At 41.0% G+C, this 248,822-nt stretch overlaps 5 protein-coding genes and 1 long non-coding RNA gene across 13 annotated transcripts; 4 read left to right on the top strand and 2 right to left on the bottom strand.

The window, feature by feature from the left end:
* Positions 1-7,351: 7,351 nt before the first annotated feature.
* LOC131893727 (uncharacterized) lies at positions 7,352-13,760 on the bottom strand. The gene is made up of 4 exons (XR_009374741.1): positions 13,544-13,760; positions 12,935-13,011; positions 8,800-8,898; positions 7,352-7,857 (listed from the first exon to the last, which is right to left on the bottom strand). It is a non-coding gene; the product is annotated as an uncharacterized LOC131893727 (long non-coding RNA).
* A 3,437-nt stretch (positions 13,761-17,197) lies between these two features.
* LOC131893955 (peripherin-2-like) lies at positions 17,198-30,093 on the top strand. Of its 2 annotated transcripts, none has more exons than XM_059244118.1 (3): positions 17,198-18,357; positions 28,727-28,825; positions 29,720-30,093. In XM_059244118.1, the coding sequence occupies exons 1-2, from the start codon at positions 17,777-17,779 to the stop codon at positions 28,737-28,739; spliced, it is 594 nt and encodes a 197-aa protein (XP_059100101.1). In that variant the 5' UTR covers positions 17,198-17,776; the 3' UTR covers positions 28,740-28,825; positions 29,720-30,093. The 2 variants fall into 2 exon arrangements, with proteins under 2 accessions (XP_059100101.1, XP_059100100.1); XM_059244117.1 differs by having other exon boundaries at positions 17,202-18,357; positions 29,774-29,923.
* Positions 30,094-39,344: 9,251 nt separating this feature from the next.
* On the top strand, positions 39,345-100,611 carry LOC131893953 (POTE ankyrin domain family member A-like). 5 transcript variants are annotated; one of them, XM_059244112.1, is made up of 26 exons: positions 39,345-39,752; positions 41,783-41,897; positions 42,056-42,229; positions 46,315-46,421; positions 47,264-47,401; positions 49,367-49,425; positions 55,918-55,948; positions 58,413-58,485; positions 65,147-65,234; positions 67,034-67,116; positions 69,031-69,088; positions 71,147-71,175; positions 71,259-71,319; positions 74,394-74,422; positions 74,513-74,573; positions 76,213-76,241; positions 76,331-76,391; positions 78,005-78,099; positions 83,995-84,100; positions 84,635-84,711; positions 89,125-89,230; positions 89,765-89,841; positions 93,638-93,743; positions 94,278-94,354; positions 98,458-98,556; positions 99,573-100,611. In XM_059244112.1, the coding sequence occupies exons 1-25, from the start codon at positions 39,502-39,504 to the stop codon at positions 98,530-98,532; spliced, it is 2,166 nt and encodes a 721-aa protein (XP_059100095.1). In that variant the 5' UTR covers positions 39,345-39,501; the 3' UTR covers positions 98,533-98,556; positions 99,573-100,611. The 5 variants fall into 5 exon arrangements, with proteins under 5 accessions (XP_059100095.1, XP_059100096.1, XP_059100097.1 ...); XM_059244113.1 differs by having other exon boundaries at positions 67,037-67,116; XM_059244114.1 differs by lacking the exons at positions 74,394-74,422; positions 74,513-74,573.
* Positions 100,612-124,488: 23,877 nt separating this feature from the next.
* On the top strand, positions 124,489-184,661 carry Znf451 (zinc finger protein 451). 2 transcript variants are annotated; one of them, XM_059281690.1, is made up of 15 exons: positions 124,515-124,726; positions 125,282-125,365; positions 134,735-134,815; positions 154,820-154,945; positions 157,306-157,417; positions 158,548-158,698; positions 159,386-159,512; positions 162,750-162,903; positions 163,661-163,808; positions 165,066-166,633; positions 169,176-169,316; positions 171,757-171,887; positions 172,724-172,910; positions 178,057-178,122; positions 184,177-184,661. In XM_059281690.1, exons 1-15 carry the CDS (start codon positions 124,706-124,708, stop codon positions 184,221-184,223), a joined length of 3,144 nt encoding a protein of 1,047 aa, XP_059137673.1. In that variant the 5' UTR covers positions 124,515-124,705; the 3' UTR covers positions 184,224-184,661. The 2 variants fall into 2 exon arrangements, with proteins under 2 accessions (XP_059137672.1, XP_059137673.1); XM_059281689.1 differs by lacking the exons at positions 154,820-154,945; positions 157,306-157,417; positions 158,548-158,698; ... (7 more) ...; positions 178,057-178,122; positions 184,177-184,661 and adding an exon at positions 136,594-140,973 and having other exon boundaries at positions 124,489-124,726.
* Positions 184,662-191,554: 6,893 nt separating this feature from the next.
* Positions 191,555-202,344, top strand: Bag2 (BAG cochaperone 2). Its single transcript, XM_059281691.1, has 3 exons — positions 191,555-191,718; positions 200,286-200,395; positions 201,530-202,344. Exons 1-3 carry the CDS (start codon positions 191,606-191,608, stop codon positions 201,937-201,939), a joined length of 633 nt encoding a protein of 210 aa, XP_059137674.1. The 5' UTR covers positions 191,555-191,605; the 3' UTR covers positions 201,940-202,344.
* A 5,449-nt stretch (positions 202,345-207,793) lies between these two features.
* Rab23 (RAB23, member RAS oncogene family) lies at positions 207,794-242,671 on the bottom strand. Of its 2 annotated transcripts, none has more exons than XM_059282052.1 (8): positions 242,438-242,671; positions 235,385-235,481; positions 233,274-233,498; positions 230,599-230,684; positions 215,859-216,015; positions 213,776-213,858; positions 212,292-212,384; positions 207,794-210,492 (listed from the first exon to the last, which is right to left on the bottom strand). In XM_059282052.1, exons 3-8 carry the CDS (start codon positions 233,426-233,428, stop codon positions 210,353-210,355), a joined length of 714 nt encoding a protein of 237 aa, XP_059138035.1. In that variant the 5' UTR covers positions 233,429-233,498; positions 235,385-235,481; positions 242,438-242,671; the 3' UTR covers positions 207,794-210,352. The 2 variants fall into 2 exon arrangements, with proteins under 2 accessions (XP_059138035.1, XP_059138034.1); XM_059282051.1 differs by lacking the exon at positions 242,438-242,671 and adding an exon at positions 242,076-242,267.
* Between the last annotated feature and the right edge of the window lie 6,151 nt (positions 242,672-248,822).

Genomic DNA, 248,822 nt, shown 5'->3' on the forward strand with positions numbered 1-248,822 from the left:
ATAGACTCCGATGCCTTTGGATCTGGAATCCCAAATACACTCTTCATTCTGTAAGATGCTTCTGGTCATGGTGTTTTATCACAGAAACAGAAAATTAACAAGTACAATATCTGAATAGCAGCATCCCAGAGATCTTGAATGATGTGTCCATTACATTTAATTTATTAATGCCTTAATATAATCATATGCCCACCTTGATTCCCAGCCCCGATGTTCTTCTGCTTGATTCTCTCTATTGCTGATGCATTTTAAAGTTTCTATACTTGTTGTATAGAGATATCCATGTTATTGTTTTCCTTTTATCATTAAGAGACTCATTTGAAGCAGGAAACAGAGACACAGCAACATCGAAACTAATACACACTCTTTTGATGAGAAAACTGACCCGACACCCGTCTGATACAAACCCAATCAAAACTGGGCTGGACTAGGTTCACTAGCCATGGACATGGACATGGAGGGCTCAGAGTCACCATCCTGTGTAGAGATCTTCTGAAGGAATTTCCCTAGGACTCCTACTGTGAGAGAAAGAAAGGGCAAAAGGGAGTTTGTCACTGGAAAGAGATTTCATAGTCAGGCCAGTGATGACAGTCTCCTTGATCAGGATGGGTCACCTTAGCTATGCTCCTCTTCCCCTCTGTTTACACTCAGACCTCACTGAACCTCTTTGTTCCTTCCCCCAAGGTGGCTACAAGGAACAAATCCCCCTTTTTCTGCTTTTCGTTATCAACTGTGTTTTTAATGGACTCATTGAGGACAGGTGACTTGTTGGGGCCAACTCCGACGGCCTGAACACAAAGCAGGAACATGATTCAGAAAATGTTTTTAAATTTTATATTTTATTTGCATGTTTTTAAACATCTCTCTGAGAATTTGTTAAAAATAATAAAAGAATAAAATTTCTATGAGAGAATCATACTAGTCACACAAAATTTGAAAATCCAGAATGTCAGCAGCTTTTAAGACACCAGGCAGTTTGGGGAGTCCACTCATCTTTGCCCAACATTATGTTCCATTTGTCGTACAAAAGACGCATCACTGCGAATCTGGAAATGTGCTTAAAGCATTTATTGTAATTCAAAACACTGAATTTTTTCAACATTAGAAACACAAGGAATACTCCAGCCCTGCTTCATGGGGTGTTCTGTACACACGCTGCTCTTCTTTCGTTCTGTTCATGGCCTCCACTCCTGGGGCAGGAGGCTGGCTTACTCACTGTTTTCTGTCCTTGTCCTTTTGCGTTTAAGTCAGACATTCGAGCGTCATGGACACCTCTGCCACAGACTTCTCAACACCTGTTTCTTAGGTTTCACTCTTGTCCCAATAGGGGCTTCTGGGGTGATAGCCTGTCAGTAACAGCTTGTAGGCATGTGACAGGAAACTAGAGACCAGGGTGAGCTACATCAAGGCTAACACATGAAAGAAGTCAGTTGGCCAAGCAAGCCCTTTCTGCTGGCTTTCATGTAGAAAGGGAGGGTGCCAGATATGACCATGTAAATGGCCTAACATGGGCTCTGCCTAGTAATTTACCTCGAGCTGAAATATCCCCTCCAGAAGGAGAGGAGAGGCACCTGAGATGCCACACATCTGGGAAATATGAAATCTAGAAGATTCATGAGGTCCTTCCCCTAGGTTAGGGAAACAGTCAGCTGCGGCTGGACTTTGAGCATCTGAGCTTCTGGGAGCCACATCCCAACCTGTTGCCCTGCCTTCTGCTCCCCTACGGCAGGGAAGGCCTCCGTCTCTGAGCCAGGTGTTTGGCACTGGATATGAAAAAGAAAATTTTCTAGCTTCTCAAGAGGGTGAACCGAGATTCCACAGATTCTGAACAGGAAGTCATTGCTAAAAGTCAGATAATGTTGTATGTGCATGCATGTAATTCTGTGTGTGTCGTTTGCATGCACACATGCATGTACATTTCAGCTGTCTGGTAACAGTATACTAAACATGTGCTGTTCACCTAATTTCCCCTGGGCTGCCTCCCCTTGCTTAGACTCTGAGGATATAATTTCTGGAGGATGCAGATGTCTTACAAAAGCCAATTGTCTGAATGACTGCAAAATGCTCAGAATAACATTTGCCACTAACTTTGATAATATGTTCCACTTCTTACTGATTTCTCTTACCTTTTAGGGTCCGTCCTCTTTTGCAAAGATATTCCATGGAAAGAAATTTTACTGTTGACCTATAAATATTAAGGAACACAGGCTTTGATAATAAAAATTCCACTTTATAGATGAATATTTGCATGTCAATATTAATATGAATTTCATAATACTCCATTTTAAGGACAAAACTCCTCAAATTACCATACTCAAATTTTTGAGTAAAATTACTCAAAAATAACATTTTTATTTTCAAGTAATCACAATGTATAGATTGTAGTGTCCTAATTATGAAACTGATTACTTTTGCCCAGGAATTATGAAATATATTTACAATGTAGCAGTGACCCCCAGTGGTCAGAAAAGGATGGGCAACTGTTCATAGTTTAAAAGGCAGATAGCCTCTTCCTTCCAAACTGAATTTTTACAAAGAGTTAAACCCACACTCATGTTGTTTGATCCAGACAGGAACTAGTATTTGTAACTCTGTAGTTTACAAAGAACTGTTAATGCAGGTAGCCAAGTCATAATCACAAGAATATTAAATTACCGCTCAAAGGCATTTAACTGTGCACGAATCAGGATTTTCTTATAAATTTTAGTAGTGTCCTGAAATTCAGAAGTTCCTCTAAACATCCACCTATGATGGAGGGGAAAGTGAGAAATAGACAAGCCACCTGGCCCCATCATATTTTTTACTTAAAGGTCTGAAGGACTCATATTAGATATTTCACTCAAAAATAAATGTCTGAAAGGAATCACCCTCACATCCATGCCTGGAGCATGCTTCATTCCTGCTTCGTTTCCTTGTTCTTTTCTTTGAGAAAGGGTCTCACTGTGTAGCCCTGGCTGGCCTGGAACTTGATATGTAGGTCAGGCTGGCCTTGAACTCACAGAGATCCACTTGCCTCTTCTTGAGGCGTGCTGGAATCAAAGGTGTGTGCCACCTCACACCAGCTCTGACTTTGTTTCTTGAACTGATTCCTGCTCATCACAGTTATCCTCTCTTCTGGTCTAGCAGTGTGGCTGACAGCCTCAATGACTTCCGGTGTCAAGTTGAAGTTGAGACAACATGTTGACCTTACTGATGACCACAACTCAGAGTTAAACCTATCTCTTGGAATGTTTATATGCCATTGTTCTTGTGTGCAGGCCGTTTGTTAATAGTTTTCTTCCTGTGCCTGTTCTAAGTTTAAACACTTCTGCAGGGCAGCACCATGTACTGTGTATCTGAGCTCTTGATGCTTCTGTTAAAACCGTGATTCCCTCTTTCTGTGACGGTCTTCAAAACACAGAGGCAGGGAAGGTCAAATTGACTACTTACTAGGAGAACTACTGGAACATCAAGAACAGCTCCAGAGCAAGTGGACGCCAGAGGGATGATGGACACTCTGAGGCTCAAGGGTGAGAGGGCTGATGGTTAAGGCTACCTAGAATATAAAACACCACTGATGTAGACTCACTAGCATACTACAGACAGGCAGTGCAGTGGTCAGAGAACCTGGAGACAGGTTCATAGACATGTCTCCAGAGAAAGGATAAGTGATGTGGCATCATATTGCTACTGAAGAATTACACGGGTGTAGGAGAAATGGCAGAGGAGGAGGAAGGAGAAGAGGTATTTGTGGTAACAATGCCTGCAGCTTTCCAGTTTCTGACAGAAACCTAACCCTAGTCTCAGGCTGCTGGTGGCCATGCTATGCTGTCTCCTCCTGCTGCGCTAGGTCACTTAAGAACAGAAACAGTAAACACACTGACTTCCTTCTCATAGATTCCTTCTGCCATGCTCGTCCTCTCTGCGAGTTTCCACACTGTTTTAGCAGTTGCACCCCACTTTTCTCCTCTGCTTGCCTTCTTCACGGTGCTCTGCCTCTTGTCGCTTCTAGATACCTAAGGTGTTTCTCCTCCCTGCATTTGTTTTCAAGGTTTCTTCCAGCGTCTTCAGGTTTTAGGATCTGAAGATGGCACTCAGTCTTGAGTGTGTTTATCTGGCCTGGTGTCCTTGAGCATCCTCAGCCTGCCTTGATGTTCACATGGCCCATGTCTAGTCTAAGGGATCTTCTGCAGTCTATTCTAAGTCCTCGCTAACCTCAGCCTTTCTTAATACAGTGAGTCCTAAATCTATGAACGATGCATGAACATCTCAAGATTTCCCCCCAAAGCGCATGTGTGACAGTTTCCTCAGCATCTCCACAGAGACAGCCAATAGCATTCTCAAATGTCACATCTGGTCTTTCCCATGTCACGTAACGTCAACTCACTCCTTTGTGCGCCTCAGTACTGCTAGGTTTCAAACCTGGGACAAACGGCTGAGGTGCCTATACCTATATCAAAATAGACTTGACCACCACGTTTTCCCTGAATGGAGGCCTAGGAGAGAGGCCATTGTGTGAAGCTGGGAAGTTGAAGCCTGGATTTCCTTGGAGAACCCAATGTTAGAGATGCCAGTGTCATGGGATACCTGCAGAGGAGAGCTGCTGATGGAGAATGGAACCAGCTCAGGAGAGAGAGAAATGTGTTGCACTCAACAAAGTTGAACAGAGTTGGACATCTGAAGAACTTTCTAACATCAGACATTGAAATGCAGCATTTGGAGTTTGTCTGGCTGATTTTCAGTCTTGCTTTGATCCAGTTTTCCTCACTATGCTCCCTTCACCACATTTTGGAATGTTAATGTACATCCTGTGCTATTATATGTTGGAAGTATGTGATCTGGTTGTTTTATTTTGATTTTATAGGGGATTACATTTAAGAGACTTATGAATTTCAGAAAAGTCCTTGAACTTTGGACTTTAAAACATTGTTGAGATTGTGATAGACAATGGAGACTTTTGAAGTTGACTGTATTCATTTTGCATTATGATATTTTTACAAGTTTATGGGTACAGGGGAGTGGAATGTGGTAGTTTGAATGTAACTGACCCCCATAGTTTCATAGGGAGTGACTATTAGGAGGTATGGTTTAGTTGGAGCGGACATGACCTTTTTTGAGCAAATGTGTCACTGTGAGTGTGGGCTTTGAGGTTTCCCATGCTCAGGACACCACTGAGTGTCTTAGTTGACTTCCCACTGCCTGCAAGATATAGGAGGCTCAGCTACTGCTCCAGCACCATGTCTGTCTGCATGCTGCCATGCTCCCCATCATGATGATAATGGAGTGAACTTCTGAAAGTGTAAGGGAGCTCCATCAATTAAATGTTGTCCTTCTAAGAGTTGCTGTGGTCATGGTGTCTCTTTACAGCAGTGGAAACCCTAACTAAGGCAAATATGCATGAGGGTGAGGTCTAAAGTGCCATGGACATGCTAGGACGCTGGAGATGCAAGGAATGTGGGATGTATGTAAGCACGCTCACATTTAAAAAGTGGAATGAGCCTGAGAGAGGCCAGATGTACTGCAGGAGTTAAGGCTGAAAAGGGCCTCTCTATGTCCTTTGGAGTTCATTTCTTGTAATCATATTCCCCACTTTCTTGTGCTGGAGCTGCAAGCTTTGGTATTTTTCTCACTTGTATTTGGTCTCGCTCTTTTAAAGATTTTTGTGTGCCATTACCTACACTTTCCTTTTAGAATGCTGGTCTTTAATTTGTGACTTTGTATGTTTAAAGACTCCATATTCATTCTGATTCTGCAAAGGATTAAAGCTTTGAGACTCAGAAGAGCCTTTGGATTTCAGACTTTTGTACATTGTTTGAATTGTGAATCATATGGGGACATTCCAAGTTGCACTAAATGCAGTTTACATTATGAGAAATTCATGAGCCTTATGTATGGAATATTCTTATTTATTTGTGAAGTGTCTTCCAGAGAGCCATCCAATAAATTCCTTCCCCAAAAATAGAGGTGCATTTTTTTTAAAAGTTGTGGGATCTTTAAAAGTTAAGGAATGCCCTGTACAGTAAGTAGATCGCTAGAGCCACCCCTTTGAGGGATTATCCTCAATCTTTAGTTTCAGAAGTGCTCAGCTTATAGGTCAACCATAACCAGAACATCTGCCGCCTCACAGTTCAGCCACCTTCCACTGATTTCCTACACCATGCCTTCTTCATTCACATGGACTTAAACTCTCTAAAGTGATGTGCCAAAACCATGCTTTGTTTCTCAAATGGTGTTTGTCACACGACTTAAAGAAGTAATATAGTATCATGGGACAGACAACATTTCATAGTAAATTTTCTTTCTCCTCCTGTCCTTTTCACCAATGAAAGAATGAATTCTACTGAGCAAATATTGTCCAAAATAAATTCCCATCAGGGCTTGGTTCTGAGGCTTAAAGTATCTTAAAAACAAATATTGACATATCACATATATTTTTTTCACATATAAGATTGTTTTTGAAACAGAAAATTCCTGCATTTATATTTATCTCAAACTATAAATAATGACAGAGAAAAGTGTTCCAATGCAGCAGTTTAACTAAAGCAGTGCTTCAGTCTTGATGGACAGGGAAGGAGCTTGGCCCTGTCTCAACTTGGCATATCATGCTTTGTTGACTCCCATGGGAGGCTTCATCCTTTCTGAGGAGTGGGTTGGGGAATAGAAATGAGGTTGGGGAGGGAATAGGATGAGAGAGGAAGGGGTGTGTGTGGGAACTGTGGTTGGTATGTAAAATAAACAAAAAATTTAATGAAAAAAAAGCAAAAAACAAAGTAACAAGAGAGGGACCAATATTTGCTGATTGCCTTGTATGGGACACTCAACAGTCAACAGAAAAGGCTTCAGTAGGTTTTATTTTACCCAGAATCACTGGAATGGCAGTAAAAAAGACATTGCAAAAGCAATTAGGATAGCTACTATACATAAAAGGAAGAAGTGTCAGAAAGGGTGTGAGAAATTGTAACCTTTGTGCATTGCTCATAGGTATGGAGAGTGATGTAGGAGCTGGGGGATACAGTATGGCGCCTCCTCACAAACCTAAATGGGGAATTACCATTTGATTTTTTTATACATATTTATATTTACTTAACATCTATATTTATTCCCCAAAGAATTTCATGTCAGGCCTCAGATACTCATGTACTTCTGAGAAAACACACTTCTGCATTGCTCATTATAATTGAAAGATACCAAGAAGAAATCCATTCATGGGTAAAAGAATAAACAATAGATAAACTAAAAAAACTAAAACAGTGCTCATTTACATAAAGAAGGTATGGATGAACCATCAATGACCATCATCAAATACTGTATAGCTGCATTAGTAACTAGAAGAGCTAAAGGGAAATATAGCAATCAAATGGACTCAAACAACTTTGAGTGGGTAATTAAATTATTATTTAATTATTATTAATTATTAATTATTCAATAACTTTGTACATTCAAAAATGATATCTTCTAAAAATATATTACAAAGCACATAAACATATATACATATAAACATATATACATATATACATATATACACATATACATGAACTATTTACATCAAGGGAAGGAAGGTAAATATAAAATAAACACTGAAGATAGCATAACATATTAACATAATATAACATAATCTAATAAAACAAGATAAACATATGGAAATAAAAACTGAAGATAATATAATAGTGTAGTATACTATAACATAATAAAACAAAATAAATAGGTGAAAATAACACTGAAGATTATGTAATATAATGCTATATTATTCTAAAACATAAAATAAAAATGTGCTTTTTTTTGAAGCAATTATTGGAGAAGAGACAGATTTTCTCCTGAGTTGTCTTATTGTGGATGGTCGGAGAAGTTGTCAGGCAATTGTCGAGGCTTGTCCAAGTTCTAGGATGAGAATAATTCATTTTAAATGCACAGTGTTCTCTTCTGCTTTATAAACTATATGGTGAAAAGAGCTAGTTAGAGCATTCATAAAATGCATTTCTAGAACATGTGTGCCAACAGAGACCTTTTTGTAAAGTTCACCTTTCATCCCTCATGAACATTCCATTGAATACTTCACTTTCATGACAGATCGATATGCTCTATGACATTTGTGAACCTTAATGCTAACACCTAACTCTAACCTTAAATCTACTCTAACTATATAACAGGAAGCCTAATCGTAAAACTCAACCGAGCCTTAAACTCTAAATTGGGTCCTAACTCTAGTATGTAACAACAGTGAGGAAAACATGGAAGATGGTTAGGAATACCTTTTCTTCTTATCAATGAAACCTTTGTGTTAGAAATCGATTTATGTTCTTTTTACATTTTCAACACCATACTATTCCTTTTCTAAAGAATTTATTCTCTCCCTGACCACCAGACACACTGCCCCATTTTCCTCCTTTATGTCCAGTATTTGAAACTGTTCATATTCTTTAGCTCCCAGTTTTCTCTCTTCAGCTTTATTTCCTAATATTCCTGAACTTTTGAAATGTGACCAAAACATACACACACACATTCTAGATATCTATCTATCTATCTATCTATCTATCTATCTATCTATCTATCTTACTATCTATATTTATATAATCCATCTAAATAACTATATATATATGTGAGTATATATATATATATATATATATATATATATATATATATGCGATTGATGACAATCTTGATTTAGCCAGTTGTTGACTCATGAGATAATCATTCCATTGACAGTTAACTCTTTTTATCCCCCATGCTGCACTGAAATACTTATACTCCTGAGCTGGAAAACTGAGTATATATTTTAGATAAACATTCTTTCTAATACATTTAAAAAAATATAACTCTTACCATCACTTTTTTATGTTTTCTCTTCTATTTCTTGTAGTGGGAAGAAGAGCTCCGTTTTTTGGTGAAACATGCACAAAAGCATGCTCTTATAGCATCAATCTGAAAGAGATTATGTAAAATAAGGAGTTTTCAAACTGAAAATTAAAACAATGTCACCAAAGATTTGAACCATCCATTCAACTAAAAAGGGCAACTATGGCTGATTGCATATTTTACATACATTCACAATTTTAGAATAAGTTACAATAGTATGAGAATTAAGTACTAGGACTCCTTCAGAAAGGGAGGGACTCTGAGTTCTAGGCTTAGGCTACCACTGATGTTCCAGAAACTCCAGAACCAGATGAAAGATTCTGACTTCCCTTTAGGACCACATAAGATACCCATGAACTTTGTCCTGGGGCCTGACTTGCGTGATCTCCTACAACAACATAAGGCCCAGGGATTTTCCTCCAGAATCCCAGGCAGTATGACTTCCTACACCAAGTGAGGGACCCTGCCTTCTAGATGTTAGGCCCACTGATGAACTAGGCAAACTCCATGACCAGTTGAGAGGCTCTCACTGCTTTGATTCAACCTATGTATTCTGCTCAGGACCATTCCCACAGGTGGCTAGGTTTCACCTGCCAGGCACCACCTCTATTGACACATGAACCCTGCTCTAGGCTTAAACAGAGGCTGACTCCCAGAAGAAGGATATCCTTCAAATCACAAACATATTTAAAAATCTCCTTTGAATGCAATTCTAAAATCTAAAAGAAATGGATGTATTTCTAGATTCATTGTATGTAATGAAATTAAGTCAGGAGGAATGAGATATATATATGCACTATTGAGATTGAAGAAGGAACAAAATACTTTTCAACTAAAAACTGACCAGGACCAGATGGAGTATTTGAAGAATTTTACTGAATACCAAAGAAAAATGAATATCATTGCTACTCAGATCATTTCATGAAATAGTAAAACAAAGGATTTCTCCAAAATTTTTATGATGCCAGTAATACCTTGATACCCAAACTAGAGAAAGATTCCTACGAGAAGAATTAAAACCACAGACTGATTTTCATGATGAGAACAGATACAAAACTTCTAAATGTGAGATTGACAAGCTGGGGTTTGAGAAATGCCCCAGCATTGACAAGCAATGCCTATTCTTCCAGAGGACCCACTTTCAATGCCCAGCATCCACACCATATCTCACAGCTATCTGTAACTCCAGTTCCAGGGAATTGGATGCTCTTTTCTGGCCTCTGAGTATACCAAGCACACATATCATGCACAAGAATACATGTAGGCAAATAACCATATATATAAAATTAAAAATGATATTGGCAAAGAGAATTTAAGACCATAACAAAAAGATTATCCATGATGGCCCTTTTGGTTTCATCCAAGAATGCAGGGTAAGAAAAATGTATGTAAATCAATCAATACAACAAATCAAATAAATGGAATAAAGAAATTCACATGATCATCCCAATATATGCATGAACGACCACTAACACAATTGAACATTTGGACCTTAATGATAAAAGTCAGGAGAGGCTAGGTATGGGTAGAGAATATGTCACAATTATACAAGCAATAAACAACAAGCCTACCATCTACATATTCTAAAATGGAGAAAAAATATTAATCTAACCATAATGATGAGAAAAAAAGGCAATCATTGTTCACTGTCTCTATTCTTTTTAATAAAGAGCTGAAGTTCTAGACAGACCCAATAAGGTAAGAAGGATATTAAAGCATACAAAGTGTGAGAGAACTCAGAATGCCCCTACTTAAGGATGGTAGGATTTTATCAGCTGTAAAAGGGTTGAGGCTCCACAAAAAGTCTTTCAGCTGATAAACACTACAACAAATTAGCATTTCACAAATTTAACACCAAAATCAGTGATAACAAACTGAATAAAAAAATCAATGAAAGAATCCCACTCACCTGCCCTAGGATATAGAATCAACCTTGATAGCCATCAGCAGATGAATGGATAAGGAAAATGTGGTATATACACACAATGGAATATTACTCAATAAAGAAAAATGAAATAGTAAAAATTGCAAGTGAATTAATAGAACTAGAAGAAGTTTTACTCAATGAGGACAGCTAGGATTAAAAAAGCAAATGTGATATGCTGTCCTCATGTGTAGATATTAGACTTTTGTATGTTCAAATAGGATTACACGAGGAAACCTAGAAATTAGACGTGGTCTATTGTAGATGGACCCATTGAAAGGGAGGTAGTAAAATATATGTAAAATTAAGTCAGAGAAGGAGAATACTGGATGTTGACAGTTTCAATCATGGAAGGATTGGACGATAAAGGACAGAATGATGAGTGCCAAATAAAAATGAAGGTCTATGAATAAAGCCTTATAGGAACCAAGATCTTGCAAATTAAGTAAAATATAATTTAAGGGGAGGTAGAACACAGGTGACAAGAAATAACACTGGAGCAATAAGTACTCTGGGCTAAGGTTTAAGTGGCAATGAAGGTAGAAGAGTAAGTCAGAGCAGGGACTAAGGTGTAACTGAACATAAACTAAGGCTGTATGAAGGCTTGTGGAAGCGACTAGTTGGTCAAATAGTTTAAAAGACATACTAAAAAGAGTTAGTTCAGAGGTACCTGGAATGTGTTGACTCATCTCATAAGACATGAGATTTACATTGAAACTCCAAAACAAGGGACAGCATACCTCCTTTTGAGTTGTCTGTCAAGTTGGCCTCCATGTCATCCCAAATAACAATCTATTACTACACATTCTGGTTGTTTGTCATAACTAAATGGTAAGACTCTTTGTTGAAGATACCACACAGTCTGGTTGCAGGGCATTTAGAATTCAATCCCTAGCAGACAAGGAATTTCTGCCTTTCATCATAATAAAAGTTGTAATTCCAGCCACTGGTCATGAAATACATCAAGAGTCTATCCAGTCTTGGACCTTTCCTATGACAACAGTGACCAGCCAGGCAAGCTGTCCACAATGGTTGTGTGGTAGTTATGTAAATAACCAACCTTGTTAGGAATGGATGGGAGACCTGCACCAAGCAATGGATTAAATGTCTGATGCTGGAAACCTTGTCAAAAGCTTATGTCTGGAATAGTCATAAGCTAGTTCAGGAGAATCAACTAGTGCTATTATTTTTTACATTTATATTCATAGGTTTGTTCTGCTCTCATTATTGGTTATATGATATTTTTTTCAGAGGGTAATGGTTAATGTTAATATTAACTAGTTAACATGATAAGGATAAGCCAGTGTGAAGGTTCATCTGCAGATGGGTCATTTGCATTGACCTTCCACTACTGAAAGCTCAAGAAACAATGAGGAAGAATGGTCTGAAAATAATGTAAGAGTTTGAATCTGGAGAGAAGTACACTGAAATGTTCTTTTGGGGACATGGCATAACGGATGCACAGATCAACTCAGAACAGCTGTGTCTTACACTAGACTTGCACAAGCTCAAGCCAGTCAAGATGCCAGCATGAGTGAGGAAACATCTCTCAAGGCCCCAGCACTAGATGAGGAGCAATTGGCCATGGCTGGTTGTGAAAGGAGGAGATTAATTTATCTGTGGGCTGTGGCTTAGGACAGATTGCTCATGTCCCAGAAAGTGTCTTCACACACATTCACAGATGGTCAGCCCTACTTGGACTCAGTGGGCTATTAATAGTAATTTTAAGAGCCAGGCAGTGGTGGCACACACCTTTAATCCCAGCACTCAGGAGGCAGAGACAGGCGGATCTCTGTGAGTTTGAGGCCAGCCTGGTTTACAGAGCAAGTTCCAGGATAGGTGCAAAGCTACACAGAGAAACACTGTCTCAGAAAACAAAAACAAAAGTTAATTTTAGGAGACATTAAGCAAAGAAGAGGAAGAAGAAGAAGAAGAAGAAGAAGAAGAAGAAGAAGAAGAAGAAGAAGAAGAAGAAGAAGGATGAGTTCCACCAGCACAAGATGGAAGGAGTCAGTGGTGAATGTAGTTTTCAAAGAATAAATAATAAGAATACTTAAAAAAAATTTACGTTCTATGTATTAATTCTAGAAGACATACTAAATTTAACCTTATTTGGCCTATGGAACATTACTGTGGAAACAGCATAAATGTGCAATGTAAACTGAAGTATATACTTACAAATGGCCGCTTAGTTTTTCTAGCACTGTGCTGCTTCTGCTCTTCTGAGGCATGCTCTTGGTCTTCCATGACAGATGCTGTTAAGAAGTGCACATATTTCACTAAGCAAAGTACAATGAACATTTAGGGGAAAAGCTGTCCATTGCTATAATGAAGGCACATTAGGGATGAGAAAATATTTATTTTCGTTTTCCCAAGCAATAGTTTGAATTAAGTATAAACTGCAGTGGAAATATTTAAATTTTCTTCTCTGCTTAATAAAGGATCTCTCTCCAAAACATGTGTCTGGGTGTGGTTTTTCTCTGAACAGAGGTTTAGGAAGCAGCCCCCACTGAATGGGAGTTCCCTTCACTTATATATTCAGATTGATCTCATATATTTCTGAAGATAAAGCAAATGAAATATGGACACCTGAGAGGTGGGAGCAAGGACTCTGTCTTTGACAAACAAAATCTTATCTGTTGCTCAGATTTGATAATGTGTGTGTTATTACCATTCTACTAATCCTTTTGCTTCCTATATGTGTAGTTGTCTGTCTATTACAGATAGTGTTCTGTTCTATACACAATCATTCTATAGAACAAATATATTTTAAAATGTAGTACTTACTTCTCTCCTGATGCATTATTACATTTTTTTCTGCATCATTGTCCATTTTGGATGAGTTGGGACCTGTTGTAGAAGATTCCTGTGGTCCATTAGGGTCAGACACACTCTATCAAAAGGAGTATTGGTAACATATGTTAGAAAGGTCTTATTTGATTTCTAAGAACATACTTGAATTCCTAATTTTATGACACGTGTACTTGAAATTCTATGTAGTATATATTGAAGACAAAGACATTTTAATAGCAAATCTATTGCGCACAGTAAAGTTTAAATCTAACCTTCATTTTTCATGGCACTTCACTATGTAAGAGGTACAAAGAAAAAAGGAAACACATTCAGAGGATTTGACCTGATGCACAATATTAACAAAACAAGAGCAACTACTTTTATATAAGAACTGTTAATGCTATTTATATTCCCAAATGAATTTGGAGGATATTTATAAAATAAAGAATTGCCTACCCTATTATCAGGAAAATTTCTTTGGACAGTGTGGTACTTTGAATGCAAATGGGCCCCATAAGCTTATAGGAAGTGTCACTATCAGAAGGTTTGGCCTTGTTGGAGGTGATGTGACCTTGTTGGGGGAAGTTTGTCTCTGTGGGGGCCATTTGAGGTCTCCTGTACTCAAGTTACACCCAGAGTAGACACAGGCTCTTTTACTGCTTGCTGATCAGGATGAGAACTCTCAGCTCCTTATCCAAGACCATGTCTGCCTGCATGCTGCCATGTCCCACCATGATGATGGTGGACAAAACCTGTGAAACAGGAATCCATCCCAAATGAAATGGTTCCCTAATAGGAGTAGCCATGGTCATGGTATCTCTTCCCAGTAATAGAAACCATAACTAATACAAACAGTATTGATTTCTATTCTCCTATTGGTCTCCCTTTAATTTTGTTCTCCTGATTTATTGCTCCAGCTAATAGATTGAGCACAACATTGAAAAGGATTCAAGATGATAGACAAACCTGTCTCTTATCACCTCAAGGCACTCATGTTTTCTTCCATTGAGGATGATGTTGGCTCTGAGTTTCTCCTTATATAATTGTTATTGTGTTGAGGTATTGTCCTTCTTGTCTTACACTCTCTGGACTGTTATCATGATGGTATATTGGATTTTGGCAAGGACCTTATCTACATGTATTGAGAAGATTAGGTGACTTTTTGTCTAAGTCTGTTTCTGTGCTTTGTTAAATCTGTTGACTTGTGTATTTCAAACCATCTCTGCATCTCTGAGATAAAAACAAGTTGTTCATGGTGGATCATTGTACCTAGAGTTTTTCTGTCTGGCCCACAGTCAGGACAAATCTCTCTCACCTGCCAGTCATACAGATGCTAAGACCCAACCAAGTAAACACAGAGACTTATATTGCTTACAAACTGTATGGCCATACCAGGCTTCTTGCTAACTGTCTTACAGCTTAAATTAATCCAATTATATCTAGTATCCACTTATGAGTGAGTACATACCATGTTTGTCCTTCTGAGTCAGGGTTACCTCACTCAGGATGATATTTTCTAGTTCCATCCATTTGCCTGCAAATTTCATGATGTCATTGTTTTTCTCTGCTGAGTAGTACTCCATTGTGTATATGTACCACATTTTCTTAATCCATTCTTCAGCTGACTGGCTTCTAGGTTGTTTCCAGATTCTGCAGCCAGTGTTCTTAACCACTGAGCAATCTCCCCATAACTCTTTTAAATTAAAAATAAAATAGCATAAAACAGGATCTGGAGAGTGTTGCTTTTGTGAATATGGGTATGTTAGTAAAAAAAATAATCAGTGGATTAAAAAATAATTCCAGGGCTGGAGAGATGGCTGGAGCACTGGCTGTTCTTCCAGAGGACCCAGGTTCAATTCCTAGCACCCAGCTCAAAATTGTCTGTAAGTCCAGTTCCAGGGGATCCAACACCCTCACACAGAGTATACACAGATGAAACACATTAAATAAAAAATAAATCTTTAAAAAATGAATTACAAGCAGACACTTCACACTTCAGCATAAAAGGTACACAGGAAGTAAATAAGCACAGAAAAGATGCTCAGGGGATGGGGAGATGGATGAGTGGGTAAGGAGCTTACTGTGTTCCTATCACCCATGTGAAAGGCTAGCATGGTGGCTCACTGGTGTGTGATCTGGGTTCCCTGCTCTGGGAGTGAGTGGTGTATGTCTGGGTTCCCTGCTCTGGTTTGGTGTATGATCTGGGTTCCCGGCTCTGGGAGTGGTGTGTGATCTGGGTTCCCTGCTCTGGATTGGTCTATGATCTGGGTTCCGTGCTCTGGATTGGTGTATGATCTGGGTTCCCTGCTCTGGATTGGTATATGACCTGGGTTCCCTGCTCTGGGAATGGTGTGTGATCTGGGTTCCCTGCTCTAGGAGTGAGTGGTGTGTGATCTGGGTTCCCTGCTCTGGGAGTGAGTGGTGTGTGATCTGGGTTCCCTGCTCTGGGAGTGAGTGGTGTGTGATCTGGGTTCCCTGCTCTGGGAGTGGTGTGTGATCTGGGTTCCCTGCTCTGGGAGTGGTGTGTGATCTGGGTTCCCTGGCCAGCCAGTCTAGCCAGGTTCAGCTCCAGGTTCAGTGAGAGACTCTGTCTCAACACAACAAGGTGGAGACTGGCAGAGAAAGAAACCAACACCTCTGCCCTCCACACACCAAAGCACTGGCATATGCATGTACCTGCACACATGCACACACATGATCCTCAGTATAAATATGAGGCAATTGCAAATTAAAAATTAAAACTGCAAATTAAAATAGCAATGTGCTAGCATTCTACACTCCTAAGACTGGTGAAAATTGCTGGGCATGGTGGCACCCAACTTTAATCCCAGAACTCAGGAGGCAGTATATTCCAGGACAGACAGGACTACCTAGAGCTCTTGGAGAGGACTGGAGTTGGGTTCCCAGTGCCTACATCAGGCAGCTCACAAGTGCCTGGAACTTCAGCCCTAAAGGATCAGATGCCCTCTTCTGGCCTCCGTGGGTATCTGCACCCATGTGCACATTTCCCCACACCCACATACACATGTAATTAAAAAGAAAATCTTCCAGACAGGGTTTCTCTGTGTAGCCCTGGCTGTCCTGGAACTCACTCTGTAGACCAGGCTTGCCTTGAACTCATAGATCCACCAGCCTCTGCCTCTCGAGTGCTGAGATTAAAGGTGTGCACCACCATCCCCGGACTTAAACTTCCCATTTCTATCTTTGTTTGTGACGGCTGTGACAGATGTTTAATGTAATTGCTGTTTAGGTTGGTTATTTACTTGTTTGTTTGAGCTACATTTGAACCTCATGTAGCTCACACTGGTCTTGAACTTGCTACACGAAGCTACTTGTGGCATTGTATGTCTTTAATCCCAGCACTCAAGAGGCAGAGACAATCGGATCTCTGTGTTTGGGGGTAGCGTGGTCTATACAGTGAGTTCCAGGCCAACCAGGGCTACATAGTGAAACTCTGTCTAAAATAAAAACAAAGTAAAAAACAAAAACAAAAACAAAAAACCCAAACACCCAACCGTCAAGATGAGGATGGTATCTGGGATTACTTCTTTGAGATCTTAACACATGTGAATGGTGTTTTGCCTGACATATGTCTGTGTACCGATTATGTGCCTGGCCCACGGAAGCCAGACGCGGGAACTGGAGTTATAGATGGTTGTGAGCCATGGATGCTGGAAATCGAACCTGAGTTCTCTGCAAGAGCAGTGTTCGTAACCACGGAGCCACTCCAGCCCCAAATGTTGCACCTCTGTTCTTGCAGACTCCCAGACTCGACAACCTCACCATGGCTCACAGGAACTGCCCAGCCTGCTCTAGCCAGCTTCAGTCGTTCTGGTTCTGGGCTGCTGAGCTGAGCTGGGTCCAGCAAGTACACACACGGAGGCTCCTCCCAGCCATGTTTTGAATTGGCATGGCTTTCTCTAATGGGATGACCCTGGCTAAAGAGATTAACAGCTGCGTTGTGGATCCCACTCTTAATCCGCAGTGTTCCGGCTCTCCCTCCTTGCCTGGGAAGGACGCAGCAGAGAGGTCGGCCAAGACGGCTCCCACTACCATTACTGAGTTCATGGGGATCCTAGGCTAGGGAGGCCCCAAAGATGGGCAACTCCCTGCAGCGTGGGCCCATGGTGCTCTTCCTAAGGCCCTGAGTGGTCTAGCCCCTGACCTCACTCGGGTTAGGAGTGGAAGCGGAACTGTGGGAGGCTGCCTGGACCCCACTCGGTAAGCATGGCGCTGCTCAAAGTCAAGTTTGACCAGAAGAAGCGGGTCAAGCTGGCCCAGGGGCTCTGGCTTATGAACTGGCTGTCCGTGTTGGCCGGCATCATCCTCTTCAGCCTGGGGCTGTTCCTGAAGATTGAACTCCGCAAGAGGAGCGAAGTGATGAATAATTCTGAAAGCCACTTTGTACCCAACTCCCTGATAGGGGTGGGGGTGCTGTCCTGTGTCTTCAACTCGCTGGCTGGCAAGATCTGCTATGACGCCCTGGACCCTGCCAAGTACGCCAAGTGGAAGCCCTGGCTGAAGCCGTACCTGGCCGTCTGCGTCCTCTTCAATGTCCTCCTCTTCCTCGTGGCTCTCTGTTGCTTTCTGCTGCGGGGCTCCCTGGAGAGCACCCTGGCTTACGGGCTCAAGAACGGGATGAAATACTATCGGGACACGGACACCCCAGGCAGATGCTTCATGAAGAAGACCATCGACATGCTTCAAATCGAGTTCAAGTGCTGCGGCAACAACGGCTTCCGGGACTGGTTCGAGATCCAGTGGATCAGTAATCGCTACCTGGACTTCTCCTCCAAGGAGGTCAAAGAGTGAGTAGCCACCACTCCAGGGAGGGAGACCCAGGCGTTCGCGTTTTCCCCTCTGTTGGGTATAGAATCAGTTGGGGGTTGGGGGATGGGGGTGTTAGGCTGGACCGTGTGAAATTGCCAGCGGCCTGGGCCCTCTGACCCTCAACAATGGCAACTTCATCTGGTTCATCCTCACATCTGGCTGAGGCAGGGACAGGTGTGTAGTGAAATAAAGATGCTTAGTTGGATCGGAGTTACCAGGAGGAGAGCCATAGTGTGGGGCACTTCATACAGTAAGAATGGGGTCTTCAGAGCTCGCTCAGACTCAGATATTTCTTAGCACTTATCTTGTTCCATCAAATTTCCTGGTTTGCGTCTTGGTTTTTGGAGCTTTCAACACTTGAAAAGGCCAAAGGTGTTTGCAATGAGTCCGTCCTTGGACATGGCAGAATTCTCGGTGAACTATCTCCTGTAGTGTTCAGGGAGGGCAGGGCAGTCAGCTTTGGACTGCATTTTGTTCTCAACTGGCTGTGACCTCAGGCAGGCTGCTCAGCCCTGTGGGTCTCTCCCCATCTTTCAAGGGAAGACACTGGAATATGTGATCATAGACTGTCTCCTGGTCTGCCTACGCCTGGTGAACAGCTCATTAAATGCCTACTTGTTCTGGCTTTCTCTCTCTTCCTTTTTTTGTTTTTTGTTTTTTTTAAATTCAGAGTCTTACTATGTAGTTTGGATACCTGGAACTCCTTATGTAGACTAGGCTGGTCTTGAACTCAGAAAGATCCTTCTATTTCTGCCTTTCAAGTGCTGGGATTAAAGGCATGTGCCACCATGCCCAGTGAATTTTATCTGTGCGTGTGTGTGTGTGTGTGTGTGTGTGTGTGTGTGTGTGTGTGTGTGCAGTGTGGCACAATGTGTGTGCAGAGGGGCAGAGGGCAGGGACAGCTTTAGGGAGTTGGGTCTTCCTTTCTGCTGTGAACCTGGCAGTCACACTCAGGTTGTCAGGCAAGCCCGGTGAGCACTTCTATCCACGGAGCTGTTTTACTGGCATAGCACAACTAAGTGTTTCCAAAGCATTCCTGGCCTGTGTGAAAGTGAAGTCCTGTGGAGGGGAGGTGCTGGTGGGAAGGAGCCTTGGCCTCAGCTCTGGCTGCTCTTCCCCACAGATGCTCTCTGGGGTGGGGGCATGCTCTACAATCCCTGGCTGACATTCCAGGGTGGTGGCTCACCCAGCTGCTTTTTCCTCTGAGTAACTCTGGTGAATCTCACCGGGTGTTGAACTGGCAGGCACCCAGCGGCAGGAACTGCGTGAAGCCCAGAGGTTCCTGGACCACTGACATCTTAGTTTAGAGGAGGCTTTGCTCCTCAGGTGGAAGGAGCCCCAGTGAAGGTCACTGCTGGGATGTCATTTTCTCTGTGGAAGGAGATTACAGCCACAAATCCCCCGCCAAGGAGAGGATTGTGACTAGCTCTGCCCTTCCTAGATGGCAGGTCTGTGGGGACAGGATAGGAGGGCGGGATTTGCATAAAGCCGCCTCAGCAGGATGTGCTGGGGACATGCAGAACTCTCGGGAGTATGGGAGGCCAATTCTAACGTGGGCTCTCCATGGAAACCTTTTCTTTTTTCTCCTTTTCAAATTGACTGAATGTTTCACATGCGTGTAATGTGTTTTGAGCAGGTCTACCCCACCCTGCTGTGACCCCCGTCCCCACCGTTATTACCTCACAATTTCACGTTCTCTCTCTCTGTCTCTCTCTGTCTCTCTCTCTGTCTCTCTCTCTGTCTCTCTCTCTGTCTCTCTCTGTCTCTCTGTCTCTGTCTCTCTCTGTCTCTCTCTCTCTCTCTCTCCCTCTCTCGTTAAGGCTATCAGTGTGTACATGGGTGTCTGGCCATCTACTGGAGTATGGATAGTCTCTCAGGGCCCACATCCCTGAGGAACACTGACTCCCTCCCCCAGCAGCCATCCATTTCTGATAGCTCCTCAGAAGTTGGAAGTCCTGACCACTCCCCCATCCACACTGGGACTTTTTCTAGCTTGATTTTGTACATGTGGTCAACATCTGGCTATCATTTCATATGTTTAACTGCCCTGCTGTGTCTGGAAAGAACTGTTTATCTTCAAGAGTGCATTGGCTCCGGCACTCTGTGCCCAGTTCCCCCGAGATGGTGCCCGAGCATTGGAAGGAGGGCCGTGATACCGACCCGTTTAGGGCCGTGATACCGACCCGTTTAGGGCCGTGATACCGACCCGTTTAGGGCTGTGATACCGACCCGTTTAGGGCTGAGCAGTCTCGTGTTCTCTGTGCACTGACCAGTTGTGAGCCTCTGTTACTCACCACCTACTGTGAAAAGAGGCATCTCTAGTGGAGGATGACAGCGCTTATATATGAGTTTACTAAGTCCTTAGTTGGTTTACTACTATGCCCATTCAGTAAAATTGCAGGAAGTCCTCCCCGGGTGACCTTTGCTATCTCCACGTTGTGATGAGGGCCATCATAACGCAGGGCCTTGGGCATGCTGGAGAGTGCTTTCCCACTCACCCACCTTCTCAACGCCTACTCGTCTGCCTTGCTCCCTCCCTCCCTCCCTTCCCCTTCTTCCTTCTCTCTGTCCTTTCCCGTAGGAGGTAGCTGCTGTCTCTTTCAGCCACCACCCCCCCCCCCCCGTCCTCTCTGTCAGACTCTTGTCTTCCCCAGAGACTCAGCTTTGAAGAGTAATAGAAGAGTTCCTCTGGAATTTCAAATTCCTTCTGCTCCGAGAGTGGAGATATGACCCAGGTCACTCTACTCCAGTTGTCCAGCGGACCCAAACTTCCCAGCAGACATTTGACTCGATCAGAACGACTTCAGTGGGGTTGGCAAGGTAGCCCAGTGGGCAGAAGTATGTGCTGCCAAGCCTGATGACTTGACTTAGGTGCCACATGGTGAGAGAACCCAACTCCAGCAAGTGTCCCTGACACACAAGTGCTGCGGTGTGCTTTCACCTCGCCACAACAAACAGTACGATTAAAAATTTACCTCTGTGGCCGGGCGGTGGTGGCACACGCTTTTAATCCCAGCACTCTGGAGGCAGAGGCAGGCGGATCTCCGTGAGTTTGAGGCCAGCCTGGTCTACAGAGTGAGTTCCAGGACAGGCATCAAAACTACACAGAAACCCTGTCTCGAAAAACAAAAAAACAAAACACAAACAAACAAACAAACAAAACTTTACCTGTGTGTACCATACCAACTTGCTGGGATGCAAATACAATTACCTTTTTTTTTTTTTTCTCCTCAAGACAGGGTTTCTCTGTGTCCTAGCTGTCCTGGAATTCTCTTCATAGACTAGGCTAGAAACAGGAAGGCTTACAGAGATCTTCCTGTTTCTGCCTCCTGAGTGCTGAGATTATAGGTGTGTGCCACCATGCCTGGCAGGATTCAATTATCTTAATTCATTGTCCTAGAGAAAAATTTCACTGTTGTACACACACAAAATATGATTGACAATACTGAGGCATGAAAACAGAAAAAGAGCAGGCCATGGTGCTGCACGCCTTTAATCCCAGCACTCGGGAGGCAGAGGCAGGTGGATTTCTCTGAGTTCAAGGCCAGCCTGGTCTACAGATCTAGGACAGCCAGGGCTACACAGAGAAACCCAGTCTCGAAAAACCAAATAAATAATTAAAAAACATAGAAATTAGAAAAAGAAATTCAAGACAGATTCTCATCCATAATTGACAGGTGGCGTTACATTTTCTACATTTTAGTCCAGTAATGCTCACATTTTCTTTTCTGCTTTTCTTTTTCTTTTTTCTTTTTTGATTTTTTTGAGACAGGGTTCTGTGTAACAGCCCTGGTTGTCCTGGAAAGGGAGGTGGGGCACGTGACTATCCACAAAAAGCTTTAAAAAGAAATTTAAAATAACATGCATTCATTTATTTTGTGTGGGGGTGTGGAGGGTGCACGTGCCACAGTGTGTAGAGGTCAGAGGACAACTTGAATCTCAGTGCTTCTACGTCAGTACCCCAGGGAGGAAAGAGGGAGCCCCATAACCAGAACTGCCCCCAGCCCCCACCCTCACTTCTGCAGGCTGTCCTGAAGGCTGTGTAACTGTGCCTCAACATCCCTCCTCAGCTGGGGGTCTAGGAAGAGGGACATACTCTGCTGTCCCCGCCTGAGGTCTGCAGACGGGGGGCGCCAAGCCCGTGAATGACCCCAGTTCTCAGGAACACAGATGTGTCCCCACAAGGTTTCTTTGATCTCCTTTTAGGGCTCTGCCTCTTTCATCAGACTGAGGTGTTGGGTCCCGGAGGAGGAACCCAGTTTAGCACGGGGGAGGAAGGGCCAAGCTCAAGGTGGGACTTCCCTGGGACCTCTTGGCACTCAACTCTGCCCCTATCTGGAGTACCACCTTGTTTATTTAGGGCCTGCCCTCTTTCCAACCACAGATTAGGGCCCTACTCACCCCCTAAGACATAGCCAGGTGGCACAGAGCTCCTTAGGTGGTGAGCTGGCTATTTATATCAGAGTATTTCCCAGGCTATAAAAGTACTCTGCTTGGGGGGGGGGGTCACTGGGTCTTGTAATGTCTTAAGGTAAAGCCTGTGTTCTAGGCTACCCCTCACAGCCAAGCTACATCTAGCCTTGTCAAGGCATCCTGCAGACTCTTCTGGAAAACGTGTAATTTGGCAGGTGAATTGGTAAGTGAGTGGAGAGGGTTACAGCATCTGGTACATGATGACTTAACCCTACTCAGTGTGCAGAGGGACAGGTGGGGGGGATGGGGGCCATTGCCTTGACCTCTGAGCTCTGGTAACCTACCTAAAAAGTGAGAATCTAGGAAACTATGGTGGAGAGTTGATCCAGGGGGCTGCTCTGGGCGCAGGGTATACAGCAAGGGCTTAGCAACATTGCTCCCTTCCACCCACCTCCTCCCTCCTCTCTGCTTAGCTTAGTTTTTCGATTTCTTCCCTAAGTAAGCCAGGCACAGTTCACTTCAGGCGGCAAGGAGCTGCGTAAGGAAGGGAGTATGTTGTCAAGGAGCCCCAGTGGGAGGGAGACACGTCCTGTGGAGACCAGTAGGGTGTCTCCATCACCGAAGTTTAGAAAGGGGCAGTGAGAGATTGGGACACTCAGGAGCCTCTGCTGGCCCCGACCCTGTGACTGCCGACCCGACTCTCACTCCAGACTCACTTGTGGCATGTATGAAGCAGGTGTGCAGGCCTTAGTTCAGCTTGGGGACATCTGGGGTGGTGTGGGGTGGTTGATGGTGCTAGGTAGTGGTTACTGAGACACCAAATGAGTAGAGGATCACATTTTCTCTCGTATTTAAGTCTCCCCAGGTAGAAGGCCTGCAGAAGCGGGGCTGGGAGGGAACTCACATGCAGGATGCGTACCTAGCATGGTAGAAGCCTTGGGTTGCGTCCCCAGCTCCACATAAACTGGGTGTGGTGGCGCATGCCTGCAGTCTTAGCACACAGGAGGATCAGAAGCGCATCCTCATCTCATCCTCAGCTCCATAAGGAGTTCAAGGCCAGCCTAGGATAGGGGCCTCTGCTCCTGAGAAGTGGGTGGATTCCAAGGCAATAGGGAAGTGAGTGGGTAACTGCTGTGGGTTGTCTTCAGTTACCTGTGTGGTTTTAGATTGAGACACTGCCCTGCCCAGAATCCCACTTCCTCTTCTCTGGAACAGTCTGGTGGTTTTCAAGGTCCTTTTCAAAGGCCTTGGGTGGAGAGAAGCCAACATTTTTTTTTTAATTATTATTTATAACTGCTCGGCCATTAGCTCAGGCTTATTACTGACATGTCAAATTAACCCATTTCTATAAATCTATACTTTGCCATGGGGCTCATGGCTAACCAGTACCTTTATATCTTGCTTCTCATGGCAGCGGCTAGCAGTGAAGCCGACATCTTCTGAAGGCTGAGGGAACACTGTGTTACTTGTATTACCTGTGAGGGCTCTAGTCACCTCACACAGGCCCAGGAAGGCCCAGCCTCACAGATAACAAGTGGCACCGAGATCTGTTCTCTGCTGTACCCACACTGCCCCTGGTGATACTAGCAATGGCTTCAGAGGATGTATGTGCCGGGAGAGAGGGCTCAGGGGATAGCCTGCGAGTCAGGAGCAGGACCAACAGCACCTGAGTGTGGACACCTCAGCTGTGAGTAAAGCCAGTGAGGGTCCTGGGTGCTTGGAAGGAGGAATCCTCTCAGAGACTCAATTCTGCTCAGTGTGCCCAGGGCCATTGGTCTCCAGGAGGGAAGGGGTGGAGAGATGGGGGCCTCTGCTGCCTCAGCCTTAGGACTGGTCAGACTCTCATTTCAGACATCCTTGCAGTGCACTTGAGACAGGTGTGCAGGCTTCACCCCAGCTCAGGGACACCTGAAGGCCCTGCCAACACCCCTCCAACCTGCCTTCCTGCCCCACCGAGGGCACCCCCACCAGCACTGACCCAGTGCCAAGCTCCAGGGGCTTGGCAGAAGCCCAGCAAGGTCTGGCTCATGCTGTCCGTGCCCAACGGCGCCATCAGGCAAGTGGCTCCAGTGGCAGCCCAGGGTTATCAGCCCTCGCCTCCTCCAGGGCAGCGAGCCTGCATATGCCTGCCTCAGAGAGGATCCTGCCCTGCAGCTACCTCAAAGGCCCAGCACTACAGCTGCGAACTCACAGGTGGCCATGTCCCTGTGATGTCCCCTGGTCCCTTCATTTCCTAACCTGATGAAGGCTTCTCGAGTACTCGGAATGGCTCTTGCTCAGCCACTGCCCAGTGAGAAATCCTTTGTGCACTTGGTATAATCCTCATGCTAGCCCCATGTTACAGCTGAGGAAACTGAGGTAGGCCAGGATTAAGGAATTTGTCTGAAGGGGTGAAGCTGGACTGTGCAGGGCAGGAGTCAACTCCAGTGGTCTCCTCGGCCTCCGGCCTCATGTCCACGCTACCTAGTGCCACCTATTCTTCAGTGTGCCCTGCCCATGAGTAGATGTCAGCACTGAAGGACGCGTGGAAGTATGTCACAGCCCAGGCCACCATGTGCAGCCTCCCAAAGCCCCAGTCCTGATGGGTGGCAAGCAGCAGGCAGCGCATAGAAACGACCCCACGGCTGATCCGCAGCAAAGTGTGCTCAGCTTCCCTTGGAAAGAGAAAATGTAAATTCAGATAAGTTGAAGGGGCCAAGTGAGATGGCTTAGTGGAGGGGCATGGGTGGGGGTAGGTGGGCAGAGATGACAATGGGAGAAACCAGGTTGTCCTCTGACCTCTGCACGGTGCCGTGATACATGTAAGAGAATCATATCCTCTCAAGTAAGACACTGATGAATTCCCTTAAAACAAAAAGGAAGACTCAAGGTACTATCTCTCTCTTTTTTTTTTTTTTTTTTTTGAGCTGAGGATCGAACCCAGGGCCTTGTGCTTGCTAGGCAAGCGCTCTACCACTGAGCTAAATTCCCAACCCTGTACTATCTCTTATCTACTAGGTCTACAGAGATCAAAGCTTGGACTGGTGTGGGCGTGGTGTGGTATATGTGTGGTGTGGGTGTAGGTGTATGTGTGGGTGTGGTGTGGTGTATGTGTGGGTGTGGTGTGGTGTATGTGTGGTGTGGTGTGGGTGTGGTGTGGTATATGTGTGGTGTATGTGTGGGTGTGGTGTGGTGTATGTGTGGTGTATGTGTGGGTGTGGTGTGGTTGTATGTGTGGGTGTGGTGTGGGTGTGGCTGGGAGATGCAGGTTGTGTCTCCCACGGCTGGCTGGACATGCGACAGCCTCTCAGGTGAGAATGATGGGGGGGGGCAGGCTCACCCACAGACACACGGCACTTCTGTAGATTTGACATCTGTATGCCACACGAACAAGTCTGTGGACTGTGCGGTCCATCCCCACATCAGGCTGCCACAGACGTAGCTCACCAAAACAATAAACAAACAAACATACAAAATCCAGGACACTCTCCATTGGCGGATGTAGAAAGACCTCTAAGGCTTAAGGCTACCATGTGGGTTTTTCAGTTTTTAAAAACAATTATTTATTATTATCATTGGAGCGTGTGTGTGTGTGTGTGTGTGTGTGTGTGTGTGTGTGTGTGTGTGTATACAGATGTGCATATTCTGCAGCTTGCTTGTGGAGGTCAGAAGACAAAGTGTGGAAGTGGGTTTCCTCCTCCTGCTGTGAAGTCCTAGTGATCAGACTCAGACCATCAAGTTTGGCAATCCCCTTTGAAACTGTCAACATCCAGTATTCTCCTTCTCTGACTTAATTTACATATATTTTACTATCTCCCTTTCAATGGGTCCATCTACAATAGACCACGTCTAATTTCTAGGTTTCCTCGTGTAATCCTATTTGAACATACAAAAGTCTAATATCTACACATGAGGGCAGCATATCACATTTGCTTTTTTAATCCTAGCTGTCCTCATTGAGTAAAACTTCTTCTAGTTCTATTAATTCACTTGCAATTTTTACTATTTCATTTTTCTTTATTGAGTAATATTCCATTGTGTGTATATACCACATTTTCCTTATCCTTTCATCTGCTGATGGCTATCAAGTTTGATTCTATATCCTAGGGCAGGTGAGTGGGATTCTTTCATTGATTTTTTTATTCAGTTTGTTATCACTGATTTTGGTGTTAAATTTGTGAAATGCTAATTTGTTGTAGTGTTTATCAGCTGTAAGACATTTTGTGGAGCCTCAACCCTTTTACAGCTGATAAAATTCTACCATCTTTAAGTAGGGGCCTTCTGAGTTCTCTCACACTTTGTATGCTTTAATATCCTTCTTACCTTATTGGGTCTGTCTAGAACTTCAGCTCTTTATTAAAAAGAATAGAGACAGTGAACAATGATTGCCTTTTTTTCTCATCATTATGGTTAGATTAATATTTTTTCTCCATTTTAGAACATGTAGATGGTAGGCTTGTTGTTTATTGCTTGTATAATTGTGACATATTCTCTACCCATACTTAGCCTCTCCTGACTTTTATCATTAAGGTCCAAATGTTCAATTGTGTTAGTGGTCGTTCATGCATATATTGGGATGATCATGTGAATTTCTTTATTCCATTTATTTGATTTGTTGTATTGATTGATTTACATACATTTTTCTTACCCTGCATTCTTGGATGAAACCAAAAGGGCCATCATGGATAATCTTTTTGTTATGGTCTTAAATTCTCTTTGCCAATATCATTTTTAATTTTATATATATGGTTATTTGCCTACATGTATTCTTGTGCATGATATGTGTGCTTGGTATACTCAGAGGCCAGAAAAGAGCATCCAATTCCCTGGAACTGGAGTTACAGATAGCTGTGAGATATGGTGTGGATGCTGGGCATTGAAAGTGGGTCCTCTGGAAGAATAGGCATTGCTTGTCAATGCTGGGGCATTTCTCAAACCCCAGCTTGTCAATCTCACATTTAGAAGTTTTGTATCTGTTCTCATCATGAAAATCAGTCTGTGGTTTTAATTCTTCTCGTAGGAATCTTTCTCTAGTTTGGGTATCAAGGTATTACTGGCATCATAAAAATTTTGGAGAAATCCTTTGTTTTACTATTTCATGAAATGATCTGAGTAGCAATGATATTCATTTTTCTTTGGTATTCAGTAAAATTCTTCAAATACTCCATCTGGTCCTGGTCAGTTTTTAGTTGAAAAGTATTTTGTTCCTTCTTCAATCTCAATAGTGCATATATATATCTCATTCCTCCTGACTTAATTTCATTACATACAATGAATCTAGAAATACATCCATTTCTTTTAGATTTTAGAATTACATTCAAAGGAGATTTTTAAATATGTTTGTGATTTGAAGGATATCCTTCTTCTGGGAGTCAGCCTCTGTTTAAGCCTAGAGCAGGGTTCATGTGTCAATAGAGGTGGTGCCTGGCAGGTGAAACCTAGCCACCTGTGGGAATGGTCCTGAGCAGAATACATAGGTTGAATCAAAGCAGTGAGAGCCTCTCAACTGGTCATGGAGTTTGCCTAGTTCATCAGTGGGCCTAACCTCTAGAATGCAGGGTCCCTCACTTGGTGTAGGAAGTCATACTGCCTGGGATTCTGGAGGAAAATCCCTGGGCCTTATGTTGTTGTAGGAGATCATGCAAGTCAGGCCCCAGGACAAAGTTCATGGGTATCTTATGTGGTCCTAAAGGGAAGTCAGAATCTTTCATCTGGTTCTGGAGTTTCTGGAACATCAGTGGTAGCCTAAGCCTAGAACTCAGAGTCCCTCCCTTTCTGAAGGAGTCCTAGTACTTAATTCTCATACTATTGTAACTTATTCTAAAATTGTGAATGTATGTAAAATATGCAATCAGCCATAGTTGCCTTTTTTAGTTGAATGGATGGTTCAAATCTTTGGTGACATTGTTTTAATTTTCAGTTTAAAAACCCCTTATTTTACATAATCTCTTTCAGATTGATGCTATAAGAGCATGCTTTTGTGCATGTTTCACCAAAAAATGGAGCTCTTCTTCCCACTACAAGAAATAGAAGAGAAAACATAAAAAAGTGATGGTAAGAGTTATATTTTTTTAAATGTATTAGAAAGAATGTTTATCTAAAATATATACTCAGTTTTCCAGCTCAGGAGTATAAGTATTTCAGTGCACCATGGGGGATAAAAAGAGTTAACTGTCAGTGGAATGATTATCTCATGAGTCAACAACTGGCTAAATCAAGATTGTCATCAATCGCATATATATATATATATGTATATATATATATATACATATATATATAGTTATTTAGATAGATTATATAGATATAGATAGTAAGATAGATAGAAGGATGGATGGATGCATGGATGGATGGATAGATAGATAGATAGATAGATATCTAGAATGTGTGTGTGTATGTTTTGGTCACATTTCAAAAGTTCAGGAATATTAGGAAATAAAGCTGAAGAGAGAAAGCTGGGAGCTAAAGAATATGAACAGTTTCAAATACTGGACATAAAGGAGGAAAATGGGGCAGTGTGTCTGGTGGTCAGGGAGAGAATAAATTCTTTAGAAAAGGAGTAGTATGGTGTTGAAAATGTAAAAAGAACATAAATCGATTTCTAACACAAAGGTTTCATTGATAAGAAGAAAAGGTATTCCTAACCATCTTCCATGTTTTCCTCACTGTTGTTACATACTAGAGTTAGGACCCAATTTAGAGTTTAAGGCTCGGTTGAGTTTTACGATTAGGCTTCCTGTTATATAGTTAGAGTAGATTTGAGGTTAGAGTTAGGTGTTAGCATTAAGGTTCACAAATGTCATAGAGCATATCGATCTGTCATGAAAGTGAAGTATTCAATGGAATGTTCATGATGGATGAAAGGTGAACTTTACAAAAACATCTCTATTGGCACACATGTTCTAGAAATGCATTTTATGAATGCTCTAACTAGCTCTTTTCACCATATAGTTTATAAAGCAGAAGAGAACACTGTGCATTTAAAATGAATTATTCTCATCCTAGAACTTGGACAAGCCTCGACAATTGCCTGACAACTTCTCCGACCATCCACAATAAGACAACTCAGGAGAAAATCTGTCTTTTCTCCAATAATTGCTTCAAAAAAAAGCACATTTTTATTTTATGTTTTAGAACAATATAGCATTATATTACATAATCTTCAGTGTTATTTTCACCTATTTATTTTGTTTTATTATGTTATAGTATATTACACTATTATATTATCTTCAGTTTTTATTTCCATATGTTTATCTTGTTTTATTAGATTATGTTATATTATGTTAATATGTTATGCTATCTTCAGTGTTTATTTTATATTTACCTTCCTTCCCTTGATGTAAATAGTTCATGTATATGTGTATATATGTATATATGTATATATGTTTATATGTATATGTTTATGTGCTTTGTAATATATTTTTAGAAGATATCATTTTTGAATGTACAAAGTTATTGAATAATTAATAATTAATAATAATTAAATAATAATTTAATTACCCACTCAAAGTTGTTTGAGTCCATTTGATTGCTATATTTCCCTTTAGCTCTTCTAGTTACTAATGCAGCTATACAGTATTTGATGATGGTCATTGATGGTTCATCCATACCTTCTTTATGTAAATGAGCACTGTTTTAGTTTTTTTAGTTTATCTATTGTTTATTCTTTTACCCATGAATGGATTTCTTCTTGGTATCTTTCAATTATAATGAGCAATGCAGAAGTGTGTTTTCTCAGAAGTACATGAGTATCTGAGGCCTGACATGAAATTCTTTGGGGAATAAATATAGATGTTAAGTAAATATAAATATGTATAAAAAAATCAAATGGTAATTCCCCATTTAGGTTTGTGAGGAGGCGCCATACTGTATCCCCCAGCTCCTACATCACTCTCCATACCTATGAGCAATGCACAAAGGTTACAATTTCTCACACCCTTTCTGACACTTCTTCCTTTTATGTATAGTAGCTATCCTAATTGCTTTTGCAATGTCTTTTTTACTGCCATTCCAGTGATTCTGGGTAAAATAAAACCTACTGAAGCCTTTTCTGTTGACTGTTGAGTGTCCCATACAAGGCAATCAGCAAATATTGGTCCCTCTCTTGTTACTTTGTTTTTTGCTTTTTTTTCATTAAATTTTTTGTTTATTTTACATACCAACCACAGTTCCCACACACACCCCTTCCTCTCTCATCCTATTCCCTCCCCAACCTCATTTCTATTCCCCAACCCACTCCTCAGAAAGGATGAAGCCTCCCATGGGAGTCAACAAAGCATGATATGCCAAGTTGAGACAGGGCCAAGCTCCTTCCCTGTCCATCAAGACTGAAGCACTGCTTTAGTTAAACTGCTGCATTGGAACACTTTTCTCTGTCATTATTTATAGTTTGAGATAAATATAAATGCAGGAATTTTCTGTTTCAAAAACAATCTTATATGTGAAAAAAATATATGTGATATGTCAATATTTGTTTTTAAGATACTTTAAGCCTCAGAACCAAGCCCTGATGGGAATTTATTTTGGACAATATTTGCTCAGTAGAATTCATTCTTTCATTGGTGAAAAGGACAGGAGGAGAAAGAAAATTTACTATGAAATGTTGTCTGTCCCATGATACTATATTACTTCTTTAAGTCGTGTGACAAACACCATTTGAGAAACAAAGCATGGTTTTGGCACATCACTTTAGAGAGTTTAAGTCCATGTGAATGAAGAAGGCATGGTGTAGGAAATCAGTGGAAGGTGGCTGAACTGTGAGGCGGCAGATGTTCCGGTTATGGTTGACCTATAAGCTGAGCACTTCTGAAACTAAAGATTGAGGATAATCCCTCAAAGGGGTGGCTCTAGGGATCTACTTACTGTACAGGGCATTCCTTAACTTTTAAAGATCCCACAACTTTTAAAAAAAATGCACCTCTATTTTTGGGGAAGGAATTTATTGGATGGCTCTCTGGAAGACACTTCACAAATAAATAAGAATATTCCATACATAAGGCTCATGAATTTCTCATAATGTAAACTGCATTTAGTGCAACTTGGAATGTCCCCATATGATTCACAATTCAAACAATGTACAAAAGTCTGAAATCCAAAGGCTCTTCTGAGTCTCAAAGCTTTAATCCTTTGCAGAATCAGAATGAATATGGAGTCTTTAAACATACAAAGTCACAAATTAAAGACCAGCATTCTAAAAGGAAAGTGTAGGTAATGGCACACAAAAATCTTTAAAAGAGCGAGACCAAATACAAGTGAGAAAAATACCAAAGCTTGCAGCTCCAGCACAAGAAAGTGGGGAATATGATTACAAGAAATGAACTCCAAAGGACATAGAGAGGCCCTTTTCAGCCTTAACTCCTGCAGTACATCTGGCCTCTCTCAGGCTCATTCCACTTTTTAAATGTGAGCGTGCTTACATACATCCCACATTCCTTGCATCTCCAGCATCCTAGCATGTCCATGGCACTTTAGACCTCACCCTCATGCATATTTGCCTTAGTTAGGGTTTCCACTGCTGTAAAGAGACACCATGACCACAGCAACTCTTAGAAGGACAACATTTAATTGATGGAGCTCCCTTACACTTTCAGAAGTTCACTCCATTATCATCATGATGGGGAGCATGGCAGCATGCAGACAGACATGGTGCTGGAGCAGTAGCTGAGCCTCCTATATCTTGCAGGCAGTGGGAAGTCAACTAAGACACTCAGTGGTGTCCTGAGCATGGGAAACCTCAAAGCCCACACTCACAGTGACACATTTGCTCAAAAAAGGTCATGTCCGCTCCAACTAAACCATACCTCCTAATAGTCACTCCCTATGAAACTATGGGGGTCAGTTACATTCAAACTACCACATTCCCCTCCCCTGTACCCATAAACTTGTAAAAATATCATAATGCAAAATGAATACAGTCAACTTCAAAAGTCTCCATTGTCTATCACAATCTCAACAATGTTTTAAAGTCCAAAGTTCAAGGACTTTTCTGAAATTCATAAGTCTCTTAAATGTAATCCCCTATAAAATCAAAATAAAACAACCAGATCACATACTTCCAACATATAATAGCACAGGATGTACATTAACATTCCAAAATGTGGTGAAGGGAGCATAGTGAGGAAAACTGGATCAAAGCAAGACTGAAAATCAGCCAGACAAACTCCAAATGCTGCATTTCAATGTCTGATGTTAGAAAGTTCTTCAGATGTCCAACTCTGTTCAACTTTGTTGAGTGCAACACATTTCTCTCTCTCCTGAGCTGGTTCCATTCTCCATCAGCAGCTCTCCTCTGCAGGTATCCCATGACACTGGCATCTCTAACATTGGGTTCTCCAAGGAAATCCAGGCTTCAACTTCCCAGCTTCACACAATGGCCTCTCTCCTAGGCCTCCATTCAGGGAAAACCTGGTGGTCAAGTCTATTTTGATATAGGTATAGGCACCTCAGCCGTTTGTCCCAGGTTTGAAACCTAGCAGTACTGAGGAGCACAAAGGAGTGAGTTGACGTTACGTGACATGGGAAAGACCAGATGTGACATTTGAGAATGCTATTGGCTGTCTCTGTGGAGATGCTGAGGAAACTGTCACACATGCGCTTTGGGGGGAAATCTTGAGATGTTCATGCATCGTTCATAGATTTAGGACTCACTGTATTAAGAAAGGCTGAGGTTAGCGAGGACTTAGAATAGACTGCAGAAGATCCCTTAGACTAGACATGGGCCATGTGAACATCAAGGCAGGCTGAGGATGCTCAAGGACACCAGGCCAGATAAACACACTCAAGACTGAGTGCCATCTTCAGATCCTAAAACCTGAAGACGCTGGAAGAAACCTTGAAAACAAATGCAGGGAGGAGAAACACCTTAGGTATCTAGAAGCGACAAGAGGCAGAGCACCGTGAAGAAGGCAAGCAGAGGAGAAAAGTGGGGTGCAACTGCTAAAACAGTGTGGAAACTCGCAGAGAGGACGAGCATGGCAGAAGGAATCTATGAGAAGGAAGTCAGTGTGTTTACTGTTTCTGTTCTTAAGTGACCTAGCGCAGCAGGAGGAGACAGCATAGCATGGCCACCAGCAGCCTGAGACTAGGGTTAGGTTTCTGTCAGAAACTGGAAAGCTGCAGGCATTGTTACCACAAATACCTCTTCTCCTTCCTCCTCCTCTGCCATTTCTCCTACACCCGTGTAATTCTTCAGTAGCAATATGATGCCACATCACTTATCCTTTCTCTGGAGACATGTCTATGAACCTGTCTCCAGGTTCTCTGACCACTGCACTGCCTGTCTGTAGTATGCTAGTGAGTCTACATCAGTGGTGTTTTATATTCTAGGTAGCCTTAACCATCAGCCCTCTCACCCTTGAGCCTCAGAGTGTCCATCATCCCTCTGGCGTCCACTTGCTCTGGAGCTGTTCTTGATGTTCCAGTAGTTCTCCTAGTAAGTAGTCAATTTGACCTTCCCTGCCTCTGTGTTTTGAAGACCGTCACAGAAAGAGGGAATCACGGTTTTAACAGAAGCATCAAGAGCTCAGATACACAGTACATGGTGCTGCCCTGCAGAAGTGTTTAAACTTAGAACAGGCACAGGAAGAAAACTATTAACAAACGGCCTGCACACAAGAACAATGGCATATAAACATTCCAAGAGATAGGTTTAACTCTGAGTTGTGGTCATCAGTAAGGTCAACATGTTGTCTCAACTTCAACTTGACACCGGAAGTCATTGAGGCTGTCAGCCACACTGCTAGACCAGAAGAGAGGATAACTGTGATGAGCAGGAATCAGTTCAAGAAACAAAGTCAGAGCTGGTGTGAGGTGGCACACACCTTTGATTCCAGCACGCCTCAAGAAGAGGCAAGTGGATCTCTGTGAGTTCAAGGCCAGCCTGACCTACATATCAAGTTCCAGGCCAGCCAGGGCTACACAGTGAGACCCTTTCTCAAAGAAAAGAACAAGGAAACGAAGCAGGAATGAAGCATGCTCCAGGCATGGATGTGAGGGTGATTCCTTTCAGACATTTATTTTTGAGTGAAATATCTAATATGAGTCCTTCAGACCTTTAAGTAAAAAATATGATGGGGCCAGGTGGCTTGTCTATTTCTCACTTTCCCCTCCATCATAGGTGGATGTTTAGAGGAACTTCTGAATTTCAGGACACTACTAAAATTTATAAGAAAATCCTGATTCGTGCACAGTTAAATGCCTTTGAGCGGTAATTTAATATTCTTGTGTTTATGACTTGGCTACCTGCATTAACAGTTCTTTGTAAACTACAGAGTTACAAATACTAGTTCCTGTCTGGATCAAACAACATGAGTGTGGGTTTAACTCTTTGTAAAAATTCAGTTTGGAAGGAAGAGGCTATCTGCCTTTTAAACTATGAACAGTTGCCCATCCTTTTCTGACCACTGGGGGTCACTGCTACATTGTAAATATATTTCATAATTCCTGGGCAAAAGTAATCAGTTTCATAATTAGGACACTACAATCTATACATTGTGATTACTTGAAAATAAAAATGTTATTTTTGAGTAATTTTACTCAAAAATTTGAGTATGGTAATTTGAGGAGTTTTGTCCTTAAAATGGAGTATTATGAAATTCATATTAATATTGACATGCAAATATTCATCTATAAAGTGGAATTTTTATTATCAAAGCCTGTGTTCCTTAATATTTATAGGTCAACAGTAAAATTTCTTTCCATGGAATATCTTTGCAAAAGAGGACGGACCCTAAAAGGTAAGAGAAATCAGTAAGAAGTGGAACATATTATCAAAGTTAGTGGCAAATGTTATTCTGAGCATTTTGCAGTCATTCAGACAATTGGCTTTTGTAAGACATCTGCATCCTCCAGAAATTATATCCTCAGAGTCTAAGCAAGGGGAGGCAGCCCAGGGGAAATTAGGTGAACAGCACATGTTTAGTATACTGTTACCAGACAGCTGAAATGTACATGCATGTGTGCATGCAAACGACACACACAGAATTACATGCATGCACATACAACATTATCTGACTTTTAGCAATGACTTCCTGTTCAGAATCTGTGGAATCTCGGTTCACCCTCTTGAGAAGCTAGAAAATTTTCTTTTTCATATCCAGTGCCAAACACCTGGCTCAGAGACGGAGGCCTTCCCTGCCGTAGGGGAGCAGAAGGCAGGGCAACAGGTTGGGATGTGGCTCCCAGAAGCTCAGATGCTCAAAGTCCAGCCGCAGCTGACTGTTTCCCTAACCTAGGGGAAGGACCTCATGAATCTTCTAGATTTCATATTTCCCAGATGTGTGGCATCTCAGGTGCCTCTCCTCTCCTTCTGGAGGGGATATTTCAGCTCGAGGTAAATTACTAGGCAGAGCCCATGTTAGGCCATTTACATGGTCATATCTGGCACCCTCCCTTTCTACATGAAAGCCAGCAGAAAGGGCTTGCTTGGCCAACTGACTTCTTTCATGTGTTAGCCTTGATGTAGCTCACCCTGGTCTCTAGTTTCCTGTCACATGCCTACAAGCTGTTACTGACAGGCTATCACCCCAGAAGCCCCTATTGGGACAAGAGTGAAACCTAAGAAACAGGTGTTGAGAAGTCTGTGGCAGAGGTGTCCATGACGCTCGAATGTCTGACTTAAACGCAAAAGGACAAGGACAGAAAACAGTGAGTAAGCCAGCCTCCTGCCCCAGGAGTGGAGGCCATGAACAGAACGAAAGAAGAGCAGCGTGTGTACAGAACACCCCATGAAGCAGGGCTGGAGTATTCCTTGTGTTTCTAGTGTTGAAAAAATTCAGTGTTTTGAATTACAATAAATGCTTTAAGCACATTTCCAGATTCGCAGTGATGCGTCTTTTGTACGACAAATGGAACATAATGTTGGGCAAAGATGAGTGGACTCCCCAAACTGCCTGGTGTCTTAAAAGCTGCTGACATTCTGGATTTTCAAATTTTGTGTGACTAGTATGATTCTCTCATAGAAATTTTATTCTTTTATTATTTTTAACAAATTCTCAGAGAGATGTTTAAAAACATGCAAATAAAATATAAAATTTAAAAACATTTTCTGAATCATGTTCCTGCTTTGTGTTCAGGCCGTCGGAGTTGGCCCCAACAAGTCACCTGTCCTCAATGAGTCCATTAAAAACACAGTTGATAACGAAAAGCAGAAAAAGGGGGATTTGTTCCTTGTAGCCACCTTGGGGGAAGGAACAAAGAGGTTCAGTGAGGTCTGAGTGTAAACAGAGGGGAAGAGGAGCATAGCTAAGGTGACCCATCCTGATCAAGGAGACTGTCATCACTGGCCTGACTATGAAATCTCTTTCCAGTGACAAACTCCCTTTTGCCCTTTCTTTCTCTCACAGTAGGAGTCCTAGGGAAATTCCTTCAGAAGATCTCTACACAGGATGGTGACTCTGAGCCTTCCATGTCCATGTCCATGGCTAGTGAACCTAGTCCAGCCCAGTTTTGATTGGGTTTGTATCAGACGGGTGTCGGGTCAGTTTTCTCATCAAAAGAGTGTGTATTAGTTTCGATGTTGCTGTGTCTCTGTTTCCTGCTTCAAATGAGTCTCTTAATGATAAAAGGAAAACAATAACATGGATATCTCTATACAACAAGTATAGAAACTTTAAAATGCATCAGCAATAGAGAGAATCAAGCAGATGAACATCGGGGCTGGGAATCAAGGTGGGCATATGATTATATTAAGGCATTAATAAATTAAATGTAATGGACACATCATTCAAGATCTCTGGGATGCTGCTATTCAGATATTGTACTTGTTAATTTTCTGTTTCTGTGATAAAACACCATGACCAGAAGCATCTTACAGAATGAAGAGTGTATTTGGGATTCCAGATCCAAAGGCATCGGAGTCTATCATGGTGGAGAGACTTAGCACAAATGGCCCACATGGGGGCAGGAAAAGGAAGCTTAGAGGTTCCATCTCAACCACACTCAGGAAGCAGAGGGCAAACACAAGGGCAGAGACTATTCAAGGCCTGTCTCCAGGGACAGATGTCATCTATTAAGGCTCCATCTCCCAGATATTCCACATCCTCCCCAATTAGTACCGCCATCTGGGGCCAAGTGTTCAATTATCTAAACCTGTGGGGGACATTCATGTGGAAAAACACCTCAGAGACTAAATATAAATATCTGGCATTGCAGATAGAGTGGAGATAATCAGAGCATAAAAATCAAGTTCTGTGAAACAATAGCAGAAATTTCCTCATATCTAAGGAAATTTATGAACCAGTTCTACAGAAGACATTTAGAACCACAACAGCCATGGTTGGATAATAACTTCTCCACATTGTATTGTAAAGACATTAAGCAGGGAAGAGGAGCTTGGACCTGCCTCGTCTGAACATGCCAGGTTCTACTGACTCCCCAGGGGAGACTTTGCTTTGGAGGAGGTGGGAATGGGAGAGTGGGTTGTGAGGGAAGGCTCGGGGAGTGGGAGGAAGGAGGACAGGTGTAGATGTAACCAACCGTCTTATTAAATAAGAAACACAGAGCCGATTCAGAGAAGAAAGCCAAGAGGTCAGAGCTAAGAGCCTCACCCTTCCTGCTTCAGCGATCCTCTTCAGCCAAGAGAGCTCTCCGGAAAAGGGACCTACTTCCTGTGTGTATGTCTTTATACAGTCTAGCTGTTCTGCCTTCTCATTGGTTGTAAAGCCATGCCTCGTCCCTGCCTGTCTGTAAAGACTTCCAGGTCTTCTATGGTTGGGATTGAGATTAAAGGCGTGTATCTCCAATGCTGGCTGTATCCTTTTACACACAGAGATCTACCTAGCTCCGTCTACCAAGTGCTGGGATTAAAGGTTTGCACCACCACCGCCATGCTCTTGATAATGCTCTAATAGCTCTGACCCCCGGGCAACTTTATTTATTAACATACAATTAAAATCATATTTCAGTACAAGTAAAATACCACCATAGACAGGGGAATCCCTGCTGGATATGTAAAATGAATAGAAAAATCTCTTAATTAATGAAAGAAAGAAAGAAAGAAAGAAAGAAAGAAAGAAAGAAAGAAAGAAAGAAAGAAAGAAAGAAAATTTGCCATTTTTGAGGAGGTTCTCACAATGCAGATCTGGCTCACTTGACCAGGCTGACCTTAAACTCACAGAAATACATTTGTCTCTGTCTCCTGCCAAGGACTGGGATTAAAGGTGTGTACCATCACTCCCAAGCACATAAAAATCGTTATTTTACAGCTTTTCACCTCACTGAAAATTCCAAAAACACAGAACCAAAAACACCAGAGAGAAGTTTCAAGAAATTCCATGTCCTTACGAAAGCAATCCATCCATGACCTCTTAGTAAAAATGTAAATAAAAACAAGCCACAAACCCAAGAAGAAATTTTATAATGAATAATTGCAGTCCCAAAGAAAAGAAGCACCAAGCAAGATTACAGCGGGGAGGAAAGGGATCCACCAAACCTGAGGAAGAGGTGGAGGATATGTGCAAACGAGCACAGAAGACCTCCCCATTTACATTGCACATGCACAGTGAGCACTATTTGCTCCATAAACTGTCAGTTATGCCTGAGCTTGCTTTTGTTTACCAGTGTTGCTTAGCAACGACTGTTCTATAACTGCATGCTTCGGTTTGACTGGTCAAACCATAGCCTCGCACTTGTGAGAGTCGCAGAGTTAGGCTCTGGTTGTTAGACGGTCAGTGGTTAAAAGTTCATCATTTCCTAAAATTACTTAGTGTTGAGTTGATAGAAAGGTGGTGACAGCTATGTTGTCCACCCCGAGGAAGCTCTTCTGCTTTAAGAAGGAGCCGAAAACCCCCTTGGGGTTTTGTGACGGCCCAAGCAGGGCAACGGGATACTTGTCCTGCTTTCACTGTGGAACTGAAGACAGGTACCGCCAGCCTTATGACCCTGAAAACGAATTTCATGAGGCAGTATGCATGGGAAAGCGCAAAGTGGTGGTGCGTCTCCTCAGGAAGAACCAATTTCATGTGAATGATGAGGATGAAGGGAAACGGTAAGAACACTTGGAAGCTAAGGATGAGGGGCCTTGAGGAAATCGGGTGATGGGAGAAGCCTACTTTTCCTAGCTCTGTTGAGGGCAACAGGAGTGAGGAGAGACCAGCTGTGCTTTCTGGACTACAGTCTCCTTGGTACCCGTGATCACACAGGTCCAGTGTCCAGATCTTCTTCTGGAGCAGGAGAACCATAAGACCAAAGCTCCAGCAGGTTTACTGTCACCCCGTAAATCCCCTATGGAGCAGTTTCTTATGGAGCATCGAATACACAATAGAATAATCTAACAAACTATAAAGTAATGAGATTTAATTTCAATATACCTAATAAACACAATGTTGTGTAAACTGTAGAAACTACAGAGATCAAGAGTAGTGTTCCTCACAATAGTCTTCCTCCCACCTAAAATCACCCAAAAACATTGAATATGGATCTTTTATCTGTGTGTACTAACATTTATATTCCTCACTGAAAATAACAGAAATAATCTAAACTTGATAGATGGTTGTGTGCTCCTCTTTCTGCTGCTCCTTCATTTTCTTGTTGTTTCTCACTAGTTTCCTGGGCATATCACTCTCCCATCTCTGTAAATTTCTTTTAAGTTCCTTCACTCATTACGTCATCTGTTTCTGAAAGTTTATTCAGTGCGGCCTTGATCAGCCACCATTTTAATAACACAATGTGCTGACAAGCTCCAAGTTCTCTGAAAGTTACTTCTGACATCTTTACTTACTTCTGATAGAGGTGAATGGAACTTGCTGTGAATTTCATGATTTACAAATCAACAAACTGTCTTGTTTTCCCAATTTTGGGTTTACTCGAGGTGGCCCACAGTGTACTAAATCTCCCTCATGAAATTGATATTAGATACTGACGTTAGGCATAGCATACATCTAATTTCTCTGTATGTTATGAATTTAACTATTATCAAAAATGGGCATTCTTATGTATTTGACTTGAAGTTCCATACTCACTTCCTTTGAATTAAAGTTCCTTAAAAATCAAAGCCAAGTTTGCTGTGCATTTAGAATTTGCTGTTGATAATTTTCAGTTTTTGTCAATAGTACATTTTGTAACTTTCTTTAAAAAATCCAGTAAAAGTCTAGAAATGTTTTATATATATGGATATGTGTATATGTATGTATATGTATATCACATTATATATCACGTTTCACTTAGTAGAGACATCATGCATGGCAAAATGACATGCTATCTTATGTATTAAGAATTGCCTTTAAGTTTTGGCAGTCACTGTTGTACATTATGAATTGTAAATGACATTTCAATTTTAGCTGAGTTAAAATGCGTGAAAAACCAAATCTCAAGCTCAGTGGTGTGTCATATCTACAATCCCAGCTCTTTGCAGGCTGAGGCAGCAGAAGCATAAATTCATTGTAGAACTTGTCTCAAGTTTTGAAGAGATGTCCTTAGACTCTAAAATTTATACTCCTTAATATATTTACAAAATAGAGATAATGGAACTAACATCGACTTGAAATATGTTTATTATAGTGTTAACATTCATAACTTAAATACCGAAAAGATTGTTAAGTTGTTGTTGAAGAATATTTTCTAATAGTTGCAAAGAATCTAATTGAGTCATCCTAATTTGATAGAAGTATTCCTTTTAACACCCATTTTCTGGACAAGAATTCACAACACAGGAAGGCTGAGATGTAGTTGGTTGATGGTAGTGTCTAGAGTAGGATTTAAACTGAAAATGAGTTCACCCAATAGTCATGTTCTTTTTGTTCAAATAGGCTGCTCTTTACTACGTAGTTCACTAATAGAGCACTTATCTAGGCTGCAACAGCTGTGTGTATTATTCACACTGGGATAAATGATAGTTGCAATAAATTTTTAAATACAGTAAATTATAAGAGCAAATAAAAATAAATTTTGAATGAAGTTAAATATTTTTATGTGTCTATGGACTTACATACTATATAATATTTATAAATGCCAGAGTGATTGTGTATGTTGATAATAGTGCCTTACAGTTTTCCTTCAAAATGTCTCTCATTCCCACAGAACTGCGCTCCACTTTGCGTGCTTCTATGGGCATATCCATCTGGTTCGTTTTCTGATATTTAAGGACTGTGAGATAAATGCCCTTGATAATCAAATGTCCACACCACTAATGAAGGTATTTCAAAGACTTCAATTTCAGTAATTAAGTTGATCTAAGTGTTTAGAATGAAAGTAAAATTAAAGTCACTTAAATATAAATCATGGTGAAAGCTGGGGGAAGTTTCTTGTGTGTTCTTTAAATTGACAGTGTTTTCCTGGTAACGATATCCACAGGCTGTACAAAGCTGGGAGACAGAGATCGTGTCTGTCCTACTTGATCATGGAGCAGATCCCAATATCAAAGACTACAACGGAGAAGCAGCGATCCACCATGCAGTGTATGTAGACAGGCCAGATATTGCCAGCAGTCTTCTTGAATTTGGGGGAAACATTGAAGATACTACAAAGGTAAAGATTTTCTAAATTGAATTCCCAAGTATTTGAAAACTATATGCTTTAACAGTTGTCATATCTTGGTTCAATTTTTTTCACGTTTAGAGTTGAAGTGTTACTTGACTGGCACTTTGAAATAACTTGATCGGTATCCATCTAAGTATTGATATGTTGTTATAGTTTGTTTTTTACCCCCATTGAGTCCAATTCATGCTGCCCACATACTCTTGGGTATGTGACCATCCGCTGGAGCATGCTCAGTCCACCCAGGCCACACCTTTAAATGAAAAGGACTATCCAGTCCTAGCAGCTATAACTGTCAAGAAGTTCTCAGCTCAGAGCAGAACTTCATGCTAAATTCCTGCCTGCATAATGACATTTTGTGTCACTTGAGCTTCCAACGGTCTTCTGAATGTTTTCACGGTGACTGTGATGTCATATGAACATCTACGCTGGTGTGCCCATGAGACACTCTTTGCTTTTGGTCATACAGTGGACCTGGCTCTTACAAGCTTTAACCTGATCTTCTACAGTGACCACAGAGACTTGAGAGGAGGTTTATATCAATAAGGTTAGAAAGATGGGTGGGTACAGAAGAGGGGTGCATTTGGAAAGTAGTGAAAGGGAAGGGGTGAATATGATTAAATTGCATTGAATATAGCTCTCAAAATTATTTCCAAAGGGGGAGAAGTAAATGTTAATTTATTGAAATCAATATTAGAGAATTTAGCTTACTTTTATGGAGCCATGGAAAATATTTATAAAAATAGATAATGGATTAAAAGGATTATTTGATTTACATTTCCAAGTTACTGTGTATTACTGGGCAAAGCACAGAATCAGGATCTTGAGAAAGCTGTTGACATATCATCTATCCTCAAGAGAGGGAGAAATGAATGAGTCCAGGATGCCTGTTTGCTTACTCTGCAGCTATCTCTGTAAAGTCTTACACAGCCGTGTTCTGAAACAAGGCTGTGGTGCCACCCACCAGGGGCTGGGTTCTCTTCATTGGTTAGCCATCAAGATAACTTCCTATAGGCAGCTGGGTATAGCTTTGTCTGTGGTATCAGGAACTTGTAATCCTTCCTTCCTCCTCATATCTCCACAGAAACAGAATCAGTGGCCTCTTGAAAAACTCAGAATAGGTGTACCCCAAAACTGCCTACATACCAATATCACACCCGTCAAATATCCAATTCCAAAAGCTTCAACACCTACCCAAAATATTGACAAGCTGTCCTGGGATATAAATCACTTCAGGCTGTGGGTGACACTTCACCTTCAAACTGCTATCACAGACGGAATATTTGCAACTGAAGCACAGTACATTGCACTACAAGCACTTGATTTCCACACATCCATTAGTATGCATGCAGCAGAGGTTAAAATTTTAGTAAACAATCCCAAGGGCTATGGAACAGCGCAGTCCATTCATAACCTCCGTTTTCTCCAGGAATGCAGTGCACACTCAATCTCTAGGAGAATTTTTAAAACTATGCTTCATCCTGACTATAACAAATCAAATCATTTTGCTTTTGAGCCCCTATGATGGAATGGTTCCCTGCAGGAGGTACTTCCACAATCCAACCTCCAAGTGTGTTTTATTTGCTAACAAACCAGAGCTGTATTCCCCCATTTCACCTGCTTTGCCGATACAGGTGTTTCAGTCTACTAGCCTTATTTCTTAGTGTTTGATATAAATTTAGGATGTCTGAAGATTCCTTTTCTCCCTTGGCAGTTTGCAGAGCACCACAGGAAGCTAGTACTTGGGTAGGAATCACTGGGTTAGTTCCAGCTTTATTCCTGCTAGTCTTTTCTCCAAAAGATTTGGTGTCTTTTGTAGCAAGATCTTACACTTAAGTGACTGGAGGCAACCAAGAGCACTGGCAGTAGCTCATCTTGTTTGGGAAATGTCTGGAACTCCCAAAAAGTCTAGGGAATTTTTACCTGCCTGGCACTGTGTATTTTGTTAGCTGTGCAGTTGGGCAAGGCTTTTTCACCCCTTGTTGCATAACTTCATGTAAATTACAATACATCGTTTTAATCTCACTGATATTGATGATCCTAAAATCATCATAGACTTCCAATATTAATTTTTTAGATAGGGTTTCACTATGTAGCCCAGACTCTCCTAGAAGTCACGATCTTCCTGCAATAATACCCTGCACTCTATTGATGGGATTACGGTTGTGTCTTCATTTCTGAATTCTAATGTTTAAAATACTTTTAAATTATTGCTCTATTTTGATTCCTGCTTAGGTTGTTTTCTAAGCAAAATATAAACCAGAAAGAAAGCAATGCCTTGCCCATCTCTAAAACTTCCATTACACAGATCTGTATGCACTAGCTATAGTACAGTACAGTCACTCAGTAAATTGGACTTAGATGCAATGATGATTAAAATGCAGCAAATACAGAGTATAACAGAGATCCACAACTAGTGAAAATGCAAAGACCAAAGGACCATGGGTGCCTACCACAATCCTACATCTACAATACAACACCCACACTTAAGTTTCGGGTGACACTGAGAAAGAAAGTTCTGAAAAAACAAACAAACAAACAAAAAAACTCTGAGTTCCAGTGACCAGGATGACTGCTGCAGAAAAGTGTCTTCTAGATACAAAAGGGATAATTCATCTATGAAATCTCAATAATATGGTTGCCTAAAGAAGACGTGCACAAGGAAAACACCAGTTGACATGCAAACACTTGATAGGGGAAACTTCAAAACTACACTCGTAAATCAAGAGTTGCCCATTATCCATAACTGCTGAGAGTAGAATTCAATTTTCTCCAGGGATACACTCTAAACTCCTCAATAGTTTATCCAACCACAGTGGCCATGCTTAAACACACACACTTACACACATGCACATGCACACACATGGACACACACACACACACACACACACACACAAACCAACACACATACAGGAAGAGAGAGACAGAGGGGGAGGGAAAGAGAAAAGGAGAGGCAGAGACATAAAAAAGAGAGTCTGCTCACATTACATGGAACCAGTAGGTTGTACATAATACACATGTGTGTGACAGTAATAAAAAACAGGTCCTGAATTTCAGAGGGAGTTAGGGGGAGTTGGAGGAGTGAGGCTGTAGAAACTATGTAAATACAGATCTCGTGTAGGAAATTGTCTAAAAATAATATAAATAAAAAACATTTTAAAAATGTACTGGATTTTCTAAACACTAAGACCGTTTTCAACTTGTAACAGGACAGAATACATTTCAAGGTAAGCAATCAAAGATTCTTTGAGTTGGGCGGTGGTGGCACACGCCTTTAATTCCAGCACTCGGGAGGCAGAGACAGGCGGATCTTTGTGAGTTCAAAAAAAAAAAAAAAGATTCTTTGATTTGATTTCTTACTCATTTTGAGGTCATTTCTTTGGTGACCTGTTCCGAGCAAGAGGCAGACATTGTTACCCTTGGCCCTTCCTGAATGGAGAATCACGAAGAGCTTCCTCTGTGTCCTCAGCAAATACCACATCATTACAATACTCTGAGAATTGTGCCTGTGAAACAACTTCTGCTGTTGCTGACTGATATTTGCCCCACAGAAGATTTGCCAAACAGTACTTCAGAAATCAGGTTTTAAATACTGGACAATTCCATAGTTTTGCCATCGTCCTTAATTGAATTTTTCTGTTGGGAAATGCTACATCTGCCACATAACTATCTTTTGAAATACAGGAGAATTTCTGACATAGAAAAGACAATTTTGCTCATCCATGCAACTTAGGATCTAACACCTTTGCCACTGTGTGTCAGTGTGTGTCTCTTCAGATAAACTCTGAGGGGAGAGTGCCATGGCTTTAAAGTACCATGACAACTTCTGTGACAGGAACCACAGGTCCATGGGTGTCACATGAGTTCTGTAATGGACTAGAGGACTTTGTGACAACCGTAGCCATGGTTAGAACATTGCAATCTTGAGGATCGTTAGCAGGTGCATTAGGCTAATAAGGAAAAGACTACTGCGGTCAAGTCTATGGTAAACATTACGATCGCAGGGCCACATATATGATTTTCAGTTCAGTTGTGAAATATGCGGTATTGCGAATGATTAATTGATATCATTACAGGATGGGTTGACCCCTCTGCTGCTAGCACTCCGAGAAAGGAAACCCCGCATGGCAGCATACCTAATCACACACGGTGCGAATCTTCACGTATCTGATCAATATCTAAGGTACTACACTTTGCATTTTTAAAACACTACTTGTGTTGAAAATAGTCTAGAATAGTAAAAATCATTCATTTCAAATGTGTTATGGGACTAGATTAGAAAAAGTCAATAAAACATCAGTTACATATCTAAAAATATCTATTACATGAAATGGTTATGCCAAAGAACGATAGTCAGGTTCATATTCCCTTTCATAATGAGAGGTTTTTATTTTGATTTTTATTTTGACTGCCATATGATCTTCTATGAGTTGATAGCATTTATATTAGATTGTACATTTACAGTGTCAGTTCCAGAGTTTTCAAGTTTGCAATCACACAACCTTGTGAACACCCTTTAATCTTCAAATACTTTTGGTGGTGTGCAGAGAAGGATGATACATGAATGGTAGTTGTAAACTTACATATATGGCATGATATTAGTATCAGGAATTGAAAACATTCATTTTTAACATTAAAATTATTTGATAACATTATTACTATCATTTTACGCAAATTGCGATTCCATATTTAACAGTGAATTGTATTTTAATAGAATAGGAAGGAAATGGTGTTCTTTTTCATATAAAGCTTTCTGTACTTCTGGTCAATTTTCTCCAAACAGTTATTCACCATAAACAATTTAAAATACAAATTCTACTCTATAAAGTATCATAGTGGGCTAAGAAGTTTTCTGCTTGTTTTCTAGTTTTAGCCTTGGACATATTTTAGGAATCTGAACTGTGCTTTCAGGATGCTTAAGGCTACTTAGTTAATGGTCCATTCTACACACAAAGGCCTTATACTTATATGGTAAAATGTATACAGTTCACCATTTAAGTAATTGAATTGCCTCTGTCATTCTAGAACAACACTCATGTATGCTGTTAGATGGGATTGTGACATTATGGTTGAAATTTTACTGAAGAAAGGTGTTGATCACCAGTTAAAGGACACATTTGGATGGAGTGCTCTTTATTATGCCATTATGGGGAAACGCAAAACGTAAGTCCAGAAGTTAAAACGCTAATTGAAACTAAATTTAGACATGAAATATTTACCAATGTTGTATTTTAACCAAGCGTGACTTCATTATTTAAATGCTTTTGGAATGGAAGCATTTTAGTCAACTCCACTTGCCATGAGACAAGCAAAGGGATAGATTGGTCAGAATAGCAATGGGTGTGCAAGAGTCTTAATCTCAAGACTGATCTATGATGATGCTGAGAATCACACTCAGGGGCTTGAATGTATGAGGCATTTATTTTACCACTCAACTTCATGGCTAAACTCTCTTTTGGAAGCCTTAATATCTTTATCTTTCAAGATCCCAGCATGCTCTGGTCGTTCCAAAAGTAAAGCAATGCATGGCACAGAATTTTAGTTTTTGAGTTACTTCTTTGAATCTAAATATTTGTAGTTTGATAGAAAATCTTCACACTTATCTTCCAAATATTTCATCGAACTTATTACCTGAATGCTCAACAATCTAACATGCTCCCTCAGTCCAAGAAAGTAAAAATTCCTACATATATCAGATAGATATGGCATACATGAGGAAAACTTAGGAAGCATTTATTCATGGGGATTTAATGTGATTACACCTGTCTTTTAGTCCAGTGTTAAATAAACTTGATTATCAGGTTGTACCTACTGATCTGTATCTTTATCATAATAGTTATGGAGCCATGAGGAAAGGGTAGTTGAAAATTCAACTATGTGCTTGAAAATTCAAATTTTCTCCTAATATAACAGTGTTCTCTGGCAGCTAAAACTCTTAAGATTTCTCCAAAGCTGTTGCTAGGCATCTGAACCTTATCACTTATTCAAAGCACTCCAGTATCCTAGAAGACCATCATAGCACGATACTTTGGAGGAGTCTCTCTTTTCAGCCATCAAATGGGTTTGCAGATATACTAAATTATCCCATGAATCCAAGCACTTGCAGAAAGAGGCCAGAGCTTTCTTTCTTTCATAGTAATCTGTAGGCAAGGGTTCCTTTGTATCATCCTCTGTAGCACAATCTGTGTTTGTGACAGACCTCTAGCGCCTTTCCCAGGGAAGATGACAGAAAGTGATTGGCCCACTAAGTGCTTTTTCTGTGAAAAGGAACATTTTTCAAGATACTTGAATCTTTACCTCAAGATTTCAGGATATTTCACAACTCTGCCTCAGAAGGAAGACACGGAATACAATTCTGTGAATCTAAATTATATTAACTGTATTCAGTATTTAAGCCCCATCACAGCCCATGAGTATACTTATAACATGTATAAAAAATGATTTTTGTCTTCCATGTAGGTTGATGGTAAGCATGGCGATTCAGGATCATTATGACAAAACTCAGATCATTGTTTCCTTCTTGGCTAAAGGAAGACCAGCAATAGAGCAACCTATGTCTTGGAATTCATTAGTGTTCTCACCATGGGCTTACTCTTTATTTCAGTAATATCAAATTCTGAATTCTGTAGCATTTGATAATAGGTCCATTCATGAATTACAGAGTGCTTTCATTTAGGATTCTAATCAGATCAAGACTGAGAAGCAAGTTAGATACTGCTTTGCTATTTCTGTGCCTGTTTTTAGGTGGTGAAATTTTCATAGCAAACTTTTAAACTAAAGTAGGGAAATCCTGAGTTTTGGAAACTTAAGTTGGAGCCTAAGGAAACACTTTCCCAGAGCAAGAATACTTAGGACTCCTTCCTATATTAGGGCATTTTCCATCCTGTCAAGTTAATCCAGATGATTTGAACCATAGTAAATCTACACCATCTCACACTGTTCTTTCCTTCTAAAATGAGACACTTTGTAAAATCTTTTAGAACTAATAAATTCGAAGGGTATGTCCAGATGACTTGATGGAATCTTATATTGTCTTTGAAATATCTTAAATATTTAATATATTGATAAATGGTTTTCCATCCATATTAAAATAATAACGTTGTTTACCACCATTTCCATACTTGGCAGAAAAATGGTGATTATTCAGCACGACTTACTTCTCTGGAGACAACAAAATACCTTCACACGTAAGTCTTTTGAAGTTTCCTTCTCTGTAGCCCTTCTTTAGATTAAAAATGTTGCATTTAGAATTTTTCAATTCTCTGTAATTAGATATTATCTGGGTATATACCCAAGAATGGTGTAGCTGGATCTTGAGGTGGATCCATAACCAGCTTCTTGAATAATGGCCAAACAGATTTCCATAGTGGTTATATGTTTGTATGCCCTTACCTTTGGGTGAGTGGATGAGTGTTCCCCTTCCCCTTCACTCGCAAAGAGCAGTTTTTATTTTTAAAATGCATTTAAATTATGATAGAATTAATATCCTTTCCTCCTTTACATTCCTCTCTCCAGCTCCTCCTAGGCAGTTTTAAAAACCAAGTGCCTATTGACGGCTGAATTGTTTAAGAAATTAGTTTTCTGAAACTGCTTGGTTAAAAAGTTTCTCAGTTTTGCACCAGAATTACATACTTGCATGTAAAAATATTTTTTAAATTACCATACTGTGATGAGATGCCAGCCTCTCCCCAGCCCACAGCACATTTTAGTGTACTTCATACATTTTTTTTTTCTAAAAATGTTGACATAGTGTCTACTTCATTAATAGTTCCACTACACTGTATTGTAATTCATTTTATTTGTTTATTTTATTTCATGTGTGAGTGCTTTTGCCTGCATGTACACCAGGCATGTGCACCATGTTCATGTCTGGTGCTTGTGGGAGAGAGAAGATGGTGTTGTATTCTTTGGAACTGGAGTGACAGGTGATTGTAAAATACCACATAGGTTCTGAGAGCAGAACACAGGTCCTCTTGAAGAGCAAAGCATGCTGTTAACTTCTAAGTTGTCTTCTTAGCTACCCACACACATTATAAAAAAAAAAAACCACATTATTTTCTCACAGTAAAAATGAATGCATTGCAGTAAGTGAACACAATTACTTTGTTATACATATCATAGAAAACATGATTTGTATGGCTAAACAAGACACAATATTCAATCCTTTTATGATTTCCTTTCCTGTGTATGTTATTAAAGGAATGTTTTCTTTTCTATAGATTTTAACTAAAGTACAATTAGATCACTTTCCCACTTCCCTTTCTTCCCTCCAGCACTCTCCCCACACTCCCGCTTCTTCCATGTCCCCGCAGGTCTCAAATTGATAGTCTCTTCTTCCCTTATAATTACTCTTCAATGCACTCTTTCACACACAGAGACACAAATGTGTAACTACAACCTACTGAGTTCAGTTTTCTTGTTTGTAGTTACATGGTTTCAGTGCTGACTACAATTTCATCAGTCAAGCAATTAGGGGTTCCTGTCTGAGAGAGACTCACTATCCCTATCTCAGCAGTCATTAGTTTCCTGCAATTCCTTGTCCAGGAGCATGGCCCTCGGAGATTCCTCCCTACTTCTTCCTTAGCATGTCTATTGATATTCTCTCTGTTCAGATCTTGTTAATGTAGCCATTTCCATGAGAGACTGTTTCACAGCAGACTTCCTGATGTTTGCAGTCTTTCCCTCTGCCTGTTCTGTGATGTTCCCTGAGCTAGAGATGCTGGAGTTGTAATGTTGATTTATCAACTGAGACTGGGATCCCTAGACTCTGCTGATCTCTGCTTCATGTCTACATTCTGGTGTGGGACTCAAGAGAATCTTGATGAAGGAGTCAGTGGGTCATCTTTATCTTCTCAGAAAAATAGCTATTAGATTCATTAGTTCTTTGTACAGTTTTCTTTTTTCTATTTAATTCATTTACTTTTTATTATTTCTTACTATCTACTGTTTGGGGGTTTGGTTTGTTCTTGTTTGTTTTTCTTCAAATTCTTGACTTGGATCATTAGGTCATTTATTTGTTTATATGCATACTGGAGTTTATTTTGCTGCCAATTTTAACTTTTATGACTCAATGGTTGCATACTGTACATGGCACTATTTCAATTTTCCGTATTTCTTAAAGTTTCCTTTGTCTCTAGGCATATGCTCTATTTAAGAGGAGCCTCTTTGTGCTGCTGAGTGGAATATATATTCTTTGGTGTTGAGGTGGAATATTTAATTATTGGTTAGGTCAATTGAAGGAAGATGTCATTTAATTCTGAGATTGTATGTATTTGGGCTGGATGACCAATCAATTGGAAAAATCGGTGTTTGCAATCACATAATGTTATTGCGTCTGTGTTGATCTGTGCCTTTTGTTCCATTAGGTTTCTTGTGAAGTTGGGTGCACCTGCATATATATATATATATATATATATATATATATATATATATATATATATATGTGTGTGTGTGTGTGTGTGTGTGTGTGTGTGTGTGTGTGTGTGTGTGTAAGTATTCTATTTTGTATTTGTTGACACTTTAATTAGTATGAAGTGCACATCTTTGTCTCTTCTGCTTCATTTTAGTTTGAAAATGATTTTTCAGGTATGCCGACACCTGCTTGCTTCCTGACAATGTTTGCTTAGAATACATTTTGAGAATACATTTTGCATCCATTCATTGTAAGAGGGTGCTTGACTTTTAAACTAAGATGGGACTTTTCATAGACAATAGATAGTTGGATTTTGTTTCTTAATTTGTCTAGGTAGCCTTTGTCTTTTGACTGGAGTGTTGAGGCCATTGATATCTGGATTCGTTATTGAAAGTTGTACCTAGATTGCAGTGTTTTATTTTCCTGTTGTTTTGTGTTGTTAGATGCCCTTTGTATTTCCTTAAATTATAGCTTTGCTTGTTTTCTTTCTAAAAGTCTCCTCTTGTACTTACTCCTCTCTTCAGTTAGAAGTATTACATTTAGTAGTCTGTTTAGAATTTATTATTTGCTATGACTGTTTCAGGCTGCTTGTATCATGGAAGTGTTTCCTCTTCAGCTATGGCAGACAGATTCACTGGGCACATGAGTCCTGGTTGATATGCATGGCCTTGTAGTATTTGAAGTTCACTGCTTCAGGCTCTTCTGCTTTTCAGAGTTTTATTTAATAATTCAGCTGTTGCCCTGGGCATGTTCATTTCTAAATGACTTGTATACTTTCTTTTCTTAAGCTTTCAATATTTTTCCTAGTCTTGTATATTTGGTGGTGTTACTATCATATGCTTTGGAGTTTTCTTTTTCTGATCTTGTCTGGTTGGGTTTTGTTTGATTCTTGTATCAGTGTGTGTATATATTTCCTTACTTGGATGAAGAATTCCTCTGTGATCTTTCTATTAATCTTGTCTATGCTATTGATTGAGAATACTGTTTCCTCATGTATGCCAATAGAATTCAAAGATTTGAGCCTTTGATAGTATCTCAAATTTCTTGCCTGGTCTTCTAGCATGGCTTTTTTTCTTTTTTTTTTTTATATTATTTGCTAATTAATTATAGATTTTCTACTTTTTCTTTAGATTCTCATATTCTATCTTTTGTTTGATTTGTTATATTGGTAAGGTTTTTCTCTGAACTTTCTAATTGGGATGCTGAAATTTTCAGTATTATATCTATTGCAGCCATTGATCTGGACCTAGTCTTCTGTGTATGGTGACAGCCACAAACAAAAAATGTGGGGGCAGAACAGGGAAGAAGTGACTTACCCAGAAAAGGTTGTGATATATTGTGTACTCTAATAAAATTTGCTTGAAGATAAGAGGACAGAACAAGCCACTAGATTAAATATAGAGGTCAGGCAGTGGTGCCACACGTCTTTAATCCTAGCACTCGGGAGGCAGAGATCCATCTGGATCTCTGTGAGTTATATCCACCTTGGACTACATGAGATTTAATCAGTCTAGGAGAGAAACAGAGCCAAGCAGTGGTGGCACCAACCCTTAATCCCATTACTGGGAAGTCACATGCCTTTAATCCCAACACTAGGAAGGAAGTGATGGCTGGGTGGAGAAAGGTATATAAGGCGTGAGGAGACAGGAACTAAAGGCTTTTTGGCTGGAACACCTTTTGTCTAGAGGCTTTTCAGCTGGAGAGCTTTCAGCTGAGGACTCAGAGGCATTCAGTCAGAGGATTCCTGGAGTTGGCGAGGTTAGACTTGGCTATGACTTGTTTCTTTGTTTCTCTGATCTTTCAGCATTTTCCCCAATATCTGGCTCCATTTTTTTAATTAAAATAACATTTAGGATTCCTGCAACAGAGGGTTCACAGCTTTGGGTCTGGAATAGGATTGTTGGCTTCCAGAGAAAATGAAATAGCCACCTAGCTAGCAAAGGTAGCTAGGAAACATGGTGGCCATGCCTGCTGCATTTCTCAAGCAAGGCATGTGGGTTTGGAGATAGTAGTAGGGGATAATAGGATGGGAAATGGAAAAAGAGAATTGCCCAACAATGGTGGCTCACAAACAAAGAGGGTTGTCAGCTTGGATCTGGAGCAGGTGTGAGTTTACTGAGGGCAGTTTTTTGGGGGGTGACAGAAAAAAAGAGACTTATTCAATAAAGGTGGCACAAAACCTAAAATAATGGTAATTTTGTATTCAAATTCTTTCATTTAAACAAATACATCATATAGTGTTACTGAAATGTTTATATACATGGTTATTACTTCTGGCTCTACTGTATGGCAACGGTCTGGTTCCTAAATGTATAATTAGAAATTAATATTCTTATCTGTGAGGTGTTGAACTCAAGGTTTCATACTTTAAGAAGGAGGTACTCTATGTATTTGCTACTCCAATGACCCTATTTTTATTTTTATTTTTGTTTATTTTTGTCTTCCTGCTTTGTGTTGCCAAACTGACCCTTGACTGCCAAAAGGCAATCTCCAGAGGTCATACTTTTCCAAACTGTAGTCAAGTCTTTCACATGATTTTTTTCTCATATGCAGTAACCTTTAGAATGTGAATACTACACATGAAGCAAATCATGAACCTCTTCTTTGGGGAAAAAAAGAAGAAACTAGTCTACTAATTCCAGATTTAAATTCTGTTTTTATTGTGTGTGGTTAATATCTATAGTGTTTATCAGTAAATATGAAGCCACTCATACACCAGAGAATACTTGACTATCCATCCACAACCCCATTTTAACTTTTACCCTATTTTTGCAAGACAGGTGCTCTGCCACTTGGGCACATTTCTAGTCTTCATTTTCCATGGGAAGATACTTTCTCAAGGGTAATGTCAATAGGATCTCACCATGTGTGGTCTTTCTTATTTTATATAAAAGGAGAACTGTAGACAAAATTCTAAATGGTCTTAGTAAATAAGAAACACAGAGCCAAATACAGAGTTAAAAGTCCAAGAGATCAGAGCACTAGTGAAGAGCCAAGACAGCCTTATCTTAATACCTGGCTGCTGTCTCTTCTCTAGAGAGAGAGACCTTCTTCCTGTGTGACTTGTCTTTTTATTGCCTTTCTGTTCTGCCTTCTCATTGGCTCTAAACCCAACCACATGACTTTCCTGTCACTGCCTGTCTATACAGACCTCCAGGTCTCTATGGTTGGTACTGGGATTAAAGGTTCAGGTCACCACTCCTTGGCTGTGTCCTTGACCACACAGAGACTCTGCCTGCCATGGGATTGGATTAAGGGTATGTGCCACCACCACCTGACTTCTGCTTAATGGCTCGGTTTTACTTCTGATCTCCAGGCATCTTTATTAACATACAAATAAAATCGCATTTCAGCACAAATAAAATACCACCATAGGGAACTAGGTTTCTATCCCAGTAGAAAGACCTTAAGTGAGTTATTAAGTGATATATATGTAGATACCTACATATGGATTGATAGTTTTATAATAAACAAACCTCCAAAGCAACTTTCTCTGACCTAGCCTTCCTAGTACATACTTTTAATCTTCTGTATTTTAGCCATGTGCAGAATAGATATATTCTTAAGGAGGGGATCTTACCAGTAGTTATGTCCAAAGGTGACAAGAGCAATTGAGTTTCTACCTTATTGCATCATAGGTAAGTATGAGAACTACACCATATCTAAAAGAGCTCATTAGAACCTAACCACAGAGGAGATCGGGAGGGTAGGCAGCATTGATTTCACCTTACCTCTCTTTTCTGATACCTTGCAAGTCTTTATGAGAAACCTTGTCCAGATAGGTTTCCATAATTTTAGGGGAGATTGATAAGTACAATGATCATTGCCTCAGGTTCTCTCTGATAGGTTGTTTCATCCCTACCTGAAGGATTGCAGCTGTGTATCTGGGGAATATTTGTTGTGTTATAACAAAAAAATATTTATGCTGTCTTCAAATTGATCCTGGTACCGTTCTTCCAGAAAACTACTCTCTTTGCTATTTATTTATGATAGGCACTGATTCTGGCAATGACACTATTTGCCACTAGTTGGAATTGTTGTCAGTATACATGGTCACCTACTTTGAGGTATCAAATGCTGATAATTTCTTTCATTCTTTTATTCAATAAATCCAAACGAGGTGAAGATTTCCTGATGCATTTGTTATATTCCAGTACCATAGTTATTATTTACCCTAGAAGATTTTTTACTCTAGAAGATTTACCCTATGATATTTTATAGACTAATATAATCGACTGAAATATGTCTACTTTTCATTCAATTATAGGAAATCAGCCTGAAGATGACTTTTCATCAGGGTAAGATTTTAAGGTCTTTGAATATGAATGTTAACTTATAATTAGAAGCAGAAAAAAGAACTAATGTTTATTGAATATTGTGTTCTTCACTGATTCCATCTGATTTACTTAGTGTCCATGATGCATTAATATAATCATACATTTTAAAGCTTTTATATCCTTGTGACTAAGTGTCTTACTACATTAGTAAACGTCATCCAGAGAGTTTGATTAATTCTATGATCCCATAGGTAACAAGTTGCCAGCTCTTGACTGAACTGTCAGCCTGTGCATTCTCTTGTTCCTGTGACTACATTGAGATGATCTCATGTAGAAAACCAGTTTTCCTTATGTGTCAACTCTGGATTAGAGTTTTCCTGAGAAACCTGTCTATAACTCCATAGTTTTTCTTTTTGAAAGTTGTTCTTAGACACTACATTGCTATCAAGATTGGAGGGGGAACCTCTCTTAATTGTGTCTGTAGTGCCATAGGTTTGAAATGAGCAAGATGACAGAAGGCTTGGAATTACATTATTGGAATGGTAGTCCATGTGCACATATACCATGTTATGTTGATACAATTGAGCATCTATATAAGGGACATTATGAACTTATACTCAGTTTTGTTTTCTCTTCAAACTACTGGACTGCCTGGGTACAGGAAGGTTTTTTTTTTTCTTGTTTTATCAAGTCTTTGTTTCCCCATGACACTAGGCATTTTGAAATTTTTTACTGTACATTTATTTTTCCTCGTATTTCTTGACCTATAGTTTAGAATTTTTGACTGCCAGGTACTGCTTCTTGTTTTATTAGAAAATCTCATATCTGAAAAATTTGCAGTTTTTAAGGAATTTTGAAAACTAATAAAAATATCCTGAGCACAGAATGCTAGATCCAACATTATACATAAACAGTTGCTCTGAGGGAGAAGCCAAAATTAAAACACAGTATTCTATGGAGGTGGAAATACAAATGGCCCAATTTAGATTCCCATGCATTCCTTCACTAAAAGACCAGTCCTTACTGACCAGTATTTGATTGAGAATTTCTGTAGGAAAATATGGGAATGAGTCAAGTGTTCCAAGAATAGCATTAAAAGTAGCCTAATGGTGGATGATTTGAATGACTTTAACAGGGGAAGGGCAATTTCGAAAGGAAAATCATGGAGGCCAATAGGACTAAGAGTTTGGCCTCATAATTAGTTTTTTAAAGACAATAAAGTTATTTACATAGACACAAGATGGTGAAAATCATCTGGGAATGGATAGGGTTGAATGTAATTTGGAAACTATACTACCTTTTGTGCTTAATTGATAGAAATGACAAATAGATTCTTCTGTTGAAACTTACTTGAGCAACCTGAAGTCTTTATAGAAAACAGGAATGTGGTATCACAGAGGGTGGGCTAGAGAATGTTCAGAACCAAGGGCTGAAATGAAAAATATCTGTGATCCTCTGCCACTGCTTCCTTTCCTGTTACCTTTGCCAAATTCCTGTCCTTTTCAGATTGGAATTGCAGAAAATAATCATAGAATTTTGTAACATATCTAGGCTTGGGATGTGTGTTGCTGACCCTCCATTTAGCTTATTTGCCTGAACCAGGGAACTAGCTGTCTTTCAGATTCTTTGAGCCTGTACTTTCAGGCATCTGCACCTTCCTGGGATGAATATTGAAAGGCCAGAGAGCATCACTGAAGACTGCAAAAGAGGGAACGAGGAGTGGTGTCCTATATAAGGAAGACATCTAGAGAACATAGAGGGAAACAGAGGCAAAAGTCCCAGGGATCTGCTTTTCCAGAAGTCTCTGCCATCAACCGAGCACATATGAAGGTTTTTAAGTGCTTGGTAGTTTTTGAATCAGCCTCCACCAGTGTAATAACTGAATTATTACATTTTAATGTTTGAACACCCATGATAAGAGGATTTCAAACCTCAATGTGCACATTTGTTTGTTCACTTATAACTTTAATGTTCAAGGATTTCACGTCTTTTTCATGACTTTATTAGCTGTTTTACAATGAATGGATGTGATGGTTTCCTTTCAATGGGTATTTTCCATGCTCAAGAATGAAGGTTGCCATTTAGTAGTTATATAGTTTTGTGCTTTATTAATAGAGTAGAATGAGGACACTATTGTTTTGCTTTATTTGGGGCTATTACCTTTATTTAAATTAATGATTAAAGGGTATGTGAGCAATTAATTGTAATTTGCGTGCAATCATCAGGACAGTTTTCAAAACAAATGATTTTCAGGTTCCACAAATATATTGACTGACACTATTTGATGTGGAACTATGTGGAACTCTTTCTTGACAAATGCAGAGATTAGGAGAAGTGGAGACAGAAATTAACAGCTGAACAAATTTTATAAAACAGATGTCTTATAACAACAGAAACACCATCTGATATTCAAATAACTAAACATTCAAGACAAATGCTTTTGTCCACTACTCACTTATTTGTTGTTGTGTGTTTTGCTTCAAAGACATCACTTTGAATCTGAGTCACTGATTTCCGTGTGTACAGGAATGGAGGACACAGCTAATTTGAAAACTCAGGTAATCAATGCCTTCTTGAGGTAAATTCTTGTGCTGAATTTCTTCATTGTGGAGTTTGAAATGGTATAATATAGCAGTTGTCAAAATGTCATCACTTTCGATGAAAAATTGGCTAGAATTTTTTTTATAAAATTATGACAATATTACTATATTGACGGTGAAAAGTACCAAAACATAATAATTATTTTATGGTTCTGAAAGCCAAAAGTGTGGTAAGAAATAAGTAATCACAGAAAAATTAGTTTGTATAGTTTTACCACAGTGGAGGGATTTTGAAATTTGGGAATATTTGGACAAATAAACATTAGTAGTTTTATTTTTATTTCTGATAGCATGACTTACATAATTTTCAGGCTTCTCTAAATATGTAGACTAACCTATTCATTATGTTACTTAAGGTATCTTATCAATAGCTTACATATCCAACCCATGTATTGAAGGGCACAGAAATTAGCATTAGTTTTTAAAGTACCTTTTAAAAAATCTTTCACTCATGATACTAACTTTTAAAAACTGTTAACTGGATGTCAACTACATGTTAACTGGATGTCAACATGCAGAAGACTGCATATAGATCCCTATCTGTCGCCATGCACTGAACTCAAATCCAAGTGGTTCCAAGACCTCAACATAAATCCAGTTACACTGAACATGTGAAGAGAAAGTAGGAAGTAGCCTAGAATGCATTGGCACAGGAGACCGCTTCCTAAATATAACACCAGTAGCACAGACACTGAGAGAAACGATTAATAAATGGGACTTCCTGAAAATGAGAAGCTTTTGTAGGGCAAAGGACACAGTCAGTAGGACAAAACAACAGACTACAGAATGGGAAAAGATCTTTACCAACCCACCTGACATCTGACAGAGGGCTGATCTCCAAAATATATAAAAGAATTCAATAAACTGGACATCAAAATTCCAAACAATCCAATTAAATGGGCTACAGGGCTAAACAGAGAATTCTCAACAGAAGAATCTCAAATGGCCAAAAGACATTTAAGGAATTGCTCAACTTCCTTAGCCATCAGGAAAATGCAAATCAAAATGACTCTGAGATACCATCTTATACCAGTCAGAATGGCTATGATCAAAAACACTGAAGATGCTGGGCGGTGGTGGCGCACGCCTTTAATCCCAGCCTTTAATCCCAGCACTCAGGAGGCAGAGGCAGGCAGATCTCTGTGAGTTTGAGGCCAGCCTGGACTACCAAGTGAGTCCCAGGAAAGGCACAAAGCTACACAGAGAAACCTTGTCTCAAAAAAACAAAAAAACAAAAAACAAACAAACAAAAAAAAAACAAAACAAAACACTGAAGACAGCTTTGTTGGAGAAAATGTGGAGGAAGGGGAACACTCCTCCACTGTTGGTGGGAGTGCAAACTGATACAGCCACTTTGGAAATCAGTATGGTGGTTTCTCAGAAAATTGGGAGTCAGTCTTCTTCAATACCCAGCTATACCACTCTCTGGGCATATACCCAAGGAATGCTCAATCATACCATAAGGACACAAGCTCAACTATGTTCATAGCATCATTATTCATAATAGCCAGAAACTGGAAACATTCTAAATGCCCCTCAGATGAAGAATGGATAAAGAAAATGTGGTACATACACACAATGGAGTACTAGTCAGCAGTAAAAAACAATGATATTATGAAATTTTCAGGCAAATGGATGAAAACCCAGACTCAAGAGGAAAAATATGGTATGTACTCACTCATAAACGGATACTAGATGTAAAGCAAAGAATAACCAGACTACAACCCACAACTCCAGAGAAGCTGGCTAACAAGGAAGACCCTAAGAGGGACTCATAGATCAAACAGTGAAGGAGAAATAGATGAGATCAACATGAGCAAACTGAGGGTGAGGGGGAGTAATGGAGGGCAAGGAATGGGGGATGAGAACATAAGGCGACGGGAGGTTTGAGCTGGAGCAGGGACAGAGTGGGATAGCAAGGAAAGAGATACCATGATAAATGAAGACATCATGGGAACAGGGAGAAACAGAGTGCTAGGGAAGTTCCCAGGAATCCACAAGGATGACCCCACCTTAGACTACTAGCAATAGTTGAGAGTGTGCCTGATCTGGCCTACTCTGGTAATCAGATTAGTGAATACCGTAACTGTCATCATAGAGCCTTCATCCAGTAACTGATGGAAGCAGATGCAGAGATCCATGGCCAAGCACCAGACCAAGCTCCAGTAGTTCAACTGATAAGAGAGAGAAGGGATTCTATGAGCAAGGGACATTGAGATCACGATGGGAAAATGTACAGAGAGAGCCAGCCAAACTAGTGGAAATTCATGAAGTGTGCACCAATAGCTGTCAAGCCCCCATGGGACTGGACTAGGCCCTCTGGATAGGTGAGACAGTTGTTTGCCTTGAACTGCTTAGCGGACCCCCAGGCAGTGGAATTGAGATCTGTCCCTGGTGTGTGAGTGTGTTTTTTGGAGCCCAGTTCTTGTGGTGGGACACCCTGAGCAGCCTTGATGCATGAGGGAGGGCTTGGGCCTGCCTCAACCAAATGTACCAGGCTCTGCTGAGTCCCCATGGGAGACCTTGCCTTGGAGGAGATGGGAATGGGGGGTGGGTTGGGGAGGAAGGCTGGGAGTGCAAGGAGGGAGGACAGGGGAATCTGTGGTTATTATGTAACATGAATAGAAAAATATCAAAAAAAAAAACCCTCTTACTCAGGACACTAACATTTAAAAACAATTTTTCAAGTCTGGTGTAGATGGAAGTTTTCCTGTGTCCTACAGCCACTTGGTCCCTAATAAAAACACAGAGGTTTATATTAATTATAAACTGTTTGATATATGGCTCAGGCTTATTGCTAGCTAGCTATTATATCTTAAATTAACCCATTTCTATTAGTCTATGTGCCTCGTGGCTTTACCTGTATTTTATTACATCTTGCTCCCCCTGACAGCTTGCAGCATCTTCCCTGACTCCACCCTTCTTCTTCTTCCTCTATCTCTCTTGGTTTTCTTGCCTGGTTCCATCCTGCCCTGCCATAGCCCGACGCAGCATTATTTATTAACCCATGGGAGCAACATATATTCACAGCATACAGAAAGACCATCCCACAGCATTTTGGTACTTTATCTAGAAAAAAGTATTATTTAAAGTGATTAAAATGTAGAAATACAAAATCTTTCTCTCAAAATAAGTATAAGAGTAGCTTTGCATTATTCATTCTCATAAAATATTGGATCCAGTCATCATGGCACAATCTTTATCCTAAAATTCAGATGACAGAGGCAGGTTGAACTTTCCAAGAGTTCAAGAATGTTCCTACTGAGTTCTGTCTCAGGCTGCCAATGGGTATATAATGAGGTACAAAAAGAATGTTTGAAGCCTCTTCATATCCTAGTGTAAGTTTGCACTTCCTTCAGGAAGGAACAAGTGTTTCCCTTTCCTTGCATACTCCCCAGCTGAGCTGTCATTTGTTTTCTTGATCTTGACCATTTTGACTCAGGTAAAATGAAATCTCAGAGGGGCATTGATTTATTTACATTTACATTGATGACTAAGGATGTTGAACATTTACTGAAGTGTTTCTCAGGCATTTGTGTATCTCTGCTTTGTTCTGTACCCCATTTTTTAGAACATGTTATTTGTTTTCTTGATATTCAGTTTATTAGTTCTTTGTGGTTTAGCTGCTAATCCCCTATCAGATGTATAATTGGCAATGGCTTATTCATTTTCCATGCCATAATTTTTTACATGATGCTGTTCTTTTCTAAGGAGAAGCTTTTCATCTTCATGAAGTTACACTTGCTAGTTTTGGTCCTAATGCCTGTGTTATTGGTATCTGGTTCAGAAAGTCAGTCATTGACTGTAACAATGAATTCAAGCCTTTTCCAGACATTTTCTTCTATCTTAATCAGAGTTTATGGTCTTATGTTGAAGTCTTTGATCCATTCGTAGTTGAGATGTATGCAGGGTGATAGATATGGTTCTACTTAGTTCTTCTGCATGTGGCCATCCAGTTTGACCTGAACCATTTGTTGATGATTCTACGGGCACGTAGAATTATCCAAACATAACAGGCTATGGTGAAGGCCATTGGTCTCACTCCACAACCAAATAGGAAGACCCTATTGGTGAAAAAACCACATATTAAATAACCAAACATAGAGTAAATGGATTTGTGCCCAAATAGAATCATTACAACTTCTAACTAATGTTCATGGTGCTAGAAGATACACCTCCTGCTCACAGAGGAGAAAGGTAATCATCAGTATCACCAACTACAACCCTGTGACCTACAATAGTGACGTGTCTGAAACATATGCTGGTCCCATAGTAGCATAAATGTTATGGGAATAACAAATGACTTTTTCATTGGACTTAAAGACTGCTTAAGACGGAATACAAACTTGACACTGCCAAAGGGGCCAATAACCTGACAATGTAGGGTACGGACCTACGGACAAACCCAAAGCTACTCTTCTTCTGAATGAATACAGCAAGAAAATGAGTCCTAGAGACATGTCATTATACCTTTCCCAGTCCTCCTTATAGAAGTTTTCTCTTGCAGTAGTTGGAAATCAGCACAGAGATCAACAACTGGTCAAAATGCAGAGTGAGAGACTTTGGACCACCTAGTCATAAATTGGATGTCTTCATCAAACCTCCTCCATCAAGGCTCAGTGTTTATGTAGAAAAGGAAGCAGAATGATTATAACAGCCAGTGCTTATGGATAAGGTCAAAGAAACTTTGTCTTCCAGACACAACAGGACCAAGAGCAATGCACATATGAACTCAGAGACTATGTCCATACACAGATGATTTGCACAGGTTCCAACAAGACAGGGTGCCAGCACTAAGAGGCGGAAGAAGACACAGGCTGCCATCTATAACCAGGATGCAGTTTGTAATTGATAGCTGTTGGCAAAAGGAAAAAAAATCAGTGTTCTACTTGAAGCATCACTGGGTATATCAAAGGCACTCCAGAGCAGACACTATGACCAGGGGAAGTTGATCAACACAAAGGAAGCAGTGTTCAATTTTGTGTTTGTGGTATTGTTGGGGGCTGATTGTTCTCTTGTGGCATTTTTGTCTTATTGGTGGTAAGTTTGTATTTTCAATTTGGGGGTAGATTTAAGAGAGAAAGATTATAAATTTGGGGGGTAGGTGGATGGGGAATAATCTGGGAGTATTTTGGTTGGGAAAATATGTTCAAAATATATTGTACATGCAAATTTTTAAATCAAAAACGGAAGAAAAAACTCTTCATATAATTGAGGTATACTTGTTTCACCCCTAATTATAGCAAGTTCTAGAATAAGGTCTTTGATAACCAATGCTAAGGGCAAAAGTTCAATTTCATCTTATTTTTGCGCTCAAAATCTTTAAAAGTAACCTGAAATTCTTTGCATCATATGTAACACTTCAAATTTTAAAGGATGTCTACACAGTGGTTTCATTGCTCATTTAAATCTCCAGAATCACTCTGAGGTTAGGCTTCCTGTTTCTGGGTGTCCTAGATTACTTGTGATTAGAGTTTTGTAGTTTTCCTTTTTGTTTTTTCATTTATTACATCAACTATGAAATTAATGAATGCAAGGCAAATTCGTTACCACTCAACCACACACCCAGTCCTTCAAGTCTTATTGTGATAAGCTATACATAAATTCTTCAAATGTGGATTTCAGCATACAGTCAGTTAGGCTGTTTATTCCTTTCTTCATGTGTTTTATGAATGTTGGGACCAGACTGATATATATTTCAACAGTATTTGAAGACTTACAAATCCTCAACTGGCATAATGACATTGATGTTTCATCACGGAATCTTTCTGAATTAAAACCACCAGTTCATATGACTTAAATATGAAGTGATAACTATTAGTGTTATGCCATTTAGAGAATAGTGAATCTATGTGAACTTTAAATTTTCTTACCTATCTCACAACTACATGACTAAAAATGCTGAATGTGTAATTACATAAAGACATCTCTACTATTTCAAGTATAAATAAGCACCAGGAACATTCCAGACATCGAATGAATGTTCTGATGCTTCCCTTCATGTTAATGCTTGTTATGCTCTAATGATACCCATTTTTTACTGTGAAAGAGTTTAAGATTTCATTGAATAATTACATGCATTATATAAACAAAGAAGAATCACTAATTGCTTTTTAATTTTATGAAACTATTTTCTCTATATCTAAGATTTTAACAAAACTATTTTTTGTACATCCTTCTTTTCATAAACAAAACTGATTCTAAAATATTTCAATTCTTCTCCACCTGGCATAGTTTGTATTTTCATACTAATCAAAGGGCCTTATTATAATATTAAATTGATTTTCTCAAGGAATTGATTTTTAAATCAAATACTTTGGTATGGCAAGCACATTAAGAGTTATTACTTAAATCTATTCTTTACCTGTTTAATTTTTGGTGAGGAATGTAAGTTTCATATTATGAGTTTAGTTCCTTATTGAATTCTGCAGATGATCTTTTTCTATTTCTGCTTCAAGGCTTGATTTTAGAATATGTGACTGTATGGGGTAAAAAGACAGGTTGCTCTCAAGAGCATGCAAAAGGTTATCTATGAAAATATTCTATCCTATTTTTAAGTTTCGTTGAATTCAAAATAGGAAATTCAACTATATTCTCATTATTATTTTCATTATTTTAGCAAGATATTCCTGAGAATAGTCTGAAAAGTGGTGCGGATGACTTACCGATAGCTTCCAAACAATATGAAAATGTAGAAGAACAAGAAGGTAATGCACATGCTTAACTTGGAAGATCACTTGGCAGAGAGGTTTGCTTAAAACATGGCAACAAATACCTTAGCCAAATAAAATAACCCACGTAATACATATTAAATCAAACAAAAGTAAAAATGTAATGGTAGACAAGAACAACTTTCATCCAAAGGTTGAAATAAGAATGTCAGTAAAAGAGTTGCCTTTTATTTTATTTAGCTTTTGATAATTTCATGCTTGTGTACTATATTTACATCATTTTCAGGTTTCTGGCTATTCCTACAACCTTTCCTGTGCTCAGGTCCTTAGTAACTCTATGTGTAACTTCTCTTCTATACTATTAGTAAAGACACACTATGTTTGTGTGTGTGTGTGCACGCGTGTGCATATGTGTGTGCATGTGTGTTTGTGTCTCTCTCTGTGTGTGTAAGTGTATGCATGCTTGTGTGTATTTGTTTAATGTGTTGCTTATATGTACACGTGTTTAGGACTGATCACTGGAATTGCACAAGCTATTATCCTACTAGGATGAGCTCATCTCTGGAAAATCACCTGATTTGTCTTTGTTTATCAGCCACTGATTGCCTACAGATCTTCATCTAGGGGTTGTGCATTGTGAGATTCACTTCACCCACAGTAGCATTTCATCGGGTGTTGTCCTTATATGGGTGTCTTTTCAGATATCATACTTTTGAAATTTCATGGTAGCAATATCTATGTCATGCATAGAAGATGCTGTGTAGCTTCAAGAGTACTTTGATGTTACAATCTATCTACCTAATTCTTACTATTTTTCCTGATCCTTAGATTTAGGACTTTATAAGTGGAGTTGGGGCATATTATGGTCACTCCTTGGAGTTTGAATAATTGTATATACTGTAATACTTTTATGTACTGTGTAAAGTAAATTCTTTGAGGAGAAATGACAGCTACATTCTTCTGTGGGTATAACCGTGACTATAAAAACCATATTTAGAACACAGTAAGTATACTGTTATAAGAAAATGGGAGTAATTGATGACTCCTAGTGTTTATGATTTCTCCATCCATGGATAGTTGATTAGTTTCCCAGTACCAGGAATGAATTTCTCATTGAGTGTGTCTCCAGACCAATGGGACAGCTGTTGGTTACCCCAAAAATAAAAGTGCTGCTATCTGACCATGAGCGTTATCTTGCCAGGCTTTTCAACATCTTGGTGGTGTACCATTTTCTGCTGGTGAGATTACTGATTGCTTATCTCCCTTGGCACTTTGCATAGCATGTTCTCATAGTATGAGAGCAGGTTTCTATGTCAGGTCCAGCTAAATTACTCCAAATTCTGTGTCTAAAGTGTGGAGTCTTGAGCAATGGGGCCTTACAACTAAAGCTATTTTGCCAGTTTCAATTAAAAAAAAAACCAATTATTTCATAATCCTTATCCAACTTCCTTAATTTGTACATTTTTGAATGTGCTTGTGGGTGTGAGCACATGATAAATGTTCTGAAAAATCGATGACATCTGAAAATGTAGATTTTAGAGAGCTTGGTCATTTATGAGAGGTGTGTTAACTACTAGATGAATTAGTCAAGTATTTGGATGTCTTGAAGCTGGCAACAGGTAGTTTCTACACAAGTGATATACAGGTATTTATACAACTTGGGCATTTATCTAAGCATGTAAATATTCATCTATAAAGTACATTTAATTGAAATATTTGATAAGAGTAACTTTTTTCTAAATTCTAATTGTGAATGTATTCCAATCTATTGTCATAGAAAATTGTGTATCTAATTGTTATATTTATTTTTTAAATAAAATATGTGGATATGTCAGAAGAACTAGAATTAGAAACAATACTGGATTTAGAACTGGAAAATGCAAATGTTTGTCATAAGAATGAAGACTATCAAAAATTGGTATGTAACTGTTTAAATTTAAATTTCTCACTTAATACTGTTTGGTTTGATGATCTTACCATAGGCCAAAAGAAACTACACTTCAGGCTACTATATTCAGTCCATCAATGATGATTTAACATTGAAATGAACGTCTTTTACCTATTATAAAACACAGGGTATTCTTAGAATCCAGTCACACAGCTAATCATTGTCTTTTATAAGTAATTTAGTAAATAATTATATGATTATTACTTGTGCTTTAAGTTAAGCTCTTTGAATGGCTGGAGAATCTTATGGCTCTCTATTTAAAATAGTGGATGCTAAAAAATTATGGACTTCAGAGTTGGATTTATTTCATAAAGTTGATTCTTCCTGCAGAAACTAAATTTGTTATGTGATGATTATACTCAGTTATGTCAAGGAGAAATTTTTTCCTTACGATCATTGGGTTATTTCAAGGTCCTCATTTGAGAAGATATATGGACATATAATCAACTAATCTGCCAATAGAAGGACTTTTTGATTCCATAAAAGAGGCTTAATTGTGAAGGAAAAATTCAACTATTTTGCTCAATTCAATGAAAAAAATTAGTTATTTCCACATTATTGTCCAATGTGCTTAATGAATATATATATATTATATATATATATATATATATATATATATATGGAATTGAGTTAATGTAGAGAATTCAAATAGATTCAAGACACTATAGTTTGCCTTTTACACAATCTGTTCAGAGACAAAATACAATGTAAGGTACTTACTGAAGTATGAGTACGTTGTGAAGACATTTTTAATGTTTTAAACCTACATAAATCTGTATAGTCAGTATCTACTCTATGTTGAGAAATCAAGAACTGAGAATTTCAGAGGGAAGCCTATGCTATAGTAATAGAAGACAAAACAAGTAAAAAGCAATTGTTTTAGTTCAGATAGGTGTGTTTTGTCATAAAGAAAACATATGGTACAGAGAGACAGTTAGGTAAGATTGTTGTTAATACAGGGTAGGAGTGAGAATGGTATTTTGTCGTCAGAGATCAAAGTATGAAGCCTAACATGTTTTAGAAGATGAGGGAGTGTCCACTCAGAACTGTCAAATAGGATGGCATTACTGTACATATAGAATAGTGGACAACTTATTCTCATAACTTTTAAAATTCTTGAGGGATGAGAAAGCAAGATTTGTTTATTCTATTAAACATGCAAAAAATGTGAAATGGTGTTTAGGGAAGATTTCTGTTCACTGAGAAACATTTCTATATTAAAACTGCATAATGGTCTAATGTTATTGTCTAAAGGTAACATAGGAAATAAAAACTTGTCTGCTTATTGTTTTGATCCAGATTTGCCTTCTATAAGAAGTTAACAAAATATGTCAGTTTTGTTTGTTCACTTTTACCAAAATTAATCACATTCTGCCTTGATCCCTACACAATCAGCATGATACAATATGAATGCTTTTAACATAATACATATCTCCTATCAAGCCTAACCGCACAAATAATGTCATTGTATAACACCTCATGATTAATGTTAATCGTGTCCTAGAGGAGTGGCCCTACTAAAGATGTGAACATTTGTGTCATTAACATCCTCCAACTTTACTAAGAAGAGCAAATTAGTTTTATACATTATAATATAAAATAATTACTTTTATTGATACATGCACATCAGGCATTACTCTGTCTATGGCTGTTTTCCCTCTATTCTATATTTCTTGTATGTAATTGGGAAATGAAAGACTTAAACTTGACTGTGTATATAAGATTCTCCATTCAAATGGTCTTTGATAGATACTGCATATATTCTCATGAACAATTTTCTTAAAGTCTAGTATCGTGGTATGTTCAGAAATAGAAAATAAGACCTTTTGGAATTACATTACTAATATCGTGTGACAGAGTGTGTTTTACCCTAATCCACTGCAGAAAGCTGCCCAGTCATCCAACGTAGGAAATGGTCCAGAAGAAAATGAAATAATTCAAGGTAAGAGTCATCATGAAGAGACTTTATGTAAGACAAATGCTGGTATGTTGTGCTACCAAAAGAAATCACTGAATAAATTTACACTTAAGTAAAAGACAACAAAAGTGGTAATAAGCCCCATATGTCAATAAGCATGAGCGATGTGTAAAATTGAGATAGTCCCAGAAGGATCTCTGAGTTCTCTTCTACCTGAGATACCTAAGGTGCCCCTTTGTCCATTGACTCAACTAGGTATAACTGAAGGTTTCATGTTTAGCAAAAGATGTCTACTTGGGGCTTTATCTCCTCTTTTATTTGGAGACTCCATTTGGATTTATTTTATATGCATATGTATTTAGAAATCTTCTACAGTAGTATGTTTCCATATGGTTTTTCATGTGGACTTTAGTAAATTGTCCATCCCCATATTCCTACCCTAACCTCTCACTTGCATCGCCCTTCCCCCCACTGTCTCTCTACAATTATATATTCTATTTCCCTTTACTTGAATGATCCTTGCAAGCAGTCCCTTACTTGATGCAGAGTCTCTGTGGTTATATGGATTTTAGCACACATGTTGAAGACTTAAATGCTAACACTCACATATAAGGGAAATTATACAGTATTTGACTTTTGGATCTGGGTCTCCTCATTCGTGATGATTTTTTTCTAGCTTCATACATTTATATGTAAATTTCCTAATTTCCTTTTTTTGATAGAAGCAAAACACCCCATTGTGTAAGTTCACCACAGTTTCATTATATATTTGCCAGTTAAAGGACATCTAAACTGTTTCCTAAATCTGGCTATTGTAAATAGTCAATAATGAGCATGTATGAGCAGGTATTTATTGTAGTAGGATACAGAGTCCTTTGGGTATATGCCAGATAGATGTATAGGTGGGTTTAGAGAAGGATTAGTAGCCAGCTTCCTGAAAAAAATGCCAGAGTCATTTCCTTAATGGCTGTAAAAGTTTACGTTCTCATCAGTAATGAGCAAGTGTTCCATTTTCGTCATATCCTCACAAGCATGAGTTGTCATTTGCTTAATTGAACTTCGCCCTTCGGACAGGAGTAAAATGAAATCTCAAAGTACTTTTGGTTTGCATTCTTCTGATAAAGAAAGATGATGATCGTTTCTTAAAAGTTTGTCAGCAGTTTGTGTTTTATCTTTTAAAAATTGTCTTTGTATTCCTGAACACCATTGTCACTGGGTTAGTTGTTTCCTGGGAGTCCAATTTTTCTTCTTTCTGTATTTTAGATACTAACTGTACGTTAGAGGTTTAAATGATTAAGTTCTTTTCCTATTATGTAGCCTGATGATGGTGTCCTTTGCCATAAAGAAGCTTTCAGTTTCCTGTGGTCCCATTTACTAAATTTGGGTCTTAGTGCTGTGTTACAGGTGTTCTGTTCAGAAGTCTTTCCTGTACCAGTGAGTTCAAGCCTGTTAAAAACTTTTTCTTCTGTCATATTCAGGGTATCTAGTCTTATTTTGAGATTCATGATCCATTTGGAGTTGAGTTTTGTTCAGGGTAATATTCTTCTTCATGTATCCATGAAGTTTGGTAATCTCCATGTATGGAGGCTATTTTTTTTATTCAGGGTGTATTTCTAGTTTCTTTATGAAAAATCATGTATTCATAGGTGTTTGGACATTAATTTGATTTCATTGATCAACATGTCTATTTTGATGATAGAACCATGATGTTTTTATTACTCTAGTTCTGTAACAAAACATGCAATCTGGGATAGTGATTTCTCCAGCGTATTTTAGTATTGAGAATCTTCTTAAATCTATCCAAGATGTTTTTGTATTTCCATATGAACCTGAAAGGCTTTTTGATGCTGTTGTGGTTGTTTTTTAAATTTCTCTGAATTTTGATGGGAATTAAATTGAATCTATAGATTTCTTTTGATATATTTCAGTATATTTCTTGTCAGCTGCTTTCCTAACCAGTAAAATAATAGATGTTTATTTTGAAAGAAGGGAATAGAACTCATTGCCCTCTGAAGCCTTCATAAAGGTAGGTTTGGAATTCTCATTGTGCATAAGATTGACTATACTTTCTTTTTCTTTCAGTTTGGGCTGAAAAATGTCCGCATCCAGAGGTAAATGCCTTTTAATATTTATATTGAATAATTATATATTGTTGAAATCCAAAATATTGATTAAATGTCTCTTTTCAAAATAGCTGAGGGATTTTTGTCATCTAGTCTCCAGATCCAAGCCTGAAACACAGCAATCTCAAACAGGTAAATTTTGTAAGTCACTTTCTCCTGATCAGTTTATTCTAATACATTTCGAATACACACAGTCTTCCTGATGCCAATTATATCTTGACTATAATGTTGGAAGGTTTTGTCACAAGCAATGCCAACTCACTAGTGGCATACATGCTTCAAAATTATTACATTGACAACATAAAACATTTAGAAATGTCAGCTCAGCTTCAATGTTTAATATTCATGTTGGACTGCCTTCTCATTTCCAGTGTGCAATCTCTGTTTATTAGTGACTTGTAGAAGTCAATCATGAGACTAATGAGACTGCTCCAGTGTGTGACCATAATTTCCTGATGGATCTCAGAATGCACACCCACACACATAGCTATCTGTAAGGACAAGGCAGAAACTTGTTTGAGCTCAGAGATTCTGATCTGGACTGGACAAATAGCAATGTACAATATCTTCAGAAAAGAAAATCAGTTTTTGTGTTGCTCTAGAACTCATAGTACACTGCTTCACTTCACTCATAGTGCATTGTAATTTAATTACAAGGAATAGGAAATGCATTTAGAATTCTTATCTACAATCTATTTCAATAACACAGCATACACTATCATATAGTGGAGCAGTCATTGACAGTCCCAAAGCTTACATAGATATCTTGCCATAGGAAACTTTCAGCTTCATGTGGTCCCATTTATTAAGTGTGGGTCTTAGTGCCTGTGCTACAGGTGTCCTATTCAAAAAGTCTTTTCCTGTACCAATGAGTTCAAGCCTATTACACACTTTCTCTTCTGTTATATTCAGTGTCTCTAGTCTTATTTAGAGATCCTTGATTCATTTGGAATTAAGTTTTTATTTAGGGTAGTAAATACAGATCTCTGTGCAGTTTTCTCCATGCAGCAATCAAGATTATTTCACTATCATGAGTGGAAGATGTTTTTTTACCCAGTGCATTTTTCTGGTTTCTATATGAAAAATCATGCGTCCATTGGAGTGTGGACCTCCATTTGGTGTTCAGTTTGATTTCATTGATCAACATGTCTATTGTGATGCTACAACCATGCTGTTTTTATTAGTCTACCTCTGTAACAAAACATGAACTCTAAGATAGTGGTTTCTCCATTCTCTTTTCATATTAAGTATCCTTTTATCTCTATTCAGTGTTGTCTTTCATTATTTTGTTCTTTTTTATTTAAAATTTTATTTTACATACCAACCACAGACGCCCCTCTCATCCCTCTTCCAACTCCCCTCCAGTATACCCCCAGCCCCTCCTCCAAAAAAGTGTTAGGTCTCCCATGGGGAGTCAGCAAATCCTGGTACATTCAGTTGAGGCAGGATCAAGCACCTCCACACTGCAGCAAGGCTGAGCAAGGCATTCCACTATAGGTAATGGGCTCCAGATTGCCAGCACATGCACCAGGTATAGATCCTGATCCCATTACCGGGGGGCCTCCAAACAGACCAAGCTACACAACTGTCTCCCATATGCAGAGGGCCTAGTCCCGTCCCATGCTGGTTCCACAGCTGTTGGTCTAAAGTTCCCGAGTTCCTACAAACATGGTTTAGTTGTCTCTGTAGATTTCCCTACATAATCTTGACACCGCCCCCCTTGCTCACATAATCCCCTTCCCTCTCTTCTACTGGACTCCCAGAGCTCAGCCTGGTGCTTGGTTGTGGATCTCTGCATCTGCTTCCATCAATTACTGGATGAAGGCTCTATGATGACAGTTAGGGAATTCACCAATCTGAATACCAGGGTAGGCCAGTTCAGGCACCCTATCCACTATTGCCAGTCTTCTAATCGGGTCATCCTTGTGGATTCCTGGAAATTTCCTTAGCACCAGGTTTCTCCCTTACCCCATAATGTCTCCCTCTATCAAGATATCTCTTTCATTGCTCTCCCAATCTGTCCCTCCCCCAGCTCAGCCATCCCATCATGCCCTCCATCCCATCCCCTTTATTGCCTCCCATCCCCACTTTACTCATGGAGATCTCCTCTGTTTCTCCTTCCCATGGCAATCCGTGTGTCCCTCTTAGGTAGGCTCTTTGTTTCCTAGCTTCTTTGGAGCTGTAGGTTGTAGTCTGATTATTTTTTTCTTTACATCTGATATCTACTGATGAGTGATTACATATCATGTTTGTCTTTCTGAGCCTGGGTTACCTCACCACAGGAGTCTTGCCTGCTGGCCTACAACTGGGGCTGCAATGGGTGGGGGTAAGGGGGCTTGGGTTGTGCCTCTGAAGCAGGGTGACCGTCTGGGAGTACAGTAAGTCACCTCTTGGTCCAGTGGGAGCCAGCCAAGACTGTGTCTCAGGGAACAGCTATGGTCTTGGGGGAGGGGTGGATTTGGGAGAGCAAGTGGGACTTGTAGATAACAGAGTCTTATGTGGAGTGGAGGTAGTTAGTTCTGCCTGCAGGAGACTTTCCAACTGGCCTGAAATTGGGGCTGCAATGGGTGGGGGAATGGAGGCATGGGTTGTGCCCCTGGGCCTAAGGCCTAGAGGCTGGGTGACCGGCTGGAAGAACAGTGACTCACCTCTTGGTTCAATTGGAGCTAGCAGAGTCTGTGTGTGTCTCAGGGAGCAGCTGCAGTCTTGGTGTGGTGGGTAGGCTTAGAGGGACAGAGTAGGACTTGTGAATAAAGGATCAGATGGGGTGGTTGGAATCAGACCTGCCTGCAGGAGTGTTGCCTGCTGGCCTGTAACTGCACCTAGGAGAACAGGGACTCACCTCTTGGTCCAATCTGAGCTGGTGGAGCCTCTCCATTCTTTTGTTTGGTTTGTTATTTCTTTATTTTTATTTTTTGGATTTCCATATGAACCTGAAAGGTGTTTAGATGCTGTTGTGGTTGGTTTTTCTTTTTTTCAATTTTTCTGACAAATTATATTAGAATTTTGATGGCTCTTGCACTGAATCTTTAAGTTGCTTTGCTAAGTTTCGGTATATTTGTGTCACTTTTTGTCCTAAGCAGTAAAATAATAGGAGTTTATTATGAAAGAAGGGAATGAAATCTCACTGCCATCTGAAGCCTACATAAAGGTAGTTTTGGTGATCTCACTGTGCATGAGACTGACTCTACATTTTTCTCTTTCAGTTTGGGCTGAAAAATGTCCACACCCAGAGGTAAATGCTTTTTAATATTAATATTGAATAATTACATCTTGATTGAAGTCCAAAATACTGATTAAATATCTCATTTCAAAATCCATTCAGCAGAGGGATTATTCTCATCAAATTTCCAAACCCAAGTCTGAAACACAGCAATCGCAAGCAGGTAAATTTTATAAGTCACATTCTCCTGAGCAAGGTTTTTTTTGTTTTGTTTTGTTTTTGTTTTTGTTTTGTTTTGTTTTGTTTTTTTGAGACAGGGTTTCTCTGTGTAGCTTTGTGCCTTTCCTGGGACTCACTTGGTAGCCCAGGCTGGCCTCAAACTCACAGAGATCCGCCTGGCTCTGCCTCCCGAGTGCTGGGATTAAAGGCGTGCGCCACCACCACCCGGCTGATCAAGGTATTTTAATAAATTTCAAAAGCACACAGTCTTCCCGATGCCAATTATATCTTGATGATGGTGAAGATAGAATTTGACATACGCAATGCCATCTGATAGTGGCATACATGCTGGAAAATATATTACATTGGAAATATAAAATATTTGCAAAATAAGCTCAGCTTTAATGTTTAATACTCATGATCTAAGGCTTTATCCTTTCCAGTGTGCAAACTCTCTGCTTATTAGTTACTTATAGAAGTCAATCTTGAGACTAATAAGATTTCTCCAGTGTCTGACTATGATTTCTTGATACCTGGGTCTCAGAATGAACACCTGTCGTACTCAAAGTTACCAGAAAGGGCAAAGCAAAGACATGTGTGAACTCAGAGATTCTGTTCTGCACTGGTCAGCCAGCAGTATACCACATCTTCAGGAAAGAAAATCAAGTTTTGTTTTGTTCTAGAACTTATAATGTATATCTTACCTTCATCTGTACTGCACTGTAGTTTAGTAACAAGAAATAGGAAATGTACTTAGAATTCATATCTATAATTTATTTCAACAACACTATCATATGGTGGAGTGATTATTTAAAATCCCATAACTGGTATACATACCTCGCCTTAAAGATGCTTTTAGCTTCATGTGGTCCCATTTATTATATGTAGGTCTTAGTGCCTGTGCCACAGCTGTCCTATTCAGAAAGTTTTTTTTTTCTGTACCAGTCAGTTCAAGCCTATTGCACACTTTGTCTTCTGTCTTATTCAGGGTCTCTGGTCTCATTTTGAGATCCTTGATCCACTTGGAGTTGAGTTTTATTCATGGTTAGAAATATAGTTCTCTGTGAATTCTTCTTGAAGCCATAAAGTTTGGTGAGCACCATGTATTGAAGCTGTTTTTTTCCAGCGTGTCTTTCTAGTTTCTTTATCAAAAATAGTGTCCATAGGTGTGTGGACTTATGTTTGGTGTTCAGTTTGATTTCATTGATCAACACGTATACTGTGATGCTAAAACCATGATGTTTTTATTACTCTAGACCTGTAAAAATCATGAAATCTGGGGTGGTGGTTTCTCCACTCTTTTTGTATTGGGGTTTGTTTTACCTCTCTCCAGGGTTTTTTCTTTGTTCATTTATTTTTATTTCTATGTGGAGCTGAAAGGCTTTTTCATGCTGGTGTGGTTATTTTTTTTTCAATTTCTCTGACTAATTATGTTGTAGTTTTGATGAGGATTACATTGAATCTATAGATTGCTTTTAGAATGTCTCAGTCATTTCTGTCAGCTGTTGTCCTAACCAGTAAACTAATAGGTGTTTATTTAGGAAGAAGGGAATAAGAACTCACTGCCATCCAAAGCCTATATAGAGTTACTTTTGTAGTTCCCATTGTGTAGGAGATTAATAAATTTATCCTTTTTCTTTCAGTGTGGGCTGAAAAATGTCCTCACCCAGAGGTAAATGACTTTTAATATTTATATTAAATGATTAATATTTATTGAATTCCAAAATATTAATTAAGTATCTCATTTGAAAATCCATTCAGCTGAGGGATTATTCACGTCCAATCTCCAAACCTGAGTCTCTACCACACCAATCTCAACCAGGTAAATTTCGTATGTCACATTCTTCTGATCAGTTTATTTTATTAATTTTCAAATGCACACAGACTTCCTGATGCCCATTATATCTTGATGATGGTGATGATAGTGTTTGACATAAGCAATGCCATCTCACTGGTGGCAGACATGCTTCAAAAACATTCACAAGGACAATATGAATTATTAGTAAATGTAAGCATAGCTTCAATGTTTAATACTCAGGTTCACTCACCTTAACCTTTCCAGTGTGCAAATTCCCTGTTTATTAGTGACTTCTATAAGTCAATCATGAGACATATGTGACTTCCTCAAAGATTGAACATCATTTCTGGACACCTAGGTCTCAAAACGCACACCTATAGTAAAGCTCCCTGAAAGGTCAGGGCAGAGACATGTTGAGCTCAGAGATTCTGTTCTGGGCTGGACAAACATCAATATACCACATCTTCAGAAAAGAAAATCAATTTTTGTGTTGTTTATAACTCATAGTGCACTGCCTTCCTCCATCTGCAGAGCATTGTAATTGATTTACAAGGAATAGGAATGGCATTTTAAAACCATATCTATAATCTATTTCAATAAATTAGGGTACACTCGCATATGGCAGTTCAGTCATTGAAAATCTCATTACTTATATGCACATCTTGTTTGCTTTTACACCTTTTCATTTCTCTGTACTCTATTGTCTGAAACTCATCTCTCTGTGTTTATATCAGTAAAGAAACCATGTCTGCAATTTCTTATTTACTTTCAAAACTTAAAAGTCAAAACCTATCAGAATCACACAAAGTAATTTAAAGAAAACAGGAAATGAAAGCAAATGAGATCTTCGGATCTTAGAACAACCTTTAATATAGTTCCTACATGTCAAGGAGAAAAACGGATACAACTGTAACAAAGTGGGTTCAAGTTGAAGTCGAAAAGAAGAGTTTAAGCATTATCTTAAGCTAGGGTAGCTACAGCAATACCCATTTTTCTTGGGAAAAAAAAAGGGTGTACAGTACAGAATGACTCCATGTGATAAAGTGAGTCATAAAAGAGCAATTTGTCGGGCGGTGGTGCCTTTAATCCCAGCACTTGGGAGGCAGAGGCAGGCAGATCTCTGTGAGTTCGACACCAGCCTGGTCTACAGAGTGAGTTCCAGGAAAGGCTCCAAAGCTACACAAAGAATCCCTGTCTCGAAAAATCAAAAAAAAAAAAAGGAGCAGTTTCAGTGCAGAGCAAAAGCCTGTTATCCTGTTCACAGAAAAATGTGTGGTAAACATTTGGGGAAAGTGAACAGTGAGTTACTTAAGTTACTCTTGCAAGGCAAGGATAGTTTACAGGATGAAGTGTTATTTTCCACAGTTCCTTCATATGTGGATGTAAGCATATAGGTCATTTATGAGTTTCCTAACAAATCCTATGAAGCATGTATGACTCAAAACTGGCCAACATGTAGTACCTGTCCAAGTGTTGATTTGTCTACAATTACAAGTTTTCTTGAGGATGTAAATATACACCTATAGCATGTGGTTAACTGAAATAACATATAAAAAATAAAACCCTAACTTTACATTACTTCTATTTTTATAGAGTATTATTTTGCCTAATTGTTGTTCATATTTTTTATGTAAAAGATATAATATTTTCAGAAGAACTAGAAGAAGAAATAACAGAATTTAAAGTGGAAAATGAGAGAAGTTTTGATAAGAGTGCAGAAAATCAAGAATTTGTACGTAAAATTTAAATTTAAATTTCTCATTTTCTATTGTTTGCTTCAATGACTTTGCCATAGACCCACATGCTACATTTTAAACCACGTTATTCAGTCAAAAAATTAATAATTGAGTAATAAAATGAAAGCATTTAATCTATTCTTAATTACAAAGTATTCTTAGAATCCCATGACATTGCTAAACATTTCCTTTGATGTATAGTAAGTAAATTTCTGATCATTGTAATTGCTCTATTTTTAATGTATTTACACACCTGGGTGAAGACAAGACTCAATGTGAATATCACGGATCAGTTTTTGAAGTAACAATGCATTCTTTATATTCTACATACCCTCTCTCATGTGTACAATGTGGAAAAACTTTTAGCCATTCTTCCATGCTGCCTTGTCAATCACTTTGTGGTGTCCTTTGCTGCACAGGAGATTTTTAGTTTCATGGGGTCCCATTTATTACTTTGGTAATTACTTGTTTATAGTGTCTGTACCAGTGACCTGCTCAGAAAGTATTTAGCGGTACCAAAGAATTAATCATTAATCTGTACCATTTGGGCCTTGTGTTGAGATACGTGGACCATGGGAAGCTGAGTTTTATGCAGGGTGAGAGATAAGGCTCTAACTTCATTCATCCACCTATAGTCCAATCTGTCCAATGTGACTGGCACCATTTGTTTTCTACAATGTGAATCTTTGGCCTCTTTTACAAAAATTAAGAGACTGCAGGACTGTGGGCTTATATGTGGGTCATTAGTTTTCTACCACCAATCAATGTTTGTTTGGGGGCCACTGCCATACTCTATTTATTATTTCAATTGGTTATAGTAACTTGAAATCTGGAATGGTGATGCTTCCATAAGTTTTTGTTTTCGTTCTTTTTAGTTTGCTTTGTTTTTGTTTCATGGTTCAAAATTGTTTCAGCTATTCTTGGTCTTTTGTGTTTCCGTTTGGGATTTAAAATTTCTTTTTCATTTTCTATGAACATTGAACTGGAAATTTTATGTGGATCATGTGGTGTCCACAGATCGCTTTTATTAGGATGACCAGTTTCACAATATTAACCCTACAATAATGATCACAGAAGGTCTTTGCAAGTTATCGTAACATCTTCAATTTCTTATTTTCACTTTCTTACTGCTTTCATTGTAAAAGTTTCACTTTTTGGTGACATTTATCCTAATTCATTACACTTTGAGGTTATTTGGAATAGCATGGTTTTCTTGATTTTATTCCCAGTACGTGCAGTATTTTTAGGTAGGCTACTGATTTGGAGGCTCAGATTAAAACCTGTTACTTTGCTAAATGTATTTATCAGCCATTGGAGTTTTCTGGGCAAAATATATTTTTTATAGAATCATATTATTACAAATGAAAATATTTTCACCTCTTGGTTCCTTTCTTGTATCTTCTCTTGTCTTACTCTTCTAGTTAAGACTTCTAGTACTATATTGAACAGAAGGAGGAAGCGTGTTCATCCTTGTCAGGTTCCTGATTTTAGAAGGAAGGATTTGAGTGTTAACAAAATGTTAGTTGTGTGTTTGCTTTTTATTGGCTTTATTATGCAGAAATATGTCCCTTTCATTCTTAGACTCTCTGAGATTTTTATCATAAAGAGATGATCAATATTGTCAAAGACCCTTTCTGTATCTAATGACATAATCATGTGCTATTTGTCCTTGAGTCTGTTTCTGTAATGGATGTTGTGAAAGTGCTATCCTCTAAATTGAATTCATTAGATAAGTTCTTCCTATTTTATGGGTTTGTGCCCTCAGTTCAGTTATTTCCTGCAGTCTACTCCTCTTGGTGTGCTTGTTGCAGAGCTTTCAGGTGTTCTCTTAAGTCTCTAAAATGAGATCTCTCAAAATTCATTATGAAGGCAGTTGGTGCTATGAACTTTGCTTTTAACAACACTTGCAATGTGTTCCATACATGTGAATATGTTGTGCATTCACTTTTATTGAATTTGAGGAAGTCTTTAATTTCTTTCTTATCACTGCCTTGACCCAGTGGTAATTCACTAGAGAGTTGTTCTGTTTCCATGAATTTTTAGACTTTCTGTTGTTTCTGTTGTTGTTGAAATTCAACTTTAATCCATGCAGTTTGATAGGATGCAGGGAGTGTGTTTCAATTTATTTGTATCTGACAAAACTTGCTTTGTGACTGAATATGTTGTCAATTTGGAGAGTGTTCCATGAGGTGCTGAGAAATGTCTTCATTTGTGTTTGGATGAAATGGTCTCAGGAGCTCTGTTGGGTCCATGTGAGTTATAATGTCTATTAGCTCCAGTATTTGACTGGAATGGAATCAAAGACTCAGTAGTAAATCGATAAATGTATGGATATTGAATTTCAACCAAGAAGCCAAAATAATACAATGGAAAAAAGAAAGCGTCTTCAACAAATGGTGCTGCTATAACTGAATGTTGACATGTAGAAGACTGCAAATAGATTCCTATGTATCATCCTGCACAAAACTCAAGTCCAGGTGTATCAAAGACCTCAACATAAATCTAGATACACTGAACCTGATAAAAGAGAAATTGGGGCATAATCTTGAATCCATTGGCACATGAGACAACTTTTTGAATAGAATACCAGTAGAGCAGACACAGAGGTCAATAATTAACAAATGGAGCCTCAAGAAACTGAAAAACTTTTCTAAGGCAAAGGGCACCATCAATGGAAAAAAATGACAGCCTACAGAATGAGATAAGATCTTCACCAACCTCACTTCTAAAAGAGAAAATAGTTCCAAAATATATAAACAAACACTCAGGAAATTACACATCAAAAAACCAAATAACACAATTAAAAACAGGATACAGATCTAATCAGAGAATTTTCCATAGAAGAATCTCAAATGGCCAAGAAACAGTTACAATAGAGTCCATCTTACACCTATCAAGATGGCTAAGACCTAAAACCAAAGTGACAGCTCATGATGGAAAGGATGTGGAGCAATAGGAACACTTCTCTCTTGGTGGTGGAAGTGGAAACTTGTACAACCACTTTGGACATCACTATGGAGATTTCTCAAAAAATTGAGAATCCATCTACCTCCAGACACAGCTATAACCATCTTGGCTATATACCAAGGCACGCTTAATCGTACCACAAGGACTCTTACACATCTGTGATCAGAGTTACTTTTTTCATAACAGACCAGACCTCAATACAAGCTAGATGTCCAACAACACAAGAAAGGATATAGAAAATGTGGTACACTTATATAATGGAGTATTACTCATCTGTTAAAAAACTGACATCATTAAACTGACATGCCATGTTAATATGCAATGCTTTGTTGATACTCATGGAAAATTTGCCCTTTCTTAAACAAAAGGGAGGAGGAGTTGATGGGGGGTGGGAACAGAAAGTGAATGGAGGTGAGGGACTGAAAGGCAGGTGAAGAGAGGGCAGAAATTGTGGTTAGGATGTAAAATAAAACAAACAAACAAATAAATAAATAAAAGAATTGAAAACAAACAAAAACCAAAATCAAACCAAAAAAAGAAAAAGGAAAGAAATTTTCAGGCAAATGTGTGGAACTGGAAAAAAACATCCTGAGTGAGGTACCCAGAACCAGAATACAAACTTGATTGTGCCCTAGCTCAATTGTCGTCATCAGACGACACCTGAAGGAAACAGATACAGAGACCTGCAGCCAAAATTTAGGCCTAGCCTGGGGGAATCCTGCTGAAGAATGGGAGGAAGGATTACAGGAGTCAGAGGGGTCAAGGACATCACATGAAAACCCGCAGAATCCACTAACCTGGGTCATAGGAGCTCATTGAGACTGAAATGACATCCAGAGTGCCTTCACGGACTGACCTAGGCCCTCTGCATATATGTGGCAGTTGGGTAGATCTTCCTTCTTGTAGTACTCTTAAAAGTGAAAGCAGAAGTTTTCTCTAATTGTTTTGCTGGCTTTAGGGATCTATTCTTCATACTTGGGTCCCTTGCCCAGCCTTAAAGCAAGCATTTGTGTTTAGTCTTACTGGAACTTGTGATGCCATGTTTTGTTGAAATTCATGGGAAGCCTGCCTTTTTATGAATAGAAACTGAGTAGTGCATGGGGGACAGTGTAGGGAGAGACATAGGAAGTAGAGGTGGGGTGGAAAGCTGTGGTTGGGATGTGAAATAAACAAATAAATTTAAAATAAAACCAAAAAGTTGTAATTCACATGTAGTGAATATTTACTATATGCTGTGATATTAAGCCCTGGATGTCACAGATCAGGAGAGCAACCAACAGAATTTACAAAAGCCTTTGAACAGAAATTCAAAAATACTCAATAAAATAACTTTCAAAGCTAAACTAGACACACCCCAAAAAGATGGTCTGCTCTGGGATGTTCTGTATGGCAAATGTGTTGCTCTGATTGGTTGGTAAATAAAACACTGATTGGCCAGTAGTCAGGCAGGAGGAAGTACAGGCGGGACAAGGAGGAGAATAAAGCTGGGAAGTAGAAGGCTGAGTCAGAGACACTGCCAGCGGCCACGATGACAAACAGCATATGAAGATGCCAGTAAGCCACGATCCACGTGGCAAGGTATAGATTCATAGAAATGGATTAATTTAAGCTGGAAGAACAGTTAGCAAGAAGCCTGGTATGGCCATACAGTTTGTAAGCAATATAAGTCTCTGTGTTTACTTGGTTGGGTCTGAGCGGCTGTGGGACTGGCAGGTGAGAGAGATTTGTCCTGAGTGTGGGCCAGGCAGGAAAACTGTAGGTACAATGATCCACCATGAACAACTTGTTTTTATCTCAGAGATGCAGAGATGGTTTGAAATACACAAGTCAACAGATTTAACAAAGCACAGAAACAGACTTAGACAAAAAGTCACCTAATCTTCTCAATACATGTAGATAAGGTCCTTGCCAAAATCCAATATACCATCATGATAATAATCCAGAGAGTTTAAGAAAAGGAGCATATCTCAACACAATAACAATTATATAAGGAGAAACTCAGAGCTAACATCATCCTCAATGGAAGAAAACTTGAGTGCATTGAGGTGATAAAAGACAGGTTTGTCTATCATCTTGAATCCTTTTCAATGTTGTGCTCAATCTATTAGCTGGAGCAATACATCAGGAGAACAAAATTAAAGGGAGACCAATAGGAGAATAGAAATCAATACTGTTTGTATTAGTTATGGTTTCTATTGCTGGGAAGAGATACCATGACCATGGCTACTCCTATTAGGGAACCATTTCATTGGGATGGATTCCTGTTTCACAGGTTTTGTCCAGCATCATCATGGTGGGACATGGCAGCATGCAGGCAGACATGGTCCTGGATAAGGAGCTGAGAGTTCTCATCCTGATCAGCAAGCAGTAAAAGAGCCTGTGTCTACTCTGGGTGTAACTTGAGTACAGGAGACCTCAAATGGCCCCCACAGAGACAAACTTCCCCCAACAAGGTCACACCACCGCCAACAAGGCCAAACCTTCTGATAGTGACACTTCCTATAAGCTTATGGGGCCCACTTGCATTCAAAGTACCACACTGTCCAAAGAAATTTTCCTGATAATAGGGTAGGCAATTCTTTATTTTATAAATATCCTCCAAATTCATTTGGGAATATAAATAGCATTAACAGTTCTTACATAAAAGTAGTTGCTTTTGTTTTGTTAATATTGTGCATCAGGTCAAATCCTCTGAATGTGTTTCCTTTTTTCTTTGTACCTCTTACATAGTGAAGTGCCATGAAAAATGAAGGATAGATTTAAACTTTACTGTGCACAATAGATTTGCTATTAAAATGTCTTTGTCTTCAATATATACTACATAGAATTTCAAGAACACTTGTCACAAAATTAAGAATTCAAGTATGTTCTTAGAAATCAAATAAGACCTTTCTAACATATGTTACCAATACTCCTGTTGATAGAGTGTGTCTGACCCTAATGGACCACAGAAATCTTCCACAAAAGCTCCCAACTCATCCAATATGGACAATGATGCAGAAAAGAATGTAATAATGCATCAGGAGAGAAGTAAGTACTACATTTTAAAATATACTTGTTCTATAGAATGATTGTGTATAGAACAGAACACTATCTGTAATAGACAGACAACTACACATATAGGAAGCAAAAGGATTAGTAGATTGGTAATAACACACACACATTATCAAATCTGAGCAACAGATAAGATTTTGTTTGTCAAAGACAGAGTCCTTGCTCCCACCTCTCAGGTATCCATATTTCATTTGCTTTATCTTCAGAAATATATGAGATCAATCTGAATATATAAGTGAAGGGAACTCCCATACAGTGGGGGCTGCTTCCTAAACCTCTGTTCAGAGTAAAACCACACCCAGACACTTGTTTTAGAGAGAGATCCTTTATTACGCAGAGAAGATAAGTTAAATATTTCCACTGCAGTTTATACTTAATTCAAACTTTTGCTTGGGAAAATGAAAATAAATATTTTCTCATCCCTAATGTGTCTTCATTATAGCAATGGACAGCTTTTCCCCTAAATGTTCATTGTACTTTGCTTAGTGAAATATGTGCACTTGTTAACAGCATCTGTCATGGAAGACCAAGAACATGCCTCAGAAGAGCAGAGGCAACACAGTGCTAGAAAAACTAAGCGGCCATTTGTAAGTATATACTTCAGTTTACATTGCACATTTAAGCTGTTTCCACAGTAATGTTCCATAGGCCAAATAAGGTTAAATTTAGTATGTCTTCTAGAATTAATGCATAGAACGTAAACTTTTTTTTTAAGTATTCTTACATTTTATTCTTTGAAAACTACATTCACCACTGACTCCTTCCATCTTGTGCTGGTGGAACTCATCATTCTTCTTCTTCTTCTTCTTCTTCTTCTTCTTCTTCTTCTTCTTCTTCTTCTTCTTCTTCTTCTTCTTCCTCTTCTTCTTCTTTGCTTAATGTCTCTTAAAATTTACTTTTGTTTTCGTTTTTGTTTTCTGAGACTGTTTTTCTGTGTAGCTTTGCACTTTTCCTGGAACTCACTCTGTAGACCAGGCTGGCCTCAAACTCACAGAGATCTGCCCATCTCTGCCTCCTGAGTGCTGGGATTAAAGGTGTGTGCCACCACTGCCGGGCTCTTAAAATTACTATTAATAGCCCACTGAGTCCAAGTAGGGCTGACCATCTGTGAATGTGTGTGAAGACACTTTCTGGGACATGAGCTATCTGTCCTAAGCCACAGCCCACAGAAAAATTAATCTCCTCCTTTCATAACCAGTCATGGCCTATTGCTCCTCATCTAGTGCTGGGGCCTTGAGAGATGTTTCCTCATTCATGCTGGCATCTTGACTGGCTTGAGCTTGTGCAAGTCTAGTGTAAGACACAGCTGTTCTGAGTTGATCTGTGCATCCGTTATGCCATGTCCCAAAAAGAACATTTCAGTGTACTTCTCTCCAGATTCAAACTCTTACATTGTTTTCAGGCCATTCTTCCTCATTGTTTCTTGAGCTTTCAGTAGTGGAAGGTCAATGCAAATGACCCTTCTGCAGATGAACCTTCACACTGGCTTATCCTTATCATGTTAACTAGTTAATATTAACATTAACCATTACCCTCTGAAAAAAATCATATGACCAACAATGAGAGCAGAACAAACCTATGGGTATATAACATAAATAAAAATAGCACTAGTTGATTTTCCTGGACTAGCTTATGACTACTCCAAACATAAGCATTTGACAAGGTTACAGCATCAGACATTTAATCCATTGCTTGGAGCAGGTCTACCATCCATTTCTAACAAGATTGGTTATTTACATAACTACCACCCAACCATTGCGGACAGCTTGCTTGGCTGGTCACTGTTGTCATAGGAAAGGTCCAAGACCTGACAGACTCTTGATGTATTTCATGACCAGTGACTAGAACTACAACTTTTATTATGATGAAAGGCAGAAATTCCTTGTCTGCTAGAGATTGAGTTCTAAATGCCCTGCAACCAGACTGTGTGGTATCTTCAACAAGAGAGTCTTACCATTTAGTTATGACAAACAACCAGAATGTGTAAAAATAGATTGTTATTTGGGATGACATGGAAGCCAACTTGACAGACAACTCAAAAGGAGGTATGCCGTCCCTTGTTTTGGAGTTTCAATGTAAATCTCATGTCTCATGACATAGGTCAACACATTCCAGGTACCTCTGAACAAACTCTTTTTAGTATGTCTTTTAAACTATTTGACCAACTAGTCGCTTCCACAAGCCTTCATACAGCCTTAGTTTATGTTCAGTTACACCTTAGTCCCTGCTCTGACTTATTCTTCTACCTTCATTGTCACTTAAACCTTAGCCCAGAGTACTTATTGCTCCAGTGTTATTTCTTGTCACCTGTGTTCTACCTCCCCTTAAATTATATTTTACTTAATTTGCAAGATCTCGGTTCCTATAAGGCTTTTTTCATAGACCTTCATTTTTATTTGGCACTCATCCTTCTGTCCTTTAGCCTCCAATCCTTCCATGATTGAAACTGTCAACATCCAGTATTCTCCTTCTCTGATTTAATTTTACATATATTTTCCTATCTTCCTGTCAATGGGTCCATCTACAATAGACCATGTCTAATTTCTAGGTTTCCTCGTGTAATCCTAATTGAACATACAAAAGTCTAATATCTACACATGAGGACAGCATATCACATTTGCTTTTTTAATCCTAACTGGCCTCATTGAGTAAAACTTCTTCTAGTTCTATTAATTCACTTGCAATTTTTACTATTTCATTTTTCTTTACATTGAGTAATATTCCATTGTGTGTATATACCACATTTTCCTTATCCTTTCATCTGCTGATGACTATCAAGGTTGATTCTATAACCTAGGGCAGGTGAGTGGGATTCTTTCATTGATTTTTATTCAGTTTGTCATCACTGATTTTGGTGTTAAATTTGTGAAATGCTAATTTGTTGTAGTGTTTATCAGCTGAAAGACATTTTGTGGAGCCTCAACCCTTTTACAGCTGATAAAATTCTACCATCTTTAAGTAGGGGCATTCTGAATTCTCTTACACTTTGTATACTTTAATATTCTTCTTACCTTATTGGATCTATCTAGAACTTCAGCTCTTTATTAAAATGTATAGAGACATTAAACAATGATTGCATTTTTTCTCATCATAATTTTAGATTAATATTTTTTTCTCCAATTTAGAAGATGTAGACTGTAGGCTTATTGCTTATTGCTTGTATAATTGTGACATGTTCTCTACGCATACCTAGCCTCTCCTTAACTTTTTTTTTTAGTAGGATCTTTTTTATTCAGAAAAAAAAAAAAGAAAGAAAAAAAACCCAAAAAATTTTTCCAAACACACACAGGAGGGGGTATGGGTAAGGGGAGGTATCTGTCTGTCCAGCCCCAGCCCCCGGCCCATGTGGTTTTGGCAGCAATAAGGGAAATGGGGTAATGGCCCAAAAAAATAATGGTGTGTGTGTGTGTGTGTGTGTGTGTGTGTGTGTGTATGGAAAGAAGGGGTGCAAAAGCTGAAGGGAGCGGTGGGGGAGGGGACAGATGAGGTCAGTACTGGGAACGCCGCAGGTGGGAGGCCATTTCATAACATTGCCTACCAGGACACCAACCTCAGCTGGCATAATGCTAACGAAGGTCTTCCTGGGGACCGCGGCCCAGAAGGAGGGCGAGTCCTTTTAGCCTACGATGGCCGCGTCCTGACAGGTCCCATCCGCCATGAGGCTGTCCATGTAGGCATTCCAACCTGCCATGGCGCTGCTGCTGGGGCCGCGGGCTGGGCTCGGGCTGGCGGGCAGCGGGGAGGCAGAGAGCTCGGGGAACGCGCTGCCTTTCGGAACGCAGCTCTGTTAGCTGTGCCTCTCCTTAACTTTTATCACTAAGTTCCACATGTTCAATTGTTCAAATGTTCAATGACCAAGTTGATTTTATCTCAGAGATGCAGAGATTGTTTGAAATACACAAGTCAACAGATTTAACAAAGCACAGAAACAGACTTAGACAAAAAGTCACCTAATCTTCTCAATACATGTAGATAAGGTCCTTGCCAAAATCCAATATACCATCATGATAATAATCCAGAGAGTTTAAGAAAAGGAGCATATCTCAACACAATAACAATTATATAAGGAGAAACTCAGAGCCAACGTCTTCTTCAATAGAAGAAAACATGAGTGCCTTGAGGTCATAAGAGACAGGTTTGTCTCTCATCTTGAATCCTTTTCAATGTTGTGCTCAATCTATTAGCTGGAGCAATACATCAGGAGAACAAAATTAAAGGGAGACCAATAGGAGAATAGAAATCAATACTGTTTGTATTAGTTATGGTTTCTATTGCTGGGAAGAGATACCATGACCATGGCTACTCCTATTAGGGAACCATTTCATTGGGATGGATTCCTGTTTCACAGGTTTTGTCCAGCATCATCATGGTGGGACATGGCAGCATGCAGGCAGACATGGTCCTGGATAAGGAGCTGAGAGTTCTCATCCTGATCAGCAAGCAGTAAAAGAGCCTGTGTCTACTCTGGGTGTAACTTGAGTACAGGAGACCTCAAATGGCCCCCACAGAGACAAACTTCCCCCAACAAGGTCACACCACCTCCAACAAGGCCAAAACTTCTGATAGTGACACTTCCTATAAGCTTATGGGGCCCATTTGCATTCAAAGTACTACACTGTCCAAAGAAATTTTCCTGATAATAGGGTAGGCAATTCTTTATTTTATAAATATCCTCCAAATTCATTTGGGAATATAAATAGCATTAACAGTTCTTACATAAAAGTAGTTGCTTTTGTTTTGTTAATATTGTGCATCAGGTCAAATCCTCTGAATGTGTTTCCTTTTTTCTTTGTACCTCTTACATAGTGAAGTGCCATGAAAAATGAAGGATAGATTTAAACTTTACTGTGCACAATAGATTTGCTATTAAAATGTCTTTGTCTTCAATATATACTACATAGAATTTCAAGAACACTTGTCACAAAATTAAGAATTCAAGTATGTTCTTAGAAATCAAATAAGACCTTTCTAACATATGTTACCAATACTCCTGTTGATAGAGTGTGTCTGACCCTAATGGACCACAGAAATCTTCCACAAAAGCTCCCAACTCATCCAATATGGACAATGATGCAGAAAAGAATGTAATAATGCATCAGGAGAGAAGTAAGTACTACATTTTAAAATATACTTGTTCTATAGAATGATTGTGTATAGAACAGAACACTATCTGTAATAGACAGACAACTACACATATAGGAAGCAAAAGGATTAGTAGATTGGTAATAACACACACACATTATCAAATCTGAGCAACAGATAAGATTTTGTTTGTCAAAGACAGAGTCCTTGCTCCTACCTCTCAGGTGTCCATATTTCATTTGCTTTATCTTCAGAAATATATGAGATCAATCTGAATATATAAGTGAAGGGAACTCCCATACAGTGGGGGCTGCTTCCTAAACCTCTGTTCAGAGTAAAACCACACCCAGACACTTGTTTTGGAGAGAGATCCTTTATTACGCAGAGAAGATAAGTTAAATATTTCCACTGCAGTTTATACTTAATTCAAACTTTTGCTTGGGAAAATGAAAGTAAGTATTTTCTCATCCCTAATGTGTCTTCATTATAGCAATGGACAGCTTTTCCCCTAAATGTTCATTGTACTTTGCTTAGTGAAATATGTGCACTTGTTAACAGCATCTGTCATGGAAGACCAAGAACATGCCTCAGAAGAGCAGAGGCAGCACAGTGCTAGAAAAACTAAGCGGCCATTTGTAAGTATATACTTCAGTTTACATTGCACATTTATGCTGTTTCCACAGTAATGTTCCATAGGCCAAATAAGGTTAAATTTAGTATGTCTTCTAGAATTAATACATAGAATGTAAACTTTTTTTTAAGTGTTCTTACTATTTATTCTATGAAAACTACATTCACCACTGACTCCTTCCATCTTGTGCTGGTGGAACTCATCATTCTTCTTCTTCTTCTTCTTCTTCTTCTTCTTCTTCTTCTTCTTCTTCTTCTTCTTCTTCCTCTTCTTCTTCTTTGCTTAATGTCTCTTAAAATTTACTTTTGTTTTCTGAGACAGTGTTTTTCTGTGTAGCTTGCACCTTTCCTGGAACTCACTCTGTAGACCAGGCTGGCCTCAAACTCACAGAGATCTGCCCATCTCTGCCTCCTGAGTGCTGGGATTAAAGGTGTGTGCCACCACTGCCGGGCTCTTTAAATTCTATTAATAGCCCACTGAGTCCAAGTAGGGCTGACCATCTGTGAATGTGTGTGAAGACACCTCCTGGGACATGAGCTATCTGTCCGAAGCCAAAGCCCACAGATAAATTAATCTCCTCTTTTCACAACCAGCCATGGCCAATTGCTACTCATCTAGTGCTGGGGCCTTGAGAGATATTTCGTCATTCATGCTGGCATCTTGACTGGCTTGAGCTTGTGCAAGTCTAGTGTAAGACACAGCTGTTCTGAGTTGATCTGTGCATCCGTTATGCCATGTCCCAAAAAGAACATTTCAGTGTACTTCTCTCCAGATTCAAACTCTTACATTGTTTTCAGACCATTCTTCCTCATTGTTTCTTGAGCTTTCAGTAGTGGAAGGTCAATGCAAATGACCCTTCTGCAGATGAACCTTCACACTGGCTTATCCTTATCATGTTAACTAGTTATGAGTCTCTACATTAACCATTACCCTCTGAAAAAAAAATCATCTGGCCAACAATGAGAGTAGAACAAACCTATGAGTATAAATGTAAATAATAATAGCACTAGTTGATTCTCCTGAACTAGCTTATGACTATTCCAGATATAAGCTTATGACAAGGTTACAGCATCAGACATTTAATCCATTGCTTGGAACAGGTCTCCCATCCATTCCTAACAAGGTTGGTTATTTACATAACTACCACCCAACCATTGTGGACAGCTTGCCAGGCTGGTCACTGTTGTCATAGGAAAGGTCCAAGACTGGGTAGACTCTTGATATATTTCATGACCAGTGACTGGAACTACAACTTTTATTATGATGAAAGGCAGAAATTCCTCGTCTGCTAGGGATTGAGTTCTAAATGCCATGCAACCAGACTGTGTGGTATCTTCAACCAAAGAGTCTTACCATTTAGTTATGACAAACAACCAGAAAGTGTAGAAATATATTGTGTTATTTGGGGTAACATGGAGGCCTACTTGACCGATAACTCAAAAGGAGATATCTTTTCCCTTGTTTTGGAGTTTCAATGTAAATCTCATGCATTATTAGGGAAGTCAACACATTCCAGGTACCTCTGAACAAGCTCTTTTTAGTATATCTTTTAAACTATTTGACCACCTAGTCGCTTCCACAAGCCTTCATACAGCCTTAGTCTTTGTTCAGTTACACCTTAGTCCCTGCTCTGACTTATTCTTCTACCTTCATTTCCACTTAAACCTTAGCCCAGAGTACTTATTGCTCCAGTGTTATTTCTTGTCACCTGTGTTCTACCTCCCCTTAAATTATATTTTACTTAATTTGCAAGATCCTGGTTCCTATCAGGCTTTTTTCATAGACCTTCATTTTTATTTGGCACTCATCCTTCTGTCCTTTAGCCTCCAATTCTTCCATGATTGAAACTGTCAACATCCAGTATTCTCCTTCTCTGATTTAATTTTACATATATTTTCCTATCTTCCTTTCAATGGGTCCATCTACAATAGACCATGTCTAATTTTTTAGGCTTCCTCGTATAATTCTATTTGAACATAAAAAAGTCTAATATCTACACATGAGGACAGCATATCACATTTCTTTTTTAATGCTAGCTGGCCTCATTGAGTAAAACTTCTTCTAGTTCTATTAATTTACTTGCAATTTTTACGATTTCATTTTTCTTTACATTGAGTAATATTCCATTGTGTGTATATACCACATTTTCCTTATCCTTTCATCTACTGATGACTATCAAGGCTGATTCTATAATCTAGGGCAGGTGAGTGGGATTCTTTCATTGATTTTTTTATTCAGTTTGTTATCACTCATTTTGGTGTTAAATTTGTGAAATGCTAATTTGTTGTAGTGTTTATCAGCTTTAAGACATTTTGTGGAGCCTCAACCCTTTTACAGCTGATAAAATTCTACCATCTTTATGTAGGGGCATTCTGAGTTCTCTCACACTTTGTATGCTTTAATATTCTTCTTACCTTATTGGGTCTATCTAGAACTTCAGCTCTTTAATAAAAAGAGTAGAGACAGTGAACAATGATTGCCTTTTTTTCTTATCATTGTGGTTAGATTAATATTTTTTCTGCATTTTAGAACATGTAGATGGTAGGCTTGTTGTTTATTGCTTGTACAATTGTGACATATTCTCTACCCACACCTAGCCTCTGCTTAACTTTATTCACTAAGTTCCACATGTTCAGTTGTTCAAATGTTCAATGACCAAGTTGTTTTTATCTCAGAGATGCAGAGATTGTTTGAAATACACAAGTCAACAGATTTAACAAAACACAGAAACAGACTTAGACAAAAAGTCACCTAATCTTCTCAATACATGTAGATAAGGCCCTTGCTAAAAACCATATATACCATCATGATAATAATCCAGAGAGTTTAAGAAAAGGAGCATATCTCAACACAATAAAAATTATATAATGGGAAACTCACAGCCAACGTCTTCTTCAATAGATGAAAACATGACTCCCTTGAGGTCATAAGAGACAAATTTGTTTATCATCTTGAATCCTTTTCAATGTTGTGCTCAATCTATAAGCTGGAGCAATACATCAGGAGAACAAAATTAAAGGGAGACAAATAGGAGAATAGAAATCAATACTGTTTGTATTAGTTATGGTTTCTATTGCTGGGAAGAGATACCATGACCATGGCTACTCCTATTAGGGAACCATTTCATTGGGATGGATTCCTGTTTCACAGGTTTTGTCCACCATCATCATGGTGGGACATGGCAGCATGCAGGCAGACATGGTCCTGGATAAGGAGCTGAGATTTCTCATCCTGATCAGCAAGCAGTAAAAGAGCCTGTGTCTACTCTGGGTGTAACTTGAGCACAGGAGACCTCAAATGGCCCCCACAGAGACAAACTTCCCCCAACAAGGTCACACCACCTCCAACAAGGCCAAAACTTCTGATAGTGACACTTCCTATAAGCTTATGGGGCCCATTTGCATTCAAAGTACCACACTGTCCAAATAAATTTTCTTGATAATAGGGTAGGCAATTCTTTATTTTATAAATATCCTCCAATTTCATTTGGGAATATAAATAGCATTAACAGTTCTTATATAAAAGTAGTTGCTTTTGTTTTGTTAATATTGTGCATCAGGTCAAATCCTCTGAATATGTTTCTTCTTTTTTTTTTTCTCTTACATAATGAGTTGCCATGAGAAATGAAGGATAGATTTAAAGTTACTGTGCAAAATAGATTTGCTACTAAAATGTCTTTGTCTTCCATATATACTACATAGAATTTCAAGTACACTTGTCATAAAATTAGGAATTCAAATATGTTCTTAGAAATCAAATAAGACCTTTCTAACATATGTTACCAATACTCCTGTTGATAGAGTGTGTCTGACCCCAATGGACCACAGAAATCTTCTACAAAAGCTCCTGACTCATCCAATATAGACAATGATGCAGAAAAAATTGTAGTGATGCATCAGGAGAGAAGTAAGTACTACATTTCAAAATATACTTGTTCTATACAATGATTGTGTATAGAACAGAACACTATCTGTAATAGACAGACAACTACACATATAGGAAGCAAAAGGATTAGTAGAATGGTAATAACACACACACACATTATCAAATCTGAGCAACAGATAAGATTTTGTTTGTCAAAGACGGAGTCCTTGCTTCCACCTCTCATTGTCCATATTTCATTTGCTTTATCTTCAAAAATATATGAGATCAATCTGAATATGTAAGTGAAGTGAACCCCATACAGTGGGGTCTGCTTCCCAAACCTCTGTTCAGAGAAAAAACATACTCAAACACCTGTTTTTATGAGAGATTCTTTATTAAATAGAGAAGATAAGTTAAATTTTTCCACTGCAGTTTATACTTAATTCAAACTATTGCTTGGGAAAATGAAAATAAATATTTTCTCATCCCTAATGTGTCTTCATTATAGCAATGGACAGCTTTTCCCCTAAATGTTCATTGTACTTTGCTTAGTGAAATATATGCACTTGTTAACAGCATCCATCAAGGAAGACCAAGAGCATACCTCAGAAGAGCAGAGGCCGCACAGTGCTAGAAAAACTAAGCGGCCATTTGTAAGTATATACTTCCGTTTACATTGCACATTTAAGCTGTTTCCACGGTAATGTTCCATAGGCCAAATACGGTTAAATTTAGTATGTCTTCTAGAATTAATACATAGAACGTAAATTTTTTTTATATATTCTTATTATTTCTTCTTTGAAAACTACATTCACCACTGACTATCTCCACCTTGTGCTGGTTGAACTCCTCCTCCTCCTCCTCCTCCTCCTCCTCCTCCTCCTCCTCCTTCTCCTCCTCCTTCTCCTCCCTCTCCTCCTCCTCCTCCTCCTCCCTCTTCCTCTTCCTCTTCTTTGTTTAATGTCTCTTAAAATTACTTTTGGTTTTGTTTTTGTTTTTGTTTTCTGAGACAGTGTTTTTCTGTATAGCTTTGCACCTTTTCTGGAACTCACTCTGTAGAGCAGGCTGGCCTCGAACTCACAGAGATCTGCCTGTCTCTACCTCCTGAGTTCTGAGATTAAAGGTTTGTGCCACCACTGTCTGGCTCTTAATATTACTATTAAGAGCCCACTGAGTCCAAGTAGGGCTGACCATCTGTGAATGTGTGTGAAGACACTTTCTGGGACATGAGCAATCTGTCCTAAGCCACAGCCCACAGATAAATTAATCTCTTCCTTTCACAACCAGCCATGGCCTATTGCTCCTCTTCTAGTGCTGGGGCCTTGAGAGATGTTTCCTCATTCATGCTTACATCTTGACTGGCTTGAGCTTGTGCAAGTCTAGTGTATGACACAGCTGTTCTGAGTTGATCTGTGCATCCGTTATGCCATGTCCCAAAAGAACATTTCAGTGTACTTCTCTCCAGATTCAAACTCTTACATTGTTTTCAGACCATTCTTCCTCATTGTTTCTTGAGCTTTCAGTAGTGGAAGGTCAATGCAAATGACCCATCTGCAGATGAGCCTTCACTCTGGCTTATCCTTATCATGGTAACTAGTTATGAGTCTCTACATTAACCATTACCCTTTGAAAAAAAATCATATGACCTACAATGAGAGCAGAACAAACCTATGAGTATAAATGTAAATAATAATAGCACTAGTTGATTCTCCTGAACTAGCTTATGACTATTCCAGACATAAGCTTTTGACAAGGTTTACAGCATCAGACATTTAATCCATTGCTTGGAACAGGTCTCCCATCCATTCCTAACAAGGTTGGTTATTTACATAACTACCACCCAACCATTGTGGACAGCTTGCCTGGCTGGTCACTGTTGTCATAGGAAAGGTCCAAGACTGGATAGACTCTTGATGTATTTCATGACCAGTGACTAGAACTACAACTTTTATTATGATGAAAGGCAGAAATTCCTCGTCTTCTAGGGATTGAGTTCTAAATGCCCTGCAACCAGACTGTGTGGTATCTTCAACAAAAGAGTCTTACCATTTAGTTATGACAAACAACCAGAATGTGAAGATATAGATTATGTTATTTGGGGTGACATGGAGGCCTACTTGACCAATAACTCAAAAGGAGGTATCCTTTCCATTGTTTTGGAGTTTCAATGTAAATCTCATGTCTTATGAGATAAGTCAACACATTCCAGGTACCTCTGAACAAACTCTTTTTAGTATGTCTTTTAAACTATTTGACCAACTAGTCGCTTCCACAAGCCTTCATACAGCCTTAGTTTATGTTCAGTTACACCTTAGTCCCTGCTCTGACTTATTCTTCTACCTTCATTGTCACTTAAACCTTAGCCCAGAGTACTTATTGCTCCAGTGTTATTTCTTGTCACCTGTGTTCTACCTCCCCTTAAATTATATTTTACTTAATTTGCAAGATCTCGGTTCCTATAAGGCTTTTTTCATAGACCTTCATTTTTATTTGGCACTCATCCTTCTGTCCTTTAGCCTCCAATCCTTCCATGATTGAAACTGTCAACATCCAGTATTCTCCTTCTCTGATTTAATTTTACATATATTTTCCTATCTTCCTGTCAATGGGTCCATCTACAATAGACCATGTCTAATTTCTAGGTTTCCTCGTGTAATCCTAATTGAACATACAAAAGTCTAATATCTACACATGAGGACAGCATATCACATTTGCTTTTTTAATCCTAGCTGGTCTCATTGAGCTTCTTCTAGTTCTATTAATTCACTTGCAATTTTTATTATTTCATTTTTCTTTACATTGAGTAATATTCCATTGTGTGTATATACCACATTTTCCTTATCCATTCATCTGGTGATGTCTATCAAGTTTGATTCTATATCCTAGGGCAGGTGAGTGGGATTCTTTCATTGATTTTTTTATTCAGTTTGTTATCACTGATTTTGGTGTTAAATTTGTGAAATGCTAATTTGTTGTAGTGTTTATCAGCTGTAAGACTTTTTGTGGAGCCTCAACCCTTTTACAGCTGATAAAATCCTACCATCTTTAAGTAGGGGCATTCTGAGTTCTCTCACACTTTGTATGCTTTAATATTCTTCTTACCTTATTGGGTCTATCTAGAACTTCAGCTCTTTATTAAAAAGTATGGAGACAGTGAACCATGATTGCCTTTTTTTCTCATCATTATGGTTAGATTAATATTTTTTCTCCATTTTAGAACATGTAGATGGTAGGCTTGTTGTTTATTGCTTGTATAATTGTGACATATTCTCTAACTATACCTAGCCTCTCCTGACTTTTATCATTATTGTCCAAATGTTCAATTGTGTTAGTGGTCGTTCATGCATATTGGGATAATCATGTGAATTTCTTTATTCCATTTATTTGATTTGTTGTATGTATTGGTTTACATACATTTCTCTTACCCTGCATTCTTGCATGAAACCATAAGGGCCATCATGGATATACTTTTTGTTATGGTCTTAAATTCTCTTTGCCAATATCATTTTTAATTTTATATATATGGCTATTTGTCTACATGTATTCTTGTGCATGATATGTGTGCTTGGTATACTCAGAGGCCAGAAAAGAGCATCCAATTCCCTGGAACTGGAGTTACAGATAGCTGTGAGATATGGTGTGGATGCTGGGAATTGAAAGTGGGTCCTCTGGAAGAATAGGCATTGCTTGTCAATGCTGGGGCATCTCTCAAACCCAGGCTTGTCAATCTCACATTTAGAAGTTTTGTATCTGTTCTCATCATGAAAATCAGTCTGTGGTTTTAACTCTTTTCATAGGAATCTTTCTCTAGTTTGGGTATCAAGGTATTACTGGCATCATAAAAATTTTGGAGAAATCCTTTGTTTTACTATTTCATGAAATGGTCTGAGTAGCAATGATATTCATTTTTCTTTGGTATTCTGTAAAACTATGCAAATACTCCATCTGGTCCTGGTCAGTTTTTAGTTGAAAAGTATTTTGTTCCTTCTTCAATCTCAATAGTGCATATATATATATATATATATATATATATATAATCATCTCCTTCCTCCTGACTTAATTTCATTACATACAATGAATCTAGAAATACATCCATTTCTTTTAGATTTTAGAATTACATGCAAAGGAGATTTTTAATATGTTTGTGATTTGAAGGATATCCTTCTTCTGGGAGTCAGCCTCTGTTTAAGCCTAGAACAGGTTTCATATGTCAATACAGGTGGTGCCTGGCAGGTGAAACCTAGCCACCTGTGGGAATGGTCCCGAGCAGAATACATAGGTTGAATCAAAGCAGTGAGAGCCTCTCAACTGGTCGTGGAGTTTGCCTAGTTCATCAGTGGGCCTAACCTTTAGAAGGCAGGGTCCCTCACTTGGTGTAGGAAGTCATACTGCCTGGGATTCTGGAGGAAAATCCCTGGGCCTTATGTTGTTGTAGGAGATCATGCAAGTCAGGCCCCAGGACAAAGTTCATGGGTATCTTATGTGGCCCTAAAGGGAAGTCAGAATCTTTCATCTGGTTCTGGAGTTTCTGGAATATCAGAGGTAGCCTAAGCCTAGAACTCAAGTCCCTCCCTTTCTGAAGGAGTCCTAGTACTTAATTCTCATACTATTGTAACTTATTCTAAAATTGTGAATGTATGTAAAATATGCAATCAGCCATAGTTGCCCTTTTTAGTTGAATGGATGGTTCAAATCTTTGGTGACATTGTTTTAATTTTTAGTTTAAAAACTACTTATTTTACATAATCTCTTTCAGATTGATGCTATAAGAGCATGCTTTTGTGCATGTTTCCCCAAAAAACGGATCTCTTCTTCCCACTACAAGAAATAGAAGAGAAAACATAAAAAAGTGATGGTAAGAGTTATATTTTCTTTTAAAATGTATTAGAAGGAACGTTTATCTAAAATATATACTCAGTTTTCCAGCTCAGGAGTATAAGTATTTCAGTGCAGCATGGGGGATAAAAAGAGTTAACTGTCAATGGAATGATTATCTCATGAGTCAACAACTGGCTAAATTAAGATTGTCATCAATCGCATATATATATACATATATATACAGTTATTTAGATAGATTATATAGATATAGATAGTAAGATAGATAGAAGGATGGATGGATGCATGGATGGATGGATGGACAGATGGACGGACAGATGGATAGACGGATAGATGACAGATAGACAGATAGACAGATAGATAGATAGATAGATAGATAAATAGATAGATGACAGATGATAGATATCTAGAATGTGTGTGTATGTATGTTTTGGTCACATTTCAAAGGTTCAGGAATATTAGGAAATAAAGCTGAAGAGAGAAAGCTGGGAGCTAAAGAATATGAACAGTTTCAAATACTGGACATAAAGGAGGAAAATGGGGCAGTGTGTCTGGTGGTCAGGGAGAGAATAAATTCTTTAGAAAAGGAATAGTATGGTGTTGAAAATGTAAAAAGAACATAAATCGATTTCTAACACAAAGGTTTCATTGATAAGAAGAAAAGATATTCCTAACCATCTTCCATGTTATCCTCACTGTTGTTACATACTAGAGTTAGGTTCCAATTTAGACTTTAAGGCTCGGTTGAGTTTTATGATTAGGCTTCCTGTTATATAGTTAGAGTAGATTTGAGGTTAGAGTTAGGTGTTAGCATTAAGGTTCACAAATGTCATGGAGCATATCGATCTGTCATGAAAGTGAAGTATTCAATGGAATGTTCACGATGGATGAAAGGTGAACTTTACAAAAACATCTCTATTGGCACACATGTTCTAGAAATGCATTTTATGAATGTTCTAACTAGCTCTTTTCACCATATAGTTTATAAAGTAGAAGAGAGCACTGTGTATTTAAAATGAATTATTCTCATCCTAGAACTTGGACAAGCCTACTACAATTGCCTGACAACTTCTCCGACCATCCACAATAAGACAACTCAGGAGAAAATCTGTCTCTTCTCCAATAATTGCTCTAAGAAAAAGCACATTTTTATTTTATGTTTTAGAATAATATAGTATTATATTACATATTCTTCAGTGTTGTTTTCACCTGTTTATTTTGTTTTATTATGTTATAGTATATTACACTATTATATTATCTTCAGTTTTTATTTCCATATGTTTATCTTGTTTTATTAGATTATGTTATATTATGTTAGTATATTATGCTTTCTTCAGTGTTTATTTTACATTTACCTTCCTTCCCTTGATGTAAATAGTTCATGTATATGTGTACATATGTATATATGTATATATGTATATATGTTTATGTGCTTTGTAATATATTTTTAGAAGATACCATTTTTGAATGTACAAAGTTATTGAATAATTAATTAATAATAATTAAATAATAATAATTTAATTACCCATTCAAAGTTGTTTGAGTCCATTTAATTGCTATATTTCCCTTTAGCTCTTCTAGTTACTAATGCAGCTATACAGTATTTGATGATGGTCATTGATGGTTCATCCATAACTTCTTTATGTAAATGAGCACTGTTTTAGTTTTTTTAGTTTATCCATTGTTTATTCTTTTAACCATGATTGGATTTCTTCTTGGTATCTTTCAATTATAATGAGCAATGCAGAGGTGTGTTTTCTCAGAAGTACATTAGTATCTGAGACCTGACATGAAATTCTTTGGGGGATAAATATAGATGTGAAGTAAATATAAATGTGTATGAAAAAAATCATATGGTAATTCCCCATTTAGGTTTGTGAGGAGGCGCCATACTGTATCCCCCAGCTCCTACATCACTCTCCATACCTATCAGCAATGCACAAAGGTTACAATTTCTCACACCCTTTCTGGCACTTCTTCCTTTTATGTATAGTAGCTATCCTGATTGCTTTTGCAATGTCTTTTTTACTGCTATTCCAGTGATTCTGGGTAAAATAAAACCTACTGAAGCCTTTTCTGTTGACTGTTGAGTGTCCCATGCAAGGCAATCAGCAAATATTGGTCCTCTCTTGTTACTTTGTTTTTTGCTTTTTTTTTCATTAAATTTTTTGTTTATTTTACATACTAACCACAGTTCCCACACTGTATCTTGATTCTAGGTAGAAATAATAAATTTCTTCATTTAAACAGTTCCATTTTTAACCCAATTCCAGAAAACAGTTCCTAGGTCATTACTATAAGTAAACTCAAAATTGTCCCATTGCAATGAAATCTCTACTATTCATTTCATTTCTTAAGTCCCAAAATTCAAATGATAAATTCTGGTACGAGCCTTCCAAATATGAAGAAATCCATAACCAAAATCTTTTTGTAGTTTTATCTCATTTTAAGTTCAAAAAGTTCAAACAAATAAATTCTGGTATTAGGCTTTCACTTCAAAATATGAAGAGACGTTTTTCAACCAAAACTTTTTGCAGTTAACAATTTTTGTTCAAACAAGCGTCTCTGAACTTACTCTTTTTTAGGTACAGTAGTATTCTAAACTGCACCGTTTTTGATGTTAGCTCAGGTTTTTCTGTGTTGCGTTAATTTTCCACGGATCTCAGCTGCGGATGCCTTGTTGTACTGGTTCTGGCGTCCGCCATTCTTAGCTTCTTAGCGGCTTTTGGAGCTTTTGAAAACCGCTCAGACTGCCTGCTTTGCAGTCTCCTAGGACACTAACTCTGTATCTCAGGTTTTTTCATCATATACATTAAGCATAGACTCACTTAGCATTTACACTTTTTAAACTCACATATAACATTTTTTGCCTTGCAAAGCATTTAGATTCACATTCAACATCTACATTTTACAAACTCACATTTAATGTATTAACATCTACTTATTTATACTCCTTAAGGAAACTATAGAACTACTTTAGCAAATATATTTCTTATTACTTCTTATATACTTATCATATTTCTTATTTAAACTTACATTTACAATTAGTATCTTTACTTCTTACAAGCTTATTACTACACGTCTTAAGACTACCTTAGATATTTCTTGCAAGCTTATTTTCTTAAAGGAACTCTATAGATCTATTTTACAAACTTATACAGGGCTACCATTAGCATATATTTAACTTAGCAAACACCTAAAGATTTCTTAACACAGATCTAACAAGAGAATTTTTACAAACTCACATATCTTATTTTCATCTTTTTCTATTTCTTACTCTTAATTATTAGTACTATCTCTATTAGACAGATTCTCTTAACTAGACAGGAAGTAAGTACATCATTTCTAAATTTTAGAGTTTATAGTCAGCTTTGTTATAAAGCACTGGGATTTAGTGAGTGTTGTAATAGAATTGTGATAGTTGTTGCTAGGGGACTATAACCTTCCCAGGATGATGCCACACTCCAAAGTTGCCAGTTCTCTCAGCCGTTCCGGACCAGCAGAGATGCACTGTCAGCGGTAAACGGTTTTTAACTAGAGGCTGTCCCTTCACCCAAATTCATAATAGTTCCCCTAAGTGCTTCAATTCAGACAAACGTTTCTATTACAGCAGTACTTTTGGTTTATTCTACGGAAAAACTTCACTTCACACTGAGGGTGAAACTACCGTATTTAGCTGCTGTAAGGTCTTTGCCAAATACCGCACAGCTATTAGGTGATATAAAGTATTTTTCCAAAGGAGCTAGTAAAGCCAAAAGCGGCACAGCTCCGAACTGTATTTAGTATTTTCTCTTCATTAGCTTTAACTCCTGTTATTAGCAGTTGTAATATTTAGCATTGATTTCTTATAAGGAACTTTCAGGTGAAGCAACTCTTTTGTAAGACAGCTAGATTTTCTGAAGTTTGTTCCCATCTATAAAGCAGTCATTTCTTTGAATGGCTGTTTCCTTGTCTCCTTATTAGATTCGCAAAGGAATCACTCATTGCAGGCAGTTTGTTCAAAAGGTAAAGAGTTTTTAATTTCACGTAAGTTTCCTTCATATCTAAGACAACATTCAGTGTATAAACTGCTTTCTCTTGTTTTAAGGATTTTAAAGTGGCTTGTTTGATCTTAAAGGTAGCTTTTTGTCATCCAACTACCATAAAAATTTGCACAGCTATTAGGGTAAATAAGTCATTTTACCAAGGAGCCCCAAACCGTGAAGCACCTAGTTCCGTATCCTTTCAATTTTTCATTGGAACTGACACTTAAACTCTTAGATGATTTTCCTCCTTATTCTTTTAAAAGCTGTATTTTAAGTTTATCATGAACGTATTTTCGAGCTGACAAAAGTGTTTCAGGGCAATGTCGCCATCTTTAGCGGAAAAACTACCTTTCCCAGAATGCATTTCCCTTATATCAGTCCATAATAAGATCAGTCCCATATCAGTTCCTTATCTCAGTCATTTCCCATAGTTCTTTTTGGGTCTGAGAGTCAACTGGTTCTCTTTTACCAGACTTGCTTACAAATTCTTGCCTGGGAGGTTTGAACAAAGTTTTTTGCTTTTGCAATGGGAGATTTGAACAAGCATTTTACATTTTCAGCTATGGCACGTTGGGAGATTCCTGGTCTCTCCTCAGCTGGCTATAACAGGTGTCTCTCCTTCATTTGACACTGGCCCCAAATCAGAACCGCACCTGCCTCGTTAGCTGGCATTGAGGCTGGCATTTCTGATAGCAACTTTCCTAGGGGCTTGTGTTTGCCTTAGCCAGTCAGTGAAAAACATGATCATTTACAACAGCTTTTCCATAGCTCCTTCAGAGAGATTTTCTCCCACTGATCTCATTTTGTTTGTTCCTTCCTTCCCCAGATGCAGAGCTTCAGGTATCTGTCTGTGGCTCTGTTCCTCTGCTAGCTGCCTTTGGAGGTAGGGGCTTTTATTCTCCCCCTGAATCCACCTCAAATTCTAGCAGCTTTTTCAGGTCATATATTTTCTGGGGAGGATTATGTCCCTTCTCTGTTTCTTCAGAGTATTTCTCCCAGACAGTTCCCAGTTTGGTCTCAGTTTATCCCCTCTACCCCAGAAACAGTTTCCGACACTACAGTGGCGGCTTTCCCTGCTACCGAAGGTAGGCGCTTTAGTCCGTTTCTGTTTTCAGGGTTTGTGTGGTTTGCGTACAGACTGAAAATCTAACAAGGGAGGTTTTTTGCCATTTCTAAACTCCCATTAGGACAGGTGTTTTGCTTCATCAGGCCTTCACCTGGTCCAGTCCCCCAGTAGGTTGTTTGTGTCTGGGTGCTCAAGGACAGAGCTTATGCCAGAGGCAATCAGCCCTTAGGGCTATACTCCCTCATCTGATCGGGAGTTAGTTGAAACAAAGCTTTTCTCAAAGAGATGCTTTCTCTGACAGAAAAGAAAGCTTTACTAGTTCTGTTCTGCCCTGGCTGGGCTCTTTCCCCAGACAGCGTTCTGACTCAGCAGCACAACTGCTTCAGACACAGTTCAGCTTTACTGTTTTCCCAGAAAGGTCCTTACTCTGATAGGAAAGCTTTTTCTCAGATTTCTTTTTGCAGTAGTGGACCTATCAACCCGGGACTTGTAGGAAAGTGGACAACTGTGCTGTTCCCACTGGCTTTAGCTTTGTTCATTGGCAATCTTCCCCTGGGTCCTGCACCTTCCTGCCTCAGCTCTGTGCTCCAGGAAGTTTACAACTGCAGGAACCCTAGTATCCCTGAAATGCACTCCAACTCGGAGACCTGGCCAGTCACCTCTGGGTTTTTGCTCAGAAGAGAGGATACAATGCTAACAGTTTGCATTGCTTCAGGGGATTTTTGCATTAGGTCGATTAGGAGCACCCTTTCATTCTGAAACGCTCAACTCAGAAACAAAACCCTTGATGCCTCAGCTCGGTTGTAACTGAAAAGCTTGGCTTTTTTGCTTTTCTCAGGTAAAGTTTCCCACCCTTTTGGGCTCTCTGTAGCTCTTTACCCACACTCTCCCAAGCGTTTCCCTCAGGGTACTCTGACCCACTGTCTTTTACTGGCTTGAAGAGACAGAGCTTAGAAGAGGTTTTTAGGAACTTGTCCCTGCCTCCTGCATTGCAGGATTTTTAAAGCTTGAAAGAGAACTTGGAGAGGTTTTGCTGTCTTAAGAGGTTTGTTGTTTTCCCTTTGAGCTAATCACAGGTGGTCCCCATACTAATATCTTCAGGTGATTCTAATTTTTGCCCTTTTGAGAGAAAGTTAAAGGCTTTAGTTTTAAGTTTAAGAGCTTTTGAGAAAGATGAAGGCTTTTTAGAGATTTTCCCCCCCAAATTTTCTAAGAAAAGCTTTTTAGTTTAAGAGATTTTTTCCCCCCAGGAGAAAGACCAACTTTTCCCAAAACTTCCCAACTTTAAACTTTTTGGCTTTTTACACCCCCATTTTTGCCTCAGGGAGAAATCACTTTCTCCTGCCGCTTGGACTTAGCATTTCAGCTGTCCCCAGGACAAAAACTTCCATAGGAAACCTTTTCTTCCCCATAAGCTCAAAAAAGAGTTTTACTACCCAAAAAGCCCAAAGAAAAAATTTTTTCCCCCGGTTTGCGTTTATAGCCCCCAAAATTAGAAAATTGAAGTTTCTGTCTAGTTGCCTTACTTATTTTTTCCTACACAACCTTACATTTCTAAGTTATTCCTACACTATTTTACTACCCTATGCCTTATTTTTCACAGAAATTGAGAAAGGGATAGAAGATAGAAAATTTTGACAGAAGAGAATTTCGCTGCAGCATCGGACATCCTTCCAGTCCGCTTTCCTTTTCTCTCGAGGATAAAACCCCTGCCTCTCAATATATATAAAAAATATATATTTTCCATAACACCGGCATGCCTTATCCACTGGCAGGGCTGAACTCAGCACTTTCGCCAAAAACTCTGTAATAAAACTATTATTTTCCTTTATCTTTAGTCCCTATTACTTTGTCTTTAGTCCCTGTTCATTTGTTTTTAGTCCCTTTTTTTAAGTCCCCCCTTTTTTCTTTAGTCCCTTTTTTTTTCTTTTTTCTTTAGTCCCTGTTCATGGTGCCATTCTGTGGGGCATTTACCCAACCACCCCCACAGTTCCCCAGAGTTTTCTTGAGTGCGAGCAGCAGGAAATATTAGACAGAAGGATTTATTGCGGAGAATATCGCGGAGATAAACAGATAGAAAATAAAGGATAGCCTCGAGAGGGCCTGGAACCTATTCCAACGGGCCCCGACTGTCTCTGCCCCAGGGTTTTTATAGAGACGCCAAGGGGTGGAGCAAAAGACCTCTTCCCCCAGCACAGCCAAGTGCAGACCATCTCAGACACCTGCACTCAGGCCGGTGGTCTAATCCTCCTCTATGAGGACCTGCTGGGTAAAGCCACGAGGAACCCGAGAACGGTCTCCCACAATATGTTAAGATTAGGAAATGTCCAAGGCGAGAGGTGTTCCCTGAGTGTACCAGAGAGTGGGGAAAACAAACGAGGGTTCGTTCTGTACTGGGTAACACTAATCATGGGAACCAGCCACTCTGCCCACTGATCTCAGTGTGCTCAGAGCCTGCCCAGCAGGACACCACCCTATGGGATTACTTTGAATAATTATAGTTTTTAGTCTCTCCAGAAACAGAGAGTGGGGAGGCAGCTGCGGGTCCCAAGCAATCCACGGACCAGGTGGACCATGCGCTCACCGCTCAGCACAGAGACGGGGCCAGCGACCCTCCACAGTGTGAGCTCTGCTAACTCAAACTTCTCAGCAAGTCTGTGTCTGACCTTGCCCTCTTCCCAGACACCGTGGCAGAGTCCTCAATTTCCCTAACTTGATTGTTCACTGTTTTCTGGTCTCCAAGATAACCCAGTCTCAAACAATAGGCCTTCTCTCAAAACGCTGCCTGCCTGTAGCATTCTGTGATCTGAGGAGGTTACAAGTGGATTTCTTGAGAACAAACCCCCACACTGGATTTAAGTCACTTGACAAGCAGAGTTCCTAATATGACTAGCTAGGAATTCCAGTCTGTTGTCAGCAAGGCCGCCTAGCTTATCAAACCACGGCTGTTTCTGGTCCCATGTCCCAGGGGAGTAGGGATTGGAGTTGCAAGATACTTGTGCCTGCTTTGATCCGGGATGATCTTCTTTCCCAGGATGCGGTTGCTCCTTTGTTATTCTGGCTCTCCTCCTTCACAGTCACACTAAAAAAAAATTGCAGGCCACCGTCCTCCCCAGAACTCTCACGTTTTTCCCCCGTCATTTATGATGGTTCTCGGCTTCCTGTGACTTTTTCTGTTTCATCCAATTTGATTTGTTTGTGTACAACTGTTCATTATATATCCTCTAAAAATTATTTTGGTAAATGTGATATAATAAGCCCTGATTCTTTCTGAAGCAGTAATTTGAGTCTTCTGTTTCTTGGTCAGTTTAGCGATAAAGGTTTGTCTATTTATTAATTTTAAATGTATTTATTTTATTGAGAACTTCGTACACAGGCTCCACGTCACTTCCCGAGTCTATTTAATGTTGCTCGTATGTACATGTGTACAGGGCTGACAGCATTGATTGCTTAAGCTATATGGTAGTTTAAGCTTGTTCATGGAGAAAGCAGATTCTCCCTTTCTCAGCAGCCACTGAAATTTCTCCTGGCCGTATTGGCACGTCAACTGGCATTGTAATTAGGCAGGTCTTGTTCGGACAACTGTATTGTGATTTTATGGGTGTTGCTTTTCTGTCACGACAAGAAGATGCTATCTAGCAGCAGGCAGCCTGGCCCTCTACTCCTTACAGTCTTTCTACACGCTCTTCCACGATCTTCCCTGAGCCTCGGGTGTACGGGTTGCTTTGCAGATGTATCAACTGAGGCCGAGCACCCCATAGGTATTTATTTTATGCATTTGGCCATTTATGGATCTCTGATAGTCTCCACCTATTGCAAAAAGAATCTTCTTTGATGAGGGGTCCAAACAACACTTCCATGATGATATTTCTGCTCTACTTTTCAGTTATTTTTTTTTCTTTTCATTTATTTTAGGTTTACCTTTTTTCCTCCAAGAATTATGGATTATGCTTAGCCTACTGGCTCGAGGTCTTTTGTATTTCTTCAAAATTTTTTGTTTAGTTAAGAAAGTATTTCTGGGTTATGGAACACGTGTACTGTACAGTGGGAAGCTGGATCCAGCTCCTACATGCACTTTATACTCTGAGATAGTTCCATGTATGGATAGAGACATCCATCTAAGCACTCTTCCAGCTGCTACCATCAGGGACGATGTACCGCATCTTTCCACTAGTCTCAGAGTTTCCTGAATCACTTCTGCCCTTTTCCTTGACTCCCTGATACAGTCTCATTCACCATCTTTTGTCTCCAGAGCCGTGCATCTATCTGTAACTGTTTGTTTATGGACGTGTCCTGTGGCTCCTTATTCCTGTCTTTCTTCCTTTTGCTTTACTGTCAGATTTTCTAATGTAGCATTTTAATGATCTTTTCACGTCTTTTTTTATAAAATGGATGCTGAATGATTTGTCAAATGAATCAGCTTTAGATTTTTAGCAGGATATACCCACTCATTAAAAGAACTGTTACTCATATTGTTTTGTTGCTTTTTCTAAAGTGTTATTGTTATGCATCATACACCTGTTTACAAAACCAATGATATGCTGCCGGGCAGTGGTGGCGCACGCCTTTAATCCCAGCACTTGGGAGGCAGAGCCAGGCAGATCTCTGTGAGTTCGAGGCCAGCCTGGGCTACCAAGTGAGTTCCAGGAAAGGCGCAAAGCTACACAGAGAAACCCTGTCTCGAAAAACCAAAAAAAAAAAAAAAAAAAAAGATATATTTTTTACAAACCAATAATATATTGTAATGATAAATTTAATACCAGTTATTTCTTTAGCTCAATATAATTTTCTCCCAATTTTTACTAATATTGGCAAATACATTACATATATATTTATATCTCTATATGTTACATGTATGTGCATTATTATACATTTGTACAATTGATTTCTGAATTAGTTCAGAGGAGGAAAGTATGCATTAAGTCATTATTGAAATTATGGAGCTGGGGAGATGATTAAGAGTACTTCCTGACTTTCTGGAGGACTGGAGTTTTCAACACCTACATCACACTCACAACTTCCTGTAACTCCAGCTGCAGGGCATCTGGTACCCTCTTCTGGCCTCCAACAGTACTTGTAAACATGTGGCTGGCACATAAATAAAAATAAATCTTTAAAAGGTGGAAATTACATAGTCATGAGTTAGGGATATATTTTAGTGGGTAGTTCAATCCCCAGAATCCACACGGTGGAAGAAGAGAACTTGCCGTGCATTAGCTTTAGATCTCCATGTGTGTGCCATAGCAACAGGGTTACACACAAAAATTAACAAAGAAAACAAAACAATCAGATAGTTACCTTTATGAGTGCTGTGGTTTTGTTTGTAGACTGACCTGATACTCACTTTGTGCCTTTAATTTAATGTGTGCCAGGTTTGCTAGCAATATATTGCATTTTTTATCTACATGAGAAAAATTTAATTTCTCTATAATTCCTGAAAGGAGTTTTGTCATATGTATGATTTTTGTTATCATCATTGTTGTTTGTTGGCTTTCAATGGATTCTCAAGGGGCAAAGCTGGCTCAGACGAATCTAAGGCTGGCTTTGAAATTATTATCTTCCCACCTTCCTCTCCAAATGTTGAGATTGTGGGCATGTGCCACCATGCCTAGTTTAGGGTTTAGATATGACTCTTTTTACATTACAAAAGTAGGTTTACTTATTTTATATGTTTGAGTGTGTGTTTGCATGTATATATGTACACCACGTGCATATCTGTTGTCTATAGACATCACAAGAGAATGTCAGATTCCCTGAAACTGAAATTACAGATGGTTAGGAACCCCATGTGGAAGCCAAACCCAGGTCCTCTATAAGAGCAGCAAGTGCTCTTCACCACGGAGCCATCGCTCCAGACCCAGATGCAAGATTCTTGGTTCAGATTTGGTTTTACTTTCCGAAAATTATAATTATGCATGTTTGTCATATGCAGACAGTCCAAGAATGAAGTCATGTGAGGAGAATTCTGAGTGCTTGTGAGAAAACTCCAAGAAAACAAGACAAAAGTCTTGTGACCTCAGTTGCTGCAAAGCACAGAATTGTTCTTGGAATGTGTTTTCATGCTCCTCCCAGGTGTAGCAGAGAAGAGTGAGTTTACTTCAGATGACTCATTGTAACTGGCAGTTGTTATTTGTTCATGTGCCTCTATGGAAAAACATGTTTTTGACACATGAAGCTCGTCCTTGTGATTGTATATAGCTTGAACTCATGAGAACTTTATTCGTGTGGTTCTTCTTAGCCCTCAGAGTATAAATTGTCTGATGCACATTGCCTGTTGTATGAGACTCTATTAGTCAGTCTGCCTCATTTACTGGCTCCATTCTCCCAGGTCCCATCACTTTCAGAGCAGGAAACACATATCGATTGTCATATTAACACATTTTACTGTAACATTTCTATACTTGCTATACTGGCTGGTTTTGTGTCAACTTGACACAAGCTAGAGTCATCAGAGAGGAAGGAGCTTCAGTTGAGGAAATGCTTCCATGAGATCCAGCTGTAAGGCATTTTGTCAACTAGTGATCAATGTGGGAGGACCTAGCCCATTGTGGGTGGTGTAGTGGGTAGCCGTTCTTCTATGACCTTGAAGCACCGTCCCTAGCGAGATAACAGGTAACTGTTTCATCTGCCTATGACCTTGAAATACATATCCCTGGGGCGTGGCTGCTCGGAACCCTTAAGACCTGGGATGCACATATGCGGCCCTTCGCTCCGTGGTTTTGGATGCTGGGGCAGACACTTCAATAGTAGGGAAATAATGACTAGTACTAGAAACCTAGTCAACTCCTTGGGACAAGTGAGGTCATAGATCTTAGAAGAGAACCTATTATTGCCACTTTACTAGACCAGTGTAATTCACAGCTGCATTCTAAATATTTATCCTTATACCCATAGTTAAACCCATAAGTGTAGCTCACATTCCTAATCAAAGAAAGTTCTCTTTGCAACAGATGGAGACCATTAACAGAAAAAAAAAAGTACAACTGGTCAAAAATGTATAGAAAAAGTGATCCTGTGTTGCCCAGTCCCAACTAAGACATCTACAACCCCACTCCTGCACTCAAGGCTGAGGGAACGTCATAGCAGAAGGGATGGAAAGTTGTAAGAGACAGAGATCCAGGAAACCCGTGAGATTGTTTCTGTAGAAATGACAGGAAAGTGCAACTCAAGACACACCCACAAGATGGCTACCTAAACAAGACTGGAAAAAGCACACCACCAATAGACGTGCTAACACAGGAGGGTGGAGTCTCACGGAATCCCGCCCACAGAAAAAAGAGCTACATTCGATTGAGGAATGCGGAGAGGAGGACGAATAGTTTCCTTCAGGGATGAGCCCTTCACTCATTATCCAATTCCAAGTGGTCAGCCCTGCACTCATGTACACACAGGTAGCACTAAATGAACTGAGCAGGTTGTATTTCTATATTTAGCTGTATATAACAATAACAAAGAAAGAGACCATAATCTCAAGAGGGATCATGGAAGAAGGGCATATAGGTGAACACAGGAGGGATTAGGGGAAGAAACAAGAAATGGTAGAGTTAAAAAAATACAATTAAAAAACAGTTACAAATTATTTGAGGAGAAATAAAGTGAAACCTAGTCTCATGGGGACCTCAGTACCATTTGGCTACAAGTCTCCTTCTTCATATCTGACCTGTTTCAAATACAAATACTCTGTCCCATCTGTCAAAGCTGGCCTGAACAACAAGCCTCTTGTCCAGTTTGCTGTACTGGACACACTCTCTTTTCTTCTCCTTGACACTCCTACTCAAAAGCAAATACTTTACCCTCTCTCCAGCTCTTCTTTTGAGCAGATGTCTTTTGTATCTGAAACTGTGATTACAGGGTTAGCATGTACTGATTGTTGGCTCTTTGGGTATTTTATCTTTCTTCTGATTTTGCCTATACTGATATGGTTTTACCTTCAAGGTTGCTGGAAGATTTGTAGTCTTGTTCAATTCCTGCAGGAATGTTACATTCTGTAACTCCCAAAGTCATGAGAAGCCGAGAGAAAAATGTGTAAGAAAGGTTTTTTGAAGAAATCCAAGCAACAATAAAATCTGCCTGGGACTGGCAATAGACATAAGCTTGTAATTAATAATGTAATTACAATAATTTAATAATCAGGTAATATTAATTTGTTATACACTAGGTTACAAGTGTAATTTGGACTTAGCTTTATTTGAAATGATTTGCTAAATTTGTTATGTTACTTTGTCATGATATTGATGAAGGAAATAAAATAAAGGGAAAATAGCAGGAAGGAGAAAAATTAAAGTGTGAGGATATATGTTGGGTAAAGAATGTTACAGTGAAAGACTTTCTAAGATAAGAACTATGTATGGCAAAATAAAGTTTTGTCCTAGGGTAAAATGATCAGATTTTTCCAAAACAGAGAAAGAAAGATGAAGGCCAACCCAGGATGCTTAAGCACATTGCAGAAAGTCCAAGTAAGTCATCAAAGGTTTGTGGAGAATGAAGTTAAAGTGATATACATATACACACATAATACATATATATGTATACACACACACACACACACATATATATATATTTATTAAAATTTCCTAAAGTCAAAATCAGTACACTGATATAAAACTAGAATATAGTCCACTGTTAAAAATAACGAGGTTTTCCATCCACAACACTGCTTCCTAGAGACCTTGAGGTATCCTGGGAGCCTGTTCTCCAGTAGGGATGCCCAAAGAGCCAGTCTGTTTGCCTCCCTGTTAGTCTCCCCACCATACAACCAAGGGACCAAATGGCATCCTGTGAGCCCGACCTCAGATAGACCTTGACGGAGGAGGTGGGTCACATGGCGGGTGGGCTTTAAGATTTCAAACACCCACACCGTTCCAGTTTGCTCCCTGCCTCTTGGTTGTTGTCTCAACGTGTAAGCTCTCAGCTGTTGCTTCAGGGCCATACCCGCCTGCCTGCTGCCATGCTTGCTCCCTGCTATGATGGTCATGGACTCATCCTTTTGTTGCGGTAACGCCCACGCTACCACCACCCATTCACCATGTCCGAGCAAAGGGGCTGTGGATTAAAAAAAAAAAAAAAAAAAATGATGCCATGGCAATCATCATCATACTACACTTCTTGCCAGAATTTCAGACAATCTTACCCATTACTCTGAGACTTGCTGCAGAATCTACAGTTAGTCTAACTGAGATTTAACTATCTGAGCTTTCTCAAAGTACCCAACAGAGATAACATCACCCCCTAAACAGCAGGAAGCAATTCTAGGAAAACGACGCCCCTTCTCCCTTAGGTTTCATAAGTCTCAGGGTTATGGGTGATGTATGTTATAGGGTTGGGGGTGGAAGAAAATACTAGACTTAGTATTCTTTAAAAAAAAAAGGGAAAAGAAGAAATGGAATGGATAGGTATAAGATATTATGGTAGATTATTGTATATACTAGTAAACAAATTTAGTAAAATAGCAGACTTAGATAATTTGCACTGTAATTTGCACTGTTATAGATTCTTATATGTTGATACAAATGTAAACTATTTTTATATTCCTATTTAAGATAATTTGTATATTGATACAAATACAGAACTATATTTGTTATAATGTACATATATTTCTACTCTTATTTGAAATATTTGTATATTGATACAAATGTAAATTTATATGTCATACTTTATGTATGTTCTACTTCTGTTTAGGATATTAGGTATATTGATATATATTTAAGATTATTGTCATATTGCATATCGCACTATATATTCCTACCTCTGTTATAAATATCTTGCGTATTGTCACAATTTTGAAGTCATCATTCTTTACCATACATTTGCTTATAGACTGTTTACCTTGTTTACATGAAGCCTTAGTCCTTAGGTTATTTAGGTAGATAAGACTTATATTATAGTCACCTATGCTTGTCGTCTCTATAGTTACGTTAGTTAGGTTCTCCAGATTTACAGATACATAGGTCAGATGGACAGGTAATCTTCAAACACTTCATAGACTTAGAGAATATGGCATTTAAATAACTTAAAATTCTGTTGAGGGCTGGTTTTTGTTTGTTTTCTATTACTTGTGTGTGTGTGTAATAATAATTAAACAAAAGGTCATAAATTTGAAAGAAGTATGAGGGAGAACACAGGGGGCCTTGGGGAAGTAGAGAGAGATGGAAATGAGGTAAATACAGTGTTCATATATGATATTCTCTAAGTTAAAGAAAAAACCAATGACACAGATCCTTCAAGGCTGTGAGGAAAGGGAACACTTACAGCTGGTAGGACTGTGAACTGGTACAGCCACAGTGGAAATCAGTGAGGAGGTTTCCCCCAAAGTTAGAAATAGATCTACCACATGACCACTACATTATTCTTGAAGATATGCCAAAGTAGGACTGTATATCTTACTACAGAGATATTTGTTCATCTATGCTTTATTCACAATAGCCAGGAAATGGAAGCTACCTAGATGTGTGTGTATCCGGTGATGATAAATAACAGGTAATAAAAACGTTATTCATATTCACAATGACTATTATTCAGCTGTTAAGAAAAATAAATATTAATAAAAATTTAAAAGTAGGAGGTGAATGGATAGAAATTGAAACAATCATCATGAGTGATGTAACAAATCAGGAAAGACAAATATCACATGTTTTGTCTTGTGCGGATGCTAGCTTTGAATAATAGATATGTGTGTTTCATTTGAAAATCCTTAGCAGTCAGGAGGCTAATGAGGGATGGGGGATCCTTCAAGAGAAAGAGAAAGAATATAGTGAAATAAAGGAGGAAAAGGGGATAATGGCACAGGAAGGGTTACCGTGGGGGACGACAGAGAGACAGAAGAAGGGCAGCATAGAAGAGAGGATGGGGAGGGAAAATTAACTCTAAAGGCCTTTTGAAAAAGTCACAAAGAAACCTAGTATAGAAGCTTTCTAAATTACATACATATACGTGTATAAAAAGTTTCAATGGAATCATTCTATAACTGGCAGTGGGGGGTGGGAAGGGGTGGGATGACATTGCTCCTACTAGATACTGTATGCTGCCAAACTAAAAGCCCAGGGCCATGTTGTGGAATTGTGCACTGTGTGAAGGTGTATTGCTGTGACTGGTGTGATAAGAAGCTGAACTGCCAATAGCTAGGCAGGAGAGATAGGCGGGACTTCCAGGCAGGGAGAGGAAGTAAGTGTGTGAAGGAGTTGCCAATCTGACGCAGAGGAAGCAGGACATGCAGGAGGAGAGATAAAAGTCATGAGTCATGTGGCAGCACATAGATTAATAGAAATGGGTTAATTTAAATTATAAGAGGTAGTTAGTGTTAGTATTCTGACCCACCCCTTGGAAACCAGCCCCTTGGGGCTGCCCTGTGTCCTGAGGTAAAAGCCTAATTTAAGGAAAAAACCTTCCCTTCTTCCCTCTCTTCCTTTCTTTCTCTTTATTCCCATGAGGTGTGCACCCTCTCTCTCTCTCTCTCTGTTTGTCTCTCTCTCTTTCTTTCTCCCTATCGCTCTCTTTCCCTCTTTCTTGCTCTCCTCTCCCTTCCCCCCACTAAATAAAAACTCTTCACTGGGTGCTATCTGCATGGCATCTCTGTCTCTCACCTGCCGTGAGGCACCTCGGCTCTACCCACCAAAGCCTGCCATGCACCGTATCGTAACAGTTAGAAACAAGCCTAAGCTAAGGCTGAACTTTCATAATTAATAAGAAGTCTCTTTGTGTCATTATTTGAGAGCTGGCTGGTGGGACAGAGAAGTCTTCCTTACAGTGCCAGGAAGAGGTTCTCTCTTTTTGAGTTATTGTCCAGTAAGGTCTCATATACCACCTCCCCCCCCCCACACACACAAATATTATAGAATATCACCGTTGTGCTTGGTGACCCTCCTGAACCTTTATTGCTGAAGGCATCATATACTTGAGTTGTAGAACATGAAGAAATCAAGCTGGTACTGACCTGGAAGCTTCATCCCTACTGACTAACTTTCGTAGTGCTGGAGGGTGCTATGCATGCCAACCAGAGGAGGAAAACAATCATCGTTCTTCCTCAGTTGTGAGCCCTGTGAACTCCAGGGACAACCTGCCTGGCAAGATAAGCCCACTGTTGGAAAAGTGGCATGAATCCTGTATGACTAAGCAAACACGTTCTGGTTGGCTTTAAGGAGACCAAACCACAAGAATGAACCAATACCTGACACTATTATTAGGGCCGATAGCGTGGGCTAGATAGGTCTAGGAGAGAACCTACATCTACTCTGAGGAGTGGGCACAGGATTTAATCAGCTCCTAATGTCTTATCTCTAGATTCATAGATTGGTACATCTCTCAACCCCCCACAGAGAAGCTTTTTTTGCGATGCATGGTAATTAACAGAGACTCAACAACTGGTTCATGTGTAGAAAATGAGGCTTCTGAGTGCTTAGCCCCGACATGGTACATCAGTATCACATCTCCTTCCCCAACACTCAGAGATCATCATGGAAGATGGGGCAGAAAGATAGTAAGAGCCAAAGGAGGTGTATGACTCTAAAGAAATAGTGTCTTCCAGACACAACAGGTCATTCGCATATTTGAATGGTTGTGACAGCATGCACAAGACCTGTGTAAACTCACCCAGGCAAAATCCCAGCGTGGAGGTGGGTGGTGGGCAGGAAGTCATACCCTCAGCTGAGGAGCTTTTGGTGATTGATAACTGCTGGGAGAGTGAGAATGAGTCGGTTTTAAGTCTCCTGATGGTTAGACCCACATCCAACAGTATTTGGGCAACCAAAGATGGACTTGGTGAACTTAAAAAAAAAAGTACAAGAAGTTGGGTGGGCACAGAGATGAAGGTCGAACTTGGAGAACGTGGATATGAACAAAATACATGCTATGACATTTTCAACGAATTAATAAAATATTATTTTAAAAAAATTAGTGAGGTTCTCTTAGGATATTGAATGGCTCTTGATAAAACGTATAATAAACTGGGTCTAAAAACAATAAAATATGTTTAATCAAGATAATACTCATGTTTTCTTTTAAATTTGTCAAGCTTTTAACTGCTTGGGAAAATGATTTAGCGTTTATTTTTAAGCTTGTTAACTTGTCAAAATGTGACATAAAAGTTCAAACTTACGAGTGGTAACATTGTCCTTCTGGGTACTCATCAAAGCATGGAGGCCTAAGCCACTGAGGACAGAGGGTCAAAAGGACAGGCAAAATGGTGGTCTTTGCCCTCCAGTGTAGGCCCAAATCCAGAGGACAATGGGATCATTCTAAAAGTGTTGTCTAATTCTGGTTAATAACTTGTCCTCTTAGCTAGAGTGTCCAGGGAGACCCCAGAAGATATTCATTGAAGGGAAAATATTAGCTCACATTCTGAAAGAAGCCTTAGTCAGCAGCTCCCTGACCTATCTGTGCATATAGCATCTCTGGCAAGGAAAATAAAGGAGCAAAGAAGCTCCCCATGAATCTCCAACAGTCACCCCTACAGAGTCCTGGCTAACCTTAACAATCAAAGGGGAGAAAATAGGTAATTTTTTTAAAATAGCATCTATGGTCTTGAACATCCAACAGAAAAGGAATTACCTAGAAGTAAAATAATATTATAAAACAAAACTCCACCAAGCACTGGTCAGGAATCTTGTCCTGACCTGATTTAGCTTGGGGACCGGAGCACCCAAATACCTACAACATGGTCGATCAGATGACCAGCTGCCTTCAATTTAAAATGGGAAGAAGTCCTCCAATAACTGTCAAACCACACAATTACTGTGTTCACCTGTGCAGAATAAAATTCTATTTTCCAAAAAAAACACTCCAGGTAAGATGCAAGAGGGCCCCGTGGGAGCACCAAATGGATCAAGAGCTGACACATTCTCTTCAGTGGGGAGCCCGAGAGCCAACTCCTTAGTATATCTATGACCCAATAGTGAGTATAGAGCCTTATTTTAGATACCATTACTTGAGTCCCACCAAGCAAATCCTTTCCTAATTGGGATAACAATCTCTTCTGCAAAAATCTTCATCACCAACGGGTCTGGCATCCTCACCTCCAGGCTCAACCTATACTGCTTGTACTTTAGCTATCTTCAAAACATATCCCATAACTACTACAAGTCTCAGACTCCACAGAACTTGTCCAACCCAGCCTCCCATCTCAATTCTCTCCTGCCTCATGAAGGCTTTTAGAAAACAAAACAGTCCCCCACCACCCCTTTACAGCTCAATCAATTTATGCCTTCTTGCTGTATTCCCTGAGGAGTATAATTTCCTCTCATTCCAGGCTTTGCTGATGTTCATTTGTCTTCATAGGAACATTTGCAATCATCGTTTATATGTGCGTGGCCTGCTTGTCCCCTCTAATGACCATAGGAAAATTTATTTTGTCCTACATTTTCCAACCCTATCTCCTTCAATGAATAAGCAGGTTTATTTCTGTCGGAATAAAACAAATACAACTTCAAATCATTAGGCAATCTAGATATTGGCTCATCTCTCTTAGATCGGATCCTGGGACATTGACTTGGTTTTCCTGAGCTGCCTATCATGAGCTAGTCATAAAGTAGGATGTCACAGCAGGAATCTACTATCCAATGGAAGTGGTATACATGCAGGTCCTGAAGTCACAAGCAAGTTACATGAAGAAGTTGTCCAAATGCCAATGATTTCTACTCTCGGAAAAATGCTGCCAAGTATGTTCCTATAACCCCATGGGGTGTGCCCTATGATCTTAATTGGGGAAGAGAAGACTAGGGCCTCATTTGCTGATGGTTCTACACGTTATGTAGGCACCACCCAGAAGTAGACAGATGCAGCATTACAACCCCTTTCTGGGACAAGGATGACCCTAAAAGATACTGGTGAAGGGAATTTTGGACAGTAGGCAGAACTTTGATCAGTATACATAGTTATACATTTTTTGTTTGGAAGGAGAAATGGCCAGATGTGTGACTGCTCACTGATTCTCAGGATACAGCCAACGGATTGGCTGGGTGGTCAGGGACTTGAAAAGAACATGATTGGAAAACTGATGAGAAAGACATCTGGGGAAGAAGTATGTGGACAGATCTCTCCAAATGGGCAAAGGATGTAAAGATACCGTGTCCCATGTAAATGCTCATCAAAGGTGACCTCAGCAGAAGAGGAGTTCAGTAATCAAGTAGGTAGGATGACCTGTTCTGTGGATAGTCAGCCTCTTTCCCCAGCCATACCTGTCATTGCCTCAAGGGCCCAGGAACAAAGTGGCCATGGTGGCAGAGATGGAGGTTATGCATGGGCTAGACAACATGGACTTCCAGTCACCAAGGCTGACCTGGTTATAGCTGCTCCTGAGTACCAGGTCTGCCAAGAGCAGAGACCAACACTGAGCCCCAGATATGGCCCCATTCCCTGAAGTGACTAGCCAGCAACCTGGTGGCAGGTTGACTATGTTGGACCACTTCCTCCATGGAAAGGACAACACTTTGTCCTTACTTGAATAAATAATTATTCTGGTTATGGATTTGCCTTTCCTGAATGTAATATTTCTGCCAAACCACCATCCATGGACTTACAGAATGCCTGATCCACCGACATGGTATTCCACACAGTATTGCTTCCGACCGAGGAACTCACTTCACAACCAGAGTCACAATTATGAAGTCCACTGGTCTTACCATGTTCCCCACCATTCTGAAGCAGCTGGCCTGATAGAAAGATGGAATGGCCTTTTGAAGACACAGTTACAGCATCAATTAGGTGGCAGCAGCCTCGAGGACTGGGGCTGGGTTCTCCAGAAGGCAGTATACGCTTTGAATCAGCGTCCAATATATGGTACAGTTTCTCCCATAGCCAGGCTCCACAGGTCCAGGAATCAAGGGGTGGAAAAGGAAACAGTTCCACTCACTATCACCCCTCGTGACCTACTAGGAAAAATTTTGCTTTCTATCCTGCAACCTAAGTTCTGCTGGCCCAGAACTTTGCTTCCAGACTGGAAGAGCTCCTGCCAGGAGACAGCGAACATTCCAGTGAACTGGAAGTTCAATTGCCCTGGCCACTACTTAGTTTCTGATGCTCTTAAACCAATAGGTTAAGAGAGGAAGTTCAATTCCCCTTGTCATCACTAGTTTCTGATGCCCTTAAACCAATAGGTTAAGAGAGGAAATAATAGCCGGGCGGTGGTGGCACACACCTTTAATCCCAGCACCCAGGAGGCAGAGGCAGGCAGATCTCTGTGAGTTCAAGTCCAGCTTGGTCTACAGAGTGAGATCCAGGACAGGCACCAAAACTACATGTAGAAACTCTGTCTGGAAAAACCAAAAAAAAAAAAAAAAAAAAAAAAAAAGAAGGAGAAGAAAGAAAGGAATAACAGTGTTAGGAAAGGTGATTGATCCACATTACCATGGGGTTATTCGATTGCTTCTCCACAATGAAGGTAAGGAGGATTATGTCTGGATTACAGGAGATCCCTTAGGTTGTCTTTTGATGCTACTGTGTGTCCCCTGTGATTAAAGTCAGTGGGAAGCTACAACACCCAAATCCAGGCAGGATGACAAAGGGCACAGACCTGTTTTTGTTTGTTTGGTGGTTTTGTTTTGTTTTGGTTTTACTCTTTACTCTTTGGGGGCCCGCCACCCAGCTCCCAAATAAATACATGAAGACTTATTCTTTCTTATGAATGCCTGGCTTATTTCTAGCCAGCTTTTCTTAAATTATCCCATGTACCTTTTGCCTCTGGGCTTTTATCTTTCTCTATTCTATATATCTCTCTTTCCTTTTTACTCCATGGCTTGCTGTGTAACTGGGTGGCTCACCCCTAGTGTCCTCTCTCCTCCTTTTCTCTCTGCCTCCTCTTTTTCTCCTTCTATTTATTCCCTCTGCCTGGCAGACCCACCTACTCTCTCTCCTGCCGAGCTATTGGTCATTCAGCTCTGTATTAAGCCAGTCAGGTGTTTTAGACAGGCAAAGCAACACAGCTTTACAGAGTTGAACAAATGCAACACATCTTTGCATCATTAAATAAATATTCCACAGCATAAACAAATGTAACGTATCTTTAACTAATATTCTACAACACAGACCCACCAGGAATGAAGGTATGGGTAACTCCTCCAGGAAAAGAGCCAAGACCTGCTGAAGAGCTTGCTGAAGTTTGAGGAAATATAGAATGGGTAGTAGAGGAAGGTAGTTATAAATACCAGATAAGGTCATGAGACCAGTTGCAGAACCGAGCATTATAATTGACTTGAGTGCTTGTCTTGCTAAAAATATGTTTGTGCAGATTTGTTTTTTTCTCCTCGATTTCTCTCTCTCTCTCTCTTTTTGTTTTTTCAAGACAGGGTTTATCCGTGTAGTTTTGGTTCCTGTCCTGGATCTTGCTCTGTAGACCAGGCTGGCCTCGAACTCACAGAGATCTGCTTGGCTCTGCCTGCTGTGTGCTGGGATTAAAGGCGTGTGCCCCCACCACCTGGCTCTCCTCAATTTCTTTATCACATAATGTAACATCAATTAAGAGTATCAGTGGTTTTTATATTTTAGTTTTGAGATACCAAAAGAATGTCCTTCAAGAGACATTGCCATCTATTCTAAAATTTATAATGCATTTGCATTAGTATGAGGGAAAGTTTCTTGGGCTAGCTGGACTATAGTAAGGTTTTGCAGTCAACAAATACATCTGGTATTTTGATCAACAGGCTGCCATCCTTAACTTAACCAGCCTTAGTTACTCCACTAACATACAGAGCAAGGACATTGGACCCATAAGGAAGATCTGCATTCTTTTTCAACCTGAAAAAGTTACTAAAGAAAAAGATTTCTGGGTACTTCTTCCCTTATAAGATTGTATTCTTTCCATTATGGGGGCTATATTCCTTGTGAAAAGAATGATCTAGCTAGGAGTAACCCGGGAATCTGTAACTGTGTTTTAGTAGCTCTGTTTCCTGATATTCAGAAAGACCCTTTAGAGTTACACTTCTCTGAAGCTGGAGTTAGGCTGTTCCCACTGTATTAGAGGCTAGAAGGCCAATGCACTTTCCCAACTGCCCACACATATGACTAAGGAAGGAAGCTGTGCATCCTCAGAAGACCCTGACTTCATTTCAACACCACATACATTGTGATTTTCAGCCTATCCTGGGCTTTTCTAGATGATTGTGGGAAGAAATAATGTAGCAACCAGATTCAGTACACCATGACTTGGAAGGGAAAATGTTTTATCCTATGACTATGCTACCCATCTCATAAATATTCATGAAAATTTCTTTAAATTCTGCAATGCAGAACCTATTAGGCTGTTATACTTCCTTTGAGAGGGCCCATTTAATTTTTCTTTGGAATGTGTGCTTTGTTGTGGTAAATAAACTTCTGCTTAACTATTGACTTTCTTTCCTTCCTTCCTTCCTTCCTTCCTTCCTTCCTCCCTCCCTGTCTTTTTTTCCTTCCTTCCTTCCTTCCTTCCTTCCTTCCTTCCTTCCTTCCTTCCTTCCTTCCTTCCTTCCATTTCTTTCTCTCTAGAAAACAAGAATGGAGACCCTGTAACAGAAACAATTTTCCACTCTCAGACAATACTGACTATAGAACCACCCAAGACTTTCTTAATTTCCTAAAACAGATCCCCAAGTTTTGTCCATAATGTTTATGTTTTTCTTTTTTCCTTTGCTTTATCATGCTAAATAAAAACTGGCTTTGATTTAACCTTCTGTTAGGTAGCTTCCAAGCATGTTCTTATTAAACAGGGCATCTAGAAAAAAATCACATTAATCTTTATGTAGGTTTTCTATTATGTACATGGTTTGTTTTGAAGTTTGGGTTGGTTCTATTTATTCAATGTTTCTCTTGCACTTAAAAAAAAGTAGACAGAAATCGTAGGTAAACATTTTCAATGGAGCTAAGTCAGTCTACAGTATTACTTTTGTAGAGGGCATCACAATTTAACTTCATCCTGACTTGGTTCAGCTGGAAGATCTGGTACATCTAAAGACCTACAAGACAGTCATTCACATGACCAATGTAAGTCACTTAAAAAGCGGCAAACTCCAATAGCTGCCAGACTCCAAGAAATTACTTATGGTCACCTGTCCAGGATGAACCCCTTTTTTTCAAAAAAGTAAGATGCGCCAGGTGGTGGTGGCACACACCTTTAAGTCCAGCACTCGGGAGACAGAGGCAGGCGGATCTTTGTGAGTTCGAGGCCAGCCTGGTCTACAGAGCGAGATCCAGGAAAGGCGCAAAGCTACACAGAGAAACCCTGTCTCAAAAAACAAACAAACAAAAAAAAAACCAAACCAAAAACAAACAAACAAACAAACAAACAAAAAAAGTAATGCAAGAGAGCCAAGCTTCAATCACTAGTCAGGTATTTTTCAATGTTTTCTATTCTAGGCAAACCCATGACGTAACCTTAGGGTAAGTTATTGCAACTATAGTTAATGAATAATAAGAGCGTTTTTCTGCTCTAGTCCCAAACTACTTATATTTTCCATGAGTTTGACCCTCCAATTCCTACCAGAAACCAATTAAATGTTCCATTGAACTTATCTTCTTACCCGTCTGGTCTACACACTTAGGTTTAGAAATATTCAATTTACATAAGTAGGGCTTTTGAAAAATGCATACAATGGATCTTTGGTTCTCAGTTGGTCTGTATAAGTCTCAAACTTATTAGGTAGAAAGCAAAAGAAGTTACAGAGCACTTTGTGGTAATACATGGAAATAAACTATTAATTAGGCATAGGCAGTCAGATGGTATTTTTGTATACAAACGAACGATGTTAGGTGCCACAGACATAATTTTCGTTCTTAAATTCTTTTCAAAAATCTTTTAAAAAAGATACATTTTTTTAAAAAAGGCTTTTGTTCCAAGTCATTATTTAAAAAAACTATTAAATACCATAGTTGTTTTGACTGATGCAAGAGTCAACTGTTACTTTTAGGAGTTCTGTTTTATTTTATAGAGCCTGAGAATATCTTCAAAAGCTACATTATAATACCACTGCTCTAGGATTTCGTGACGAAGGTATTCGGGCTTTGGCGGCCATTACTTTCCTACTGAACCTGGATGCCAGCTTTGCTCCTCTCTCTGGTCCTTCAGTGAGATTCAGTACTTGCCAGCACTGGGAGCTATTTAGACGTGAGAAAGGCGACTAGTTAAGAGTTCACCTCTTGGACTTCACCTAAACCTATCCGTCCCACTCCTCCATCCAAAAAAGGAAAAGAAAGAGAAAAAAGGCAACAAATTATTTCCGGTCACCATCCTTCTGGCCCGAAACAAAGACCACTGAGCTTTGCTTTCCCGGCAGTTATGGCCATTTCACTAAAGATCTGAACAGGGTTAACTGACACGACCAGGTCTGTTTTCCACGGGTCCCCCTTTGCCCGCACCTCTGTGTCCCACTTTCCAAGTAATTAACCAACCAACTCAGCCTAGCCTGAAAAGAGCAGGCGAGAAAGATGAAAGACCACCGGCAGCCCCATGGGACCTAGGCAGTAATGCTTCTTTTAGTTTACAGGAATCATGGGCCGTCTGGAGACTGTGAACAACAAGGAGGCCACTTTGGGGGACGACTGCAAGAATTAACGACCTCTCAGAAACGCCATAGACTAGAAGCTCTTGCATCGGCCACCCTCGCCAAGATGTAAAAGGAAAAAAAGTCCTCCATTTTTCCATCCGCCCCGCTTGTTGCCAGGGGGAGATCTTTCCCTGCCAGTGTCTCCCCAGTGCAAGGCAGCAGCGGGACGAGGTTTTGCGTGGACTCAAAACTCTACCAAGACCCTCGCCACCTCCTCCCCCATCTTCCCGAGCTGCAGGTGAGCCGCAGGCTCCGGGTCCTCGCCCGCTTTCCCTGCCACGCGGTCGGCGGCTTCGAGGCCGGTGGGAACTACAACTCCCAGGATCCTTCGCGGGGCGGGAGGAAGGCGGGGGGCTGTGGGGCGTGGGGGAGCGTACAAAGCGGCGTTGGAAGCTAGCGGTAGCGAGGCCGCGCTTGGGGTCTAGCGACTCGGCGTCCCCGCGGCCTGAGGCGTCATCTAGCGTGGGCGCTCACGCAGGGTGGGTCGCGCGGCGCAGGGCGAGAGGGAAGTCGTGGCGGCGGCGTCGGGAACAGCAGCAGCGGCGGGAGCGTGGTGCTGACAGGCCGTGGGGAGACATGGGAGACCCAGGGCCGGAGGTGAGTGGTGGCGGCGGCCCGGGCCTTGGCTCGGCCGAGCCCGACCCCGAAGGATTTGTCTTCTAGGCCGAGGGCCCCCAGCTGGGCCGCGGCCTGGGGCGATGGCCGGGCCTCCGGGCCTGGTGCACGTCTGCGTGGAGCCCTCAACAATGGCGGTCCGGGCCGCCCCCAGCCCCGGGCCGCCCCGGCTGTGGCCGCCGCGGCCCCCAGGGGTTGAGCGACGACTCGAAGCAGGCTGTGCTTGCTTTATTTACAGCCTGATCCCGGAGGTGGAGAGCCTGCATCCCTGCCCCTGGAGAAGGCGGGGAGGGCAATTGTGGCAACTCGCCCGGGAGGCTAGGTCTCTCTGCAGCTCCAAGACGCCTTAGCAAAAAAAAAAAAAAAAAAAAAAAACCCGCCTCCATGCAGTTCTGTGAGCCGGGTTCGTGCGTGATCCTGCTGTTCCCCCAGGGGGCTTTTGTCTTAACTCGTTCCTTTTGGGAAAGAAAAAAAAAAATTTCTTCCTACCAGTGTGTGTGGCTGAATAGATGAGCGTGTTTTGGCTTTTGTTTATAGATAATAGAATCTGTCCCACCAGCTGGGCCTGCGGCATCTGAGGCGACGCCGGATGAGAATGAGGATGACATTCAGTTTGTTAGTGTAAGTAGAGACCGACAATCTCGGTTTTCCGGAGTGGAAGAGTACGGTAAGCCATTGTGTGGTGGAACCACAGATGCTTCATCACCCCGCAGATAGTCATGAATGTCGAATAGCTGCCACACAGTGGTGCACAGGACATTTACCTGAAGAGCTACCTGGACGTTCACCTGAAGGCATACCGGAACAATTACAGTAGGCATGACAGAATGGGTGCCTTAAAGAATTGTTATGCACGTCATGGCACCTCCCAGATCTTTCCTGAAGTCTGTACATTTTGTACTTGGGCAACATTCTGGTCTCTCTCTCTCTCTCTCTCTCTCTCTCTCTCTCTCTCTCTCTCTCTCTCTCTCTCTCGGTTTTTCGAGACAAGGTTTCTCCGTGTAGTTTTGGTGCCTGTCCTGGATCTCGCTCTGTAGACCAGGCTGGCCTCGAACTCACAGAGATCCGCCTGACTCTGCTTCCCCAGTGCTGGAATTAAAGGTGTGCGCCACCACTGCCCAGCTACATTCTGGTCTCTTAAGACTGCTTTTTTTTGTTTTGTTTTGAAATGAGGCAAGAATGCCTTCCAAATGTAGCCACACAGGACTAGTTAATTTTCGAGGAGGTAGGAAAGGGCTGTAAAGAGCATAGCATTTTAGTGTGTGTAGCTTCTAAGATAGCCTGAGGACATCCCTAACTTCTGAGGTCATCTTGTTACATATAATTGTTGGTCACAATGAGGAGTCCTGCATCACCTGGAACATTGCTGTGTGTTTCTAGGTTTATTCCTCTGGGGACAGTTAGTTTTCCAGCATTAAGTGTGAGCAGGCAGATTCTTGGGCCCACTCCAGATCTGTTGAATCAGGAATTCAGGGTGGAGCCTAGGTATTGTCATTTTGGAATACAGCTGGGGACATTTGGATCTCTCAACACTTCATAAAGTGATGATTAAGGGGAGACAAGTGCTGTGGGTGATGGTCACCTATAGTGGTTAAGTTTGTATGTTGGCTCTTCAAGTATTAGCCAGCCAGAGGACATCTCTGCTCCTTACAGCTCTCCTGAAATGCTGTAGTTGGCTACAATTTGTTATAAAAGCTGTATAGTTCTTTATTGTTCATCCGATACGTATATGGAAGCTTTGGCTAACTATAAAATAGTGATTATTAAAGTTTATGCTACCCAGCATTAAGACAGTGTGGCATTCCATTGTGTATGGTGTTTTAATGGGGTCTTGTGAGGGGAGTCCTCAAAAAACTGTTTTCTTAGTTTTTCCATTGCACTTTGCTCTCCGTCCTTTGCATTTTGAACTTTGAGGATCTGGAGTGAGGTCTTGGGGATACTTTGTGTCTTGTTCCTTTCTTCTAGCAGACTGAAGTGTTTTGGAGAAAGCAGAATTAAGTAACTAATAAAGGGTAATTAATACTACCCCTCCAACATGTATGTGTTTGATAAAGGTTTTTATAACTCCCTAGGACAAATATTTCAGATTCTTTCTGAATCACGATGTATTTGTGAATGGAATATTTACCATGATGTTTCATGCAAGAGTAAAAGGAGTAACTCTTCATTATAAAATATGGCCTTCTGAGAAATTGATAGAATATGTAAAGAGTAAAGTTCAAAAGTCGGGCATTGTGGCCCACGCTTTAACACACCCCCTCCTCAAGGAGGCAGGAGCAGGTCGATCTCTTGAGTTCAAGGCCAACCTCGTCTACAAAGTCAGTTCCAGGACAGCCAGATCTGTTACATAGAGAAACCCTGTCTTGAAATCTCACCCCCCCAGAAAAAAGGTAAATTGTTTTTGTCTTATATCTTGTGAAATAATATACCATTATAACTTGTAACTAGCTAATTCAGATGTTTGTTGATTGAATTTTAAAGTAATACTTAAATTTTATTTTAAATGTACAAAGGTACTTCTATCTTTGCATCAAGAATAAAGAATGTATAATGTATAAACCTTTACCTATGCCTGTAGGTACTACCACTTAAATGATGATTAGTGATAGCTTCATGTTATTTTAAGATACATTTAGAATCCTAGCACTGGGGAGGTCATAGTAGAAGGATCCTGGATTGGAAGGCAGTCTGAGCTGCTACTTAGGAGGTTTTAGACCTGCTGTGTGCAAAAAACAACACTGCTTCAAACAGGACAGAAGTGTTCAGAAACAGAATCTTGTGTTCTTTGTAACATAATTCTATTTCTCTGGTAGTTCTTATCTAGTAAAGATGGAAACCAGGTTTCTGTCTGAGTTTTTCATACAAACTACATGATAATGTAACGTCTTGATTTACTTGGTTCTGATTATTAGCTTGTAATTTGAAACAAAATTATGTTACACATTTATGTGTGACACAGTTGCACAGGAGTAAACTACCATCGGACAGGAGACTTTTCTGTGTCTCGTGGATGTAGACTAGCCACACACAGCGTGCTGAAAGGAGTAATACAGATGTAGAGATGCCAAAATGAATCCATTTGTTTAACTTTGGTTGAAATATTCAGGGAAGTACATAGTTCATCGGTGCCCTTGTTTGTTATTTGCAAAGGTAATAAATTTAACAAATTTTAAAAAGTTGTGTTTATGTTTGTGACTATTTTGCCTGTATATATGTGTAGCACCATTTGCATGCCTGGTGCTCACAGAGATCAGAAGAGGACCTCTGATCCCAAGAACTGGAGTTATGGATGGTTGTGAGCCACACTGTGGTTGCTGGGACCCAGATGTGAACCACCACATGGTTGCTAGGAATGCAGTCTGGGTCCTCTGCAAGAGTAACAAGTGCTCTCACGGGCTGAGCCATCGCTCCAGCTCTCTCAACGCGATATATTTTTATAAGTGGTGCTTGTACCGCTAAGTTTTTATTGCCTACTTGACCTTAATTAGTCATGTAGGGAGGAGGAGCCTCAATTGGGGATTTGCTTAGATTGGACTGGCCTGTGGGCATGTCTGTGGGGGCATTCTCTTGATGGTGGATTGATGTAGGAAGGCCCACCCTACTCTGAGTATTATGTCTCTAGGCAGGTGGTTATTTGCAGGATAAAAAAAGCTTAACTGTACATGAGCCAGAGAGAGAGAGAGAGAGAGAGAGAGAGAGAGAGAGAGAGAGAGAGAGAGAAGAGCTCTTGAGCAAGGGTCAGTAAGAGCATTCCTTCTCAGTTCCTGCTTTGAGGTTCCTGCCTGACTTCCCTCAGAGCTGGGCTGTGACCTGGAAGTATAAGGTGAACCAAACCCTTCCCCCCCCCCCCCAAGTTGATTTTGTGTTTTATGTGTTTATCACAGCAACAGGAATGCAAATTAGGACAGTGCCTAAGTCTGGAAGCAGAATAACACTGATAAGAACTTTTTGTTTCCGCCTGTTAATTAAATATATTTTCTGTTTAGCAATATGGCCCTTTATTCAATCTTTACCTTCATGTTTTCTTTTGAAATAGGACATCTTTTATTGTAATTATTTCCTTCCAAAAAAAATTTGAGCTAAGTAACTGCTAACAGGATTGTTCACAGTACCACTTTAGATATAAAGGCATACAAACTGCTGGGAACCTATCTTAATCTTCATAACAAGACAAGAGATTCAGAATTTTTTGTTTTAAGATTTATTTATTATGTATACAGGGTCCTGGCTGAATGTGTCCTAGGCCAGAGGAGGGCACCAAATCTCATTACAGGGGGTTGTGCGCCACCATGTGGTTGCTGGGAATTGAACTCAGGACCTCTGGAAGAACAGCCAGTGCTCTTAACCTCTGAGCCATCTCTCCAGTCCGAGATTCAGAACTTGAAGACATAATTTCATAAAGAACCTGAGCACCCAGATTGAATATTAATATTTCTTGCTGAAGTAGAAAGAATGCATACAGAAAGCATCATTAAAAAATAATATATTTAACTTTGTGTGTGTGTGTGTAAATGTAAGTAGCTGTTTGCCATGTGTGTAGGTGCAGAGACCAGAAAAAGTGTGTTTGTGCTCCTGCAACTGGAGTTACAGGTGGTATTGTGTCACCAACATGGTTCCTGGGAACTGAACTTGGGTCCCCTGGAAGAGCAGTGAGAATGTAACCACTGAGCCATCTTTCCAGTTGGCCAAAAGCATCTTTTGACTAGGTTTCTTAGACTATCTATAAATCACTCATTAAGCAAAACAGTATTGAAGCTTAGAATGTGCAAAGTTGTGCATTCTGAATGTTAGACCTATATATTTGATTGAAATATATCCTATCCTTGACTGTCAGTCTTTTAGTGCAGCAATGAGAAAGAAAAAAATAGTCCCAATAGAAAAATGCTTCTATAAAAATCACAGAATATTAAAAAAAAAAAAAAGACACAAGGAGTCCAGGGAAATGGCTTAGTGAGTAAAAGCACTTGACCTGAATTCTATCCTTGAAACTCCCATTAAAAAATAATAAATAAGGGCTGGAGAGATGGCTCAGAGGTTAAAAACACTGACTGTTCTTCCAGAGGTCCTGAGTTCAATTCCCAGCAACCACATGGTGGCTCACAACCATCTGTAATGAGATCTGGTGCCCTTTTCTGGACTGCTATCATACATGCTGTATACATAATAAATAAATAAATCTTTAAAAAAAATAAAAAGTAAATATATATATGTATGCAATGGCAAGCGAACATCTGTAATCCCAAGTTCACAGCCAACAAGAGTGGAGGAACCTGTACAGCTGCAGAAAACAGAGGGACCTGCCTCAGTAAAGTGGAAGATGAGAACTCCTGGAAGGTGTCCTCTGACATGTGCATGCTTGTAGTGACACATGTGTCTGTATTCACACATGCACACACATACCATACACATATACAGACAACGTACACGTACAGGAAAGGCATAAGACTTTATAGTTTATTAGTTTGCTATAAATAGTGGTTGGTTATTCATACTGATTTTGTGTGTGTGCGCTAGCAGAGATTGACTTTAGGACTTTCTACTTGATAGTTGAGTGCTATGTCCCAGATATTTGAGTATTTAAAATGGCATTTTTGAATAGAAAAAGGAAAGGCATGAAAATGAAAGAACAGCATTATGTGTAATTTTGAAGATTTTTTTTTTTATTTTCTTTAGTTTTTAAGGTGGGAGAGAGAAAGAAGGGCCATATGACACAGATCTTGAATGAGGGACTATATTTGAACCAAAACGTAGGCAGTTGGAAACCATTTGAAAGTTTTGAACTAGGCAGGACTGCAGAAGTAAGGTACAACCCTAACTTTTCTTTCTTTGAAGTAAAACGGCTGTGGATGATATTTTAATGTATTAACATCTCTTTCTAAATAGAAAAATTGGTGGTTTTCATTTTGAGACTTAGTATTACAGGAATGCAAATAGTTTATTGCAGTATATTTTAAAACTTAGAATATCCTTCTGTGTTTCTAATATATTCTGCATGAGCCTCTGCTGCCAAATTATAGTGGCATTTTTGAGTTGAATCCTTTATTTTGTTATTGGTACAAGAGGAGATAAGACTGATTTATTAATTGGTGGTATAAGTTCAGAAAAAATACCTTATAATTGAAGGACCACATGCATTTGTACTTAATACAGGCACAGGTAGTCATTATAAATATTGTAGGAGATAATCTTTTTCTTCATATTTGTATTATGAACGTTACTTCTTGGGGAATTAGTAATTTATTTGATTTGGGCAACATTATAAATATACAGGCAGTGTTTTTTATGTTTTGTTTTTTACTGAATGAAAGAACATGTTAACTTGGAAACTTAGGTAATAAGCAGTAATTTTTTAAAATTTGATTTATACTTTAAAGCACCTCTGAATTAATAGTGGCCATACAACCAATTGTGTGTATGTTACTCAGTTTTATTATCTGTGTAATAGGGTGATTTCAATAATTAGAATCTCTGTAAAGCAGTTATGGAAATTGGATGGTGTAATTTAGAAAGCTTAGCACAAGCCTAGTAAGGGGCTCAATAAATTTTATTGATTAGGAGTAAGAATAAGTGGAGTACTAAATGCTTTGATTCCTCAAATTCAGTATGGCGGACAGTTTTAAGTAAAGATAAAATATGGGAAGTTGGTCTTGGTGAGTGCCTGAAATCCAAGCACTGAGGAGATTGAGGGTAGCTATTGATATAAACAACACACAAGTAATTCCTGGTCACCCTGGGCACTGTAGAGAGTGAGATCCTATCTCAAGACAAAAACAAACCAGAGTGTTATGGTACACACCTATAATCACAGCACTCAAGAGGCTGAGGCAGGAGGATTACTGCTAGGTATTCTGTATCTGCAGTGAAAATTAGTTAAAAATGTACCCTACTTTATATGTAAGTATTTTTCTTTGGCATGCTTATAATTTTCCTTTCAGTCTCTAATGTCTTCTGTATTAATTACTTTTCTCATTGCTGTGATCAGATACTTGACACACACCTTAGGCAGTGAAAGGTTTATTTTGGCCCACAGTCCACAGTAGAGAGGAAAACATGGTGACAGGAATATGGAAGCAGTTGGTCATGTGTCTGCAGGCAGGAGGCAGAAATTCTGCTCCCTTTTACCAGCCATGGGTGGTCTGCTCAGAGTAGGGGTGGGTCTTCGCAGTCCTGTCAAGTAAAAGCCAAAACTAATCACGTTCTTGTCTCCTTCTGTCCCTTGTACATCAGTGATTAGTTGTTGCATGAGTAAACTTCTCCCATTTTGTTTTCTTTTGTCCTGGTTGTTTTTCATTATTTTGTCTTAATTACTGTAAATCATATGAAATTATCTTTTCTAGTTTAACAACACTTGCATATCATGGAATGATGTAGTAGTCAAGTTCTGATAGTATTGCTTTATCTATCTGTTCTTGTTTTTGGCTGTCCTGTGTATCTTTAGCTATGTTTTAAGAATTGTTAAATTTTTTTGTATTTGAGCCAACATTTTGCCTGGGTTGGTCTTGGGAACTTAATAACCCTCTTGCCTCTGCCTCCTGAATGCTGGGATTTTAGATGTATACTACCACACCTGACTTAAGTCTTTTTATTTCCCCTAGTGCTGGGGGTTGAACCTCAGGGCCTTGTGCATGTTAAACTCTCCACTATCAGGTTGCACTACCAGTTGCTTGCAAACTACATTTTAATCCTGGCCTTGAACTTGTAGCAGTTGTCCTGTATTACGGGCCTGTGCTGCACATGCCCAGCTCATTTTTGTTTTCTTTTTTCTTTTTTTTTTTTTGGGGGGGGGGGGGTTTGAGACAGGGTTTCTCTGTGTAGCTTTGCGCCTTTCCTGGAACTCGCTTTGTAGACCAGGCTGGCCTCGAACTCACAGAGATCCGCCTGGCTCTGCCTCCCGAGTGCTGGGATTAAAGGCGTGCGCCACCACTGCCCGGCTTCATTTTTGTTTTCTTGAGATGATTCTGTTGTGTCCAGCTGGCCTGCAATTGCCTGGCTAGCCTAGAACTATCCTGCCTCTTCTTGCTGGGATTATAGGTGTGTGCCAAGGACTGAATTTGAGGCCAGAATGGGCTGCATAAAAAAGTTCCAGGCCAGCCCAGGCTACATAGACCTTGTGTCAGAAACAAATAAGCCAGAAAGTAGAATATAATAATATAGTTTAACAAGTTCCTAGATAATATTGTTTGAAGAATCCAAACTATAATATGAATGGTAAAAGCATATATATTTTCATCTTCCTACTTTCTTCTTGAAGTAGAACATATGACTGAATGATTGGACAATGTCAGTATCAAGGGTAGGCTGTAGTCTTAGTGTAGATGATACAGCTCTGTTGACCATGTGATTTGTGCTATTTTTTTCTTTTCTTTTTTCCCTCTTGAACAAATGTTCATCTTAACAGCTTGAGCAAAAATTCCAGTTCCTTTATTACATTTCATGATTTTACAGTTTTGCTCACTGGTTTTATCTTGATATCTGGATCACTATCCAGAAGGATGGTAATTTATAGTTTATTAAAACCTAAGAAAAAGCAAACAATGGAAGAAGAGAATCTTGAACTTGATGGTCTTACTTTCTGTCTACAACAAGCTGCTTTCTTCAGTCTACGAACTCTTAACATTGGTTGTGCTTTTCTCCTATAACCCCCCACCAATTACACTGTATTAGATTTTAAAATTTTGAGACAGGTTCTCACTTCCTAGCCCAGTCTGGCCCCGAACTTCTGCGCTAACCCCCAGGGTTGACAAAATAGGCATATACCAGTCATACCTTAGATTTTAGACTTTTTTGTTGTTGTTTGTATTTACATTGCTCTCTTTGTCTTTTACTGTATTGTTTATGTGCCTGCTGCTTTATTTAGTGTTTCTGTTTCAAAAATCTTTCTTGACTGTGTTTGGAAGATTGCAGTAAGTAAGACGACGTAGTTAGTATACTATGTAGTCTGGGTGCTCGGTATTTTCGTCCACGTGCAGCACTGATGACTTTTCATTGGTCTGCAATCACTTCTCTTTAGAGTTTAGTAGTCTTCTAGGGGTGGGGGCAACTCCCAGACCTCACTCCCAAATGTTCATAGCCGATATTACAGGCCTGCATGTCCAGTTGTTGGTCAGGCACCTTTGTGCACATCTGCAATGCTGGCATTAGTATATTAGTGATCTTCTGGTCGCTTGAGCTTCTTTGAGTTCTTGATTTTCTTTTTTGTTTGTTTGGTTTTGGCTCTTTGGGATAAGATCTGAATTTTCTCATCTATTTTTTGTCCATTGTACCCCGATTCTCTTAGGTATACTTCACTCTTTTTACCATCACCAGTATTAGTTATACATTATTATGTGTCTGTACTCATTATCTTGCTATCCTAGTTTTCATATTTTTCTGTGGTATTCCTATATTAATATGTTATTCCTATTGTAATGTTATTTATTAATTCCTTTTTGCCTATAGAATTGAGATCTGAGTTTTTAAGCCTGACATAAAAATAGGAAGAAGATTGGAGAAGAATCTAGGTTTGCTGTTTTATTCTCTTAAGTTTAGGGAAATGAAGCTAAGTTATTGGTCAAAGAGCTCCATGTTTTGTGCTGTATACTCTGGGGTTCATAAACTTGGATATCTTAATAAACTGTTGATACTCATCCAAGATGAAATGCCCTGGGTTGTAGTATCTGTGTCCCTGGGGATTTAGGCTCTAACTTTTAGGTACCTTTTTTTATTTTTAAAAGGTGGTCTGGAAGTTGCTGTGCAGTGGTCCAGCTGGTCTAAAACTTGTAGTTCTCCTGCCTAGATTTTAAACTGCCTAGCACTATAGGCATGTACCATCATGCCTAGCTCAGTCAACTTTTTAAAAAAGGACTCTGAATAGTTTACTTTTGTTCATTGTTTTTCCTGCTCTTCATATGTCTTCCTTCTTAGATCCAGTCCCAACAAAGAACATTGTTTAAAATGCTGGTTTGGTTTAAATGATGTTCATGATATGAATTTTCTCAATTCCTTTTATAGGAAGGACCATTAAGACCTGTTCTTGAATATATTGATCTGGTCAGCAGTGATGATGAAGAGCCTAGTACCTCTCATAGTGATGTAAGTACATTATATTTTATTTAAACGTTCACTTGTGTTAGTTAAAGAGTTTTTTTCCTGAAGAGTGAGGAAAGCACTAATAGCTGTGTTTAAGAGCATCAGTGCACTAAAAGGCTCATTTCTCTTAGGATGGGCCAGCAGAGGTAGTTCAAGGAGTCTTTTACTTCTATCAGCTCTTCCTTAAGTTTGCAGGAAACTTAACGCTAGAGCCTAATGACTGATAAAAGGGAAATATAATTAAAAACCACAAGCTTTTTGCTTACCCCCCCTCCTCCCCTTTCTTATAATTCTCATCTGGTACAACTGAATTCTTTACTTTTTGAACTATGTGGCCACAGAAAATTTATCTTGGGAGAAAGTATATGTGAAGATCCTTTAGGAAATGGAATGTGGAGACGTATAACTGATGAACAATTCCAGTCTTCTCTCCTTATCTTTTTCTCTCCCCTATTCTTAGAAGTGGTACGTGTGACTTGCTAATTGTAGGGTTGACCTTTAAAGCAATGCCTTACTTGGAGCGTTGGATTCCTGGAGCCCTTCATGGCTGTGTTGGCTTCCATTTATTACTCACATAGGCCAAATTTCGGTTAACGAACTTTTCTTGATGGATTAGAGAATTCCTGGCTCTTGCTTGCTTGTGGTGACCAGGACCTTCTTGTTATATGATATAGGGACTTGAGACTTGGATCTGTGGTCAGAATGGCTCAGTTTGAGAATGTTCTCACTTCGTCTTAGCCTTAGTGTTGGTTGTGTTGCTTTATTTTGGTTTTTGCAATTCAAATGAGAATAAGTCCTACCTCACAGGGTTGTTGTGAGGATGAAGTGAAGTAACAAATATGTAAGTTCCTACAAACTACAAACTGTAAAGCAGAAATGTACAACTGGAAGGCTATTCTTGGGGAGTTAGTAACAGTTTTAAGGAGATTTAAAATGGCCCCACTTGAGGGAGGTTTAAAAGTTTGTTTTTTTCCATTTCAGTAGAACTTTGTTCAAGTTTTCTGTGCCATCGTTATCTTCCACTTGCTGCCTTTTATATATTGAACAGATTTTTTCTTTTATTAGTTGTTATTACAAGTGGCTTTACCACAGCATCTTATCTTAGCCTGGGATCAAGCAGCAGATCAAAAGTTTGATCAAAAGATCAAAACAAACAAAAGTTTGGTTTGTGTGGCTCATGTGTATGCATGTTTGTATGGATGTGTGCAAATGTATGTGCAGGTGCACATGTGTGCATGTGAAGGCCAGAGGCTAACATCTGGGGTCTTCTTCAGTTGCTTTCTGCCTTACTTATTTTTACTTTATTTTTTGAGGAGCTCTCATTGAACCTGGAGCTCACTGATTGCCTAAGCTCTCTGGCTAATGAATTTGGGATTTGCCTGTGTCCATCTCCCCAATGCTAGAATTACAGATGTCCAGTTGTGTGCCTTGCTTTTATGTGGGTACCTGGGATCTAAACTCAGGCCCTCATACTTGTGTGGCAAGCACTTTACACACTGAACCATCTCCCAGCTCCAAAATGATTTTATTTTTAATCATGATTTTTTTCTTTATGTTCAACATTGTTTATAGTTTTTATGGGATTGAGGGTAATGAATCCTGTGCATTTGGCTTCTGTTATCTTTTGCCGACCTAAAGTGGATTGTTTCTGTCATTCTTATTTATAATAATATAAAATTTGAATTCTACTTACTGGACATGCATCTCTGCACTTGAAAGTTAACATATTAAAAGCATATTTTTTTTCTTCCTTGGTTTTCTTGTTCATGTGGATAACCCAGAGAATGCCTGAATCTAAGGTGCCACCCTCTGAGAATCATCGCCCAGAAATGTGCTCTAGCTGCAGTGTTCCTCTTCCCATTGGAGACAGCAGCTCCTCCTCTGGGAGTTGTGCCAACAGTCCGCAAAGAATAGTTTCTCAACCCTCTTCTGTTGAGAACCAATTGGAGAACCAGAAAAATGATCAAAATAATTCAGATATTAATATCTCTGAAACAGAGACACTTAAATCACAAAATTATCAGACTCTGCCTTCATCATCACTTCTGGTCCCCCAAGAGTCTTTGGCTTTTTCTGAGGTCAAAGAAGATTTACCTATCACGATGTCTTCAGCTTCACAGAATGGACAGGATGCCATCCTGTATCTCCAGACACAAGTGGCTGAGATGTCCCGAGTCATACGTGATCTGCAGTCCAGGAGTTGTTTTAGATTTCATCATTCTAGGCCAAGTGAGAACTCGTCTGTTCCTTGGGATATCTCCACCTCTAAGGAGGACAGTTTATCCACAGTTGAAGAAGAGGCTGACTGCAAGTCTCCATCAGCTGATGACAAAGGGCAGCCAGCTGACCCCATGCAGTCGAGTTTCACGGGTCTTTTGAAGAGAATGGAACAAAGAGGTGTTATAAAGAGGGTGACATTACAGTCTGAAGCCGACACATGTGAGGGGAAGCCTGATTGGATGACCTCTAAAAAACGTTTGGTTCCTCCCTTGCATCCACTTTTGAGAATTGCCACCACTGAAGTTTTTAAAGACCCTGCTGATTGCCATCCTTCTTCCTTCATGGGACACAGGGTATATCCTGTGGCCAAGGACACATCTCCTTTCCAGCCAAATCCACCAGCTGAGGGACCCATTATAGATGTACTAGAACATAGCAAAAGAGGAAACACGACATCTCCTTTAGACTCTACCTCAAAGGAAATGGAAGTCATGGGCTGTAGGTTCTACCACGCTGCTTCCATTGCAGCCCGAGCTGCCAGCTATATGGCCTATATGACTCAGTATCAGCGTAAACTCTGGGAAGACATGGAAGATCTGGTTCATGATCCGGAGTTTGATCGTGGAAAAGCAAGGTGTATAATATCTGATGGCATGGATGCAGGACTTTGGCAGCTTTGTACCACCAGGGACATAATGGACTCTGTAGTCAGAGTTATGGCCATGGCAGTAGACTATAGAAGACAAGCCTGGCTTCGACTCACATCTCTAACAAAGAAAACCCAGGAGAAGATCTTACACTTGCCCTTTGATGGTACATCTCTTTTTGGACAAGATGTGAATGCTATTGTTGCAGAAGACAATAGTATTAAAGAAAATGAATATAAAGATCACAATAAATACTATACTCAGCATCGATACTTTTATAGTCATGATCAGAAAGCACATTATCACAACAGAGGGTACTCCAAAGGGGATTGGTACAAACCCCGGAATCACCCTTATAGATACAGAAAAAAGGGAGACTCTCCAGAGCGACATGGGTATAAAAATTAATACTCTGGATGTTTAGCAGATTAGCCTTCCAAGATCCTACCTGTTCTTCCCCAGGTTGGGGGTCATCTCAGAAAATGAGTGCATGTCTGGAATAATCACAGCTGATGTTTGAGTTCTAGACTTTTGGAATGAAGTATATACTAAAAAGACTTAAGCTTTATTGGCCAAATGGAGACGTTGCTCTAAGGAGTATTGGACAGAGGTTTGCCCATTATTTTTGTTCCAAAATAAGTCCAGAGAAGGGTACTCAGGAATCTGAATCTTCTGGAATTAAAGGAAAATATGTAGATTCATGCCTCAGGAAAATCTTGTTGGTAAACTGAGGACTAGCAGATTTTGGATCTGGAAACAATTTGCTACTAGATCAGTGTTTACTAAGACTAAAGTGTAAAAACCTTCATTTTTAGATCATCAATGCTTCTGGAACTTTGGGCTTCAGCTTGATGGGTCATCAAAAGTGGTAGATTTGTTACAGTCCCTATGTTAAGATCAGCTCACCATAGTTCATACTATTATCAAGGTCTGTGAGACTTCAGAATTAGCCATGAAGCTATATGTCTGCTGGAATTAAAAATTTTGCCAAATCCAGTTTACTTCTAACTGGGATGATTAAATGTCACAGGTCTACTTTTGGACTCAAAATGGAAAAAATATTTTCCTACCTGTAACATCACCGTAGAAAAGTTAAGCTATCTTCATCCTGACTATGATGGCTACCACACCATCACTACTCATAACGCTGCATGTAAGATAGCTTCCTTGGCCATCAATCCTAGTAGTCCATGACTTACCAAGCTCTTATATCAACCACCCAGAGACTCAGGCATCAAAGTCTCTCTAATGTGGGCCTTTCAATGAGATGGCCTTCTTAAACTTGTCTTCAAAGCCGTTGATTCTTTTGAGCTTGGTAGTACATTACATTCTCAGTACAATAGACAAATGCATCATCATGGCCCTGGAAATACAAAATATTATTCCCATCATCCAGGCATGCAAATCTGAACTCTAAGAGCAAGAATTCCAAACATGCCTGACAATCTGTTCTCTCTTGAAATAAAGAGAGATGTCATTAGTCTAGACTTCATTGAGAAATCCTTGAGATGTAAAGTGTGACTGGGTGTTTTCAAGATACACAGCTGTTTCTGGATATCTAGATGATAATAACTTTTTATTGAATTCTTGAAAGGTTGGAATCAAGACTTCAGTGACATATTCTTGGTTAACTTGGTTAATTTGTCATGTAATCCAACTGGACTAACTGTTACTAAGAGATATTTACATTTTGCTCCCAATAATGAATCTCCATCTTTCTGGAGCTGGCAGCAGATACCTCAGTTATGTTAGTGTCCCACAGTGTCATCTTCAATCTCAAGGCAATGGCTGTATAATATACCAGCCCCTGTGTCCTCTTCACAGCATGACTTTTAAAGTAGAAAAAGTGTCAAGTTTGAGGAGGTCTGAACACTTCACCTGATGTAACTTGGCAGCCAAAAAATAATTTTTTCTCAAAATGTAATTATGTAACTTCTTGGTTGTTCAAACACCTGCTTTTTCTTAATTTTTAATCTGCTTGATCAAAATGTTTTAGGTATACTATTAGTGGAATATAACACTGTCTTAAAAATTTATGTGGTTTCTGTTTCTTACCATGATTCTTGCATCTTAGTGGTTAACATTTTCTGTGATGTTCACCTTTTTGTAATTCATTAGACAACTCATTCCTTCTTTCATACCCATATTCAGCACTCTGCTTAATCTACATTTCTTCCTCTTGTTTTTGAGACAAGGTCTCACTACATAGACCTAGCTGACCTGGAACTTGATATGTAGACCAGGCTGGCCTTGGACCCATAGATCTGCTTGGCTCTGCCTCCAGAGTACTGGAAATAAAGGCATGTGCCACCGGGCCCGGCTGCTGCTTTTCATTTGTGCCGTATAGATTGAAGGCACGGATTTCCCAACTTGGAAGAAGTTACTTTGTCAGATAATTTTAGCGTACTATATTGGTCCTATTTGTTTTCTTTGTAGACTAAACCTGAACTAGTTATTATGATCATTTAGCAAATTTAACCGGATTGTATCCAGGGTTAATATTTACCTTATTTTTCTGTGTGGTCAACAAAACTTTACTTTGACTTCCTTAGGTTCGTACCAGGACTCTCTAAGGTGTCTCTCGGATGAACTCCAGAAAAACAGACTTTTGTAGCTTCTAATAAATGCTCTTCGAAGGGGTAGTAGGCTTAAGCCCGGACTGGTAGCAGTGCAGTGTCTTCTGAGAAAGGAGTAGCCACTCAGACTTCACCGGGGAAAGGTGCACGTTTCTGACTAGTTGAGGCTGCTTCAGATTGTTCCTTCTTTTCCATCTTGCCCTGAATTAGATGCTATATATCACATACGATTTATGAGATACTCCTGTTGTTCAAAGTGAAACAAAAATCAATAATGCTTGACGATGTATTCTTTGAAACTGTTTTGGCATTCCCACCTAATTTATTTGTGCCCATCCCTGCTTTAAATTTTAGTAGACAGCAAGCAAAAAAAGCACATAAAATTTAGCACTTTAATAATTTTCACATTATTATACACTCTTAAAATTTCAGGACAGCCCTACCCTCATCTGAGATGTTTATATTATTCATTAATGAGGTAAAAGTAACGTTGCTTGAACAATTTATTGATAAGTCCAAGCAACTCTAGAGAATTCAGTTTTCCTGGAAGTGAAAAGTGTCAGGAAATCACCAGATTGGTGATCAAACAGACAAGCTATGAAGTACTTGGCAGTTGAGTCATTTGTGGACAGAGTATGGTAGGGTGGGAGCACTCTTAGCTATAGCTACTTGACTCAGAACTATTCCAGCATCCTTCACCTGCTTATCTTTTTTTTTTTTTTTTTTTTTTTTTTTTAATTTTAAACCTCTGGCATACTTGAATGATGATGATGGTGTTATAAAAGTAAAAGTTGGTACTTGGTCTAGTGAGACAACCCCAGTAGACAGTCCAGTAGAATATAGCATTTAGGTTTAACCAGATAAACATTTAGATTGTGTCTGCATGTGCAGAACCTGCAACAGAATTTCCTGTTAGGTTGACTTCTGAGTGAGAATATCACTAGCTTTTTTAGACACCTTGGAATACTTAAAAGTTTAATAATTTGGTTTTTTCAAAAGAGATGTGTTTAGTGATCTTTTCCTTCAAAATGTCATTTCTTGACTAGACATAAGATGTATTTGAAGACAATATGTTTTTTGTAGTTACTATGTATAGAGAAATACTATTTCCATTTATTGTTATATAAAGTGCCTTTTTAAATTTCACTCTTCTGTTTAAGACCTAACCTTTGATGTGGTATTTATGTGACTTCTGTACAGTGATTTACTTAGTTTATTATCTTTATTATCTGTACAATTGCACTATTTAAATGTACTTCTGAATGCTAATTTGTTTTCTTTATAGCACTGTTGCTAATTTCAGAAGGTTATAGAATAAATCTCCCTCTATTTAATTAATGTCACAGTTCTTTTTAGGTTTTAGTGATTGGCTCTGTTTCTAGACATAAACGTAACTCTTTTTTCTTTGCATGTTCTGGATTTTCTGATTGAGCCGTTTGTCTCACATCTAACCTTGTTCATAGCCATAGTAAAACAACTTTTATGTGCTTAATGGATGTGTTTACTGGGATAGAAGAAGCAAGGACATTTTAAACAGTAAAGTTGATGGCACTCTATACTCATATATAGTAGTCTGTGGCAGCTTCCTTGTCAGTATAATTGGTTTTGTTTTTTTTCCCTTTTTAAACTGGCAGCTTCTTTATCAGTATAATTGCATTTATTTACTTAGCCTTCAAAATGCCATTTTGAGGGCAGTATATATTCTTTCAGGCTACTTTACTGCATTATACCTAAGTGACCTGATTGATAATGTCCTTAAGGGCCTGATATATACATCCAGGATATATACCTCTCAGGTATTGTAAGCAAGGAGGTTGAAAAGACAAAGTCCAGAATTCCCGCTCACTGTAGAATTGGATACTAATAAGGGTGAACATAAAGGTTAGCAACACATTCATCATTCTTGAAGGTATAGTTAACTGGGATTCTGCTGAAGGCTTGAAATATTATGGGTTAGATCTTTTTAGAAGTAGAAGATTGCAATAACAAATAACTTTTCTTTCTTCAATGTGAGGCATATTTTGCCCCAGTTTTGCACTGTCTAGTTCCCCTGTTTTTGAAATTTACCCTGATGTACTTAATGTTGGTGGCTAGACCAATAACTGATTGTTACTGTGGATATATCTTATGCATGTCATTCGGTTGGTCATATTGATTCTGTATGGTTTTTAGTGGACATACAACTAGTCAGTTCTTTTCACTTAAAATTTAAAGGAGGAAGTTATCAGTAAGTGAATGTTGATTACTGTATTGAATGCAAATCTTTTTTTTTTCTTCATTATGAACAAGTTTTATAAACCATTAAAATCTATGGAGTTTCCCTTCCTAGATGATTGAGAATGGTATTTTATTAAATTTGTTTTTTCTTATTAGTGGAGTCCCTTTTTGTACTCCTGTGTCATTATTTAACTTTATTATAATGCACTTTTGTAATGCTTGAGATCTTACTACTGGAGTTTATGTTCACTTCCTGTAGGATGTAGAGGTGGTCACAGTTCAGTTGTGTCTTGAGAGGGCCTTTTGGTAGCTGCTCAAGCTGCCACAAACATGATTCTCCAGCCTTCACCTCCTGGGGACAGGGACTTCAGGGGTATGACACCATGCTGGGCTTTTAGTCATGTGGTCTTGGTGAGGGTTTTTGATACTGATCTGTCTTTACCTAGAATCTCTTTCCAAAAGGAAGTCTTGATTTTCTCTTAATCTTCTTGATAATATTTTTATTTCTGCCATTGTATATTTAGCAGAAATGTGTGTGCATGGTATATGTGTGTATGTGGTGAGTGTGTGTTCTTACAGCATGTAGAGGCCAGAGGTTGATGTCAGGTGTCTTTCTTATTTTCACTTTTTTTTTCTTTCTTTGAAACAGGGTCTTTTACTGAACTATGAGTTCACAGGGTTGGCTAGACTAGTTAGCCAGCGAGGTTCAGGAATTCTCTACCCCACCCCACCTCATGCTGTATATTATAGATGCATGCCACTGTGCTCAGCCTTTTACATGGTACTAAGGTACTTGAGTCCTCATACTTATGTGGCAAGCACTTTATCTATTGAGCCATTTCCCCACCTCTTTCTGCCTTGCTTGCTTGCTCAAATTTTCCTCCCCATCTCTCTCCCGTCACCTCCCTTCCTTCTCTCTTTTTCCCCCCAACCACCCCACAATCCTATTTCATGTTCCTAAGTGCTGGAATTACAAAGTGTGAGCCACTTTGTCCTTCTAGCCAAGATTTTAATGTTCATTTGTTTTAAATGTTATTTAATTTGTATGTTTAATAGTCATAGGCATTTGTGGTAAGAATGTATTTAGTTTCTCCTAAAATCCTTAAAAAATACAGGGGCTGAGAATAAGCTCTGTAGGAACAGTACTTGCCCAATGTGGGGGATGCCCTGGGTTCAGACCCCAGTACTGCATCAATCAGTAATGGTATATCTTTAAACCCAGCACTTAGAATGTAGGGCAAGAGGATCAGAAATTCAGGGTCAGTCTTAGCTATAGAATTAATGGCCCTCATGGACTACATGAGACATTGTCTCAAAAAGAAAAAATATCCCTTAGCCAGTCCAGTCTCAGAAGTGCTTCTTGACTATTGAACTTTCATTGATTTTTTTTTAAAATGTCTTTTGTTTAATGGCATTTTCTTAGTTCAAATATGTATATGTGTATATATATATATATATATTTGTTGTTGTTTTTGTCTTTTGATATAGTGTCTCTATAGTCCAGGTTGGCTCTGACTTCAAGACAATTTCACCTCACTTTCCCAAGTACTGGAATTACAGGAGTGAGCCATTGTGTATTCTTCACAGATGCATTCTGTATATATTGTTAATGGTTAAATTTATTATCATAAAATTAATTTATGGTATAGCTCTGATATGTTTAAAGTTAGCCAATCTTTGGGTTTTAAGGGCTTTACTGGTTTTTTTGATGGAACTATTGCAGATGGTTTATTGGATTTTTCAAGGTCAGAGTTCTCAGGTTTGTCTTAGAACTTTGAAGACCTTAGATTTTGTTTTTTGAGTATTACAGTGTGTCTAGTATTCTTGACTCTTCTCTTTGGTATAAGTGAAAGTAAATGTATATTTGGTGATATCTTTTAAAAATTCTACTTTAACTGTAAATGCCTCAAGTGTTGCTCTGTTAGCGATTCTGTTCCTTCTACAAGGCTAGCTTTTCATGTGCTTTCTTTCCCCATGAACTATATACCATGCCTTTTGTTTTCTTTCATTGTCTGTAAGAGTGACTTTCACAGCATTCGTTGGGAAGGGACACAGAACTTCCACTTTTGTCTGTGATGACTGATTCACACTCTTTGCATTTCTAATGCACTGTATGTGTTAAGTACCTTACTGTGCTTTCAGTTAGTGAGGCAGCACTGACCTGAATAATGATGGAGTGAAATTACCCTTGGTCTTTAAGACACAGGATGTGTTGTTGTCATTGATGTTCTTAGTGTGTGTGGCGGGGGGAGGTTCATATATGGTCTCATTGTATAGCCCAGGCTGGCTTAGAACTTGTTACAGTCCTCCTGTCTTAAGTGCTAGGATTCCAAGTCTTGTTTGAAAAAACATTTCATTGCTAGCTAGGTGTGGTGGCCCATACCTTTAATTCTCAGTATTATGGAGGCAGAGGTAGGCAGAAGATCTCTATCAGTTTTAGGCCAGCCTGGTCTGTATGGCTAGTTCCAGGCCAACTAAGACTACATAGTGAAACCCTGTATCAAGAAAAAAATTAAATCAACAATAACAAAACCCTATTTCTTTGTGGCAGTTTTCCTGTTTGGAATGCAGCCCATTCCGTATTATCTTAAGTAAAATATACTTAATATGTAAATAGACTCATTCAGATTCTTAGCACAGAATTGTGCGTATGTGTGTGTGTGTGTGTGTGTGTGTGTGTGTGTGTGTGTTTTCTTGTGTAATACCTCTGTGTATTGTGAGTGGTTAGACCACCTTAATCTTGATTGCAGTGGATTTAATTGTCAGCTACCTGTCTGGGAAGAAAGGCAAGGACAGAATGTGTATCTGTATGTACTAAGCATTCTTTAGCTACCTTCATCTCTGTGCAGATGTGTCATTAAGTGATTTGTTCAAGCGGTGTGCCTCCACTTGGATGCAGACTCCCTCAGGTCACATGCTGCTGTGTCTTTGATGGACAAATCCTTTCCTGTTTATGGCTATACATGCACTCTTGTTAGTACTTGGTACTAATTTCTAGTTATTTCACCTTTCAGATGAGAGGCAGTCTTCACTTTTCATCAAGGTTCTGGACCAAGGTTATTCTCACAGTGCTCACAGCTTCTGCTCCACACTTACTCGTAGCCCAGTCACGTGCAGCACTTGTCAATTTTGTCATAGTTCTTAGCACTCACTTTCCTGTACCGTTTTTGTTTAATGAAACAGGTAGAATGGTGCAGAGGATTTGATTTTTAAAACGCTAAAGGCTCTGACCTCAGTGTTAGCAAGTCACCTATTGTCTCAGCCTCCGTTTCCCTATTTCAGGGTACTATCTGGGTGTGGTGGCACACACCTTTACATGCCAGCACTGGGAGGTAGAGACAGGCTAGTCTACATAGTGAGTTCCAGGACATCCAGGGCTACATAGACCCTGCCTCCAGGTAAATAAACAAATAAAGTAATAGCTGCAAATACTTTGAAGAACACTAAAGCCCAATGCGGAGTTCCAGGACATCCAGGGCTACATAGACCCTGCCTCCAGACAAATAAAGTAATAGCTGGAGATAATTTGAAGAACACTAAAGCCCGATGCAGATTTAATTTTATAAATAATTTTGGTGTTCTGCGTTCTTAGATTTTCCATGAATGGGATGATACTGGGTATAGAAATGCACTTTTTTTTAATTTTGAAAATTTCATACATGTATACCATGTATCTTGATTCTATTCACCTCCACTCCCTCCTACTTTCCTGGGCCTCCCTAAACACATCTCCCTCCCAACTTAATGGCAGTTTTACAAAGTCCCACTGCCTTCATTTAGTGCTGCCCATGAGTGTACATGCCACCATGTACATAAGTGTGGGGGCATCCACTGGGGCATGGGCAGCAGCCCATCAGTCACACATCAATAATATCCACTGTGTGCAGGCAAGGACTGAGAAAGATTTGGGTGTACTGTGGAGTAATTCTCACATGGGACTCTGTCTCAAAACAAAAGCCAAGAAAGAGCCAGGTATTCTTTTGAGTGCTAATATACTGTAGAAGTTACTTTATTCAGGAATGCCTGTGGTGACATTGTAGTGAAAAAGGCCAGCTAGAGAGGTCAGGAAAGCCTTTCTACCAACTGGCTCAGTGGAACTTTGGAGGATGTTAGTATAGCTGGTCTGCTGGAGAAACAGACATTCATTTAGGCAGAAGAACTGAAAGACGCAAAGCTAAGACTGTCATGAGGTATGTCTGGCTTCAGACCTGTAAAGAGCAGCCTGTAGGGGACAGAAATGAAGGAAATTAAACTACAGAGAGGGTAAGTTATGCATGAAGTTGTGTTGATTCCTGTGACTCAAAAGTATATTGCTTATGTGGCCATCACCTGAAGGTTATGGCAGTAGACCAAAAATTGTTTTATACTGGGGCTGCTATGCACATCGAAAATAATTTAAGCCCAAGAAAGACCTCAGCATTGCATTTCTTTCCTGGGGCAGCTTAAACAGTGAGAGAGACCTTGGGACTGGTGGAGAGCACTGGAGACACAGAATGTGGTATCCTTCATGGCTAAAGCCACATAGGGTCCTTTAGCCAGTACCTTCTTCAGAGCAGCTAAATGTGAAACAGTTTCCTGGTAGACTTGCAGAAAAGGAACATTGTAAGAATGTTTAGGTGGCATCTGCAGGTGTTTTGTGCTCCTGGTAATTCCAGTAGCCCCCAAACACTTTATCAACCTTGTTTTTTTTCTTCTCTTTTCTTTTTCCTTTTTATTTTTCTGTTACAGGATCTCATGTAGCCCAGGCTGGCTTTGAACTCACTGTATAGCTGAGGATGACCTAGAATTTTTGGTACTCCTGCCTCCACCTCTTGAGTGCTAAGGTAACAGACATGAGCAACCATGCTTGGCTGTGCTGTGCTGAGGCTCAAACCCAGGGCTTTGTTCATTGGTAGGCAAGCACCTTACAGTTACATTCTAAGTCCTCTTTACATTTGGAGACAGGGTCCACTCTATAGCCCAGGCTAACCTCAGATCTGCAGTGGTCCTTCTGCTTCAGCCTCCTGAGTGTGGGAATTACTGAGCCACTGTGCCTAGTCCTGCTAACTTTTCCTTCCCTCTCTCTTCTCCCTGGCTTCCTTCCTCCCTTCTGTCCTTTTCCTCTGTCAGAGGCATCAAGTGGCACTCAGGGTTAAAAAGTAACTCTCCTTTATCACAGTTTCACATAGTCAAAGATAGTTAGAAATCCTCCTTAAATTCCAAAGTTGTATAAACTCCTGTGAGCATGCACATAAGTGTTTCCTGTGCTAAGAGGGTCTATCATTAGAAAAACAAATATAGAAAGATACTAACAGTTTACTCAAAAGCTATGAGAGGTAGAATCTTATTGAAAAGATTTGGCGGTACAGCTTTCTTGATGGTATAAAGTACATAATGGGGCATATCTGCATGTTTGGTTTTGACTTTGTTTATATAAAGCAGATATTCTGTGTACTTTGTATTTGTGAACAATGAACTGGAGTCGGAAGGAGATGGCTTTGTAAAAAGAGGGTTTCTTGATTTCAAAATTACTCCTGGGGGTGATGAATATATATTGTACTGCATTGTGTTTATCTCCTGCTTTATCTGTATTTGGATATAAAATTCTTGAGAAAACTTACTGCCTTTCAAATTGTTTTTTGGGATGAGGCTTGAATCATAAATTGGACAAAAGGGGCTTCTGGTACCCAGAACTTTGGGATTACAGATTACAAACCAACCTTGGAGCTTTAGAATGGTGGTGCTAAAGGCTTTAAATTTGGTAATGCATTTGTTGCAGGACTTCTTCCCAACCGAGTGTGCTACCCAGATGGTTAATGTATAATGAATGCTTTTGCAGTTGGTCTGATCTTTCAGCTTTTGAACTTGGGGTCCTTTACGTAGACGTTAAAGGTGATAAAACGGAGTAAACCCTTGCCTTGGGTCATTTTCTGTGCACCCTGTTACTTCAACCTCCTGTAGCCAACAAGTTTTTATTTCCTTTTTAGTATCTTTGTCAAAAGCCAGAAAGTGCCTTTGGTGAGTGAGATAGGAAAGTGGTTGTTGAGAGCACTTCTTTGAGCGGTGCTTTTACAGAGTGCTTTTCTCTTAATTTCCATTACCCTGTGAATTAGAGTAGTAATCATTACAGAATTACTTGAACTGAAACATGGATATAGTTTACTCATGTTTCAGTTCAAGTAATTCTGTAGGAAATAGAAAATTTCCTAAGATGTTAAAAATCATCTTTTTAGAGATGAACAATGATTTAAGAATTTATTTTTATTATTTAAAAGCCACTTAGATAATACATCAAGCTATTATTCCGTGATTTCATTCATAAAGCCCTATGGTTCTCAACATTGTGTTTCTAGAACTTGTCAAAGCAGACCCACTTCTTTAACCTTACAGTTTTATTGAGTTAATCTTGGCAAATATTTCTGAATAACTGATTCAGCTAGTGACAGCAATAAAGAAAGGTTGGCCTCAACTTTTGGTGAAAGCTGTATGAGAACTGAAAGAATTTCTGGGCTGGGTGTGGTGGTGTACACCTGAAAGCCCCCACTACACCCCACTACACCCCTACTACACCCCTGCCAAAAAAATCTATGTAGCTCACACCTGTAATCCTAGTATTTGGGAAGCCGAGGCTGGAGGATTGTTTGGTGTAAGTTTAAGGCCAGCCTGGACCACACAAAATGAGACTGTTTCCAAGAATAGTGGGGCAGGATGCCGAAAAAATCCTAGGTGACAGTTTAGCCCTAAACTGGCCTCCCCACTGCTGAGATTACAGGCAGGCACGCTGCTACCACACCTGACAGGAGTTCTTACTAAAGCCGATACTCACTTCTGTCATCCCAGATGTCAAGAGGCTGGGCAGGGTGATTGCCATGACTTTGAGAGTAGTCTGGGCTTGCAAGGCATTGTATCAAAAAAAGAAAACCCAACAGGACTTAGATGCATTGTTCTCAACTCTCAGTGTTAAGGACAGTTCTTAATTACTAGGGGAGAGTTGGCAAGCTTATGGCACTCAGCTTGCTAAACAATATAAATAATTTTTAGAATTGAGAATACAGTGTTCTGAGAAGCAGGCATTTGTAAATGAATTTTAAAGGAAAGTTCACCTGTTATTTATGTGGGCATTTATTGGAGATTAGTCTGGGAGAAATTTAACTGTTAATAAGAATTTTTTGGGGGATGTAATCAGCTTACTTTTAAACACATTTGTGAAGTGACCTACCTTTAAAATTAAACAAGCTTCTATAATTGGGCAAGTTTTCTGTTGCAGACAGAGGAAAGTGGGCTCTAACTTAGTCAGATAAGGAAATACTTAAACATTTTAGCCTTTACTTTGGTTATGTGTACTTTTAATATTTAAAATACAAAGTTAATACATGTGCTTTGGATGTTTTCAAAAGCACATGTGAACTGCGCATGATGTTTCAGGATTGCTGTCCCTCCACTTGGGAAACTTAAAGAGCTGTGTCACTGGAGCCCCAGAGTTGGAGACTAATATGGGAACTCTTTAAAAACAAACGTATACTAGAAAGGTACATATATACATAAACAAAATAATGCTAATTGGTTTTAGCCAAATAGTTTTTTGCTTTAAATGACAATGGTACTTGGTCTCAAAGCTGTGGAAATATTTTCCCAACAGAAGCCACTATGCCTTCTGTCTATAAATATGACACTTACCTTAATTCTTAGATTTTGAAGACGTCTACTGTATTGTCAGGCTGGTATCCACGCATGGCCTTAAGCAAGCTTCTCACCACTTCTCAAGTAGCTAGGACCACAAGCATGTGCACCACTACACCTAGACTCAATTAATATGCTTCTGTGGGGCTTGGGGAAATTGTAATCGAAATTTTATCTCTAGGGTATTTCTGAGCAACAAAAGATTGAAAGCCTTAACACATTGTCTTCATCTACTCTTGGTCATCAGTAGGTTTGTTAACTATTTCATTGCATGTACTGATTGTGGGAAAATTAGAAAATAGGTATGAAAGGAAGAGACCCTTCAGACAGACATAACTACTACAGACATTTTGATTTATATACATTTCTAGATTTGCTGTGTGGGATTATTTTCACATATATGTATATGTGATAGAAAAGATATTGAAATGTAAGTTTAGCATTACTTTATTGATTAGTAGGATTTTGTGTCAGTTCATTGGTTTGCCTATTTAATGATTGTACTTTATTGCACAATTTGCAGAGCAGATCACAATTTCTAGCAATGTTGCAAGTTCTGATACTTTCCAGGGGATTCTTGTACATTAAATTTGATAAATCTTTTGGTGAAAATTTTATCAAAATGATAGAATTCTCATTGGAGGTAATTATTAATGAATCTCTCGCCATCTGAGTTAGAATTTAAGTTTATAGTCTTAACTGGTTTCTGGTGAAATGGTTATTGATCTGCAACAAAAAGAAAAGGATAGTGTAGTTAGTCTGTCACAAGGCTAAAATTCTTAATCTAGATGTCATAAAAGACTCCCCTTTCTTTCCTCCCCAAGTGATATACTGTTTGTAGAAGAGTAAATTTTGTTGTTTTTGGGAGTTGGGAGTGAACTCAGAGACTTGTGCATGCTAACCAATCACACTCTACTGTGGGGTCTTAATCTAGCCTGTACTGGCTCAGACTCACTGTGTAGCCGTGACTGGCTTTGGGTTCTAGGTCTTCCTGACTCTGTCTCTGAAATGCTGGGATTATGGGGGTCCGTAGATGAAAAGTTATCCTGGCATCTGCCTCTGCTTAAAGTCCATGGGCATGAATAGTCAGGTTTAACTAATACCCTGAATTTGATTGCCGTTTCTAGGATGCCCAGATACTTTGTACATGTTTAATCTCAAGTTTAAAAGAACAGCATAAGAAGTCGGCCAGGTATGGTGACTCAGACCTGAAATCCCAGCATTTGGCAAATGGAGGCAAAAGAACCAGGAATTTAGGTTCATCTTTGACCCTGACAAGTTTGAGGACAGCCTAGTCTATAGGAGACCCTCTTAGGAATAACAAAATGTAAAGAAGTGTAAGAATTTTATACTGGCTAAATGATGTGCCTGCCTTTTAACCTCTTGGCTTTGTATTTTCTTTGTTAGTTCTGTGCAGTTCTGGATATAGAGGAGACTGAGAGTGGTCAGAAGCACAGATAAGCCAGGAGTGGGAGTGCATGCCTGCAGTCTCGGTTCTCAGGAGGCCAAGGCAGGAAGATTGAAAGTTTGAGACCAGCTTAGGCAAAATGGGAAGGAAAAAGGGCCTGGGTGTTGCTTAGGTGGCTAGAGCACTTGTCCAACATGCAAGGCCCTAGGTTTAATCCCCAGTACTAGAGGAGGTACACTGTTGCTTACCTACCTACCTCCTTACCAGAATTTTCCCTCCTAAGGGTTTCCTGTGTTATCCCTACCACAAAACCTTATCATTTGTTGTCCATATGGACCCTTTAGTTGTACTTTATATATACAGAAGTTAGTCCAAGGTGACCTTGGTGAGTACTTGAAGATGTGTGGTCCTGGAGATGCTGTAGCTGCTAATATTCCAAATATTAGCAAAAAAAAAAAAAAAAAAAACCAACAAAAAACAAAAAACAAAAAAAAAACCTTGAAATAATATTAGTTAATATTCCAAAAAACTTGAAACCTATCATTCTTATGTGGATTCAGAGTTAGTTTAGTATGACCCTGGTAAGTTACACATGTGAAAACCTTATCTTAGAAAAGATCCAAGAATATGGCAAATCTAGCCTGAGTGTATGGGAAGTTCTAGAGTTTTATTCTGTGACTTCATATTAAATCACAATAGCATTTTGGCATTAGTGAATGGTAAACATTTCCAGTCCTAAGAATTGAGGGCTCCTTTATCTTAGTTTTATAGGAAACATTTAAGAACTTCCATCTGACCTGAAATTGTTTTTAAATTGGACTTGTATGTTAACTGCTTTCCTCATCGCTGTAATGAAGGAGTTGACAAAGGCAACCTAAGAAAGGAAAGGTTTGCCGGGCGGTGGTGGCGCATGCCTTTAATCCCAGCACTTGGGAGGCAGAGGCAGGCGAATCTCTGTGAGTTCGAGGCCAGCCTAGGTCTACAGAGCGAGATCCAGGACAGGCACCAAAACTACACAGAGAAACCCTGTCTGGGAAAAACAAAACAAAACAAAACAAAAAAAAAAAAAGAGAGAGAGAGAGAGGGAGAAAGAAAAGAAAGGTTTATTTGGCTCACAGTTTGAATGTACAGTCCATTGTGGCAGGAACATGAAGCAACTGTCGTTACATCCTCTGGTAGGACTTGGGGAGTGAATGGTTAAACTTTACTGGGAACACCCTTGTAGACATTCTCAGGGGCATTTCCATGGTGAGTCTAGATCCGTTCAAGTTGACAGTGAAGATGAAACCACCATAGTCGCTAACAAAGTGATGGGAAGTTTTTCTTTCCCTGACGTTCTGATAACTTAAAATTTGTATCCAGTTTCTTTGATTCCTTGGATTACCTGCTATGTTGCTGTGCGGAATAGGGGTTTCCTGTGATCTCTGGGCAAACTTTCTCACCCCTTTTCTAGTGCCAGTGTGTTCTCCTGTAACCACTGAAGACTATAATCCAGTGAGGTCTAGTGGCCTTCCTCACTTTGTACCTCTAGCAGTGGGATTTGTCATTCTTGAGAGAGTGGTAACATCACTCATGTCTGGCTTTAATTAGCAGCTTGCCTTACCCTGATTGGCAAGTGCTTTACCATTGTGCCATGTCTTAAGCCTTAGCTGGCTCTTCTGACCTTCAAACAGAAGATTTGTGGTGATTAATAATAATAATAATAATAATAATAATAATAATACCACGTAACTATTTAACCTGCCTCATATTACTTAATTTCCCTCAGTTAAAGAGAAAATACTTAAAATATTTTTCCATTTTTAAATTGCTTTCAAAAGTGGGCAAAGTTTTCAGAGTTAAAGTGTGTGCTTGCTTCATTTACCACTTTTCCCCAGTTTCCAGCAGTGTCTCTCAGTTTACTCTCAAGATGGTAGTCAGGGTTCCTTTTGTTTATTTTTGAGAAGAAAAGAATACCCAGTGAGTTGCAAACAAACAAGAAAGTAGGAGGGGAGTAATTGGGAAGAAAAAGAGTCAGAAGGCTGTGGAGGGAGGAAGGACAGGATGGGGTGTGAAAAGGCAGCTTGGAGGTGACTGTGATCAAGTGTGTTCTGTACTTGTGTGAAATTGTTAAAACAAAAAAAGGTAGGAAGCAATTGAGACATCTGAAGTCAGCCTCTGACCTCTGTGTTAGCAACTCTCTCTTCTTTCTCTCTCTCCCTTCCCTTTTCTTTCTTATCTCCCTCTTTCTCTCTCCCCACCTTCTTCTGCCTCTGGGAATTGAACTGAGGGCCTTGTACATGCTAGGTAAGCACTCTACCACTGAGCTAAATCCCTAGCCCTTAGTGAATAGTGTGTTTTCTCATTCTTTGTTTTTAATTTGTGTGTGCCTCTGTATTTAAAGGAAGATTACTTACAATCAGCATATAATTGGATCTTGCTTTCAATTTTTTTAAAATTTTGCTTATATTTATTTTGTGTGCATGTGTATGTCTTTGTGTGAGTGTCTTCATGCTCTGGGGCATGTGGAGGGTAGAGGACCACTTGTGTGAGTCAGTTTCTATTTCTACCATGTGGGTTCTGGGTGAATTTGGATGCTCAAGTTTGGTACCAAGAGCATTTACCCACTGAGCAATCCCACTGGCCCTCAAAATTTGTTTGTAAGTATTGGACAGTGTATCTTTCGATTGGTGTATTTAGATTGTTGCCATGTAGAGTGATTAACATAGTTGGGTTAATACCATATTTATTTTATTTTTTCACTGTGTATTTGTTGCCTTTCTTTTGTCTTCCTTTTTGTTTATTGCCTATTAGTGTTTTCTCTTTTTTTCCCATTTGTAGTTTTGAGTTGCTTGTTTGTGTGTATGTATGTGTTTTGTTTTTATTTTATGTATATAGATGTTTTGCTTGCATGTATGTCTGTACACCACTAGCATTTCTGATGTTCTTGGAGCTCAGAAGAAGGCATCATCAGTCCCCTGGAACTGGAGTTACAGACAGTTGTGAGCCATCATGTGGTACAGGGAAGCAAGCCAGGTCCTCCAGTCCCTTAATTGTTTTATTTGATTCCATTTTTCTCTTCTGTTAGCATATCAATCACAAAATACCACAATAAAATACAATATATACTCAGGAGACAAAGGCAGACCCCCTCCCCCCCCACACACACCAGGAAGATTTTTAGAACTATAACAGAAGTAAATGGTTCTTGAATACAATAACTGTTTGGTGAGTAAATATTTATTGTCTAAGTGCTAATTTTGTATTAAGTAGAATGAAAATTGTTTTGTTTGTACTATAGGAGAATTTTAAACACAAAGACTATATAGACCATCAGAAGGATAAAGTTGCTTTAACATTGGCTCGCCTTGCCCGTCATGTTGAAGTGGAAAAACAACAAAAAGAAGAGAAGAATAGAGCATTCAGGGTATGCTTCTACTTTAATTAGGATTTAACTTATAGAATTATTGATAATAAAGGTGTAAAGATTTTCAAAAAAATAAATAGAATTTTTGAATAATTCTAGTGAGTGATTATTCTACTTAAAAACATACAGAAAATGTCTTGTAATTATTTTTGGTGTTTGAATTGTGATATTCTATAACTTATGTGTGTGTGTGTATGCATGCCTGTGGAGAACAGAGGTCAACCTTGGGTGTTTTCTCCTTAGGAACCATCTACTTTGTGTTCTGAGACAAGGGCTGTCATTGGCTTGGAACTCGTGGATTGGATAGGCTGGCTGGAGGGTGTTCCCCAGGAATTCGCCTGCCTACCTTTCCAGCTCTGCAGTTAGAAGCACATGCCATTGTGCCTGGTTTTTATGTGGGTCCTAGGGATTGAACTCAGGTCCTCAGGCTTATGTGGCATGTTACTCCCTGAGTCATCTCCCTAGCCCCTGATGTTATTACTAAAGAAGATTTTATTGCAGTGGTTGTATAGTAAGAAACTGGTGACTTGTGAAGTTGAGATGCATGCTTTGTGTATTGAAAAATCATATTACTACATTAGGGCTTTAGAAGTTCTGTAGGAAAGATACTTTAAAATTTTTGTATTAAAGCCAGTATTTCTATGTTTACTTGACCATAGAAAATTTAAATATGTACATGTCAACATTCTTGAGACTTGTTTATGGCTGTCCTTTGGAACAATATTTTATAAATGGTCTTCAGATTGAAATCTTGGTCAATTTTTTTTTCTCTTCACATACCCTTTGTCTTAGTTAGGGTTTCTATTGCTGTGGTGAAACACCGTGACCAAAAGCAAGTTGGAGAGGAAAGGGTTTATTTGCCTTACACTTCCATATCACATTTCATCATCACAGGAAGTCAGAACAGGAACTCAAGCAGGGCAGGAATCTGGAGGCAGGGGCTGATACAGAGGCCATGAAGGATTGCTGCTTACTGTCTTGCTCCTCATGCCTTGCTCAGCCTGCTTTCTTATAAAACCCAGGACCACCAGTCCAGGAATAGCACCACCCATGATGGATTGGACCTTCCTCCATCAATCACTAATTAAGAAAATTCTCCAGAGGCTTGCATACAGCCTGATCTTAGAAAGGCATATAAAGAAGCCTGATCTTAGAAAGGCATATAAAGAAGCCTGATCTTAGAAAGGCATATAAAGAAGGCTCCCTCTTCTCTAATGACTCTAGCTTATGTCAAGTTGACATAAAACTATCCTGTACACCCTTTCTTATGGAAAGTCTCATGATATGGCTAAATAGGTCATTCATTATTCTCTAGATCCTGAAGAATCCAGACTTACTGACTCTGGTTAATTATCATACCTAGTACAATATAAATGCTATGAAATAGTTGTTACATTATGTTGTTTAGGGACTAAGAAGAAGCAAGTTAGTACATGTCAGTACAGATGCAGTTTTTCAGAAAATTTGGTAAGAGGTTGATCACATCTACATACATCTGAAACATGGATAGGAAGAGCTAAATACATATACATATTTTTAGGAGTCAAAATGTACCTGTTTGTAGATTTTTGTAAATAAAGCTTTATTGGATACTGCCATACTTGTTGACATGCTGTCTATGGCTGCTCTGATGGTACAGCAGCAGAGGTGAGAGGTGGTAGTGGAGACTACACAGTGGGCTAAGCCTGACATGATTGCTATTCAGGTCTTTTTAAAAACGTATGCCACCTCTAACTGTAGATGGTAACAGACACTTTGTACTGCCATGTAGTAAATGCTACTGAATGTCTGATATTAATATTATTCATTGAATAAGTATTTACTAAGCTCTTTTGTATAGAAAACTAAAAAAATTTGAAAATGTCTAAAATTTTAAAGAAGTCAATTCTTTATATTTCCATTACAATATTGCCTTAATAATACTTACCTTATTTTTAGCCTTTTTGAAAACCTCTTCAGATATAGTTTATATAATTTGAAATGAATGACTCCTTCATTTTTTCCTTATTTATTTCACACCATTTGGTAACCCACAAAAATATGTTCTCACAACATGGAAAATATTTGGTCATTGTTTATTGACTTGTGTCCAATGTTTGTGCTATAGTTTACCTCCCTATTGTTGGAGATGTAAATATGTAGCAAACTTTGCACAAACAGCTGTGGGCTCACCATCTTAGTGCAGTACACATTACTTTACTTTGATGTATGTATGACCTTTGGTATAAATTTCTAGATGAGGAGTTCTTGGGATAAAGAGTATTCAATATTTTCTATCCCTGATGTATCAAAGTCTTTTTACCCAAGAAACAGGAGTTATCGTAAGTCAACTGAACTAACTTTTTTCTTGTTATCTTTAGGAAAAACTTGATTTTCAGCATGCTCATGGTTTACAAGAATTGGAGTTTATTCAAGGACATTCAGAAACAGAAGCAGCAAGACAGTGTGTGGACCAGTGGCTAAAAATGTCAGGTATTCCTTAGAGATCACATTTCAATTCCTAAGCCTTTTGGGAGCCTTCAGGTAGAAAGTGTGTGGGTTTGATTCCATTGCTAGTGAACATAGACAGGACTGAAATCTAGTGTTAGGGATGGAGTGAAGGTCAGGTGGGGGCACAGGGACCTCACGTCAAAAATGCCAGGCATGTCAGCATGTGTTTGTAGTCCTAGTGCTGTAGAGCCAGGGACAGGAGCTTCCTGGGGCTCACAGGCCGGCCAGCCTAGCTTAGTAAGCTCAGGTAGCTGAGAGACCTTGCCTTCCACAAAGGTATGGCACCCAAGAAACGACACGTAAGGGACACCAGGCTTTTCTTGCCTCCACATATGGTGTGCACATATGTGAACATGTACACACACACACACACACACACACACACACACACACACACAGATTTATTTCGTTTTACTGATACTAATGTCACTCCACAACTGTGGCCTGCTTTACAGTGGCCTACTTTGCTGTTGACTTCTTTGGCCCAAGTATATTTTGAATGTGAATAAGATAGGTCATCCCTGAGCTCTTTAGATATTTATTAGACATTGTATAAAGTAGTCCATGTGTCTCTGGACAGTGTGACAGTTGGAATTCAAAGTGAGATCTGGTGGATTCCTCTTTCTTTATCCATCAGTGTGGCCCATGCTGACACTTTGTAGGAAGTGTTCCCATGAGACTGTTTTAAAGTTTGGCTAGCCCTTTTTTGTTGCTTTCTTTGAGTTCCCTGGAAGGCCGGCGGTGGACAGTTTTTCTCCAGGTAAGTCATCTGGAATTGTCAAGAGCTAGTAGCAGAACCCTACTTTCCATGTCTTTTCTGTCGGGAATTTTCTAGAAGTTAGTTCAACCAGTTGAACAGGTAGGTTAAAGAGAAAAGAAGAATTTAAGGGAAAGAGCCTTCCCAACTTATATAAATGAGGGAGCTTGATGGTGTTTGCACGCACATGCACGTGTGTGTCCTAATAACTATTGTGAACACCTAATTATAAATAGGACCATTTACTTGATACTGTGCTCTAATTTCTATTGTTTTGTCATTATTCTGAAGACCCCAGTCCAGTGCACAACTATCTGAAAATAGTAACCTAAGAATTTATGTCATGATGTTGTAGGACTCAAAACAAGTGCAATTAATTCTGGAAAAAAAAAATCATTCCAAAGTGGAGGCAGAATGGGGAGGTCTGAGAAGCCAATTCTGTGTCCTATAATGCACTGTAACAGGGAATTTGACAACGGGCACCTTCTCTTAGGACATTTGAAAAGGTAAGTAGGATGCTCCCAATTCAGAGGTTAGTTATCTGGAGGGGAAGTGGTTTTTGTTTTCTGTGGGGTTGGAGATCCAATCTAGGGTCTTGTTTGTGTGTAAACAGTCCTCAAAATGATTTTTTTAAAATGAAGTTTGATACCTTTACCAATATAGTTTTAGCTTAATATTTGAAACTCAAGTTGATTTGTGCTATTTGGATATGTTATTTGTAATTTATATTTAGGTTTTCTAGAAAACTAGGTGAGATTTTTAGATTGTTCTCTAGTATTATAGTGCAGTAGAAATAGTTGTAGAGAAATCCAACCTATAAAAGTAAATTTCAGGAGACAGCATTTACAGGTATTTTGACTATCTTACATAATGATATAGCATTCCAAGGGAATTACCCAAGGCAGACTTTACAGTGCATACTCTGCTGTTGCTCATTTACTGATTGGCTGAGCTGCTTTCTAGTAGCTCCTGAGAAAGCAGAGGGTTTTTGTAGTCTCCTTTTCAGGTAGATGACAGATGGGAAATTGAGAGTTTGGGGCTTCCAGCCATTTCCTTTTCCTGATGTCTCAGAGAGAAGTACAGAAAGTTTTGTGTGTCTTTTGTGTTCATGTGGATTAGCTTCACAAGCAAAGCAAACTGGTTTATCTTCTGGAGAGTAGAATCTTTCTAACGTTACTTCTCTTGGTTGTTAGGTTTGATCATTCCCCATGTGATCCAACAATTACATTACACGGACCTCTCGCCAATTCCTTTGCTTGTGTTGTATGTTATGAACATTTCATTACTCAACAGCAGTATAGGGATCACCTTCTTGCCAAGGTAAGAGCATGCAGTATGAGTAGATCCTCTTTCTCTAGGAGTTGGTACGGTTTTTTTTTTCATGTTGCTCTTAATCTTGCAGTCACTATTGATGCATATAAAGATAAAAAATTTAAATATTGAAAATAAAATGACTTGGGGCACTTAGTTTATTAGCTAAACTCCAACAGTACTAGAGATTATCATTAAACTCTTCCTTCGTGTGGTATATGAATTTACCTTCCTCAACATGCTCTATGATTTTGGTCACATGGTAGGAAATTACATCTTGTTCTCTAAAAAGAAAATCGTGTGTGTGTGTGTGTGTGTGTGTGTGTGTGTGTGTGTGTGTGTGTGTGTGTTGAATTCCCTGGAGCTGGAGCTGGTTGTGAGCTGCTCAGTGTGGGTGCTGATAATGACCTTGGGTCCTCTGCAGGAGCAGCACACTCTTAACCACTGAGCTGTATCTCCAGCCCTCAAATTCTGTTGTTCTCTCAAGTTTACATGGTTTCCAGGGATCAAACTCATGTCTCCAAGTTTGTGTGGAAAAGCACCTTTACCCTCTGAGCCATATCACTGTCCCTTGTATGCTATATTATTTTAATGTACCAGAAACATGATAAAAAGGAATTTTTATTCCTTCACTTACTGGACTTCTTCCAATTTTTAGATGGTTTCTGCAAATATGCCATTCTTTTTGGGGGGGGGGGGTTTGAGACAGGAGTTCTCTGTGTAGCTCTGGCTGTCCTAGAGCTCATTCTGGAGACCAGGCTGGCCTCAGACTCCTAGAGAGCCTCCTACCTCTGCCCTCTGAGTTCTGGAATTAAAGGGGTGTGCCACCACTGCCTGGCAGATATGCCATTCTTTTGTAGTGGATATAGCATAGTAAAATTTTATGTACAATAGTTTGATTCTATTGAGCAAATCTTTTGGACAGTTTTTACTTTGGATCTGCTTATAACCTGGAATTGAACTAAAATTGATTTGTTCACTTAAGATTCTTAAATTGGGAGAAATTTGTAGATTGATAGTAAATGCCTTTATTGCTCTTATCATTGAGAAAATTGTAAATGTAATTCAGAATATCTTTCTAGGTTTTTCTCCTCTGTGGTATTAGTCAAATTGAAACAGATCTAGGAATATGAGAGAATAGTGAAAAGAGCATAGAACCAGAGCCAGAGGTACAAAGCTAACTTTAAATGTCAGATTTGTCTCTTTTAGGGGCATAACTTGTTTATGAGATGGTAGTAGCAGTGGTGATAACTGAAAAAGAAAATGATGCCTCATGAGATTGCTATAAGAATGGTTCGGATAGTGTGGTCTTGACATGTTTTCAATGTAAATGCGAATTTCCTGTCCTTCCTCTTGTATTTTGTGTGTGTTGTACATTTGTTAAGTTCCTAGTTTCACTGGGAGTACATCTAAGAAGACACAGTGTACATTTTAAGATTATTACTGTAAAGATGGTTAGTAGGAGGGGAAATTTACACCAAGCATACACGTCCTATTCATATAACATACAATTTTTAATTTAATTTTAGAATAGAGGAGGCTCTAAACCAAGTTTAGAAACTTAGATGCACAAAAAAATCTAACCAGGCATGATGGTGCATACCTGTGTGCTCTACATCAGCTTTGGGAGAATAAAGCAAGACAATCTCTTGAGTCCCTGGGAGTTTGACATGACACTGTAGTGTGACTCTGTCTCAGAAAACAAAAGCCCTGCCTATTTGACTATTCAGAACTTTCCAAGTGGCCCTAAGCAAACAGTAATAGATGTTTGGGGAAATATTTGCACAATGAAGAGTACGTAAGAGAAGTGATTCCAGTAACAAAGCTCTGCTAAAGAAGAGAGAAAATGCCAGGAGGTGGTGGTGCACGCCTTTAATCCCAGCACTTGGGAAGCAGAAGCAGGCGGATCTCTGTGTAAGTTCAAGCCCAGCCTGGTCTACAAATCAAGTTCCAGGACAACCAGAGCTGTTACACAGAGAACCCCTGTCTTGAAAAACAAAGAACCGAAAACAATTCTAAGGGACATGGGTGAGAAGGACACATCCAGATTTCCCAAGAAATGTGTGAGTACATGTTCAAGCTTAATTGTAGGCAGGGAATGCAAATTAAAATAGTAATGGGTGTAAACCTGCTTGATTGAGAAAAATAGAAAAGATCTCTAATCCCTATTGCAGCTAGGTTCATTCAGTGCTAGGGGATACATACATCGATAGAGCCTTTTTTGAAGAGCAATCATACAGTATCTTTCAGTTTTCACATATGCATACCTTCTTGCTATTATATAGAGCTGCCCGGAATAATGAGGACAAGTAGGGGTATATTTGTAAGGTTGTTTACAACATGATTGTTTATAGTGTGTGGTGGTGGGGTAGACAGACTTCAAACCACAGAAACTCAGAATGAATGGTTGACTGAATCAGAATAGATCTGCACCGTCAGCTAATTCATAGGCTAGTAAGAAGTATGGATTCAAGTGATGCCAGTAAATTTTTGGAAATTCCTATTTATTATGGAATGAAAGAGCCAATAAAAGTTTATAAGATGATAACATTTGATAAAACAGTAGCATTCTTCATAAATTTTTCAGTATGATTATAAGTCATTATACGGAAAGGGTTATTGAAAAATACTTATAGTCATCAATTAAGTTCAGCGTAGAGAAAAAAAAGCAAAACGTTAGAAAGTGTGTACTGTCATCACATTTGCGTATTACTGTGTTATACATGACTGTATCAGAAATGATAGGGGGCTGGAGAGATGACTCAGAGGTTAAGAGGACTGAGTTTGGTTCCCAGGAACCACATGGTGGCTCACAAACACCTAGAATGAGATCCGGTGCCCTCTTCTGACACGCAAGAATACATGCAGTCAGAACATGTATACATAATAAATAAACAAATCTTAAAAAAAAAATGAGAAATGTATAGGAAATAAATGTTCTTTAGTAGTAAAAGAAAGATGTCTATAATTTGATTTTGAGGAAAAAGTTAAATTTTACCTATGGTATCTTGTTATATAATTCATACTCAGGGAAGAAAAGTCAAAATTTGGTATGAAAATTTCCAAATAAATAAAATTGGAAGTTTTAAGTTAACTAAAAAATGTATTGAGTATTGATTTTAGTTATAACTAAAATTGATATGAAATTTTCCAAACACTAAATTGGAAATTTTAAAGTTTTTTTTTTTTTTTTATTGTGTTCACACACTGATTTTAGTTGTGACATGGCTTTCCCTTTTACTTCAGGCAGCTGCAGCCGATGGACATAGCAGTAGCCTTCTTCCTCAGATTATTCAATGTTTTGCGTGTCCACATTGCTTTCTTTTGTTTAGCACCAAGGATGAGTGTTTGAAGCATATGTCTGCAAAGAATCATTCCCATCAGAGTTTTAATCTGGGCGGTATGTTACCCTATCACTGTTACATCTTCTTAAATGAATTACATCTTTGCAAATTATCATACTTTTCAAATGTTCTTGAAGTTAGCTATGCTTGTCAGTTTAGAACCACAAAAATGCTTTTATTTAAATTCTTCTTTTAAAAAAATGTTTATTTGGCCGGGCTGTGGTGGTGGCACACACCTTTCATCCCAGCACTCAGGAGGCAGAGACAGGTGGATCTCTGTGAGTTTGAGGCGAGCCTGGTCTACAGAGTGAGTTCCAGGACAGCCAGGGCTGTTACACAGAGAAACCCTGTCTTGAAAAACCAAAAAAATAAAATAAAATAAATGTTTGTTTGTATCTGTAGGTTTTAGCCCCCCCCCCCCCCCCCACACACACACACACAGGGTTTCTCTGTGTAGCTTTTTCCTGGAACTCACTTGGTAGTCCAGGCTGGCCTCGAACTCACAGAGATCCACCTGCCTCTGCCTCCTGAGTGCCACTGCCGCCCAGCTATGTTTTACCTATTTTGAGGGATGAAAAGAAACTTTCAAGGAAGCATATATACTGTTTTTGTTATCTGGGAGGTCTGGGAAGTTGGATCTTTCTCTGCATTTAAAACTCGTTAAAAGACCATTAAAAAATGGTCTCCCTTATATTATTACTAAGTACATAACTATCATTTACTTAACTGATGTTCAGAAAGGGAAAGGAGAGGAAGATTGGGTTACTCTCTGTTCCAATTACCTTGCAATTTATAGTTGATTTTGTCTTTCAGATGGTAAGGCAACAGCTCATCCAATATCCTTTCCATCTTTTGCAAAGAAACTTTTGGTCTCTCTGTGCAAAGATGTTCCATTTCAAGTGAAGTGTGTGGCTTGTCACCAGACTCTGCGTTCCCACATGGAGCTCACTGCCCATTTCAGGTTTGTACAGGTCTAATCTTAGCCTATAAGGAAATCCTGGTGAGTTCTTCAGTAGTGGAAGGGGTCAGCAAGGTTTTCTATTCCAGTGTCTCTCCTTTAAAACAAGAAGGTAGTTTTCCTGGAGAGTAACCAAATCTAGCCTAGGGAGAGAAGTTGGAGATGTGGGAGAAGTGTGGTTGGGAAGCGTGGAGATGCAGAATGGGAGCCAAAAGGCAGAGGCTTCTTCATGTGAGGCAGCATTCTCAGGCCGTCCAACCGTATCACCACGTGGTCGTCTTCTTTAGCAGAAAAGCAGACATGGAGAGAGCATATTCCTGACGGAAGTTAATCAGTTCTTAACAAATAGAGCTGGGAGTTGTGGTGGCAACTAGAACCCTAGCACTGGGAGGCCGAGGAAAAAGGATCACAGGTTCAAGGCTAGCCTTGGTTACATGGTGAAACTCTATCAAGGGCGGTGGTGGCGCACGCCTTTAATCCCAGCACTGGGAGGCAAAGGCAGGTGGATCTCTGTGAGTTTGAGGCCAGCCTGGGCTACAAATCAAGTTCCAGGAGAAACAGAGCTGTTATACAGAGAAAACCTGTGTCCAAAAAAAAAAAAAAAAAAAAAAAAACTAATAAAAACAAGGCGGGGGTGGGGGGCAATGACGGCGAGGACAGGGCGGGACGACCAAACAAAACAAAGGCTGGAGAGATTCTCAGTGAATAGGAGCACATTGGGACTGTTCTTCCAGAAGACCCGGGTTCAATTCCCAGCACCCACATGACAGCTTGTAACTGTCTGTAACTGCAGTTCTAAGGGGTTAGATGCCTCCGCAAACACCAGGCACACAAGAAGTAAACAGACATGTAGACAAAACTCCCATACATGTTAAATAAATACATACAGTTAAATAAATTAATCAGTTAACCCACAATAAAGCCAGAAAACAGCAACAAAAAAGAGTGGAATATTGTCTAGAATTTTACAGTGTTCATTCATGTATTTTAATGACCTTGGAGAATCTAATTTGTTTCAGGGTCCTTCATCAGTACATTTGATACTGATTGAAGTTTTCTAAAATTTGCCTTAATATTTTTAATCTTCTGATTCTATTAGATTAGAAAGATAAAATAGAGGTAATATAAAAGTATTTTAAGATTAGAGTATCACTTAACTGCTTTATCGAAAAATATCCTTTAGTATTTATTTGTATTGTTACTTTACAAATCTTATCTTTAAAGCAAAGAAAACTTATACTTTTTTTTAATTTAAATTAGAGTTTGTTGTAGAAATGCTGGACCTGTAGCTATAGCTGAGAAAAGCATTACTCAGGTTGCAGAAGAATTCATAGTAAGAGGTTATTGTTCAAATTGCAACCAAGTCTTTGTGGATGAAGCCAGCATCGAAAGTCACAAGAGTTCCGGACACAAAGTCACAGTTGCTAACTCAGTGGAAGAATCGGTCTTACTCTACTGCCGCATCCGAGAAGGGAGTAAGCCTCCTTGTGATTTGCATCTATTCAATCAACCAAAATTCTCATCACTTAAACGGGTTATGTCTATTAAAGAGTCCAGCCCAGAGGACTGTGTCGTTCCAAAAAAGAAGCTAAATTTAGGAGGCGAAAACCATGGAGGACCAGCCTGTGTGCAGAGACAGAGTTCAGCAGTTACAGCCTGGTGTTGTGAGTGCAGTCGGCGGTTTCCAAGTGAAGAGGCAGTAGAAAGACATGTCTTCTCAGCAAACACAATGTGTTACAAGTGTGTGGTCTGTGGAAAGGTGTGTGAAGATTCAGGGGTCATGCGCTTGCACATGAGCCGGTTCCATGGAGGGGCGCATCTAAATAACTTTCTATTTTGGTGTCGGACATGCAAGAAAGAGCTAATAAAGAAAGACGCCATCATGGCACACATTACTGAGTTTCATAATGGGCATAGATATTTTTATGAGATGGACGAGGTAGAAGACGAGGCCTTGCCGTCATCCTCTGTGGTGAATTTGAATGCTGACAATCCACCTTCACCCATTACTGTTGTCGATCATTGCCTAACAAACAGTCCTCCAAGGGGCAGGTGGCAATGCCAGATCTGTGAAGATATGTTTGATTCCCAGGAATGTGTTAAACAGCACTGTATGTCCTTGACCAGTCACCAGTTTCACAGGTACAGCTGCGCCCATTGCAGAAAGACTTTTCATAAAGTAGAGACTTTGTACCGACATTGCCAAGATGAGCATGACAATGAGATCAAGATTAAGTACTTCTGTGGGCTATGTGATCTTATTTTTAACACGGAAGAAGCGTTTCTGAGTCATTATAAGGACCACCACAGCACAGACTATGTGTTTGTGTCAGAAAAAACTACGCCCTCAATTAAAACCGAGGAGGATTTTAAAATAATAGAGACCAGTAATTTGTTAAGCTGTGGGTGTCATGAGAGCTACGTCTGTAAAGTCAACAGAAAGGAAGATCACGATCGATGTCTTCAGGTCATGCTAGAGAAAGGGAAACTGTGGTTCCGCTGCAGTGGGTGTTCAGCGACAGCACAGAATTTAGCTGACATAAATACTCACATCCATCAAGTGCACAGAAAAGAAAAAAGTGATGAGGAACAGCAGTATGTGATCAAGTGTGGCATCTGCACTAAAGCATTTCACAATGCTGAGAGTGCTCAGCAGCACTTCCACAGAAAGCATGGTACCTTCCAGAAATCCAGTGTGACTCAGGTTGGATCGGACAGAGGAAGCACGTGCAAGTTTGCTGCCAGTGTGTCCCATACTGAGAAAAAACTGCAGAAACATTCCGACGTGGAGAAAGGAGCTGAGCGTGACATGAGCTGCCAGAATCTAGGTACGGCTTTACAGCATGGGGCAAGTTTCACACACACACTGGATCTTCCGTATGTGTGCTCACCAGCAAAGGCTGAGTGAATGCTGAACTCAGGAGGTCAGCTGGTGACTCAGCCAGTGTGCACTCTCAGTAGAGTAGAGCTCTTCTTTCTCAGTTTTGAGAAATGATGGGTGCTGCTACTCTTTCTTAAAGATTTGGGAGTTATTCTGAACCTTAAAATCGTATTTTTCTTAAAATATGAAGGTTCATTAAAAAGCAAATGGTTTTTTCTGTGTGTGTGTGTCTGTGTGTCTATCTGTATCTTTCTCTGTGTGTTGTGCTTAACGTTGTACATGCTAAGCAAGTGCTGTATCACAGAGCTACATCACCAGCCCTAGATGAATTGCTTTTGTATCTCTTTGGCCTCGTTCTTGTTTGTTTGTTTGTTTAAGACAAGACCTCACACTGCTAGCCTAGGTTGGCCTCGAGCTGCTTTTGTAGCCTAGGATGGCCTAGAAATTGTACCCATTCTTCTGCCTCATAAGTGCTAGGATAACAGTCACAAGCTATCATGCCCGGCTTGGCCTTATTCTTTACATATGAGACATCATAAATGGAGTTTAAGATTACTTTGGGACAAAGCTTTGTAATAAATAATTAAAATAGTGATTAGTAGAACTAGAAATGAGGGTGGGGAGTTGAGAGGTGAAGTCCTTCCTTTATACTTCCTTTGAACTTTCCCTCCATATGATTGGATTAAGTAAGTAAATAGTTCTTTATGTTATTTAAAAGTTTAATTATTTTTTACTACATAGAGTAAATCTATCAACTTTTGAATATTGACCTGGTGAATTGTAAAAGGTAGAGTAGAAACAGCGAATGAATTTTGGCTGCTAGAATACAATCACTGTGGTTCATGTTTGAGTTTTTAAATTGTTTATTTATAAAGTAGCATTACAATAATATTTCAAGTAATAGTTTTCAACATCTGTCACAATCTGTCCACCTGGTGTAAGAACTCTGTAGTAAGGGAAGGAGGGCCTGCGAAGCCCTCTGCAGTGGCCCTGTGTACCTAGAATCTCCTGGTTTCGGCTGAGGAACAAAGAAGCCCCTTGGTTCTTGCTGATGCCACAGCACCTGCTGGACTCCAAGACATTTATAGAGTTTCAGCCTCCTGGGGATATATAGCCACTGCTGGGCCAAGAGCTAGCCTAGGCTCAGAATCGGCTGGGGGCATGTGTGAGGCCCATCAGCTGAGGGTGGGGTTCTGGTTGGGCTTTTATTACCTGCCATTGATCTGGTTTTGACATGGTGTCTTGCACTGTTACTTGGACTGCTCTCATACTTGGGGGCTCAAGTGACCCTCCTTATCTCAGCCTCCATACAAGCTCAGACTACAGGTGTGAGCCACCACACCTAGCTATAAACCATTGACTATTTACAGGTTTGCTCTGTAGTGTACCTAGGTCTCGATATTACCTTTAGTTGTGGGTTTTCAGTGAAAAAGCATTAAATCTTTCATGGTCTAATCAATTCTAGTTCCAAAAAAGTAAAACAGTAGCCATACCATTTTATATTCTCTTGTGCTTTTCCTTTGGTCTTCTCGTTGCATGGGGGGTGGGGGAGGGGATGTGTGTGTGTCTGTGTTTGACAGAAGATGACTGCAGTGTCTAAGATTTCTAAGAGCCAGAAGACAGGTCATGGCTTGAAGTAATTCACTGAAGAGACCTCCATTAGGCGTGCTAGGAACTAGTCATTGAAAACCAGTCCAAGGTTTGCATGAATACCACTGGACACTATAAGGCCTTGTCAGGGGGGAGAAGCTTTAAAGGGGAGGTAGGCTAAGAAGTGGAGAATGGGAAATGAAAGAAGAACCTGAGAGAACCAAGAAATGTACTTCCTGCCGGCACCTATTTCTCATACCTGTCGGATCAGGTTCTGAAGTTGCCTGAGTTGTGCCCTTGTGAGGGTTTAATCCTCAAGCCAGAGGGCTACTGTTAAGTCTAGATTAAGAGAAGCAAGTTCTTGTGCCAAGAGCATTCTTGGTAAATAATCTTGAAAATTAGGTTTGTAGGGTTTTATTGGGTCACTCAGGCTCCTATTTTCAACAACAACAACAAAAAAATTAATTTCTATCACAAATGACTTTTTTAGAGAAAAGCCTTAGCTGGTCATAGTAGTGCATGCCTGTAGTCTTAGCATTTGGGAAGTGAGGGTAGAAGAGTCAGAAGTTTGAGGCCAGCCTTGATAACATAGTGAGCTTGAGTACGTTCTGGACTAAATGAGATCCTGTCTCAAAGCAGAACAAAAACACAAAGGCCTTACAGTCAAAGGGAGATAGTGTAAGAAGGATATATGACCAGGTGGAAATATCCTAAGTATTACCTAGTTTAAGTATAGGCAGATTGGGATTTCTTGAAAAGGTTTCAGAAGAGATGAGAAATAGGAATAATGAACAGTTTTGCATATTGGACCTTTAGTGTTTTTTAGACTTGAGGAGTTAGAATATTTATGGACCATTCTTACTTAATTCATGTTATGTTTTTTTTGTGTGTGTTCTTAGAGGAGGAAGTTGAGCTTCCAGATGTGGACTACCTGCGAACCATGACTCATATAGTCTTTGTAGATTTTGATAACTGGTCGAACTTTTTTGGTCATCTACCTGGGCACCTTAATCAAGGAACGTTTATTTGGGGCTTTCAAGGTATGGTTAAGAAGGAAAGTGTTAGAGGTACCTCTTCTGAGAATCTGATTCATTTGAAAAGGTCCCTTTGAGCCTTCCTGAATAGAACATGAAAACGTAGTTTGAGTATTATTATTATGCATTACTCTACAAGGTTATGTGTTCACATTTATTACTTTATGGATATATGTGTGTGGAGGTCAGAGGGCAATTTGTGGGAATCGATTCTCTTGCTACGTTATGTAGGGTTCAGGGATCAATCTTAGGTCACCAGTCTTAGTGACAAGCATCTTTACCCATTGAGCTATCTGGACTCTGGCCCTAGATTTTTGTTGTTAACATATTTCTATGGTAAGTATTAACTCTGTTAACCCAGAATTCATGTATCTTTTGATACACATTGAAGAATTAACTATTCAACACCTATAATGTGTCAAGACTTTTAAAATGCAAGAAAGCAGGCTGGAAGGATTGTATATGATTAGTTTTATGTGTTGTTTAAAAACATAACACTAGCTTAAAAACAAAATTCAAAAGCTGGAGAGATTGCTCAGTGGTTAAGAGCACTGACTGCTTTTCCAGAGAACCTGGGTTCAATTCCCAGCATCCACATGGCAGCTCACAGCTGTCTGTAACCCCAATTTCAGAAGATCTGACATCTTTGCACATTCAGGCAGAACTTCAATGCACATAAAAATAAATAAATCTTTAAAAAACAAATAAACAAAACCCCCCAAATTCAAGGAAACAGACTGAGAAGCTTGTGTTTTGTTACAGTATTACTAGAAAGCAGAGTTCTCTCTTGCACTGTGGTCTCCTAGCTATGGGACTGTAGTTATTTTCAGCGTGCCACGATTGCCTCTTCAGTCATTGTTGCTGCTTATGAAGAACTGCTTCACTAGATACTTCCATAAACCACTGACCAGACCTATGGGAAGGAATTCGCTGACCTACTAAAGTTTAGTGTACTGAGTATCTGATAGTTCATTTTTCAGAGGAAATGGCATACAAAGATAAGGATTGGTTTTAAAGGTAGAAACATAATGATCTGGATAAATTAGCCAATCTAATGTTTTATTAAATCCAGCTCTGCTGATTGTCTCACTTTTTTAATTTTTAAAAATTCTTGATAATTTCATGCATACATATACATGCGTGCGTGCGTGCGTGCGTGCGTGCGTGTGTGTGATATTCACCTCCATCACCATCTCACATCTCACTTCTCCTACTGCCACTGAACCCCTTCTTGGTATATGTGCTCTTTCTATTCCTGTCTGTGTTTTTGTTTGCATGAGTATGGGTTGGAGGTTATTTAGTATGAGCATGGGCAGTTTAACAGTGACTGTACCACTGAAGCCAATGGCCCCGCCTCCAGCGACCATGAGCTCCTCGACAGTCCATTATGGGATGTTGATGGCCCACCTGATGTAGGACATCACAGTTACAGTGAGTTCACAGTTGTGGTGCCCTGATGTGTCCAGAAGACAGTGTTTCGGAGTACTCCTCCATCCACTGGCTCTTACATTCTTCTCCTTCGTCTTTCATTGTGTTTTTTGGGCACTGGAGGGAGTTACAAAGATGTGCTCTTTTGGGGCTGATCATTTGACCATCAATTACCTCAGGATTTTAACTAGTGTGAGTCTGATATAACTTGAGCCCACACAAGAGAAGCCTCTGAGGAAGAAGAAGAGCAGGAGTAGCACTAAGCTATGCTTTGTTCTTACCCACTGATTTTGGCAGACTTGTAAAACCCACCACATTTTGAATTTATGTAGAATGATACCATTCAAAGAATGTTAACATTTGTTTGTTTTTTACTCTGCTCACTATCCATGTGAACTTCTAAGAAAAGTTACTTTTTGTATGTGTGGGCATTTTGCCTGTCTGTATGTCTATGTACTACCTGCTAGTGCTCATGGCGACCAAAAGAGGGTGTCAGATTCCCTGACTCTGGAGGTACAGACAGTTGTGAGCTACCTGTGGGTGCTGGGAATCAAACCTCAGTCCTCTGTGTTCTTAACCACGGAGACATTTCTCCATCCCCTCACCCATGAACTTGGACATGTGTAGGCAGATTAAAGGAGTCGGTCTCCATCCCCAAGACTGTAAAGCAACAAGATGGTGATGCCTCTGGTGGGACTGAGACAGCGTCTCATGTAGCTTCAGGCTGGCCTCAAACATGCTTTGTAGCTGAGGCTTTCCTTGAACTCTGGGTCGTCATGCCTCCACCCTGCATTTGCACCACCAGGCCTGGTTGATATGGTACTGGAGGTCAAACCCAAGGCTTTGTGCATTCTAGGCATGCACTTTAATAAGTGAGTTACATCTTCAGGCCAGTTATCCCACATTGTGATTTATAGTACTTTTAAGAAAAAAAAAAATACTATGTTTTATCTTGAAAAGGTTTTCACTCTTTTTCTTTCCCTGCTTGACTATCACTTATATTTCTCTAAAATTATAGGAGGAAACACCAATTGGAAGCCTCCACTCAGCTGTAAGGTGTATAACTACTTGAATAGGATTGGATGCTTCTTCCTTCATCCTCGCTGTAGTAAAAGAAAAGATGCTGCTGATTTTGCCATATGTATGCATGTAAGTAGGTGTCTTATTAAAAACGCGATGTCCGTCAGGATCCGTTTGGATTTCTTCCCACTTGAACAGTAATGGCAGCATAGTTCATTATTCAGTGCTGGTTTTTATGAAACTTTCTGTATCAGGTTCTCCTTACTGCTGTATGGTCTGGCAAGGACCCACCACATACTCAACTACTGCTTATGTCTGTCCTCTAGAAGATCTTTATCTGTCTGTAGCAGACTTAGTCATTTATGGAATAAATAGTTGAGGTGGTACTGGACTTGCTGTGTACTAATACTTTCACATTTTAATATCTGAAATTGAGATGCACTGTATCAATCACTGTAGTCCTAGATGGACTTTGCATTTGTATTTGCCTCTGCCAGTCACCCGGCGAAACTCCTGAGCCAGGACTCCCTTTATAGTACGTGCTCTGCTTCATGCTTTGTGTCACTCATGGAATGTGAATGGATGCTTGTGCAAACATGTCACTTGCTCTTTCAACCTCAAGAGTCAGTCCTTTCTCCTTTGATTGAGTCGCACAGCTCACCTTGTACATCTTCCCTGGGAGGGTCTATTTGCCATGGTGGCCTTTTAGGTCCCTCCTTCAGGTAGGTGCCTCTTTTGTACATGCACTTTGGCTGATCCTTTTTCCATAATGGTACATAAGTAGGTTATCTTGTAATTATTGGCATCTTATATTTGATTAAATGTATATCATATTTCATTTATGAAGGCTGGCTAGGGAATGATTCTGACATAACTTTACTAGATATGTTCTCATTGTGAAATAGATGTTACTTGATTTGAAACTTGCAGATTTTTAAGAATCTCTGCTGTTTGTTCCGACTTAGGCTGGCCGACTAGATGAACAACTGCCCAAACAAATTCCTTTCACCATCCTCTCGGGAGACCAAGGTTTTCTGGAGCTAGAGAATCAATTTAAGAAGACTCAGAGGCCGGCTCACATACTAAACCCTCACCACTTAGAAGGAGACATGATGTGTGCCTTGTTAAATAGCATCTCTGATACTACCAAAGGTATGCAGCTGCCGTCACAGTGCAGACCACCCAAGAGGAGGAGATTCCACTGCTGAGAGAAGCCAATAAACTGCGGTCTGCTTCCTCAACCTTGGTGCTTTCAGATGTCTGTCTGTCTTATTATCCTTTCTTGTGTACTTACATTCTTGTTTGTTTGTCTCTTAGAGCTCAGGCTAGCCTCGAACTTCTGTCTGGGACAGGCTGATGTAACAGAGGCTAACCTTGAACTCCTAATTTTCCTTTCTCTTCCTCCCAAGTGCTGAGATTATAAACCAACATGCCTGGCATTGTACTGTCATTCTTTAGTATGTCAGAATGAGGGTAATTCACAGTAATTTTCCACAGCCTTTTTTATTCTAGTATATAAAATCAGTATCCTCTTGTATAAAATATATATTCATGTCTTAAAACGTGTTAAAACTCAGAATTGAGATCTTTACTTTGTTTCTGAAAGTGCAAATGTGTCTTCAGGTTTTTAGAAAATATAGTCTGCCACCTGAATGCATCTAATTTTGTCAGAAAATGGGGTATTAATAGATAACAAGAAAGCAAAAAATAAAACAATACCTAGAAGAAAGTTTGAGTACTCTAAGAGTCTGACCGTGACACAGTGAAGTGTTGATGAGCCTGTAAATCCTTGGGTGGATAGGCACCTCCTACTTACTGCTGTGGTTGGTACTTTCCTGTTCACCTTTGGGAGTTTGTCCATGGTTAGGAATAGTGACGTTCCGTCTCACCGCCCAATATTATAAAAAAAAAGTAATTACAGGAATTCTCTTGTTTTTCCTAATTTCTGACATAAATATGAATAAAGAGAATACAAGAATAATATTTTAATAGTCCGATAGACAGCTGTGGTGATTCATACTTGGTACTTCTAGCATTGAGAGGCTGAAGCAGGAGCATTGCTATGAGTTCCAGGACAGCTTGGGCTGTTTCTGAAAATAGTAATAGTAATAATAATAATAATAATAAAGCAGCTCTAGTAATGAGATATATGAAATCTTTGTCAAATAAAGCAAAATAAAAAAAGAATTGAAGATTTTAGTGAATGGCCTTAGTGAAAACTGACTACTTCTTGGGGGTGTTATTGTATGGTTTAGCATTTTCCAACTCTGTCTCTAGCTATTTTCTTTTTTTTTTTTTTTAAAGATTTATTTATTTATTATGTATACAGTGTTCTGTTGGTATGTATGTCTGCACACCAGAAGAGGGCGCCAGATCTCATTATAGATGGTTGTGAGCCACCATATGGGTGCTGGGAATTGAACTTGGGACCTCTGGAAGAGCAGTCAGTGCTCTTAACCTCTGAGCCATCTCTCCAGCCCACTATTTTCTTTTAATATATTTAAAACTATATTTTTATTGAAAACTCATAATGAAGAATGTTACTCTCATCAGCAGTTACAGTGTATCAATTGACTGTACAAATTATGATTTTATTTAACCCTTTGAGAAGAGTGTGGTTTGAAATGGTCTCCATAGCCCAGATTGATCTGAGCTCCAGATCCTGTGGCCTCCACCTCTGAAGTGCAGGGACTAAAGGCGTGTGCCACCATGCTTAGCACTCAGCTACACTTTTTGAAACGGTAGTGAAGCTGTGTGTAATGGCACATGACTATAATTCAGCCTTGGGGACCGAGACAAAGAGAATTGGGAGTTGACAGCCAGCTCTGACTAATGTGTACAAAAAGTCACTGTAGTGGTGCAAGATTAAAAAGGAGAGTGAGCTCTTCCCTATTTATACCATACCTTAGTTCTGAATATTATCTTCCTATTCTCTTATTTTTATTTTCATCCACTTAATTTCTCTATCTAGGGCTTCTTTTAAAAGCAAAACCAAAAAATACCAACCAACCAAAAACACCCCATTCCTCTTTGTCATCACTTCTGTCCTCCGCAACCTACGTTTTTGCCTTGGCCACACTAAGTCAACCTCATTTTTCCTCTCTCATGCTCTAGTTTTGGGACTGTTTCTTAAAGAATTTAGAATGTCAGACTGTCGTAGATCTGCCTGTGTTGCTGTTATCAGGAGTGAGCACTGTGTGAGTAGGTTTGTGTGGCTGCCCTGGGGGTAAGCAGTTTCCTGGCGACTGCGGAGGGTGCCTCATGAATACTCTCATGCTTCAATAGTCCTTTTCCATCTTGCTTGTACTCAGAATTCATTTGAACTTACTGCTTTGGGAGGAACTTTGTGAAATACTAAGATTATGCCCCAAATAGGGAAAGCCATGGGCTTTGAATGAAGGCAAACTTTGTAGCTTCCTAGCTGATCTCAGACAGGTTACTCCACTTTTTTTCTGAACCTTATTTTGATATCTATTAGGTTATAAGAATTGTTGATTTGTATAAATGTGTCTAGCACAGTATATATAAAGCACTTAAAATGTTCAGAGAATCATACTATTTTTTAGAGCTGCCATAGAAAGGAAATATTCCTAACCACTGTGCTTTTAAAGTAATAAAAGTAACAAGGGTCATTGCAGAAGAAGAGGCAGGCCGAGTGTCAGAGCCAGAAGTGGTGGGTGACTAAGGGAACTCCTCCAGACACAGCAGAGTAGCTGCACACATGGACTCACAGCTGTGTGGCAGATGCACAGGGCTTGAACAAGCTGAAGCCAGACCAAATCCCAGCACGGAGACGGGAGTCGGCATGGAGTCCTGCCACCGCCGCCTGGGGAACTACTTGAAATTAATAGCTGCTGGGGGAAGGGTGCTTCTATCTGTAGATTTCATGGCAATTTTCTTAAGACTGAGGTTTTGGGATAGGGGCATTTCTGTTGAATGCTTTCTCTCAAATGTGAATGTATAGTATTACATAAAAGTCTCAGATTTGTCTCCATACTAAGCACTAACCAGCAAGCAGAACTCTCATTTTTAGGATACAATAGAAATGCTTTTGCTTTCTTTGACTGTGTTGCTGGGACTTGAAGCTAACCTTGTGCATGCTGGCAGACACTCTTAGCAGTTAGCTCTACCTCTCACCCTGCAACAGCTTGTTCTGTAGGTAACATAGCAAGAAGTTCTCAGAAAACAGAAGTCTCATTCTCAGAAACTTAACATTGCCAAGGTTGAACATGGTATTTATTAAACTGGAGAGTCCTGTATAGTCAGAAACAACCATTTGAATAATGGCATGAGGATCAGTGACACATGGTATTTCCTTTTTTTTTTTTTCAATACAATTCAGTTCTACATATCAGCCACAGATTCCCTTGTTCTCCCCCCTCCCGCCCCCCTCACCTTCCCCCCACCTCCTCCTGGGCAAAGCCTCCCCCGCGGACTGAGATCAGCCTGGTAGACTCAGTCCAGGCAGGTCCATTCCTTTTTTTTAAAGATTTTATTTATTTGTTATATACACAGTGTTCTGTGTGTATGCTTGAACACCAGAAGAGGGCACCAGATCTCATTACAGATGGTTATGATCCACTATGTGGTTGCTAGGAATTGAACTCAGGACCTCTGGAAGAGCAGCCGGTGCTCTTAACCTCTGAGGCATCTCTCCAGCCCTACACATGGTATCTTGGAGACTATAGCTGTTATTAGTTATTCAGTGAATCAGAAAGTCTTTAGGAAATATTTAGCATAGTAAAAATTAGAAATAGTTAAAAAAAGAGAGAGAGATAGATTTAGAGTTGCTGGTTCCATGTATTAATGTCCAGCCTTACATCAGTTTCCACTTGTGCAGGGCAGGAGGAGCTGGGTAGCTTTAACCAGTAGTTTTTTCCTCCAGGTCTCTGAAAATCAGTTACCTTTCAGACAAGGTGAGCCTTTAAACTAAATTTGATCGTATCATGGTTTTGCCTTATTTGACTTTACCTCCATACAGTATATGTAAAATCCTTATTGAGACATGAAAAATCTGTGCACTTTGTCCTAATTGACCCTTTGGCAGCCTTATCATTCATCAACTCTATTTCCTGTTGCATTCTTTCTTAAAAGGTGCCAAGAAGCCTGGAGTGGTGGTACACACCCTTAACTTCCATAACTCAGAGACTGAGGCAGGAGAGTTATAAATTCAAGGCTGTCCTGATAAGACTCTTGCTCAAACAGTAAAAAAAACAAAAAACAAAAAAACTTAGCAGAGTGTTTCAGTCCAATTTTCCTAGTAACCCTCATCAGAGGTGTGCCACAGAGGCTGATCTTAGTCCTTTTACATTTCATTCCGAAATCTCTTAACACAACTTTCATGTGTCAGGGATGAACATAACACTTGTCACCTGAGTTTTCAGTAAACTAGCTTTAAGTGTATACTCTTTTTGTTTTTGTTTTTGGTCTACAGAGCAAGATCCAGGACAGGCACCAAAACTCACAGAAAAACCCTGTCTCGAAAAACCAAAACCAAACCAAAACAAAACTAAATGAAATGAAAAATATACTGCTCGAAATATGTGAAGCATTTTACTTAAATAGCAAAATTTCTGCAATAAAAACATGTAATGAAATACAAAAACTTAATTTTTATTTATAGACAATTGTGAATTTTTTTATATTTTTGCAGAAGCAAGTACTACGTATATTTAGTTATTTTTATTTTGATTCAGCTTCTATGATATTCATGTTATTCACGTGCATGTCTTACAGATAATTGTATGTTGGTACATTGATATATATCTATTTAAATTTGATTAAAAGTGATTAAAGTAAATAACAAGGTCACTGATCGTACCAGAAGTGATTTTTCCCATAGCTGGTTAATCATGGCAGTTTATAGAAACTTGAGGCTCCTTATGAAAGTCTGTATGACACTAGATGAGTTTGTGCCGTGTGGTGCCATTGTCAATTAGGGCTTTTTATTATCTTTATAAAGATGAGTACCAATGATTTGAAAATATAGGAGACTTTGTCAATTTTTAATATTACTAGGGAAGCATTAACAGCAAGCCTGCGGGGCTAGCTGTGTGGTACTAATGAATAAGCTTGGTATGAGGAAAGTCTTTGAAAATACTGTTGTTTGGTAAGCATGGTGGTTCACACTTGGGACAGGAGAGTTGCTGTAAGTTTGAAGCCAGCCTTGGCTACAGAGGGAAATTCTGCTTTTTAAAAAAATCCAGCAACAAGATAGAGGAAAAGAGAGAGTACTGTCTGAGAATATGAAACGTAGGACACAGTTCTTGAGAAATGTGTTTGCACTTCTCTTTTCCAGAGTGTGACAGTGACGACAGCAGTGGTGTGAGAGGCACTCCCGTAGAGGAGCTCAGATCCACAGAGGGTAAGAGCTCGTCCCTGCCTCACGAGAGTGTGCGCTGTTGTAGTGGTCTGTGATTTCCTGTGCCTTCACTGTCTCCTTATTCCTCCTTGTAGACGATTTCCTCAGTACATAAGATGACTGAAAAGTAAACCTGTTTGTAGAAGACCGGAGCACGTGAACACACTGTGGCCATTTGGCCACATCCAGTCCAATGCCTCACTTGCAAATAAACTACTGAGAACTGTCTTAGTTGGGGTTTCGAATGCTGTGAAGAGACACCATGATAGTGGCAATTCTTATAAAGGAAAGCATTTAATTGGGGTTCGCTTACAGTGCAGAGGTTTAGTCCATTGTCATCATGGCAGGAAGCACGGTGGGACATAGGCAGACATGGTGCTGGAGACGTATCTGAAAGTTCTACATCCAGATTGGCAGGCACCAGGAAGAGAGTGAAAACACTGGGCCTGGCTTGCACATCTGAGGCCTCAGAGCCCACCCCCTAGTGACACACTTCTTCCAACAAGGCCACACCTCCTAATAATGGTACTCCTGTGAGCCTATGGGGGCCTTTTTTTTTTTTTTTTTTTTTTTGGTTTTTCGAGACAGGGTTTCTCTGTGTAGTTTTGCGCCTTTCCTGGAACTCACTTGGTAGTCCAGGCTGGCCTCGAACTCACAGAGGTCCACCTGGCTCTGCCTCCCGAGTGCTGGGATTAAAGGCGTGAGCCACCACCGCCCGGCTGGGGGCCATTTTTATTCAAACCACCGTAGAAGCACACTTTTCCTCCTTCAATGAAAAGCTCTTTCCTTCCATAGGCTAGGGAGCTGTTTGTGTGACTTGGCATTCTGCCATTCCTTGTCTAACCATTTTTTAAATTTATCCTTTCCATTATAAACTGAGTTTTTTAATAATCAGGGAAGAACAGTCAGTAGATCTTCGCAAATACTTGAGATTGCACTGATAATGTTGGAAGTGTAATAGTATCTGTTAATGAAAGGAGGATTCTTTTACACTGCATTGCAGTACTGTGGGCCCTGAGGCAGGAGTGGAGGCTGGGAAGTAGGAAAGGGAATGTGGCTGGACATGGAGAGGAAACGGCCCAGGTCATTTGTTTCCTACGCATTTAGTCAGTCTCTCAAGAGCAAACCAGAGCTGTATGCTGGAGGAGCTTTGGAATTTGAGTTTGGTGATGGAATTGATTCTTTTTTTTCTTTCTTTCTTTTTGTTTTTTATTTTAATAAACTCAAACTGTGGTCTTTTCCTCTTATAGCCAAGTCACAGGTTAACGAGGTTGGTAGAAAATCTACAACCTAATTAGAAGCAAGCGGCTTGCCCAACAAGTTTTCCCAACATGATCTTTAAGGTCTACGTCTGTGCTTAGCGTTCACGTAATGATGAGTTAGGCAGAGAAAGAGCCTTAGTTGAAACAGAAAGTACCATCACGTTGCTTGCCGAGACCACTGAAAGATAAACACCATTGAGCAGGAATTCAGATTTTTGCAACCTTTATTCAAAAACCTATGACTAATTCCAGGAAAATGACAGCCAAAAATCTAAATTTTAGCTACCCACATACTGGATTCTTCAGTTTTGTGGACTTCTGGCTAACCTGGTAAATCTGCATTGTGTACAACTGAGTATGTTTCAGAACCTACCCCATTTTGTTGTTTTTGCAATGTGTTTTATAGTTAGGAAATGGAATATTTTTTTTAGTTCTTAGTTTGGGGAAAGAATTACTGTTAAAAATTCCAAATAGCCGGGCGGTGGTGGCGCACGCCTTTAATCCCAGCACTCGGGAGGCAGAGCCAGGCGGATCTCTGTGAGTTCGAGGCCAGCCTGGACTACCAAGTGAGTCCCAGGAAAGGCGCAAAGCTACACAGAGAAACCCTGTCTCGAAAAACCAAAAAAAAAAAAAAAAAAAAAAATTCCAAATAACGGCCGGGCGGTGGTGGCGCACGCCTTTAATCCCAGCACTCGGGAGGCAGAGCCAGGCGGATCTCTGTGAGTTCGAGGCCAGCCTGGGCTACCAAGTGAGTTCCAGGAAAAGGCGCAAAGCTACACAGAGAAACCCTGTCTCGAAAAACAAAACAAAACAAAGTAAAAAATTCCAAATAACATGCTGGGGACATAAGTCATTTGGTAAACTGCTTGCCCACTGTGCCGCATAAGACCAGATCTGGTGGTATGTGCTTACAGTCGGTCGTTAGGTAAACAGACAGGAGAATCAGACATTTGAGAGCATCCTTGGCTATCTAGTGATTTGGAAGCTTGGATGGTTACATGAGACCCTCTCTCAAAAATCTAACAAATGAGAGGATCCAAAAGACGGTGCCTTCAACTATTCACTGGTTCATTTGAGGTGGCAACATGAAGTCCATTCCTAGAACATCCAAGGGCCGTGGAAGGTGGTTTGTTTGGTTCCTGATGATGCCTTCTGTGCTGACAGCATTCAGTCTGCAGAGTATCCCTGCAGAGGAAGGGATATGACATCCCTCCATTCTCTAGTCACTTTCCCCACCCCCTTTCCTCTACACAATAGATAGCTCAGATGTCAATTCTGTTAATTTTCTGGTTTTGTTTTGTTTTGCTGAGATGGGGTGTCCATACTGTTTAGGCAACCTTGAACTCATAATTCTCCTGCCTCAGCCTCCCTAGTAGCTGAGATTACAGGTTTACACTATGCACAGCTGAATTTCTTTGGTTTGGGACAAAGCTGTGGCTACAGCTACTGTCTGTAGAAAGCTGTGACTGTGCCATGCCAGGTGCCCTTGACATAGCTCTGTCTACATTCTTATCTCTGCTGAGCTCCCGAATGAGTTCATATCATGTTTATTTCCTTCCTTCATCAGAACCTAGCATGGTGTTGGGCATGAAATGATTGCTTGGAATAGACATTTAATTTCTTTGTTTATTTTGACGGAAGTGATTCAGCTATGTTCTTTCTCATACCATATGTAATTCTTGGTGTATATCTCTTCTTATTTCTGGGGATATATACCTAGGACAGGAATTGCTGAGATTGAACTTGACATATTACTAAAATGTTTTCCAATGTGGTTGTGTCACTTGTCACTAATTGTAATAAGACAACCTCACTATTGGTCAGGCAAGTGGCTTGGAATTTATTATGTAATCCAGACCAACTCTGAACCTATGGCAATCCTGCCTCAGTCTCTTGAGTGAGGAAACAGGTGTGAACCACCACACCTGGGTCATTCAGTCCTTTTAATCTTAGTAAAATAATTGTGTACTACTGTTTTTTTATTTTTTTGGTGAGGATTTTTTTCACCTTTGTAGGTTAATTTACTTTTTTGATCAGTAATAGCGTGTGTGGTTATTTTGTTGTTGTTTTGTAGTGTGTTTCAGTACTAGATATCAGACTCAGGGCTTCGTGCTTCATAGGCACACCACTGCTACCCCTCATGAGTAATGTTTGCTAACTAGATAAATATTACCTTTCCTGATTCCCTTTCAAATATCGTTTTCTATTGGATCAATTTGATATCTATGGGTTGAAGATCACTCTCCCCCCCCACTAGTTTTGTGTATGGCAGCTACTTTCTCCCACTCTGTGACATTGATTGGCCTTTTTCATCATTGAATGGTTCCATGTGGTCTATCTTGTTTTATTTGGTTTTTTATCTTTTTAAGATCTATTTTATTTTATGTATATATGTGTACTATGTACATATCTCATGCCCATGGAAATCAAAAGAAAGTGTCAGATCCCCTAGAACTGGAGTTGTGGGTGTTGTGGGCTATCACGTGGGTGCTGAGAACCAAGACCAGGGAGGTCCTCTGAGAGAGCAGCAAACTCTGCTAACCACCGACCATCTCTCCAGCCTGTTAGCTTGTCAGGACTGCACTGTACTGCTCAGGCTCCAGTCAACCTACTCTCTTATCTTTGGAGTGCTGTGGTGCCTTTGACTGATAGAAGGAGTTTGTTTTTGTTTGTTTTGTTTGAGACAGGGATTCTCTGTGTAGCCCTGGCTGTCCTGGAACTTGCTCTATAGACCAGGCTGGCCTGGAACTCAGAGATCTGCCTGCCTCTGCCTCCTGAATGTTGGAATTAAAGGAGTGCACCACCACCACCCAATGATAAAAGTAGTTTTAATTCAGTTCTATTATTGACGTTTTCCATGATCTTGTGAATTATACTTCTATCATTAATATACATATCCTTGCATTGTTTTTTTACTTTTACAATTGGCTATATCAGGAAATTACTTTTGTATATTCCTTAAAATAGGAGTAAATCTCTATTTTCCTACATGGCCTATTCGTTTTTTTTAACCTCCTTTTACTGAAAAGAGCATATTTTCCTAGGTTACCTTTGTTTTAATCATGGTTCTGTGTCTGGGACGGTTCTGCTGCTCTATATCAGTAATATTACATTCTTAATTACTGTAAGTTTATATAGAAGTCTTAACAGTCTGTGTTTTGCTAAGTGTCATAGCTTTTCTTTGTGTTTAATTGACTTCTTTGAATTCATCTTAGGGTATCTCACTATTCCTGAGTATAGCTGTAACTTAATGCACGGTGTAGACTAGCTTTTAATATTTTAAATTGCAGACAACATAACAAGCCAGAGCTCCCGCTCAGGAAAATGCAGCTCAGGAAACTTCTTAGAGGTGCCACTAGTGCCTGTCCATCACAGACCAGATGGGGAAAGATGTTGGTGAGAAGCTAGTACAAGCTGATGAGTTGACTCCTAATCCCACCCCCCTGGAGTTTAGCCTCACTCTCAGTGGGAACACAGAAAAAGACCTGTGAGCTAGTGATGCTTGTCCTGTTCACTGCTGTATTTATTTTCTGTGTGTACTGCATGTATGTGCACAGGTGTGTGTGCTCGTGTGCATGGATGGAAGCCAGAGGGTAACATTCCACTTCTTGTGTTGTTGTTGGGGTTGTGGTGGTGGTGGTGTTTGTTTGATTGATTGTTTTTTGAGACAGGGCATCTCACTGAGTCTGGACTGAGCTTGCCGTCTTGGCTGCACCGTCACTCTCTCTCTGCCTTCCCAGCACTGGGGCGACAGGCTCACACCACCATGCCTGAATCTTATATGTGTTATGGGTCCAAACTCATATCCTCATGCTTATGTGGCAGGAACATTATCCTCGGAATCATGTCCCTATCCCCAGTACTGTAGTCTTGGTATACGGTGTGCATTTCATAAACATTTGTGACAGGTGCACATGCATACCTGTGTTCTCTCTCTTTCTCTCCCTCCCTCTAGCCTTCCCTCTCTGTCTCTGTCTCTCTCTTTTCTTAGATGCCATGTAGCTGAGAGCTTCATTCTGCCTTAGAATTTTCTCTGAGCCATATTGAGGTATAGTTGACAAATAGTAAATTTAATAACCATTTCATAGTATTACCTTGCTGTTTCTATCCACCTCCCTCCTTCCCACTTGCCTTCTTTCACCTCCTCCTTTCTTTTCATTTGTTTTTTGGGATAAGATCTCACTGTAGCCTTGGCTAGCCAGGGACTTGCTCTGTAGACCAGGCTGGCCCTAAACTGAGAGATCTGCCTATTTTTACCAGCTTTCTTCCCCTGCCCCACCCCCCCAACCCACACAGGTGAGTGGTGTCTCACTGTGTAGCCCTTGTTGCTGGTCTCGCAGAGCTCCCCTGCCTTTGCCTCTCACATGTTGGTGTTAAAGGCCTGTGCTGTCACATTTGGATTCCGTTTCTTTAAAGTTGCATCAGGCTTGGTGACAAGTGCCCCCTAAGCCATCCCAGCCAACCTACTGTTTGCATTTCTTATATGTATCATCCTGAGTCTTTCAGGAAGTAAATGATATTGTTCAGTGTTGAAGTAGGTAAATGTCAATGCTACTAGAGTCTGCTGAGTTTCTACATCTCTGAATAGAAATAACTTACGTGTCCCTTGGCACACTAAGTGCATGTGTAAAGTTGACTGGGGGTCATATCCAGATTCTCATATTTCAAAATACTCAGATTTTATTGTAAGTTCATTGATTCTGACTTTGCCTTTGGAAAGAAGTGTGTTAATAAAACTCATAAACAGACATCATTGGTTGTCTATCCTGTTTTAAAATTCTATTTTTTAATGCAGATGTGGAATTAGAAGAAGCTATTAGAAGAAGTCTTGAGGAAATGTAATTAAAGTTATTACCACACAACATCAAGTGGCCTTGAAGAGACTCAGGAAAATGAATTCTTGACTTTGTATTCTAAAGGAGACCAGAAATCTACTTGGATAAATGTTTCTAAAAACAAGTTTTATTCGTTCCTCTGTTCAGAATCTTGGATTTGCTTTGTATTTTGTGCTGTTGTATAAAAGTGGATGAAAGGAACAGAAAGCATACCAATGCAAACGTAAATCATATTCTAGAAATGGGTGTCACGTTTTTCCAGCTAACTTAGAATCCATGCATTTAGGTTAAAATCATCTTTTAGAAGGAAAAACGTGTGTGAAGCTCTTGACTGTTGTATGTTTCCCTGTAGCATTGTGTCTTTAGTTTATTTGTACTGTATAAATGGCTCTAGTTTATTTTTTTAGGAATGAAAATGAATATAAATAAAAGGTGCCATAACTCAGTTTTTTCCAGAAATTCTGTGTGTTATGTGACCCTAATGTATGCTATACCTTTGAGATCATTGTTTATGATTATTAGAAGAGGGTATTGGAAGTTGATTATAGAAACATATTAAAGCCAGCAAGGTTCTATGTGCTATCATGCAGCTGTATGCGTGCTCTAAGTAGAGCTGCACATTGCTACAATAAAATCATCTTTGAAACTTTCCCCATCCCTTTCAGCCTTTTGTATGACTTGAAATATCAAGGTATATACATAGAATTAAACTTATTTTTTTAAAGATTTATTTATTCATTATGCATACAGTGATCTGCCTGCATGTATGTCTGCAGGCCAGAAGAACGCATCAGATCTCATTACAGATGGTTGTGAGCCACCATGTGGGTGCTGGGAATTGAGCTCAGGACCTCTGGAAGAACAGCCAGTGCTCTTAACCTCTGAGCCAGCTCTCCAGCCCTGAATTAAACTCATTTTAATTTTAGTTCTTTTATATATTCATTCAAACCTATTTTTAAAAGTTTTCTGATTTTTAAAAAAATCTATATGCTTTTCAAGAAACAATGTTGAAGGTCTAGTCTACTCAGGAATAATCCTTAACTCTTAAAAAATTCAGTTTCACTGGGCAGCGGTGTTGCATGCCTTTAATCCCAGCACTTGGGAGGCAGAGGCAGGTAGATCTCTATGAGTTTGAGGCCAGCCTGGTCTACAAAGTGAGTTCCAGGACAGCTAGGGCTATTAAACATAGAAATTCTGTCTAAAAAAAAAAAAAAAAAAATCAGTTTCATGTTGTGTAACATGAATTATACCAGATATAAGTTGAATGTTAAAAGGTCTTTTAATAAAAAACCCGGAGCCAGATATTGGGGTAAATGCTGAATGACCAGAGAGACAAAGGAACAAGCCACTGCCATGTCTTACCTCTAAGACTCCTCCTCACATATACCTTTCTCCGCCCTGCCATCACTTTCTGGGATTAAAGGCGTGTGTGCTTCCCAGTACTGGAATTAAAGGTGTGTGCCACCACTGCAGGGCTCTATTTCTCTCCTAGACTGAGTCAATCTCATGTAGTCGAGGGTGGCTTTGAAATCCCAGAGATCCAGACAGATCTCTGCCTCCCAAGTGCTAAGAGAAAAGGTGTGTGCCACTACTGCCTGGCATCTATGTTTAATCTAGTGGCTTGTTCTGTTCTCTGATCTTTAGGCAAATTTTATTAGGGTATACAACATATCACTACATTTCCCCCTTTTTGTCTAAAATAATAGAAGAAAGTTATAACTAATATAAGAAAAACTATGTACAATAAGTACAATAACCATATATAATATATACACTCAAGAATTACATTAACAATGTCCAGACCATAAACATTTGACACATTTAGAGAAAATACTTTTCTATCCTATTTTGGTGAGTCCAAAATCACTTTCTATCCTAACTTGTATTACCAACCCAAAACTATCTTTACATGTCTTTCAAACTTATACACTTTACACCTCTTTAGTGAGTTTCTGAATTTCTTAGCAAGGAAAACTATAACTATAATTATCTAATCTTCAACTCCCTCAGAGACCTGAGAAAGAAATAATACTAACTTGAATAAGCAGGAAGTGCAAACAAGCGACTTCCAAAAACTGTGAGTTGTGACAGAAACAGCTGGCTGCCTGGACAGTCACCCAAGGTTCCTCTGCAACATTGGGGCATCCATCTTCGGCCTACAGGCTTAGCATATCTGACAGACTTACCTGTGAAGCAGGATTTTCTGAAAGGCCTTTCTACCTTGTCTTGTCAAGGTTCGGCAGTCCTTTCTTTCTGTGTCCTGCTTGTCCATTTGGACAGCATACTGTCAGCAGTTGAGGCAAGGACATTTTCCTGCCCAGTGGCTAACTTGCCACAAAGAAAGTAAACTCCATAAGGAGTTTCTTCGATGCCCATCATCTTCTCAGAAGTAGATTGCTACTGCCAGGAGCAAACATGTCTCATTGTCATTAAAAAAAAAAAAAAAAGACTGTTATTAAAACATCTTAAATGCCATATTCTGTAGATCTCTGAAGTGTTTGAAGATGACCTGTCTATCTAAAGTATATTTGTTTGACCTTGAAAACATACCTAGTGTGACTACAAGTTCGATTGTAATAACTACTACCTTTTATTTCTTTGTATCCTAATTGGTAATAATAACTTTCAAAGACTGTTAAATGAACTGTATAGGTACAATCCCTTAAACAAGATTAGAAATGTATGTACAGAATGTTCTAACAAAATAAATCTCAAATTTGTATCAATATACAAAATTTGTATACAATTACAAAAATCCAATCCAATGTAAAATATTTAAAACTAGTAGTTGCTTTTTAAAAGTAGATTCAATAATCTACCTTTTTACCTTATCATAGATAGCTATATCCTCCCTTTTTTCTTTTCAGAGAAAATTAATAATCTACTTTTTATCTTGTATCTATATGCTTTTTTTCAGAGTAGATTCCATAATCTATCTTTTGTCACATCTATCTCTTTTTTCTTTCAGAGTAGATTCGATAATCTACCCTTTTATCCTGTCATTTCTATATAATACATTTCTATATCATGTTGACTCTTCAGTTTAGTTATTCATTGGGTTACATCTGGTATGACATATTTAGTTCTTAAGTGTGGAAGCTCCATTGTGAATAAAAACCTGTATCAGTGGAAGAATAAGAATCTCCTATTATCTTGATATTTGGACAGAAATGTCATATAAAATTTTTGAGTCATAATTTGTCAATATTAAAAATATTTCTCTTGCTGGGCATAGTGGCACATGCTTTTATCCCAGCACTTTCAAGGCCAACCTGGTCTACACAGTGAGTTCCTGGACCACATAGTGAGACCCTGTCTTGAAAAAACAAATTTCTGTAGCTGGCCATGCCTGTGATTCCAGCACTCAGAAGTCTAAGGCAGAAGGACCACCCTATAGTGAGACCCTCCCTCAAAAGACTAAACACAAATTTCTAAATATTTTTTTTTTGTTGTTTTTTGATTCAGACAGAAAGATGTGCCTTGAATTCTGTCCTTTCTCTGCGATACTGGATCGTTTAGTATGAAATAGAGTGAGTCTCTAGTATTTTCAATGCATACTAGAAATCATTTTTTTTTTAATGTCACTTTTTGAGCTGAGTATCTTTCTTGGTCCTTGGGTACATGAGGGCAGAGCTTCAATTCCAGGGACTGCTTTAAAAGCAATGCTTCTCTCTGCCTACAGTCTTCTGGTTTTTTCAGAATGTCTTACCATGTTCCTCAAAGCTATCCTGGAGGAGCTAGTAAGCACCTAGAAAGGCCTCTAGCTATCACTCTTCTGCTTTGTGAGTGGCGGGCTTCAGGGGTTTGCCACCATGCCTAGCCCTACTTAGATTTTTTTAAGTAGCTATTATAGCTTGAGAATTTGTCGTTTATATTGCAAAAATCAACCGGACTGTGCTTTATTTTTCTTCTGTTTTTAAGATGATGTCACTCTGCAGCCTAGGCTGCTTTTTTTTATGTTAAACTTTTTATGTTACAAGTGTTAAGCAAGGCTACAAAAGGCAGGCCTCATGGTTGACCTTCAACACATTTGCAGGAATTTGCTAAACAGTAAGAAGTGTGACCTTAAAAGTAGCTAAGCAGATGTAGAGCAAGAAGAAACTTTCAGAAAGTCCACGGCCAAGCATTGTGTGTCCTGATAGTCTATTAGGGAGCTTTTGTGTTGAGTGTGTGGTTCAGTGTTTGTCCAGGCTGCCTAAGGCTCCCACAGCATGCACAGCAGTCATGGGCTGTAATAGACAGCCGCTGTACCTTTTGGTTTGACAAGAAAGGGCATTTCATTGAGGCTCTTATGAAGAGGTAACAGTGTTCTTTAATGTGTCGACATCATCGCTCACCAAATGATTTTAAAACATTATAAAATAGCTTCATGATTTGAATTTAAACAAGAGTCATTAATAATAAAGTTATAGGTTATCCCAAGTATATTTCTAATATAACAGTTTTTTCGTTTCATCATTAATTCATTTGTTCACAAACTACTGTGTATCTACCAAGTGACAGCAACTACTTGAAGTACGTGAGATGTGACAGTGATCCTGAGAGCTTCTGTCCCTCTGCTGCTCAGACATGGAGAGAGGGCTGTATGGATAGTATTGGATAACAAATACGCAGACAGATAAAACCGTATCTCTAAGGGATGATGTGGTAAATAGAGAAGGGAGAAGCATAATGGTGCAGGATTCAAACTGGGTTGCAGTACTGGGGATCATCAAACCTGGGGCAGCACACATGGTAGGCAAACACTCCACCACTCGGCTCTCTCTAGCCGTAGAATTACACCTGCTGTGTAGCCTGGGTTACCCTCCAATGCCAGGTCCTACTGCCTCTGCCTTCTGCTTGCTGGGATTACAGATGAGCACCCATTGTGCTCAGCTCAGTCTTGATTTTTTCTTTCTTTCTTTTTCTTTTTTCTCTTCTCTTCCCTTCCCCCTTCCCCTTCCTTTCTCTTCTCTCTTCTCTCTTCTCCTCTCCTCTCCTCTCCCCTCCCCTCCCCTCCCTTCCTCTTCCTCCCCTCCCCTCCCCTCCCCTCCCCTCCCCTCCCCTCTTCTCTTTTGTTTTTGTCCTGGAACTCACTCTGTAGTCCAGGCAGGCCTCGAACTCACAGAGATCTGCCTGCCTCTGCCTCCTGGGTGCTGGCATTTAAAGGCGTGCACCACCACCACTGCCCGGCCAGGCTTGATATTTTCAACAATGTTCAGGAAAAATTGCACTGGTGAGTGAAGTTAAGCAAAGACTCAAAGAAGGCGAAGGAATGAGCCATGCAAAAAAACGTACAAGGTGGCCCCTGACTTGTGGTGTGATGTAGGAGCTTGCAAAAATTACACAGACTTGAGAGAAATGGTGCTTTTCTTGTTTACTCTGTGGTGAGCCCCTGGAGGTTTCTGAGAGCGTGTTTCAGGAGAGGCAGGATAGATGCTGGGGGGACAGATGGGATTCCGCAGTCACCCAGGGAAGACTGGCCAGGTGATGGTGGGATTGGAGGAATCAAGATATATTCTGAAGGTAGAATTGAGACTTACTAGTGGGTTCAGTCTAGGATATGAGAGTGAAAGTCCAGGGTGATTCTAGTCTGGGAACTTGAAAATTACCAGACCCGTGACAAAATGCCCTGCTAGTTGTGAAACCAAAATAAGCAAGCCAGGATGTAAAGTACAAAGATTTGCAACCTGTACCCAGCAGGAAGAGCATGGGAACACTACTAGAGCAAAGCTCTTCACAAATTCAGGAAGCACAGAGGATTTTATTCAGGGAGCCTATGCATATTCATATGGGAGCCTGCCCATTCGGAAGCATGCTCAGTTTAAGGTCATAAGTCACAAGAGAGTAGACATCTTTAGACAGGAGCATGCACATAGATTATAGTCTGAAAAAGCCTCTGTGCACGCTCAACTTGTGACAAAAATAGAATGCTTTGAAGATGTCTGCTATATCCCTTAGTTCCTTTTGCTGTGATAAAACACCACGACTAAGGCAGTTGATAAAAGAAATCATTGAATTGGGCACAGTTACAGAGGGTCAGAGTCTATGAGGGCTGCAAAGACAGATTCTGAAACACTCATCTCAAACCCAAGCAGGAAGCAGAGAGACACTGGGTGGGCATAGGTAGTCTTTTGCAACCTGTCCACAGTGACATACTTCCTCCAGCAAGGCTACACATTATCCTCCCCAAACAGCCACCGACGACTGAGAATCAAGTGTTCAAATGCCAGACAGCGTGAGAGACCTTGCATTCAAACCATTACCTCTCTGCCTTACTTAGATGCTAACCTCGACAGAGGCAGATGCTGTATCACTGGGCCATGTCTGCGACCCCTTTTATTTCTTGAGACTTTGGGCTCTTGCCAAAGCTACCCAGCTTAGCCTTGAACTCGCTCTGGCCCAAGAGACGCTGCTTTGTCAGCGTCCAGAGGAGCTGGCATTATACCTGAGACCTGCGCAAGCATAGATTTTCAAGACATTCACAAAACGTTCAGATTTCACGTTCGTGTCGTGAAATGACAGCGTTTAACGAAGCCAGATAATTCGCTGTTCACTAGTGTTTAAAATGAGCTGGGGCGCGGGGTGAGGTGGCGGGTGGGGACCTGGGAGTCAGCCTTACTTAAGGGGCTTGACTCTGTTGAGTCATGGAAAGGCTCTGAGTTCTGATTCAAGGTTGTAAATCAACTTCAAGTTTCCCTTTTTCCGTGCTCTGTGCATTGAGACGGCAAAACGCAACTTGAACTAGACACGGCTTTCTATTTCAGCCCTACTCCATCATCTCTTACTGACATTTACGGCTTCTGACACGGGCGCCTAGTGACTATTATTCACAGAGGATTTAAAGAAGTTGAGTGTGAAAGTAACAATCCTCTCATTAGAAAGGCGAGACAGTACAAACGCACTCGGCTTCTCCTTATTTGGAGCACGGTGCTGTCCCGGCTCTCCCGGTTCTCTTAGGAGCCTGCCTGGTAACCGGACAGGTCGGGCAAGCAGAGACTGCCCCTGGGGCACACACAGTTGTCTTGTGCTCCACAAGGGGACGGACCTTCGCTCCCCACGTCACGGGGCTGCACGGTTTTGCCCTTGCCGTGGATTGCGGGTGCTGGGAGACACGGCAGGAGCCACCGTGCAGCCCGCCCGGGTGGGAGGCTGGCGCCGGGCTCCGGGCTCCGGGCTCCGGGCTCCGGGCTCCGGGCTCCGGGCTCCGGGCTCCGGGCTCCGGGCTCCGGGGTAGGGTCCCCCACCCCGCGGGGCCGGCGGCTGCGCCCGCCCGCGCCCGCCCGCGCCTGCCCTTGTTTGGCCGCGCGGCCTCGGGGGCGGCGCCGTCCGCGTCAGCGGCGCCCGCGGTGACGGCGACGTGCGGCCCGCGCCACTGCTGCCCGCCGACGCCGCGGACCCCCGGAGCTCATGGCCCAGGCGAAGATCAGCGCCAAGGCCCACGAGGGCCGCTTCTGCCGCTCCTCGTCCATGGCCGATCGCTCCAGCCGCCTGCTGGAGAGCCTGGACCAGCTGGAGCTCAGGTGAGGGCGGGCGGGCGGGCGCGCGGGCGGCGCGGGCGGGCGGGCGGACGGGGGCGCGCTTCGGGTGGGCTCCCCTCCCCCGGCGATCGCGGGCCTGCCCAACTTCCAGAACCTTCTGCGTGGTCCCCGCTGCCCTTAACTTTCGCGTTTCCAGTGATGCTCTCTGGAGGGAGGTAGCAGTGTAGTGTGGGTCTCCCTCCCTCTCTCTCTCCCCACCTTCCTTCCCATTGTAGTAAGTTTCTTTGCCCCAAACCACTTCATAGTAACACGAGAGTAAGGAAAATTCCAGCCAGCCCCCTCCCTCCCGCGGCCGGCGGGAATCAGACCCACGAGGGGCCGTGGAGGGTCGTGGGTGGGGGTGGTGCCGAAGTTGGATACCGTCCTTCCTTCTCTTAGCCACGTGCGGTGCCCTCCGCTGCAGTCTGTCGGTGTCTGTTGTGCATTTAGAAGATACTGGTGACACTTTGCAAGTGCCAGCCACAGGCCTGGAAACACGAAGGGGCAGGAGTCACACTCCGTCTGCCCGAGATTCTGTCACGGGATCAGCCTTGTAGTAAAACGTCTAAGTATCGAATACTAGCAACTGCTGTAAATACTGGGTTGTCCGTAACAATTTGAGACCTTATGTGTCTGGTGGAGACGTTAATGTCTCCAGAGTTGTGCAAGTTTTGATTGTGTGCGGGTGCTGTTCGGTGAAAATCTTATCAAGGCACCCCTGAGCCTTCTGGAACTGCGAACATTTTGTTCCCTAGTTTTCTCCAGGTTCTGCATAAGCAAAAGAACAGGAGCCCAAACCCTGAGTCTGGTGTGCCTTTATCTCCCTCCATTCGTCCACCAAACACACGGAAGTGTGTTTGCACAGAAAACTACAGCAAGCAGCTTTGTTACGAGTGAGGCATTCATTATTATTACTATTAGGAGCAGAGAACCAGCAGGCGAGACATTTTTCACCATTTCCTGAGTAGCCACAAGAGAAGCCTGAACCATATGTGTGCCCAGCCCGGAGTGGGACAAAGGGGCCTCCGCGTTTAAGCCCTTCGGAGGGGCTGGGAATGCTTCCCTCTATGAAGTAGACGCTGAACTTTGACAGTATATTCTCAACTGCTCAGATTTTTTTTCCTTGAAAGGGCTCAGGGAGTTGTTACTCTTCAAGCTGAGTCATTGTCCTGAAACCTGAATTAATGCCTCCCGAGTGCGAGAGCGGTGAGGGGTGGGGGGGGTGTCCCGAAAGTCTTGGGTTTGACAGGTGTTACATTCTTATGTCTGATTAATGTGAACGGAATTCTGATTATTGCACATAAGCAATTAAATTCTGTTTCTTAACAGTTGTGCTGAGGGGGAGAGTTTGATGAATGTGTGTTTAATGGCTCAAGGTATGGGGGTCCTTTTTAGAAGCCACCTTGACAGTGCCATAGAGCACTGCGCTATTAAAAATTAGACTTTTAAATATGGGGGACAGAGAAGAGATGAAGCTTCTGTAATTTTCCTTTACCAGCTTCCTTAGTGTACATAATATTAGTCAAGCAGTGGATTTGGTACTGTAAAACATTGGCTCGTAGCCAGTATACATTTTCCATTCAGTGGTATGGATTCTGTTGACAGTGGGAGTCACTTTTCCCTCAGGAAACTGAAACCACACCAAAGGTGTTATGTCCTGGAGGATGCACTGACCTCTGGGATGTCTAAAACGCTTTAAAAATGTTCAGCCCAGTTTTACAAGCTGTTAGCGGATTGCCGTTTGTTTCTAATAGTTTATAATACTAACTACACTATCTTACATCAAAAAAATAGTTCCTACTACATCTCCACTAAAGAGGTAACCCTGTCCTTTCTTGATTTTTTTTTTTTTTTGCGACCAATTCTGTTGGGATTCTGCACTCGTCGTGGCGAGATACCTTACTTCTTACTTTTTAATGCTGATCCTAGTTTATAAATAATACGTGCTAGCGTCTGTCTGTATGCTAGGCCCCCTGTCTCTGTGGGAGTTACCATTATCTGCATTCTGCAGATGAGAAATGGAAGCTCAGAGACAAACCACGTGCCTGGAGTTGCAGTCGAGATCAGTGGGCTTCACATTTGAACACGGGAAGACATGGCTGTGCAGATCAAACACCATGTGTCCCAGGGCTGGATAGATCATTTTCAGCCGTCCAGTTGGCATAAGAATGCGACTTTACTAAAAGAGAAGAAAATCAATCCAGTGAATATTGAACACCCAGCGTGTGCCGAGTTGTGAGTAGCTTCTAGAAGCTGTGGGTGATACAGACAGTTCCCATAAGGGCTGCCTTTCAGAGATTGGCAGAGGAGGAATGAGTGATAGGTAGGACTGGGAGACTGGCTGTTCATACATTTCCCAAAACCGATCCCATAGTGAGTAGTTCCTTTCCAATCTCCCTCCAGGCAGGAAACAGTGGTCACTGCAGGGGCCAGGGACATGTGCCGTTCCCCTCGCCCCACCCGCTCAGGTTTCTTCCTGCTTAAGGTTCCTGTTAGGATGTCCCAGTGTTCCAGGACTCACAAAGCAAGTTGACGCCATATTTAATGTGGAGTAATAGTCTGTAATTTAAAAGAACACTTTTCATATACATTGTAATTTGAAACTTCTAAAACCCTTGAGGGGGAGGATGTTATTATACCTTTCAGCTGTGAGAACACAGGGCTGCCATGGGAGCTTAGTTGGTAGGATGCTTGTCTAGCATGTTCAGAACCCTAGGTTTGATACCTGGCTTCAGAAAGCCAGCAGGGTGATCCCAGTCCTAGAGACGAGAGGATCGGAAGTTCAAGGTCATCCTGGCCTAGGTAGTGAGTTCTGAGCCAGCCTGGGATACGTGAGATCCTGTCTGGAGAAAAAAAAAGAAGAAGAAACGGAGGGACTAAGTGCCTTGCCTTAGGCTAACTTACTGGTGAGTGGTTCAGACAGTGAATGGCAGCTACATTTTGGTGACGGGGAGAACCTGTCTTTCCTGACAGTATCAGGAATTGCAGCAGACGCCACGGTCTCCCGTGGAGCCTCGTCTGTGAGTTTGAGAACTTGTTTTGGAGAAAGTTCCGTTCACATACACCCACCGAAGGGAACGTTTGCCGACTCCCTGTTTGTGGAAGCACACATTTTCGTTAAAAAGAGCTTGAGTCCGTGACCCTAAGTCTAGACTAACCACGGTGAAGCGCATGCGTGCTGATGTCATAGGTAGCATCTAACTCCTGCTGAAGTTTTCCACCGGCCCTGCTGGTCGCCGTGTTAAACTCTGCTCCTACTTTGCCTCCTTTGGTCACAGCCAAGGTCTCCTTATCACTGGTGTCGAGAGTGAGGAAATTCCGGCCAAGTCAGCAGTAGTTCTTCCCGCAGTTTGGGTTTTGTGAGCTGCGGTTGGGTGACATCCTCGCCTGCCCTTCCACCTCCGCTGCAGGCTCATGAGATGCCTGGGGGCTGGGGACCAGGTGAGGATGCTCCAGTTCTGGGCTCATGAAAATTCTTACTACGCTGTCTCTGCCAAAGCCTGCTTAGCGTAGAGCAGCTTTCCACGCCCAGGCAGCTGTGATGTGAGGGCGCTTCCTTTCCCGATTTGGACATGGAGCTGCTCCCTGGATCCCAGTCCATGCAGATATGCCCCTTGCCGACAAGAGAAGAATCATCACATGAGTTTATTAACATTATAAGATTGAATGTTTATATCGGTCTATCGTAGCGTCTCAAGAAACTAATAGGAAGGGAGAGAGGCAGGTGGTATTTAAGGTTCAGTCACTAACCTCAGACTAATGGAAAAGCTACATAGACAGAATTCTGTGAATCGAGTTTAAGCCCAGCAATAGCTGATGAGGAATACAAACATAATTTAAACAAGCTGAGTAGTGAGGAATGCTGGCTTAGTGCACAGGAAGCCCTAGGTTTCATCCCCAGTACAAATAAACCAGGCATCACACGCCTGTAATACCAGCACTCGGGAGGTAGAAACGGGAGGATCAGAAGTCCAAGTGTGTTCCAAGCCAGCCTGGGATACATGAGGCCCTGTCTCACAAGGAAGAGGGTGGGGGTAAAACAAAGGAACAGTGCTGTCCTGGCTAGTTTTAAAGTCGCCTTGACACAAGCTAGAGTCATTTGGGAAGAGGGACTCTCAACTGAGAAGATGCCTCCATAGGATCAAGCTGTAGGCAAGAAAGCCTTTTTGGGCAGTGGTTCTCGACCTTCCTAAGCTGCGACCCTTTAATACAGTCCCTCATGGTGTGGTGACCCTCAACCATAAATTCTTTTCATTGCTATTTCATAACTGTAACTTTGCTGCTGTTATGAATATGTGTTGTTGGTTTTTTACTCTTTGTGGGGCCTGCCACCCACCTCCCAAATAAATTCACGCATGGAGGCTTATTCTTACTTATGAATGCTGGGCCTTAGCTTGGCCTTTTTCTTGCCAGATTTGCTTAACTTAAATTATCCCATCTGCTTTTTGCCTCTGGGCTTTTCCCTTTCTCTTACTCTTATCCTGCGGCTTGCTGGGTGGCTGGGTGGCTGGGTGGCTGGGTGGCTGGGTGGCTGGCCCCTGGAGTCCTCCTCCTTCTCTGGCTCCTTTTTCTTCTCCCAGATTTCTTCCTCTATATGCTCTTTCTGCCTGCCAGCCCCACCCATTTCTCTCTCCTGCCTCGCTATTGGCCATTCAGCTCTTTATTAGACCAATCAGGTGTTTTAGACAGGCACAGTAACATAGCTTCACAGAGTTAAGCAAATGCAACATAAACAAAAGTAATAGTCTACAACAAATACGTAAATATCTGTTGTTTTCTGATGGTCTTAGGCAACCTCTGTGAAAGGGTTGTTTGACCCTCCACACACAAAGGGGTCACTGCTCACAGTGACTGCTCACACTGCCTTGGGTTTTGTTTTGTTTTGTTTTTTAATTAGTGATTGGTGCAGAAGGAGCCAGCCCATTGTGGGTGGTGCCACATCTGGGCTGCCATGAGGGAGCAAGCCAGTAAGCAACATTTTGTGGCCTCTGCATCAGCTCCTGCCTCCAGGTTCCTGCTCTGTTTGAGCACCCGGACTGCCTTCACTGATGGACTGTGGTATGGAAGAGTCAGCAAAGTAACCCCTTCCTCCCCAAGTCGCTCTGGGTGATGGTGGTCCGTCACAGCAATAGAAACCCTGACGAAGACAAGGGCCAAGGAGAGTATTGATTTCCTTAAGGGAAAGGAAGGGGGAAGTGGTGAACAGTTCCTGCCCAAGGGAACCAGAATTCTTTAAAAGATCCTAAGTATTAGGAAGAAGGTTGTAGGAAGGAAGAACAGCAAATGAAAGGCCATGGTAAATGGATAAATATATGTAGATGTGTATATTGCTCTGGGAATTTCTACTATGCATAAAGAACTCTTTGAAAAAAAAAAGCCTCCATCAATCAACATCAGTCTATCAGCCTCCTTCTCTGTCTGATGGAGATCAAACTCAAGCTTTTACAAATCTAAGCACATTCTATACCTCAAAGCTGCATCCCTAGCTCAAAATGGCTCCTTTATGCACAGATAAAAGGTGGGGTTTTTTTTTTCCCCTTAGGATGTTTCCTTTTTAATCTGTTTCATTAACTCCACACACTCACTGCTGTACCTGATTACTGTAAACGAACCCTTTTTAGAACAGCGTCCATTCCCTCAGTCATATTTAATACACGTGCACGTGTTAAAATGTAATCTGGTCCTTCAGAGTCTGCGCATCATTTCTCTGAACACTGGAGTCATAATTAGAATTTCTAATTATAAACATTTCACACTGGTGCCAGCTGGGCCTCTTTCATACCTACCGGGCTCTCATTTTTCAGCTGAGGATGCTACTGTAATACAGCGGTGCCCGAAGAAGCCCCTAGCCCTACCCATACTTGTTTGTTTTCAGCCAGATTGGTACATACAATTCCTGCCCGCTTCTGCTGGCTCTTTAGAGACATGCCGTAAGCGAAACACCTCATGGTGCTATTTTGGGGTTTGACAGGTGGGTGACATGTGGACGGGGTGAGAATGGGAGGTCACGGGTTGACGTGTGCTAATAAAAGGTTGGTGGAATTGTTCGCTCTCTGGCTGCTTCCACTAGTGAGCTGGGTTGGAATGCCTGTCCCTGGCCTCCCATGCTGGGGTCATCTATCACTGTCTCTCTACAAAAGCTGGAAATGTAGTCACTGTGACCTATAGGAAAGTGACCTGAAAATACATAACTTTTAAATGTGTGAGATGTTTTTCTCTTGCTTTTCATGACTCAACACCCTGGTTTTGAATGGCAGGGTTTGTTCGCCTGTATGTGAAGTTAAGTGTGTGTATGTATGTGTGTGTGTGTGTGTGTGTGTGTGTGTGTGTGTAGTTGGTGGAGGTAGGGGATGAAGTGTTCTATGGTATGTATGATCGGGGTTTTACACCAAAATCTGAAAGAGCCTTTCCCTTTAAATTTGGGAAAAAGCAAAAACCCCATCACTTCCGCTGTCTAATATAGTACCGAAAGACATTAGTCAGTACTGTAAAGGAAAAACAACTGGATGAAAAAGAGACAGAGACTCTTTCTTTTCCCAGACAGTATGATCACGTTAACCCAGAAGAAATGGTAGAAGTGAAGGGCCACCCATTAAAATTTAATACAGGCAAGGTTGCCAGTTGTAAGCCGAGCCCATAAAAACAGCATGTCTCAAGCCAGTAATAATTGACTAGAAACATAATTAAAATGATCTGCAACAGTATCCATAAGGTTTCTGGAACACTCAGAAATCCACAAGGCTACTGTGAAGAATATTTCAAAGCTAATAATATATAAAACTGAAGTAAACAAAGAGATGTAAATTATACTACATCGTCAAGAGGATGTCAAATCCCCCCCCCCTTTTTTTTTTTCTGAGACAGGGTTTTTCTGTGTAGCTTTGGAGCCTGTCCTGGAACTTGATCTGTGACCAGGCTGGCCTTGAACTCACAGAGATCCGCCTGCCTCTGCCTCCCGAGTGCTGAGATTAAAGGCGTGCGCCACCACTGCCCGGCTCCCGCATTGTTTAAAAGAAATCAAACATACAGTTTATATGGAGGAATGAAAGTATATAAATATCTAAGTTACCGGGGGCTGGAGAGCTGGCTCAGAGGTTAAGAGCACTGGCTGCTCTTCCAAAGGTCCTGAGTTCAATTCCCAGCAACCACATGGTGGCTCACAACCATCTATAATGAGATCTGATGCCCTCTTCTGGACTGCAGGCATACATGCAGGCAGAACACTGTATACATAATAAATAAATAAAAAAACTAAGTTACCTTTATAGAAGATTTTGGAGGAGGCTATTCTACCACTTAGTGCACGGTGCAGAGCCCGTGATGCTGTGAGAGTGTGGGGGAGGGCAGCGAGCACACTGATGGGAGCCGTCTCAAAGGTCCATCTCATGTAGGTAACACAGGATTTGGTGTAAAGAATTGTAAGGGAAATGGTTGGTTGATTGTTGCCTAACGCCAGAGCGTATTCTGGTGGACTAAAGAAACACATACCGGGAAGGTAAGACTATAAATGGATCATGGGAAAACAATATGGCCAGGATGTCAGAAAAGCACTTAAAACTTCGAGAGGATAAGCCACAAGGCAAAGCCACGGTAAGTTAACCACATCAGAGTGATCTCTGTTGCTCAGGAGTCAGAAGCAGGAAAGCCAGGCTGAGTTACGTCATGAAACCGGGTCTCAAAATATAAACTAAGGGGCTGGAGAGATGGCTCAGTGGTGAAGAGCACTGGATGATGTGGTAGAGGATTGAGGTCCGTCCCCAGCACCCATCATAACCATCCGTAGCTCCAATTTCAGGGCATTCAAAGCCCTCCTGTCCTCCGTGGGCACCAGGCACATATATAATGCACTTACATGCATGCAGCCAAAACACTCAGGCACACAGACCTACAACAAATCTTTAATAAAGTAAAGAGGAGCTCTTTACCGGTAGAGCTCTTCACATGGTACAGAGTGCAGCACGGATACCCAGGAACCAGATGGTCCTGTAGAGTAAGGTGGAAAAAGAGAAGCGGATGCACATTGAAAATGCACATATACAAATACAGATGTTAAAAGAACAAGTCCACACAGATGAGCATGGTCTCTGGTTGCCCCGGGCAAGGAAACAGAAGCTCAGCAAGCTGAGGAGCCAGAGGGAGTGACCCGTGCTTGCTGCCCTACCACTGAGACAGGAGGATTGCTGCAAGTTCTAGGCCTGCCTTTGAAATCCTGTCTCAGAAAACAAGACAAACACACCAGTTAGAATTTTTTATTTTAAGTAATGCTTTTTTTGTTTTTGTTTTTGTTTTTTCCTAAGACAGTGTTTCTCTGTATGGCTCTGGCTGTCCTGGAACTTGATCAGTACACCAGGCTGGCCCCCAAACTCAGAGATTCACCTGCTTCTGCCTCCTGAGTGCTGGGATTAAAGGCATGTGCCACCATGCCCAGCAATGCATTTTTGCAGTAATGCATTTTTGCAAAGCTTTCTTCCTGTCCTTTAAACTTGGGCTGATCTAGATGGCAGCTGAGGGAAATTAATAGGAAGGACACTGTCGCTATAACAACTGTTTTGTTGTGCCAATTCACGCAGGGTTGAAGCTTTGAGAGACGCAGCTACTGCTGTTGAACAAGAGAAAGAAATCCTTCTGGAGATGATCCACAGCATCCAGAACAGCCAGGACATGAGGCAGATTAGTGACGGTGAGAGATGCTTCCACAGAGGGGCGCTTTAGACTCCCAGGGAGTCTCTGATAAATGTGAGGCCATGCTTGCCTGACTTGGGGGGCGCCTACCCCTGTTGAGCATTAATAGCAGCGAGCGAGCAGCGGCAGCTGCCAGTCGGCGGGCGGTGGTCATTGTGTCGTTGTGTTCCCCACGCCCACACTAGCCTGCAAGCTCCGGAAGGGCGGGCAGGCAGCACGGGCAGGCAGCCCTACCTCAGGACCACAGCGCTTTACAAGGTCCTGGACCTTATAAAGGAACATGGTGGAAGCGGAGACTTGGCGAGATGGTCTGAGGTGTGACAGGCAAAGGAATTAATGTAAAACGCACTGCCGTGGTCGTCTGAAGACTGTGGCGGCCCGGGGAGGAATGGATCACCCAGTACAGTGGGCTGGAGGGCTGGGGAGATAAGCAGTTGAACTCCAGACCCCAAATGCTGTCCACCCACAATGGGTCCTGCCTAGTCTGTCCCTTCACCATCACAGCAAAGGACCGATGAATTAGGGAGTTCTGGAACTGGAAAAGAAGTTGTTGACAGTTTTGTGTATATCTTGAAATGTTACCAGAGCCCACGGGCACCACAGTTTCCTGGAGTCGCTGGCCAAGACTCGCACCCAGGGCCAGCTTGAGTATGTCTGCAGGGGACAAGGCCAGGGCTTTTTCAGGAGCCCGCTGGTCCTACATTATCACTGCTACTCCCTGGCCAAAATTGTGCCGTGTAATCTGACAGACACGCGCATCCTGTGTGCAGCATCGAGCCTCCACTGTGCCCCATCTCGAACCCTAGACATCCTCCTAGCTAAACTTTGCTTGCTCTGAATTCACTTGATTTTCATCTCAGCTATAAATGCATCCACCAAACATGCAGACATACAGACTTGGGGTGGGAGCTGGCCCTTACTGAGTAAAGACTTTGGGCAAAGGCGTTCTGTGACCTAGTTCTGTAATCAAAGACTTCCTCAGTTAATCTTACACCCGGTAGTGTTTTTGGTTTTTACCTTTAAAAAATTCACAGAAGTGCTTATACAAAATAAAGGTAGCCCCAGATGAATGCCTTGGCATTGCTGACATGGTTAAGTTTCTGTCTCCTACTGACTGCTGTTTCATGTTTAGGAGAAAGAGAGGAATTAAACCTCACTGCAAACCGCCTCATGGGACGAACTCTCACTGTCGAGGTCTCAGTGGAAACAATTCGAAGTCCCCAGCAGGAGGAATCCTTGAAGCACGCCACGAAGATTATAGATGAGGTGGTCAGTAAGTTCCTGGACGACCTGGGAAATGCCAAGAGTCACTTAATGTCACTCTACAGTGCGTGTTCATCTGAGGTGCCCCCCGGGCCAGTTGACCAAAAATTTCAGTCGATAGTAATCGGTTGCGCTCTTGAAGATCAGAAGAAAATTAAGAGGCGACTAGAGACTCTGCTGAGGAACATTGACAACTCCGACAAGGCCATTAAACTATTAGAGCACTCTAAAGGAGGCGGTCCCAAAAGTCTGCAAAACATTGACGGCAAATTCAATTAGTCTTCCAACCCACAGGCCCTTCCAAACGATGTAACAGAGAAAGACCACTATTTTAAATAACTAGTTCTTTATGTTAGGCATAACCACTTATACCTCATACTGATAACTGTTTCAGATGAGGAAGTATTCCAGTGTTGGTAAGGTACACACATAACACTTAAAACTAGCAGTATTTCAGTCGCCCACTTACAAGTTTTGGACAGCATTGCTGTCTTGAACTGGATCTAGCCCTGGATATTCAACTTCTGAAGATGCACACATGGTCTGTGAGAAAATAAATAAGGGGCAAGTGCATCACACTGCTCTTTCCTTAACCTCAGTACAGATGCACCCAGCCTCTGGAGCAGTGTACTCACACCACAGTGTGAACATGGCACCCAACCTCTAGAGCAGTGCACTCATACCACAGTGTGAACATGGCACCCAGCCTCTAGAGCAGTGCACTCACACCACAGTGTGAACATGGCATCTAGCCTCTAGAGCAGTGCACTCACACCACAGTGTGAACAGGGCACCCAGCCCCTGGAACAGTGTACTCACACCACAGTGTGAACAGATGCACCCAGCCCCTGTAGTAGTGCACTCACACCACAGTGTGAACAGGGCACGCAGCCCCTGTAGCAGTGCACTCACACCACAGTGTGAACAGATGCACCCAGTCCCTGGAGCAGTGTACTCACACCAGTGTGAACAGATGCACCCAGCCTCTAGAGCAGTGCACTCACACCAGTGTGAACAGATGCACCCAGCCTCTAGAACAGTGCACTCACCACAGTGTGAACAGATGCACCCAGCCCCTGGAGCAGTGCACTCACACCAGTGTGAGCAAAGGACCCAGCACCCGAAACAGTGTACTCACACCACACAGTGTGCCTAGAAGGATAAAAGGAAACACATCAGAACCTCACCCTGCATGTTCTCAATTTTTTGGGCCATCTGTTTTTATGCATCTCATAACATGTATTTTTATGTGTGTGGAAGCGTGATATAAAATGTGAGGAAAAGGCCTTCATTGTACCACGGTGAAGGTCTGTATCCACCAGACTGCTACAGCCTCTCTCCAGTGTCAATGCTGATGGGTTTCTCCATGGGCTGCCCTGGAGTCACCGTGTGCGCCGTGGGAGCACAGTGTACTGACCCAGTCACTTCTCTGAGAACGTGTGGGTGGTTTCACCTTGTTGCTATGACTACGACATGTTCATGTCCTTAGAGCTTTGTTCTGTTCTTGGTCTTCTTTGTATAAAATTCCATTAATGAGTTCACCAGGCCAAAAGATATATGCATTGTTATGGCCTAAAAACAGATTTCTGAATTTTTATAAGTTTTATCAATTTGTACTGCCTTCGGTAATTAAAAGAATCCATTTCACCAAACTCTCTAGCACTGGGCATTGCGTTTTGACCCTCAGACACAGAGCCCTTACTTGTCAGCACCTTGTTTGCTGAGAAGGCTGACCAGCCCGGCCCTTCCTGTGACTCACAAAGCAGCCACGGAACACGCGTCGTGCCGGTGAGGCACCCACCCCTCAGCAACTCCTCCGCGTCATTTGAAACACAAGTTTTACTAGGATGCAGACGTCTTTCACACCCAAAGACCAAGATCTACGTGGATCGTTCTCTCTCAGCACAGACCCGGCCGCAATGCTAAGTCAGTCTCTGTGGAAGAGCCCCACCCGCGGCAAAGCGTCTGTCTGCAGACTGACGCCCGCCACCAGGCTTGCCATTGCGGTGTTTCCTGTCACCAGGCTCTTTGACAGCTTCTGTTTCTTTGTTATTTGAGACAGGGTTTCTCTGTGTAGCCCTGGATGTCCTGGATCTCGCTCTGTAGACCAGGCTGGCCTCGAACTCAAGAGAGCTGCTTGCCTCTGCCTCCAAAGTGCTGGGGTCAAAGGTGTGTGCCACCCGTGGCCTGGCCTTTGCCAGCTTCTTTCTCAAATGTCAGCCTCTGATTCCTTTTTACCCTGGGAAGATATGCCCACCTCCCCCAATTCACTCACTCTGTATCTGTCCAGAATTTCTGTCATGAATTTTGGCTATCTCCTTGATTGTATTCTTTGCATTATTTCCTTCTCATTTAAAAAATTTTTTTATTACATATACAGTGTTCTGCCTGCATATGCGCCTGCAGGCCAGAAGGGGGCGCCAGACCTCATTACAGATGGTTGGGAGCCAACATGTAGTTGCTGGGAATTGAACTCAGGCCCTCTGAAAGAGCAGCCAGTGCTCTTAACCTCTGAGCCATCTCTCCAGCCCTCCTTCTCCTTCTTGACAGATTTTATTTGTGTGTATCTGTGCATGCACTCACACCCACAGAGCCAGAGGAGGGTGTGAGATACACGCCCTGGAGCTGGAGTTAGAAGACGCTGTGAGTTGCCTGAAAACAAACGCCGAGAATTGAACTCCGGTCCTCTCCAAGAGCGACAAGTGCTCTTAACCACCGAGCCAGCTCTTTGGTCCTCGTGCCCATTTCTCCCAATGGAATTTCTTGGATGGTCACTGATTGCTTCTCACAGACTTGACTGCGGTCCCCCACCTCCATGACTCTTGGGGTGGCTGATCTGCAGTGTCTCCAGGGTGTGGGCCTTCTAAATACATCCTTTCCTCTGTCTCAACGGCATGTGACACCCACTTTAGGACAGCCCCTCTGCTCTCTGAAGCTGCTCTCCGCCTTTCCCTTCAAGGGCGGGCTCTGTAGTGTGGAGCCCACATGACCTGCAGAGGTGCTCACAGCAGCCTTCTCAGATCCATCCCACTAAGGGCAGAGCCAAAATGCCGCCCAGTTAAAACCCACTAAGTACAAAGCTGACATTTGAGTGATTTAACTTATGGACCCTTCCTTGAAAAATGTCCCTGAAGCTTTGAAAGTATGGAAAGGGGAATACTTTCCATGATGAATGTGAAGCATAGCTCCCCAGCTGAACGCTTAAAAATACTAGTTTTTAAAGATTTTTAAGTGAGAGGGCTTGGGTTGGGGATCTGGGGTCTTCCTGGGGAGGGGCTAATCTGGATGAGGGGAGACTGTGGGGCCTCAAAGGGCTGCCAATAGAAATGCTGTCCTTCCTGCGGGGACAAGATGGGGAGCTTGAAACCCAGCGACCCACCCCCAGGAGGCCTTTACGGGTGTCGTGGCAGAGCTGATCCAAAAGAAGCTGCAGGGAGATGTGGAGAACCATCAACAGCTGTGGGAGGGACTTGAGCAAACCCAGGTCGGGGAGGCCGAGGCTGGAGGCACAGCTAACAGGAGATCGTATCGTGAAGAGGGAGCTGGCCTTGCCGCGTGGATCCAGCGTGGTCTGTAAGCTTCGGCGTCCGGCGCTTGCCAAACAGGAGCTGGGGGAGGCTGAGGCCGCAGTGGGAGAAAAGGCTAGACTGTAGCCCAGTGGAAACGAAGTGCTATAGACCTCAGCCTCGGGATCCTCGAGTGGCAGAGCAACAGAGGAGACCCTTGCTCAGCGGCAGCAGGAGTCCCAGCAGGGCTCCGGCAGCAAAGGCAGGGGCCCCAAGGCACGGCTACCCCATGGTGTGGGGGGTGGGGATGAGGCAGATCCAGGGTCTACTATAGAGTAGATAATAAAATATAAACAACCCCCCCCCCAAAGTATTGCGTACAGGGACACAAATATAGGCTGCAATTCTGTCCACACCTCATGCTTAGGCTCACCCTCAAGGAGTGATCAACTCGTGGGGATGCTGGTCCAGGCCTTTCTTCTCAGCCTGTGGGATGCAGAGACAGGCAGACTTCTGAGTTCAAGGCCAGCCAAGGCTACACAGTGAGTTCTGTCTTTTAAAAAGAGAGAGACAGAAGTGATCCCACTCTTGTAGAGTTCCATAAACTTTTTCAATTATCTTTATTTTGTGTCTAGGTGTTTTGCCTGAATGCAGGCCTGTGTCTTTGGAGAGCACTGGGTCCCCTAGAAGAGGCTTCACAGACAGCTGTGAGTGCTGGGAATTGAACCTAGGTCCTCTGCAAGAGTAGCCAGTGTGCTTAACCAGTGAACCATCTCTCCAGCCCGAGTTCCATTTTAAAATTGGAAAATAGGAAAGAATTTACCAGTCACTGGAAGCAATAGCGTACTTGATGAACTAAAAAGCACACAAAGATTTGAAGACCAAATGTTTGTCCTTTTCAAACGACTGATCCTGACAAATGTCCTGTATCTGAAGTCCATCCCTATGATGATGCTGTTTTGAAAGCTGAACAGCACAAGTATGTAAGGACACAAAATAAGGCAAAAACGGCTGCAAATGTGGAAGAGGCAGCAACAGGGCGTGGATGAGTTTAAGCTTAGCTGTTCTCTGCTGGTGTATGTTTACCCGCACAAGGAAATGATGCGGAATGGACACGGGAGGGCCGGTCTACAGAACGGTCAGCAGGCAACTCCCCCTTTTGACCAGCAGAGGGCGCAGCGGGGCGGTGACATCATTCATGGATCAGAGTCTGCCCTCCTGCCTATAAAAGTCAAGGTAATGATGATCTGAGTGAGGAAGTGTAAAGGACAGAGTGCCTGAGTGGGTTGTCCAACAGAACGAACTAAACTATATAGTTACTTTACACCCAAAGACGGGATAAAGTTGTTTGGAGTCAAAGGCCTCAAAACATGAAAATAACTTTCTTTAAAAGACTAATTAGCAGCCGGGCGGTGGTGGCGCACACCTTTAATCCCAGCACTACGGAGGCAGAGGCAGGCGGATCTCTGTGAGTTCAAGCCTGGTCTATAGAGCGAGATCTAGGACAGGCACCAAAACTACAAAGAAACCCTATTTCGGGGGGAAAAAAAAACAAAAAAAAACAAAAAACTAATAGTAGCCAGGTGGTGGTGGTGCACGCCTTTTAATCCTATCACTCTGGAGGTAGAGGAAGACAGATCTCTGTGAGTTTGAGGCCAGCCAGGTCTATAGAGCCAAGGCTACACAGAGAAACCCTGTCTCAAACCTCCCCCTGCCCCCAACACCACCACCACCAAAAAAAAAAACAACAAACCAACCAACCAACCAAAAACCCTACTAGTAATTAGATTACAGGAGTTAGCTTCTAGAGAAAACCCATTTAAAGCACACTGCTATTAAGTTATATTAAATAACGGGCACCCAGACTATGCGCATATTAGTGTACGAAGTAGCTAAGTGTGAAATACTTTTACATTATTTTGGTATTTAAAGAAGTCACATCTGCCTATTTATTTTTCATTCATTTATTTATTATAAATGGACCATGTAGCCAAGGATGGCCTCGCATTACCACATCTAGGTCCTTTGAGCATTCCTCTCCATCCTGGTGGTTCACACCACACATACCACACAACATTCTAGCTTTGAAATGTTTTATTGTGTTGGTTATTGGAATTCATCTTTGTTGAAACTGTAATCAAATAGTACATTTTTAAATTAATCCCAAAGGCGTAAGTACCACTCAACAGGAATAACATACAAGTCGTTTCCCATTCCGATTTACAAAAGCATTATTTATTAGTAACAAAAATATAGAAGGGGTTAAGTTTTTCCTTTGATCCAAAGATTTGATTTTTAAAATACCATTTATCAACATCCTACGATAGATACTTCAAGAGACTACAGGAGTAGTTACAAAGAGTCCCGTGGCCAGATCATTCCGTTATCTGGGAGCTTGGTGCCTAGGTGTTTCAGACCCGACGGTGGTTTATTTACCTGTATGCAGGTAACTTCATTTGTATGATAGCCTGTGCAAGTTGCTGGTGTAAAGGCAGAGGCAACTCTCACCCTGTGGCCCCCTGCAGCCAGTCAGTGAGAACTAGCTGCTCTAAATGCTCTAATGAGGGCTCCCCAGCACCTCATAGCAGGTACCAGACTCACTCCAAAGGTTAACAACGTCCCACATTACAAGAACACAACACTTCAGGGTGAGACATCAGGTTCTAAGGCCAACTCATCCTAAACCTTCTGACAGGGCCCCAGGCCCCTGGCAGGCACCGTGGGGGCCCCCACTCCTGAGTTCTCAGCACTGCCTGACTTCACTCTGCAGGGAAGGGTCACACATCCTCTCTGTGGTAGTGTTAGCTTTCATTTGAAAAGGATGTGGGCTGTCACTTCGAGGGGATAGAAACAGTTCGACCTGCTTTTACTTGTACTGCCTTCCATGGGCTGTTTTATATACTACTGAATTCATAGGCAGACACTGGAAGAAGAAACCTGAGGAATGCTTAGATATGGCGATTATTCCGCAACTCTGTGCCTGACACTAAAAACCGGTGACGATGTATGCACAAAGAGTCAACTGGAACACAGATGGACAGTGGCCTGGAGTCCTGGACAGGGTTCTCTATCATCACCAAAGGGCTTTCACCAGAACTCCGTACTGAGTTCTTAAATGTCAGTCACACACACACACACACACAAACCAATATGACCTCTGAAGGTTTCAGAATTGAACACACTGATAAATTAATATTACTTGTGGCTGATTTTAGACCTTTTATAGTTAAGTATAAAATATAGCAATGCAAAGTAAAAATTCAAATGTGTAACAAAGGCTTCCATTAAAAAAAAAAGGATAAAACAAAGTACATAAAATTCTGTTACAAATATTAAGGAACCAGCAGCCATCATCAGACTGGATCATTATTTTATAGAGAAGTATTACACGTCTCTTTACCACACATTTAGTGACTACTATGAATGAAGCGACAATGTTCTATAATGAATTCTTCCAATTTAATTCTGCCAATTAAAAAATGACAATTAAGATTATTTGCCACCAAATACATTTTGTGCAAAAACTAAAGAGACTGTATTTGAAGAGAGAAAAGACATGACTCCCGCAGGTACCTCGGTACTGGTTAGGAACCAAGTTCACCCCACTCTTACTCCACCACCAGCAATGGGAGTGCTAACAACTGACTAACACAAAACAAACATCTTTCCTACTTGGGGATGGATGATGCCAGATCGCTTCAATGTTGTGAGAAGCAAGCAATCAGTCTGGACTACGTCACAAGGGCACCCAGTGATTTCTACTACGCTCTCAACGTTAATTTGGGCAGGATAAGGGTGGTACACTGGGGGTAAACTTTAAAAAAAAGAGAGAGAGAATACATCAAACATTTATATATTTTAGTAAAAATAACAGAAACGACTTCATAGCACATTTTCCAAGAAAAATCATTTTTTATGTATTTTGAAATCCCATGAAAACCAGTAATGTGGAAAGGTGTTTATACTTTAAAAAACATAACCACTGATAAGAAAAAAAATCAGTTTTTAAGAGAACTCATGGAATATCTCTCTTTGGCAGGCTAGTGTCCCGGCGTGCAAGTCTGCAGCCATCAGTGACACAATGGGTCATTTCTTTACAGACACTTCGGGACTAACAGCTCTTGATAGGGTGCCATGTAAACCAAAGGCCACAGAAAATTTAAGCAATAATCTTAAAACGCTATACAAGGGTTGTAAACAGAAGAATGCTTTAGAGTTGCAAGGCTTCAGAAAGTCCATAATCTGGGTCAGGACCAAAGACTATCCTCTGTATAGTTTGAAAAAATGGTTCCCTTCATCTTCAAAGTTCAGAGCTGTGTGGACCTGGGGACGAGGCTAAGCTTGTGGCAGCGGGAGCTCGCCATGCCTACCGAGGCCTCGGAGAGACTCCACAGAACTTCACAGGGGAGAGGCCCTGGCACTCAGATGTTTACGTTCCCTTCCCCTACACTGTCGGAGAGGAAACTACCTTTAAAAGATGCCACAGATACAAATTCCAGTAGTAAAGCACTGTAAAAATATTAGGGGGCTGTTTTGGCACATGGCACATTTAAGTTCAAATTCGTTTTATAAAATATGTCTCGAAGTTCTCATGTGAGACCAAAAAGATACACAATGTATAAATGGTTGTATGAGTGGATTACTTGGAATCTACAAACCCTTCACTAGTGCACAGATCTCCGCCTGCTGGAACCAGGTGTCGGCATGCACACTCCCACAATCTACACTTTACAGACATTCCACAAGTACCATGAGAGCACACGCCAGTGCAGGCTGACCGGTCTGAGGTCTTCCTTTAGTCCTTTCCTTAAGCATTCAGAATGCACGTTCCAGAAAAAGAACACTTGCTCTCTCCCCTTGGTCCGTAAAACTGGTACCAATATATTTAGCCGTTTCATTTTGTTCTCAGCATTTAAAATTCAGCAAACCTGTTTTTGACATGTCCCATGGTGTCCCTTCAAAAACAGGAGATGCTTCGTCTAATGGGAAAAACTAGAACGAGTCCACAAGGCGGTCATCCTCCAGCAGAGGTCTGGAGCTACATTCTGACAAGCGTTGCAGGCATCGTTACAATGTCAGCCTTCAGAGCGAGGTGCAAGGTCCGCTAAGACGCTAACACACCGCGACGCCGGGCCGTTCTCAGTGAACTGCTGACGCAATTCTGCTCTTCTCCTCCCCGAAACAATTTAGGGTATACTACAGCTGCTAAAAGGATTTCTGGTTTTCTTGGTCCTTTGTTTGTTAGGTCTAAGATTGATGATGTCTCCACCGTTGAGGGTACTTGAATTCTGACCCAAGTGACTTCCGACGGGCGTATTAAAGACACCTGTAAAAATCGGAGGAAAACAGAGTAACTGATACACCTCAAAGTCACCTTTATTATTTACTATACATATTAATTATTAGTAAAATTATCTCTATAAACAAGCACCCCCAGTTGTTTTCATTTTTTAATGTACCGGAACAGTACATTTTAAGCAAACAGCTCAGCTTTATTAGACTCTGCGGCACCGCCACCCCCCAAGTCCATCACCTCTTTGCATCCTGAGGCTAAAACGTCCTAATCAAAGTGGCCTGCAGGTAACGTGACAGGTGAGTGACAGAGAAAGCTATTCCACTTCCACTTTGAAATGTGCCATGTACAAATGGAACTGCTAACTTACAAACCGCTGAGCATCTAGATACAAGAACTCTGGGCACAGACACCATCAAGGAAACAAGCCAAGCTGCAGTCTAACAGATGATACACAACACACAGTCATGCTGTACGACAATGCATCCTCTTGGTTTTGGGTTTCTAGAGACAACGTCCTTTTATGTAGCTCAGTCTGATCCTCCCTTCGCCATGCCTAGGCAAGCCATACTATGTTCAAGGCCAGTGAGTAAACAGACCCAATGCGTGGTTCAAGGGAAGCCCTAACCGCACAGTTCCTAAGGAAGGAAGAACTGTACAAAAGGTCAAAGGGCATACCTGACAGTGCTCTATCCATGCGTCCAGCAAGCCACTGAGGCTAAAGATAGCAGTGAACATAACCCAACACAAAGCCTTAAACGTGAGAATAATTTTTGTAACTCAACTGCATGGTTCTCAAGCATGAACTTTGCGGATGACAAGTCCAAATGTCAAAGGGTCAGAGAAGTCTGCAGTCTAGCCTCAGATTTCACTGTGTTAGAGGAAAGGCCTGGATCATTGGGAGCTTTCTACACAGTCCCTGAAGAATGAATGGTTCCTTGACATTAGATGGGAGAGGTAACCCACAGACTAGACAACGGCAAAAGAGAGCACTGGGCATGCTCAGGAAAGAACACTTTGGGAGCCAAGAATTGGGAAGCTTACAGAACTCGGGGGGGGGGGGGGGGGCGGGGGGGGGGGCAGGAATCCCCCTCCCCAACACACACACACACACACACACAGAGGAAGAACTACTTCTGTATATCAGAAGAAAGAGAATTTATTGGTACCCGGGAAGAACACAAGAGTGGGGCCAAGGAGAACACCTCAGACAGGTTGACCGTGCACAGGTGCCATCTTGTTTCAATGGCTATGAGATGTCCCATGACAGGAACGTGAGCAATAACAATGGCAAAGACAAAAGAAGCCAGACGCCAGGAAAGGTCCGAAGGAGGTATTTATGTGCATGGAAGGACAGAAGTGGATACAGCGTGTCGACAGAAGCCTGGGAGTACCAAGCATGGCTCACGTCTGTGTGGAAGCCAAAACCCATGGTCAGTTACGGTGAAAAGAAGGTAACAACGTTGTCTTCGGGGACGGCTGAGCTTTTGCTGGTGTCTAGCACACAACGGGAAGGGAGCAGTAACGAGTGGTGAAACAGGAGGGAGAGGCAGAAGAGAGGATGCCTGCAGCCTGTCTGCGGAGACACGGCTCTTCTAGAAGCTCTCACGTGTCTGCTGCCTGCCTGCTGTAGGAAACAGAAACTCAGTGGTCCCGGAACTCTCGGAACAGGAGAGTGCCTACCCACTGAGCTTGGCAATCCCATTCCAACAGTTTGAGCTCGGATTTCTCAATGACATGAGCACGCTGCACATCAAAAAGGCAAACACAACCCAATAAACGACCTGGAGCAGGTGCCCAGCAGACGCGTGGCTGGAACCCCAAGCGCTTACCGATTTTGTTACTGCTTGACTGTGTCTGCTCTGGTTCTTCCGTTATTTGTTGTTTGAGTTTCTGTAGATGTTTCTCAGCCAAATATTTAAAAACTAGGATAGACACACACAGTATGACTATGCAAGTAAGTCAACTTTCATATGGCAACATTTATATTAACTACATACATTTTAAATTACATTACATTAGAAATATACAATTTAGTTAAAAATACAATTTTTAAAAATTACTTGGTCACTCTCTGAGAGATACAGTGATGATACCAGTAAATGTAAAATGTGTCCAGTGAGGAGATGGAAATGCACTTGTACACACCGGCTCTGCCACTGAAAACCTTGGATCACTATGAAGATCCAGCTAACAATAACTGGGCTCATCCTTTTCTAACAATAACTGGGCTCATCCTTTTCTAACAACAACTGGGCTCATCCTTTTCTGTCTTCGAGACAAGGCCCAGGCTGGCCTGGAACTCCTGCCTCGACTTTCTAAGTGCTAGGACCACAGGCACCCACCCATGCCCTGCTTAAACTAGTTCAGTCTTGAGAGAAACATGCACTTTCTTCGGCTGAAGAAAGCTCTACAGAATATAGAGACCCACGTGACAACCAGCTGCAATCTAAAAATGAAAATTCCAGAATGAGAAAAATCTCCAAATTATCTTTAATCTTACTTTCTTTTCTTTTTTTTTTTCTTTTTTTTCTTTTTTTTTTTTTTGGTTTGGTTTTTTGAGACAGGATTTCTCTGTATGCTTGGCTGTCCTGGGATTCATTTTGTAGACCAAGCTGGCCTTAAACTCAGAGATCTGCCTGCCTTTGCCTCCCGAGTGCTGGAATAAAGGTGTGTGTCACCACTGCCCGGCTAACCTTTTTTTTCTTAAACTAGAAAATATTGAAGAACTTTTGCTGTCTGATGGAGTCTCTACTGTGGTGGACTAATAAAACAATTCAGTAACTTTAAAAGTTATGCACGAGAGCTACACAGATGTCTCCATTCACACTTACACCTTAGTGGTTTTAGAATGTTTCTTTCAGTTATTTGTGTGCGTGTGTGTGTGGGGGGTGGGGGGTGGGTGTAGCATGAGCGTGCGGAGGCAGCTGGTTCTTCCTCTCCTCCCACCCCGAGGGTCCCAGGGATTGACTGAGCACACTGTCAGATGGCAGTGAGCACCTTCCCCTGCTGGCCACCTTGCTGGCCCTATAGCTTAGATTTTAAGAGACAGAAAACAAAAACAGGCAAAAAAAAAAAAAAGTAGCCTCCTAAGACTCTCAGAAGTTTCTGGAAGAGTAACAAGTAATCCCAACTATTAGCGGATAATTAATTAAGGACCCTGGAACAGAATACCTTCAAAATGAACAATGTGACAAGAAGACAATTCTGTTCTCAAACTGTTTTGAAATCCAGTTTCTAAGCATGACAGAAGGAGCATTTAGACAGACCCCACCACTTTCCTGTTGCAATATGCTTTAAAGACGCCGCACTTCACCTTCGTTCACATTCAGGTCCTCCTTCACAGACGTCCTGTAGAACCTTAACTTCAGCCTTTTGGCCAGGGCCTCGGCTTCCTCACTGCACAACAAACACAAATCCAGTGAAGGCGTCTGTCTGTCCATCTGCTGAGAGGCTCTCCCAAAAGCTACTGTTCAACTGTATTTGATAAGTGATATGGGAGCATGGGGGGGTGGGGGGGCTAGGAGGAGGGGCGTGGGGTCTGAGAAGCTTGACAGGGCTCCCCTTAACTCAAACGCACGGGACGCTGAGTGCTCATCACTTGAGGGGACTTCCATCTTGCCTGCTCATGTGGGACAAATGCCAATCATTTACCATAACTGTGAACAAAGGCATTTCTATAAGGTCACAAAACAAATGGACATTACTTTTCTTTAGAGAACATCTCAATTTGGGGCTAGGGACATAGATCAGCTGGTAGAGTTTTCACATAATGCCACAGGCCTGTGAAGTCCAGCACTTCAGAGGTTGATAGAAGGGTCAAGAGTTCAAAGTCATCCTCAGTTACAAGAACTGGATATGAGACCATGTTAAAAGATTATGTATTTTTAACATTACTTGAATTTATTACACAGTAAGTTGCTTATTTACTCTCATTGCCAAGAGCTAAGGTGAGCACATTCATGGCCACATCAATAAGAGTAAATTTTAGTTTCACAAGGACTCTTTTGTTTGTAGAGGTACTGGGACTGTAGGCTCCCTGTGGCCCCAGCCTCCGGTTTTGCATTCCCCGGGTAGTGCTCCCCACCCTGTAACCAAGGCTGGCCTGTGTCCACTAAAACACTTCTGAGAGGTCATCAAAGTCATTACGGTTCCTCTCTAGGAAACGGCTGCCATGTTGTAAGAACATGGAGAACATCTGAGCAGCCCTACAGAGGGCCGCCCCCAAGTGAGTGAGACACGCTCGAGCGGACGTGTGCAGGGCATGAATACAGCCCCAGCATGTACAAGGCCACCTGGGTAGAGAATGCGCTTATGCAGCCCAGGCCACAGAGACACACACTCTCAAACAGCAAAGCAAGAAGAGAGCAAGAGAAAAAAAAATTAAAAATAAAGCACGTGTTTAAAAGTTATCAAAATAGGCTGGTGGTGCACGCCTTTAATCCCAGCACTCGAGAGGCAGAGCCAGGAGGATGGATCTCTGTGAATTCGAGACCAGCCTGGGCTACTAAGTGAGTTCCAAGACAGGCTCCAAAGCTACACAGACCTGTCTCAAAAAATCAAACCAAAACAAAGTTAGCAAAATATTATTAATAATGAAGAATAGATATGTGTAGGTAAAAATTATCTGGATGATTAACTAAGAAATTTGAGGGAACGGAGAGATGGCTTCCTGAACCACCATGAGGACCACAGTAAGAAGCTGGATGTGGTCTCATATGCACCTGAAAGTCTAGAACTGGAGGGTATGGAGACAGGAGGATCACTGGTGCTTACTACCTACTAGCCTTGGCTGCCTGCTTTGTTTGGTTTTTTCAAAAAGGCTGGTAGTGGCCTCCATGTTCATGTGGAGACCCTGGTTCTTTCTCTTTCTTTCTTTCTCTCTCTCTCTCTCTCTCTCACACACACACACACACACACACACACACACACATATTTTTAAATTTTTTAAATTAAGCTAACAGCTCTGAATATGGACCCAAACTTCCCTTAACCCATCGACACAGAACATCTACTTACTATAACCATTAAGCACCTAGAGATCAAGAGATGCTTTGCTCTCTTCCTTTCCCGTTTTTAACTTTTGTTTTGTTTTGAAATTGGGCCTTCCTGTGTAGGGCTACGCCCACCTCAGCCTCCGGAGTGCTGGAATCTAGGTGTGCACCACCTCTGAAGCGGCAGCACACCAGCCCGTCTACTGTCGCCTATGGCGACCTGCCAAGTTCTTTTTAGGTGAGGCCACAGTTTTTTAATGTCCACCACAGAAAGAATCTCAGGACAAGTCAGTATGAGAAACGTTTTAACACAAACTTAAGCAAGGGGTCTGAGGGACAGACACAGAGGACACAGAGGACAGGAAAGAGTGTGCAGGGGAGTGCAAGAATCATAAGTCATCTTACTTTTTGATACAAGAATCGTCCAGCAGATCAATCTTGTTTTGTACAAGCACAGTTGGTATATCTCCAACTTCCGCTACTACTTTTTCTCTCCAGCTGGAAATGGCCTCAAAAGATTCCCTGTCTGTGGTGGAGAATACAAGCACACAAGCCTGGGCTCCTGTAAACCACAGAAGGAAACTGTTACCAGATCAGCAAAGCAACCGTGTACAGGGCACAGACAGCCTCCACCCACTCAGATCGATTTCCCGTGGACCAATACTGAACACGCTTTACCAATCTGCTTGTACTTCAGTGGACTTTTTAACTAAAAAGCACAGGTTGTTAGGAAGAATGAACGGCCCAAGTGTCACCGGAAACGCTGACTGAACATGTTAGAGTTAACACACCACAGAGCATGGCTTAATTCCAACTGAGAGGCAGCAAGGGCAGTGAGCTAAGAGGGAACGACAAGCTTCTGCTAAAAGCTTCATGGCAGATTTGACATCGGTTTACAGCACAGATCTCAGAAAACTCCAAGAAAGCAAACAATTTACTCAATCTGTTTACTTTCTTTTAAATTGTATATTTTAGTCAGAATATCAGTGACTGTCTTAGTTAGGGTTACTACTGCTGTGATGAAACACCATGACCAAAATAAAGTTGGGGAGAAAAGGCGTTAATTTCACTTACAGTTCCATATAACAGTTCATCATCATAAACAGTGAGGGCGGGAACTCACACAGGGCAGGAACCTGGAGGCAGCGGCTGCTGCAGAGGCCATGGAGGGGTGCTGCTTACTGGCTTGCTCAGTCTACTTTCTTATAGAATCCAGGATCACCAGCCCAGCCCAGGGATGGCACCACCCACAATGGACTGGTCACCCCCCCCCCCATCAATCACTAATTAAGAAAATTCCCTTCAGGCTTGCCTACAGCCAGATCTCAAGGAGCATTCTCTCAATTCTCCCTCTTCTCCAGTGACTCTAGCTTGTGTCAAGTTGACCTAAAATTAGTTAGCACAGTGATCTAAAAATTATCATAACCAGTGCCCTGAGCCCACACACTCACACCATACACTCACTTACTGTTCTTTCCACCAAATTTTAGATGTCAACTGTCACATTATGCTAATGATATCAAAGACTGGAAAACAGAGCTGGGTGTGGTGGCACACACCTTTAGGCCCAGCGCTAGGAGGCAGAAAGAGGAACATAGCAAGTTCCAGGCCAGCCTGGTCTACAGAATGAGACCCTATCTCAAAACAAAACAGAAGTAAATAAAGAGCAACCTCCCGGGAAAAGCCGTGACTCCTGTTGGTCCTGACACCCTGGTACAAAACAGGTGTAAAGATGTTAGGTCCCAAGTGCCCCTCCCCCTCCCCAGCAGCGCTGGTGACAAGGTCCTAAGAAGGATTCTGACAGGGTAAAGGAAGACTGCCATTGGCCTTAAATTCAGCATTCCTCAGGATCCTTCTGTTTCCCAGGAACCTCCTTATCTACCGCAACAGTCAAGCACCTTGGGCATCTACTTCCCGGTTAATCCGCCTGTAACTGCAGGAAACCCCACCCTGCTGACTATGTAAGATCTGCGTGCTTTCTGGCCAGGTGCTGTCTTCTAGTCTCCAAGGCAGATCAGTAGTTTGTTTCTCCAACAAGCTTTTCCTTTTACCCACAGAATGGTCCAGTTCAGTGGTTTTACTGTGCCCTTGCTTACAAAAGTGTAGAACACGTACCTCGGGCTCAAGAGAATTTTCTGGAATCGCATGTTTTATTTTATATTCCTTCCAGGTCCCCCTTCTCTGAGCTTCCTTCTAAGACTCAAAACCCTCTAGCAGGACATCCTACGACTAAACCAGTAATCGTCTATCGCTGGAGTGAATAGTGAAGAACACAGAATGAAAAATGGCAGCTGTGTGTTACTACTACAAATGGTGAAAACCAAATAACTACATGGTATCAGAGCACCCCGAGGTCTTGGACTTACGGAGAAATAAAGTGACAGACCACATTGCTAGTATGACTGAATAATTCATATTTATTTGACTTGTAATATGCACTAAAACTACAAATAAAACACTAATCACTTAAGAATATATTATAAAACAGTTACCTTCAAGCCTAAAATTTTATATCCAATCAATTGTCATTTAAACCTAAGGAAATGGGGTGTTTCTAGGTATATAAGACCAAAGACTCTTAGAACTAAAAACCTTAGAGGAACTATAAGATAAAAATGAAAACCACAGTAGATACTTCGGAGGCAGGGCAGAAAAACAGGAAAAGACACAAGAAGGCGAAGGAGCCGGTGCTCAGGAGTCCAGCAGGGAGCTGACGTCCAGCACATGTGCCCCGAAGGGCGACAACCCAGAAACTGCTTCTTTCTGCAGAGAATATTTTAACTGAGAATGTTAAAGCAGCAATAAAGTAAGGCCTGAGCATATGCCCTCTTTGGTAGGGCCTCACACCTGTTGGGGATAGTTTCTGGACTCTCAGGAAAGACTGCCCCCATTTCCTCCATGTCTGTGACACCCTGTGATCTCATTTAGGTTCCTCCAAAAGCCTTTGAAGGGAACAGCTAAGCGCCCCAAGAAGGAAGGGATGCCACCTCTGTAACAGTAATGAAGCAAGACTCTTCAAGATGCTCACCCATATTCATGCTATTGTATCTTTCTCAGAAAGAAATTAACTAACTCTCTTCATACCGGCTCATCCTGAAATCCTTTCCCACCATGTGATCAGGGATCTAGTTCTGCCTGAGGTCCCCAAAAGATGAAGACAACGCCTTAAGCTGCTGCTGGGGAGAGGGTGGGACAAACCCTCCACTCCTACTTCTGCTAACTGTGCCAGATAAGCCAGGAAGAGAGAGAAGGAGCTCAACGCCATTGGAGAAATGAAGGGCCAAAGAAAACGGAGCCTCCCTCCATCTCCTAGGTACATGATGGTGGGGAGAGGCCAAGGGGACGCCAGAAGACAGGAAGCTGGAATGCTGATGCAACCGGTGGAAATAATTAAGCACCTGGTGGACACTGGCCCAGACAGACACTGGCCCAGGCACAGCCCTCCCTGTGTCCCCCTCCTTGCGGGGCAGCCGCAGAGGCCCATTCGGCGCCAGTCACTGGTTTACCACCACCTCAAGCAGGTTCCTCTTTGTTGTGCCTCAAGGGATTTATGTTGTTATTTGTGGTTTCCTGGTTCTGTGGGGCCTTGGGTTTCTTAAGACATTCCCAGGAGGACCTGCTCTACAAGGTTCTTTAAAGAGACTGGCCCCAAGTTTCCTACAGTGATAATTAGCTTCTGTGTTCAGTACAGTAGCCTCAGGCACTGAAGCTCCCCGTTCCCTGACACTGACCCCCTCCAATCCCCACCCTATCTTCTATTCCTTGCTAGGATAACACCCCAAATAAATCACGGGGTGTGATGGGGCTCAAGGACAAACTGTTGAACTTTTCAGACAACATAATAAAAAACTGTCTAAAAGCTGGGCAGTGGTGGCACATGCCTTTAATACAAGCACTTGGGAGACCGAGGCAGGCGGGTTTCTGTGAGTTCGAGGATAGCCTGGTCTACACAGTGAGTTCCAGGACAGGCTCCAAAGCTACACAGAGAAACCCTATCTCAGGGGATTGGAGAGATGGCTCAGAGGTTAAGAGCACTGAGTGCTCTTTCGGAGTTCAATTCCCAGTAACCATATGGTGGCTCACAACCATCTGTAATGAGATCTGGCACCCACTTCTGGCCTGCAGACAGAACACTGTGTACATAATAGATAAATAAACCTTTTAAACAACAACAACAACAAAACTGTCTATAGAGCCGTAGGAGAACACTGGAGTCAGCCTGTGTCAAAAAGGAAAGTAGGCAGAACACAACGCTCACTCCCCACAAACACACCGATACAAGGAGAACCACCACCACCACCACTGAGATAACAAGAGTAAATCCTAAGGCCAGCTTCGGGCTCTGGAAAGACTGACGAGTAAGCAGATCTCCAAGCACAGCGCTTCACCCGACAGGGAGCCTGGAGGTCAGACACACATCTAGCTTAATCTCACCGGGACACGGACAACCTACCCTGAGGGGTAGTGACTGACTCCCACACTCGGGAGCCAGCCACCCAACTCTGCTAGGGGTGGTGGGTCCCGGGCCCCTCCCTCACACATGCTGGAGTTTGAACTGGCTTGATGGCCCACAGGTCTTGAGCAGCTCAGCACAGCTGCTGTGGGTGGAGCACACCAGCCATGCCGTGCCCAGCAGTCAGTATTACACCGCCCTTTCCCCACTCTGCCAGCTCTTAACTACTTCCCATGTCCTTTCCAGTGATGTCTCCCGCACTTTGCTTGGGGGGAGGGTGACACAGATGATTAACCCACAGCTGAGCGCTCACCTCAGCACTCTGTCCGTTTATGAATGTCTGTATTAACCGCTACTCACTGAGAACAGAAGCAGGTTCTGACCACGGTTGACACTGACACAAACTTAGGGATGCACGCACAAATAACTAGAAGGCAATGTGATAGCACGCCATTGAACAAGTCACCAAGGACCCAAGACCTCCTCAGCCATGGCTTCTCAGGTGTACAGTACCAGCGTGCGATCGCTCCTGTGAAGCAGTTCCACACTCAATCAGAAAGAGTTGCTCACCCCCGTAACTGTCAGGCCACTACTGCACCAGCGGGCCATGCTGCCAGGGATGTCTGTCGTACTGAAGCATACAAGGTCCAATGCTAAACGAGGCTGCTGATGTCTCTTCTCCCCCAAGAGCCTGCATATGGCTTCCAGCTCCACCAAAGCCAGCCATCTGGGAGAGTCTCCTGGTCGGTAGAGATTGACTCCTTTAGGTCCTTTTCCCGAAGGGGGTGGAGGCTTCGGCAGTAAGGGCTTACCATTTGGAGATGGTGGGAAACCATGAGAGATGGCAACAGTCTGTGTTGTTTGCGGTTACCTCTGGGGCATCCCTGACCTCAGGGAGACCTTGTGTCTGGCACTGAGATTTTTCATTAATAAAATTCCCCGGAGGACTTACAGAACAGAGTGGTACCTTGTTAAATTCTGCACTTATGGAAAGCCTGGAAGATTTGGCCCTTCGGTCAAGTGGAATAATACAGCACGGGCCTCACTTCACACAGATGCCCCTGTCACATGGCAGATCAACTCACTGCCCAAATTATAAGCTTGTAATTAAAATCGTTAAGCTTCCTGACAAAGAGACCTACTGACTCCTCCCATCTTGAGACAAGGCTACTTGTAACTACTGCAAAAGGCCTGGACATTTCAGAACTGTAAGAAACTGCAACAGATGCTCCCCGAAAGGGACAGCAGGCCGAGAGACCTTGAAAGAAAACGCCAGCCTGGAATACAGCTGCTCTGGGGGAACCTGGAGTTTCTCCTTTTCTGTTAGGAATGCCTTGGGAGAAATGGAGATAATTACTAACCAAGAGGAAGCAAAGGCCCTGCTGGGTAGCAGAGCTCCTGTCTGCTTTAAACCACATGTTTAAAAACTTTCTCCCTCACAGTGAAAATAAGATTCAAATGGTGGACGTTTCTAAGCTCCCCGCAGCTGCCTCTAAGACAAACTGTAAATTCTCAACTGGAGAAACGGCCGGGTGTCAACTCTTCCACTGCTGATTTGTGTCCCTGTCCACTGCCAGGACACGACTTTTTAAAAACACAAAATGTTCGTAGCTCCTCTCTCAAAAGAGAAAGATGACTTTAAACCTGGAGGACACAGACACCCCGCCCTCCCGCCCCTGGTGTCACCACACGGCCTATGAAGGAGTCAGAGGATCCCTACAAGAGGAAACGACAGCCTTCTTTCACAACTACCACGGGAATCATGGGCAAAATCCTCAACAGACAGAGGACCAATGACATCAGCTCCCTGGCTGAGTTAACAAGGAAAATCCGACCCTAATATAAACGGCGCCCTTTGAGGAGCCCTAACGGGACTCAAACCCCCATAGAGGAATTCGGAGCGAAGGTCTTTGAACCCCTTAAACACCCCAGTACCAACAAGGAAGCCAAAGGGAAGAGAATGGAGGATTGTGCAGGAGCTCCAAGCCATACATGAGTCAAGCCCGCCCTTGCCAGCCAGTGGGGCCGGATCCCCTCACCTTGTTACCTAACCCTCCTCTAAAAGCAGCCTGTTTCTCAATCTTCGCAGTGTCTTCTGTGGTTTCCCCATGAGTCCAACAGTGAATACTTGTTTGCCTTCACGGGAGAATCAGCAGTATATGTGCACTGTGATGCACGGGGATACACTTAAAGTCCACCCTGTTTTCTCAAATTCTGAAATCGGACTGACACTGTTTTCACACGTCTACTCTGACACAGTAAGTCAGCGACCGGATCGTGTTCTCTCTTACACGACAACTCTCAAAGACACGATCTCATCACAGCAACAACTAGCTACGGAGGGCCACCAAGTGTCAAAACCCAAACTGCAGTTTTGCCAACAGGAGGATGAACACCTGGGTTACATTGTGACTTCTTCAGGATTTCTCTTAACTCTTGAACTGTACTCCTGCTACTGTAAGAATTTTCTTACCCCCAAACAAAAGCAAACACCCAAACAATTAAGAGGATTCCTAGGACTAACCACTTATTAATTGTCCAACTCTTTGTAAATTAAACAGGAACAACCAGAAACCACACAGCTGGAGCTGAGGAAAAAGAGCAGCTGAGGCCGACCAAGCCCTGCATTAGGGCACCCCAACTATAAACCTCTCTGTCCCCCTTTGTTCCTGAGAAACAAGGGGATGCAGGGGCATGCTGACTCAAACAATGGGAAAAGACAGGCCCTGGGTATGTCAGCCAGCAATGAGACCTGGTAGCTGGAACACACGGCCCTGCCTGAGGGCCATCCTCCGCCACCGCTGCTCTGTGAAAACAGATGAGGAGGTCCCTTCCAATCTCTCTCACCACACATGGGCCCCATCACATGGAACTTCCGCTAAAGTCACATTACATCCAGGATTACTCAGGGAGTTGCCTAAAATTTTTTAAGATTTATTTTATGAGTATTTATGCATGTTTTACATGTATTTATGAATGTATGCATGCATGTATGTATGTATGTGTACTACATGGGACCCTGGTACCCTTGGAGGTAGAAGTGGGTGTCAGATCCCCTGTGACTGGAGTTACTGATGTGGATGCTATAACTCTGGCCCTGAGTTGTTTAGGTTCTTAAGATGTTTCCTGGTGTACTGCATCTCTCTCAATCCTCTGCCTTGCTCCTTGTATCAGATGAACTAGAAGGAGAAACAGGGCTACTCAAATAACCAATACACATCATTCTCCTAAGACACCTACTGAAAACACCTACTGGAAATGCAGAATTATTTTATTTATGAGATGAGCAAGGACATTTTCTGCCATGATATTTAATTACTTCCATTCTTGACATAAACTAAGAGTACTCATTGCCTGAGATTAAATCTGCTCTAACTACTAAACTCATTGTCTTAACCAGAGCATGCTGTTTCCCAGAAAACAAAACAGCAAATATTTATACAGATTGTAGCAACGCATTTGGAGTGGTAAATGACATGCTAGAGAACTATTTCTGACTTCCTCTGGCCAGCCTATTCAAAAGAGTCAACAGATCTCAATTACTAGATCCCGACCATTTGCCCAAACAATTACCCATTATTAAAATCGCAGGACATTCTAAAGCAAACAAGGACATAATACTCAGGCTGGGAGAGCTGCAAAAAGGGCTTCACTATATGCAACCACACACAGGAAAGGATCTATCCAGTTCATGATGACCACTCTGCTTCTGAGCTCCTTCTTCACTCAAGGGAGGGCACCACCGTGAGAAAAACCCTGGCAACAGAAGAGCTACAGTCTCAACTCCCAGAGTACCTATGATCAGGTCCTACTGGCAAGCCCCTAGTACCCAGTAAATGCCCAACTCCCCTTCTGGAATGCACAACCATTAATTCATTGGGCCAGAAAAAATGATGTTCGGGAGTAAACGGTATTTTTGGAAGCTGGCCCCAACAACAACTCACAAGGTATACTTAAGATACTCTATTTGTCCAAACACAGCCTTATGAGACACTTCATGGGACACAAGTCATACCTCTTTACCAAACGGGCCATTTGAAGCCTAGCAGTTAGACTCTATTCAAATGCTTCCAATCCAAGGATATAAATACAACTCAGTACTAATCTTTATGTTTTCCCATTTTGATGAAGCTTTTCTTTGCTGGAAAGCCACTGCCTACCAGTAGGAAGAAACTCTGTCACAAAGAATTGTTCCTTGGGGCATTCCTGCAGAACTGTGCAGTGGCTATGGAACTCACTTTACTGTCAAGTACTTAAATCTATCTGTAACACTTGGCCTATTATCCAGCATTCTCTATGCTTACCATATTCAACCCTCTGGACTTGCTGAGTAAACACTATAAAAACCAACGGGCCAAGTTAAAACTTGCTCTTTGCCCTTGGCTAAAAGCTCTCCTATTTGTTCCTTTTGAAATAATCACTGGGAATCCTACAAAAGTCATGAAGGATTAAATGGGTCATCTCTGCTTAAAGGGAGAGACATTACACACTACTGCAGTGGACTGACAGAAATGATAATTAAAAATTCCTAATTGGTCACAAAATGTCTCTACCATGGGCTCCCAGGAGATGCAAAACTGAATGAAAATTCTGACTATCAGAACAGATAAGAAACCACATCAATGACTCCCTTCCGGCGCCAACAGAGGGGGCCCTGTCAGTCAGGAGAGGGCCCTGTCAGTCAGGAGAGGGCCCTGTCAGATACTTGAACGGCCTCCGGTGCCGCAACACTTCGGGATGAGCTCGGATCCCTATTTCCAGCTCAGACATGTACCTCCTCCTCCTGAGGTCACATCTGGACTCCAAGAAGGCTGCAAGATCCTCATCCTCTACTGCACCATCAAATAAGGGCCATAGTGATAAAACTCAAAACCCATGTCCTTTTAGAAATTTTTTGAAAATTTTTAAGATATACTTTGGTATTTTTCCTTAGATGATTAAAAAAAAAGTCGATATTGAAGGCTTGAGTAACATCATGCCCTCTTTAGGCATGTTCTGTTGTGCCTGCTTCTTACCCAAACCTCCCATGTTACCTGAACCAAGTCTTTATGCTTGGAAAGATTCAAATTTCTCACCACCCCTGGTGTATTTTTATTCGGTATAACTTGGATTTTCAAAAATTCCAGGAAAAGCCCCACTGTAAATCTTATCCCTAAGGAAATTCCCTTTGGCAATATTTCTGTTTTAGAGCTTTAACCACTATAACCAAGACACGGAAGTAAATTCTCTCCACTTAAAAAATAAAAAAGGAACTATTTTAACTGGATCTAACCAGTTACCCGTGTTGCCACTGATACAGGAATGGTAAGATACATCAAATTCCTGGCTATACTGATTGGTCTGCTGAAGCTGCCTGTGTTTCCTGTGGCAGCTTAACCTGTCCGATGACCATTTGCCCAGTAAATGTGGCCTGGATATCTCACAGTCTTGAGATAAAACCTACCAATCACATGATCCCTGATCCATAGGCACCAACTTGGTGACCTCAAATTCCAGACGACATTCCCAGCACCTACATGGTGGCTCATAACCACCTATAAATCCAGTCCCATGGCATCCTCAATACCCTCTGCTGGCTTTCAGGAGCACTGCACACATGTACTGCACATACAGATATGCAGGTACACAACTGTGCATATAAAATAAAAATGAATTTTAAAAGAAGAGGGGGAAAGATGGGAAACTCTTGTAAAGGGAAATGACATATTACAAGAATGGGTTAAAAAATACTAGACAACTTTCCAAGACTAACTCAAAGCCAAAGGTGGGAAAGAGCATGTACTTTAGCATACATGGACTGTCAACAATGTTAATACAGATGGAACCTGAGGAAGCTATGGGGAAACGGCCAAGCTTCTGAATGCAGAGGTTAGGACAATGGTCTATGGAAAGTAACAGATGGAGCTTGTAACTTAATATAATGCACTGTAAGAGCCCACATTCCCGGATTAAATGAACCTTCAAGGTAACTCATGGTACAGTTAGCTAGGATTAGAAAAATACTAACTAAAACTCACAGTCTGCCAACAGGAAATGGATGGATATGACTACAAAATGACTCCTCCTGGAGTCCACCTCCCTCTGTGGAAACTGAGAACTAAGATTCTATTATACCCACGAAGCTTCCTTCTCACAGGTGTGGATTCCTGTTCCTGCCCTCATCAGAAATATTTGGCACATGAGGAAAGGACATTCTGCTGAGAAGGAATTAAGAAGACACTGTATTGTTATCTGATCTCTTCTGTAATCTAAGTTTCCCAAATTGGAATCTTGTTCAATACTAAGTTAATAGGACAAATCAGGTTATTATCCACAAATAAGAGTTACAATAGCTTAGATACTGAACACCAATCTCTTCTAAATTAGAGCCAGCTACTCCACATGAGGTAAGCTACAGAGTCAAACTGGATAGGAGACTGGGATTAAAAGATAATGAACTATTTCAAGTGTTCCAAACATCAAGTAAAATGTTTCATGAAGTACCAATGACTGTAGACAAAGGGGGATATATAATTAGTCTAATTAAGGGGTGTGATGACACATACAAAGGATCTTTTTGGCTTGTTAGGGTGTCTTTCCTCACCTGCTACCTTCACGTCATGAAGCCCAACTGATGATTATAGCATTCCTATTATATCTCACATGTGATATAGTACATAGCATTCCTATTATATATCACATGTGATATAGTACATAGCATTCCTATTATGTATCACATGTGATATAGTACATAGCATTCCTATTATATATCACATGTGATATAGTACATAGCATTCCCATTATATATCACATATAATATAGTATATAGTATTCTTATTATATATCACATGCAATATTATGTCAGACACCGAAGACAAAAAAATGCAGCTCAGATAATGAGGCTAATAGATTCAATATGATCCAGGAGTTTCTTCCTTAATGACTTTACCTGGCATACCTTTCTCTTTCTTTTTATCTTTTTTTGAGACGGGGTCTCGCTACATAGCCCTGGCTGTTCTGGAACTCACTATGTAGACCACACTGGCCTTGAACTCACAGGGATCCTCCTTCTTCTGCCTCCAGAGTGCTGTGACTAAAAGCTGTGCCACCATGCCTGGCCATTCCTTTCTCTTAAAGATTGCTTTTTTGCCTACTCAGCCTCATCTAGATCAGATGCTAGGAATGACCATCCTAGTGATGGGAGACATTAAATATTTAATAAAGTATTTGACACCTGCCATGTGTACAAAGGGGGGGGGACTATGGACGAGGCCCCAGAAAAGAAGCCGTGACTACACAGGCAGACTGACTGATTAGAACTTCAATGATGTGGAGAGGGTGGAATGTTACAGGTCCAGAGCCAAGTTATCTTGGCTACCTTCAGCTCTTTTATGCCATTTATTGTCCATCTCTATATGATCTAACATCCTTGTGGCTATAAGGTAAATCCTTGGGAATGTTTGGACAGATTCCTAGCTCCTATTACCCCCAAAGCTAAGAATGCTGTCAGCATCTGCGGCCTGTATCAGAGATCTCGCCCACTTGCTGAATCCGCCAACCTGATGTACTCACCCACGTATCTGGAAGGTATGATTTATACTTTTTTTTTCTCGTTACTTCATGAAACTGATGTCACATTAGAACCCAATAGGAACAACCCGGATCTGTGTTCCTGGGCCACGGTCACTGGTATTTGGCTCCAGAATAAACCACCTCCGTTTATTTTGAGGTACTGACACCATCTTCTTCATTGCGGGCCTAGTATGGATGTCCACAGATGTAATGAGGGACTTACTGTTTTCTCAGCTGGAAGGGGACAACCCTCTGGACAGCTGGTACTTGAATTCAAGCCTGGGAAAGAGTGGCTGAGAGCAAAGTGGACAGGTCTACATGGAGTAGGGAGGTGGGTGGGATAAAGGACAGGACCCACATGGGGTGGGGCAGTGGGCAGGACAATGGGCAAGAGTCACCTACGAAAGGACTGCATCTGGGAAGGAGCCATGCTCCCCGCAGTAGCACAACAAAGCATGCACATGAATCTCAAATGCAGAAGAGAAGTAAATTTCAGAGACATCAATGGAGGAGTTCAGAACATGCGACCCCAGAACACAGCACTGCACTGTGGAGAACTGCCCCTGGAGCAGGTCACAAAACCTAGGGTCTCCGGTCTTTTTCCTAAATGTGGGACCCAAGACACTCAAGTGGGAAGGGACCACTGTCTCTAAAGGTGGTGGGGCACAGAGATGGATGTTAATAAATCACCTTGCCCGCTTTCCTATCGTCTGTTCCCAGGACTCCTTCTTTATGAACTCTACAACCAAAGGCACTAACGTTTAACTGTTTCTTTGGGTTTTCATGAAAGTTCCTGTGTCACATAAAACATAAATGTGCACGCTGTGTAAAGCTAAGATCCTTGCAGGGCAGAGGAGATGGACATTTTCCTCTCTCGTAAACTAAGTCACAGAAGGAGGACGATGAGGAGGGTGATTAACTCTACTTCGCTGACTGCCGCTTTCTGTGGGGACTGGAAGTACTGTCTGCTACCACCTAGATAGAGCACACTTCCTCAAGAGTCCTGGAGGGATTGCACGGGGTCCCAAGTGGCTTCCCATGTGATTCATGCTGTTGTAACCTACTTACGAGACAGCATGTGGAGAGACGGCTCAGCAGTTAGGAGTGCTAGCGGCTCTTCTAGAGGACGTAAGTCTGGCTCCCAGCACGCACGGTGTGTAACTAACAACCACCTGTAACTCCAGCTTCGGAGGATCCACACCTTCTGATCTCCCCAATGTCTGTGTGTGCGCGCACACACACACACACACACACACACACACACACACACACACACACACACCCCAAATACTAAAGGGGAACAAAGCAACACTGGGTGTATCAACCTTCATCTAGGGTAAGCTCCATTTTTTTTGGAGACAGGGTCTCTCTGTGTCTCCATGTAGACCGGGCTGGCCTGGAACTCACTATGTAGATCAGGCTGGCCTCAAACTCAGATACTGTCCTGCCTCTGTCTCCTGGGTGTTAGGATTACAGGCATAAAGCACACCCAGCTAAATCTTAAAAATTAACAGCTAAAGGATATGCTACTTCCAGACTTCTCTATTAATCAAATCAATACAGCTTGTTTGTGGCTTAAGCCAATTTCAAATCGCGTTTCTGTTTTCCGTGCTCTTACGGAACCCCAAAGAAACCACAGAGGGATGCCGAATAAAGCATCTCTCAGATGGAAAGTAGAGTTGCTACTGTTTCCTCCCCAATTCAGTCTGTACTGTGACAAATGTTCACCTTTGTAACTTACAAAAATTTACAAAAAAAAAAAAAGCTGAAACAATGGAAGACCCACCCATTCCCTGCCCTCCCTGCTGTTTTAACATAACTAGATGAACAGTTAGTTACATTATCATAACGATCTTTTCACAGGATTCTATTTATAAATTTATGGCCATTAAAAGTTAAAATGATAAATTTACAGAAACCAAAGCTATTTAAAGCCTTTTTATCCAAGGGAAACAGTAGAAAGGAATTTAAACACCATGTTCAGAATGCAAGCAACAACATTATGGACTTTTTTTAGCTCCGGCAAAGAACAGATTTTATAAACATATTAAAGAGAAATGGTATGATTGGTGATTACCCAAAAACTCCTAAAGTAGACAGGCCCTGTGGTATAGTGCTGTAATCTTAGCACCCAGGAGGCTGAGGCAGGAGAATCTAAGAGTATGTGCCTGGCCCAGGCTTTAATCCCCAGCAGCACCAAAACCATAAAAATAAATACAATTATGGAGAAGAAAATAAACCAGATGCCAATGTTGTCTAGAAGGAGGCATGAAAGAAACTGATGGGCCAGTTTGTGGCTGATTCTGTCTCCATGACCTACAGGCATATTGTGACTTTATGGTGGGACAATCCACCTATAGTACAAAGATGTACTTCTTCATAAGATCTTTAGAAGGATACTGAACCAGAGCTTTTGAAAATCCTCTAAAATTAACTTTTTTTTTTGGAGACAGGTCACTCTATATATCTCTAGCTGGAACAGACCAGGCTGGACTCAAAACTTGCCATAATCCTCCTGTTCTACCCCTGGTTCTGCCTCCCTAGTGCTGAAATGCCAGGTGTGTGCCACCACACCTGGCCAACACTATCTGTGTTATTGTTGCTGTTATCTTCTGGTTCTGGGGATTGAACTCGGGGCTCAGTGCACGTTAGGTAACCACTGTAACAAAGGGCTACACCCCAGCCTATTTTGTTCTTAAAGGAATAAAATAAAAACAAAGTGTGCTGGTTGGTACTGTCAACTTGACACAAACCTAGCCATGTCTGGGAAGAGAGAATCTTAACTGAGGAAATGCCTCCATAAGACTGACTGGTCGGCAGGCAAGTCTGTAGGGCATTTCTTAACTAATGACTGACGTGGGAGGGCCCAGCCCACTGTGGGCGGGTGACCCTGGACGGCAGAAGAAAGCGGGCCACTAAGCAGCACTTCTCCATGGTCTCGGCTTCAGTTCCCGCCTTGAGTTCCTGCGCTGACTTCCCTCTGTGACGGAGTGTGACCTGAGCACTGGAAGAGGAAATGAACCCCTGCCTCCCACAATTACTTTTGGTCATGGCATTTTATCACAGCAACAGAAACCCTAAGAAAGACACCAAAAAAGCAATGTTCTTTATCTAGCCCAAAGAGTAAGTTTTGTATTTTACCTCGATAGTACGCCTTCGTGATTGCATCAAATTCCTCCTGGCCTGCGGTGTCCCATAACATTAGCCTGACATCTTCATCGTTAACTCTGAAACAAGAGATGAATTTATTCCAAACAAAATGAAAAGGATCTATGGACGTTTTTATTTTTCAAACTAAAAAAGTCAGAGCGAAATCATTTGAAATGATGGGGCTGTTCCCAGTAGTGAAAGTACAGCTAAGACATCATTCTCTGTCTGCCAGTGTTTTCTACAATGGCTTAGTGGCGCTAAGATCAGCAGAACTGGGAAGGGGGGATCCTTGGGTCGGATCATCTCTCCTCTTATGACACCATTTGGCGCCCTATGGAAGGGATGAGAACAGGGAAGGAAGCAGCCTGCTTGCGGACCTCTGCTTTGTCATGTAGGTGATTCTCACCTCAGCAGCTGTGGTCTGGACCACTATGTGGTGCTAGAGGTCAAATCCGGGAGGGACCCTTTGCGTGCTAGTCAACACTAGTCATGTGCTTTACCACTGAGCTATGCCCTCGGCTTTCAAATGCTATGGTGAATATGAAATTAGCAAATACAGAGCCATCCTATTCCTGGAGATGACATAAGGTCAGGTTCCTGGGCACCAGCGTGATGATGCACAACTGTCCTCCCAGCACCGGGATTCCGAGGCAGGACAATCTTGAATTTGTGTTATGTTATAAGACATTTTCTGAAAACAAAAAAGGAACTATTGTTTTTTTTTTTTCATTAATTGATCAACATCTGACCTTGTTTTTAAGTGTTTCTACTTAAAGACACCTTATTATATGTTATTCATTGAACTCATACCCAGCAGCAGCAGAGAAAGAGAGCACTGTAACTCCTGTACGAACAACACTTAGCTAACAGTGGTCTTCTCCATAAGGCACACACAGCCTTCCTGTGCTCTTCTCCATAAGGCACACACAGCCTTCCTGTGCTCAGAAGCACCAGACAGAGCTGCAGCGCTACACCTGGAGGCCATGTGAGACAGCCCACTACTCACCAGAATGGAGGAGAGCGTGAAAAGGTAGCACCACACAAGACAAAACAGGACATGTTGACTGTATAAGGGCTAAACCGAGAAGCGCCACCTTGTTTGACCACAGCCGGCCAAGTGCATGGTGGGCCACTGCAATGATTTTGGAACCCTCTGTCTCTCCAGTAAGCGACCACTAGGCAGTGACTCTGGGGTTACACATAATTTTTAGCAAGGAGGCGAATTTGCAAAAAAGAGCCTATGAGGAAGGGCAGGAACGATGGCTCAGTGTTAACAGCAGGCACATACTACTCTACTCTCCAAACCCACATCAGGCGGCTCACGACTGTCTGTAACTCATGCTCCAAGGGAACTGGTGTCTCTGGCCTCTGCAGGCATCTGCACTTATGTGTTCAAGCCCACCCCCCCCCACACACAATTAAAAATAAATCTGTTTTTAAAAAGCCTATGAATAATGAAAATCAACTAATATCCCAAATACTGACTTTTGTTTCAGGTACAAGTACAAAATACAAATATCATCAAGACAGAATGAGTCTCCTTAAAGTAAGAGTTAGGGAAGCAGACCAGAGTCAGCGATGACCATTATCTCTGCTGCAAGCTAGTAAGTGGGCAGTGAGTCAGGTACAACCCAGAGGAGCCTGGAAGGTTCTCAACATCAGTGACAAAAAGCATCACTCCCAAGGACTTTAGAGTCCACTTGGATTTACTGAAATAGGCGTTCCTTTCTGCAGGCAAGTTTAATACTCCCAAACCTGTCTTCTTTCAGTTCTTTAGGATAAAGGTATGTTATTGTATCTTTAACTTCCATAGAGTGTTGTTCAGCTTTTTAAAGGAAACATTTGGTGAGCAAATGTAATTCTGGACACTGAGAAGGTGGAGGCAGGAGGATCAGGATTCAAGACCAGCCTTTGCTACAGAGCAAGTTCAAGGCCCCACTCAACCTACATGAGACCCTGACTCAAAAAAATAAAAGAAAGAGGTGATCTAAACAAAAGGAGCCTCTCAAATGAAAATTATAAGACAGCTGAAATGCTCCGTCTAAACAACCTAGCAGGGAGAAATCAGTCAGGGCCGGTTTGTGTTTATCAAGTCCCCAAGGTGCCACTAATAAATACAAAACATACAGAAGGGAGAGGGGAAGGAGTGAAGAGGGAAATGAAAAACATTAGAGGAAAGGGGGGGAAATTACAAGAAGAAAGGAGCCAAAGATTAAAGTATATGATAAAACAAACAACAGACAAACAAAACAAAACCCACCTGAGAACGCCCCGGCCTGGCACACACCAGTAATCTGAGCACTCAGGAGGCTGAGGAGGAGGAGAGCAGACAACTGAGGCCAGCTTGAGCCACAACAGTAGAAACCCGGCTCAAAAACAAAAGTATGGGCAGGTGTGGCAGCAGAAGCCTGTGTAATACAAGTGCCTGGGAGGTAGAAGGAAGAGGATCGGGAGTTTAGGGTCATCCTTGGTTACAGAGCAAGTTCAAGGCCAGTGTGGGCAACACAAGGCCTTGTTTAAAAAACTGGACAAAACCAACAACCAACAACAAAACCCAATAGCACTAACTGACCCCTGCTGCCCGGCTTGGACAGGAAGTTCCTCATTCCAGTAGAGTCTCAGACACTTTACGAATCAGAACGAAGGATAAAAGGCCAAGTACATACTGAATCTGTCGCTCCAAAAAGTCGACACCAATGGTTTTCTTGTAGTCTTTTGTAAAAATGCCTTTGCAGTATCGCTGAATCATGCTGGACTTTCCAACTGCTCCGTTCCCTACGACCACCGTCTTGATGGCTACTTCCACATCTTCCTCCAACATTTTTGCAACAGAAACAGTCTCTGGACCAGCTCTAGTTCCAGGTGATCAGATCGTCTCTGCAAACCTACAGCTTAAAATAAAAAATATGTTTATCAAGAAACAATCACATTACATTGCAATAATCTAACCAAAGGCCGAGGCTCCCAATCCACCTTTTTCCTTGTTAACCTTAGAAAGGTAAACAATGACACCTTATCCACACAATTCTCTTTCAGAGACAAAGACTAGGCATTTGAAGTACTGAATTTATTACTTAGCCTCTAAGTTTCCTGGCAACAATATTCATCTCACAGAGTTGTTGACCAAGGAAGGATACATGTGAAAACCTTAGCAATGTGTGAGTTACACACGCAAACATTCATTTTGTGTAATACAATCCCACATGGTGTAACAATAAATGCATTATTAGAAACAAACCTGAGAAACATGCTTTTAAACTTTAGAGGTGTCTTTTTTAAAAAGCACCCCAAAGAAATGTTTTGTGTAATGAAGTACAGTCAGGTGTCACACTGAGCTCTTGGTTAACTGCTCAGTTCTCACATTACAATGAGTGCCGCACAAATCATCTCAGGCCACAGATTCTTCGGTTTGAGACCAGTTATAGTTTACCAGATAATCAAGGTAATAGAATATGCATACTTTGCACTCAAAAAAATAGAAAGTCAATTTCCTATAGTTCTTAAAATGACATACCTACTTGGCTATTATATTTCGGCTCCCTTAACTGAAAACCATTACTACACGAACAGAACCTGAAATGCAAAAATATTCCTGAGCCTTCAGACTCGCCCCAGGTACTTCATAAACTTGTATGGTCCTAAGAATCTTCTAGAAGTACTTGTGGAGATCTAGCCATACATAATCAGAAACCTCAGAGCGGTAGCCTTTGAGTCTAGTTTTGAAGAGAAGCACAAGCCCGGCCTGGCGGTACAAACCCATAATCCCAGCACTCAGGAGACAGAGGAAGGAAGCTCACCCCAAGTTTAAAGTTAGCCTGGTCTACAGTGAAATCACATCTCAAAAACACAGAACAAAACACACAAGAAAAGCCAAGAAGCAGAGAAGGGCACAGCTTAGCCTTTGCTTCCAGAGGGATACCTGCGCTGCACCTTTGGGATCCACCACTGCCCATGCCTTTCAAGGCCATCCTTCCCTAAGATGATCACTGGCTCTCAGGACAACCAAAGTGAGGCCAGCTGTGCTCAGTGTGGGGCTCCTCTTTGCGCTGGGCTCTCCAGCAGAGCAGCTGCAGGCTGGAGCTCCTTCCTGGAAACCCTCCTTTCTTTCCAGGTTTCATCCAGATTGCAGTCTTAAAGCTCTTCTCTTTAGCCTTCCCAGGAATTTCCCCTAGAAGCCTCTGGGTTTTTGTTGTTGTTGTTTTCCCCGAGACAAGGTTTCTCTGTGTAGTCCTGGCTATCCTGGAACTCACTTTGTAGACCAGGCTGGCCTTGAACTCACAGAGATCCCCTGCCTCTGCCTCCCGAGTGATGGGATTAAAGGCACGCGGCACCACCACCACCACAAGCCTCCTGCACTGCTAATTCCATCCTGACATTAAAGAGCCCAGATGGATACGCTCCCCCAGGTGATTTTACACCAAGTGAACGTTAGAAACATGAGTCTATGTCAGTGCCTCTGGCCTGTGGCTGATGCTGGAACTGAGGAAAACTTTAAAGGTGGTGATGTTTGGATCCCATGCTCTGAAAATACGATTTCGGTGTTCTAGAATGAATCCAAGAGTTCATCTCCCAGCCTTTTACTGCCATGAAGCTTCGGTCTCCAGAACGCTCAGGAGCAAATCTAAACCTAGCAGGTGAGGTGGCAAATGCCATTCTCCCAGCCCTCGGAAGGCCGACTCAGGCTGGAGGGCAGCTGCACGTTCCAGGCCAGTATGGGCTACACGGTGAGATGGCATCTCAGAAAACAAAAGTAACAATACACAGCTCCAGTTCTTACCCAGAGCTGACCTCCTTCATCCAGCTGTAGTGCACACCGGCTCAGTTCTAGGACGTCAACTTCCTTTCCTCTACCTCACAATTCTTCACCCTAGAAGCTGTGAAGTTCCAAAAAGGGGGGAAAAATCAACAATGTCTACAGCAAAATTCCAGCAAGAAAAACCTTGTATTTTATCCTTTAAAACATATATTCTCAGCTAAGCAGTGGTGGCACACGCCTTTTATCCCAGCACTCGGGAGGCAGAGGCAGGCGGATCTCTGTGAGTTTGAGGCCAGCCTGGTCTACAGAGTGAGTTCCAGGACAGCCAGGGCTACACAAAGAAACCCTGTCTTGTATGTATACACACACACATACACACACACACACACACACACACACACACACACACACATACAGAGTCTCTCTGCTACACAAATGACTCAGTAGTTAGGAGCACATTTTTCCAATCATGGGGACCAACCTTGAGATCCCAACACCTGTGTAACAAAGCTGGGTGTCTCCCATATACCTGCGACCCCAGATACAGGGGGGTTGAAGACAAAAGAATTTCTGGGGCTTGTTGGCTTACAGTCTAGCCAACAAATAAAAGGCCCAGGTTCAGAGAGAGGTCCTCCCTCAAAGTTACAGGTGGAGAATGATACAGAAGTACACCCAACACCCTCATCTGGGCCTCTGTGCATGCACACAGACACTTGAACATACACTCCCAAGTGCACAGACATACATGCATAAAAATAAATAAATAATATAAATATATAGACTTCAGAGACACTTCTGATAGTCTGGACATTTTTTGTTCCATTCTCCAAGCACAACTAAAATCTCTGTGCATTACATAAAGGGCACACAGGCCTCTGAAAAACAGAAAGGACAACGGGCTATAAGCTGCAGACACAGGAACAGAATAAATAAAAGTGAATTGACTTTGAGTTCTTTTTCTCTTTCGTTTCTCAAACTAGATTATGAAGAAGTCAAATAACCAACAAACAAGAAGACCTCAATAAAAGGCTACTCTCTTTAGCCAAAGGACCAGGAAAGGGGCAGCTGAGCAAGAAGCCAAGACAGGAAACACACCCTCACGACGACACCGCACTGCCAAAGGCCACCTTACAACTCTGATGGGAGGAAAAGCAGGTAGTCCCTTTCCACCCACACTACCACCCTGCATCTTAGAGACCACGCAGGGAACTGAGATGCCCACTCCATCCACCAGGCCTCGTTTCTCACCACCTTTACATCTCTTTCTTTTGGGGGGCGGTACAGAGGAGGCCTATTAGAAAGCTTCACCTTTCACCATCCCTCAGAGGCAACGAGGGAGGGCATCTTCCCACCCACTGCAGCGTTAGTGGGGACCACAGGAGGAACAGTACTACAAAGTGCCTCTCCTCCTCCCGAAAAGGACAAACCCGGTGGGTGCCATCATGGGTGCCTCTTAATAGGGGATCCCTTCCCACCCTCAGTTTCAACGGAAGACAAGTCTTAGTTAAGAAAGACACAGAGACGAATCCAAGTTTACAAGTGAAAGTAACTTCAACAGAAGGCTCAATAGAGAGACTCAAGGGCAGAACAGGGAGAATGGAGGGAGGAAACGTAAACTTGATCATACAGTAGAAAACAGCCAATCTCAACAACACAGCACAGAAAAAAAAAAGACAGAGCGTCAAAGACCCGAAGAACTAAGAGAAAAAAAAATCTATTGGTATCACCAGAGTTAGGACAAGGAAGAGCAAAAGGATAGGGCTGAGAGGCAATGGAAAAAATAAAGACTGAAATACCCCAAATTTAGAAAAAACACAAATTCAAAGAAGCTAACTGAAACAAGGCAGACACACCTAACAAAATCCAGACCCAAAACATACCAAATATTTGCCAACTGAAGACACACCTTCAAAGCACTGAAAGACAGTGAGTTTGGTTTTGTGTGTTTTTTTTTTTTTTTTTTTTTTTTTTTTTTTAATCAAACTGCGTGGGAGGGAGGGATCTTTTAGGGCAGAGGTAGGGGGCATGTTTTTATGCACAGGCCCTGGGTTCAACGCCCCCAGCATCACACCCTACTGCCTCTGACTGGGATTAGGAAGTGTGGCTTTCTTGGAAGAAGTGTGCCACCATACCTGACTACAGAGATATCAAATAACAAAAGAAAGAGCACATCACTTCGTGGGGCTGAAAGAAATGATCTGTCAGCACAGAACCACATCCCAATGAAATCCTTCAGGAGTGAAAGAGGAGGCAGGCCAGTTTCTGATCAGGAAAAACTGAGACCATCTGCAGTCTGCCCAAGAGAACAAAAAGAAGTTCCTGAGACAGACTTCAAAAGGATGAACATGGTAGATATAAAATTACTGTGAAATGCAACAGTCTTCTTGTCTCTTTCTTTACAATGTATGTGAAGAAAATAATTAAGATAATTATAATAAGATAAAGGAATATAAAAAGAGGATCTTATACTGGAACTAACAAAACGCTAACTCCAATATGCTTTGACTTACACACATATATGTGTGTACACACACACACACACACACACACACACACACACAGTATACAGACATATGTGCAGGCAAAGCACTCATTAACTTTTATTTTTTTTAAAGAAAGGATTAGAGTGCACTGAGTATATGTTTTACCAAGATAGAGCGTATTCTGAGCCATCAAAGAATACTGCTGTGAGACTGCATCTCCTCAGAATGTCAGATGACACATTCATAGAATTTCACCAACATGGCCGCCTAAAGATGAGCGAGGCAATGGCAGCACCAGCAGACACGCTAACATAGACTGAGAAAGCTCACACGGCGTCAACCCTACACGGAGAACTACTGGTAACTGAGGAATGCTGAGAGCAGGAGAAATAGTTTCACCGAGAGAAGAGCACACCAACTAACTGGTTATCCAACATCAAATGGTCAGCACCGAAAACCAAGACATACAAGGGACATCACATGGACTGAGCAGGTTGTAGTTAGACACACGTAACAATAGTTAAATAAAGAGAAGCCATGAATTTGAAAGAGAGCAAGATGGGGCACATGGGAAGGTCTGGAGGGAGGAAAGAGAAAATGGTAAATGATGTAATTATAATCTTAAAAATTAAAAATATATGTATTTTTAAAAAGTGTCAACAAATCTAAAATACTGAAATCCATACAGTGTATTCACTGAACATAATAAACTCACACCAGAAACCAGTGACAGAATGAATATTTTGAAATGAAAAACACATTTCTAAGGGATTCAGGGATCACAGAAGCTTAGAGAGAAGTAAGTAACTGGGTGTGGCCTGTAATCCCAGCAGTTGTTGGAGCTGAGGCAGGAAGACCCTGAGACCAGCCTAGGCTATATGGCTAGACCCTGTCTCTCTCTATATATATATATTATATATTATATCTAATATCTAATATATTATAAATATGTAAGCATAATAGAAAAGTTAATATGGAACTCTGTGGGAAGCAGCTACGGCAGTGCAGAAAAAAGCTCCATTAGGTAAGAGTGTTCATCTTAATAACCTAAGCTCTTAACCTGGCAGGGCAGCCACAGAGCTAACCACTCAGGAGGCCACAGCAGGACAGCAACCTCAAGGCCTGCTTGAGACCAACCCAGCCACTTACCAAGACACTATCTCACAATGAAAAGTAAAAAGAAGGCTGGGTATGCAGATCAGGGGCACAGCAGACCTAAGGCCCCAGGATTAACCCCCAGAATCATCATAAAAGTCGGAGGAAACTGCACTAATTTTAAAACAGTGTAATTTGAAATCAAGAAGGTTCGATACCAGCTAGAGGAGATCCACACGCCCGTGCGGCAGAGGAGAAGGCTCAAGGCAGAGCCTCCCAAATGCAAAGCTTCACCTTATGCAGTAAACTTAAAATGCACCACCACATAGGCACAGTTACAACTTTTTTTTTTTTTTTTTTTTTTTTTTTTGGTTTTTCGAGACAGGGTTTCTCTGTGTAGTTTTGCGCCTTTCCTGGAACTCACTCTGTAGACCAGGCTGGCCTTGAACTCACAGAGATCCACCTGGCTCTGCCTCCCGAGTGCTGGGATTAAAGGCGTGCGCCACCACCGCCCGGCCTCACAGTTACAACTTTTAAGAGCAAGTCTATAGAAGAGAATATTCCTGAGTGGGTTTAAAGAGTTCTTAGTCAGGAAACCAGAAGATACAACACGAGTGGGAAATCGATAAACTAGATACCAAAATTAAAAAACACAGGGTGCTCTTCAGTGGGTCGCGACCCCCACTGGTACACTTCTATCTCCAAAAGCATTTATATTACAATTTATAACGGTAGTAAAATTATAGTTATGAAGCAGCAACGAAAATAATTTTATGGTTGAGGGTCATCACAGCATGAAGAACTGTATTTAAGGGCCGCAGCATTAGGAAGGTTGAGAACCACCGTACAAGAGGACAATGGCTCGGCAAGTAAGCGAGCGTGCTACACAAGACTGATGACTTAAATTCAATACCCGGATCCCATGGTGGAAGGAGAGAACTGGCTCCCGGAAGCTGTCTTCTGACTTCCACATGTGCACGTGACATGTACACACCTGCCCCCACACACATTTCATCACAATAATACAATTTCAAGACATAAAAACATCAACCAGGCATGGTAGCACACACCTGTAATCCCAGTATTTGGAACGTGAGGCAGGAGGATCAGAACATCAAGTTCATCCTCGGGCCAGAGTGAGTTCCGGGCCAGCATGGGCTAATGAGAAAGTCTCAAATCAACCAAACCACCTAAACAACAACAAAGAAACAGCCCAGAAGGTGCTGCACACCTGAGATTCCTGCACTTTCAAGGCTGAGACAGGAGGGCAACAAGTTCAAGACTACGCTGTGTACATATTTGGAGGACCCTTTCTCAAAAGTAAAGAAATAAACATTTGTTGTTTCAAACGATGATGAATAAGGAAGGCAATGAATAGACAAGACACCGTCTAGGAGAAAACACTTTTAAAATACGTATCTGACATGACTGGTATCCAGAGCTTCAGAAGGAACCCTCAGGCTCAACACAAGAACACGCAACCAAGTTAAAAAGGAGCAAAAGACAGACATCAGACACACAAGCGTGTGCATGGCACACGAGTACACAGACAGACATTCAGTAACTGTGGCTGAGTTAAAGGCACATGATTCCCGATGACATCCCAGGGTGTGTATGGGTAAGTAGAAAAGAGGAGGAGCGACTGAACTGGCAGGAATGCAAAGTGACAGGGCCACTCTGGAGAACAGTTTTCATCGCTGAGGATACTACAACCGAAGAGCTGATGTCCTGTATAATCCCCAAACATCACACAACTCAATACCCTATAGAACTAAAAACTGAAGTTCCACACAAAACTCTGTGGAATACACACACACACACACACCAATCTATGGCCATACCATCCTGATCATGTCTCATCTCAGAAGCTAGGCAGGTTGGATCTGGCTAGGAGATTTGCTTGCTTTCATTTTAGTACATATTGATGTATTAGTGTTTTGCCTGCATGTCTGTGTGAAGGCATCACCAGATTCCCTAAAACTGCAGCTACAGGCAGTTGTGAGCTGCCATGTGGGTGTGGGAATCTAACCGAGGTCCTCTGCAAGAACAGCCAGTGCTCTTAACCAGTGAGCCATTTCTCCAGCCCTATCACATCTATATACATAATCACCTAAAACTGAAAACTACCCAAATGTCCTTCAATGGGTGGATAATATAATTAGATATATTTGGCACATCCACCTAATTAAACACTACTTAGCAATACAAAAGGAGGGGGGATTATCCACACAGGAAACAATGTGGGAACAGACAATTGGCTCAATAGCACAGTGTTTGCCTAGCTTGGCAAAGCCCTGGATTCCATGCCTAACACCACACACACCTGGCATGGTAGCACATATCTGTAACCCCACCTACCACTTGGGATGTGGAGGCGAAAGAATCATAACCTCATGGCTATCCTTGGCTACCGGAGCAAGTTTGAGTCTAGTGTGAACCACCTGAGATCTTGTCTCAAAGATAGATAGATATAGATAGATAGACAGACAGACAGTCTCCAAAATAACCAATATGGATGCATCTTGAATCTCAAGGGCATTATATTTAGTCAGTGAAAAAGTTATCAACATCCCAAACTGTTACACTTAAATGACATTCTGAAAGCATCAGTAACTCCGAGGAATCAAGAATAAGAAGTATGATATAAAGAGACAGCATGAGGTTTTAACATATAGTAGGACCGGCTTTATAGCCTGACTGCATCGGTGGTTACATGAAACTAATACCCCAAAAGTTTTTTTTTAATCATATGAAAGTTAAACAATAACAAAACTTAAACAAAGACGTCAAAACAGTTTATAGCTCTGGGAATTACTGCTGAGATTCTCAGAAACTAGAGTTAAAACATTGCATCCCAGCATGCAGGAGGAAGAGGCAAGTGGATCTCTGGCTTTGAGGCCAGCCTGTCTACATAGCAAGTTCCAGGCTGGCCAAGCCAATATGGTGAGACCCTGTCCCAAATTACACACATTAAAAAACAAAAACCCAAAAAACTGCATCAAAATAATTATGTTCTTAGAAGGGCACAATTCTGAATATAATTAAAAACTGACAGTAATTATAAATATCCTTCCCTCTCAACTTAAATCACTTGGCAACAGTCTTTCGCGTTAGCAAAGGATGGGTCAACTTACTAAGTAACGGGTGGCGGGGTTTGGTTTTTACGTCGTGCAACTGCCTGTACGTTTGCAAAAAGCACAGAACTGCTCTTGCCGCGCAGCCCTGTGCGGACCCTGCCTCGCCCGGCGGAGTGAAGAAGTTCTTACACACTCGAGTTCCTGCTCCAGGGAAACCACGGCGACGGACCGAGCGGCGGGCGGCGGCCGGGAGCGATGGCACGGAGCGGTCCAGCCCGTCCGCGCGCGGGCTGTCCCCACGAGGACCGGGGAGGAGAGCGCCGCCCGCCGCAGCCCCGGTCCCCGCCCACAGCGACTTCCCGGCCCCGCCACACGGGAGCCCGCAGCCCCCGAGCCGAGGCCGCGCAGGCCGCACTCACCTCCTGCCCGCAGCCCGGAACCCTCGGCACCGAGCCCGCAGCCCGGAACCTGGAACCCGCAGCACCGAGCCCGGAACCCACAGCCCGCAGCACCGAGCCCGGCTCCTCCCCACGGACGCCTCGCACCCGCTCCGCTCTTGCAGAACGGTTATGATTTCTCTAGCGAACTTTATTAGGAATCCCGGTGCACGGAGACACTCGTCGCCCACTCCGGCTGGGATGAAGGGCGCGCCAGGCTCCCGCCCGCCACGCAGAAGAGCATGCGCCACCTCGACTGCGCATGCTCCCCCCGCGCCGGCCCCGCCCTGCGCTGGCCGTGGAAGAGCGGGCTGGGTTTGCAGAGCCTCAGGCCTTTGGTACCCAAGGAGACCAAGGTGAGCAGGATGTGCAAACCTGCTGAAGGAGTTCTCCGTTTCCTTTTCAGGAGCCCCACAAGTCTGCCACTAACTGGGACGCACCTGGTAGCATCAGAGTGGTAGAGTGAGCCAAACAATCCTGAGTGAAGACGAACTCATGCAGCTCACAGGGTATGACTGGACAAAATAGAAGCCTGAGATCCTTAACCATCTAGAACCAACCGGCAAATGAAAAGGCCCTGCAAAAAGCAATCCAAATGGGCTTCAGACGTGGTGTGAGAGAACATGTCTGTGATCCGAGGACCCCAGATGGTGGGAAGAAGATCAGGAAGTCAAGGCCATCCTGAATGACAAGAGACCCTGTCTCAAAATAAATAAACGAGTATCCCTTGCTTCTATATACCTCAAAATAAAACAGAAAATGGTGATCTAAAACACCAAGTGTTGACAAGAATGTAACATAACTGAATTTGATTGTGGTGCTGGAGCAACTTCTTTGAAAAACAAGGACAGTTTGTTACAGTTGTGCACCCTGTGACCCACAGGTCCTTGGTCACACAACTGATAGGCATTGTACTTAGGATGTACAGGCAGACAGGTGTCAGAAGACCCATGGCTGCTCCTGTCCTAATAGCCCTCAAATGGGAATAACCCAAAAGACCATCAACAGACAATCAATCATGACTAGACCATCAGTATTGTGTAATGGAAACACTGCACAGGAATGCAAAGGACCCTCTGAAACTGTAGGACAACACAGAAAATGACAGAAACTTACAGTTGAACATAACATGCTAGACACAAAAGTACGTGTTACACGTTAAGTCCATTTTTTTCTCCTTCCTTTTTGGCTTTGTTTTGTATGTGTGTATGTTTGTGGGGTTTTGGTGTTTGTAGAGACAGGTCTGGCTGTATATCTGAGGCTGGCTAGATACTTGCAGCTAAGGCTAGATTTTAACTTACCATCTTCCTGTGCCAAGCTCTTAAGTGCTGGAATTACAAGACTGTGTCATCATGCCCAGTGTCCAGTTCATTTCTGCTGTCAACTCAAAACTCTGGACACTAAAAGTTCTCCAGACTGGAAGGGTTTGTGCAGTTTGTGCATTACAGATGGAAAAAAAAAATGGGCCCCACCACTAGCAGCAGAGCTAGACAAAAGTAGGGACCTCCAAGTCAAAAGCATTAAAACGAAACTTTGACAAGGAAACCCTACATGAAAGAGCATTAAAATGAAACTTTGACAAGGAAAACCTACATTGGCCATAGCTAGACAGGCTGTACGATCCATGTTTGCTCCAGGCACGTCCTAAACAGGATGGTGTGGGCATTGCAGCCCTACGGTTTTGAGTCAGCATTTCAACTTCCATTCAAGAATGTGGAAGAGCCCTGACTCGAGCCCACAGCAGTTAGCTGTTAACTTCCCTCACTGCCACCTGCCCAGACCCGAACCCCCTCCATCATCCAGCCCTTGTAATTAAATATAGGACATCCTGCAATTTTTCCCTATAAAGAACCAAAATGGAAAGATCGAGATGCTGGAAGTTAAGGTAACAGTCCTGTGATGTGCAAGGAATTGTGACCGAAAGAAAGGGCTTCCCTGGTGCTGGGAAGGTAATCTCTGTTAGTCTTGCTGCTAGTAATGTATGTGTATATTTGTGTATTTGTGAATGTTCAAACTGTACTTTCTATAAACCCAGGGCCTCATTCATGCTAGCCAAGCATTCTACCTTTATGTAATAATGAAACTCAAGCTCTACTCTCATTCATTTTTTTTTCTGTATGAGAATTATACTTCACATAGTAATTTTGAAATGAAAATTTTCAGATTTAAAAATGAGAGGTTATTTATCCATGATAAAAATCATTTTTGAGCCATAAATGTCAAGCACTGGTAAGTTTAGCTCTAGGATTTGGTTGGAAATTTTTAACCTTTTTAAAAAGTAATTTATTTAGCTTTATTTTATGTGCATTGGTTGTGAAAGTGTCAGATCCCCTGGAACTGGAGTTACAGACGGTTGTGAGCTGCCTTGTGGGTGCTGGGAATTGAACCCTGGTCCTCTGGAAGAGCAGCCAGTGATACTCTTAACTGCCGAGCCATCTCTCCAGCCCCCAGTTTTTACCTCTTTTATGAAGTAAAATTGGAATTTACTAAGAAAAGATTTTAATATGGATGGGCATTAAAGGAGAGAGAAGCTTAAGGAAAGGACAGTGTAACAGTGTTAAGTGTCAGCTTGACAGAACCTAAAATTGCCTGGGAGATGGGCCTCTGGGCACATCTGTGAGGAACTGTCTTGATGACATTAATGAGTTGGGAAACCCTACCCGTGGTGGCACTGGTCCCTGGCTGGATATCTGCACTATATAACCAGAGAAAGGAATCCCAGATGGTTGACTCAGTGCACCAGCTGATTCAACTCCTGCCTTTGATTTTTACCACCACCGTGGATTATATAGCCTTTAACTGTGAGCCCAAAATAAACCTTATCTCCCTTACGTTGCTTCTATCCACAGCAACAGGAAAAGAGTCTAAGAGACTAAGACGATATTACAGATCACGGTGACACACTACTGTAATCCTAACTCCCAGGAGGCAGAGGCAGGAGGATTGCTTCAGATTTGAGGCCAACCTGGTCTACATAACAAGTTCCAGTCCAAACAGGATTATGTCTCAAAAAGTAAAATAGTAAACGAGTGAGTAAATAATGAAAGAAAATGATAGCATTACATGCCCTAGAATAATGAAAGACTTTTCAAAAAGGTCTTGAAGTTTTTGTTTAAGTGTCATAATAGTACATATATATGACTTTGATGGCCTTGAAGTCATGTTGTTTAAATCATTTAAAGGATTAGGCTAAGTGTTTGGGGTTCTTTGGTTTGGGTTTTGTTGGTTTTTGCAAATGAAATCCCAGGGTGGGTTCAGGGGTGCTTTGGATTACATTACAGAGTGAGGAGAGAAGAGTAGGGCAAAGGGGTCCGAGAAATCCTCACTATATCACGATTACAAGTGTGAGAACAATGAACCCCACTTCATAGTAAGAGCCCTGGGACTCACGGTAGCAAAAGTGAGTTTATCTTCCAAAGTTACAAGGCTGGGCATCAGCCTAGAACAGCAGGTACACTGATTGAGTGCCAAGAAGGGTTTTTGAACACAGATAACCCTTCCTCCCTGTCCTCTCACTGAGCACTCAGGAAGGCACAGTCTTACAGATCATGGAGAACTCACCATTCACTCCTACATTTCTCCCTTCCTCCGTAAGATCCGTGCATTGATTTCTTCTCTCTGTTTTACATCCTGTTTGTTTGAAAGCCTCTCAGGCACACGGCATTGCAGGCAAGCTTGGCTATTAGTCATTTTCTACTCTAAGCCCCTAGTTTAGCCGAGTGGGTAGCTTAGCAGGGTTTGGGGTGGAGCATAACTAGACTAGGAAGCATTAACAGGGAATGTTCTCTGTTCACTTGGAGCTGGAGATACGATGGCTCAAGGCAACTTTGAAAACAAACTGTCAGATTTTATTTTACAAAAAGATATTAAGACATATTTTCACTGTAAAGAAGTAATCTTTTTTGTGAAATTTTATTCATTCTCAGCCAGTCAGGGTGAGGGAGCCCTTTCCTGTCCCATGTCAATTTTCCTTCTTTTTATCTTGCTTTGATTTCTTCTCAGATTTTGATCCCTTGAACTCATGGATTGATGAGGGCCAACATTCTTTTTTCTAAAACTTCTTCAGGCTGAATAGGAATGTAGACCTGTGATGATTTGAATGAGAATGGGCCCCCTAGGTTCATATGCTTTAATGCTTGGTCCTCTGTTGGTAGAACTGTTTGGGAATAATTAGGAGGTCTGTCCTTGTTGGTGTAGGTGTGGCCTTGTTGGGGTAGGTGTGACACTGGGGATGGGCTTTAAATTTTCAAAAGATGAAGTGCAATTCCCAGGGTTCTTTCTCTGCATCCTGCTTACAGATCAAGATGTGAACTCTCAGCTCTTCCTGCCATCATGCCTTTGCTCCGCCATCATGGATGCCTAACCCTCTGAAACGATAATCCCACTTCAACAGTTTCTTTTGTATGTTGCCTTAGTCATGGTGCTTTGTCATAGCAATGGAAAAGCAACTAAGATAGTACCCTATGCATGGATTAAATACTTCAAACTGTCTGATTTAAGGGAGACACAGGAAGGTCTTAGCTTGGAAGTTAGAGGATTATGATTTGAATGGAATCGGGAAGAAAAGATGTCATTCTTGAGGATAGCAAACCACATGAACAATAAAGTTTACAAAGATTATTCTGTTAAATCCTCAGAGTAACACCTCGGAGAAGAGGACTTTTCCTGTCATGAACTTCTTGAGAACTGTGATGCTAGTGAATCGTGACACTATTCAGTATGCGCTGACCCAGCTCTTCTTATTCACAAGCTTCACGGTGCTTTCTGCAACCAGGGTGACAAACACAATATGGAGCAGTCAAGACTGAAGAAGACAGAAACACAAGAGAAAAACCTTCTGCCCTCACAATAAGCAATGGACCAGGAGAAACGAGCAAGGGAGTTGTGACAAGGAGGGAGCTCTGATATGCAAGACTGTCTTCTTCTGCTAATCTGGTCCCCTATTTAACCTTGTAAAAATGCAAAGAGCAAGTTTAGATAGCTGTACAGCCCCTTTCACATCATCGAGAACCACAGACAACAAAGGGTCATGCCTGACTCTACCATCTGCCGGTCTGTGTGACAGGAAGACTTCCACATCGGCAGAGGAAGAACCTGGCCAGAAGTGGTGAAATCTAGAGTAAGATCTAAAATGGTCGAAGATATCTTACCAGCAGCAGAATGCAGTTTAATCAGAGTGTCGTTTTTGTTCAAATGATTTTAATTATTGGAATGCAAAGATTTTAATATGCAAATTTAAAAACCTGTAAAAAACTTAAGGCATAATCTGTCAGTGGTTTAATTTGGGTATCAAATCTTGAAGGACTAAGGACACATTGCCTGAGTTCTCAGGTGATTGTGCACATCTGTAACAGGCTTCTTCTTTTGGACCACCAACCAAAGACTTGTTGTTAGTTATGAATGCCTTATCTTAGCTCTTATTTTAATCTGTTTCTCTTTATCTACATTTTGCCTCAGTGCTTTTTACCTCCTCTCTCTCTCTCTCTCTCTCTCTCTCTCTCTCTCTCTCTCTCTCTCTCTCTCTCTCTCCCTCTCCTACATTCTCTGCTTCTCATGTCTGGCTGGCAGCTGCCTGGCTTCTGACCCTGGGCATCTTCCGTCTCCCTCTCCTTTTCCCTCCATCTCCTTCTCCTTCTTCTATTCTCTCTCCTACTTATTCTCTCTGTCCGCCAGCCCCGCCTATCCATCCTCTGCCTAGCTATTGGCTATTCAGCTCTTTAATAGACCATTCAGGTGCCTTAGGAAGGCAAGGTGAAACAGCCACACATCTTTACATAATTGAACAAATGCAGCATAAACAAATGCAACACATCTTTGCCTAGTTAAACAAATGTAACATACCTTTACACAGTTAAAGTAATATTCTGAAACATAAACAAATGTAACACACCTTTACATAGTTAAATATTCCACAGCACACATCACTCTCGTTTTGGGGTTTTTAAATGTTTGTTTGTCTTTCTCTTGCATGGCAGAGTCTTTACTTTTAAAGGCGATCATTAGACCAAATAATAACAGGTAATAAGTTCTTGAGTCATATTATATAATAACTTTAACATAAACGGTGAGACTAAAGAGAAGTACTCACGTTCATTATTCTAATCCTCAACAGGAATGGACCAATTTTGAACGGGCTGCTGCCCTAATGCAAGATACAATAACTGTTTACTACCACTTCAGAAAGTAAGTATGGTGGTTAAACTTTGTTGTCAACTGATGGCATTTGGAAACACCATGGAAACAAATCTCTGGGCATGTGTGATGGTTTATATTGGTTGTCAGTTACACAGGATATAAAATCACTTTGGAGACAAATCTCTGGGCATGTTTGTGAGAGATTTTCTAGAACAGGTCAACTGAGTTTGAA

This window comes from Peromyscus eremicus, chromosome 16_21, assembly GCF_949786415.1.
Source record: "Peromyscus eremicus chromosome 16_21, PerEre_H2_v1, whole genome shotgun sequence".
Lineage (NCBI taxonomy): Eukaryota > Metazoa > Chordata > Mammalia > Rodentia > Cricetidae > Peromyscus > Peromyscus eremicus.

Bases quoted from the DNA above. Each gene is read 5' to 3' on its own strand.
- LOC131893955 (XM_059244118.1), top strand. From the start codon at position 17,777: ATGGCGCTGCTCAAAGTCAAGTTTGACCAGAAGAAGCGGGTCAAGCTG.
- Rab23 (XM_059282052.1), bottom strand. From the start codon at position 233,428: ATGTTGGAGGAAGATGTGGAAGTAGCCATCAAGACGGTGGTCGTAGGG. The intron at 230,685-233,273 runs GTATGTACTTGG...CTCTTGTTTCAG, and splicing joins TTTTTGGAGCGACAGATTCA to AGTTAACGATGAAGATGTCA. The intron at 210,493-212,291 runs GTAAGCGCTTGG...CGATTTTTACAG, and splicing joins GTCAAGCAGTAACAAAATCG to GTGTCTTTAATACGCCCGTC.
- Bag2 (XM_059281691.1), top strand. From the start codon at position 191,606: ATGGCCCAGGCGAAGATCAGCGCCAAGGCCCACGAGGGCCGCTTCTGC. The intron at 191,719-200,285 runs GTGAGGGCGGGC...CAATTCACGCAG, and splicing joins CTGGACCAGCTGGAGCTCAG to GGTTGAAGCTTTGAGAGACG. The intron at 200,396-201,529 runs GTGAGAGATGCT...TTTCATGTTTAG, and splicing joins CATGAGGCAGATTAGTGACG to GAGAAAGAGAGGAATTAAAC.
- LOC131893953 (XM_059244112.1), top strand. From the start codon at position 39,502: ATGTTGTCCACCCCGAGGAAGCTCTTCTGCTTTAAGAAGGAGCCGAAA. The intron at 42,230-46,314 runs GTAAAGATTTTC...ATATCATTACAG, and splicing joins ACATTGAAGATACTACAAAG to GATGGGTTGACCCCTCTGCT. The intron at 89,842-93,637 runs GTAAGTATATAC...TCCTGTTGATAG, and splicing joins GAAAAACTAAGCGGCCATTT to AGTGTGTCTGACCCCAATGG.
- Znf451 (XM_059281690.1), top strand. From the start codon at position 124,706: ATGGGAGACCCAGGGCCGGAG. The intron at 125,366-134,734 runs GTAAGTAGAGAC...TTCCTTTTATAG, and splicing joins ATGACATTCAGTTTGTTAGT to GAAGGACCATTAAGACCTGT. The intron at 172,911-178,056 runs GTATGCAGCTGC...TCTCTTTTCCAG, and splicing joins CATCTCTGATACTACCAAAG to AGTGTGACAGTGACGACAGC.